Raw genomic sequence first — 265,788 nt, forward strand, 5'->3', positions numbered from 1 at the left:
GGCTCCTCTGCTCTAAAGGTCAGTAGCTTCTCATGGTTGAACAGCAGACAAAGCCGCCCATGGGGCTGAGAGGTTTTTTTGCTCGGCAGACTCTATAATGGACTAACCTGTAAAAACTTTAATACCCTGGTATTCATGAACCTCTCTTTTCAACGGCTGGCAACTAATGTATTTTTCTCTCTCTCTCCTCACTCACAGGACGCTGGCTCTTTTTTCAGGATATCGAAGCAGGATTTTCTCTTTAGTGTTCCGCTGGTCCACCTTATGAACAACTGCAATCTCAACTTCACAGGGGAGAAGAAGAAGTTGCTTTTTTCTGCGTTTTCGATCTGGCTTGCAGAGCCAAATAATTTATTGCTCTCCAAGACTGAGTTACTGTGCTTCCTCCCTTTTTCGAGGGCTTGGAGTTGCCTTCATCTCTCATTGTCATTTGCCCTCTTGACATCAAAGCACTCAAACAGCCATGGGCTGTTTCTGTGCAGTCCCGGAGGAATTTTATTGTGAAGTTCTGCTTCTGGATGAATCCAAATTGACCTTAACCACCCAGCAGCAGGGAATAAAGGTAAGCCTCAGCCTGATCTGTTTTCACTAGGGTTACTCAGGCACTTGTCAATAGTGCTTGAAATGCTTTGTCTGGAGTTGAGCAATAGGGGGCAAATATTCATGGAAACACACTGTTCTGAGAGAGCGCTTATCACAACAGACTCTCTTCTAATTACTGTGAAATGGACATGTCAAGTGGCATTTAACTTTGCATCACATTTCATTACCTGCAAAGAAATTGCAATAGTAAAAAATGAGAAGCAAATTAATATTCTTAAAAGTGGATGATAGATTTTATATGTAGCAGTTGTCTTGTGATTTGAATAATGTGGAATGTGTGCAAAGTATGTTCATAAAATTTAATAAAAGATTAAGGAAAAGCAGTTAAAATGTGAGGAACTTTGTTACAGAAGTTTTTATTTTAGTGGGGTGAGATTCTAGATGGCATCTTTGACTTTATATAATTTACTTTGGATTAAAATTTTCTGAAGTTGTAAGCCCATGATTGCTGAGTATCCCTGCAGTGTGTTTGAAAACAAGCACTAAAAAAATAGACATAAAATATACATAATCAGCAAAGATATGCCTAATGTTTGCGTAATAAAATTATACTCTGGGCTTGCATAAGAAGCAAACTCTTCAAAGGCACTGAGTATTAGCCAGCACCTGATGAGGTGTTTGTTAGGCACCAGAGCCATGATTCAACCTCCTTTGAACACATTTTTAATTCCCATTGATTTCAAAAACATCTTTAAATATGCTGCTATGTACTTCACCATCCCACTGAAATCAGTGAAATCGTACTGAACCAGACTATTGGTCTGTTGTCAACACTGACTGGCAGCAGCTCTCTAGGGTTTCAGGCAGAATTCTTTCCTAGTCCTACCTGGAGAAGCTAGAGATTGAACCTGGGACCGTCCGAATGCAAAGCATGTGCACTTTTGCTGAGCTATGGACTGGTTATGTCTCCAGTCTTGAAAAATCTTTCTTATCAATACAATTATGATTGTTTGGTTGCTTATAAATCTATTTATGATTATAAATGCAAGATCTACAGGCATTAGTTCTGTAAATGGGTGTTTGCAGGTCTTACTCTGATATTGTCCATATGGTATTTGGTCATTATTCCTACTTGGGGAGAGAGACCATATATGCAAATATTTTTATAGAATTTTGACTCCAACTTGTCCTTTTCTAAAACATATATGTGCTTGAGATACTTATCATGTATTCTGTTTTATAGAACTGAATGCTGACAGAGCCAATTTTATTCTGTAATGAATCTTCTCGCTTGACGTAAAATGCAGATTTTAAACTTTTAAATATGTTTTTTTCTGCATGGAAGTAGAAAATGATTCTTTAAGGCTACAATCTTGTATATACTTACCCGGGAATAAGTGATATTGAACTCACTAGGGCTTTCTTCTGTGCAGATATGTTTAAGAGATCCAATTGTTGTTGTTATTATTTATTGTTATTATTATTACTAGTGTAAAGCCCATGTTGCCATGGGCACTAGTAGTCCTTTTCTGTTCTTTGAGGGAGACTGAAAGAACCTAGGCATGTTTAGCCTGGAGAAGAGAAGATTGAGGGGAGACATAATAGCACTCTTCTAATACTTGAACGGTTGTCACACAGAGGAGGGCCAGGATCTCTTCTCGATCATCCCAGAGCGCAGGACACAGACTAATGGGCTCAAGTTACAGGAAGCCAGATTCCGGCTGGACATCAGGAAAAACTTCCTGTTAGAGCAGTACAACAATGGAACCAATTACTTAGGGAGATTGTGGGTTCTGCCACACTAGAGGCATTCAAGAGGTAGCTGGACAACCATCTGTCAGGTATGCTTTAAGGTGGATTCCTGCATTGAGCAGGTTGGACTCAGTGGCTTTATTGGCCCCTTCCAAAACTGTTCTATGATTCTATGAATAATACAAATGTGGCTCATGCATAGTGAATTCTCCCTCCGAAATTTGAATGTGGTGCAGCCCCTCCCCCTGCCTCACATGTCCCAATCAGCTTCCTCTGTCTCCTTCCCTCTCCCCACTGGCAGTGACAGCCTAAACAGTGACAGCACTTGGGACCCGCCTTAATGCCACACTGATTGGCCAAGCAAGACTGTTCGTCATCCTGGTGGCAGAAGGGCTGCCTTGCCTGTTTGGTGTGGAGGAAATTAATTAATTAATAGCTCAAGCTTTGCATTTATTTGATCTTTCAATTTTTTGGCACATCTACACTGCTCAAGCTTCAGTTTAAAATAAAAATGATAAAAATTGGTCTGGTAGATCTTGAGAAATAAATCCTACATTACAGTACTCTTATATAATAAGATTATTATTTATTACATTTCTATACTACCCCATAGTTGAGGTTCTCTGGGCAGTCTATAAAGATTAAAAACATTAAACTACAGTAAAACAACAACTACAGTATACAAGTTTAAAAACCATAAAACATAGAAACAAACAGTATACACAAAGCCAACATATATCTAAAAACTACATTGAATAATCAGCCATAATCATAAAACAAATCCAGGAGAGATTAAAAACTCATAATATGCTGCCAAATACCTGGGACAAGAGAGAGATTTTAACCTGGTGCTGAAAAGATAACAATGTTGACACCGTCATTGGGGGAGATCATTCCACAGTTGTGGGGGGGGGGCATTCCTTCTCTCTTGTTGCCACCTTTTGAGCCTCCCTTGGAGGAGGCACCAGGAGGAGGACCTTGGCTGCTGAGCATAGAGTACGGGTAGGTTCATTTTGGGAGAGCCGCTTCCTCAAGCTGTATAGGATTTTATAGATTAAATCAGCACCTTGAATTGAGCACAGAAGCATCTAGGCAGCCAGTGCAAGCTGGCCAGAGTCAGTATAATGTATTCAGACCTTCTAGTCCCTGTTATTAATTTGGCCAATGTATTTTTCACAAGCTGCTGCAAGGCAGCTCCAAGTGGAACATATTGCTATAATATAACTTATGATATATTAGTTCAATAATATATTATAAACATTATTGTACCAACATTGGATTTAGGCGTAGAAAAAGGATTACACATAGATAACAATGAAGTTATTCAGCTGCCAGTGTCTGTCTCTAGCAAGTAAACCAAAGTAAGCCCTGCTCGTCCATAGAAAAATAATCCAAAATCTACCATCAGGCACTTGTTTGAGAACTTAATCATGAGTGCAATCCTGCCTGAAACTGAGGCAATTTATGGCAGTTGGAAAACTTTTTGGAATTTGGTAAAATGAAAAGACTTAACATACTATTAGGAAACTAGTCTCATAAATTTCAGTGGGATTTATTTCAAAATACATAGTATTAGGGTAAAAGCCTAAGTAACTCGAGGCTAATTTGTATTTTCCAATCCTTTATGTGCAGTGCAATGAAAGTTAGTAATGTAATACGTGATTAGGACCAATACATATTTACAAACAAGTGGATCATACAGACACACTTGTCAGTTAGAAGAATTAGCTGTGCCTTTCTCTTGTATGCACACTTTGTAAGAAACATCGGTGTGTTGCCATGTAATACAAAAAACAGAACAAAATCAGTTTAAGTCCATTGAAATAAAAGAAGCTAAAATGCACAAATCCAGTGCAACGTTAACAATGCACGTTTACTCCGAATTAATCCCACTGTGTTCAGTGGGGTGTATTCCCAAGTAAGTGTTCATAGGATTGTTAGTATTATGCCCATTGGCTATATTTTAATGGATTTAAATGTACTTAACTTTGTGTTGGATTGTGGCCTTCATATCACTTTTACTTTCATGGCTTCTCCTTAAAGGTTCTCGGGAATTATAGCTTGGAGAGATGCTTAGAATTCTTTGTTGAAGATTCTTACTCCCTCATGGAAGTACTATTTCCTGGATTCCCCTAATCAGTTTAAGGCTGCAATCCTATGCATGTTGACCTTGGAATAAGTCCAGCTGAACATGGTGGGACTTAAACTTTCAAATAACTATGCAGATGCTCATGCTGGTTCTCTATGGTGTATTGTGGGTATGGCTTTAGTCACAGCTATTGTTTACTAGATTTCACTCTTTATGCTTAAGACAGTGACTGGGGCCCTTTCTACACCAAAGGATTATCCCAGGCAAATGGAGGGATCGTCCCTGCCTGCTCCCGGGATTCCCTGTGTGTCATTTGGATGCACAGGGCTGATCCTTGGACAGGATATAGGCATGGTGTAGACATGCCCTGGATTTGTATGACATGAGGGTGGTTAACAAGCCATGCTGACTTGTTAACCAGCCCTTGCTTGTCAGTTGTGTGGTGTCCGAGTTAACTAATTACCCTCTTGGGGTTCTGCTTATGATGTCTGAACTGGGGAGGCTGCGGTAGTTAACAAACAACCCCAAAACTATAGTCCTTTCTTAACCACCTGAGTCAGCCACCCTTGCCAGGTTTGGACGTCATGACAAGCCATGCCTGGCATGGGTAGTTAAGTAAATTGGGCTGCACATGATGGGCATACAAGGGGGTGGGGTTAACAAGCCACCATTGCGTTATTAACCACCCTCATATTGTGCGAACTGGCCCAATTGTTTAATGAAGTGGTAGAATCTCTGGTCCAGAGATCCAACATTAAGATAGGCAAGAGGTAACTAGCTTTGTGTTTTTTGCTTTGTTTGCATTTTGAATGTGATGGTGTAGTTATGTATATTGTAATGAGTTCTACTTCAGAGAATTTATATGAGAAGAAGATAAAAGAATGCAGTGATTTATTTTTAATTCATACCTGGGGGTTAAAGTCTAGTGAACATGTCATACTGAAATGTCAGAATAGAGACATCATCCCTGCAGCATAATTGTAATCTGAGTGAGTGAGAGTGAGAGAGAAATTAAGACAAGTAACAAGTTGTCATTAACCTTGCATACATTACAAATAGTTTACAAGTTGGTAGTTAATTGCGGGAATATCACTAGTTTATGAGCACTGTTATTTTATTTAAAACTTACATATGTAAATAAATCATGCAGTTCATGATAGAAGCAATTTAATCTTAACAGGTTTAGCATTCAGTGTCACAACATCACGATGTGGAGAGTTTTTATAACTCTGTTTAGGAGTTGTTGTCTAATAATGTTAATGACAATATTAAATTAATACATCTTCCTTTGTTCATTCAGTTATGAAGCCCTTGTATTCTAGTACTGCATGATGAGGGAGCAGCTCCTATACTACTCCTATACTGTGTGCATGAAGGAGGCCTTGATCCACTGATTTCCATGGGTCTTGCTTCCTGGTAAGCATACAGCTGCCTTGGCTGCAATGGAAGTAAAGCTTTCTGGATCTCTCTCCAGAGATGGTGATTTGAGAACTGTGATGTTTAAGTACTTGTGTGCCCAAGTGATTCCAAGTTGCCTGCTGGAAGGCGATTGCTTTGCTCCTGTGTCTGCAATAGACCTTGAAGTCCTTTTTCATATAACTGTTGTCTGTACACTGGGATTTACATTTACTTCCAATTATGGAGGACTGGTAAATGACATACATTACCTTCAAGACAAGAGAAGAAAAAGAGCCAGCAAATGATTAAGCAAGCATAGGAAGTGGTCAGTCTCAAGAGTAATATTCTTGGCGTTAATGCTTTTTGGAAGTGGCTGGCTAGGATTTAATTAATCCTTGGAGTCGCAGTTGCCTTCAGCCAGCCAGCCCCTGGAAGGACTTTTTATATCACATGTCTGTGACATTTACTTCTAGCCCTATTTGCCACCACTGTTACTAGTCATATTACTAGTTGTTTGGCCTGGGATTCCAGAAAAGGTAGCTTGCACTTGAGAAAAGTTTGGATTTTTACATAGAACTCAGACAACATGATAACTCATACTCAGAGGTTAAGTATGGGTTGTTGTTGAAACATGAGTTATATTATCTGAACTCAACTGCACTAACAAACTCTGATTTCTTAACCATAAACAACCCACAGTTCATAACCCTTGAGCTGCGTTATCAAGTTGTCTGAACCCAGCCAATGTGTTTGATTGTGGATTCACTTTAAAGAAATTATAAGTATAGAATGAAAACAGAATTAAATTCAGATTTAATCTGGAACCAGATGATGATGATGATTTTTTTTAAAAAGACATACTAATATAAATGATGTGGGGGTCAGAACCTTCTTGCATCTGGACTGTTACCTGGAGAGAGTTCTCACTTTGCCTAAAGTTATCGTGCGTAGTCTCAGCCTAGGTATGGTCCTGTGATGGCACAACACATGCTTCCTCTCTCTTTAGACAGCCTTCAGCAGTGCCATCACTGGCTTGGCCAGCTGGTTGCCTCTTGTGGGGGAGCTTATTATTCAAAGTAGGGAAAGTACCCCTACACTCTTGCTCTCTTTTGTATGTTAGCATCTGTTTGGAAGGCCCTTGGCTAGCCTAAAGCATAATCTGGACTTGCCACCAGTTTAACAGTCAGAAGCATTCTTCCTTGGAAGTCCACAATTAGTGTTCTGCAGTAGCATCTCAAAAGAGATAGGTTGCCTTTAGGGTTGATACTCATTGGATTAGATACCATTTACCTACTAAGGATTGCTTGCATCACCACAAGCTTCTTGAGTTAGAATCATAAAACTTGGATTCATTCTATTCCATGATATGGAATGGCAAGGAGTCATTTTTATCTTTTTAAGAGTTTATAATTTTGACATGCTGGCAAGGAATTGGAGTTTTTAATATAGTTACATACATATAATATATGTGAATGATATGGTATCAGCTCCTTCCATATTTCTGCTATTCATTTGGAAAAGAATGAAAGGAACAAAAGATCTCACAAATCTTTTCATAAATTAACCACTCTTTAAAATGGCTGTCATTACATGAAATAGATTACTAATTTTTTCCTGCGTCTTTACAGATGAGACCAGCAATTTTAAAATCTCGGAGGAATAACTATGTAATGAATGAGTATTGAGACACTTTATTTTCCCAGGGTGCATCTAACTAAATTAATGAAACTGGCAAGACAGCATGACAGAAACCCATTAATTTTTAAATGAAGTTACCTCCTGGTCAGCCTGAGGTTTGAGCAATAATATTGTTGGATGGAGCTGTTATACTGGTTTTGATTAATGGTAATTTTCTAATGCAAGCAGAAAACGTGTGTCAGAATTGTATGCTCTAAATTAATAATTTTCCTTTTGCATGCCTAATTTGGACTACTGTTGTAGAAGTAGCAAATCTACATTGTGTGCACCAGGATGTTCCCTTTAAAATAACCAGTATTCAGCTTTGACTCATTGAAATTTGCAAACCATAATCAGGCTACAAACCGGCAAATTATCATGACTAAGCTTATATTAACTTACAGGGAGGGGGACTTGTTGTTGGCAGGACTTCTGTGCTTAAAGCAGAACTCTGAAATTAAGAAAACTACCACTTTTATTATTTTTTGCAATTTGAATGCTTAGACAGTATTTGTACAAGAAATTACAGCATGGTAATTTTCATAGCATCATGCTGTCCCTTTATGACAGATTTATGGCTTCATGGGACATAGAATAGCTGCCATTGTAGTGCAGCTGACGCAACTGCAACTCTAGAATGAGCAGGAGTCACACAGTTGGAGATTAAATAGTTTGGGAAAGCCACACCCAACTTGCCAGCGTTCACAGAGCTTGTCTAATTTACATGCCAGGAGTTGTTCAAAGCTGCTATACATTCAGCCACTTTTTAGTTGTGGCTAAAAACTGAAGGGTTGGAGAGAAGGAGGGCAAGCAGCAAAAGCACAAGCAGAGCAGAAGAGAGAGCAATATGGTCTAATCCACTTTGGTCCAGAAGAATCTGAAAGATGTTCGGATCTGACAAAAGGCAGTGTGACTAACAAGATGCTCTGTGAGATCTTCAACTAACACAACGAATTGTCAGAAAACAACTGTTATACAGGCTTTTGGAAGGTACACTCAAAGGGTTGCACTTATAACTGTAGTCTTAAATGTAGAATGGGAGGGGAGGAATTGAGATTCGGATGCAACAGCAAATAGAAACAAGCTAGTATGCCTGCTTCTTCACTTCTTGAGTGGGGTTTATGTGAAGATGTTTAAATACCGTAGTTTATGATGGTAGGAACCTTTTGATAGTCATATAAGCACTTGTCTTTCCCTACTTCTGTAGTGTATATGTAGCCATACAAAATTTGTATACTAGTATATCTTTTCTCAACTATTTTGGTTTGATTGTCGGTAACCCCTTTTCTTCTGTTACGTCCTTTTGGTTCTACTTAATTTGCCCACATCTGCACATGGTGGCTTACTAGAGGGGTGGGTTTTGTAAGATGTCTTATGCTCTGTACATACGCTAGTATAAATTACATTATTGGTCTTCTGGTGTCCAAAATATGCCTCCATACCCCATCAGTGTCACTGAAGTATATGGAAAAGTTGGTGATTGGACTTTCCCCATGTTCTCCAAGAATACATCAACGTGCGAATAATAGTTGGGCTTGGGATTAGTTCTCACAAATATCTGATAAATATAGGTAAACCTGTGATGTAACTGTATCACTTCACATTGCAGGTGTGGACTCACATTATAGAACTCAAGTCCTTGAAAAAGAATTTGTACACACAGAAAACTAGCATGTCTGGGCGAAGACTTAAACTAGAACCCCTCTTTTTGACATCTAGCTTTCTATTTGCAGATATGTTTCTGTCTAGAGGAGCATTATATCTTGAGAATCTCCATGTATAGTTGAAGTAGTACAGTCAAGACACAAGTATACAACTTCAGCTGTAGTGTGTGAGAACAAGGCATAAGAGACTAGTAGCTAGTAAGCCTTATGATACAAGATGATTGTACTGGCCTATGTTACTGTTTGAACCTGTGCTGAGGATGGTCTTGCATAACCAACTTCCATGTGCAGCGCTGAGCTGTGCTTGGCACAACACATCAACCTTTTTGACAAATCACAGCATTGGCTGAGATACGGTATCTGCTTATCACACAACTACTCTGTATTTCAGCAGCTCCCACCTGCTGAAATTGTGTGAATAGGGCCTTGGATTAGGTGAAAAGTAAATCTTGTTCATTTTTGTCTAGGCAATAGTTTAATGTGTGCCTAAGGTATTTAGGTACCTTTTGAAATCTCATCTTTCCCAAAGGAACATCATGTGCCAACATCTGGGATAGGTTTGGCAGACAGTGTTGTTTTATGCATACTCCAAATATTTGTGAAATAATTCTATCATTCTTTCTTATAACAACATTCCGGTCTTAATTCCCACCCCACCCCCACCCCATATCCAATAGTTACTTAATCCAAAGACAGTTGCTGGTACGGTTTATCCCCAACAGTGCTGGACCATCCAACATTAATGTGTAAGAGGGAAGTTAAAGCTGTCCTAATAAAAGCATGGGGATTAGTTATAAAGTTGGAAGAGGAAAGGAATGACCTGGTTCCTTGTTGTGTGAACCAGGTCATTCCTTTGATGGTTCCAACTTGTTTCATGGTGGTCTGTTGTGACATCCGAACCTGGCGCAACTTCCTCTGAGAACCCATGGCTTGTTGTTGGGTTGTTCATGATGGCGTGTCATGACATGAGAACCTGCCAGAGTGGTTTATGCACGGCTTGTTGGAAAAGGCTATAGAGCAGTCTGGCAAGACTGGCAAAAATCCAGCTACTCCTCGCAATCTCTTTAGTGCCGCCTCCCTCATCATACAGCCCTCCTCTGATACATCAGTAAGAAATGACGTGTCAATTTACTTCTCCACTTTGTCATTCCCCTAAACAGTGACACCTTTTTTTCCTTCATGGCGATTTGTGCAAATGTTAACTTAAAAAAAATCTTTCAGGGAAATTTGGGCAAGTTTGCAGTAACTCTTGTGCTTATTTGTTTTAGAGAATTCGTACAAATCTCCCTCTGTTAAATATGTGCAAATCTCCCCAAAGGTGAAAATAAACTCTACTCTGCTAATGAGTGCATTTCCACTTATTAGAGTAAGCTGCTGAGGTTGTGCCGCAAAGGCCCATGGGATATGTGCCGGAAGCGAGTGGGAAGACTAAGGGGGAACAAGCCATGCAAGCTGCAAAGTTCTTTTGGGAGCAACATGTGTTAGCGATCAAACAACCCACCCACCGTAGCTTATTCTGAACCTGCCCATTGTGGTCCTGATAAAAATCCCTTCCCCACAAAATCCTTTTTGTAAAATAAAAAGTTGTTGGAGTTCCATTCACCTGCATTAATTTCCCCGAATTAATAATATGCATTTGTATGGCATTTATTTTACTTACTTTTTCAAAAAAGGATGTTAAGAAAGAATGCCTGATGCATAGCTGAAGAGCTGCCATGTTGCAGTCTGAGTTTAGTCTTGTAATGCTGCCAAGTCAAATGTTGCTGTTTAGTGAAATCTGTCTTGATCTGCATCGTTAGTGAACACACCCAGCCTTTCCTAAATATTTTTGAAATAGCCACTTATTTGGCTTCCTTCCTGACTTTTTCTGTTTGACCTTTTTTCTGTTAATGGGTACTGAAAAAAATATGCCAGTGCACAAGGCAAGAAAATATCATTGGGCACAGTTCACCAAAACTGTGGGTGTCCTTTGTTCTTTTCAGTGAATGTTGTGAACTAAAACTGTGCAATACTTATTGAAATGAGTGGAAAACGTACGGTGACATGGCTTTGATACGTTGCCCCTATTTACATGCAAAAATAGGGCTAAAATTGGTCTCTGGCCGGAGGAGATGTAGCAGGATTATTCGTTACATATTGCTCTAGGAAAGATACCTCTTCTAGTTATACTAATGTTTAGTCACTAGGTCTGGCCCAAGAATTATTGCCACCTATCTGCCCATACTCACTCGCTCAGCTGGTCAGTCGGCTACCCATTCTCTCACTCGTTTCCTTCTTCCAGGCTCCATTTGCCCTGACTGTGCCTTCCTGCCTTGGTGGTTGGTGCAAGAAGCACCAGCAAGCCACACTCTTGTGTGCCGGGCAAAAGCGGGCTGGCCTGAAGCTGAGGCTGCCCTTCCAGGACATTTTTGTTGCTGGCACCTCCATTTCTCTTGTTGGTGTGGTGTGTGGTGATCTATCTCAGAACCCCTGTGGCTAGGGCACAATGTGAGTGTGGCCGGGCAGGCAGGAGTCAAGAAAGCGACCAGATGAGTGAGCGACTGGGTGGCAGCTCCTCTTCCCTTACCTCCCTAGCTGCTTGTCAGCTGCGGGGGTCTCCTGGAAAAGTCGGCCAGGACCTCTTATGATATTTTGGCTGACCCTTCTCACTGGCCAGCTTCCACAAGTGGGGAAGAAGGTGGAAGAGGCTGGCCAGTGAGAAGGGAGATGGGTGTGGGGGAGAATGCGGAGGTGGCAGTGCCATAGCATGGCAGGCGAAAGAAAGCGTGGCTAGATGGCCAGGCAGGCAATGGCAGCATGTGGAGAGCGGTGCAATTCGCTGCTCTTTCCGTTCTTTGTCACCTGATATGCTACGTCATTGTAGGCCTGGCTTTGTAAGTCACTGCGGAAAGAACATCTCTGTTGATCAATGTAGAGCTTGTTTGACGCAGGTCCAGTGACCTCAATGGTAGTGGAAGGAACCCACTGTAGTCCAGATACATACTTGGGGAAAAACTGTTCTTCTAGTGAAAAAGGGTGGGTTACAGAGCTGCATCTACAGTAAGTTCCTGGTGGAGACTGTTGAGGCAAGTCTTGAGATGTCACTCTGTGAGTAGCTGTGCAGTACTGACTCCTGTCAGTGAATATTTTAAGTTGTCATTGAATGTAGTGATGTGTTGAGCAGTGAAGAACCTAACAAAATCTCCTTCAACAGTCTACTTCAGAACATTTTTTGTTTTGCACAATCCATTTGAGCTGGCCCTTTGCTTGAGGATGATGAGGTGTGATGGTGACAGCTCAGATAAGGTTTCTGTCAATGTGGGTCTCATCTACACCAAGCAGGATATTCCACTATGAAAGCGGTATGAAAGCAGTATATAAAAGGCAGGAGCCACACTACTGCTTTATAGCGATATTGAAGTGCACTGCAGGATCTATACTAATGCTTTATAGTGGTACTGAAGTGCACTGAGAAGTGTTGGGGCCCATGACACATCTACACCAAGCAGGATATAACACTATGAAAGTGGTATGAAAGCAATATACAGTATGTGTCAATGGGGCCCAACAGTTGTCAGTGCATTTCAATACAGCTGTAAAGCTGGCTCCTGCCTTTAATGTATTATTATTATTATTATTATTATTTATTTATATAGCACCATCAATGTACATGGTGCTGTACAGAGTAAAACAGTAAATAGCAAGACCCTGCCGCATAGGCTTACAATCTAATAAAATCATAGTAAAACAATAAGGAGGGGAAGAGAATGCAAACAGGTACAGGGTAGGGTAAGCAGGCACTGGGTAGGGAAAAACTAACAGTAGAAAGTAACAGTAGAAAGTAACAGTAGAAGTAGAAAATGTACCATTTTCATAGTGGAATATCTTGCTTAGTGTAGATGAGCCTGTGGTTAAACTCCACAATGTAAATGCAGACACAGTGGGTTGTCACCCTTATTTCTTTCAGGGTGGCTTGTCATTATATCTGAACCCAGCACATTTTCCTCAGCATGGTTTGTTATTCATGGACATGCTGTCCTGATAAACCATGGCTTGCTGGGTTGTTCAGGAATGGTGGTTGTTTTCAGAGTGGCATATTTAATGTTATTTTTCCCTACCTTTGGGAAGATTTGCACAGATTTATAGGCAGTAACTTAGCGGATTTGTGAAAATCTCCCTAAAAGTGTTTAAAAAAGAGCATGTTAAATTTGTGCAAATCTCCCCAAAGGTAAATCCTCCCCCTCCATTAAACGTGCAAATATCCCAAAAGGTGAAAAACTCTACAGAACAAATAGACTCTAATGAGTGCATTTCCATTTATTAGCGGAGTAGGTTGATGAAGTTGTGCCACAAAGGCCCATGAGATAGGTGTCAGGAGCAGGTGGGAAGATTAAGGGGGAAACAAGCCACGGAGTGGGTTAGCAAGCAAACAACCAATCCACCATGGCTCATCATCATCAAACATGATAGTGTCTGGTAATAGATGTTTTGTAAATAACTTGCTCAGGCTTGTGATTTTTGTAGTAAATGTTTGTGAAGGGATTATTAGTACCTTTTGAGTAGCCTCCTGTCATTATCAAAAAGTTATTCCCCTGAAATAGATCTGCAAGATCAGTATGGATTCTCAACTTTAGCTTCTTAGGGCTTTCCTAGACCTGCCGGCTTACGCCGGCAGGGAGGTGGGGCGAAGGCACGCTAACGTTAGCGCGCCTCCCCCACGCTTCCAGACAGCGGAGCCGCAGGGAGGACGCAAGCCCTGCGGCGTCCGCCATTTTTTTGTTTGTTTAAAGGGGCTGCGGGTGGCCCGAAGACTCCTGGAAGGTAAGGGTGTTTTTTTAAAAAACCGGGGGGGGGGAAGGATGGCCGGGGGGGTGGCAAGGGGGGCGGCGGGTGACAGAGGGAGCGCCGCGCGCCGCCGCGCGCCTGCTTGCGAGCGGCGGCGGCGGTGCGCGGCGCTCCCTCTGTCACCCACCGCCCCCCTTGCCACCCCCCCTGCCATCCTTCCCCCTCCCCTCTCTTTCCCCCCCGCCCCCGGGCCGATGGGCACAGCGCTCATACGAGCGCTGTGCCAGGCCGGTCCGCGGCTTTTCGCGGCTCCTCGTGAGTAAGCGAGGAGCCACGAAAAGCCGTGGAAGTCTCCACATTTCCCCCAGCCCCGGCCTGAGGCCGGAGCTGGGGAAAAAGCGCGCCATAAGTGACTTTGCTTATGACGCGCTAGACCAGGCCTCACTGTGGCCTGCCGCCGGATTCCCCTGTGCGTCATCTGGACGCACAGCAGGGAAACCGGGTTGGAAGACGCGCTAAGGCCTGGTCTAGCAAGGCCCCTAGTTACTTCCTAGGGTAAATTAGTGCCCTTGGTGGGTTAGACTGAATAGGCAGTTATGTGCTGCACTTGTTTAGTCTTTTCAGTCTAGGTCTCCAATGGTTCTTTGCACACTATTCCGGGATGTGCAGTGTGGCCAAGATGATTTGGCAGCCATCTTCTGAAATAATACTATTTTTCCGTAGAAAGCCAGTGTGGTGTAATGGCTAAGGTGTTGGACTGGGAGTCAGGAGATTCAGGTTCTAGTCCCCACTCAGCCAAGGAAACCCACTGGGTGACTTTGGGGCAGTCACAGACTCTCAGCCCAACCTACCTCACAGGGTTGTTGTTGTGAGGATAACATGGAGAGAAGGAGGATTTTGTATTGGGTTCCTTGGAGGAAAAAAGGTGGGATATAAATGTAATACATAAATAAATTGTTGATGCCATAAAGTTTGTGGGCAGATAACTTGTGGATGGTTTGAATTCCTTACAATTTCTTTAATTGGCCTTCCCTTCCCAACCCAGTTGAAGACAAAAGCTACTGTGGGATCTTGAGTAGTTAATTTTGCAATTTGATCAGCTTGAAGATGTGGGTCTGGGAAGGCTTCTAACATTAAAAATTTGATTGGAGGTAACAGTCATAAGCTGGAGGCCACAGTGTCAGATTCAGCATGAGTTTCTCCTTATAGCTTCTAGGAAGATCAACCTTTTACTTGTTGTAATCACAAAGAAAAACAACTTTGGGGAAGGCTTCTGAGAGAAATATAGCTTCATTCATTGATAACAAGAGTCTATTTCCAGTTTATTGTCACTGATGAGTACCATTGCAAATAATTCACAATCCTAAGGCTCTTTGTTAAGGAAGTTCTGAATATAACATAACTCATGGATTTCACTGTCTTGAGAATTTTCAAGACCACATGAAGCCTAGAGATGTGAATCCCTGTTACAGTTTACTGCTACTACTACTACTACAGTCAGCTAAAACTAGGCTGACAACTGTTACCCAGAGGACCTTCTGTTCTGCTGTTCCCAGACTGTTCCCAGGCTATAAAGACTGATATCTTCTGGCAGGCTTACCTAGTAGAATTTTAAGACATTTGACTGTTATTTTGATATTATTTATTTATTTATTTATTTAGCACCATCAGTGTACATGGTGCTGTACAGAGTAAAACAATAAAATAGCAAAACCCTGCCGCATAGGCTTACATTCTAATATTGTACCAGTTTTATATGTTTTTAATCAGGTTTTTTTAATTTTATTTTATGTTACTTGTATCTAATGTTGTTCCCTGCCTTGAACCAGAGGGACAGGTGAGTAAGAAATAAATATATATTATTAAAATATATATAATGTGGTACTAATTATGTGAATGCAAAGGATGTGCCTAATTTTTACAGTATGTGATGTTGGGATGACGCTGCTCAGTGCAGCTCTGCTCCTGGCTCGGGGATTCAACTAAATTGTAAGTGTAATGCCTGCATAGGGGTAGAGTGCAACACTCCACAGCTTGAGCAGTGAATGGTATGCCTGGACTTACCTGCAGATGTTGTGGAGAGGTGCATTCCCTGTCCTCTGCTAATTCTGTGCCTGCTTGCTATGGACAGTATTAACATAACTGTCTTGCCCCCTAATTCCTTCTAATTCCAGAAAGGTCTGCCTGGCGCCTACACTGTACTCCTTTCGTTGCCAGCTGAAGACCTTTTTATTCTCTCAGTATTTTAACACTTAATTTTAACTTAAATTTAAATTTTACTGTTCTAACTCTATTTTAATCTTATATCAATTTTGCTGCGTGGTTTTATCCTGGTTGTGCTTTTTATACTGTATTTTGTATTTGTGCTTTTAACCTGTTGGTTGTTTTATTATGGTTTTAATTTTTGTGAACCGCCCAGAGAGCTTCGGCTATTGGGCGGTATAGAAATGTAATAAATAAATAAATTCCTGTGATATGAAGTGATGAAGTTTCACTGGCTAAGGCAGGGGTCCAGTACACCTGCAGGGACCTCCAGTCGTGCCTACAAGGCTTTCTATTCCCTGCCCCCCCTTCCAAATTATTTTTTCATAAAAACCTTAGGTTGCCAGGTTTCTTCTTCCTGCTCCCAAATCTGCCATTGATCAACTGTTTTACAGGTAGGACGAGAAGGAAAGAGTTACTTCCTGGCCCCATCTGATCTTTTTCTTCTCACACAGATATTTTCCCTTTTCCATGTTCTCTCTCCACTTCCAGCTCCTATCCTCACTATTTCTCTCAACTTGTACTTGAATGGCAAGGCACAGCTAAGGAGAAGAGGTGGCTTTGCACACCCATGAGCATGAATAGGTCTATGTCAATAAGCGTTAAAATTTCCATGGGTTAAAATCAAGAGCCAATGTTTGCACATAAGATTAAGCGATGGTTTAACATCACTTGCTTGAGTTGGAACAAAGTCTGAGCAAAGTGAGGCATGGGTTCCTCAGTGTCCGGGCGTTACTAGACGAGGCTCTAGCGCGCGTTACCTTCCGCAGTCACGTCGAGGCTTCCAGATGACGTTCACGAGGATCCGCCGTTATCCTGCGGTGAAGCCTCTTTCTCCCGACTTTAAAAAAGTGAGTTCTAGTGCGCCTTTTCCTGCCGTCCCGCGGTAATTCGGAGTACGTGTGGGAGGATGTGAGGTCACTGTGGTCCGCACTGGGCAGGAAAAGGCGTGCTAAAGGGGAGTGGTCAGCGGCTTCGGTCAAGCCGCGTCCGCCATTTGCGCGCAGTCCGCCAGCTGGGGCAGCGCGGCGGAGTGGCTTTTTTTTTTTACTCCCCCAGTGACAGTTTGCGCAGGAACGGAAAAGTGGCTGGTGACTCCTTGCGGTGGGCAGCTACCGTGGCCGCATAATGGCGGTGCTGTACGCTGCCTGTTAGTGTGGGTACCAGGCTGGCAGAGGGCAGAGCTGTTTGTGGGCTGCTGCCATGGCTACGGCCAGATGTGGGTTGGCTCCTTGGGATGGGGCAGAGGGCACAGAGGCGGTCATCGCCGCCGACACCTCAGAGGCATGATGGGAGATGTAGGCACAGAGTGCCCATGCAGACGATTGACCTCGGGTCATATTAAACCCGCCACGACCCCCATCAGGAAGTGAGCGCATCAATGTTGACCCTCAATAGCACCAGCAGCACTTCAGCTGGCACTGCCACTGCCGCCGCCGCTGCCAGCGGCGGCATCGCTGAGGGCTGCGCAAGTTTGCGGTCTTTTGGACATGCGCAAACCGTGCAGCGAGTGAAAAAAAAAGCCGTGGCAATCAGGCCGGTGTGGCTGCGCAACCGTGCTCGCGGCGGCAGCAGCAGCACCACCGGCGCAAACTTCCGCCACAAATCGAAGGCAGGTGTGGAGCATGAGGTGTCACGGCTGAATGGGAAAATCCGCTTTCACCGCTCCTCAACGACGGAATACCTGGTAGGTCTAGCAAAGCCCTCCATCACTGTTGAAGGGCCTGGTGTTGGAGGAGGTTCCACATGGCTTCTCCATTTTGGCTTTATTTCTGTTAAATAAATCATGACACGGTGTAATATGTCATGTGTTGTTGTTCATCTGAGGTTGTATTTACCTAACTTTTAGACCTGCTAAGGAACAGATGATTGTTATTATGTCCTGATATGTAAAATCATATAATTCCAAGAGGGTGTACTTTCTTTTTCACACGACTGTAGAAGTTGTAAGTGCATGTGCATATGTGTGATTCCAAAAGGGTCCCAAGCTGATGTCATGGAGAGAGCCTATGTTGGTTGGCATATGTGGGCTGGTAGTGAAGATTGTGAATGAGATCTAATTCTCTTTGCACATGTCTGAAACAGCTTTATTTACTTTGGTACAGATGTATGCATAAATGTATTTATTTCAAACAGTTGTTGTTGTTGTTGTTGTTGTTGTTGTTGTTAAAGACTTAAGTTTGTATTCTGAACAAAGTGAAAGCTTACACTCAGACATAGATTGAAATATATTGGAATTCTGCTGCTTAGTTATTTCAGGCCTGTATAGATAACAGCTACATGTATAGTAGTCTTGAATGTGATACATCTAAATAAGTTTACCTGGGGACCTTCTGAACAAAGATGTTTCCTTTCATCTAAACAACAATAATAATAAAAAGTCTTTGCCTAGCAAGCCTCTAAAGAACTTTCTTTGAGACTGATGAGATTACCTTTGAAGATATGCATAGAATAATTTGCACAATTGAAGTTAGATGTGACAGTGTCATGGAAACAGAAGTATTGACATGTGGTGGAAACTTCTTCAAAGAGCAGATGCAAAACCAGGGCCACAATAGACTCGGATCAATCCCAGTGAGCAGAAAAAACAACATGTTCACAAAATCTTTGAAGTTTAAACAAAATATCAGAATTCTTAAGTTACTAAAGTCTCACTTTCCTCAGATATTTTCTTTAAAAAAATCTTTGGTTTGAAAGGTTTTAATTGCATGTAATAACACATTCTCAGGGTGCAAGAAGGAAATAATTTTAAGTTGCAGATGATTTCTTTTATTCTTGTTTCTCTTCACATTACCCTTTTCCACAGAGAATTCTCTCCCCTTAATTTACTGCTATTTCTGCCAATGGTCCCAGCTGAGATCAGGATCCTGTTATACAAGTTTTCACTTTGAACAGACCAGACAGACAACTGCAGAATGAAAATAAATCCACTGTCTATATTTCACAATGAGGAATATTACAAAGGGGTTAGTATGAAATGTTGCACTCATTGAAATCCAGTGTGGTTTGCCATTTACTTTTAATCTAGCTACTTCCAAACCATTGAAGAAGTTGGTAGCAGAGAAAAACTCACTGTTTAATTCTGACACCACTTATTTCTGAAACTGAAGCCTCCTATCCATGTTTAATCAGAAGTCCCACAGATTTCAGTAGGAGTTATTCCAAGTCAATGTGTGTAGAAGTTCAGCAGTAGCCTTAATTGTTCTTCAGACTTCCCATTCTGTCTTGAATGGAACATTCCTTGATTCTCTTTCATTCTTGACTTTTCTTATTAAAAATACTCTTGTGTACCCAATGAAGTTCAGCTGTCTTTTTCAAGGAATTACTTAAGACTTGTCCAGGTGGCAGCTTCCCTTGTAAAGCATAGGCCAACCTAGACATGACACTATTCATGTAATTAGCAATTGCGGGCATGTTAAAAGAGTAAATAGTAAGTGTGGGAACTGCAATCTGTACAGAGACTCTGGAGGGGTAGATGATGGGGGAAGGGGGGGATGTTTGCATCCTGCTGTGGTTCCAGTCTATTTGCTATTTGTTACATTGGCACCAATGGGGGCTTTACTCCAAATGCAAATAGGTGTGTGAATGTGTGTGAGGCAGATATGGATTGGGACCACAGCAGGATCCAAAGAGTTAACCCTACCTGCTCCACCCAGATCAGGCTTCCATACTTTCTGTTTTATCTAAAAACAAAACAGCCCACTATTCATGCAACTTCTTACATGAATTGTGTAATTTCTAGCGTGTCTCTAAAGGTGTGTTTAGGGAGGGAAGGTACTGGAAGAGTGGGGTAATTATTACCGTGTCAGTTTGGGGAAATAGGCATTGTTTAGGATTGTTTTACCCATAGCCGACCTGCTAGTTTGAATGCAGGTATCAGCACAAAGGTTCAGTCCCCCTATAGCTTACAGATGTCAGGTGTGCTGATCCAGGGTTGCCTAGTGCTCAAATCCTCTTTCCAGTCCTGCTTTGCAGAGTCCTTATCAGTGGAATATGAGAGCCTTTAGATTGTTGTAATAAAAACGTCTCTGTGGTGAGGAAGACCCATGAAACTCATTTTTTTAAAAAATCACTTTGAGAATAATAATCCACTTTTGATCAAACTTGTGATTGGGGGAGGTATGCCCAGTTGAAAAATTCTTTTTTACTTTAAGATTAGAAATATTATGCAAAGTTACTCTTACATCTTTTGATCCTCATTGCTTTCCTAGCAAGAATAAAATCTGAGCTAGCTCACCATTATACGCTTCCTAATAGGCTATCCATGAGGTTATCTATTTTTCTTTTTTGACCCCCATACTAAAAGCTCCTTTTCTCATTTAGTTTTAAGAGAGGAGAAGAAATATAGAAAGGTTTGCTGAGATGGAAGCATCTCCTCTGGCCACAACTGGGTTGTAGTCAATACCAACCTCTTGTGTCGGCGCTAGGAAAATGCTTCTAGATTTTGGTGAATGTAAGAGTGAGTCAGTGGCTCCATAAGGGCTGAAAATTGACGGGGAACAGGTGAGCGGACAAATATCCTTTTTGCAATGTCTTCTATGTTTTCCATCGAGGAAGTTGCGAAAGGTAAGGAGAAGACATGTACCCTTGGTTCCATTCCATTCCTTTTATTTATAGCACCTAAAGGCTTAAAGTGATCCCTGTACTTCATATCTTGTATCTACTTGCAGACAAGTGAGAACAAATTTTAGTCTTTTGGATTTTTTGCTTCTCACAATGGAGAGCATGGAAAGGTAAATAAAAGAAATTCATAGTATGCATATAGACAATATTCCAATCCCTATTGCTTTGGCACCTGAGGGGGATGATTTATTTATTTTTGGCCATGGACTGCATTTCATTTGCACTCAATCCTATGGAAAAGATGATAAACAGTATTATTGAATAAATGCGACAAATGGCTTTGATTGTCAAGAAGCCCCTTTCTGAAAATGAGATTTTAATTAGTTTCCACATACAGTACTGGAAAATATAGCTTAGAGGCAAACATTTCTTCATCGGTGTCAGTAGCAGCTGCTTCTCCTTGAAATGGTAAAAATCTACTTTTAATTAAGCCGTATTGTTAATAACATGCTTATTGGACTTAATTCTGAAGTCAAAATGGGCTTAAGTTGTAACTGCACCATTGACTACTCTTTAATTGCATTGGTGACAGAGAGAAAAGTTGGGTATTTTGCATTAATTATATCTACTTTTTTAACCTCTGCCTTGAATGCTTTGAAAAATAAATTCTTACTCACCTGTTTTCTGTCTGCTCTTGGAAAAGAGGATCGAGTATGATAGGATTCCCTCCACTCCCCAGTTATAATGAAATGTATGTCCTTGCTAGTGAGACAGGATGAATTGGGCTGTGGTTTGTGTAGGTGTTTGGAATTGTTCATAATTTCTATTGAAGCTGATTTGGTATGGAGCTTAAAGGCCAATTCCCACGTTACTTCTCCCCCCTCCCAGAAGATTTACAGCACAACCTATAGATGTTTAGTCAGAAATAAGTCTCATTGATTTAATGGGGCTTATTCTCAGGTAAATGGGAATAAGATTACAGACTAAGAGATAACAATCCTATATATGTTTCCCTGGGGCTAAGTCCTAAGTGGGATTCACTTCTGAGTAGACAAGCATAGGATTGTTCTGCTGTTCTCATGTTAAACCTTTTTTGTTGCCTATAAGCACTTGAAATGATATTAGTTAGGGAGGGGCTGTGGTTCAGTGACAGAACACATGGGACAGATCTATACCAAGCAGGATATAGCACTATGAAAGTGGCATGAAAGTGGCATATGGTATGTGTCAATGGGCCCCAACAGTTGTCAGTGCACTATAAAGCAGTAGTGTGCCTCCTGCCTCTTATATATGGCTTTCTTACCCCTTTTGTAGTGCTATATCCTGCTTAGTGTAGATTTGGCCTTACTTTGTATGCAGGTAGTCTCAGATTCAGTCTCCAGGTCGGGTTAGGAAAGACCCCTGCCTGAGATCCTGGAGAGCCATTGGATAGACCAATGGTCTCTTCCTATATAGTTTAATATCATTATGGATTCCAGGATGTTCTCTCTCTCTCTCTCTCTCTCTCTCTCTCTCTCTCTCTCTCTCTAAATACCATACTAACTAACTGTTTCCCTCCATCTGAATACCACTTCCTAGGAAGTTATCATTATGAAAATAATATTTTTGAAGTTGTGAACATTACCTGACATACCTTGTCTGTCCACTGCAAAACTCTTCCCCCTCCCTTTATTAATTACATATGGGCTGGATATCATGAACTTCATCAGATAAGTATTTTATCACGCAGTCGTTACTGGCCACTCAGCGTTTGTTGATGCCGTCCACCTCCCGCTCCTTCTGCTGTATTTTCCACAACAAAATAAGACATGGTAAATCTGTTTTTGTTTTGTTTTTGTTTTTTGTTTTGTTTTTTGAGGTGAAACTTGCCACCATTTCCTGCTATGTACAGGAAAAGTAGCGGAATAAAAATGCCCATTGAATGGGCCACGTGGTCATTGTTGTTTCCTCTTTCTTCCCCTGTGTGAAGAAAGAGGAAGCTGCTCGTCCCTATTGCGAGACAGAAAAGCAACAGTAGGGAAATGCAATTTCCCCCATGTGATGACGCTCCATGTCTTTGAATTAGTTCTTGGGAACTATCATGTGAAGGATAAAATACCATTGAAGCATGTATTTCTTAATCACTTGGATAAACCCAAAGTTTAAATATAGAATAACTGTGAAGGTATTCTCTGAGGGAGTAGGGTAGGAAAACCTTCTAGGGTAGCTCTTTCTAGGCTCACAATCTGAAGATAATGTCATGGCAGACAAACTTGCTTGCAAGACAGTCTTGAAGCCATATTTTTTAAAGGATCTGCGTAAGAGGGCATGGATGCTTTCCATATGCCTGAACTAGATTACAGTGTTTAGGAGTTCCATGGTGTACTATGCTTAGGGGTATCCTGTCAACTGCATTTGTTTACAAACCTACACATGATGGTGAACTTTCATATAGTGACATGAATATAGGCATGCAAATAATCCTGACACATTGTTTCTGTTTAAATGACAGCACATCTCTCTCTCTCTCTCGACAGAATTCCCCATAGGCTGACTGAAAATAATGTCATTGGCTTGGTTTGCATGTAAAGCCATCATGGGTGTATTTCCCTTGGGACTTACCATTTTGCATTTTAAAAATTCAAGCAATGTTGGGGGTGCACTGCAGTTTGTAGTTATGTCTGAATTCAGAGAGGATGGGTTGTTGGGGTGGTTAACAAGCCACCCAGAATCCATGGCCTGTTTTAGGGTAGCAGATCACCCCAGCAATCCACCCTCACCTGCTTCGTATGTAACAACAAATTGGAAAGCCCTGCCACATCTTGAATTTTACAAAATGTCACTATGAGAAGCTCCATAGGGAAATTCATCCATGTTACATGCAAACTGGCTCATTGGGTTGTACCTATCATGTTCATGTGCCAACAGAACAGCATCCATCACTGGAATGGGTCCCCTCTTCTCCCTGTAGCCCTGCACGCGCACACACACACACACACACACACACACACAATCTGTTCCAAGGGGTTTAGGGACCCTCTAGAACAGATATGGGAGGGGGCTGCAGGGGAAAAGAGAGGGAGAGAAAATTGCACAAGTCAGCTCATGCAATGTTGGATCTCACTCAATATTTTTTTGGAAGAGCATCCAAACAAGGGGGCAAAACTGGAGACCTTAAAAATCTAGTACCTGTAAGAGATGCTGGATATTCCCCCTCCCCTAATCTATGTTCTGTGAGTATTCTATGTTTTCTTTGTTTAAAAGAAAATGAAATAAGAACATGAGGTAATCTGGAATATCTGGAGTGTTGCCAGTTCTTTGGTGTAAAAGAAGGAATTGACAATGGCTAAGCATTCTGAAAGCACTTCAAGCAGAATCCCGTATCTTCTTTATCTGTCTTGTTTTTGAAAATATTGTCCTCTATCGCTTAATGCTGCCAATACCAGCTGCAGGATAAAAGGCAAGCCAGAGCACTCCAGTCTGCTTTATAAGTAAGCTCCTGGCATAAGGAGGCCTGGTGGTTTTTCATTCTCCTTCGGCTTGGAAAACAGAAGTAAGTGGGAGGAACTTGCTGCAGTTTTCCTACAGGAATCTTCAGCTTTGTAGGTCTCCCTAAAGCACATATTGCAGATGGCACAGGCAAGGCTGTTACTCTCTCAGAGGAAGAAAAAAAGCCAACTTGCATGTGATAAATTATTTAAATGTGGGGAATATTCTTTATGTATGCTTCATTCCCATTTGTTGGAGATTTCCCCTGGAATGATTAACACCTCTAAGCTTAAGAACATATGACTATTTGGTGTACATGAAAAATGCCCAATGTGGGTGCAGTTCTCTGCAGAAGCGAGGAATAGTAGAAGGGACTGGACTTTAAATGACTTTTGCTACTTTCTTCACTGCACCCCAAAATTTCATTGAATGGTAGTGGGATCCATGGTGTCTGTTATCCTCACTTGTTATGGATAAGATGTTATGGATGAGATTATCTTATGATGTTCTTATCATAAGAGGCCAGGAGCATCAAATCAAAGGCCTAGATAGTCGAGTATTTTGTTCCCACAGCGGGCAACCATACACCTATGGAAAGCCCACAAGCAGAACATGAGTGCAACAGCACCCTCCTGCTCATGCTCCCCAGCAAGTGATATTTTCAGGTATACTGCATCCAATGCTGAAGAAATTATATAGCCGTTTTGACAAGTAGCCATTGTTGGCTTTATCCTCCATGAATTTGAATAATCCCCTTTTAAAACTATCCAAGTTGGTGGCCATCAGTACATCTTATGGTAACAGAAGTGCTTCCATTTGTCTGTTCTTAATCTCTCACTGTTCAGCTTCATTGGATGTCCCTGGGTTCTAGTATTTTAGGGGAGAGAAAGAAGTTCTTCCTGTTCTCCACACCATGCATAATTTTATACACCCCTGTCATTCCTCCCCAGGACTGGACTTTTTTCTAAGCTAAAAAGTTGTAATCTTTCCATCGTTAGTCACCCTCTTCTGCACTTTTCCAGCTCTGCAATATCCTTTTGAGGTGTGGTGACCAGAACTGTACACAGTATTCCAAATATGGTCACATATCAAGGCATTATGATATTGGCAGTTCCCCCCTCCCCCCATTCCTTACCTAGTGTCACCCAACATGGAATTTCATTTTTTGTAGCAGCTACAACACTTCTTTTGAGCTGTCCACCACATTCCCAAGATCCCTTTCCTGGTGTATCACTGCCAACTTGGACCCCATCACCATATATGTTAAGTTTGGAGATTGGCCTCAATGTGCATCACTTCACATTTGCCCACATTGAATCACATTTGCCATTTAAATGTTCATTTTCCAGAGTTTCGAGAGATCCTTTTAGAGCTCTTTGATCATCCTTCTTTGTTTTAACCACCTAAATAATTTGGTGTCATCAGTAAACTTATCCAGTTCACTGCTCACTCTGGACTCCAGATCATTTATCAACAGGTTATGAAACACTGGGCCCAATACCAGTGTATTGGGAGACCAGACAGCTTACATCCCTCCATTGTGAGAACTTACCTCTTCTGTTTTCCTATTGACTGCTAGGTTTGCTTATCAGTCTTTGGTTGGGGACGTTATCAAAAGCTTTTGAAAATCAGCTGCAGGTATTTGCAACTTCAGTTAGTCTGGGGCCCACTTTTGATCCCCCTACATATCACACTCCTGCAGCTGCATGCTGCCCACCCCTGGTCTACTGGATTACCCCCATCTACAAGCTTGTTGCCACTCGAAGAATTCTAAAAGGTTAGTGAGATGTGACTTACCTTTGCAGAAGCTATGTTGACTCCTCTTCCACAATATGTGTCCTTCCGTATGCTTGATGATTTCATCTTCAACACTTACCATGAATTTGCCCCAGAAAGAGATTAAGCTGACCTGTAATTTTCATAAAGTGATCACCTCCATGTTTTCAACTATCACTGGAGTCTGCAGTGCCTGCTCTACCACTGAATAGCCTGCAAACAGATAAATACTTTCAAGTTTACAGTTCACTCATGAGTAGTTCAATGGGATGAAGATCTGAAGAAGAAAAGATCTCATGAGAAATCTTCTGACATAGGTCTGTTTTCCATGCCAATAGATATCAGCTTAGTTTAAAGTTCTACAAATTTAGTTTAAAGTCATACTGACATCACCTGTTTAATCCTTCTTTTAATTTTAAAGGGTTCTCTGCATAGCAATTGAAGTAGAGCCTGCCAGAATTAATTTGCTCAATTTTGTGCCGCTACTGTATTTTCTCAAGTTTACTTCCACAGTTTTATAATTGCTTTGACATTTCTGACTGCTCAGTGGTATGAACAGAAATCATGCACTGTAATTATGCCTTTCATAAGGTTTTCATTTCTTCCCCCTGATGAGAGAATGCATTATAAATGTAGAAACTCTCATAAACTTGCAAATTGTAGACCAGCATGTTTAAGTATTGTATAATGGATTCTCCCAAGAAACATATTAGTTCATTTTCTCTCTCTCCTATTCTCACGTTATTTCCTTTCAAATGTCTTAAAACTCCGCTACAGACTTATTTACTGCATAAGATCTTCTTTCTAGTAAACTTTTTTTAATAAGACAAAGGATCGTTGCTTGGTTAAAATAAAGAATGCATGCCAGTAATTTATCAAACTAGAGGGAAGCATTGAGAATGGTGCCGCAGCGCTCAGTCCTGCGCCCTATATTCTTCAACTCTTTTATTAGTGACTTTGAGAAAGAGTGGGGGGAAAGCTCATCAAATTTGCAGATGACACAAAATTGGCTGGGATAGCTAATACCTTAGAACACCGAAACAAAATTCAAAATGATCCTAATAGGCTAATAACTAAGCAGAAAATAAGAGAATGAAATTTAACAGAGACAAGTGCAAAGTTCTTCATTTAGGAAAAAGAAATCACACGCACAGATATAAGGTGTGGGTTGGAAGGAAAAGGAAAGGAACCTCTCGTGCAAGCACTGAGTCATTACTGACTCTTGGAGGGACGCCAGCTTTCGCTGACGTTTTCTTGGCAGGCCTTATAGCGGGGTGGTTTGCCGTTGCCTTCCCCGGCCGTTATTACCTTTCCCCCAGCTAACTGGGTACTCATTTTACCGACCTCGGGAGTATGGAAGGCTGAGTTGACCCGAGCTGGCTGCCTGAAACCAGTTTCTGCTGGGATCGAACTCAGGCCGTGGGGAGAGTTTCAGCTGCAGAAACTGTTGCTTTACCACTCTGCGCCATACAAGGCTCTTCAAGGTGTGGGTTACCTGATCACAAACTCAAAAAAAGTCAGCAGTGTGATGTGGCTGCAAAAAAGGCAATGCAAATTTAGGTTTCATCAGTACTACAAACACCAGACTTTAAGAAGGATTCAGATAAATTGGAATGTGTTCAGAGGAGGGCGGTGAGGATCAGGAAGAACTGGAAACAATGGCCTATGAGGATAGATTGATTGTGCTAACCAAGAGAAGAGAAGAGAAAACTGTTGCTTGGGTGGGGTGGGAGTGGGGTATGATAACACTTGAAATACCTAAAGTGGGAGTAGGCGACATGGTGCCCATGGGCATCAGTGTGCCCCACCTTTCCTGGTACTTGCCAGGGTGCTCTATCCCTCCCACTTTTTTGTAATTAACACAGTTCCTTACTGGCAATAGAGATTGCTATGAAATAGGTTTCTGTTGATGCTGTTTAGTGTGTTGGAACTTAGGCCCCACCTCTGCCTTGTACTCAGTCTTTTGGGGAGGTTACTTGTCCTTTGTCATACCTCCGATGACAGCCATTTTGCAGGGCTGTCCTGGGCATCAGGACAGTTTCTCAAATTGTCAGATTTGCTCACCACCACAAATGTTTGCCTACTCCGGACCTAAAAGGTTGGTTGTCACACAGAAGAGCGCCACCCAATCTGTTCTCTATTATTCAAGCCTGTAGAATGCAAAATAATGGGCTTAAGTTATAGGAAGACAGATTTCAGTTGAACATCAGGGAAAATTCTGTAACAGTCAGAACAGCCAGACAATGGAACCAAATGCTTAGGGAGGTGGTGGATTCTCTGTTGCTGGAGGTATTTCAGCAGAGATTGGACAGCCATCTGTCACGGATGCTTTAAACTGGATTTCTGCACTGAGCAGGAGGTTGGACTCAATGGCTTAAATGGCGCCTTCCAACTCTGTGATTCGGTGAAAATTAGGGCTCATCTACACCAAGCAGGATATTGCACTATGAAAGCAGTATATAAAAGGCAGGAGCGACACTACTTCTTTATAGCGGTATTGAAGTGCACTGACAACTGTTGGGGCCCATTGACACATACCATATGCCACTTTCATAGTGTTATATACTGCTTGGTGTAGATATGTCATGTGCAACAACAGTTGTCAGTGCACTACCACTATAAAGCAGTAGTTTAGATCTTGCAGTGCACTTCAATACCACTATAAAGCAGTAGTGTGGCTCCTGCCTTTTATATACTGCTTTCATAGTGGAATATTCTACTTAGTGTAGATGAACCCTTAGAAACTCCTAAATTGTTTACTTGAAGCTTTATGTATAGTTCTGTTAACATATTTTCTTATGCATTATGTGATTGAGTTGTTCACCTGTATTTGCATCCTTCCGTTATTCAATAGTTTATTATTTATTTATTTATTTATTTAGCACCATCAATGTACATGGTGCTGTACAGAGTAAAACAGTAAAACAGTAAATAGCAAGTCTGCTGAGCAGTCTTGCAATTTACAACTGAGCAACAATGGCTGACTGTTTTTGGCAATTTGTGATTAAATTTAGGACTAGTGTAGTTCGTTCAGTTGTAGCTATGCTAGTTCATTATGTTTTACACGATGTGGAATTATCATGCTTATGAGGAAGTTACTGTCTCTTTTAATAAGGTTGCTGCATATCAGACATATTAAATACAAAAGTTTAGATAAGCAAATGGCTCACTACTTTGTTGTACTGAGTTGAAGGACTATAACCTTGTTCTACTAGATTAGGGATACAAAAGAATGTGGTGTGAACCCCCCCCCCCCACTTGTCTGCTGTAATAACATGCCACTGTGAACGATTTGAAAAGATGTTTGAATGAAAAGTAAACAAACTTCCTGCTTCATTTTCTTGCACACTAGGGTAGACGGAGCAAGCGTGACATGCATACGTTTCTCTTTGTGTACTTATAAAAGGGTTATAATCTCCCCTGCATTAACACTCAGGAAGTACATTTAAAAAGATACTATCAAATTGAAAAATGGCATCTGAAAACTAAAAACAGGCGCATGGCTGAAGAAATCTGAATTTATTATAATTGGAAACAGTTAACAAAAACTTTGTTTGTTTTTGTTCTTTGCCATTTAAATGTTGATATGAAAGGGTTTTACATGTCTATAATTTCCTCTTAATATTTTCTGTCGCATAGGACTTTTCAGTATAATCTCATCTGAATTTGGCTTAGATCTGTTTGTCAAGAAGGTAAAGAACCCGGCTTTCATTACTACTTGGAAGGTTTAAAACATAGCTACTTTGATCTAACAAAGGTGATCCATGCATGGAACCACCCTTTGCAGAAGGATCCCTGTCATGATTTGGACTCCCATGAGCAAAGAGTGTCATGTGAGCAATTCCCATTGCTCACATGACACTGAGTTCAGCATCTAAATCTGTGTGCACATATTTTCTCTTGCTGGATTGGGATGGCAAACCCAGTGCTGAATGACGCAGGAGCTCTATCATCCAAAAGGTGACTGGTACTGTAAGAGCTAGAATTGCTGACTAAGGGCAGTATCCTCCACTAGTTTCATTGCATCTGCAGGACCTAACCGCTAATGCAACAGGAGCTAGCACTTCTGAAAGCAAACAGCAACAGTTGTTTCAAGAATGAGGCCAGTCAGTGGAGTTCACAGAAGGGAGCTTCACTGACCTGTCCCACTCAAGAAATGAATGTTTCTGCTCTTTTTTTCTGGCTTACAAAGTGCTAGCTTCCTGTTGTGCTTGCAATGGGTCCTGCTAGAGTGTGGTCAGCATTGGATCTGCCGTATCTGTTTGGCAGGAATATCTTAGTGTGCAGGAGTGTGGAGTGTGTATACAGCCAGCTGCTGTGTACATCAATGTCTGGATTTGGGCCTTAGGTTATACTGTGTACTGACTATGCTATTTCAAAAATGCTGTCAGCTTTTCAGAAATATTGCAGTAATCAGGATATGTTTCAAAACAATGCAGATTAGTTAGCATACATATTAGCTAGTACAGTAGCTAATTAATAGGTACCCTAGGAGTCATAATATTTTATTGTAGGTTGTATGTTTAGAAAGTAGGCGAAGTCCCTCACTACCAGTTATGTTCTCCTTTCTTGGGAGGTTTGTCAAAGTCTGGCTCTATCAGAAAATGTGCTGCTAATTGTTTTAAAAATGCAGTTACCAAAAAAGTGCATTTTTATTTCAGTGCATTTATTAGAAATAGACACAAGCCTAAGTTTCCAGAGTTGCTGGAAGGGTAAATGAAATAAGAATTGGGAAACTTTTTGTATATTATCTACTACAGAAACTATTTCTCTGTCTTTGTATTTATTGTTTCATTTCTATACTGCCCAATAACTGAAGCTCCCAGGGTGGTTCACCAATAAAAGTAAACCCCAAAAGCATAAAAACATAATAAAACATACAGTAAAAACCCAAAACGTAAGGTAGAATAAAATCAGAGTAAAACTCAGCAGCAGTGCAAGATCTAAAAAGGACTTCTTTTTTTAAAAAAAACATGAATAACTAAAAAGCCTGGGAGAGTAAACAGGTCTTCAAAAAGACTACAGTGTAGATGTCAGGTGAGCTACAACCATAATGCTGCCTCTCCTGGATGGATTCTTGTCATAGATCAATCTATTGATATATGTTTGCCATTGAACCCATATTAACTGCAGGACATAGACAACATCTCATCACACTTTTTTGGGTTACTTAAGCCTGTTTTTCTCTCCTCCATTTTGATACGGATTATTTCAGCATTTGCTGCTTTGATTTCTCTGCCTCTGCCAATGTCTAATTTAGACTACATTGTGTAGTTTGGGTTGTTTATTGAGTTTGGTTATAAGCTGTTTTGCATTATTTAAGAAAAGCAGGGTAAGTGATTTAATAAAAGAATTTCATTTATTTATTTAAAGCATTTTTATCCTGCTCTTCAGCCAAAAGGCTCCCAAAGGCATTGAGCAGAGGGTTGGACTCAGTGGGCTTATAGGCCTCTTTCAACTCTACTGTTCTATGATTCTGTGCTAGCAAATTATGTTTGATCAATAAAAACAAGACACTTAAAATCTAAAAGACATGACACAAAAGGCAAAAGGAATGAAGAGGGAAGAGGCAGACAGGTAAACTCAGGCATCAGTTTTTAAAGTTCAGTAATAGTTCATACGCTGACCAGCTGAAATGGTAACAATCAGCTCACATAACAAATCAAATAAAACATGGAGCAAAATACGATTTTTTAAAAAGGTTTCCTTAAAGGCAAATAAAGATGAGGTCGTATGTACTTCTCCAGGGAGAGTACTAACATCTATACAATCTGCAATACTCTTTAAGCTTGTGTTATACCAATGCTAACATAGCAAAACAAGCAGATACATGGGTACAAATGTTTTATTGCTGGATTTTCAGAATAGCAAAGGATAAAATCTGTGCAATTCTTTTTCGTTTGGTCTCTGAACATGTGTATCAACATTTAATAATAGCGTTGTATGAAGAAAGTAGCCACCTCTGAGGGAGAAGGTATGGACTCTGTTGTTTTGCTATTACTTCACTAGTGTGGCTGTGCATTGCCATGAAAATAATCTGTTTTGACATATCTATAGGATGGCTTGGTCTGGCTTAATAAAATTACTCCAGGCTAGGTTGCTGGTAAGGTCACAGCTGAATGAAATACTAGTGTTGATTTTTGAAAGCATATTGCTGCTGCTATTAACATATACTGTTTTGATAAAAGTAGCTCAACTTCATTTTGGCACATAAGCTGGTTCCCAGCAATTTACATTTGCACTTTCTCAGCCTTTGAGGCAGCCTAGGCCAGAGTCTGTATGGTGGAATAGTGGAACAGACTGTGGAATAGACTGTGTATTTCAGTAACAATCTAGAAAAAAGCAGCCCAGTAGAATATATGTTTTGGATGCACTCTTGTATGATTGGGAAACACCATACATATGAAAACTTCATACTCTCGTTTCTGTTCAGATTGTATAAATTTTTCACCTTTTACGTATGAAAAGTTGCAGGCTTTGGAGTTGTAAGCATATATCCAAAGAGGCACTAAGGAGGGCTGAAGGAAACTTGGTTAATTGGTTAAATTCACCAAGCTTGCACACAGTTTTAACTGTTTTAATTGGTTTTACTGCTTTTAAAGTCTATGCTGGTTTTAGCTTGATTAATGGTTTAATTTGTTTTTAGCTGTGTATATTTATTGTTTTATCTTGTTGTATAATTTTATATGTACACAGCCCTGAGATCCTAGTGATATAGGGCAGGATACAAATGCTTTTATAAATAAATAAATAAATAAATATTCTCCACCTCAAAGGTTGTTATCCATATGTTGGGAGATGAAGTTTGGAAACATATTTCTCAAGGTCATGGGTATGACCTTGAGAAATGTACATTCACCTAGAAATTTGACATTGATGATTAATGCCCATTGGTTCATAGCATATCCATTGATGTCACTGGAATAAAATATTAAGGGGGACACAGAATGGGCAAAGTGAATTTCAGGGGACAGGTGCAGATTGCTTTGTCCCACGTTTTGATTTCTGGAGGAGAAAATAATGGTGCCTTTTCTTTAAGTAGCCACAGAGGTCCAGCAATTGGAGTGGGGGGAGGCAGAAATGGGGAAGCTCGTTACTCCACATTTCTCTTTTGTGCTGCCTGTGCACACATCTCTTGCACTGTGTAGCCATGCATGCTTAGTACATCAATGCATGGGGTTTCTAGTGAATGTCAAGACCAGGTCAAGAAGATTTCTACTTCTTTAAAAAATACAGCAACCCAAATCACACATGTGGTATAGTGCTGCACTTATTTTGTGTAAATGCAGTAGCAATTAAAATATGTATGTTCTGTATTCTGAAGGGAAAAAAATACAAATCTACATGACATCACTGTGTGGCTATGTTTTCGTGCCTAAACAAGACTGGTAATTTTCATTAGTAACTACTATCTGTGCTTAAGTAGCTTGGTGTTGGCAGTTAGCTTGGCAGGATGAGCTTCAAATGAGGAAGCTGCACTGGTTTTCTTCTCTGTTACTCCTTTTCTGAGACAGTGCTAATGTGAAGTAGAATAAACTATCATAAGGTTAGTGATAAGACCATACAGAGCTGTTTGTGTCTGAAGAAGTGGTTGTAAATGTGTGTCCCATTGGAAGTAGTCTTTGCAGGTTGTTAATTACAGGAACTTTGCAAGGCTTTGTAGAAGATGCCCCACCACCACCCATCTACTAGAAGATAGGGCAGAGGATTTTTTTCAAACACAATACTCTCCATGTGCAAGACCTCTTCATTCACATCCTTCTGCTGTCCTTCTGCTGCCAGGCAAAGACCACTTTATTCAGGAAGGCCTTTGGCATGTCTGTTGGGTTGGGTGCTGTTTTTAATTCTGTAATTGCTGTATCTTAAGGTATTGTTATATTGTTGTTTTATTCAAGTTTTATTTATGATTGTAAGCCAAGATGGATGGATGATATTCTGGAGGTGACAGACTTGACCTTGGGGGAGCTAGGGGTGGTGACAGCCGACGGCGTGGGCTGGTCCATGAAGTCACGAAGAGTCGGAAGTGACTGAGCGAATAAACAACAACAAAGCCACCTTGAGTGCTATTTTTCTTGGTAGAAAGTTGGGGATACAAATTGAGTCAACTCAACTCAATCTTCCAGATGGGGTTGAGGCAATATTTCCAACATGAGAGCTACTTGGGATTCTTCCTGGAAGCTACACTTAGCAGTACTCTTCTTAAGGTGTGAGGGCTTGTATTGCTATGGGGGAAAATGGGCTTTTTAGTTTTTCCAAGTTTTTTAGCTTTTCCAAATGCATCAGACAAGGTTTCTGTGTTTGTCTGTCTAGAAAAAACCAATCTGTAGTGAATTTATGTATTTGAAATAAAGTTTCTCCCTGGAAGGATAACATTATTTTAAAGGATTCTGAAATCATGTCATAAAGAGCATTTCTATTAAGGTTGTCTCTGCATTAAGGAAAAAAAACCCTGTATCCTTACTGGGGTTTTTTTCTTCTGGACTCTTTCTGCATTTAGGATGGGCTCCATTAGATGGCAACCACATGATTTTGAATTGAAAACTTCCAACCTTGGTAATGCGTTAGTAAATTCAGTGAAACAGACCATCTAGTGGCAGAATTATAGCACAACACTAGTTTTATAGACTGCTAATTTTGCACCATTAAGGTGTATTCCAGTTTATCTCTTATTTTTTTAAAAGCAAGATTACTGAGGAAAATTACAGGAGACATATGAAGCTTCATGATATTATGTAATGGACCAACAAACTTCTGTAAGCAGCCAATCATGAGTGCACAATAAATTGCTCATGTAGAGAAGCTTTCAGAGTCATTTTTTTAAAAAGCAGCTTCAGTTGAAATAAGGATTTATTAGTAATGGTCACAGTAAAGATTCTTAACATTTCCCATACTAAAACAATGCAGACGTTCAGCAGGAAAAATATTGCTGCTTCCTGGCCCATTTTAGCACCAAATTGAAGTTTGGGAGTCAGGTATGTCTACACCAGCCATTTATCCTGGGGTCAGCTTGAAGTTGTCCCTGTGCATCCAAATGACTCAGGGGATCCCGGGATGACCTCTCAGTTGTCCTGGGATAAAATGGATTGGATATATTACGATTTTTCCCACGGTCCCGGGACAACCTTAAGGACCTCAGGCGGTGTGGCATGGGCTCCTGGGTCCTCCCTCCTCCCTGCAAGTAGGGCCTCAGGAAATGGGCACGGAGCTGTCCAGGGGTGCTCTGTGCCCTTTGGGGGTGGTGGGGCAGCAGTTTTGCCATCCCTTGAATGGCTCTCAGCATCTTTAGGCGCCGAGGTTTGAGATGTTTTTTCTTTTTCTTTTTAAACTTACTTTGGAACACAATCGTGCCTGTGTTGCTGCACAAACATCTCGGTTTGAAGAAAACAACACCACCATGCTGGAACATCCCTCCTCGCTTCCAGGACAATGCGTAGGCATGTGCACACTGGGAGACAATCCCGGAAGCGAGATTGTCCCCCACCCCATCCCGGAAAGCCCGGAGGTGTAGACATGCCCAAGGTTGGTGTTGGGAAGAAACTTGTGCCCCCCCTTAGTAGTAAATTCTCTGTAAACTTTGCTTCCGATGTCATTATTCTGTGCAAAACCTTTCCCAAATGTTTTGTGTTGTACATAAAGCAAGGTGCTGAGTCAGGGGCATTTGCAACTTATTCCAAGAAAAATACTTCAGGCATACAGTGTTTTCAAGGACATCCTACTGCAAAACAAGCCACTAATCACATTTTGAATTTGAAGTAAACATGGATGGCTCCCAGTGTTGGGTTTGTTTTCTTTTACCATCAGCTGGTATTTTGTCCTCTTGGTATTAATTAGCCATTGCACCTACTGAAACAATGGCAGCATTTCACTGCTATGTGCATTTTTAAAAAAAACTCCTTTTGAATAAAAAAACATTTTAAGTAACTAATAAGGGTTATGGAATACAACAAACTCTAATCCACTTTAAGAAAGAGTAGATTTGCCTAGAGCAGTTTACTAATTAACCCCCAGAGTATGTTGGTCTGAATGTTGAAGGATAATGCATTTTTCATTAGCACTGTGAATAAAGAAATTTTGAATGTGGCCACAAGAGGTGAAGCATTCAAAGGTTTAAGTGAACTGGGGTCTTGGTTGATTAATTAAAAGTCCTTTGGTTTTCAAAATGGATAAGAGAGAAGTTGTCATTTCAAAGTAGAACATTTAGAAAGCAACCCAATTTGAGGTCTGGATCCACAGAATGATACAGCTACTTCGGTACGGCCAAGCAGGTTTTTTACTTCTGTTTTTCATACAAGAGTCCTGTCAGATGGCTGTTTTTGAAAATGAGGAGACTTACAGAAGTTTATAATATCTGAAGAGAAAATAGGAATGATAGTAATAATGATTCCGCTGGGTGTGAACAAATCCTTTGGTACCCAAAAATTATCTTTAGATTATGGCTGCAATCTGCAAACTCCTTTGTAGTTCAGTTAATATTTTTCATATGGAAAAGGCATAGAATATGGTTTTCTTGGAGGATTCATGGTTACCTAGAGCAGGGATGAGGAACCTTTTCTGGGCTGAGGGCCGGTTTCCATTTAGGAGAAGGTCTTGGGGGGTGTATTGTAGTGGTGGGTGAGACTACAGACAAAACTGGATAGAGCTGAAAACTCCATTGTTACCAATTATGGTAGGAAGCATTTCTATTCAGAAGTAAGCATGATCATCTGACTACTCAGGAGTAAGCAGAGCATGGCTCTTGTCTCCAGTCAGCAGCTGATCGAAATGTTTCCTATGTGAAGTACTGAGAAAAGGAGCTCTTTTCTTCTGTGCGAAGCATGGGGAGGCACTTATCTCCGATCAGCTGCTGGTTAGCAATAACAGCTTTGCCATCTGTGGTAGAAGGGGGGGGGGAGCCAGGGCAAGAAACTACTGGGCCAGATGGGTTCCTGTCTCTACCCACCTGGCTGGGCTGGAGTTCCCCATCCCACGACCAAGAGAGTTACTGTTATTTGTGCCTTATAGATTTGGTGGTATTTTCATTGTTGCTTGGGAAACAATACACATATATACTGTTTTACTATGCAAATGCACATGCAATATGACATTGTGTTGCATTAAGTTGATCACATGTTCAGCATTTATTATTTGCTGATTATTATTATTTTAAAAACAACAACACTTTTTCTTTTTTTTCTTTTTTTTGAATAGGTGGCTTGAAATGTCCCTCTCAGCCTTTGTTTTGAGCCTTTTCTATTCAATTGTTATGATGTGGTAGTATGGAAGACTCAATATTTCTCGGATCTGAATATGTAAATTACTTTTATTATAAGATTGAATTCCTCTTGGAAGAAAATTACTCCCATTGTTGGAACACTTTTTTTTTATTATCTAGCATTTCTAAAAGTAAAGATTACCGAAGCAAATAGGAAATCTCTTGGTATTTGCTCTGTCTATTTTTCATTATCAAGCAAAGTCCTGGGAGAGCCATGGAAAAAATATTTAAGAAGTAGATCAGTTCTAGATTTTTTAAATGTCAGGAGAGAATGGATGACTGTTACAAAGGGAAATAGAGGCACTCCAAAAATGTGTGTCCTCAAACAGGAACAGATTACTGGGTTTTCTGTTGTAGGGTGAGTCCCCCCCCCCCCATTTGCTTCTTTAATGACACTCATTCAGGTCCAGCACTATCCACTCCCTCCCCATCCATCCCCGTGCTTCAGGTGGGATGACGGGACATGCTCCCACCTTCCTTGAAAGATAGGATAGGCTGGGAGATGCCCTTCAGTGTGGGGTTGCAGACTTAAAGGATCTTTGAGGAGGAAGGGACAGACCAGAGCCACCCCTGCGGCAAGGCCTCCCTCATGAAGGCGTTTCCTCCCTCAGTTGTTACTACAAGCAGCCATTTCAGCAACTGAACTGAGGGAGATGAGAGGGAGAGCAGGGTTATTCTGCTCACCATGCTGAAAGAATTAATTTCCCCTCCCCCCTCCTCTGTCCCCATTCCTTTTTCCTTGTGTGCCGTGTCTTTTTAGAATGTAAGCCTGCAGGCGAGGGGCTGTCTTGTTTAATTGATTATATGAAAACCACTCTGGGAGCCTTCTTGACTGAGGAGTGGCATACAAATAGTTAAAATAAATAAATAAGCAAACTCCCTTCTATTAATGAAGTTGCTTAGACCCAAGCAGCCAGCCTGTGGGCAAGACTGTTTCTAAGCTACTAATGGAAGACATGTATTAAATGATAGAGGAGTAAGAGAAATTGGAAACTGCATTAAAATAGTAATTTCTAGCTAATTCTTACTCTGATATAATTCTCAGGTTTGTTCCAGCAACTTACATAGTGCCAAGCGTGCGTCGAGAGACATGGGCTCCGTCTTCTAGGGGAGCAAGCAGAGATACTCAAGGCAAACAGAGACAAAGGGAGAATACAAATGCTTTCCCATTTTTAAATTGTGTTCCAGGAGGGATATGATTGACAGAATGGAAAGCAAGTATCCAATCAAAAGGTGGGCCTTGCTAGGCGAGGCCTTAGCGCGCTTTGAGGCCCGGTTTCCCTGCTGTGCGTCCAGATGACGCACAGGGGAATCCGGGGTCAAGCCGTGCTCAGACCTCCCTTAACGCGCCATAAGCGAAGTTGCTTATGGCGCGCCTTTTCCGCAGCCCTGGCCTGAGGCTGGGACTGCGGAACGTCTAGCAAGGTCCGTGGCTTTTTGCGGCTACTTGCTTACTCGCGAGTAGCCGGGAAAAGCCACGGACTGGGCACAGCGCTCATACGAGCGCTGTGCCCATCGGGCCAGGGGGGGACATGGGGGGAAGGCTGGACTGGCAGGAGAGGGGGATGGCGGAGGGCGACACGGGATGACACGGGAGGGCGACACGGGATGACACGGGAGGGTGACGCGGGATGGCGGAGGGCGACACGGGATGACACGGGATGGCGGAGGGCGACACGGGATGGCAGAGGGCGACACAGGGGACGGGGAGGGAGGGCGGGGAAAGAGTGGGCAGGAGGCATGGGAGGGGATCAGGAGCGGATGGGGGGGGCTTAAATAAAAAAAAAACCTACCTTCTCCGGAGTCTTCGGGGCGCACGTGGCCCCTTTAACAAAAAAACCAACCAAACAAAAAAATGGCCGATGCTACAGGGCTTCCGCAGGGTCTAGCTTATCCGGCAGGGTCTAGCAAGGCCCGGTGTTCAAGGATGTGTTTGTTCATAGGCTGGGCACATTAGGAGAAGAGTGCTTAGGACTTCGTAGGGAAGGGAAGACGATGGAGGAATGAGGAATAATTTCTGTTTTCAGAGCTAGATGCTTTTAGCACCTAGCTCCGTTTTGCGTGTATTTGTCCAAATGCATATGTGATTTGCTTGTTTCTCTCTAATGGAGAATAGAGGGTTGGGGCAGAGGGTTGGGACTTTACTTTATTATAATGGACTATCTGTACCCCCCCCCCCCACCACCACCACCACCATAGCCCCTGGCATGTTTTAAGAACATAAAAACATAAGAGCCATGCTGGATCAGACCAAGGGTCCATCTAGTCCAGCATTCATTTCACACAGTGGCCAACCAGCTGTTTACCAGGAACTCACAAGCAGGGCATGACTGTAGCAGCACCCACTGTTGTACGTAGGCGTCTGCCTCTGCTACTGGAGGTAGCATATAGCTATCAGGACTAGTAGCGATTGATAGCCTTTCCCCCAGGAATTTATCCAATCCCCTTTTAAAGCCATCCGAATTAGTGGCAATCACTACATCTTGTGGTAGTTTAACTATGTGCTGTGTGAAGAAGTACTTCCTTTTATCTGTCCTGAATTTCCTACCTATCAGCTTCATGGGATGACTCCAAGTTATAGTAATATAGTATTTTTAGTATAGTATTTTTAGATACTAAGTTATAGTATTTTTAGATTGTAAGCCATATAGCAGGCTGTCTTGTATTAATTTATTGCATTTCTATACCGTCCAATAGCCGAAGCTCTGTGGGCAGTTTACAAATTTAAGACAATTCAAAACAAACAATAGTATAAAACCGTAATATAAAATACAATATAAAAGCACACAACCAAGATAAAAACAGCAACAATGCAAAAATGCAAATTTAAAATACAAATTTAGAATTTGTTTTATTCTGTACAGCACCATGAACAGTGATGGTGCTATATAAAGAAATATTAATAATAGTATGAGAGGAAGAAAAATGTGTCTAAATATGTTGGACTACAACTCTCATGATTCTCATAATTGGTGGGGTTGACGGGAGTTATAATACAACACACCTGGAGGGCACCAGGTTGGAGAAGGCTGCCCTAGGAGCTCCATCCAAAATTATTTTTACATAATTTTCTAAAAAGATAGAAGTTTGCATGCACTGTCTTGGCCTTTTGTTATGTTTCGTTACTTAAACAAAATTTCCTGAGGTTCAAAAATTATAGGATGGGATTTTATTCCTTAATACCTTAAGGAGATCAAGTTATGATACAAATAAGAACACAGGCATTCAGGTACTGTATGTTTCAATTACAGGAACCATTTTCTTAAACAACCAGACTTGTGCTTAAAAGGGAAAATAGACACATACAAACTGGGATACAAACAGGTAGCAACTTCTTTTAAAATTGTACGGAGGAACATGGTGATGCTCAGCTAGGGCACTGGGTTTCAACTGAGAACAGTATGATGGCAAGGGAAAAGCTGACACAGGCTGATAGCTGCTGCTTAGAGCATTTATTTATTTAATTTACATATTCCTGACCAAAGAAAAATGGAAGTTCACCACAGAATTAACAAGATACATTTGGCCTTGAGACCACCAAAGAATTACTTATGTGGAAGATCAAAAGACACAACAAGCAAAAACTAAAGCTGGAACTGCAAAGCCAGTAAGAGATCCCAGAAAAAAACCCTTCCTAGCTCTATAAACCATCAGTCAATAATTGTCCATTACCACAGCCATAGTATTAGGCCAATGGCTAGGTGTAGGAGAATAATAATTCTGAATTGCAATGAGGCAGCTCTGAGCAAAGAGATTCCAGTCCCAGTCCAGTACCATTGTCTAATGTCAGTGAAGGAGCCAGGATACGCTTGGAGAAGCAGTGCAGCTGGTGCAGAGGGCCAATACGATGAAGCATGTGCATGTCAGTCACAGCTGTCTGATTTTTTTCTTTCATCCTTTACCCCACATTGAATGCAACTAGGTACCCTCTTGAAAGTAGGAACAGCCCTTCTAGCAAAATAAGATTTAACTCCAAATAAAAAACAGATTAGACATGAGAAATTTGACTTGAATATTCATACTTAGCATAGTAAGCAGATTCTTATCATGAATATATTTTAGGCCGAATACATACTTGCATTGTGACTTTCCTCATTAACATCTACACATATTAATGTTTGTTTGAACATGCATCCAGCTAATTAAGCCCTTAAGTTCTTTGTCTTGGTAAATATTTGCAATATTAGCCATTATTAAATTAAAGCTCTTTGCTTGAACATGTATTCTGCAAATTCTGGTCTAGCCTAGTTATCAGCCTCTCAGATCAGAGCTTCTTTTATATGCCAAAAGTTATAGTGCATTTAGTTCCATTATAGTAGGGCTCTGTGCATTCTGCAGATCTGTAACATTCAAGTCAGTTATTTCCTACACGGAGGCTCAAATCTGTTGTATTAAAATGCAAATATCTCAGAATGGCAACTCAACGCACAACGTCTGATATGGTCTGGATTGCCAAAAAAGGAGCTAGTTTGGACAAGATTATTGTGTTTTATTATTCAATAATCACTGTACGTGTCACTTTAAAGTATAACATAAACAAAAAAGAGACATCCCTGCCCTGAAGTGTTTTCAGCCTGAATGTTGACAGTGAGGGAGATGACAAAAAGAGAAGAAAGGGCATTGAGGAGGTGTAACAAGGAAGGAATGTGAGCAAAGGTTGTTAGTTATATATACACCAAAGCGTAATTTGCGTTGAGGGATGAGGACTAAGGAGTTAACCATAAGGTTTATGCCTTAAAGTTTAAGGAGCAAGCCACAAAAATTATCACCATTGATGCAACCCACCAGCACATACAGGTGCGTCCTGGCAACCACCAGGCGTACCTGCAAACTGAATATTGCAATTATTATGCAATTAGTTCTGCTGGTGCTTTGAAATAAATGGAACTGGGGAGGTACTGCTAGAAGTTGCATGAGTTGTGGGCCATATAGTATCTGGTTCCTGAGTATGTTGGGGCATTTATAGTGCTCAGGTGCCTGAGCTGGGGAGGGTTACATCAGCACAGCAGAGGGCTTTTGTAGATTCTGCTCAAATATTTCAATCAATGACTGACTTAGAAGATGAATAACTAAGGAAGTACAGTTAATGAAAATGATTGAGATTTTGTCATCCAGTCGGCTTTCCAGTCCCCCCCACCCCCACCGACAAAGCCTCTTTGTCTTTCAACACTGCTTGGCAGCCAGAAATTTGGCAGGTGCAGCTTTCCCTTCCAATGGATCTCCACGCCAGAAGAACTTGCAATTGTTGAATTTCTGGCTGCCGTGCATTTGTTAAAGATATTTACCCTCTGCTAGGAAACGAATTTGACACTTCTACAGTTCTAAAGTTTGTCATACTTGTGTTTTTAGTAGCATAAACATCTAATCTTGAATTGTCAAGCTAACATTAGGGTTGGGTGTTCTTTTTTTTTAAAAAAAATCTTGTTAAAAAAAGGTTTAAAGTGTGCTACCATGTTTTAATGATTCAATTTCATTTCTGTCAAAAGAAAAGTAGATCTTCTCTGAAGGTTCTAGCTGTCATTTTATGAAGCCGGTAGAAACCTGCCTTTCTGGTTTTATTGTGCTGTTGCTGATCTATAAAGCATGGCCTTATGACTCATTTTGAACAATTCTTTGTTCACTCTTGAAAGCGTTACTGATGGTATTTCAAATAAACTTGTTCCCTTTAAGAATGCAAGCCTCTAGCAAGTTTCATCTTAGTATGAAGCAGACTGTGTAACTTTAGAAATCTACTCAAGTCTAGATTGCTTGCTTGGTCCCTTTCCTCTCTCTGGCTCCCTCTGATGGAGTTTTGTACTCTATCTGTTAGACTGATTCCCCCCTCCTTCCCCCCCCCCCTTCTTTTTTGGTCACAGAAAGTAATTTTCCCAACAGATTATGAAATGATTCTTCTAGCTGGTAGTTTCACTTTACTAAACAATAGGTGTGCTTGGAGTTATGTATTATGCATGGTGAGGTGTACTGTAACTACCAGAGGTGCATCTCATTGGGTCATGTGTCCTGTTCATGGATTAATAATGCAAACCACAACAGTTTGTCACAAGGCAGAAAGTGCTACTGGATTGTTGTGCCTTGCTTATTTTTTTTATTTTGTTTTTAGGTAAGAACCTACTATGTTAAATACATGATTCTGTAGGCTGCTTGGCTAACTTCCATAAATAGCTTAAGGATACAAGACATGATATTGTGTCCGTATTGCATGAATTTAATTGCAAATGAAATGAGCATTACTGTGGATGTTTTAAATATATGCTGCTAGTGTAGCTCCTGTATGAAAAGCATCTACTTGCATCTTGTGTTTTTTCAATTGATGTAAACTGGCCAGGGAGCTTTGGCTATGGGGCAGTATAGAAATATATAAATAATCTAATGTAGTAAAGATACATTCCTATTCAGCAGGTTTGGCCAGGGCTACAGGAGTTTTGAAAGTATTTTCCTCATTAGTGTTAGTCAACGGAAAGCACCTACCTCCTAAGCGACAGTAAACTAAAACATTTCACCCACTATCACAGACTAAAATAAAGGTTAGCCATCTCTTTTTACTCTAATTTGTAGTTGTGCAGTTTTACAAGAAGCAAGAGGATGCTTTTCAGCCATTGTAAAGGAGGGCCATAATGGTGGAGTGGAACAATACATGCATTGCATGCAGTAGGTCCCAGGTTCAGTCCCTGGCATCTCCAGTTAAAAAGCATTGGGTATTAGATGATTGGAAAGACCTCTCTCTGCCTGAGTCCCTGGGGAGACACTGCCGGAGTGGACAGTACTAGGTTACATGAACAAATAGTGTGACCTGGTATAAGGAAGCTTCCTATATTAATCTCCAGTTTTAGGGCCAATCTGCAAATAATCTGCAAGTGCAGATCATTAACATTGTGCAGTATTGTGGGATCTTGCACTGTTATTCCCTGACCTCCCTTGGGACATATAACCTTGAGAACCCAGGGTCAAAATCATGATTTAAATTACTAGTGCAGAAGATTCTATTTAATTATAATTTCTTGTTAGGAGATGTAGGTTTCGTTAGAAGGTAGGTACTCACTAAGCAATTATTCTGAATTGTTTTCAGATTAATTTTCATCAAAAAGTAAGATAATTTGGTCATTTTAGTACTAAAGCAGAGTGAACTTGTGAAATAATTCAGGAGATGAACCAGCTCCAACTGTTCAATTAATCATGATATTTTTTTCATGATGTGCCAGAATCACTGCCACCAAACAGGATTTTAAATTGCACTAATACAATTGTTTATTCTGGTTAGTTTTCTTTTCAACAAACAAACAACATTAACACAAGATGAACATGGATTTTTGAATGGTTAACTATTTCAGTTTTTAAATAAATGTAAAGTTCTTTAAAAAAATGTAGGCAGTTTCAACCACAGCAGGTACAGAAACAAAGTATAACCAAATGTGGTCTCTTTTACGTCCTGCTGCTGTGGAGGATACATGCAGCAGAAGTTTCCTCATGAGTCATGACTTCAGGAAAATGTTCTGTTCAATTTTGGTTTCACTTTCTGTTCCCCTCCCCTGTCCCTTGCAATTATATTCAGACTCCTCCTTCCCATCTAGATCTATTCTATCTCCCTCAAATTCTCTATCCATTCACCTCTATCTTTGCACATAGAGAGAGGCAAGGACTTGAGAGACTGAGACATGTGCTTCTGTACACCACCTGCGATAGTGGAGTTGCCCAAAGTAAACCTTTTATGAGCGGGGAGGGGAGAGAGGGGGGCGGAAATGCAATGCAAATGGTGAAAGTTTTTTAAAACACATCCCTTACAATAAGAAAGTAGATCTCTAGGAGTTTGAACTTCAACTTCCAGTATTCTTGACCATTGGCCATACTGGCACAAGGTTCTAGGAAGTGAAGTCCAAAACATTTGGAGCTCTACCTTCTGTCCACCCTTGCTTTACAACAAGCTTCCCCAAACTGGTGCCCTCCAGACATTGGCTATGCTGGCTGGAATGGGAGTTATATTACAACACACCTGGAAGGCACCAGACTGAGGAAGGCTGCCTTATAAGTTTAGGCTGTAATTGTTGCACTGTTACAATTTACACATGTATAAACACTGGTAAGTTACTTGCACATATCTTACAGGATTGTAGCCTTTCAAAAAAATCGTATTTCCTTGACATTATGATTGCATCCAGGGCCAGTATCAAGGGTAGGCATGGTGGGACACCAGCTGAGGGCCCACATCACTGTAGGGCCCCACTGACAAGAACCCCCTGGATGTGCTTCTCCTTTTCACCCTTGAAACCTGCTTGTTCACCTGCCTCTCTAGTCCAGACAGTGGTGGTGGTGAGGAGGAGAGGTAGATACCACTGACGCCTTGCCCCCTGGCTCCCTGCCTGTCAAGTAAGCGAGTGGTAGCAATGATGAGAAGGAGGAGGAGGAGGAGGAGCAATAGCAGCTGCTGACAATGGCAGATGGTAGACTCACTGAAGAAGGGCCCCCATTGATGGTGTCTTGCCCAAGGTCCCAGAGCTGGCACTAATTGCATCCAGATGCAACTGTATTTCCACATAAAAAGTCCAATTAGTCAGCTTTCTGTGAAATATTTTCCTGTCCCAAAATGTTTTTGTATGTTTTAGCTTAGAGCTGAAAATGATTACATAAACATATTTTATTTATAAATTAGATTTGTTTTTAATGCCACCCTACTCATTACATATTTTAATTTGGCCCAGATAATTGTTGAATGTCATTAAAGACTAGTTATTGGGATTTATTGGATATTAGTTGTTGGCCTTGAAGTTTTCAGCAACAAAAAAAGTGCTATTAAGATGACTTGGTGGAAAATTCTTTGTGCCTTGAGATTACTTTTAAATGTAGTATCGCTTCTTCTACAGTCAGATCATACTACTTTACATGCATATTTATTCTAGACCTATTTCCTTTCCCTTCATCTTCTTGGCACACTGGACACAGTAGCTTCCCTTTCCTCATATTTGGGGCTGCTTTCGTGGTGCTGAGTTGCTGCTGCTTTGGGGAAAACCCCATGCTTTCGCTGCTGTGGAGAGGCCTTGGATAATCCCAACCGCAGGACGCAGCACAGGCTTTCCAGTGGCCATTTGGTTCGCTGGGCCTGTCCTGTACCTGGCTTCCAGTGACCAATAAGAGGTCGCCTTCCACCTGGGAATGCTCCCAGCTCAATGCTGGAGCGAGGTCAGATGACGGAAGAGCTGTAGTGACCTCGCTCCAGGGTAAAAAGTTGGGGTAAGTCCAGCTTTGCAGGAAAGCCCCACAGTGTCAGTGAATTGGCGGCTGCATCATATAACTGACGCACCACCACCACAGGGCTTTTAAAAAGTATAGACAATGGCTTTGTCTCTGCGCTCTGGATTTTAAAGACTTGTCCTTTGATATTGGGGTGGGGTAAAGGAGGAGGAATGTGCTACTGCATTGATATTTAAATTAGAGAACCAGGATTTATTTATTTATTTATTTATTTAAGGATTTTTATGCCGCCATTCAGCCAAAAAAGGCTCTCACGGCGGCTTACAAAAGTATTTCTTGACAAAAAAGCAGGATAAATATTCTGCTTTTTCATTTATGAGGGACATTAGCTAAGTTAAGTATTTAAATAACACACTACTATTGTCAGAGTAAAAGTAATTAAGGGTGCAGTCCTTCCTTGTTTAGATGGAAAGAAATCCTACAACTACCAGCATTCCCCAGCCAGCCATGCTAGCTGGGAAATGCTGGGAGGTGTGAACCTTTTTGCTGTCTAAACATGCATAGGATTGCACCTTAATAGAGATACTCTGTTTGATACAAGTATTTCCTCATTGAAATTGATGGCCTGGAGTTCCTGATCATATTACTCACCTCCCAGTCAACAGTTCATTTTTTAACCTTCTCTGCAGTGAATGAGAAAAGGAGGTGAACATATGGCATTATTAGCTGCCTGAACTAAGGGACTGAAAGTACTTGGTCCCTAGGGATGATGACCTTGACTAGAGAGAACAGTGGGTTGGCTGGAGAATGGCTGGGAGGACAATAATGGGGATTGTGCTGAGAGTCTGGGAGAAGTGACTCAGTGGTACTGGGAGACCATTGGAAAGAGGAAAGGGGACGTAATGATGATGATGATGATGATGATGATGATGATGATGATGATAAATTATTTGTTACCCGCCTCTCCCTCCGGATCGAGGCAGGGTACAACATAAATGCAAATGCCATAAAATACATATAATTAAAACATTTAAAACTAATACATTGTTAAAAGCAACACATAATATGGAGGTTGGGGAGAACATAAAGGAGGATTAACAATACTTGTGTTTGTGGGGGGAAATCTTTGGGAGGAATAAAGGGTAGCAGTGGGGACTGCAATTTTGATTTTATTTATTTATTTATTACATTTTTATACCTAATATACATTTTGATGCCTGATTCTTAGGTGTAGTATTGTTACTTGCTTCTGTGCTGTGGTTGTTGTCTATTATCCTGTATAACTTAAAAAGCAAAACCAAAGCAGCTTAACTGTACCCCAAGAATGGTAAAGGGAAATGTTCCAGTTGACCATTGATACGTTGGCACCTGCATAATGAACGTTAGCCCCAGCAATATCAGCCAGCAGCAAACGTGTAATATGCCAGCAGTTTGTTCGTAGCGTCATTGTGTGTGGCTTTGCACTGTCAAAATGGTTGATGTATGACCCTTTTGAAGCATTTCTTTTACACTCTACCAAAACTTGGCATTGGGCCACTGAGCATTTCTCTCCCCCAACTCCCTTCCTTTTTGGAACTGAAATGACAACGCTTTAAAGGGGTTCATGCAGATAGGGGGCACAATATCAGAGTGGACAGTGCAGAACCACTGCAGATCTCAGTAGGGTATTTTGATGCGCAAATATATAAATATCAATATTAGTAACACATAAGCAGATTTGCCCAACAATTTCTACACTGACCAAAGAGAGCCTGAGGGGTTCCTCCCCCACACTTGTCATTGAGATTTTAGTTAAAGACCAGTAAGTCTATTTCTAATAAAACAATCTCCTTGGGTAGACAAAGCTAGCTGAATGCATGAATGCCACTATGCAGCTGACAAAAGAACGAACACTTGTATGAATAGGCTCTGTACATTCTTTCCCACAGAAGTCAACGAAAGGGTCGGTTGTCCTAGGCTACGTATTCCGGCATTTAAACCTTGTGGAGATAGATTACTTTGGACTGCGTTACTGTGACAGAAGTCACCAGACGGTGAGTAAAAGCACGACAGATTAGATTTTTTCCAGTGGTAAATGTTACCCTGTTGGTGACCCTTTTTCCAGTCATATTTTAGATTGTCATATACTCTTGTCAGGAAGTCAATCAGTAAACCAGTCTAAATTGACTTGTCGTGCTTGTATGCAAATAAATATTTCTGTCAGGAATTCTTTTTTGTGGTTGTTGCCTGGTGATAACTTATGTTGAAATCGCAGGACCTTTTTGTGAATTGAAATGAGTCTCAAATCTACCTGCATGATTTTGATATAATGGAGAAATGTTTGAAATGAACAAGGCAGTGACTAGGCAAATGACTTTAAAAAGTAAGGTTACAGCTGCTAGGGCTTATTTATATGTATTTATGTATATGTTCTTAATAAATAAATAAATAAATAAATAAATAAATAAAATAAATGCATTTTTATTTTTGGCTGTTTAGTTGTATACTTGCCATTTCTGAATAACCCAGTCTCTAGGTGTATGACTCTAACTAGCCATCTCTCCCTACCATAATTCTGATGCTAAAGCTATAGGGTTGCTTTTTACTGTTATTTTTGTACTGTTGTTTTTATGTTTCTGATGTTTTTAAATTTTGTATACTTTTTAATGTTTACTGTTTTAACTTTAGTGAACCTCCCAGAGAGCTTCGGCTGTGGGGCGGTATATAAATGTAATAAATAAATATAGAGTTAAGTGTCTTATGGGAGGTCAGTGGGTGGGAAGTAAGTTCTGTTGAATGGATAGTTGTATTTCTGGACTGAACTCCAGATTGTTGCAGTCAAAGGTACCCATGCTGGACTGAGCTGAAGGTGAAATACTTGTGAATCTGGAAGTACAATTTTATATGTTGCAATTTATGCTGTGAATTCATGAGGCTTGATTCTCTGACTCAAGGTGAAGTGTTGTCAGCATATACTGCAGTAATGAAAACGAGTTATGGAGATTAAGCTGTGATTACAGACACTGCTGGTAACTACACTAGAAACTAAATACGGATTTTGCAAGTTCTAATTTCAAAATAACTTTAAATAATCAAGATGTAGCCAATAAGGAAGTACTCAGACAAGAGTATTCCCTTGTTAATGAAAACTTGATTATTGAAATAAAGTTATTTTGAAAATAGAGAGAGCCTCAACTGTTTCAACAGCATGGTGGATAGCAGACCCTACTACATCAAGAATATAAACCATAATTTAAGTAATCAAGCAGTGACTCATTAGTTTACATAATGATTTTAATGTAATTTCTCTCTATATATACACCTGCTATTTAAAAATGACTATATTTAAATAATAAATACATTTGATTTGTGTATATATAGCTTCATTTTGACTGTGCCCTTCCTGTAAAGCAGGCAGCAGTAAAGATTAGTGGGCCATCATAAAGCCAAAGGAGCTACAGAATCACATGTTAAGTTGCCTTCTCCAATTTGGTACCCTCCATATGTTTTGGACCATAAATCCCATCATCCCTGAACATTGGCCATGCTGACTGGGACTGATGGGTGTTATAGTCCAAAATATCTGGATGTCACTATGCAGGGGAAAGGTGCGTTAAGGAGTTAACTGGTGTATGGGTCCTGTTCATTTTGATAGGTCATCCACCGAAGGCCCTGGGCAAGCACTATTAAAATGTGTACGAATACTCAGCAGTGGTGGTGGCATTGGCAATATTAAGGTGACCATATTAAAAGGAGGACAGGGCTCCTGTATCTTTAACAGTTGTTTAGAAAAGGGAATTTCAGCAGGTGTCATTTGTATGCATGCAACACCTGGTGAAATTCTAGAGTGACCAGTTACAAAAGATGGCAGGGCTCCTGCAGCTGTAACTGTTGTGATGAAGAGGGAATTTCACCAGGTGCTGCATGCATACAAATGACACCTGCTGAAATTCATTTTTCTATATGTTAAAGATACAAGAGCCCTGTCCTCCTTTTCATAAGGTCACCCTAGTATATTATGCATGTACAAGCCTTGAGGTAAGTGGGGGAGGGAGAATTTGAATTAGTGGCTCGTTTAAAGCACACAGTTTTTGACCATGTTTTAAAAACTGGTCTGCTGTGATATTCTGCAGAAAATTAGATGTTAAGAGTCTCAGCACTGTCATCCAGGTACATGTTGTTCTCTTTAAATTGGACCCCTACTTTCTATGAGATTGGGGCAGCTTTTCGTTTAATAAAAAGATGGGTCTGCTGTCATTATATGTAATTTGGGCCTAAGTGACGTAGTGGTTGAACTGTCCAAAGGGGCAACTGCAGATGTGAGCTTTTAAACAGAATCTTAGGGATCTTGTGGAAAGGCAAGGGCACCATAGCAACGTGACCAGGAAAGACTATGTGGCCATATGGTAGCATGTTGTAAGACTGAGCTTTAGTCAAAGTTCAGGGCCTGTCTAGTTTGGGACTCCTTCCTGCTAGAAGGAGGTATCTGGCAAATTGTTCAGGCAGATGTGTACTGTCCATACTTTTTCCTCGTCTTTAAAAATATTTCTGCTGTATTCAATGAAAGTGACAGCCAGTATCAATGTAGAATATGCTCCTTCTCTTTCTTTCTGACTCCTGCTGAGGACAGAGGTCCACCTTAGGAATCTGAAAAATAAAAATCAATCTTACAGTCACACATAAATATTATACACCAACATGCCTTTTTGAAGCTGAAATGCTGACAAATATTATATTTTGGTGAACCTGGGTGTTGTATTTGTGAAACATGTTATTTCATGTTTCCTGTCGTGACTCATCTCTGTAATGGTTTGGCAACTAGATTATTAACGTTAAAATAGCCTGAAACAAAATGCATATCCACCTATGCTTAAGCAATATGCTTGCAGCTGGCATCTTGATGCTTATTGCTGTAAGGGGCTTGAACAGGTTGTTCAAAATCTGTTTTGAACAGCTCCCATGAAGATTGTATCTTTTCTGAATTCTATGTTGCTTAGTTTAAGCTAAAGGAGAACTTGTGATTTGGTTTTTCTTAATGCTCTGGTGATTTGTTAACAGTGTCATGTTAATTTAATGGAAGGTTTAAGATGATTTGCGACACCATTATTTAAAATATAAGCAATAACATTGCTTCTTTGTAATTATCATTGTGAAGATAATTGGAGGTGCCATTCAGAAGTGTACCATGAAGCTTTTGTCTTTCACACATTTACACACACTGCAAAAGATGTAGAAGGAAAATAAATGTATGATTGATTGATTGATTGATTGATTGATTGCATTTTTATACCACCCAATAGCCGAAGCTCCCTGGGCGGTTCACAAAACCGTAGAAGCAGATATAATGCTAGTTTAGATTGTTAACTTCCCCCTTCTGAAAGACTGCAGCTGCTGAGTACTTCTAGAGCAACATTCTCTTTATGTAATATCTAGGAGGCAGGATGAGAGTAGGCTATTGGCCCCTATTCATAAGAGCAACCCCTGGTTTTTGCTTATTGCTTCCCTTTAAAAACAAGACTAGGATATTGTACTTAAGTCAATTTTGAAGAATGGAAATTAATTTTGTAATCTTGACCTGAACATAGGGCATCTCTACATTAAGGGGAAATCGTGTTGCCTTACTGGAGCTTTGCTTCCTGCTTCTCTTGCACAATTGTCATGGGCTGCATTATATAGGTGGAGAAGGGGAACCACATGGTCTGTAATTGAAAACTTCTCCTCCTCTTGGTGCTCATATACTTGAATGTGACAGTGCCTTCTAATGGGTGCTTTGTAGTGCAACTTTGGTTGCACAAGTTAGGAAATCCTGTAATATTTCAGAAGAATCAGGATATCCAGGGTTTTTTTTAGAATGGGATAACTGGGGGAAGGAGCAGGTGACCCACAAACTTCTGTGAGTGGTCAGTCGCTAGCATGCCATATATTGCTGGTATAGAGACACTCATAGTCTTTTTAAAAACCTTTTGGATGTGTGAAAACTATTTGTAAACCTGTTACTGTGACTGTTAATATGCTAATTTTGCTTTAGAGGACAGAAATTCATTGATATTTGAGGCATTTTTAATCTTTATCAAGTACATGGAATGATTGTTCTGATGTTTTTCTTTTTGTTGGAAAGTCTTTAAGGTTGGAACTGGTTCCCATTCTTGGACTGTTTTGGAGAGGAATATCCATTAACAGATTTTACTTAATGTTGAGCGATGTAATTATTGATTCACAAATACAAATATTTCTTGAAGAAGAGGATGCTATAACACATGTTACCAAATTCATATATAGCAGTCTCTTCAAAGCCCAGATGAATTCCACTATAAAGATTTTATATGTAGGATCTTCAACACTGATTCAGCAATTCAGTTCACATGCACAAAACGCTTCCGTAGCTTCAGTTCAATATGCAAACAAAAGATCAATAAGTAGTGGATAATATTGGATATCATCCCGACAATGAAATCATCCTGATAACTTAACCAGAATTTGACCTACAAATTTTATTTAGACGAAGGCATGTATCCTTGATTCAGAGCCTTTTGTAAAATGTGATTTTCAGAAACTATTGAGCAGTAGGCTTGCTGGTGCTGTTATGACCAAGATAGCTAATATTAAACATATATTTACTGCTATCAGGGTACTGTTAACTTTTTTTTTTAAAAAAAAAATACATCCCACCTTTCATCCCTGAAGAATTCTCAGGACAACCAATGATTAAAACAGCCATCAGTATTAAAATATAAAATATAAAACAGCATGTATAGGTGATGCATAGAACATAAAAGAGACATCACTTCAAACTGGAAGAAATGCAGTCTATAAGAACTTCATCCAACATTGGGGCCTTCTAGTTATATTGGCTACAACTTCTCACCATCCCCAATTGGCCATGCTGGCTGGGAATGTTAGGAGTTTTAGTCCTAAAGTTGGTCTAAGATAAACAGAGCTGTATATTGGCTGCAATTTGTTTTATTCCTTCCAGCACAAAGCACTACCTTTGCTTTAAAAAAAACCCCTTAATATAGCAACATATATATTGAAATGTATTTTAATAGTGTTTTTTATGACTATTTTCACAGTACTGGCTGGATCCTGCAAAGACGCTTGCAGAACATAAGGAACTCATAAACAGTATGTATATAGTTTGTTTTTCATAAACCTTGGTAGTATGGAGGGACATAGAAAATAATACATCTGTGGAGCCAACAACCTTGAGTGTATGGAGTCATTTAAACTATCAGACCTCCAAGTTATAAACCTTGGTAGTATGGAGGGACATAGAAAATAATACATATGTGGAGCCAACAACCTTGAGTGTATGGAGGTCATTTAAACTATCAGACCACCAAGTTCCTTGAGATCAATCTTACTATATATAACAATTTCACACACTGATTTGAGTGCTAAAACTTCTGTTTCTTCTCTTTCCAGCACCACATATATTTCTTTGTTCAAACTGTTCTTCACAGTGCTAGAACTTTTAAAATCTCTAAAATGACACTACTACTATATAAACCAGGATTATGTTTGCTTTTAGTTTTTAAACTTGGTTTTTCAAAAGTATCTAGAATTCTGGCAAGTAACTTTGGAATTGTGGCAAGAAAATTTTGCAGGGCAGTCTGCCAAACAGAAGATCACAATATGACTTGGGAGAGCACAGCCCTTCAGTTATTCTGGACTACAGTGCTCATAATCCTTGCCGATTGGCCAAGTGGCTGGGGTTGATGGGACTTATAGTCCAAAACATATGAAAGGCACCATTTTGGGTACCACCGACATGCAACCTCTTCAGGATAAAGGTGGGGGAACTTGAGAGGTGTGGCAGCATTTTCCTGAGGACGTGGGCCAAACTAAGAGGGACGCTGCAGCAAGCAGAATAAATACTTTGGTCTGATTGGAAACAGAGGGAATGAAAAGGACACTAACCAAACCTCAGTGGTAGCTCTCTTGAGAATTCAGTATGGTAGTATAGCTAGGAATGTCTGTCCTAGGGAAATCTGACCCTTTTGGGGTCCAATGGATTCCCACAGCATCCCTGACTCACCTTGCATTTGCGAGCTGAACCGGATGTTTGTCTCTGAATTCCAGGAACATTTCTGGTGTTGGTTGGGGAGGGTTAGCATAAAAAGCAATCTGCATCAAGTTGGGCCACCTTGTGGACTTCGGGTTTTTTGTTTTAGCAAATTAAGCAAGTTCCAGCATAATTTTGCACAAATTATGGCCGTGATTTGCATAAATTTTAGGTACAATTCATGCAAATTATGCAAGTTACAGCCATAATTTGTGCAAATTGCTGGAGCAATTTTTGCAAGTTTCTTTTTACACTAAAAAAGTAAAGAAAAAACAGGGGGGCAGGGAATCCACCAGCTGGCCCTACTTGATACAGATCAAGCCAGGCTTGCTCATGAAAAAGTGAGCTGAACTTCACTTCCCTGGACGGATTCCAACAACATCCCTAAATGCAGCCAGTGATGGAACCAGCCTGCTAACGTGCTTTTCTGCCTTGCACTGTTGCAATAGTCATACTAGTTAGAAGCCATACCTTTATTTTTATTTTTATTTGTGCTTACACCTCAATCCTGAAACAAAGTATTAGAGTCAAGCCCCTGTTTATTTGTTATTTGTTTGAGACTGTTCCCAGCTACATTTATTTACATCTGTAACGTCAGGGGCTATTCACATAACCTTTGAGTGCATGATAGCTGCTGGAAAAATACCAGCTTGTGGCCAGCCAGTAGTGTTCAGATCAGCTGCTGCCATATGGATGAGGAAGCTCTTTGCAAAACACAGCAAATGCCATTTTAAAGCTCTTGAAGTGGTGTGCAAAAGCTTTAATCCTGTGTACGATTACTATATTAGACTGTCTAGGCTTGAAGAATTTTACATATGGTGTGAATGAGCTTTTCAGTTTCTTGTGTGAGTCCATAATGAGAGTATGGATATACCTCATATTCAAAAATAAACAAGCAAACACAAAGCAGCCTCCACAAAACTTCAAAGCGAAATACTTCCTTTCTGAAATCATTCTGTGACAAAAAAAACACTGCATTCCAAATTGTTTTATTTTTATTGTATTAAAATATTGTATTAAAATATTTCTCTTCCATGCCCTCTATCCCAACAAGGGGACCTCTCAGTCCAAAATTATGCCCTCCAAATGTTTTGGAGTACAACTCTCAGGATTCCTGACCATTGGCTATGCTGGCTGGGGCTGATGGGAGTTGAAGTTCACAATATCTGGAAGGCACCAGTTTAGGGCAGGCTGTAGTAAAGGAATACTCAATAAAATTTACTTTAAATCAGTATGACAAATAATAAATGGATTTTTAGGTTTTTATTTTTCTACATTTATGTAGAAAACATTTGAGGCAGTGTGCATGGTTCCTTGCCCTCCATTTAGTCCTCATAACATCCCTTGTGAGGTAGAAGAGGCTTATATGATGCAGATTTCCAGATAGGCTCAAAATTAAATTATCTTACTTGATGCTGTGTATGTGTAGACTTGAGATTCACAAATAGCTGTATTGCCTTAAAATTTCATCAAGTGAACAGAGGCAAGCTCATAAGGGAGGATATGGTCCTTCCAATGACCTGGGTATAAGCCATATAGGGATTTAAAGTTAATAAATAACCAGTCCTTTGAATTGAGCCCAGAAATGAACTGGAAAGCAGACATGTGATATGAAAGCAGAGTTGCATATTTACCAAAAATGTCTACAGTCAAAGTTTTAGCCACTGCATGTTGTACTGCCTAAAGTTCCCAAATTCTTTTCAAAGTCAACCTTGTATAGACTGTGTTGCAGTAATCCAACCACCAGTGGAAGCTGGGTAAAAGCCGTCTCATTCACCAACTGGCAATCCAGGAATAAATCCAGGTCCAGGAGCACTTCCAAACTGCTCACCTGATTTTTCAAGGGAAGTGCAATCCTTTTCCAAAACAGGTTGGACCACTTCTGTCTGGTCTGGGTTAAGTTCCAGTTCATTAGCCTATGAGGCTGCTCACACGTAATGACAACAAATTGCCACGGAACATGGCTGGCATGCACTGTAGCAAACCATGGGTTAATTAACCCACTATTTACCACTGTTACCTATCAACTGGATCTATGTGTGTTTGGGCTGAGGAAGGTGGGGAGAACATGACTCCATTGAACACTGTGGCAATCCCTCTGTTTTGGTGCTGCAGTCACAGTGGATTTGACTATCTTTAGAATATTTGACTATATAAACTAGATATGCAGCACAATTCCATGCATGTTTATTCAGAAATAATATTTTTATTCATTGGGACTTATTTCCAAGTCAGTATGTATCCGATTTCAGCTCCTAATTGCCCTGATGAACTTGTGTAGTTGACACAAGACTGTCTTCCAAGTGGCATGTACAATTATTTATGGGTCTGTAAACTAAATGTACAGATTCTAATACAACAGTACCTTTATTCAGAAACATAAAACACCCACCTTGCAACTGATAACATAGTCACACCCAGATAGCATTGTCCAGTACAGATGTTGGACACAACTGCTGCTCCTGTGCAGTTCCAATACATTTCAGTTGGGTTTGTGTATGAGCAATTGCTGGTGGCTAGTGCCCCCTGCCTAAGCCAAACTGCTCCAATCTTTGCCATCTTATCAGTTCTACATGGAAGATGTTTGGATATATATATAGGTGGTGGTTGATACTTTGAAATCCTAAGATTAGTTGGAAGACTTCGGTACAAGACTTTTTGAATTGCGTCCTAGGAAAAATGGGAAGGAAGGCAGATTCATAGCTGTTAGATAACCAAGGAAGAAAGGAAAGGAACCTCTCGTGCAAAGCACTTGAGTCATTGCTAACTCCTTGAGGGATGCCTGCTTTCGCTGACTTTTTCTTGGCAGACTTTGTAGCGGGGTGGTTTGCCATTGCCTTCCCCAGTGATAGTTACCTTTCCCCCAGCTAGCTGGGTACTCATTTTACTGACCTCGGAAGGATGGAAGGCTGAGTCGACCTGAGCCAGCTACCTGAGAACCAGCTTCCACTGGGATCGAACTCAGGCCGTGGGAGAGTTTCTGCTGCAGTAACTGCCGCTTACCACTCTGCGCCACATGAGACCAAGGATGCAGTCAAATGTACACTTTATTCAAGAATGTCTTCTCAAAGTAATGGAATTGACTTCCAAGGAAATGTGTTTAGGATTGCAATGATTTGAATGTGAGTTTCATAAATTAATTATCTTTCTTATTTCTAATAGCTGGTCCACCTTATACACTTTACTTTGGTGTTAAATTCTATGCAGAAGATCCATGCAGATTAAAAGAAGAAATCACCAGGTATAGTATTAATAAGACATAACCATTTGCAATAAGACTGAGCAGGCACTTTTAAAACAGCTAATAACTTCATGGGGGATTTGTTCATTTTTAAAAGAGAGGGAGGAGGAAAAGGGAGAACACCTTGAGACTCTAGTTTTCTTGTTACAAAACTCCCCCCCCCCCGCCAGAAAATCCCAATTAAGCCCCTCTGGTGTTAATGGAATGCAGTTAAATTCAACTTAATGGCTCAGTTCAAACAACGCGTTTCTCTGTGCAGTGGGAAAACTCCACTCAATGGTTGAGTTTTTAGGGGTTACTCACCATACAACATGTTCTAACTCCACCGTTGTGTGACTGTAGGTTACAGTGAGTAACAGGCAATGCAATGTTTGATTGACAGTTCCTCTGCCCTCTCTCCTCCCCAGTCCTGCCATCAGCTATTGCTGCAACAACAACAAAAATCCCAGTAGCTCTCCTAGAGCAGCACTCCCTCCTTTCGCCGCTCTTGCCAGAGATCTCTGTAGCCAGTGGGAAAACGCAATGGGAAGTTCCAAGGAGCCCTCCACACAACACACAACACAACGGTTGTGCAGGAACTCTCCTCTGCACAGCGTGGATATTCATCGTGGAGTATTTTCTAAAAAAAACCCTCCACCCTGGGGGTGTAACTTTCTCACCAGACATTGTCTGAACTGAGCCAATGTGTTTAACTTTGGTTGGATTGTGTCCAAAGTTTTGCGCTGAGTGTATTACAGTTGTGTTTATTCTTGTTTGAGGGTGTTTCCAGGCTCGGTTTTTATCATTAAGCTGTTCTGGCTCATTTGCAGGGGGTCCAGACATCAGGATCTTCCTCTTGTAACCCTCCTGTGTTTTTCCCACTGCTTCTTTCATCTTTTTTCTACCAAAAAAATATTCTGTTCAGCAGGAAAAGATAGAATACTTACACAATGACCTGGTTCAGACAATACGACAGCCCACCATGGGTTAATTAACCCACAGGATGCTATAGTACGTGCTGTCCGCCATAATAAATGTCTCTTTTAGGGTTATGAGAGAGTTCTTTAACCCTCAAATAATCCCCACTGCCTGGGTTCAGACGTGACAAGCAACGGCAAAACACATGGCCAGGGTGTGCATATTCATAATGGCACTGCAGCTCCTCACAGGTAAATTAACCCATGTGCTGTTGTATCATTCGAACTGCCCAATGTCTTTTGAATGGTAACACTAGAAACCCTCTGGAATCACCCTGTATCATTCTCAGATTTGTATTTTACTATGGTGCATCTGGTTCTGTATAGAGTGTTGCTCGTTTTTGGTTTTATTCTAACATAGCTATAAGGGATAGGTTTTTTTTAATGCTCATTCATTTTCAAAAGCAATCAACCTATACACAATATAACAGAGCTCTATAATGAAATATTCATACCCCGTGATGTATTAGATAATGATTTTAACTCATTACTTCAGATTCATAAAGACGATACAATGATCAGATGCTGATTGCACTGCATTTTAAGTGGGCCTGTCCAATTTTCAACCTTCATCCTGATCCAGCAAACACAGTCTGCATGGGAGACAGCAGATCATATATAATAATGCAAAATGTTGTGTAACATCATGTGCTAGTACGGCTGCTTCTGCACTAGGTACTGATGTTTTATCTGAAGGCTTATGGCAGATAAACAACAGTGCCTAGTGCACAATCCAAAGAATAGTGGAAGCAGAAGGAAGCTATGTACACACTGCTGAGCCTGCAGAAAACTGTATATAGGTGATCATTTGTGTAGTGTACTGTGTGAACTTTTCTCCTCTTACCATTATTATAGTATTAGCTCTGTTCTAGCAACAGCAGCTTGATAATTGCATGGATCTAGCAGAGGAGGGGAGAAACTCAATATATGGGGGGAAAGCCCTCTTATATATAATATCTTTTAGTCCCATAGAAGAATAAAATTAAGTGGATTGGACAGACAGCAGCTCTGGCTTCGTTGACATTTCTATTTTTTTTAAAAAAAATGTTCTTGAATGTACTGGAGTGGGGGAGCACACACACACTCTTCAAAGAAAAGTGGATTTTCAGAAAAGAAATAAAATATTCTTGAAATGGTGAGACATACAGATTCCCAGCATCCTCATAAACTACAGTTCCCAAGTTTTCTTCAAGGAAGCTATGACAGTTAATTTGGTATCACATTAATCTAGATCACTAGATGTATGCTAAGGCTACTGGTTGCAGTGCCAACCTCCATCTTTTGATTTTGTCATAAATCACAGCAGTGGTTGGCCCAAGATTATTTTTCTGCCAGTGTAACTGATGCCACTGGCGGAATTGGACTTCTCCATCTACCCTGAAGCCCCCTGCACACCTCCAGATATGCATCAGTGGGTTGGGGATGGAGAAGACAGGGAAGTCCATTGCACCAGTGGTATCCCTTCCACAGGTGGAATGACAATCTTACGTCCAACCCAGCGAATGCTCAGCATATTATATGTATATTGCCACAACTTATGTTCTGGACAAATATATGGTGTGTTTTCCTTTTACATTTTATTTGAGCAGGGAAAACCTCCACACCTGCAGTTAAGATTCAAATGAAACAAAATGTGATTATCAATTTGCGATGTGTGCGGTCTGCTACCTCCCAAGCTAATCTAATAATGCTTCTTTGAAATAAAACTCTGATAGTGAGCTATTAGCTTGTTATGATACTTACATTTGTATAGTTGATTTTATTTTTTGTCTTTGTTTTAGGTATCAATTTTTCTTGCAGGTGAAGCAGGATGTCTTGCAAGGGCGCTTGCCTTGTCCTATCAACATTGCTGCTCAGCTGGGAGCTTATGCAGTACAGTGTATGTGCTTCAGGTCAACTGATATTGTATTTTCCTTCTTAATAACTATGTCTTTTATTTGTAGGAAAGATTTGATTGCATTTAAAAAACTGAATTGTATTGAATTGAACGCTGTAGATTATAAATTGATTCTACTTCATGATAAATTCTAAAGAAATAATGTTAGTCTACTGTAGAAAACACACACACACAGAGAAAGAGTTTTTGTAGCACCTTTAAAGATTAACAGATTTGTTGTGGTGTATGCTTTAGTGGACTAGAATCAACTTTGTCACATTCCCATCACATCTTATTTTTCTTATTGGGAACTCCACAGAAGCTCTCCTTACAACTCATCTCTGAGTTTTTAAAGGTGCCACAAGACAGGCCCAATTCAGATGTAACAATAAACCACAGTTCCAGGAACCCTGGCTTATTGTGCTGCCTGATTGTTCCACTTAGCATCTCCTGCAAGCGGGAACAGTTAATCAAATCACAGGCATCCATTTGTGGTTTGTTTATCATTAGGTTTATTGTGACAGTTTGTGAGAGGAGCGCCTTCTACTTTTTAATGGATACTTTCAACATTTAGCTTTCAACATCAGCATACAAAATGGGACCCACTCTTAATTTCCTTCCAGTTATGCTTGCCTTTCTCCTTTTCTCTTCCTCTCCCCTCTTTTCTCACTTGTTCTTTCTCTTTATTTATTATTTTTTCTCTCGACCCCTGACATCTTTCTCCTTCGCAAAAAATCCGTAAAATAAAATAAAAATAAAATTATGGTTCCTCTGTTGCGACCCACTTTAGATCAACGAGTGACCCATTTGTGGGTCCTCCTGACACTCCCAGTTGAATAGTAATGATCTCTACTACCTCAGGTTGTTCTCAGCTGGATAATTCGTCCCCTTTCTTCACCTCCCAGCCTTTCCAAATTGACATACAGTTTTCTAATATTTGGGCTGAGAAATAAAATATTTTGTGTAAACTGCACACCAAAAAGTGTGTAATTTAACAAAAAATGTTTTTATTTTGGTGTGTACTGTGTAGCTGAACTTGGAGACTATGACCCATATAAGCACATGGCAGGTTACGTTTCAGAATACCGCTTTGTTCCAGATCAGAAGGAAGAACTAGAAGAAGCCATAGAACGGATACACAAAACTTTGATGTAAGAATGTTTTATTAATTAATGATACCTGGGGAATTGTGCAGAGGAAAGGGCATTAAAGAAGCAGCTGTTGTATGAATAGCGAAAATTGATTTCTATTTTAAATCTGCTATTTTTCCACTAGAAGCAGACATCAGTATAAGCTATGTCTTTAAGCTTAGCACTTCATATCCCCTATGTGCATTACAATATAAAAGTATACTTTTTGTGTCTCCAGCTGCCATCCAGGGGCACCATTAAGTGGTATGTATAAATATAGAAAGATATGAGGAAATTATACAACTCTATAGAGACATAAGCATCACATCCACCATCAGTAAGATAGGATGAAAGAAGAAGTTATAGCAATAAGAGCACACGTTTTAAAAAATCTGGCAGTGCTCATAATTTATAAGATTAATCACCTCATCAGTCAGCATAGTTGTTTGGCAGACTCTTGCATGTCTTAATCAAAAAGGTGAGAGAGAAGAAAAAACATATTTGAGAAATGAGTCGTGATGAAGTTATGGATTGTGGAGCCAAATGTGTGGGAGATAAGGTTTCTTGATAAGATGATTTCAGGACTGAAAGCCAATATGTGTAGAAGTTGTAAAAGACTGGGAAGTTTACTCTTGAACAGGAGATATAGCTGATGGATGGAATTTCATAGTTGGCAAGGCAAACTTAACGACTTTGTTCATATTTTAGAATTGAACGACAAGGGTAAGTATGTTGTGAGAAAAAGTGTGAAAGTAGGCAAAAGCTTGTGATGGACTGCGGTAAAACATCACGTTTGTAAAATGTTAATTACATTGTATAAAAATGTCCTCTCCTTTGATTATGGATGCCGTTATTTCATAGGATAACAAGTAGCTTTACTCTGACAGATTATTTTGTAATCTTCTCTCTTTTCCCAACAAGTGGGGGATTAAATTGATTCGAGATTTTTAAAGCCAGGGGCTTCCTGGGGCTATTATCTCCTGGAATTGGAAGGGTGTTAAATGCAGCTGGAACCCTATGAATGGTGTGAGAACACCTGGTGCTACAGAGTGCTTGGAACTCTTGAAATCAGGTGTAACCCTGATCAAGTAAGAATCACTGGGAGTCCTGTGTAAGAATGGGATAGAAGTAGAATATTTATAACACACGTTCCAGATTAATGCAAAATTATGCTATTTGGAGTAGCCTAATTGTGTTCATAAATCACTGTGCATGATGGTACTGTGGAATATAGCAAACTGGAATGGCCATTTTTAGTGGCCTACTTAATTTGGAAAGCTAATTCAGCTAACTGATTTGAAAGCAAGGCTGAAAATACCTAACAGTTTTGCACAATCAAAAGGCCAGAAAGCAGGAGAAAGAAAACTTTGAGGGCCAAGCTACATGTTACATTAAATACCTGAGGTTGGATCATGGCTAACTTACATCCCATTGATTTCAGTGGGTCTGTTCTAAGCATGACTAAATTTGGATCCGTCTCGTAGTGTGCAGATGAGCCTCACTTTTTTTTTTTTACTTCCAAATAAGCGTGCAGGGCCTGATCCAGATTGAGACCACCACACACAAATTGGGAAGGTTTAAACCTTACTATCTTGTTGCTTCCCCCATCCTAAATTTCTCACACACCCCTCCAAGCATGGGAGCTAAAAAAAAAGAAGACGTCCATTGGTGCCAATGGAGATCCCGCCCCCTGTTTTTAGCCCCTGCATGAATTGGAGCGGGGGGGGGGGATTGGGAGAAGAGAATTGGAGGTAATAGCAGCTGAGTAGAAAGTGTTAAATTTCCCTTATTTAGGGGGCGGAGCTGGCCGCCTGAGCAATGGCGGGTTTCTTCTGAGGCTCTAAGCGGCGTTTGCCGGAAAAAGCAATTATCTCTCTTCTAATGGGCATAAATCTTTGAGCAAACGACAGAAAATGATTATAAAAGTCACAGGAGCTGGAAAAGCTGAGAGATTTGAAGAAGGGAGGTGAGATGATTGATATTTAATACAATGTCTGTATAAACGGCAACACGATCGAAACCGAAAGTAACACTGACGCAGTTTAAAAAGAAGGAATTTATGCTTGCTGGACATTGATTTGTGTTATAACCTTTCATTCTTATCTCACATGGGAAAGATTGAAATGCTGGCTTTGTAAGGTGGAAGTTGTTGATTGGATTTATTGGCGTGGTGAGAAGGGGGGGAGAGAAGGTGGAAGAAGCTGCATTCGGCATTCGGTGAGGGAGATGTGGGAAGCTGAGAGGCTGCGAATGATTAAACTGATCCCCTCTAGTGAATGCTGTTGTGAACTGGATATTCCCCCCCCTCATGAAGAAAGAAAAAGTGTTTGATATATAACAGAGAAGCCAGCATAAGTTGCTAAGGAAGCGAGTTACACTCTAAGATTTATGCCCTACCCAGAAGAGTCCCATGCCTAACATTAAAAGAAAGATCAAAAGTTGGGCAAAGCTTAATATACAAAAAAAGAAAAAGAAAAAAAAAAAGAAAAAAGAAAAAAAGAAGAAGAAAAAAAAAAATAAGAAACCTTCAAATTATAAAAAAAAAAGGAACTTTCAAATCATAATTCGGCATGCCTCTCCCTCCTGGAAAGGACAGCCCCTGGAGTTGAGCAAGAGGAGGAAGATAAAGACCCAGTCCCTTTGGATACAATACCAAATAAAGAAAAAATATGACTGAAGGAGGAGAAAGTGGTAGTAACCCTCCCTCGTTGATGGAGATCAGGCCCATTATAGCTGAAAATAACATTGTTATATTTTAAAAAAAATGGATCAGCATATGAGTGAATTTAGACATTAATTGTGTATTTAGCGGATAAAAAAGGTGGAAAATTCGGATAAGATCAAAAAGATAGAGGCTAAAGCGGACTTGGACCAGAAGGAATAAGAGGCTTTTGAGAAATCAACTAATATACAATTTAAAGAATGGGTACTGTGATCGATTGCCTCGGAAGATTAATCTAGTAGATCTACTTTTTGAATAAAGCAGCTAAAGGAGTCGCAGGGAGAAGATCTTAGAGAAATCATCGTGAACTGGTTCAAGGAGCTGATGCCGATATATCAATAGACGGATTGGATCCGGATCGAGTCCATCGTGTGGGGGGGCAAAACCACAAAGGGGCAAGAGACATTTTGGTGAAATTTGGTAATTATTATAAAAAAGAGCAAATTATGAAAGAATTGAGATTTAAGAATCAGATATAATATAAAGGCAAACCAGTGTAAATTTACAATGATCTTTCTCAACGTACATTAAATTGGAGAAGTAGTCTTAAACTAATAATGGAAACATTAATGAAGAATGAAATTCCTTATGCATGGGGTTACCCGGTTTTTTTTAAGATTTACATATGGGAGGAGGGAACACAGAGTAACCTCATTGGATCAAGGTAAAGATTTGCTGAAGAGGCTGGGTCTGGATGGGGAAGCAGATGGGGCTGGAGTGGGTGGGGGAGGGAATGAGGCTGGGACATCTGGAGAGTAAGAGAATTGTTAATTATGTTTGGAGATAATTGCAAATAAAAATGCTAATATAGAAATCTGCCGGCCAGGCACAGCACTGCCTCCCCCCTCCCCCTTTAAAGTAGATGGCTGGAGTACTAGACTCACGGGGATATGGGGGGGGGATTAGAGTGGGGGGGTGGGGAGGGGGGGAAGGTAGGGGAGGAGGGATTGGGGTAGGAGGGTGGGGGTTTTATGTATGGAGTTTGTGTTTTTATGTAAGCAAGTTTGAACTGCTGAGCACAAGGGATCGGAAGAGATTTCAAAAGGGTGATTATGGATAAAAAGATAAAGGTATCAACACTCAATGTTAAAGGTTTAGGGGCAGTCGTGAAAAGGAAGAGAATAGAACAAATGCTTAATAAAGAGGGATCAGATATTATAATGATCCAAGAGACACACCAAGGCTCCGAGAATTCGAATATGATAAAATTAAAGTGGCTAGCCTATTATGAAAAGTCATTAGGGACATCAAAAAAAAATGGAGTGGCCACTTTGATTTCAAAAAAAAGTGGGTTTACATTAGAAGAGGTAAAAAAGGATGATAAGGGTAGATATCTTATGTTAAAAGGTAAAATTGAGGGAAAGGTCTATACTTTGATTAATGTTTATGCCCCAAATGAGAGGCATAGAGAGTTTTTTATAAAGTTGTTTAAAGAAATAGAAGAATTTAAGGAGGGGTATGTTATATTAGCGGGGGATTTTAATATGGTTATGGATAATAAAAGAGACAGGTCAAATCCCACTAATGTTGAAAAGAGAAACAATATGACTATATTGAATAAATTAATAAAAGAAAATGATTATTTAGATTCGTGGCGCTTACTTAACGGGAATAGGCCTGGATTCTCATATTTTTCCCCAGTTCATCATACATACTCCAGGATAGATCATATATTTGTTTCAAAAGACTTTGCAACGAGGATTTGTAAAATGGAAATGGGGGTAATAAAAGTAACTGATCATGCCTTGTTAAGTTTAGAATTTACAGTTAAGAAAGATTATAAAGAGGCATATAGATGGAAGTTGAACACAAAGATATTGAAATACAATAAAATAGTAGATAAAATTCGGAAGGAACTGTCGGAGTCATGGGAAATTAATGAAAAAGGAGGAACAGCTGGGTCAGTCATTTGGGACACCATGAAGGCTGTAGCAAGAGGAATCTGTATTAGAGAAACATGTAGTTTAAAAAGACAACAACGTGCAGAACAGGAAAAGTTAGAGATAGAAATTAAAAACTTGGAGGAAAGATATTGGCGAAGTAAAGATAAATATAAATTAGTGGAAATACAAGCTAAGAAGAAACAATTAGAAAATTTAAATATAGAAGAGATTCAAAAGAATTTAATGTATATGAAAAGGGAATATTTTGAAAATAGTGATAAGAACTCGAGGTTGCTTGCCAAGCTCACACAAAAAGAAAAAGGGAGGAATGGGATAGAAACGTTGAAAGATAGCCGAGGGAATTATTGTCATGCAATGAAAGCTAAAATAAAAATTTTTCAGGAATTTTATCAGGAATTGTACAAGGGTAAAGAAATTCAACAAGAAAAGGTGGAGGAGTATATTGGAAGGTTTATAAAGAAGGAAATAAAATCAGAATATAAGGAGTTAATGGAGTCAGTAATAACTCAAAGAGAAGTTGAAGAGGTTATTGATAAGTTAAAAGTGGGTAAATCACCAGGAGCAGATGGTTTGGGTCCAGAATATTATAAGGTCTTCAAAGATTGTCTAGTTCCAAAATTAATGGAACTTTATAATAGGATATTATCAGGAGAGAAGATACCTGAATCATGGGAACATTCAGTGATAATTCTGATCCCAAAACCAGATAAAGATTTGACTAATCCCGATTCTTATAGACCTATTTCTTTAATAAATCAGGATGCAAAAATTTTTACATCTATTATGGCCAAACGATTAAATAAATTCTTGGCAGAATATATAGGAGCAGATCAATGTGGGTTTGTGGTAGGAAGACATATGCATAATTTAGTGGGTAGAGTTTTAAATATAATAAATGTAATAAAAAAAGCAAATATTAAGGCAGGTATTATGGCATTAGATATTTTTAAAGCTTTTGATTGTGTGAGCTGGCAGGCACTAAAGAGTATTATAGATAAATTGGGATTTGGAAATAAATTTAAAAATGTAATAGAACAGCTATATTCCCAAAATACGGCGGTAGTGGTGGTAAATGACGGACTTACTGAAAAGATACGACTAGCCAGAGGAACAAGACAAGGATGTCCGCTCTCGCCGGTCCTTTTTGTAATGGTTATGGAAGTTTTGGCGAAGGCACTAAGGGAGGATAAAGAATTAGAAGGAATTGGAGAGGTAAGGGAAATAAAGCTAAACATGTTTGCGGATGATACTTTATTGACCATTAAGAATCCATTAAGAAAATTAGAAAGAATTAAATATCAGTTGAGGGAATTTGAGGAAATTACAGGGTTAAAAATAAATTGGTCTAAATCAGAGATGATGTTGTTTAACTATACTAAGAGGGAAGAAAAGGATTGGGAAGTTAAGGGAATGGAATTGAAAGTTAAGAACGAGATTAAATATTTGGGAATTAAAATTACAAAAAATCTAGAGAATTTAGAAAGGGAAAATTTAACGAGGTTAAAGAAGGAGGTACTAGAGAAATTGGAAAAATATAAAAGATTAAATTTATCTTGGTTTGGGAGAATAGCTTTGATAAAAATGAAGATATTAGCTAAAATTAATTTTGTATTTAGGATGTTACCTATAAAAATATCAGAAACCGAGATAAAAAGTTGGCAAAATATTATTAATAAATATTGTAATGGAGAAAAGAGAGCAAGAGTGAATAAAAATAATTGGTACCTAAGCCAAAAAAAGGGGGGAATGGGTCTCCCAAACATAAAATTATACTACGTAGCAAATAGATTAAGACATGTTGTAGAAGCAATTATGGGAGTAGGAGATTTATATTGGATGGAAGAAAAAATTATAAGTAAGGTAGAGATGAATCTGGAGAATGTTTTTTTTAAAGATGGAGGAAGAAAGTGGGTTGGAAGTATAGATAATCCACTCCTGAGGACTCAATGGGAAATTTGGAGTAAATTTAAAGGGAAGCTGCTTCCGAGCAACTCTCCCTTAGCACCGATAATAATGTTAAAGAATTTCCCAGAGGATCTAAAGGGTAGATTATGTAAAATATTAAAAGAGAAAAATAAAATAAAATTAAAGGATTGGGTAAGAGATATTAAAACAAGAGAAGATATGGAAAATTTGTTAAAGGAGAAGAAGCTATCTTGGCTAGAATATGGTCAATTAGAGCAATGGAATAAAAAGTGGATTAAAGATAATAGAATGTGCAGAAAGATGACGAGGTTTGAAGAATTAGTAGTAAGTAAGGAGAAAGGAAAAGGAAGTAGTATAGTTTCAAAAGGATTAATGAGTGAAATATATAAAATATTGTTAGAGAAGGAGTTTAGAGAGAATACAGAGAAAATGATTTGGGAATCAGATTTGAAGATACAAATAGGGCGACAGAGCTGGGAGGGACTATGGAAACAAAGAGTGTTGAGAAGTTTATCAGTAAGAATAAAGGAGAATTATTTTAAAATTTTATGGAGGTGGTACCTAACCCCGGTTAGATTGAATAAGATAAGTGATCAACATTCAGCAAATTGTTGGAGAGGATGTGGGGAAAAAGGAACGTATTTACATATGTGGTGGCAATGCAAATATGTACAAAGATTATGGAAGATGGTGTTTTCAGAAATTGAAGAAATAGTGGGAATGAAAATAGAACAAACACCAAAAATAGCATTGCTGTCACTATTTGAAGATATAAAGTGTGGAAAAGGAACTATAGAGCTGATATCGAGTTTGTTGGTTGCAGCACGATTGATGATAGCTAGGAACTGGAAGATCCAAGGGGAATATTCTATTGAGGAATGGTATAAAGTAGTATGGGACATAGCCATTAATGATAAACTGACATGTAATATTAAGTGGAGAAAAGGCGTAACTAAAATAAATGAGTTCGAAGGAATCTGGAAACAGTTCCTAGTGTTCGTGTTTACTAAGGGAAGTGGGAAACCACCAGCAGAAGAAATGATTAGATTTTGGACTCAAGAATGATCCCGAGGTGGGGGGTGCACATTTATGTTAAGAATGAAGATGTTGTAGAGTGATAAGGCATATGTAATAGTTTTTGATATTTGTACTCAACAATTATTCAATATGTATGCAGCAGATATTTGATGTATTTTTTTTCTTATTGTGTTAGTTTCAGTTATATTTTGGAAATGTTTATCTATGTTTATATAGTGTTGAAAATGAATAAAAATTAAAAAAAAAAAAAAATTTCCCTTATTTATGCATAGTGGTCCTGATCCAGATTGGGGGACCTGCACACATACTTGAAGATAGAAATGGTCAACTGCACACTATTTTATTTATTTATTTATTTATTACATTTCTATACCGCCCAATAGCCGGAGCTCTCTGGGCGGTTCACAAAAATCTATACTTAATGTAGAATGCAGTTTAGCCCTGAGAGAAGAAGAGGGGAAAATTCACAAGAAATGTTTTGTGGTCAGATTTAGCAAAGATGTTTGTTGCAAAATGAAAGTTTTCTTGCTTTTTGATCAAAGAAAGCATAGAAAAACTGAAGACTTCTGACACAAATAAACAATTGCAGGGGAAAGTGAAAATGCAATATTTTACTGCTGTGTTAAGGGAATAGACCCAGCTGATAGTTAATAAAGGCATGATAAAGACAGTAATGTTTTCAAATCTTGACAAATCTTAATTTGTGTACTAAAGCATTTGTTTACTGTTATTTGTAAACGGATATGATTCAACATTTTGTGCATGTTCATGTGTGCACACATAAAGATATACAGAATAATTCTTTTTCCATGTCTTAAAGATTAAAAAAAATCAGTGCAGATAGTGATTCTGTTTGTTCTGCATTCATTTCCAGGGGAATAAATCCAATCTCAGACTTTGATGGTAGCAATACTGTTTGCAAATACGATTGTAAAGGACATTTTGACCTAGATCTCTATTGTTTGTTTTTCAGTCATATTTGACTAATGGACATTCTGAGTTTCTTTAAATAAATCCCTCTAGTGAGGGAAATCCCTCACCTGAAGTCATAACATTTTTAATGACTTTTTAATGTTAAGTTTAAAAATCTTACAAAGTAAAAAACCTCCTACATGTTACTGTCTATTACAGTTGTTCAAAACAAGGACTACAATCTTGCAATGCTGCAATAAGCATGTAAATGAGCCTCAGAAAGAACAACAGTTTATGCCCTGGTTCATATGTTACTTGCAAGGGTGCTCCTCTCTTCATGCAAATGATGTCGCTCTGACTAAGAACTTTCACACAAATGCTCAGAGACTCCATTTGTCCAGTTTCTCTCTTAGTTGTAAACTGCCCAGAGAGCCTAGACAGTTGGGCAGTATAAATATTAAATTAATAAATAAATGGGAGGCGTTGAGTTAATGGAGGCCCTGGCTGATATGTTGCATCATTTCCATGTTGAAGGGCATATGTATGAACCAGAGCTATGTCAGTATTCCTCACCCTTGGCAGGAAGCCACATGAATATGATTTATTAATCCCCCCCGGACTGAATATTGATAGTTTGATTTGTGATACTTATATACGCCTTAATACTATAAAATTCCTAAGAGATTCACCTATCAATATTAAAATCACATTTAAAATATACTATTAAAAACAAATATATGTCTATGGTTGTTCTATTAAACAAGGAGCCAAGTTCCAGCTGAGGCAGAATTGAACTACCTAGGAGTGGCAAAGACACTTGAAATGTATGGAGTTGATCTTCATCCTGTCTATGTAAGTAATATCTTTTTAAATAAAAGTAGAACTGTATGTAGCTTTGCTGAACCGGTGCAGTATCCAACGCTGTCGTTATGCTTATGCGATCGACTCGTGCTTCTATAAGAAATCTCTGGCAATAGTGTATGGTGGAGCAATGGGTTTTCTGGGGAAAAACATTGTGCCAGAATATGCTGCTGGCGTTGTATTAGAGGTTGCTTATGTAAGCGCTACATCAGTGGCGTAAGAGGAACAACAGTATTGGATACTGTCCCATTTCCCCAGACTCTTAATGTGCTGTGGGTGTTGTGGTTTTTTAAATGTACACATGAAGCTCCTCAGACTGTAAAGACTGACCCTGCCACTGAAGTGATTTTGACAGCCAGGAGATAAAGGAGCTCCATGTTGTTGTACACAGAGCATTTTGGATGGGAAGAAAACTTTAAAATGGATGGTATAAACGAAACAGAAGAATTTAATTCAAGCTTATAAGGAGTAGGACATAGGTGGTATTCCCACTGTGAGGAAAACTGCCACTCTGCTGCCCACACTGGAGGGCCAGACGCACTGGAGACAACCATAGCAGAACAGGATTCTCAGTCAGGAATTGCAATGTTATGGCTTACCAACACCTGATGTACGTGCCTAGCCTATATGGCTACATCAATTGCAATTCCTGACTATACTGGAAATAGATATTCCTTCATTTATTTATTTATTTATTTATTTATTACATTTTTATACTGCCCAATAGCCGAAGCTCTCTGGGCGGTTCACAAAAATTAAAACCACAATAAAACAATCAACAGGTTAAAAGCACAATTACAAAATACAGTATAAAAAGCACAACCAGGATAAAACCACGCAGCAGAAATTAATATAAGATTAAAATACAGAGTTAGAACAATAAAATTTAAATTTAAGTTAAAATTAAGTGTTAAAATACTGAGAGAATAAAAAGGTCTTCAGCTGGCGATGAAAGCAGTACAGTGTAGGTGCCAGGCGGACCTCTCTGGGGAGCTCATTCCACAACTGGGATGCCACAGCGGAGAAAGCCCTCCTTCTAGTAGCCACCTGCCTCACTTCCTTTGGCAGGGGCTCGCGGAGAAGGGCTCCTGTAGATGATCTTAAGGTCCGGGCAGGTACATATGGGAGGAGAAAATGTTTTCTGGTCATGCCAAGGTACACTTTTGCTATAATTACCTCAGTCCCTTGGTCCAACTGGACTATCACCTTCTTACCAGAGGGCCATTACCAGCAGCTGCCTTGGGGATAGAGCACAGAAGTGAGAGGTCAACAGGTAAGTGAAGATCACCTCAGGCCCCTGCTCCAATTGGATTCTCTCTCTGTCCTACTACAGGGGTTTCTACCACCGTCTACCTTGAGGGGTGGATCCTTCTGGGTTATTTTCATACTGTTTTAATGCTTTTTTATTAATGTATTGTTGTTTTATTTGTAAACTGCCTTGGTAGGAATTTATCTTGAAAGATTGGATATAAATAATTGCAAGAAATAAATATGGTGCTGTGAAAGAACTTAAAAAATGGATTGGAGAGGGAGCAGATTAAAGTAGAATTCCTATTTAGCCATTGCAGGCCAGAAGGCCTAAGACTGGAGAGCAAGAGTTGAGAGTGAGGGCCTTGCTAGACCTACCTGGTAATCCGGTGGGGAGTAGGGGCGACGCCGCGCTGCAGTTAGCGCGGGCCGTCACCCCTAGCTAGATGTAACATGCAACGGGGTAAGGGAAAGCCCCATCGCGTCAGCCTTTTTTTTCTAAAGGGCCATGTGCGCAGGAACACCAACGAGAAGGTAAGGCTTTTTTTAAAATAAATAAATAAAGGGTTCCCCACTCCCCCCTGCCCCCGATTTCCCCCAATGTTTGATGCCCCCCACTCGCCTGCTTGTTCGCTCGTCCGCTCACCTCCCGCTTGCCCGCTTGCTCGCCTGACTGCTCGCCCCCCTCACTCGCTTGCCCGCTTGCTACCAGCCCGCTTGCCCGCTTCCTCGCCTGTCCGCTCACCCGCTCGCTCGCTCATCCACTCCCCCCCGCTTGCCCCCCGGCCCCCATCTCTCCCCCCTGCGATTTCCTCGCCCCTGGCCCGATGGGCACTGCGCTCCATAGAAGCGCTGTGCCCAGTGCGTGGCTTCTTGCGGCTACTCACGAGTAAGTCGTGTAGCTGGGAAAAGCCATGGAAACTGCTAGAAAAACCAGGCCAAAAGTGGATCCGGTTATCCCGGGTCAAGGGAGGGTTTAGCCTGGCCTGACCCTGAGATCCCCTGTGCATCATCTGCATGCACAGGGGTGAGCCCGGGTTTCAGCCCGGGCTAAACCCTTGTCTAGCAACGGCCTGAGTGTTCGAATTCCTTCTTTTTTTCTGAGCTAAAGAGCTACTTTAGGCCCACACACAAGATTGTATGTATGCAGTGAGATTGTTGAATTGTTCTCTTTGAAAAGCAGACTCTAGTGCCGTACCACAAACTGCATTTGCTATTCTCTTCAGCCTCAAAAGCAGTTTGCCATACAGCATAGTAGGCTGAGCCCACTTGGCCACAGGACCTGGCTGTGCAGTTCTTTGGATCCTGGACTTTGTTCATAATGCTTCTGAACTGTCTGAGGAGCACTGGCAGTGAAAACCAGTAACTACATGTTTCATAACCCAGTGTTCTTCTTTTGTTTTTTTAAAGTGAAGTTTAAATCCACAGAAACACATACGTAGAAGAAGGATGGATTAAGGAGACTTTCTATGAAGGAATGTGGTTGCATTTCCATATAAAACACAATTAACTCTTCTGGAAAAATAATATAGATTACAAATCTGAGGGATTTATTCTAAGTGTCGTTACAAGATAAAAAGGGTTTATTATGAGGGATATGTTCAGGCAGGAAATATGAAAGTAACACCAAGAATCTGAGTAAGGCCCTTAAAAAGTTCAAAGTAAAGGGAAATAATAGATCATTAGTAGTTAAAAGCTACAGGATGTTTGTTAGTTCCTTAAATATACAAGGCCATTAAAAATAATTTAAGCTTTTGATGTTTTCTTCTGACCACCATGACACCAGTTTAGATGTCATTGTCTATCTTTTCACTGTGGCTCTAACAGGTTTTTTAAAACAGACATATATTTAATGAATAATTTTACATTATTTTTCCAGGGTGAAAACAAATCTGAATATTTTGTAGGGTTAACCCCTGTAGGAGTGGTTGTCTATAAAAATAAAAAGCAAGTAGGAAAGTATTTTTGGTAAGTAATATTTATCCATTCAGACCACATAACAATAATAGGTTTTAGTAAATATTGCATTGTATATTAATTGAGGCTTCCTATATACTGTTCTGTTTCTAAAACAATTCAAAATAAATTGGATAGTTTCATACTGTTATATTTTGGCTCACTTTTGCTCACTTAATGAGTACATTTAAATATTTTTCCTTTAATGGATACCTAGTACTGATTAGAGAGAAGAGAAATTGCCTCACTGATAGACACACTTCTTGCAAAGTTTTATTACGAGCCATCTCTAGCGACATTTAATTCAGGAGAAGGCATACATTTGCTATAGAGAAGCAAAGCAGACTATTATTATTATTATTATTATTATTATTTATTTATATAGCACCATCAATGCACATGGTGCTGTACAGAGTAAAACAGTAAATCGCAAGACCCTGCCGCATAGGCTTACAATCTAATAAAATCATAGTAAAGTAATAAGGAGGGGAAGAAAATGTAAACAGGCACTGGGTAGGGTAAACAGGCACAGGGTAGGGTAAAACTAACAGTGTAAAGTCCAAACAACATCAAGTTTTAAAAGCTTTAGGAAAAAGAAAAGTTTTTAGCTGAGCTTTAAAAGCTGCGATTGAACTTGTGGATCTCAGATGTTCTGGAAGAGCGTTCCAGGCGTAAGGGGCAGCAGAGGAAAATGGACGAAGCCGAGCAAGGGAAGTAGAGACCCTTGGGCAGGCGAGAAACATGGCATCAGAGGAGCGAAGAGCATGAGCGGGGCAATAGTGTGAGATGAGAGAGGAGAGATAGGAAGGAGCTAGACCGTGAAAAGCTTTGAAGGTCGACAGGAGAAGTTTATATTGGATTCTGAAGTGAATTGGAAGCTGCTTCTATTGTATGCTAATAGTTAATGACTACCATGTTTTTATAGTTGGACTTGTTCATTCAGTAATTAACATACTTTATTCATTAAAGTATTTTTGGATTACCTTTCTAGGCAACCCACCCCCTTCAATGCCTAACAGCATATATTTGCCAGAAAACAGTAATCCATTCCAGTTGTTGTTGTTGTTTTATTTGTTGGCTTATTATACTTATTTGTCTTTTCCTAACATCTAGGCCTAGAATTACGAAGGTCCACTTCAAGGAAACTCAGTTTGAACTCAGAGTTTTGGGGAAAGATGTAAGTCGGTATTTTTATTTTTAGTTTATTAAGCACGCAATCCTAAAGACACTTAGAAGGACGTAAACCCCATTAAACATAGTAATGCTTACTTCTGAGTAAACATGCATTGGATTGTGCTATAAATGTATCTAATCAATGGCAAAAAAGCAATTCAGTAAAAAGACAGATTTTATCTGTATCAGAAATTATATTTAATTCATGTGATTTGTTATTTCTACTTGTAGTTTTGAGAAAAAGATAAGAAATCTTTTTGGGAAGATATGGTGATGCATTCTCCACTACTCTTTTTTGTTGTCTATTTTTTGTTGCCTGAGGCAAGGATTGTAAAGTTCCTATAGCAGAGTAAGACTTTATCTGCACCATCTGTAATTGTAGAGTAAATTAGATTGCATGAAAGTGCTGCAAGTTGCATATAATTTATGCTTATAATAAACTTGGCTGTAAATGCCTTGAAATTATTTCAAATGTTTACTACAAATGGAAATACTGGAAGCTTTAGAAAGGCAATATCATTGCTTCTGGTGTAATGGCTGGTGACTGATTTGTTGATTTGCTGGGTTTTTTTAAATGAGACCTCACTGTTGTGCTCATGATATTAAAATACCTGACAGCACTTGGTAATATCAAGCCCTGACAGGAATGCTTTAGGGAAGTATTTCAAAGGACAAGGATGCAAAATATTACGTGTACTTTCTCTATTGTATAAGCCCTTTAAAAAGGTCTTATACAGTGAACTAATGAACCTTGGTTAGAAATTGGGAGCGGGTGATGATACTGTGTACTTTTTCTTCAGTTCACATAACAGTTCTCTCCAATCCAGTGTACTCTAGTTCATTGTTGGATTTGACTGTTTGGTTAAAAGCATTCTAACCTTGGTTAAAGATGGTGTGTGTGTGTGTTTGCATGTGTGTATATGCTAAACTCCAACTTGGAATCTTGATATCAAGTCAGTGAAGATCAGATGTAATCATGAACCAGAGTATAGGGGGTGAGGACAATGTACATACAAAATGGATGAGGAAGCATGTGGTGCCCCCTATCCCTAAACTCTCATTTATTGTTTTGTCTGCACTGGTCCTACTTCAATAATTTAGATGGGATATAATAGCTGGTTCTGTTTAATAGTATATTCAGAATTTATATTGATTTTTCCTGAGAAACGTAGATGTCACATCAGTTAAACATCTTTAAACATAGTTGTGCAGTGTTTTACAGTGAATATATCAGCCTTGAATATGGGCTATCATATAGATGAGGAATATAGATTATCCCCAGGATAACAGCAATGAATAAAGAGCAGTTTGTTGCATTTAGTAGTTTGTAATCCTGCTGTGATAAAACATCACATTATGATTACCTATGGGAAAGCATAACTTCTTATAGCTTCTCCTCCAGGCAAATTAAATTAAAGATGATAAACCAATGAACATTTCAAAGCTTTTAAAAAGCTGAGGTTATCCAATTCATATTTAATGATACAAGTAATTCCACTTAGCCACTTTAGAAATTAAAGCTTTTCTTGGATATATCATAAAATGTGAGACTTGTTATGAGGAAACTTTAATAATAAAACAGATTTAACTGTTTTGGGAGTTTATTCTCATAAGCTAAACAAATAAAATATATGGTTTGCATCCATACTTAAGCCAGATCAATTGTGCTAATGCAAGTGGATTTCCTCACGCCATGAAAATGCTACACAGAAAGTCAGGAGCCCCTGGTGAATAGGGTGAGCTACAAAATGACCAACTGGAACAAAAGCAGTGAAAGAAGAGGAGGATCCAAAAGTTGCTGGTCTCAGCTGAACTGATGGAGTCGCCCTGCTTCCCTTCTTTCCCTCTGCTGCAGCCTCTTCACTCTTTTCCCCCTCATCAGGGGTCAGTGCCCTACTGTAGCAGCTCTGTGCTGATGGTCAGCTTGCCTCCTTTTACATACTCCTAGTTGTTTTTTTCTGTGTAGTTGACACCATTTTGTGATTAAGGGTACAATCCTCTGCATGTTTAGACAGAAAAGAGTCCTACAGTTCCAAGCTTTCCCTAGGTAGCTGGCTGGAGAAAGCTAGAAACTGTAGGACTTCTTCTGTCTAAATATGCATAGGATTATGCCTTAAATCTGCAATCCTATCTATACTTATTAATCCCACTGAATAAGAAGTGGGATTTGCTTCTAAGAAAACATACACGGAATCAGGCAGCATCTAGACTCCTAAAAAATATACTACCATCTCCCCTCCCCCCTGCCACCTTGGAGGGGGGGTTAACAAAAGAGGGGGAGTCTCCATTGGGGTCAAAGAGCCTTTTTTCTTTTCTTTTGTTAACTCCCACAGGGGGTGGGATTTCAGGAAGGAAATGGTGGCTGAGGGGAAAGTTGAATCCCCCTCTCTCAAAACATGGTGATCGCAGTCTGAATTGGGGCTATGCATGTTTTCACTAGGGTAAAAAACAACATAAACCTCAGCTACATGCTACATAGTTAGTGGGATGTGTAGTTTGGCTCTGAGTTTCAAGTTTAGCTCCATTTTGACAGATCTATGAAACCTCTTAAAACCTATAACTTCCTTATTGACTTTTGTTGAATGGCTTTAAATCTTGTTTGGCTGTGAGATTAAGTATTGGATTTCCAAGTATGTTTCATAGTTCAAATGCTTCTATAAGGCTGTGCACAGAAAATATTACTAGGAATGAATTAATGCAAGAACCAGGGAAGAATTTGTGTTTTGGCTAATTTAAGTGAGGTTCAATTTTGGCCAAAAAAAAAAAATCCCTACAGGATGGCTGCTATACCGCTTCACAGCCTTTATTCCAGGGTTGGCAACATATGGCCTTTGATCTACTGCATGCAGCCCTCAGCCTGATTTCAAAAATCCTCTGCATGTGATCAATTCAGATGTCTGGAAAGAGTGATCTTTCCCTTCCCTGGCTGCCCTCTGCATGGGAAAGAAAAAGTGGAGAGAGAAAAGAGGGTGGAAAAGAAAGATCAAAGCATGGCAGAAAGAGAAAAGAGGTGAGCCACCCCACAAAGCGAAGAGCAGTAGCTCTCCGCGTTTTTGGCCCTGCTCACTGCTCATATGCGGCCACTGACAGATTACCCATGAGCGAATGCAGCCCTTAAAAGAAATTAATGTGTTTTCTGCCACTTCTTTTGCTGATCATGGTTAATTCAAACAGAAATGCCCGTGAAGTAATCACTTGGGGCACAGTTCAAACTGTCCAGTCCTCGCAACGTTGAACCCACAGGAGGGTTGAGATGAAGCAGGTCTGGTAAACAATTCTTATTTACCTCAGGGTAAGGGCAGTCAGTACACAGGCAGGAGCTGCATGTCCCATCCACAGTCAAGAACTATGGACTGGAGAAAAACGGTGGTCAAAGACAGGGCTCTTCAGGACCCTAGACCGGTCCTTCAGGACCTTGGACAGATCACAGGGAGCAGATTCCTTGTTCTAATGGGATTCTAGTTACAACCCAGCACTTCCTTGTATACTTTTTGGGATTAACTCAGGCTCCGCCCCCTTTCAGAGGAGTGGATTGTCTTTCAGGGGGCAGTCCTCTGAAGTGTCAGGTCTACGAAGTGAGGATACTGTCATCTTGGGAATCTGGCCCAGGGATTGCTGTAATTTGGAGACGTGCCTGGTTTGTTCCTGGTTGTTGGGTTCAGGCTAGCTGTCAGAGCCCAGGTTCAGTGCCTCTACAGCCTGTGAGCTGGCTCTCATGACCTGGTTGGATGCCTCTCCTCCTCCCTCCATGTCCAGGTTGCTGCTTGCAATTGGGATCATACCAGGACTTGGATCTCCACAGTAGTATGTGCTTTGTGCACATAGTGCATACCACTACAACACACCATGTATTTCCCTTGTGTGTATGTGTATGTACACATGCTTTGTTGTTTACTGCTACATTCAATGACATTTAGAATCCTATGCAGAGTGGGAGAAAATCTGTTCTAAATCTAACTGGAATTATTTGTAGGCTGCCTTTAAGGGTGGAACCATCAGAACTGAAAATGTGACTGCACTCATGCAGAAGTGTGTTTTATATTCAAGCTTCACACAAGAAGCATCATAAGAGTTTTGCTTACTGATGATTTAACTTGTCCCTTGCTTCTGGTAGGCCACAACCCACTGGGCCAGAGAAGTTAAGCAATTGGAGCAAATAGCTAAAACATTTTCTTTCTAAAAGTACAGATTCCTGCTCTCGTCTTGAGATGCACAGAATAGCCTTCTATGAGAGTAGAACCTCTCTGGGAGCTTTTGGTATATCTACTAAGTGAGCTGCTCCATTGATTGGAGGGCTGTGTGAGTTGGAAGGAAAGAGTTGTGTGTGTGATTGGTTAGGACATGGCTGACTTTTGACTTGTCATATGTAAGGAGAGCGTGTTTCCATCGATAATGAAGAGAGCTCTTGTGAGAACTGAGAACTCCAAGTACCTCTGTGAAGTCAGTATTTAACTGAATTCTCATTACAATGATAAATTGACATTTTTGTCCAAAAGCATTGTCTTGTTGTACTTGGCGGAGTCTTTAAATAACTTCATTGAAGACCAGACTGGCTGCTTTGCTGTGCTGATACTTTCAGACACAAATATTCCATGTAGCTTTGTCCCAATGTCATACTGGATATTTTCTGGCATCACTGCCATGGTCACCATTTTGTTTAAAGAAGGATAAGGTCAAATAAGTTGTCAAATAAAAGCAGTGGAGACTAGGATGTTGACAAGAAGTGGATAAGGGTAAGGTTGGCTAAATAGCGGACAGGCTTGCGCCAAAGCACACAACACCCACCTACCCTGGGCAAAAGATGCAAAAAATGCGAACGCATTCCCAAATTCATAAGGATTGGAAAATTATTTCCTTTTTATGATCTGATGGGGTGGGGGAGATTTCCCTCAGCTGGCAACTGCGCTGGACCAATTGTAGAAAAGATGAAGAAATGAGAATGAGGAAATGAGGATTTCTCCCTCACAGACTCCTGGAATAGATGCCAGCAGAAGGCTAAAAGACTGAGAGGGACTGATGGAGACACAAGCCATGGCAAGCCACAGAGCAGGCAAACATCTGTCAAAAGTAGCAGACAAGCTACCCACCCACCATGGCTTATTCTTAGAGTGGCTTAGCGTGACATAAGAACAGACCCTAAGGCTTTTAATCTACTCGTGTTTACCTTTACCTTTGTTTTAATCTACTCATGTTAATGTTTTGGTAAATTTTGTATATTTTTGACATTTCAAAGGTCTTAGAGTCCTGTGGCTAGGATCCAAAGACCATTTAAGGTGCACCCAAGGGCTTATACATACCCAGTGAGATTTGTTTTACTTTTTCTGTTTTAACTAGCAGACCCTTGTGCAGTATCATAAGCCTCTTTTGAAAATACTCTGAGTTTCAAAAGCCCTGAGAAACGTAGAAAGTTGATGTTTGCGAAATGCCAGCTCAAAGTCTCCTTGAGGTATGCAGATCAAGATGCATACATCTTTGGATTTTGGCATATATTGTAGTGTGTTTATTAATCAAACTTAACTTTCTTTCTTTGTTTTATTATGTACTTTGAAATAATACTTAAACCTAGAACCTGCAACACAGTGTACAATATCAAATAGCCATGTTGGCTGCTACCAAGGAAGCTCTTTCAGGTGTCTACAAAGGTTTTCATGAGCTTAGTGTAAACATTAACACTTTTCTTTGGACATTAGTCCCTATTGCATTCCCTGCTGCTCACTCACACCCACTCTGTTGGCTGTTTTTTAAAATTTCCTGAATTTCACAAGCGAGCCATTGTACAGCAATGGAAGCTGCTGTTGGGTCAGTGAAGGAAGGCAAGGTCTGCAATCCTATGGATATTGAAAAAGGAATGTCTTTACTGGTTTGGGTTTCTACATTTTAGAGTGTGTAGACTTTCATTGACTTTGGACTTTTAGAAGAATTAGACATCATATAAATTATACTAGATTTTTCATTCCTTGGCTTGTTAAATCTATGCTGTCTAATGAGTAACTTCACTTGGCTTTAGAGGCATTCTTTTCAAGCTCTGAAATCAATTAAATTGACCATGCCATGCCATTGGAAGGCTAATATGTTTCTTACACTTGCATTCTTTCTCTCTCTCTTGAAATTCTATAACTCATCCAACTGACAGATGGGATTTCTTGAAAGAACTACAATAATTCATCTGTGCCACCATTGTTTGCTGCATACACACCACACCTCACTAGTATTCTTTATAAAAAATGTTCACTTCGGAGGGTTTCTGCTTATGTAAATATTTCTCAATGATTTGACTGGTATTTGTTTTTGTAAGCCTCAGTCTTGAACGTGGTGACTATACTACTTTGAGCCTTCAGAAAATATAGGACTACTGCACATGTACTTGTTATGGTATGAAGGTCAATGTCTGTGTCAGAATGTGATGCATGTATGTATTTGCTTTCCAATGTATGAACCCAAGTCAAAAAAAGATGCATCACCACAATGTAGGCACATGTTTTTCTCAATATGGTTTAACCTTAGTGTTAGAAAATATAACACACAAAGTGGTCCTTTGAACATGTGTTGACTTGCTAAGATGATAAAAATGATTCATGATTTTTAGGGTCAAAACTATTTAAATAAATGTTTTTCATCAACCAGTGGATACAACAGTGTTATTCCATTGTCATTACTGGCATTCCTCCTGATAGACAAGGGTAGAAGTAAAAGAAGAATTAACATTCACGTGATCAGAGTATCAAATGCAAATCCTTTGTGTCAGAAGAATCCTTCACAACGCTTCACTTTTTTTTAAATTTCAGTGTAATGAAACATCCTTCTTTTTTGAAGCACATAGCAAAACCGCATGCAAACATTTGTGGAAATGCTGTGTAGATCAGCACACGTTCTTCAGGTAAGTAAGCTGCAGCTGTAAAGCATCTGTCATTGAAGACAGGCGCATCGTGGCGGGTGTGTGTGTGCACTTTAGAGCTTAAGTCTAATGCTTATCTGCAGTTCAAGCAAGTATATTCCAATCTCTTCAACTGGCCTGGCTATATTAAAGAACAAAGTACCAGCTGGTTTTCTTACACTGGTTTGAATACAAAAAACAATGGGCGGAAGGTCAATAGCTGCTGTTTCTGGTTTGCACATGTATGTGCAAGTGTTCACCCAGTGTTATAAATGGGTAGGTCCTATAGCACTTCTCATGCAACTGGAAGAATTTTTCTTGGATTTAGTTTCTTTTTTTGCACCATGATCTAGCATAAAGTTTGAAACAGCATTTGTATGAGCAGAAGACATCACTAGTTTTGCTAAAATAACATTAATACTCAGACATGAGAATGATGAAAGGAGAGCAATAAGCCACTGTTTCTAAAAATGACAGGGAAATAAAAGAAACATAGTTCAGTCTAGTAGAATCTTCCTCTTCTAAAAGATTTCATGCAGACTCTGGAGTAGGCGTCTGTGCATAAAGTAGATGCAACGCCAAGTATTCCTGACCATTGGTTACACTGGCAGGGGCTTTCTGGGAATTGAAGTCCAAAATGTCAAGAAATCTACCTTCTGCCAACACTTGATCTATAGAATCTTGGCAATTTTGTTATCTGATATTTGTTAGCACGATTTATGGGACAAATTATCTTGAATTTCAGAGTTGCCAAAATTTCTCACAAATTTGTATTTTTTACAGAAATTGTTAAGCATTTTCCACACATAATTTATTTTTAAACCTTTGCTTGCATCCTAAGTTGCTTCTCCATTCACATAATGAAGGGACCAATTTTCACCAATTCCTCTTCCACGGTTTGCAGCAGCCTGGATCATATTCTAAATCATTCCCAAGAGTACCTCAGTCCCAGGAGCATATTTTCAGGGGCTGCAGAAGAAAAAGGGAGGTGGAAAATCCCTGTTCTGTGAACATGAACTCTGTTCTATTTATGGGAAGAAAGTTGCGATAGAAGTGCTATGTCTGTTTTTATAAACAACCAAACGAAACAGGTTAATGAAGTTGAACCTAGAGTCCTATATAGCAGGGGTAGGCAACCTGGTGCCCTCCAAATATTTTGGACTATGACTCCCATCAGCTCCAGCCAACGTGACAAATGGTCAAGGATTATGGGAGTTGTAGTCAAAAATATGTGAAGATACTTCTGGATTTCCATTGCTTTCCTCCCTCATTATAACCTCTCCCTGCATTTTCTGGGGGATTTTTCATTATGAACTAAATCCATCCTGAGTTTCCACCTCATTCAATACTAACTGATATTATAGGGGCTTTATTCTACATCTGTATATGCTCTACATGATGTATGTTTCAGTGATGCTTCCATCAGCTGATGTTGTGTAAATGAGAGAGAACAAATCCTAATTTCTAAAAGTGCAGAAAATCCTAAGAAGCACACTTGTAGCCACCAGCTCCTAGCATAATCTTGTGAATAGCTAGTTTTTAATCTTTATTGTAAAGGCCTACAAATGAGTAGCATTTATAATATAGAAAAATGGTATGGCCCCATCTAGTGGGTAAAGTATTATGCATATTACATAATTTCAAGAGGCTATAGAATTAATGGAATTAATTTTCAGAACTTTCATGGGATAAATATTTGCCATATTTCCATAGAATTGGTGAAGTCTTCAATACTTGTTGAAATGGCTCTTGAGACAGTTGTAGCAGGCAACATCTGTACAATCCTGAGCGCAGTTAGCTGTTCTGTTCATTTCAATAGAACCTATATATGAATAAATGTGTACAGGATTGCAGTCTCTGGGTACAATTAGGATAAGTTTTTAAATAAATCAGGATGACAAATCAAAAAATGGGACTATGAAGTTCTTAACTTTGGCTGAATTGTGCCCCATATTTATAGAAGTACTATTACACAATCTTTCAACCATCAGAACTTATACTCTTCATTAATATTTATGTTGTGCTACAATATAGCATAGCATTAAACTATTCTGGGCAAGGAGTTTAACATTCCAAAGAGAACACTAGGAAGTAATTTGGATCACTATATCGTCTTGCCCATGCCCACATATAGAGAGAATTGTGCTTGAAGTCTCTTGAAATTAACAAGACTTAAATTAATTTTTATCAATGTAAGCATGACTATTTTTTTTCTTAATTGGGGTCTCCTGTTAGAATAGGAAAACAAATACAAGGCTTGTTTTAGGGTTATTTGAGGGTTTTCTAACCCTTAAACAACCCCTGCCTCCTAGATTCCCAAACCATGGCAAGCCAGGCACCCATGGGTACCATGCAAAAATGATGCCCAAGGGTACCCAGCACAACAGCCCCCGCAGATTAATTAAGACAGAATGGGCTGTCATGACATGCGAACAGGTCCAGCGGCTTGGCTCCTTTTAGCTGCAATAACCTGTTTATGTCCATAGAACGTCTAATCTTATAAAGTTGCCTGCAAAAGAGGTTGTCACTTGGTAGTGAAGGTAGTGATAGAGGAGTCTATAAACAATCTATGTTCCTTTATATTCTGTGCATAGTTCCATAAGGGCAAATGTACCATGTGTAACCATGGGAACGTTTTATTTTTTAATTGAAACAGAATGCCAGAAAATGAGTCCAATTCTCTATCAAGAAAACTTGGCAAGCTTGGATCTCTTGGCTATAAGCATCGGTTTAGGTAAGGCAATCTTATTATTATGACTTCAAACCTTTACTTGAAGTTTTATTCATATGCTTGTTTTTATGATCATAGAACTTTTAATTGTAGGTATCTTTGCTACATTTTATCCTCCATTTTTTCTGGGGCATATTAAAAAAGAAGGATTTCCAGAGGTCATCTTTTCCTACCTCTCACTAAAATTAAACATGTAGAGTATTGGAAAAATGAAAACTTTTCCTTTGCCCACCAATCATTGGGTAGTTTTCCAGCTTTTGCATGTTTTTCCTTCTAAATTTCAAAGGGTTGAAATGCATCTCCTAAGGCTTAATTACTGGCAGTAAGAGCTTTAAACTAAAATATGCTGATTGTTTGATATTTTGACCCCACCCTCTTTTGGCCTTGGCCCCACCCACCACTGAAATGTGGTCCCCAAGAGCTTCTCTGAAAAGGAATTTGGCCTTTCAGCTGAAAGAAGTTCCCCATCCCTGTTCTAGACTCTGAACCATTAAGACATGAATTTGCACCACATTTTTAAATTTGATTATACACCTGTGAGATATAGGATAGAACTGTTGTTACCTAAAGCTGAAATTTTTGGAACTCCCAACAAGGAACATGCTAAAATCAATGCTAGCAAGCACTATTCAGTGGGTTAAGGCAATCCAAGTTGTGGAGGCCAGCATAGGCATGCGCAAGGGGTGTGCTGGGTGGCCCAGGCACACCCCAATATCTCAAGCAATAAGCACCAAATTGAAGGGGCCATTGAGTAGGGGATCCAGACACCGTGTTAACGGTTCTCCAGCTGCTCCACTGCCACTGCTTCTGAAAGCACGCCATTGCTCCCAGCAGCAGGAGCGGAAAGGAATCACTCTGCTGGAACCCTCTTTGCTGCGAGCCACGCTTCAAATAGGCCAGTGCTGGGGCTTGAGGAGTGTCTACTCATTCCCCACCCCCTCACCTGCAACAGCCCTCCTGCAGTCAGGCAAACTGAACAATGTCCTTTATGATTGAGTAAATGTTTGCCTTTAAAATAAATAAATAAATAAATAAATAAATAAAATTCCCTGGGTGCACACCCTAGTGAAATGTGCCGCACACGCTTATGAAGGCCAACCTGCCATGTCATAGCCTCCACATCACTAACGATGCTGTAGCCTTCATCTATAGCACTAATGTCACCCTGGGATTTCATACTTGAAAGGGGCCTACATTTAGGGAGAGCTACTCCGGGGCAACCTAGACCAAGGGATCTAGGATTGCCTGAGTGGCAAGACTTATTTTGAGGAGGAGTGAGCCACAGGAAGTTCCAGGGGCTCAGCATGGATAGGGAACCCCAGAATTTTGCACAAAATTTGCAGGACTTATATATTGCTCACCTCCACCTCAGACAGGGCAGTGCTACAAAGACACACTATACCCCATTGCAGGATTGCAGTCAGTTAGGACCAGCCCACTCAGGATCAGTGGTGTAGGTCAGCTTTTGCACTAATCATAAGTGTTTCGTAGCATAGGGCTTTCTTCTCCTCCTAGAGTAAAAGGCAGGTATTCACTTACGTGGGAGAAAGAAAAGGAGTGCACTTACTCATACAATTCAGGCACCATTCAAGTAAGTGTTTTTTTAAGCAAAATTGTCCAATGGACATTTACAAACAAAGTTAGATTCCTGAAATTTCACTAGCCTATTTACACTGTATATTTTATTTGTTTAAATCAAATTATTGTTTTTACAACCATCAGAGAAGTCATGGAATTAAACTCCTTTCAGGCGCAAACCTATGCATGTTTAGATAGAAAAAGGTCCTACAACTCTCAGTCATGCTGGCTAGGGAATGCTGCGAGCCCTAGGACTTTCTTTCTGTCTAAAAATGCATAGGATTGTGCCCGTAGTCATTTCTGTTTCTTTGTAAGTTAAAAAACCAAGTCCTTCTGTTGTTAAGAAAGTTTTAATGGGGCTGCAGGATGGCAAGTCTAGTTCATGCTTTCTGGATAACTAGCAAATTGACATAAAATATGAAATATATATGAAACTAAATCTAGGATAGCTTTTTGGTTACACAACTAACTGGGTGTATACATGTCGACTTGTTGAAGTGCACATGTGCCTTAGGAAATGTTCAGATGCATAGGGAGATCTAAGCTTTGCTTCTTGGCTCCTTCTTGGCATTTTGTTGGTAAAACAGAACCTGTCCCTGCAGAGACTGTTCGTATGAGTCTCTTGGTAATGGTACTTTGGTTTGTTTTTTACTTGCAACATAATTGCTCTTCAGTCATTAGACAAATCCACCTGGATGTTTTTCAATCATTCAACTGCAGATGTTTTGGCAACTGGGAATTATCGCTAGAAAAGAGTTGTATTTGGCATCATGGATAGTTGTTTAAGAACAAAGCTTGGCAAGTCCATGAGTTTTTCTTTTGTTGAAACTGGAATAATGTTATCAGATTTTATTGTGCAACAACAGGAAAAAGGCTGTGAAATGGCCCTAGTTTTAAAATGCTTTGTTTAATATTACTTACAAAATATATTGTTTGATGTTTAAATCCCAAATTTCTACAATGACTACACACTTTCTTACACTAAGACATGTAAATCAGTTTGTGAAACTGTCTATACAGTAAATCAGCTTGTGAAACTGTCTATATGGTGAATAAACTGTTCTTGCAATCTTTTTCTGCCGACAATCATGAAAAAGCTACGTTGATTAGAATATGTTCTACAGGTCTCTTCCACTTTCTATACTTTACAGTATTTTAAGTGGATGCATTCCAGAGCCAAAAGGCATACTTGGGCTCTTTTGATGTCACCGGTTTATTGAGCAACAAATATGCAGAGATGCTGGCTGCTTGTGGCATCTTGGTTTCCAGGATACTTCTTTTCTTCAGATACTGCATTTTCCCAATGCTTGAATACATTGTTACTGGGAATATTCAGTTATTTCCCCAACTACCAGTGATATTATGAATTGGGTGCTGTGAGGAATATGGTTGTATGAACATCACAGGCACCTATTGGATAATGTCCTTGACATCACTAATGGGAAGCAAACAATTCCTTTCTATGGTTGTACCATGTGATGATCATTTTGAAAGTGTTGTTGTTTTATTGTTTTTCATGACTATGTCTTTCCTTGCTAGGCCATTTAAGCCTGGGATATATACTTTTATTTTAAAGTTATGTACCGTATTTCTTCGATTCTAAGATGACTTTCCCCCCCTATAAACATCTCTAAAAACAGGGTGCATCTTAGAATTGCAGGTGTGTTTATTATTTCTTAGAATCAAAGCTTTTTTTTCTGTTGGTGGTACTAAAATTAGTGTGCGTCTTACAGTCGATGGTGTCTTAGAATCGAAGAAATTCGGTATATGAGCTATTTCTTTCCTGCAGCATTGTTCTGCCATTTCACAAATATTTTCTGTCCTTTATCTTCAAATTTTAAATTGAAACCATTGGGCAGCAGTCCTACCTAGTGAGCAATGTACCTGTTCTCCATTACCTGTGGATTAGATATTAGGCATGGCTAGACGAGAGGGGTGGAGGGCGACGATATCGCAATTTTATGATTGCAAGATCATCGCCCTCGTCTACACACGGTGCATGACATTGCGGCCGCCATTTTGGATTTATTTTTCTTAAAGGAGAAGGAGCGCACGAGAGCTCCACCGAAATTGTAAGGTGTTTTTTTTAAAAAAAAAAAACCACCACCCTCCAGCTCTTTGTACCCCACCCCCGATTAGCACAGAGCTCATAAGGAGCTCTGTTCCTGGCTCCTCGTGTTACTCGCGAGGAGCTGGGGAAAAACTGCTATGGCGGGCCACACGTTCCGCGGTCTTGGATCATCCCAAGACCATGGAAAAATCAAAATGAAAGGGTAGGGCGATATCCCGGGGAAAGGGAGGAATCACCCCTCCCTGCTCCTGGGATGCCCTGTGCGTCATGTGGACGCACAGGGACCATTCCCGGGAAATCACCCCAAATGGCCATGCCCATTGTTGCGCCAGATCTGGGCTAACATGCATATTGAAATAAAACAGACATTTAGGATTGTTATGTGGTGAATAAACTGTTCTGGTAGTAAATGAAAAAAAATGAGTGGTAAGATTTTTAGTGGAATTCTTGTGTTTGTTCCACACACTTTTTCTCTCACTGAAGCAGGCCTGTATTTGCTCAGTTTGGCCAAATGTTGCACATTTGGGTAAGGATAAATATTATGAAACTAATTCAGGAAATACAATATAAACAACCACTCTCTATTATTATTATTTTTTAAAAAAATATGCTTTGATATAAGGCCACACATGAGAATGGCTTCCTTGGATATTCTCTTGTCTTCTCAAACGAGCAAGTACTTTGTATAGGATAATTTCCTTTGGAAAGTGGAGGTGGCGAAATTGGCAGAAGCATTTGCCTGCTACATTCAGTTTTACTTCAAAATAAAATTAAAGAGAGTAGCATTGTGATTAATATTGTACAGACAGACACCATCCATTGATCATTTTGGAACAGCTGCAACTCCAAGTGGATTAATATATATGAGGAGGAGAAGCAAAGGAGGACAGGCTTTAGCTTTGAGATAAATTAGCTGTTCTTTCTTTCTTTATTACATTTCAATACCATCCAATAGCTGAAGTTCACAAAAAACACCCTTAATTAAGATAATTAATTAGATATTAAAGGTAATAGTTAATTAAATTGTTTAGAAGCAGAAATTCTGGCACCTGTAGCTTGTCATTCTGAAGGAGAAAAGCTGTAGCTGCTGATATTCCCACTTCAACTATCTATTTTAAAAAACACTGCCTAAATCTGAGGGAGCAGAGCACTGGTGGCACAAAGCTAAGGCATCAGAGACTGGCAGTTGGGGGCCTGGAAAAACACACACATGGTAACTTACAGGTGGGCATAGCTCAAAGGCAGAGCACATCTCTGGCATCTTCAGCTGGTAGAAGGAAATTGAGGAGGAAAGACAAACTATGGCCCCCTTCAGACAACACGCTAAACCATGCTGCTTAACCACAAAATGGTTAACAGCATTCCTTTAACCATTTTGTGGTTTAGCGTGTTGTTTGAACGGGGCGTATGTATTTTTATGTTTATTTTATGTTCTTTCAGGGATTGTTGTTGTGAGACCCTTCATTTTTATCGTATGGAGAGGGAGTTATGATTGCTTAATAGAGCAAGTGCTTAGCTGACCAAGAGAAAAATTGAAGTTAAAGAAGTACAAAATACAAGATTGTTGTCCCTTTTCATTATGATGTGCAGTACAAGCTGGAAAGTGTGGAGGGGGGTTGGTTTGGTAGAGTGAGATGTCTTGTGTTAAACTGGGAAACAGGTGAGGAGGTTTAGGAAGTGATTATAATGTGAAGACAATAACCCACATTTTTCCTTTTATTGTCTAGCTATAGAAAAGCTTGGTTGAACCATGGAGAGACTTGGGAATTGGATAAGCTTTAAATTAAACCAAAATTAGAAGAAGAAGAAAAATGTTTTATTTTGGTTTAATTTAAAGCTTATCCAAATATAGATTTTTTAGTTGTACTTTGCAATTTTTCCATTTAGTCATTAAATACACTTTCTTGCATTTTTTAGTGGGAGGACAGCTTTGCAAATGAACAGAGATCTTTCTGTCCAGCTGCCTCGACCTGACCAAACAGTTGAAAGAAGTCGTAGTAAGACATATCCAAAAAGAACATCAAAAACACAGCCGATTGGTAAGCCATGCTAAACTGAACAGTCCCTGTTTACACTGGAATCTAAGTTCAAGAGAATTCTTTAAACAAATAAAACATATTTTGTTAGAATCAATTGCGCAACTACAGTTGATCAATTCTAAACTCCCATCCTAATTTTTCTCTTTTTCCCTAGGAAATAATGTATTTGTATTTTGTTCTTAACTTACGTAAACACTAAGGACCAAACTACACGTTATGTTAGTTGCGTGTTTAAACAAGCGTGCTTCAACTGGCTGCTTTTGTTTTGGGGAAAGAGCAGTCATGGTGCCCCAATCAGGAACATGCTGCCAGTCAGGATTGGGGCCCCACCTGTGCTGGTTTTCTGTTGAAACTGTCCCGGAGTTGGCTGCTGCTTGCCCTCAGTGGTGCTGTTTGTTCAGGCAGGAAGATTGCAGCAGCAGGACAGTGGATGGGTGGAAAGGTCAGATTAGGCACAGTAGTTTATTAGCCCAGTCATTTTCAGGGCATCTTGGACTATTTCCAAAATAAGCTAGTGTGCGTAGCTTATGAAGCCATCGTTGACTAAAGTCCAAACATGGTCACTCTTTCAATTTTCAGATATTACACTGTAATGCCTTGTATATATTTTATATTTACATATTCAGTATATACTGATTTTATTAAGCTAGATTTCAGCAGGCTTTATATTTGGTATATGTTATCTGGTGTATAATGAAATGCTCAAACATAGGACATGTTCAGACAACACACGAAGTCATTTTGCAGCAAATGGTTAGTGAGCATGTTTAAAACATGGTTATGTAGCCACCCCGGTTAGGAAAGGTTCACACGACACGCTAATTCATAATGTTTGGCTTAGTGTGTCATCTGAACAGGGTCAAACAGATAACAACTTGATCCACAAAGCTTATTCAAAGATTTGAACATCATAAGCAGAGAGTATGTGCTTGATACTGGAATTTCATCCATGAGTAAGGTATAGGAAATCCCATCTTAATTGCACACTAACACAGGTAAGTAAGTCTCTGTAAGAACAAATACATGGTCATTCTTTGACCACAGTAGTTAATGTTTACAAGCAACAAAAGCTTACTCATTTACTTGGTCTCTTTTTCCAGGATCATAAATCTTGTAACTGTAGCACTATTTTGAAATTCCATTAAGATGTAACCAGTTGGTTACCCATGAAAACAGTTTGCAGAGGAAAATAAAAATCTAACAAAATGTTGAACTAAACTTTGACTGGGTTACTTTTAACTGTAGGTGTCTCTTAATCACTTCATGATTTGTTTACAGGTCGTATGTTACTGGTATATCATTGTACTTTGGCTTGCACCTGTATTTAGAAAGGTGTAGAAAGACTTTTTTTGTGTTCACAATTCATTTTGCTCCAATGTGCAATTAATTATGTTTACTTAATTATACTGAGTATTTTTTATATTAAAAATAAAGCTTTATAGAAGATAGTAATTCTTTAAAAAAAAAAAGCTTATGGAGATAAATAAGCTCCCAACTTTGAATTATTGTGAAAACTGTTGTTATTTGTGGAATCTGCATGTCAAGAGCTTTCCAGTGAAGTGTGTTTCATGAGAATCAGTCAACAGGAAGGCAGTCAAAAAAGGGATGATCAACTAATTGCTGACTTTGAATTATAAGATAGTCCAGCAGTGTTCCATTTTTATCTAGTTTTACAAAAAAAGTCTAGTTTTGGCACTTCCATTCCCTGGCACTAAACTTCCTAATTATAGGAATCATCTACTGCATATCTAATTAGATAAGCTGTGCTGTTGTGTAAAACAGACCTTCAGCTTCTATTGCTGCAGTTTAGTTTGAGTTTATATCCTTCTGGCCCATATGTGATGGGTTCTGCAAACAATGTTTTTATACAGCTATTTACAAAAAGATAGTAATGCATGTATTTTATTAAAAAAAATCCTATGAGAACTCTGTCACAACAGCTTTCATCAGCAGAATGTGGAGGGGATGATGGGCCTGGCATATGCTCAAAATCTGTTCTGGAGTGGGACCCCTCTGGAGCAAATTTGGCTGCAAGGGGGAGAGGGGAAAGGTCCTGCTGCGTAAACAGAGGCCCACTCATGCGATGTGGATCTCACCCATTGTGATCGTTTTTTCAGCCTAATATTGGCAGACTGTCATTCTCCAGTAAAGCTGTTCTTCCATCCCATCCCAACACAAGATGCCTCCAGCACATTCTCCTTAGTCACAGCCCAGCTATAGTGAAATGTGCCATTTGCCCAAGCAGCATACTAGGACAATCTTGTGTGAGTGGTTGCCCACCTTTTGGTCATTGTAGATGGTTGGGGAAGAAATGAGTCTATTGTGCCATTCTAGTTCTGGCAAAGTTACCTACCGCTTAATTATTTTATCTGGAATATCTAACTTCCTACCCAGTCTCTGTAAAGTTACATGGATAACAAATTCACATATAGCTTTTTTACACGCATGCCTCCATGAGATAACATGAGCATTTATGGGATGATATTTTGAAGTAGAAATCCTGAATCTCGTGATGATTCAGGATAATGTACTGGAATGAGAAGATATTTGGGAGATTCCTCCTTTCGTAGAAGAGTCTTGTCACAGGCTACAATAGCAGCTTTGCCGTTTTCACTGTGTCTCATATTGTGGTGTTGTGAACTATTTCATGCAGCATCCCACAGTGCAGTAACTAACTCTAAATCATTGCTACCTGCTAAGTTTTAAGTAGTAATTGACATAATTATGCACATATCATCTTTTATCTGCATAGTGCCTATAATTCAATCTTCAAAGGCTTTTTCAAAATCCTTACCCAGTCAGTGATCATAACGCTTGCTTAGACTTCTAAACAGGTCCTTGGTGTGTTTTCTTTCTTCTCATCTTCTCTTCAGTCATTTCCCCATAGCTATGATGTTGATAACTTGTCCTGGCTTCCCTGTTCTGGGGCTTAATACATTATTCTGCGGAATTTTCATAATAAGGCTTGATTTATAAACACTGCCTCCCACTTAAAGCGGGTACACTCTTGCCTCCTATTTGAGCAATGGATCTGTGAAAATTGTGCCCATGCCTTTGTTGGAAAGTTTATATTGCATAAGATCACAACATATTTCTCTTTTTGTATTGAAACATTGTACAGTTGGGAATGAGTCCAGTGAGAAACTGGTCTTATACTTGCTTACATTTCTTGAAACACTAGGTATTGATTTTTTTTTAATGAAAATTAATTTGTTGGCTGTTTTTAGAACATTCCATAACAAATCTGCAACACATTTAATGTTCAAAAATTTAACATGTGGTTAAATAAATGTTTGCATACATGATGTGGCCCAACGTGCAAGAGAGCCACTAAAATTTTCTAAAAATACATTTGTTTTCTTTCAGGATCACATTGTACAAACCAGGTTATTACACACAAAGAAACTGGAGAAAACGAAGGAACTACTAAAATTATTGCTCCCTCACCAATAAAAAGGTAAGGATAAAAGAACTAGAAACAGTGCTAATAAGTCTAAAAGAAGATCTGGGTCATAGAAAAGTATGTGTGCTTTTCAAAATGATACAAAATGTGTGCTTTTTCAAAATGATATACAATATTGTGGAATAATACAAGAACTGAGAATATTTATTATTATGTAATAATTTCATTTACAAATGTGTCTTCCCTGGCAGGGATGTTCTTGTGTTATCATTCCAAGTGATAACAGGATCATGTCCCCAACATCAGAAGGGACCAAACCATCAACTTAGAGGGCCAGAGACAAGTGACATGGTCTAAGACAAACAATGGCCATGGTTCCATTGTGGTGGCTAGTAGGCAAAGAAGGGCAAGCAGAGAAGAAAGGCAAACTGTTAGATTCCAAAGATGACGAGGAACAATGGCAAAACAGAGGCTAGTCCGTTAGGGCTTTCTTATTCTGAGATGGGATGCTCAGATGAAAGAGCATGCTTTATAGAGCCTGATGGAGCTGCGTTGGTTCCAGGGCCAGGCCAAGACATTGTACTGCCTCAGATGGAGCAACAAATGGCATCCCCTTTCCCTCTCCCAGTCAAGGTGCATAGTATTCAAGGTCAATCAAGTTGTTTTGGTACCTGAGGGGAAAAAACACCAAAAGGGCCTCTTCCCCTCTCTGTCACTCAAAATACAATGATGATGAATCAAATAACTAAAAATCTGGTGGTCTTTCATGGCAGTCAAAAACAGCCACCTTGCTGTGCTTAATGGTAGGGCCGGCCATCTGACCAGGCGTTAACCAGCTGATGTGCCTTGTAATGCTGCCTGCGTGGTGACCCCAGGTAACACAGTTCAGACTGCAGCTCCTTCAATAGACATGCTGCCTTAGTGATGGAAAAGATAAGATGCTGGAGCTTCCCTGCTGGGAGTCTTGTTTCAAGATCACTGGTGCTTTATCATTGTCAGCTACAATGGTTAAGAGGGCTTAGCCATCCCTTCTAGTCCAAGAAATTACTGTCACAGAACACTTTAAAAGATGTTTCCAAGTAACCATTTTATGCTTAATCATCAAAGCTTAACCTCTTGTTAATTGCTGAAAAGATAGCCGGTTGTCTATCACTATACAATATAAATTAAAGAACTGAAATCACCCATGAAATTCACATCCCAACCCCTTTTCAAAGAAACTGAAACAGTTTATCCCCTTCTCAAGCATTCCCCTGGAGGTAATCCTAATATGTGGAGTGCTGCTGTGATTTAGTACTATGGCTGTGAAATGTGTCTCTGCTCTAAATGACAAACAGCTTAGGAATCTAATGTATACAATTCACCACCCAGGATTAGTGTGCTCTCTGTTTTAAAGCCTCATTGGATACGGACAGACAGATTGCTTAAATACACGGATGCACAAGATTTCTTTCAACGTTAATAACATTCCCAACACCAATGTGCAGAAAAAAGTCCAGGGATAGACATTTTACTAAATTCAGTTTAGCATTAAGGTAATATTACTATTGTAATTGTGTTTTTACATATTTTATGGCCACATTGTTAAGAGTTTTGTGGGTTTTCCATCATTTGGCAATGATAAGGAATTAAGCTTCTGAATGTAAAGTCTGAGGTTTAAATGTAGTTTAGAAATCAAGCAGGCAAATTGCCTACATGAAGTGGGATCCATCACAGATAACTGCATTCTGAAAGCCTTCCCTCTTTACTTGCTCGTCATTGCTCGCAAACCATGTCATGCGACCCGGGCTAGTGTGGGTTATTCAAGGACTAAACAACCCTCACATAATGCTTCTATTGTTTGAGTGTTATGTGAGGGTGCCACGACACAGGCTCTGAACACCAGGCCTGGCCGTGGCTACTCCCTGCTCAAGCCAAGCACCACCGCTTGATACGCCTGAGGCAAGGGACAAAAACCACCTTCCTCCAAACTATGTGGAGAGAGGGGTTAAATGGAGAAGGATTTCAATAATAAATTAAAGCGCTGTGAATTATATGTGCTGAGGTGAATTATTGTCAGAGTGGGTGTTAAATGAATAAACTTCAGATGATAAATGCCAAACAGGCACGTGGGATTTTTGTGGTAGTTAAAACAAAATGATTAAAATTTATTTTTAAAAGTTCACAAGCTTTGTTTCAAATTAAAACATTTCAAAACATTTTTAAAACCTTTCATCCAATCCTTTCACTTATTCACATACATGCTTTCCTTTCTCTCACACAATCACTCTTGAACTTTATTATCAGTATTATTTATTATACACAAACTGTCTATCTCTACACCCCACTCTCAAAAGACACCACTCTCTACACTAAACCTCAAACTCTCCAGAACTCAAGTACTCTACACACACAGAGCTAAAGCACTAAAGGCTAAAGACTCTAAGAGTACCTAAAAGGTCTGCCAAATCCCCTCAGTCATTCCCTTATATAACACTCCTCCCCCCTCCTAAGACATTCTAATTTCATCCATTCAGGTCAACATTTTAAACACACCACAGACTTAACAATACAGACGTACATTAGGGAACTGCTGTTAAGCATAATTTAACTGACTTGTGGGGTATAACGCCACAGAGGGTTGTTTCGTCCTTGAATAACCCATGATGGCCAGGTTGGCACGACAGGGTGCAAACTCCAATCGTGCCATTTGGGTGTTGCATATTGAAAAAGGCAGCCACAAACTTCCCCAGTACATATCACAACCCATTATGGGATAAACAACCCATGATAACTGAGCCATGTCATGCGAACCAGGTCGTCTTTGAATAGCACTTTGGAAATGAGTGTAGAATGCATTCTTAGCCTTTTCAGACTTGAAAAATCACTGGCAACTCTGCTCTACCCTCTCTTTCCCACTGAGCCAAATGTAATTGTTCATCTTTCCTGACAATAACATCTTGTAGCTGAGCTTACCTGTGCTTTGCAAACCTGGGAAAACCCCAAAGAAATGCAGCCAAAGATATTATCTGGATATTTTGAAACAATGTGTAAAATTTGGCTTCTTTATATCCCTTCCTGCCAACAGAACATTGCCCCTCTCGCCAATTAGGCCTTCCATTCATCGTCCCTTCCATCAGGCTCAAGTTTCTGCCACCCTCTTTGATTCTCAGTTTCCTGAATTGCTCTGCCTCACAAGATTTCTATCTCTCCATTGCCCTGCAGCATACACCACTTTCTGTACCCAGGTCCTGTGTGTCAGTTTTCGCTAGAACATTCTGTGACATAGCAATGGCAGATCCAGACCAGCAAATTTCCAGCCAGCTCTACCCCCTTATTTATTTCAGTTTATATTACATCTCATATGCTCAGGCCAGCTTATTCTAGATCAGGGATGCAGAACCTCTTTCACACTGAGGGCCAAATTCAATTTCAGAGAAGCTTTCAGGGGGTGCTATTCATGGTTGGTGGGGCAAAATCCAAAATGGGACGGGGCAAAAATAACAGCATATTGTAGCTTAAAGCTCTTATTGCCAGTAACTATGCTTTAGGAGAGGCATTTCAACCATTTAGAATGGGGAAAAGCTGCACAAAAGCTGGAATACCACTGCATGATAGATGGTTTTGTGAGGGGAAGGGGGTGTGATAATTGAAGAATCCCAGGAGGGCTGGATTTAGCTCATGAGCCAGAGGATCTGCACCCCTGTTCTTGTGAGAGAATTGTAGAACAGGCAAAAATGTTTGGTGGCACAGATACTTAAACAGTTCGTAGACAGCCACACAGACAAAGCTACCTTGACATAATATGATTATTGTCCTGGCAGAGATCCAGGTCTGTCATGGAAACTGCTATTATAGCCAGGCCTGATAAGGAGGAGCCAGAGGTCTGCCTGAATGGCTTGTAACAGTAAAGAGGACAGCTGTGTGAAGCCTTCTTTTTGCAGCCTTGAGCAGCTCACTATAAAGGGCAGCAGAACTCAGATCAGGGGCCCAGTTTCTATTCCTGACTGCTACTGATAATGGGCTGGAGAAGATGATATTTATCTGCCCCATTGCATGCAAGTGAATGTACCTGCTCTCCCCACCAACCCAATATACCACACCGGCACCATCTCTAAGCAGCTATGTGGGGACAAAACGTTCATGGGTAAAAGCCTGCAGGCACAGCATAAAATCACACTGTCCGTTCCTGTGGGGCAAGTGTGGGAGAAATGTGATAATCAGTACCATGATTTTGGCTTGTGTTTACATAGAGGGTATAGCGGTTTCTGTCCAGATCTGGATATATGGGATTGGTGGAGGTGGAACGACTGTATCAGTTGAACAGGGCGCACCTGCACACTCACCCATGTGGTGGGTTGGATTTATTTACTTATTTATTGCATTTTTATACCGCCCAATAACCAAAGCTCTATGGGTGATTTACAAAAATTAAAACCATAAAAACTATTCAAAATATAAAACAAACAGTATAAAAACATAATATAAGATACAATATACAATTGGGAGCAGAGGGAGTATCATCCAATTTGGCCCAATGTTTTCTTTCCTAGAGAAAGATAATTTGGGGGGAAGTATGACACCAAGGCAAGCTAATTCCATAAGGAAAAATACTTAGAGAGTGGGAAGTGAAAATATCTTCATGTCCAGTTGTTTTGAAAAAGTTGAAATTTTTAAGATAAATCTGTTTTTCTATACTTGTTAGTTTCAAGAAATCAAGAAATGAAAGCAGTCCAGAAAACCAAAGAAGTAAAACTGGTGCACCATGGGAAGAAAACGGCCCACAGAGGTAAACAGCAGAAGAAACAGGATGAAATAATCCATCTTTACTAAGCAAAGAATATATATTTTCAATCCATGTAGATGTCCAGCTCCAGACATCTATATGTCAGTTATTTCCAAATTCATTAAATCTGGATGTTGATAATAGGACAGAAATTGGAGGGTTACGTAGGCGATACAGTTTTTTTTAACCAATGATAGAAGTGCCTTGCCATTGCATTAAGTGTGTGTGTATTTTGTGTGTTTTTGTGTGTCAAACCAACTCCCTAGGCATCGTTTACCAAATGCTGATATATAGGAAGTTAGATTGGTTTAACCACACAATGGCCTGGTTTGCATGATCATTGCAGCCCATTGTGGCTTCTTAGCCATGGTAGGTTGCAGGGCCAGTTTGGTGATCCCAGCCCACGCCACCGGGACTTCTCGTTATGTGTCAACACGATGAGGGTGGTTGGTTGGCAAGCTGTTTTAGGTCTGTGGGTAGCTTGTCAACCCCCCCAACAAACCAACCCTGTCAGGTTCACATGTAACGAGAAGTTATGGCACACTGAATATTCAAAAAGCTGGCCATGGCCATGACAAGAAACACCATGGGGAAATTCATCCACAGTGGCTTCTCATTAGGTACGAACTAGGTCAGAGTCAACCCCAGAAGTCAATTGCCAGCAGCTCTCTTACCTTACTTTGCTGATGCCGCCCCCGTAGATGGAGAATTGAGAGCAAAGGGTACTGGGGAGTTGTAGAGAGAAGGGAAAAGGGGAGAAACAAATGAGGTATTAGAACAGGTACATGGAATTCTTGTGAGTTTCCATATTTAGCTTTCCTATGTCTGTGTGTGTGTAGATTGAGAGGGTAAAGGGTTCCCTTGCCTCTGTCCCATTCCCTCCACCAGTTGTATGAACAATTATGTGGAGGGCTGGGAAATGAGAGCTCTTACCTTTCTGTGTGTGTATTTCTGTGTGTGAAGAGATGCGTGTGTGTGTGAATACAGAGGGCAGTATCCAATGCCAGCAGTTCCTGAAATGAGCGGAAACAAGTATTTCCTCTCATTTCCGGAGCAAGGATGATCAACGGAGCTCACTAAAAGGAGTTCTGCTAACTTGCCCCAATCGGAAACGAGCATTTCCAAGGTTGATTGAAGAACCGCTAGTTTCTGCTTGCAGAGAGTCCTGCTGGCACAATAGAACTAGTGGAGGCTCAGTGATAGTGTAGAGCATGCTTGTGCACATTTTTAGAAATCCATTTGGTACATTTATACGTGAAAAGGTGCAAAAGCAGGAGAGCATCCAAAATAGACCCACAATGGAAGAGAAACCACTAGAAACAAGATGCTAGAACAAAGATTTTATTTGTTAAAGAAACTCTGTGTTTCCGCCAATTTTTTTTTTAAGGCCAATCTGTAGTCGCCAGTGAATTTTAGTTAGAGACATTATTACACAAATTTCTGCAGACTTTTAAAATAAACCCTTGAAAAAGGTCTTAAAATAAAAATAGGCGAAACACATTGGTGTTTTTTTTTTTTTACAAAGAAATTTTTTGTTCCAGCATTTGAGATGTTTCTGTTCCATCCATTAGTTTCTCTTCCATTCACCTTTTCTTTAAGGAGCTCAAGTATCATACACATTCTCTCCCTCCCCACACCCCTCTGAGTTAGGTTAGACAGAGCTGGTGACGGGGCCTGAGGTCACCCACTGGCATGTGTGTATTATTTAAGAACAAATGTGAATGTGTGAGCATGGGCATGTTGTTCACATTGGGTGATGGGGACAGTGCAGGTCCATCCATCTAGTCGTTCCAACATCTATGCTAGCTTCAAATATTTCCATGGCAAAAATAGTCTATGATGTAATTAATTCTATACAAATGAGATACTGAAGCTCAGTGATTACACTTGTTGACAATATTGTTTCAGAGGGGCAAAACAGGCTGCATGTATTTAAAATCTTTACTTGACACTATAAAAATAACCCTTAGGGATCTATTTTCATGTATTATTTCATGTCCCCACTTTTTTTTCTTGTTACTGAACAATGATTGTTTACTGGCTCCATAATATCATTAGTAATTATGGGGCACTTTCTTAATGTATGTTAATAAAATGGGGATATATGCAAATAATAGGATTCTTAAGCCTTAAGCCTTCAGAGTGGAGGGGAGGATCTTATTTTCACTAGTTTTATAAGGAAAACACCTTGTTGAAGACCTAGGTCTACAATTCATGAGTAATTACTTATTGCAAGACTCCTATATAAGAAATAATGTGTGTTTTTCTATCCTGGTTTGTAAGTTTTTATAGTAATTGCATCAGTGGAACTGTCTTTAATGTCCTACAAGCATTCTCTAAAGGCTTCTGTGCAACTGTTCTTTGCCTGACGAGTTCAGTGTAATATATTTATTACCCAAAAGCAATAATAGCTTCAATTACAGCTTGACCAAATCTTATCACCTTTTAAATGACATAGCTATCAGAATAGAAAGTTTCACTGCCCACAAAGTAATAATAAAAAATAAATGAGATATTTGCAGTACTCGCTGTGAAACACTGTGTCAGTTGTTTACTCTTACTCTTTTTTTGACCCTAGTGGGCTTTACAATTCTCCCAGCGACCGCAACAGATCACCAAAGTTTTCTTATTCACGACGACGTCATCCTTCAGGTGGGAGTGAAAATGAACCTGGGCAGCCACTTAGAAGAAGGTTAGAGCTTGAATGTGAATAATGCAAGTGGGAATTACAACAGAACATTGCAGGGTATCCTCACCTCCTAGCAGAAATGCACCTATGCAGAGTTCCTGCCCCCTTTTTTCGCAACTGACACTCAACATTCCAGAATTTTCTACATGAGACAATTATTGTGCGCTCATCATTCCTTACTCATGGTTATTTACAGATTCTTTAGATGATATCCTGACCCTCCAGTTTCACTTTTGTGTCTAATGAGCACTTTCGGTGAGGGTTTGGTTTTTTTTAAGTAGGGAAAATGTGGCATTTGAGAAAACTAAAGAAACTGCGTTTTTCACTTGTGCATTTGTGTTAATCCACTAGACCACAGTGCCTCCTAGAGTTTATGTAGCAGAAAATGGTGTAGTGCTTGGATCTCAATTCTGTGATGAAAACAAAAATAGCTTGCGGCAGGTATGTTATTGTCTCATCTGTTTGCAAATGGCCCATGCGGCTAATATGCAATAAAGTTATTTTCAAATACAGATACAGCAGATTAACGGCCTTGTGTAGAAAAGCTCTTCGTGACTCAGTCCTCATTGGACCATTTTTGCTTTTCTTTCTATCCCTCTTCTAAGATTTTTTTGCACTTCTATAAATATCAGGGTTCCCCCAAGCATACTAATACTACGCCCTCATTTCTCACTTGCCCCGTTTTGGCTCCATATCTGTTGGCACTCACCACCTGTTCTGCTGTTATAGGAAGTGATAATGGAAGTATTATAAAGTTCTACAGTTTGCATCTGTAAAAAGTATTAGAACCAAGACAGGGCAGCCTTCATGATAGTGGGACTGAAACAACAATGACAAATTAGTTATAGTTCTACAGCAAAACTTCCCCATTGTTTTCCATTATAAGTTTATAATTGAGATATGATCCATTTTTTGTTAATATTGCTCTCTTTTTCTCCTTTCTAGGTCCCGATCCCGTTGTAATACCAGCAGTGGTAGTGAATCAGAAAATTCTAACAGGGAACATCGGAAGAAGAGACACAGGTGATTAAGAAACTCTGCAAGTGCTCAAAACAGAGTGCATTGCTTGTTTAATGTACAATTTATCTAGTTTAAATAGAAATCAACTTATATGGATTATATTTGCCCAGGTGGTTAATTTGCATGTAACAGGTTTTTTTCATTATTTTTGTAAAAGGTGGATTTCTCACTCCTGCCTTGCCAAGAAATTATTGCTTCTTTCAGGGAAAAAAATGTACATAGTCTTCCTTATCTTAAAGGCAGATATTTTACACTTGCAAATGAAATCTTAGAGCAAGAGCACATACGATAGCTTTGTGTCATTGGGTGATTCTCACAAAAATCCTTTGTAAAAGTTACTCTGTTGTTCTATAGAAAATTGTGATAACGTTGAATAGCGTGGTTATGGTTGTGTGTGCTCATACATGCATGTTTGTGTGCATACGTGTATAACAGATAATTCAGATCAACATTGTTCTTGTCCAGTACTATATTTTCTCCCACATGCCCTGGGGTATAAGGGAGACTGCCACAACTAGAGATAATTGCCTTGATAAAATTATAAATGTCCTTGGTTTAACTCAGCAAAATAATTTTACTAAAGCTCTGACTGATGGTCCTATATTGATTGGAAAGGAATTTTCTCCAAGGTCAGGTTGGTTAGACACCCTGGAGAAGTTTTGCATTAGTCTTCCGTGTGTGTGTCGTCTTTGTTTAATGTTGCTATTTGTGCTGCACACTGTTCTGCTCATTGCACACTGTGCTCTGGATTGTGTAGGCTAATGTGTGCCAGATCTTTAGATAGATGGCCCCACCTTTGGAGCTGGGGATGGATTGGATTATCTTTATTCCCTTCCAGCTATATGAATCAGCGATCCTGGATTCTCTTATCACAGTGCATACCATTTGTGAATGAATGCTCAGTTATCTCAAAATGTCACCAAAACAGGAGTGAGCCTATGCAGTCTCAGATTTTTTAAAAAATGGAGTCAGTTAATAATGAGAGAGTTTCAAGAACACAGCATTTCTCTGGCTCACATCAAATAGATAAATGCTTATTGAATAAAACTACAATGCTCAGTCTTGGGAATCCCGTTTCCATAAGAATTGAGTAGGTGTCAATCTGTCTCTCACTTTTAAAAACACTATGCATTCATTTACTTGCTTGGATTGATATTCTCGTGCACTACTACCGTTTCGTGGGGATATAATGTAGGTAGTGTAAAAATCTGTTTTACAGCATTGTTTATCAATGAACAGCATGAATTCAAATCCTGCCTCAGTCATGATGATCTCACTGGATGACCCTGATTTAGAACCTAAATCTAACATTGCCGCTGCAACTTCCCTTTGAGCCTTCAGTTCTTGCTTCCTTCAAATTCTGTTTTAGAGTCCTGCCTGCTGCCGTCACTTCATTAACATGAATTGGCTTACTGTGTAGAGTAGTTATATATTTCCCTTTACTTCAACAAAATATTACCCTTTGCTTTGATGAAAGTAGTCCTCTGAAATCATCCTCCTTTCTACGGTTAATTTGCTAGATGTGTTTGTGTTATTGATTTCAGTGAAAGAATTAAGCATGTGCATGACGAGGGCAGACCGTAGCTCAGTGATAAGAGCATGTGCTTTACATGTAGAAGGTCCCAAATTTAGCTCCTGGCATCTCTAACTAAAACGATCAGGCTTCTGCAACCTGATGACCTCTAGATGTTTTATTTATGCATTAATTAATTAATTAAAATATAACTAAATTAATACTTTATTAATTACATTTCTGTATTGCCCATTAGCTGAAGCCGGCTGGGCAGGTCACAGCAATTAAAACCGTAAAATACAAAGTTTAAAACTGCAGTATAAAATAAGAATAAAACCTAGCAGCAGTGCCAACATTTAAATGACAGTAACAAATTTAAAACAACAAAAGCTGAAAGACTGAAATGCTTGGGAAAAGAAGATCTTCACCTGGCACCATAAAGAGCTCAATGTAGGTGTTAGGTGAGCCTCTCTGGGAAGCTCCACATGTTTTGGACTTTTGTTTATTTATTTTATTACATTTATATACAGCCCCATAGCCCAAGCCCTCTGGGTGGTTTACAAAAGTTAAAAACAATGAACATTAAAAACAGATATACAAAACTTTAAACCACTAAAAGTATAAAAAACAACAATATCCATTTAAAACAACTATTCTTGGGTTAGTTAAAAATTCAGCATATGCTGTTAAATGCCTGGGAGAAGAGAAAAGTTTTGACCTGGCACCGAAAAGATAACAACCAGGCGAGCCTCATCGGGGACATCATTCCATAATTGGGGGGCCACCACTGAGAAGGCCCTCTCCCTTGTTGCGATCCTCTGAGCTCCCATCAGCCCTAGGCAACATGGCTAACAATCAGGAATTCTGGGACTTGGAAGGCACCAGGCTGGGCTAGACGTAGAGCCAGGCTAGATGGCCAAATATTCTGACCTCATATCATCCAGCTTCTTATAAGCCTGTGCTTAAATATGTCCCACTGAAATTGATGGGACCTAGAATGCCATAATGTTCGTTGGTTTGTGCCCCAACGTGTTCTTTTTCTTTCTCCTGGCCTTCATTAGCATGTGTGTAAAGGGTGAGTAAGTGTTCACAGAGTTGAAGTTTAACATGCTTTCTGTGAAAGTGATGAATATTCATTAAATGTTTATCCTGCAGACATTTGCTCATAGTGTGTCAACCTTTCCACAGGTTACGGCAGGAGAATGACATGGTTGATTCAGCTCCTCAGTGGGAAGCAGTGCTGAGGCGACAAAAGGAGAAAAACCAATCCGAGTCCAACCACCGGCGATCCAGGCACAGATCTCGATCGTATGTTGCTCCTGCTAAACTTTTAGAAAACATCTAAAATGGTGATATCTTGCAATAATGTTTTAATAGTTCTCCAGTCTTCATTTAAGGAGATCTACAAACTGTGTATTTTTAATCTATGCTCTGATCGAGAGAAATGTACCATAGAAATGATACAACGTTTCTTTCAGCATTCACTCCAGCAGTTCTCACCAAACTACAAACGGCATTTCCAAAATCCGGGAGGGAGGTTGGAGTCTGGAGGAGGGATGGAGTCTGGAGGGTTGGAGTCTGGAGGAGGGATGGAGTCTGTAGTGGAAATGCAATTAAGCCCTGTCAGAGGCACAACTACAGTCTCTAGCAGACATGTCTAGAGGCCTTTCATGCAGCCCACCACGGGTGCCTAAGCCCCTGCTGCTGGTTCCCCTCCTCCCTAGTAAGTTCACCCTTCCCCATCCCTGCCACTGAGCTGTTTGGTGGGCTTGTGGGAGTGCAGTTGTACTGGGGAAGGCAATGTGCAGGAAGGACACTCTGCCCAGGTGCCGTCCTCTTGTCCGCCACAATTTTGCTGTTTGGCAGTCTGGCGGGAGTATAATTTAAATGGATGGCCATAATAATTAATTAATTAATTAATTAATAATAATAAATGAAACGGGGAAGATGGTGCCCATTTGCTCTCTTCCCCAGCAAACAGCACTTCTCCCAAGCCAACAAACAGCTGTCTAGCACAGTCAGTTGGAACTTGATGTGTTGAGCTCCTTGCAATATATGTTTTTCTCTTTATTTTTATGGTATGGAGCCTCTGAATCTTGATATGGCTGAGGGCCTCAGCATGTCTCAATCCAGCCCTGAGATATATCCAGTAAACTTAATAGGGATGTGCATGTGCCAACATGTAGGAATGACAGAGAAATCTGCAACAGATTAAAATGCATTCAGATTTCTATTATCTGACCTATGGATTCCACAGTGGATCAGCTTTTTCTGAGTTGCACGGATTCCACAGACTTTTTCACCAGTTTTTCACCAATGAGAGTGCAATGGAATTCCCATTAATCCCTAAAAAAGTCCCAATTCCATCAAATAGTGGACTAATTCACACAATCCATACATCCCTACACACATGCACTCACATACGCACACAAAATCTAAATGTCTTAGAATGTGCATTAGAGGATATTAGAGAAAGGTTTATAAGCCACTTAATTTTGTTCATTTAACTCGTTACTTAAATGAGACAGCAGAGGCTCCCTCTTGTGGACAATTTGAACACTATAAATTAGCTTTTGATAGCCAGACAACTGACTGTTGTTCCTGGCTGGGTTTTTCTTTTCTTTTCTTAAAGTGTAACATAATGCAGTAGGAAAAAAAGTTTCCAGTTGTTACAATGAATAAGAAGGAGCATAGGAAGCTACTTTACAGCAGCTCGCGGGGGTCCCGGGGTTTCCCATCACTTACTGTTTGAATCTTTTTTTACCGAAATACCAGGGACCTTGTGCATGTAAAACACTGCTGCATCTCCAATATAATTTGCAGAGGAATGGCCATGTTAGTCCTTTGCAGCAAAAACAAAGAGTCTTGCAGCACTTTAAAGACTAACAAATCTATTCTGTCACTTTAAAGACAAACAGATCTATTCTGTCCACTCCATCAGATGCTCTCCAGTATAAATGTTTAAGACAATAGAATGTAAGCCTATGCGGCTGGGTCTTGCTATTTACTGTTTTACTCTGTACAGCACCATGTACATTGATGGTGCTATATAAATAAATAATAATAATATAATATGGTCCCAATCCTAAATATCCTTACTCTGAATTACTCCCATTGAAGTCACTGATATTTTCCCATAGGAAAATTATTGCGAAACACTGAATTCATGTAGATTGATATGTATTGGCTTTGATCCAAACAGCTATATTTTCAACAGTAAGGTCCATGCTGTGTTTGCACAGAGTAGTCAGGACTGGAGAGCAGTAGCTTCTCATACCCTCACGTAGTGTATGATATGGGAGAAAAGGTGCCTGGGCAGGAGCCCCTCCCCCTCTACCCTTGCATCTCCCCCACCATTGCAAACCAACACTATTTAAAATCATAAGAAGAGCCATGCTGGATCCAGACCAAAGGCCTATCTATCTATCTATCTATCTATCTATCTATCTATCTATCTATCTGTCTATCTATATTGTTCCCACAGTGGCCAAACAGATGCCTATGGGAAGTCTGCAAACAGGATAGCACCCTCCCCCTCATGTTCTCCAGCAACTGATGTTGAGAGGGAGAATTGGAGGTACTATATAGCCTTCGGAGTCATAGCCACTGATAGCCCTGTCCTTCATGGATTTGTCTAATACCCCTTTAAAGCTGTCCAAGTTGGCAGCTCTCACTACATCTTGTGGTAGTGAATTTCCACGGCTTGACTATGTATATGCTATTTCACACTGAAGTCGCTCACTGCACTCTGCTTAAGAGCTTTGCTGGATGCTCTTTCCTTCTCTTTTTCAGCTGCCTGTCTGTTACACCAGGCCTATGTACAGAATCCTGTTTCTGGGTTAGTGAATCAGGGTGATCAACACAATGAAGTGTCTTGAATTTTCTATTTCCCTGCTACTATGTCTTTCAGACAGGTTTCTCAGTGATATGTTTGTTTAGATTCATTTAAGAAGAATCAGATTAATTTTGTTGGTTTCAAAAGATAATTTCAAAATGTAGGTGGCTTAATATAATCATAGATTCATAGAATAACAGAGTTGGAAGGGGCCTACAAGGCCATCGAGTCCAACCCCCTGCTCAATGCAGGAATCCACCCTAAAGCATCCCTGACAGATGGTTATCCAGCTGCCTCTTGAAGGCCTCTAGTGTGGGAGAGCCCACAACCTCCCTAGGTAACTGATTCCATTGTCGTACTGCTCTAACAGTCAGGAAGTTTTTTTTCTGATGTCCAGCTGGAATCTGGCTTCCTTTAACTTGAGCCCGTTATTCCGTGTCCTGCACTCTGGGAGGATAAGTAGCATTACTGAACTGTTTGGGTGCTTGTTGTATTTTGGCTGGGGAGTGGAAGACAAAACTGAATAGAAGTTTGCTTTTTTTTCTGTGAGCAGTAAACATAAAAAGCTCCATGCTGTGCTGTAGGGTTCATTTCTAAGAGTTCAAGTCAAATATCTGTGTAGCCAAGGGGTTTTTCAGAATTAAGAATAGCCATTAAAAAACCCATAGTTAGTTAAAAGTTCAAAATATTGCTTAGCTGCAAATCATGGATTCATATTAAATTATTAATAAGGTTGCAAACGCAAGCATAAAGGAAATATGCACATGAATAGCATATAGGGTGGTAAAAGTTAGTTTTTAAAAAGAAAAAAATGAGAATAAAAATCAAGACACACACACACTGCTGATGAAATCTCTATGTACTGGATATTTTTTCAGCTTAGCAGGCCTGCACAATTTGTAATTTCCTAAACTAAATATTTATTTTATTATTACGTTTATATCCTGCCCTTTTTTCCTATTGCAAGGAACCCAAGGTGGCTTATGTGATCTTCCCCCTCTCCATTTTTATCTTCACAACACCCCTGTGAGGTAGGTTAGGCTGAGAGTCAGTGACTGGCCCAAAGTTACCCAGTGAGCTTCATGGCCAAGTGGAGGCTAGAACCCGGATCGCCCGACTCCCAGTCCAACACTTTAACCACTACACCATGCAGGCCACCAAGTATGTATTTTGGCCTGGCAGTTGTTTAGCCCTCAGTTTTTCCAGTCCCAAGTTTATGTAGCCCCTGATGGGCTTTTGAATTATGGATCACAAATTGTGGAGCCTGTCATGGGCTGAGCCCATGGTCCCTTTAAGAGAACATCTTTTTGCTTCATCCCAGGGTGAGGGGTTCTTTGTGTCTGAAAAGGGAGTAGCAAGCGAAATGCCAAAGCCGCACTGGGCAAGAAGCGCCTGGCATCTGATAATGCCTCCCTGGGCTGGTACCGGGGGGGGGGAGTAACAAGTTGCAGCTGTGCAATGTCTGGGAGCATTCCCCCTCCCTTTGGGAGAGGTGTGGGTTGCTATGGGGTTTCTGTTGGTCAGGGTGGGTCTGGTGACAAGGGGGTTCCAGAAAGGGATAAAAGGCTTAGGCACCTAAGGGTCTGGTCTCTTTTCTGTGGGTGTCAGGAGTCCAGCGTGTGTGTGGTGAGTCAGAGCATCCAGGCCGGGCCGGCTGGATGGCGGAGGCGCCACACGGCTGCTGAGGGAAGGAGTCTTAATTCGAGTGGCATGAAGCGAAGTCGGAGTGAGCAACACGAGGTTGAGTCACAGAGTTATATGTGTTTGTTTTGTTTTAGTTTAGGTTTGGGTACAATTGGGCAAGGGACCTTGCTGGAGTTACGGCTGGTGGGTGGTAAAAGTGGGGAGTGAGTGCGAATCCTATTAGGCTTGAGCGTGTAAAGGGGGAGGATAAGGTATTAGTCCCTGCTGTCCTAAGTGTGTCATTCCTTTGTCCGTGTTTTCCCCCCAAACCTCTTATGTGTTTACCTTAATGTGTGGACCCTTGTGGGAGTGTGAAGTGTAAAGAATAAAAGTGTTTGGTCCCTATTTCTGGAGTGTGGAGTGCTTCCTTGAGAACCTAGACTACAAAGGGTTAACAAGCGGCCGTGAAGGGGCGGAAGTCTGGGCTGGCTAAGTCGGACCCCCCCTTCTCCGGTCGGGGAATCGCTGAGTCAAACGGAGCGATTCCACTACAGAGCCCTCCTTTAGATTACAAGGGGAACTCACTAGCAGGTATCCTGGTCCTAGTGGGATGCTTTTGCTGCAGCATAATTGAGGTTTGCATAATTGTGGATTATAGGGCGTAGCTAGTGAAGTAAAGTAAAGGTATCCAGACCTAAAAAAAAAAAAAAACATTTCTGTTATGAGGCCATGTTTTGTACCAGTTTGAGCAATCTTGGACTATTCAGGTTTTTTTTTAGATTTGTGCTCAAGACTGCTGCTCCTCGAATGAGCTTATTGTGCAGTTAAGCTGTTCTGTACAGAACAAAGGGGGGGAAAACTGTGGTGCTGTGCCTTTGGGTGCTGCTCTGCCAGCCATGAGGCTGAGATTAGAACCTGGTCCAAGTCAGAAACATGGTGCCAGCTCAAGCGCCAATCACTCACTCCTGTTGATAGAACAGCTTATAGGAGCAGACCATTATGAACTGTACAGCAGCTCTGTTCTGTTTTCTGGTGTAAGCTAAAGGAAGGGCAATTCTTCATATTATTCAGAACATAATAACCAAGTGAACCATTCTCTCTAATCTGCTTGTCTTTAAAGAATATATTTTCTCTAATCTTGCCCTTGCTATCAGATGTTAATCTGTAGTAAAGCGCAATTCTTCCAAAGTATAAACAGGAGATTAAACACACACACACACACACACCCCTCAAATGGCCAGTTTATTCCTCTCACTCACATACGGATGGCTTGACAGGATGGGTGGTGCTCATAGCATCCACACAGATGTTTTGCTCTTTAGCGTCTACTTTTTATCCATCAGTGTAGCTAAACTCAGGTTTCTCAATGTGATTTTGCTATAAACCTAGCAGAATTAAACCACATTTATTGCTAAGGATAAAAAGGGCATGGGCTACATAGTCTACACATTTTCTGCAGGACTATACGTAATTACAAGCCATTGGATGCAGATGAATGAGGAAACACTTCTAAAAGTAATAAAAACTCAAAGAGTATCTTGGTTACTCGTTATCCCTGTGGTTGCTGGCAATAAAGGAGTCTATCCCATCAACCCTAGTTGCATTTTTCATAAAGTATTCTGATAGCCCAATCTAGTGAATTTTGTGGCAGATGAGCAAGTGGAAGACACCGAGCTAAGCACTGATCTCAGGACCTGTCCTTGCCATTGTTGCTGAGGCATCAGGATTATCAAAGCAGTTCACCCCAGGCTTCCTGGAGAACCATGGATTGCCTTTGCATTCCCTGGTGTCTGATTATTATTGATTCAGAAGAGGACGACAGACCCTTGGGATAAGTGTAGAGTTCACAGCTGCTGCTTTGCATGAATAAGACTTAATGAACGAAGAAAGCAGCTCAGCATTAAGGGCTGAAAGATATTAAATCCACCCCACCCCCATGTTAACTAATGTACCAGGCTTCTGCCTTAGGGAGGAGAAAGTGCACAGGAGGGGGCGGGTAATGAGTAAAGAGAAGGGGGACAGAAAGGTGAAAGACACAAAAACACAAACCAGCACTGAAATGGGCTTGACAGACTTGGAGGAAAATAAGAAAGAAAATGGGCCGTAGGTCTCTGGTATTAATATGTAATACCAGGGTCTCTGGTATTAATATTCCATATGGAGATGGGTGTGTTGCATTGTTTTTTTCCTTTTTCTTTTAGTTTGATTCATGAGGTGATTCATTAGGTGACTGAATGGGAACTATGATTGCATCATTAACCCTAACAACAACATTGGTTTTCCAACTAATTGATCAGTGGAAGGAAAGAGAAAACTGAGTTGGCTCCTTTTTATCAGAAGCTTAGCCAAATGAGTCTTGTGCCTCTACACCTGTGCTTTTCAGTGGTGCCACTAGGGCCAGATCATGGAGGGTAGGCCCAGGAATCCCCAGATGACCCCCACATACAGGTGGCAAATGGCGGTGGGGCAAACCACAGTGACAGTAAAGGAAAATGCTGAGCCACTGCCACTAGCACATTTGGGAAGTGTTTCCCCAAATGTGAGAGTGACAGTGGGCTGAACCAATCAGCTCGCTGCCTTTGGGTTGCACAGCCAGTGACAGCACTGAAGAGTGAGAGACCTGCCCCCTTGCTACTTCTGTGATCTTATTCCCCCTCCCCCCAGCAGCTTATGATTGGTTCAGCTCATTGCCATTCCTTCATTTAAGGAAATACTTTAATTAAAACGACACATAGCCTGCAGTGTTGGCTGGCTGGCAGAGTCCTTTTCTTTATTTCACACTATGGGTTGCCCCACCAGCATAGGTGCCTATCTGAGGGTGTTTGGTGGTCCTGATAGGGTGACCATATGGAAAAGAGGACAGGGCTCCTATATCTTTAACAGTTGTACAGAAAAGGGAACTTCAGCAGGTGTCATTTGTATGAATGCAGCACCTGGTGAAATTCCCTATTCATCACAACAGTTAAAGCTGCAGGAGCCCTGCCCTCTTTTGTATCTGGCCACTCTAGTATAGCTAAAAATGCCATATCCATGTTATGAAAATTTAAAGCTGTTCCTCTGCTGAGATTTGAACTCGTTAAATTTCTGTTATTAGTTGGCACAATGTCAGGATTTTGTGTTTGCCCAGGATCATATATATGATGACATGGTATCCTTTTTTATGTTTATATAGGAGAAGTCCAGATGTGCAAGCAAAGGAAGAATTATGGAAACACATTCAGTAAGTATTTCTGCAGAGATGAAAAGCTACTAATGAATAACATAGATATTCATATTTATGCACATGGTTGTTTAACTTCTATTTTCTCTCATCCTTTTCCAGAAAGGAACTTGTGGATCCATCTGGCCTCTCTGAGGAGCAATTAAGAGAGATTCCATATACTAAAATAGAGTGAGTTTGTTAACTAGAGAATAGGAATGTTTACATTCCTAGATAGATAAAAATCAGTATGGATATGTATAAGTGGAGAGGATCATGCAAGACTGTTGTGATGATTTAGGGGGGTGTCATTATTATGCCCTTTGGGAGGAGACAAACGACCAACCAAGTTTCTGTTCCTCCTTATCTCCTTTGGTAACATGAAACCCAGATAAGCTAGGGCACATGGGGAGAGAAAAAGAATACAACTCCCTTCCTTGAATTTAGTTTGAAATCACTATTATTATTATTATTATTATTATTATTATTATTATTATTATTATATCCCACCTCTTTTCCAGTACTGGGACTTAAGGCGGTTTACAAGATTAAAACATATAAATATAAATTTACAAGAGTTAAAATAGAATTAAGTCCATAGTAAAATTAAAAACTACTACTACTACTACTACTAATAATAATAAATTTATTTCAACAGTAAATACAATATAATATATAAAAAGCAGTTACAATTTTAAAAAATCCAATACATTAACACAGGTCCAGAGTATTTCCAAAAGCCTGCCAGAACAAAAAAGTTTTTGCCTGCCTCCGAAAGTGTAACAAAGAGGGAGCCAGTCTCGCTTACCTGGGCAGGAAGTTCCAGAGTCCCAGGGAAGCCAATGTAAAGGCCCTCTCCAGCGTTCCCACCAGGCGCGCCTGTGATGGTGGTGGGACCGAGAGTACGGCCTCCCCTGAAGATCTCAGGGCACCGGCAGGCTCGTAAGGTAGAATACGATATTTCAGATAACTTCTCCCAACAGGTGCAAAGCACATAAGCACTGGACACCAATAACGGGCTCAAGTTAAAGGAAGCCAGATTCCAGCTGGACATCAGGAAAAACTTCCTGACTGTTAGAGCAGTGCGACGGTGGAATCAGCTACCTAGGGAGGTTGTGGGCTCTCCCACACTAGAGGCAGTCAAGAGGCAGCTGGACAAGCATCTGTCAGGGATGCTTTAGGGTGGATTCCTGCATTGAGCAGGGGTTTGGACTCGATGGCCTAGTAGGCCCCTTCCAACTCTGCTATTCTATGATTCTATGATACCACCCGTTAGGTTAGACGGGAAGGAGGGCACTTAAAGGAGAATAGCTCTGACTGGCTCAGCCAGACAAAATACCTTGTACATCTTTCCAGATCCTGATCTTCTCTAAACAAGTGATTTATAGCACGCTCGTGATTGGCCACTCACGGAAGTTGGCAGGTTCATTATATGACGTCACCAGCATCCAGGGCCCCTAGAAATAGTGGGTTTAAAACCCCCAGAGATAATGTGGGAATATCCAGGAATTTGCACCACCTCCCAGCGTGTAATCTCGGCATTGCGCTATAATTACGCCATCAGATGGCATGTGTCATTAAACTGAATTGAGCAGATGGAGGAAGCAGACAGGAAGTATTCAATTTCATAGTATGTGGCCGCTTGTGTAATGGTGCTGTCACATCCAAGAAAGGAAGTGGATACAGGAAGTCATGGTAAAGCAGTGTGATTTTTTAAAAATGTAGAGAAAGCCCCCTAACAAGAAGCAGCTGTCCCCAGCTAAAAATACCCACAATGAAGAGACACTGAGAAAGAACAGGGTGTCACAATTGGAGAGGACATTAAATCTTTAACCTAACTCAAATAATAAATGACACAATCGACTGTGAACATCCCTCCCACCTCAAGGAAGCTACTCAGCATGCTAAGGTGCCAGTCTGGAAGAGGGGTCCTGCACCTACTCTAGAGTAAAAAATGAAAAACAATAACAATGTAGCTGCTAGACACAGATTTAAAGTAATGTCTGTTTTGGCCCTGTTGTGCCAAAGCCCACCACCTTCCACTTTCTGTGTGATTGGGGCTGTTCGTTTCTACTTCGGCTCTCAGTGGCACCTCCTACACTCCTGCCGATATGCTGAATAGCAAATTGCATCACACTGAAAATCTAGAGAAGAATTTGGGGAAACACAGTCAAGCCACCTTTTCTCATAAACACTTTAAAATGGCCTGTTCCTCTGATCATCTAAAATGACGCGTTTGACACACTTGACCCTGCTTCTCCAGCACGCGGCCTTTAGTTGCCAAAACACCATTGCTGCCCTCAGATCAGACTTCCATTTTATTCCGATAATTGGCCATCCGGGACTTCCGTGTAGTGATGCGCTCAAGTGCTTCCGACAGGAGTAGAGTTGCATTTTGCATCACAATGTTATTCTGCTACATCACTGAGCAGGAGGAATCAGGAGTGGTCCACTTCCGAAGGCTGGATGTGAAAGATAAACTCTGATGCACACACCATTATGTTCACCAAGTCAAACATTAATGCTTAACCCCATGACTGCGCATGGCAGCCTTGTCTGTTCCCTGCCTTTCAAGTGTTTTCAGACACTCAGGAGGGTACTGGGAATGAAGGCATGCTTTACTCTTGCTTATTAAAGTTCAGTGATGATACAGCACTCCAGAATATCCAACGTGCTTCACATACATGATTTTAGTAATCCTTACAACAATCCTGAAAGGTGGGCCCAACATTATTATTCCCATATTTAAGAGGAGTCTGAGAGGATAGTAACTTGTCTAGCAAGTTCTAAAATGCCTCCGCTATAGAAGTTTCCCAGAACAAGGCTCTGTGCAGGCGCAGGGCCCATGTGTGTGATGCACAGAGGCCATGAAGAAGAACTGCTTTAATCAAAGCCCTGTCAGGCTTGCAACAGCAAGGCAGAAGGGGAGGTAGGAATGTCCTTTTTTCTTTCTTTTTTTACAATTTCCCTCCCATTGGTTGCAAAAGGAGGGGAATTAGGTATGCCAACTCCAGGGCTAGCATATATTCCCCCAGTTCCAGTGGGGTGTCAGGAGAATTGGAAGGATGCGGATTCTCCCGGCCTCCCTTTTGCCTCTACTGACATTGGAGACGCAAGGCCTGCAGGAGTTTCTGTGGTGGCAGGGAGGTGGTTTGTGATGTTGGATCCCTCTGTGTGAGGCTGGACATCTTTCTTCCTGCTCTGGAGACACCCTTCCAGGGACCACAGCATTGCAGCCTTCACCACCTTGATCTACTTGCTCTGAATTAAATTTACCTCCAGAGCCTTACCTTTCATGCATGCAAGCTTTCCTTATTTCCTTAATGCAAGTGATGCCATTTTGGCATCTTTAAGCAGTTTTTTACATCAAAATTCCTGCTCTACATTCAATTTTCACTTCCCTCACTCTGCTCCAGGTAGTGAGGAAATGAAATGAAGGAATTGCCTTTCCCAACGCCCTGTTGACTCACTCCAGCAGGGTAGATGTGTCTTCATGGGTGCAGCTTTTTACCATTTTATTTGGCTGTTTTCTTTCACTTCTCATAGCCACTGATTCCAGGGGAGCGGTGGGGAGAATTATACTATGCCAGATCAAGTCCTGGGCATAGGAGGGCTTTGGAATCTGTGGATCCAGAGTCTCTCCCAGCACTCCCTGTTTTTTGGCTCTCCAGTGGCAGAATTCCAGTGTTAGATAAGCACCAGCTGCATATCTTTCTACAGCCTCACAATGGAAATTTAACGCTGGGTCTCGCTCACTTGAGGGTTGAAACCCAAAAAATCCTATGGCCTCCGGAATGCCCTCCCACGGACCATAGGATTGCAGCCCAAGTCAAAGTGTTTTTTTTAATTAAGCGGGGCATCTCTTATTAATTCTGGTACAGGAATTCGGACTTGATGATCTATTGCCTGTTTTGTTGTTATTACGTTCTTATGTTATAAAAAAAACTTGATGATGGATGTAATCCTTAAAAAGCGAAAGGATTTTCCAGGGTTATCACCTTTTGTATTCTTTTTGAAAAGGAGTCCCAGAGATAGTAATCTGCTCCTGGAAATTTTCTTTCCCCTTTAGGACTCAAGGTGACCCTGTTCGCATTAGACACTCCCATTCCCCTCGAAGCTATCGCCAGTATCGACGGTCGCAGTGCTCTGATGGGGAGAGATCCGTTCTATCAGAAGTGAAGTATGTTAAATATTGAAGTAATCAATGGTTCTTGACAAATCAATGCCATCCCTACACCCAATCAGATTATGTGCAACTACATGACTGGAATATAGCAATTGAAGGATATAACTTGTTCAAAAAGAACAGAAGAAATAGAAAGGGAGGTGGAGTTGCACTATATGTTAAAAATACCTTTCCCTGCACAGAAATACAGGCGGGTAAGACTGGGAGCCCCATCGAGAGCATCTGGATTAAAATAAATGGGGCAAGGAATAAAAAGAACATGATAATCGGGCTCTACTAACGACCACCCAATCAAGGAGAAGACGAGGACGAAACTTTTGAGAAACAAATTGCCAGTGTTTCAAGGAAGTGTGATGTAGTAGTGATGGGGGACTTCAATTATCCTCATATCTGTTGGGAGACAAATACTGCCAAAATCGTCCCTTCCAAGAAATTCCTGACGTGTGGGTGATAACTTTCTCCTACAGAAAATGGAGGAAGGAACTAGAGGATCGGCAATCCTTGACTTGATATTGACCAATAGGGATGACTTAGTGGATAAAGTGGCAGTCATGGGAACTCTGGGGGAAAGTGACCACGTCATACTTGAATTCTTGATTATGAAGGAGACAAAGTTGAGTGTAGCCGTACACGTACTCTGGATTTGAGGAAAGCTGATTTTAATAAACTCATAACTATGATAAGTAAGGTCCCATGGCAAATGAGCCTAACGAGAAAAGGAGTACAGGATGGGTGGGAGTATCTAAAAAAGGAAATTTTAAAGGCACAGTTACAAACAATTCCAACAAGGAGAAAAGATAGAAGACAACAGAGGAAACCAATGTGTTTCCACAAAAAGCTTAGAGATGACCAGAAAACAAAAAAGGATACATATAGGAAGTGGAAGGAAGGCCAGGCTACAAAAGAAGAGTACAGACAGGTGGCGCAGAAGTGCCGAAATGGCGTCAGGAAGGCAAAAGCTCAGAATGAGATGAGATTAGCGAGGGATGCTAAAAGCAATAAAAAGGCTTTCTTCAGATACATGAGTAGTAAAAGACAGAGGAAAGAAATGGTGGTTCAACTGCTTAATGAGGATGGCAAATTGATTACAGATGACAAAGAAAAGGCTGAAGTGCTCAATTCCTACTTTGCCTCGGTCTTCTCCCAAAAGCGGGTCTATGACCCCCCTGGAAAAAGTGAAGCAGAAGTTGAGGGGGCAGGATTACATTTTGAGATTGATAAACAAATGGTCAAAGAACACCTAATTTCCTTGAATGAGTTCAAATCTCCAGGGCCTGATGAACTGCATCCTACAGTAATGAAGGAGCTAGCGGAAGAACTCTCAGAACCTTTGTCTATTATCTTTGCAAAATCATGGAAGACGGGTGAGGTGCCGGACGACTGGAGGAGGGGTAACGTTGTCCCTATCTTCAAAAAGGGCAAAAAGGAGGAACCTGGGAACTACAGACCAGTCAGTCTGACATCCATCCCTGGGAAAATTCTGGAGCAGATGATAAAGAAGTCAATCTGTAAACACCTTGAAATCAATGCAGTGATCACTAGAAGCCAACATGGATTTGTCAGGAACAAGTCCTGTCAGACTAATTTGATCTCATTTTTTGATCGGGTAACCTCCCTTGTGGACTGTGGGAATGCTGTGGACGTCATATATCTTGACTTCAGCAAAGCTTTTGACAAAGTGCCCCATGATATTCTGATTAACAAACTAGCTAAAAATGGGCTAGATGGAACAACTATTAGGTGGATTTACAGTTGGCTACAGAATCGGACTCAAAGAGTACTTATCAATGGAACCTTCTCAAACTGGGAAGAGGCAACAACTGGGGTACCGCAGGGCTCAGTCCTCAGCCCAGTGCTCTTCAACATTTTTATTAATGGACGAGGAGGTGCAGGGAACGCTTATCAAATTTGCAGATGACACAAAATTGGGTGGGATAGCTAATACCCTGGAAGACAGAAACAAACTTCAAAATGATCTTGATAGGCTGGAGTGCTGGGCTGAAAACAACAGAATGAAATTTAATAGGGATAAATGCCAAGTTCTACATTTAGGAAATAGAAACCAAAGGCACAGTTACAAGATGGCGGATACTTGGCTCAGCAATACTACAAACGAGAAGGATCTTGGAATTGTTGTAGATCGCAAGCTGAATATGAGCCAACAGTGCGATATGGCTGCAAGAAAGGCAAATGCTATTTTGGGCTGCATTAATAGAAGTATAGCTTCCAAATCATGTGAGGTACTGGTTCCTCACTATTCGGCCCTGGTTAGGCCTCATCTAGAGTATTGTGTCCAGTTGTGGGCTCCACAATTCAAGAAGGATGCAGACAAGCTGGAGCGTGTTCAGAGGAGGGCAACCAGGACGATCAGGGGTCTGGAAACAAAGCCCTATGAAGAGAGACTGAAAGAACTGGGCATGTTTAGCCTGGAGAAGAGAAGATTGAGGGGAGACATGATAGCACTCTTCAAATACTTGAAAGGTTGTCACACAGAGGAGGGCCAGGATCTCTTCTCGATCATCCCAGAGTGCAGGACACGGAATAACGGGCTCAAGTTAAAGGAAGCCAGATTCCAGCTGGATATCAGGAAAAACTTCCTGACTATTAGAACAGTACGACAATGGAATCCGTTACCTAGGGAGGTTGTGGGCTCTCCCACACTAGAGGCCTTCAAGAGGCAGCTGGACAACCATCTGTCAGGGATGCTTTAGGGTGGATTCCTGCATTGAGCAGGGGGTTGGACTCGATGGCCTCTGCTATTCTATGATTCTACCATTTAACAAGATGATTCTGCAACGTCTTGTTACGATGCTTTGCGTTCCCTGGTTGGCTTCTCTGGAAAAGGTTGGGTGGAGAGGGTCAGTCTTTTGCACCTTGGCTTGTTACGTAACTCCTCATTTTATTCAGCAATGACTAAAGGAGAATCTACACCATTACTGACAGGATGTTGGACCTCCCTGTATTCTCAGGAGCACAAAACTTTTGTACTACAAATGCTATCCTGCCAGAGGAAAGGGCAGTGCTGTATATGAAAACAATTGTCCTTTTCCTCGTCAGGAATTTGTGAAGTTGCCTGGAGGAAACAAGGTCACTGCCTGACTTGAAACATAATATGGGAAGCAACCATGACGGAACTCAGGGCAGTAAATCAACACAATTAAAACCTGCAGCAGCATCTATCAGAAACATGTAGGAACATTTCAGCGTTCAACTCTTAGAATAGGCTGGGATTCATTTATTATAAAAACTGTAATTCCTCTTTGGGCTTCAGGTGTGCTGTAGAGCAAGGGTGGGCAGAAAGTAGATCTCCAGATCTTTGGCTCCACTCCCAGCATCGCTGACCACGGACCATGCTGGCAAGGGCTTCTGTGAGCTGAAGTCCAAAACATCTGGAGATCTACCATCTGCTTATCCCTGTTGTAGAGGCACTGGTCAACTGGAAAGCCTGTAACTCAGGCTTATTGCAGATAAACACATCAGTGGAGAGACCTGTTCATGTCCAAGTAACCTTTCAATCCCCCTACCCCTTTTTACACATGAAGTCTGCAGTTTGTTTCTCTTTTTCAGCTCAAAAACAGACCTTGTGCCTCCATTACCTGTAACCCGCTCCTCAGATGCTCAGTGCCCCACCATCGCAGTATCCCAGCAGGTTGGTCATGGAGTCTTTTCACTATGTTTTGTATGCTTGTATATCATTATTCATGTCAGATTTTTTCTAAGAAGAATTTCAAAATATTCTTGGAAATTGTTCCTTTTTTAGTTAGGTTTATGTGTTGTCATTTTCTAAATGGAAGTTTAAAATATAAAAATAAATTTTAAACATCCTGTTGTTTTAATTCTGAACAAAATAGTCACCAAAGTTTGTACTTGCACCATATTGTTTTTCTTGAATTTGAAGGCATTTCCTCTTCATACATTTAAGAAGGTTTGTTCTCACAAGCTCAGAGATAGCAAATTAAGGCTGTAAATTGCAATCCTATGTGAATTTGAAAGTAGGTTCTAAAGAACTTGGGCCAATCTAAACATCACAGTAGAAGTATCACTGAATATACAGAAGTTGGTTCTTAAGTGTGCAATCCTATGCATGTTTAGACAGGAAAAAGTCCTACAATTTCCAGCATATCTAAACATGCATAGGATTGTGCCCTAAATTGTTAATATTTATTTATTTATTTACATTTATATCCCACTTTTTTTCCTCCAAGGAATCCAAGGCGGCGTACATATCTCTCCTCCCCTCCATTTTATCCTCACAACAACAACCTTGTGAGGTAGGTTGGGCTGAGAGTCTGTGACTGGCCCAAAGTCACCCAGTGGGTTTCCATGGCCATGTGGGGACTAGAACCCAGATCTCCCAACTCCCAGTCCAACACTACACCACACTGGCTGCTGAGGGTCCCTGATTTTCTTTGTATGTATGTATTAATCCTTACCACATACAACTGTAGTCTTGACAGAAATCCCACCCACCCGATAGGCAGATATTAACCCCAGAATGCATGCTCTCATGGGACCTATGGGAACTTATCTTAGGGCTAACAGTTGTCACAAGTGCACTGAAGCAGGGGTGAAAAGGATTAACTCCCCCTCTCCAGGTGCTGTGATACTCAAACAAACACCCCCAGTATCTTGTCTACTTTGGCACTCAGAGAGATTTACACATGAGTAAACATGTATAGAATCAGGCTTTTAACTACGATATCATGAAAATACGGTCATGATTTTTGAAACCAGAATAGACTCCTTGCTTTGATGTGATAGCAGTGCAAGTTACTGAATTGGTAATGTGAGCCAGTGTGGTGCAGTGGCTAAGGTGTTGGACTGGGAGTAGGGAGATCTGGGTTCTAGTCCCCACTCGGCCATGGAAACCCACTGGGTAACTTTGGGCCAGTCACAGATCCTCAGCCCAACTTATCTCACAGGGTTGTTGTTGTGAGGATAACATGGAGAGGAGGATTATGTATGCCGCCTTGGGTTCCTTGAAGGAAAAAGGTGGGAAATAAATGTAATAAACAACAACAACAACAACAATATCTTACCTGCCTCTCCATTTTGATCGAGGTGGGGAACAACAGTAAATATAAAATACATAAAACTGATTTAAGAGCATAATATACATTATTAAAACATCTAAAAACACCCTAAAATTCCACTGGATAGGCCTGCTGGTAGAGATCAGTCTTGATAGCTTTCTTAAATGCTAATAGACTGTCAAGCTGACGAGACTTCTCTGACAGGCCATTCCACAGTCTGGGAGCAGCAGCAGAAGAGAAGGTCCTCTGGGTAATACCCGTCAGCCTAACTTTGACTGACTGAAGTAGATTCTTCCCAGAGGACTTGAGTGTGCGGGATTGTATGGGAGAAAGCGATCCCGCAGGTAGCCTGGTCCCAAACCATGTAGGGCTTTAAAGGTGATAACCAACACTTCTCCTGGAAACTAATTGGCAGCCAGTGACGAGATTTTAAAACTGGTGTAATGTGGTTAACCCCTAGGTGTACTGGTGACCAGCCTGGCTGCCATATTTTGAACTAGTTGAAGTTTCCGGATTAGGCACAAAGGGAGCCCTATGTAGAGCACATTGCAGAAGTCGAGCCTCAAAGTTACCAGCACGTGCACTACTGTCTTTAGGTCTTCCGACTCTAGGAAGGGGCTAAGCTGGCGTATCAGCCGAAGCTGATAGTAGGCACTAAATAAATAAATAATAAATAATGTATATGATTTAATTTTATGCATCTTGAAAAATCCTGGAATCCTATTTTCATGATGTGGTTTTCAGTTCCTTCTAAAATTAGGAATTCGCTTATTATTACGTATCAGCTATAAGAACACTGCCAGATCATTATTGCTTAAGTAATTTCAATGTGTTTTTTCTTTGAATATTTGATAACACAGCAATTGTTGTTTACTGATTTCTGAATATTTTATGTAAGAAAAGAATGTAGGCTTGAATCAGGCTGGAAGCTATATTAGATTATCTGTGCTACGGTTGCAAGTTTTAATAAATTAGTTAGCCACTTGCAAGAGGGGTGGGTACATTCAAAATTCTCCACCAGTTTATCCATATAGATCTTTAATATATATTTTTTCTGTACTTGAGATCTGAAACTATTGATATGGGTCACCTTTCGGTCCAAATAGGGCTCTCAATGCAACATACCAAAAAAAGCACACAGAAGGCACATGTTCCCATCAATCTGAATTCGCTTGGTGGTGGGACATGCAGAAAGGTATTCAAAGATCTTAATTATGAGTAAGTTCATATGAGAAGATATGGTCTTTCAGATATCCTGCCTTCAAGGCACTTTAGGCTTACTTCTTTCATACATCTACTGCTTTTGTAATAAGAATGATAAATTACACAGCCTAGGGATTGTACTAAGTAACAACTAGAGTCACTTCATGTAACCTTATTTGGTTAAATGCAAATAATAATAATAATAATAATAATAATAATAATAATAATAATATACACCAGATATTATCTCTTGAAATCCATGCATGTTAATAAACAGTTTTTTTTCTGTGATTTTTTCATGTGTTTAAGTTTAGCAATTAGCCCATTTGCTAAAGCGTGCAACTTTCCCCATTGCCAATTAATGTGTGTACATTAGTATTAGTAATGCCTTTTCAGGACTGGGACTGTAACATAAAATAAGTTAATTTTTCCTCAGTTCTACATTATAAAAATATGTATTTTTTTTTATCTTCAGAGGCGAAATGGATCTAAGGACAGCCTGATAGAAGAAAAGTCACAGGCATCCATCAGCAGCCTGGATGGAAAGCACAGCGCTAAGACAATAAAAATCGTACAAGCATCACGGTTTAAGATAGACACTTGACTCCTATAACAGAAGACTGCAAGTGATTGCTGCTTCCTAAATGAATTTACAAATGGTACAGGCGTCCAAATGCAATTGCCAGAAAGACTTATTTTCTTGGCCTAAAGAAAAGCCAAGACTTAAGTATAAAATGATCTTGCTTAAGAACACTTTGAAGCCCAGCCTGACTGCTCTGGAAGTCACACTGATAAGACCGGTATTTTGAACAAAAATAAAGGCAGCTGCTGACTTATGGAACAAAGACTTTATTAAAACACAAGCCAGCTACTCCAGTTCTAGAACCAATTACAGCTGATTGTAATAATGGACACAGTGCCCTGGGTGACTCTGAGATTTGATTCCAAGAGTGGAATTATCAGTAAAGGTGCACAAGGGTCAATGCATTTGCCAAATGTGCAATAGCAAATGTTCTTTACTATGAGGGCTGCAATCCATATGCCTTTACTTGCCTAGCAATTACATACTCCGTTCTTGTTCATAACAGTGTTGAATCTCTTATTAGAACTTGACAGATCACCTTTATGCAATGAATTTATCATACAGATTACTTGGTTATGCAAAACCAGATTTCCTTTCACGACTTTATACATGGTCTTCTAATTTAGTACTGTTCCACTAAAATGGAAGCTTTTCTTATAATTCATGATATCATTGCCAAAGTTGTTGGGACATTTACCATGAAAATGAAAAGAACTGCCACGATCTTTGAGAGAATTGCAGTCATGGAATGTTTCTGAATATTCTGGCTGCTTAGAAGTTTAAATTGCAAATACACACAGGGCCTAGAACTACAAGTACTTTGTGTTGTAGAGAAAGGATGGAGTAAACATTTCTATTGCAGTGGTGATCAATTGCCAAAGTCTCACAAGTTATACATGGAAGACAAAGATATCATACAAAAAGCCCTGCCACAAACACTCTTGTAAAAGCACTGGCTCTGGAGAAAGAAGCACAAGTTGAGTCACCGCTTCCCTCCCCCTACTCTACTGGGAAAGATGACGAGATGATAGAGCAGGAAGAGATGTGAGCTAAGTGGCAGTTTTCAATGCCTGCTAGTTCACTGTTGGATTAATTTCGATTTCTCAACAATTTTGAAGATATCCCACTTTTTTATCTTAGAAATACTACAAGACACAACACAGTGGACAGAATGTAGATCAGGATCTACTGGTAGATCTCTGGGTGGTTTGCAGTAGATCATCAGCAAGGGTTTTCTGACTTCGAATTATCTAAGAACAGCTGCTACTAAAAAGCTGCCTGAATTTCATTGTTGAAAAATAAAGCTTGGGAGAATAGATTTTTGTGTGAAAGAACTTGACAGCTTAAGTTACAAATTCCTTGGGTTGAGCATGTGCTCACAGATATTCTATTCTTAATATGTATGTCCACCCATATGAACCATTATTTGCACCTGGATCTTAAGAGTCCTATGGGAGGGAATAGATCCCCCAAGCTTTCAAGATCTTTTATAGTCAGAGCAAACTTTTACCAACATTTTTTGGATATTGTAAATTAAGTACAGGAAATATCAAACATGTTTTTGCCACTGGGGAGAATTAAAGATGGCAAAAAGCAGTAAAAATGGGTTATACCACCTCATACTTGAATGATGTAGCCCGAGGCATGTAATTAGTAATTTTCAGAGGTATCAGTTTTGATATAAAATGCTGATTTGAACTGCAATATGGCTGAACAAGATGGTGGATGCATCAAGAAACACTGATTTAGCTTTACTTTTTCCTTGGTAAAAGCTTTTCAGTAACTGCATTTGTTTCTGTGTATTATACCCTTCAGGGAGGAGGAATAGACATCTAGCAGATATGTTCTGTTTTGAAATCACTTTTTATTTTTTAAGGAAATCAACATCAATACAGATACATGTAATGAATGCCCTTATAAATGTACATGAAAAAGTGACTTGTGAGACACAAATAGAGAAAAATAAACCTCAGAATTCTAAGCTATATTCACTAATCATCAGTCATAAACAGATTCTAGCTCACTAGCAGAACCAGAGGTACTGTCTGATGCAAAATCAGAGCTTGTAGCATGCCATCTGGAAGAAATAACTTTATATAACAGATTGGAAGGCATCTGTCATCAAGTCCAGCCATGAACCGTTGTTGAACATGGAGCATCAGAATGATTGTAATGGAGCAGGACATAGGTCACCTGATTCATCTTCCAACTGATGACAATCATGGTCTTTGGTGTAACTGTTTCTTCCATTTAACTGCATAAGGTTCTGCTAGTGTGTTGAGTGAACTGTGCCTTGTCCATACATACGTTCCTGCAAGAGATGGAACCAAGTCAATATTATTTGGGCAGCCCTATAGAAACATGTCTGGTAGTCATCTTGCAGTTTTGTTTTAAAATGTTTGATGCCAAAACAGAATTTCCTTGACCTGGGAAACTCCACTTAAATACCATGATTAGGTCACTAATCCCTTTGCAGTAAATAGTGAGAATATTTACACCATGGATAGGAATGGTTCATCATAATAATATTTATTACCCGCTTCTCCCTCTGGATCGAGGTGGGGTACAACACAAATAAAAACACCATAAAATACACTAAGACATGTTTAGCTCAAAATGCTCACCCACCATGGCTTAGCATGGAGTGTGAACAGTCTCACCACATGCTGCATCTATCTATTATTGCAAAGTGGCATGTCCTACATTCAATGGGACTTCAGTTAGTCTGTATAAGCTTTCTTCCATACCTTATCCCTTCAGATCTATATTATTAATCAGATGCTGGGGGGAGCACATGCTTATGGGTGAACAACCCCCCAGTTGCAGCTACTTCTTGCCTTTTGTCTCCCTCTCTGCTGAAGAAAGCCTCTCCTCTTTTGACCTGCAAGCCTCCTTTCCAAGGATGCTGGCACATGGCTATAGGAAGTTCATGGCACCTTTTCTCTGAACTTTAAAGTTGACAGAGGAAGATGTTGCTAAGTGGCAACTGTGGCTGGTATTGGTGTCATGGTGGAATCAGCCTCATTTTTTCTTATCTGTAAAAATGCAGTGTTCACTAGTTAGTTGCCTGTGAACAGGGCGACTTCCAGAAGAGAATCTCCTAGCACTACTAATTGCTCTTCCATTGTAAGCGACAAAAGATATTTCAATGGATGTTCCATACTATTAGTATTGTGCATTTTAGATGTACTGTGTTCCACCCACACCAGGTGGCGTGGCATGGCATAGCTATGACCAAGGAAGGTCCAACTCACCCAAACTGACCATGTAATAAAATAATTGAACTATCACTTTAAACAAGATGAATTAGTACTAAAACACTGAAGTATGAGTATCAAATTACTACTGATGAGATCTCAAAGAACTGACTAGAAAGGCAGCAGGGGATGATGATGATGATAATAATAATATTCATTACCCACCTCTCCCTCTGGATCAAGGTGGGGAACAACACTAACTAAAATATAATACATCGTGTTTGTGATTTAAAAAAAGTACTTGTAAATGTAGCATATTCATGGGTTATAGTACATTTTAGGTCCCATAATAGTATTTCCAGGCTATATGTCATTATCATTACTATTCCACAAATAACTTACCATAGCAGTGGCTGAAAAACACTGCTCCAGACTACTGCAATGCTTGACACGAATCAGTCACGGTTTTGTTTTTTTGATTCAATACATTTTATTGCTGAGAAGTGACTCACATAGTTGATCCAATGTAAGGTTTTATCTTTGCAGCCATATTTCTCAACAAAGGAAACTTGTGAATCAACTAGATCCTTTTAAAACTAAATCATTTTGAAAGTCCACAATCTCCAGCTGTTTCTTCAACTTCAGCCTGACAGTTTCCCAATGGCCACCGCAGCTTCTGTGACATCAACCGGGCTAAATGGGTTTACAAGTAATGATACGACTGGTTGACAACTGCAGAGGGGAGGGGGAGAAAGAACTTCAGTTCAATTTCTACTGTATTTCCAAAATTAACAAATTCTTAATAAAACCTCAAGCACAGAAGCCATAGGCTGCTCCAGTACTAGTGCTGGATGAAAAGAAATACCTTGTCTGTCAGTGATTTGATTATGTGCCCCCCAAGATACTCTAAGCTTGGAATTTGGCCCCTGGGCTGAACATGTTTTCTACCCCTGTAGTAGAGGATGCAAGTTTGTTTTAAAGACCAAAGCCTCTGGGGGAGGCGCTGTTAATATGAATACATCACTATTAAAAACAACAACAACCAAATATATGTACTTTAAAACAGCAAATGGAACGAATAGCCTAGAAGCATGAAATTCCTAACATTTTGGATGTTTTCAACACAGTGCATAGTTAAATTATGGAATTCATTACAAGATGTAGGATGGCTTTAAAAGGGGTTTGGATAAATTCCTGGAGGCAAAGGCTATCAATGGCTACTAGCCCTAAAGGTTGTGTGCAGTTTCCAGTATTCGAGGCAGTAAGCCTGTGTGCACCAATTGCTGGGGAACATGGGTGGGAGAGTGCTGTTGCACCATATCCTGCTTTGTTTGTCCCTGGCCGAAGGCTGGTTGGCCACTGTGTGAACAGAGTGCTGGACTAGATGGACCCTCGGTCTGATCCAGCATGGCACTTATGTTCTTAATAACTCTGCATGCAGAGCTGAAGAGAGGAAACATTTTTCTACAAAGGTTATGTTCTAGCTGAAATGCAGAGAAGGTACATAATCCACTCTTGAACACATGACAGCTAGAATTAATGTATGCCTTTTCTGACACCACATTCACTGTAGAAAGTAATGAATGGGCAACACAAAGGCAGTTATACACTAACAGAGTTTGGGCTTATTCAACGTCTGTTGAGAGAGACAAACTACTTGTAGGTTCCATACCTTTAACTTTTAAGTGTGATGCTTGTCATCCAAAACTGTAGGTAGACTTTGACTACAGGAAAAAAAACAAAGAAGCAATGATATAATAATCCAACCATTTCAGTATGATTGCAAATCATTTAGTATATATAGTAATATTTTCCATTAAAATGCCCAGTTGGTCCCTCAGCTACAGGTAGCTACTACGTAATTTAATTCTGGAAGAAGGAACCTTCACAGATGTGGTTCTAATTGACCAAGTCACAGTACTCCCAGGAAACTCTACTTCCCAAAAAGGCAGTGAAGTTCAACTATAACAGCTGCCTCAGACAAACTCCCAAATGGCAGACTGTCCTGCACTTAGCCTTTTTTGCAAGGAAACAAAATAAGCAGACTATACAGCCCTGCCCTATGACAAGGTCTCTTCTACTTTGAAGAATTATGCTGAAATCTTATTTCACACTTACCTGGAAGTATGTCCTGCTGATCGCTACAGGATATACTTCTGAGTAAACATGCACAGGACTGCACTGTCAGTCTCCTCATCCTAATGGAGTTAGGAGGGGAGGGCAAACAGCTGGAGAGTACATATACAGCAGCTCTTTCCTTCTAGTGCTAAAGAAACACTAGCTCCTTAGATCTAAGAAAGAGAACCCCACATCCATACTATTGTGCAGTGTTACAAGGGCTACACACCAGGGGATTGTTAATCCAACAATTTCCTGGTGGGTAAGAGATGGATTTAACATTAATTTGTTACATTTCTATACCACCCAATAGCTGAAGCTCTCTGGGTGCTTTAAAAAGATTAAGAACTTTAAAAACTATGTGTATAAAAGCATATAAGCAGACAACATATATATATATATACACACACACACACACCCATTTTAAACAAGAAAAATCTAGGAGCGGATTAAAACTTCATTGTTTGCTGTCAAAGCCTAGAACAGGAAGACCTTAAACTGGCAGCGAAAAAATAACAATTTTGGGGCCAGGTAGGCCTTGTCAGGGAGATCAAACCATAACTGGGGGGGGCCCACCACTAAGAAGGCCCTCTTCCTTGTTGCTGCCTTCCGACCCTCCCTTGGAGGAGCCACCTGGAAGAAGCCTTTGATGATGTACATAGTGGTCAGGTAGGTTCATGCAACTCACTGTGTTTAGTATTAACTAATGCAATTGTGTAGGATCACAAGAATAATCTTAGGTCCAAAGCAGATGTGATGCCTTTCACAGAATTGCATAAATTCCTCCTACCCCCAGTAAATAGCTATAGGGGCCTCAGCCATCTCAGAAACCCAACACACACACAGCCTGCTATCTACATTGGAAGAAAACCTCCCACTGGGAACAACGCAAATAGGAAGCACAGGAGCCCAATCCAATTCAGGGGCGGGGAGAGGGGACTAAAGGTTTAAAGTTCCTCCTTTATCTACCCCCCCCCCCGGGTCCCTATTCAGAGCAGAGCCCTATACATATGTACTTTAAAAAAAATGAATGTAACTGCTAACTGTAAACAGCAACATGCCTAGTTTGCCCTCAGTTGACCAGTGTAGGTTAAGAAGAACAAGGAGGTGCAGACAAAGGCAGACACTCCCTACCATTGTCCCCCACTCACAGCAAACCTGGCAGGAACAATTCCAAGCTCAGGTCAAGTTTGCGAGAGGGGAAGTTTGTTTTATGCCTTCTCTGACACCACATTCATTAGCAGCCAAGATGAATGGGCAACACTGAAGGCAGGAAACACAAAAGGGACAGAAGCCAAGTGAGCTCGTGCACACTACACAACCACATAGTGCAGCAGGGGAAAAATATGCAAGGGAACCAAGTTTTCTGCACAGTTGGACATATGGAGCTTAGTTAGAAACTAGGCTGTTTCTTTAAAATAGAAGTAAGGAGGGTGGAGAGATAAAAATGGTAAATAATAGCTGAATAATTTTCTGTCTATCTTCATAACCATATACTAATTGTGTATATTAGAGCTCTCTCTTAAACCACCATTCCTCCCACTGCTTCTCTACTCACTCACTCACTCCGTCATTTCATTCTCATTTCCTCCCCTTTTTCTAGGAAGATGGGAGGGGGGGGGTTTGAGGTGCAGTGGGGGGAAATGTTTAAGTTAATACCTGAGCCACGTGGAACTCGCACACACCCTTCCCACTTAAGAATGGGCCGCCCTCAGCTAACCCGGCTATTCCAGCAGCAGTAGCAGCCCCTCCTCTTCTGTCTGTAACTGGTCCGAATGCGATTTCTACCCCGTCTCCAGCACCACCACACGCCATGCCTACCGCGTGTCTTCCACTACCTCCATGCGCTTGTAGCTTACGCAGAAAGCGCGCGCGCGCTTCCAGACTCACGTCACAAGCTCCAAGGCTGCAACTCGCCGCTCCCTCCAGGCACCTCCTTGCATCCCAAAGTAGATTCTCTTCGGGGCTAAATCTTCCGACCTGCGAACAATGGAAACGTATTTGGGACGTCCATGTTGTTTTCATATTTGTTTTAAATCAACAGCCGGGATTTTCCTTTAATAAGTAGCTCCAAATAAGAGCCCGGATAGGATCAGCCCTTAGCAGCATGTTCTAGTCCAACCTTGTCCGACCTAGCGCCCTCCAGATGTTTTCTACTACAACTTCCATCAGCCCAAGCCAAGATGGCCAATGGTCAGGGATTATGGGAGCTCTTCCAGCATACCTAGAGAGCACCAGGCCAAGAGCCCCGATAGGGCAAATTTACGAGTAAACTTTCACAGGCTGTAAATATTTGCTCTACGTCATTCCCTGCAACACCTCCTGTTAGTTTGCAGTCCTGGACGAAATCGCACACCTCCCTTCCACCCGGAACGCTAAACAGACGTTTTGGACTACAACTCCCAACAGTCCCACCCAGCATGGCCGGTGATGAAGGAGTTGTAGTCCAAACGATCTGGAAATAACCAGGTTGGGAGAGGCTGTTACATGGCCTGCTCCAGTCCCGGTCACTCCCGTGGGTAACTTTGTTCCTTCCTTTCTAGTCCAGGCTTCCTGCCTCGCCTGTGGCCGAAAGTGCCCCCTTACTTAGTATTACCTACCGCCATTTCAGGCTCAGCGGCCCCACAAAAGTCACGCCGCCTGCGCGCCACAAAGTGAAGGGCCGCCCTTTCCCCTTCCCGCTCCCTATATGCTCCGCTTCGGGGCAAACCATTGCTAGTACAGGGGAGGGAGAAGACGGGCCGGACTGTACCATTCAGCTGCAGAAGAGGCTTAAGGTGTGAAACATACCAATTCCTTACCCAAGAGAGGGCAAGTCTATGGCAAATCGCAAATGTACTCACTCACTCTTCACTTCTCCTCTCTTATCTCCTGAAAAAACAAGAGAAAGAAAGATGCAAAATGCGCCATGCTTCCCTCCCATTTCTCTCATTCTTTCTCCCCTCTCATCCAAACGGTTGCTAAACCATAGAGATAGACAATTAGAGTAGCGCACTCCCCTTCCAGCAGTTTTCTTTTTGATTTGGAATCTCCATTCTGCACGGGGAACCGTGCAAAAGCGGAGCGCTCCTGCCTGATGAAACTGCGGCTGCACTCCTATACACGCTTACCTGGGAGTAAGTCCCACTGAGCTCCATAGAATTTCCTTTGGAGTAAATATGCCTAGGATTGTGCTGCGAATGCAGAACAAGTTTTCTGTATTGCACTAAAAAGTGGTGAGGTCGAGGGGGGCGATCTATTTATTTAGAGAGAGTTACCTTTTGCCACAATTTGAGGTGACCAGATACAAAAGAAACCGGATATAAGAGAGGCCAATATGACTTTAACTGTTGTGATGAAGAGGGAATTTTACCAGATGCTGCATGCACACAAATGACACCTGCTGAAATTCCCTTTTCTTTACTTCTGTTAAAGATACAGGAGCCCTGTCCTCCTTTTCGTATGGTCACTCTAAGACAGTGATACTTACCAAAATTGAATCCGTTTAAAACAGTTTGGGTGTATGCTTTGTTTAGAGTTATTGAGCAGCTGTGGGTTGTTAACTGGCAGCCAAAGGCTTCCTAAATATTGAAACCATAGTTTAAAAACACACAGTAAAGGCCATGTAAGTGAACTGGAAGAAACGTTCACATTTGCAGCAGAAGCCTGAATGATCTCCTCAAGGGCTAGAGCAATCCTGTGCTCAGATGGAAGCAGGGAGCATTCTTAGTTAACTTGCACTTGTTTCTAATTATTTTTTCCTGCCATGGTTATTCCCAATGAGTTACAACTCATTGGGAATAACCAATACCCTCATTCCCTCATTGGGAATAACCAAAACTAAACTATACCAATAGTTTAGTTTTGGAATTAGTCTGGGGTGTGCTGCTATTCTCACATATACAATATAGCGCCTATCTGGTCATCCACCACTGACCTTCAGAGCAGCTGTTTTACTGAGTCAAATAGGAAACCTAAAGCGTCATCATGAGGGGGGGGGGATCACATTTCCTTACCGTTGCTTCTCCGCCCCCACTTTTGTCCCTCATTACTTCCTCTTGCTGTCCAGAGGGGAAAGACTATGTGGCTCATTCAGGGTCCATTTGTATTATTTATTTATTTATTTATTTATTACATTTTTATACCGCCCAATAGCCGAAGCTCTCTGGGCGGTTCACAAAAATTAAAAACCATGAAGAGCATAAAAACAACCAACAAATTTAAAACACACATACGAAATACAATATAAAAAGCACAACCAGAATAAAACCACACAGCAAAAATTAATATAGGTTAAAATATGAGATTAAAACAGCAAAGTTTAAATTTAAGTTAAATTAGGTGTTAAAATACTGAGAAAATAAATTGCACCACTTTTCCTGCACACAGCAGGAGATGGAATGCACATTCCATTAAAAAAAAAAGTGGGATTAAAAGGGGTCTATTTTGCGACAGAAAAATGAGCAGGCGGTGTGTGGGAGGCAGACATGGTTGTCTAAAGGATGAGTGCACATCCATAAGTGGGCAGTAGCAAGCATGCAATAAAACCTTCTATTCTCAGAACTCCCTGCAGGCTAGCTGGAGTGCTGCAGTCATTCTTTGGCTGAAGACTATAAATTGGACAAGCAATAGCCCTGAGGAAAAGGCAGGAGGATTAGACCCCAGGAAATAAATGTAACAATAAATAAATTCAGAATACTTAATAGCACCTTCAGATCAGTTGCATCAAATGAGTGTATCTTTAGGGAAAGTAGTATAGGATTGCCAAAGATCTACTACAGGGCATAATCCTGTTTGATTGGTAACGCGAGGAGACGTCTGTCTGGAAGCAGCCAAAGTGTAGGGTCTGTTTCCTAAAATGTACAGCATAAGAGAGAATGTACTAAATTATTTGTCTATGTATGCAATAAATGGGAGTGAAACTTATGCATGAATCAGTGGTGCAGGGATAATGTATGGGGGTTTTGTGCGGGGATGGGGGGAGTTCTGGCAATTTATATTTTAATTTTTCATGTATCTAAGGAAGTTCATAATTTATTTATAGTGTTCAGACATTGGGGCTCCATCATGCCCTAAAGCAGCTTTCTTTTCCTCTTCCCTTCCTCCATCCTTTGTTGTTGTTTTACTGAGCTGAAAAATAATTTCGGGTTATTTGAAAGCTTGCTCATTACTAAAAAAACAAAAAACAGGCACACTTTTTACAGCTTTAGTTGGTCATAATAAAAAGGTATTACACTACTGTGGTTTTTATCTTAAAAGATGTGCATCGTGATTGTATGTTTGCTCGTATTTTAGTCCCATTGAGTTCCATGGGGTCCTACTCCCAAGTAAATGAGCGTAGGGGTTGTTGCCTTACAACTGTAATCTGAAACCACCAGCTTTATATGGATCATTTTCAAATGGGAATGGCTAACTGAATAGAGATCAGGCACCAGAAGAAATCTTCCTGATCTGTATGCTTCAGGTTTTATTGAGAAACCACCAGGTGTCTCCATAAGCCTAATAATTTTTAGGAACAAGCAAAGAAAAAGATTGCAAAGTATTTTAAGAGCAGCTCAACACATGCCATTTTTCCTGACATAACTGTAGGGAAAAAAATGTACCAAATATGGACTCTATCATATATGAAAATAATCTAAGAGTTGATTTTGCAACAATTATGTTTATTTAAAAGTGCACTAACTGAGCATTGCAGCTTCCGAACAAGTAATCATGGTGGAAAAGAAAGTAAGTTATCATTAAGCACTCCCAATTTTGAAGCAATCTCAATTGCTGGGGAGAAATTTTATTTTTTTATTTTTTAAAAAATGGGAAGGGTAAAGCACTTCAGCGGACATCAAGAAAGGTGTCTGGGGGTGCACTGGTGCTCACTATGCTGCCCTCAGAGTACACTGTCTGAGCTAAGTATTTCAATTTTCCAGGAACCAAGACTTGTTCAGAGAAATGTGAAATCCTTGTAAAAAGAATGGGATCGTGAGCACAGACACAAGGGCTCTGCAAATTAATGCGAAAGAAGCAAATGTATATTTATTTATTTATTTATTACATTTCTATACCGCTCAATAGCCGGAGCTCTCTGGGCGGTTCACAAAAATTAAAACCATTCATAATATAAAACAACAGTATAAAACCATAATATAAAATACAATAAAATATTTGTTTTATTTATTAAATTTATATACCACCCAATAGCTGAAGCTCTTTGGGCGGTTTACAAATGTTAAAAACAGTTAACATTAAAAAGTATACAAAATTTAAAACCATCAAAAATATAAAAACAACAGTGTAAAACAACAGTATCCATTTAATCAGCAACAGTTCTGAGCTCCATAAAAACAAACAAACTTAACATTTGTTGTTAAATGCTGTTAAATGCCTGGGAGAAGAGAAAAGTCTTGACCTGGCGCTGAAAAGATATTTATTTTATTTATTTATTACATTTCTAATAATAATGTTGGTGCCAGGTGAACCTCATTGGGGAGATCATTTCATAATTGGGGGGCCACCACCAAAAAGGCCCTCTCCCTTGTTGCCATCCTCCGAGCTTCCCTCGGAGTAGGCACTCAGAGGAGGACCTTAGATGTTGGGTGCAGTGTACAGGTAGATTCATGTCGGGAGAGGCATTCCGTCAGGTATTGTGGTTCCAAGCCGTGTAGGGCTTTATAGGTTAAAACCAGCACCTTGAATTGGGCTTGGAAATGTATAGGCAGCCAATGCAAGCAGGCCAGAATCAGTGTTATATGTTTGAACCTTCTGGTTCCAGTTACCAATCAGGCTGCTGCATTTTGCATGCCAAATTGATCGTACCTCCTGAAAAGTATTACTAATGAAAAAATATACCTCAAAATCACTTACTAGATAAAGAGCAGATTGTCTGCTACTTTATTTGCATACTGTCTCTTCTAAATTCTGACAGAGCAACGTTTTGTAATTTGTCATGATAAAAGTACTGCAGGAGTGGTGTTGTGCTTATCCTTTGTAGGATGATCACCAAATGGTGGGAATAGGAATGAAAATGTGACCAGGACTGGGGGTGTTCTTTCCTAGCTGGTGGCTTACCTTTCTTTCCCTATATCTGCTACTTTATCTGCATTCTTCCCCAGAACCCTGGACTTTTGGAAGTGTGTTGGCAAAGCAATTGGGGTGGAGATTGGAGGCGCTGTAGAGAAAAAGAACCAGTTGTGTGGTGGGGGGAGGTTCAGGACCCTTTCACTTGCCATTTCTCTGCTGCCCATCACTCCCTCACAACACTGCTGTGTAAAGGAGAAGTAGTGGATGGGGTTTCAATATACAGGGTGGCTCTGCAATGTGTGAATCTGGCCTAAAATTATGCCACTGAAGTACGTGGGGCTTGAAAATGTTAAATTTTAGCTACATCTACCTTATGCATGGCTGGCATCAAGGGTAAGCATGGTTGAGCACTTGCTGAGGGCCCATGCCCAGCGGGGCCCTTACTGACAAGTGCCCCCTGGACATGCTCCTCCTCTTCACCATGGCAACCTGTTTGTTCACCTGCCTCTTGCTTTGGCCCAGGCAATGGTGGTGGTGAGAAGGAGGAGCAGGAGGAGGAGGAGGAGGAGCTGCTGGTGACAATGGTGGTGAAAACGTAGACTCACTGAGGGAGGAGGCCCATTGAGCACGTCTTGCCCAAGGGCCCTCAGAAACCTGGAGCTGGTACTGATGTTACATTATAACCATTTACATTTAGTAGAATTTAGCTCAATCCTATGAAGATTGTCGACAGTCTCCGAACTCGGAGGCTGCTAAGTATCAAACGCAGGGCGGCTGGAGTGTGGAGGCGATCTTTGCCTCCACTCTCCAGCTGCTCTACATTTCTGCTGGACAGATTTTGCTTGTCTAGCAGAGTGCTTCAGAGGGGGAAGGAAAGAAACATTGTATGGGCGATGCCCTAGTCTCCTCCCCACCCCACCCCTAGGGATGCCCCCTTGTCCGGTCTGCATGCTCCATTTCCGAACATGGAAACTTAGCCAGAACCGTGCTGACTCTGAGGGGGAGAAGGAGGGGAGTGCAGTTTCTGAGCTCTAAGGTGGGAGCCCTGTTTTGATCTCGGAGCCCAGATGCTGCCTAGGGAGACATAGGGTTGCACCCTATATGACTTTTGTGCATGGTCAATAAGTTGCACATTGTGACTAAGGTCAATTATCCAGCCTCTCACACATTTTTCATCCCTTGGTTGAACAAGATATAACATCATCAGTAACCAGGTGCAAGCAGGAAAGAATTCAACTCGGCATTCTGATGCTCAATTATGTTAGCAGAGATGCCAGATAGAAATCATAAGAACCTGGCCCACTCTAATCCTGATAACCATCATTTCCTGAATTGGATGTGAAGGGAAATGATGGTTAATTGAAGAGTTTTGGGGTTAATCACAGTACACCAAGGAGGGAAGGGGCGATGAGAAGATGGAGCATACAGGCACAAGATTGGTATATAACTCAGCTTATTTTGAGATATGTACATCCAAAGGAAGGCAAGATAAAAATATAATAAATGTAATAAGATATGCGGTTATAAATAAACCTGTGACCATCAAATCCATTTTTATGGAAACATTGTGTTATTACTGATTTTTCAAAATTATACCAATACTTAAAAAAAAACATTCTGAACTTTGTTCTTTGTGACTTATGTATCACAGCCAAAACATTATCCACATTATATCACCACTCCACTTTCATCCATTGCACTCTGAGAAGGCCTATCAACACTTTTATATAGTGTGAATCCCTGTTGTCTTCTTTTGTAACTTGTTTGGAGACCCCATGGCATCTTAATCCACTTCTTAAATTCCTGTTGCCTTGTCCATCTGTTGTTTTGGCATCTACCGTATCATAGCTTCTCTGTGTGGAAGTGTAACTTAATGTCAATAGGTTTCTGTTTGAAAAATAAATAAAAATAAAGAGGCATATGGCATTCCAGGGATGGAGGAAGAGAGATCTGTGGGGAAAGTGAGAGAGCTTCCAAGCTTCTCTATTAACTACCTGTTACTGGAACTGACATATCATCTTGCAAGTAGAAGAGTCCTGGTGCTTTAGCAGATGGGCATGCTGTAAATAGTCAAGGTGGTTTGCACATTGTAGGAACCAATGTGCAGGTGGGATGCATGATTTCCAGGAAGAAATGTGACAATTGCTGTCATTAGGAGGCCCTTTTTGAGCAGATGGTGCTTCAAGGTTGTGGAAAGATTACTTTTTGTGAAAAGATACCCAAATGCTCCTATATTTATTTGCAGTACGTTCCGGATTAAAGGGACATTCATTGTAAAAACTGGGTATCCTGCAGCTGTTGTTCAAAATGAAGCAAGCATAACTGTACTAGAGGCCCATCTCTGGGTTCCCTAGCCTCACGAAGCAAGGTGGGTAGCCCTTAGGAAAAGGGCCTTTTAAAATTTATTAAAATTTATTTTTTATTATTCCATTTATATCCTGCCTTTTTTCCTCCAAGGAACCCAAGGCAGTGTACATAATCTTCCTCCTCTCCATTTTTATCCTCACAACAACAACCCTGTGAGGTAGGTTGAGATGAGAGTCTGTGACTGGCCCAAAGTCATCCAGTGGATTTCCATGGCTGAGTGGGGACTTGAACCCAGATCTCCCGGCTCCCAGTCCAACACTTTAGCCACTGCACCACACTGGCTCACAGTTATGGAATGCCTTCTCCAGGGAGGTTTGCCTGGTGTCTATGGTGTGGTCTTTTCAGTGCCAGGTGAAGACCTTTTGTTTTCCTGGACATGTTTTTAATGTGTTTTAGATCTTTGATTCTAATCACTTTTTTCCTTTCTAGTTTTTAGGATGGTTTTTCTGCTGGGTTTTGTAGGTATTGTGTTAGTTGTATTGTTCTAAATCTGTTTTGCTGTTATTTATTTGTACTTCAGGTTTTGTTGACTTATTCATTTTGCGATTTAATCTTTTTTATTGTTTCCAAACACCAATAAATAAAAGACAGTACAGAGCAAAATATAATACATATAGACAGACACACCCACAAAAATCAAACAAAGCAAAAACAAACAAAAACCACAAAAATAAAATGTTCTTCCAATATTCTCCCCAGCAAAAATATGTAACAATGTTGTTGTTATTTTTTCTTACTCTATCACTGTCAAATCCAAATCTCTTATTTCTCTCTTAACATTTTCTACATTATTGGTTGAATCCACAGATATACAAGTCATCTTTTTCTCGTCCCTTCATAAAGTTTACAAAAGCGTTTTGTAAACCGCTCAGACATCTTGGTTGATGGGCAGTATACAAATATCAAATCAATTCAGTATGAATAAAATGTTAAGCATATGTCTTGTGGAAGTACTCATGTCTATAAACTCTCTCTATAACATTTAGAGATGAGGGGATTTTCTGTCAGAAGCAATGGTTATATTTTATTCAACTAAGCCAAATAGATTCTCTCTAGTTGATTATCACCCTACAAATATACACACACTTTTTGAACTGGTCTGTTTTGCAGTTCGAAAGAGCTTTTGTCACTTTTTATAACTTACCTGCAGGCAGTATCATTCTAAGCAAAACATCTTATTTGGCCAAGCACCAAAGTCATGCCTATGCAGAAAACATGGCTCCAGATACATCCCATCCTTCATTTGACTTTGTTCACCAAATATGTATGGTCCATCGAAGGTACTTATTTCTTAAACAGAGCTGAGATTAAATATATGCAACCAAATTAACCATTTTGTTTCAACCGCATCTATTTCTGCTGTTTGGCAGGGTCAGCTGATGCAGCTGGCTTAATAGCATTTGTTGTAAATCTAGAATTTGATTCTTGTTCATCTATGGCCATGTCTACACCAGCTATTTATTACAAAATAATATTGAAGTTGCCCCTACCGGGCCACATGACACACAGCTGATCCTGCAGTGATCTCAGCTCCACCACCCAGTTATTCCAGAATTTTGCTGACTGGTTTTGTCATGTTCCCCCCCTTTTTCACAACAATCCTGAAGTCTGCAGCCAGTTTGCCCCCCCTTTGCGAGGTCATTGCTGTTCACCATGAGTTCCGGGATCAGCGAACAGCCAATGACCTGTGTGGGGCATGTGCATGGGTATTGGCATGTTTACTGCAGAGTGTCTTTTTTTTTTAACACAAACATATGTCTGTGCAGCTTCGCACGTTCAGTGAATTCCCTATCCCCCCCCCATGTGTAGCTGTGCATTTACATTCGCACATATCTCTGACGAGTCATAAAAATAATAATCCCTGTAGCTGTGTAATCTGCCTAACCCCGCCCACTTCTCCCTATCCACATGCGGAAGCACCGTCACGGGACACACGTCCACCTTCAATGGCACTCCACAAAATGCAGGAAACTTCGCTCATGTGTGGCCTGTGAATAATGATCCCAGAAGTCGGGAAACTCACAACCACCCCTCCTCCCTTGTGAAAGGGCTGTAGATGTAGATTAGGCCCATGTTTTGTTGTAAGGGCAATGTGAAGTCAGCTTTCTGGACTTCACACCCTCTAACTCTGGAGCCTCCAATATGGTGCCCACCACACCAGGCTCCCAAATCCTTCTGATTTTTATTTTAGTTATTAAGATTTGTTAAAGTTAATTTTGTTTTGAATTAGGAGAGCGCTATGCATGCTGTAAAGCAAAGTGCTTCCCTCCAATTCCAACTTTATTTGGGCTCAAAAGTGTGATTCCCTGTTTGGGAGCCTAGACCCTCACCTCTGCCTTGTATTTAGCTTCTTGGCAAGTTACTTTTTGTTTAGTCTCACTAGTTTGCCTTTTGGGAAATGAGTGTTTTGTGCCCAGCTATATTCACCATGGCTGCCATTTTATGAGAGTGCTCACAACACTCAGCATGTCAAATGTGCTCACCAACCCCCCAAAAGTGGAGACCGCTGCATCTAATTTGTGTGCACAACCATTCCCTGTTTCCAGCCCTCCCACAGCAATTCTCCTGTAGGTGAAAGGGCTGTGCTGTGAACCTAACACCACGCACAACAGACAATCAGATCAGGACCTAATTGTATTAACTGTAATGGCTTTTGGATTTCAATATATTTAATCAATTTATTGCTCTTTATCCACAATTTGTGCATTGAAACAATGTTGTAGAGTAGCCCCATGATAACATATACCCAAGACAGAAATTTAAATGAATGTTAAGACGATTTCTAGTGAGGCGAACAATCCTATGCCTGCCAGACAACATCTGGAGGGGCATAGGATACTTCAGTTTCTTGGCTGTGAGAGTGTTTCCCGCCCTCTCCCCCTCATAGCCAGCGTGGAGAGGACTGCACCAGCTACCTCTCTGTGCTTGGGAAATGGGGCGCGGAGACAAGGAAAAGGGTGCATTCCTGGGGAGAGGAAGAGAAGAGACAGGGTGTGTGACTGCGTTACACTGTTTCCTATGGCCACCCCAGCCTCCTTCCCTCCCACTCTGAGACACTGCTGTTCACCCATTTAACAGAATGGATACTCAGCAGCCTCCGAATTCGGAGGCTGCCAACTTTCTGGATAGGATTACATCTTTAACACTGTTAGGTCTTATTTGTGTAGTAGTCATCATGGATTTAGCATTATAAATCAGTCAGTAATGATGTGGTGCAGTTATCACAATTTTTGGGGGTGGGGGGGAAATCATCTTATGTGGTTAAAAACTGATCTAAACAATAATCCCTTTTGTGCTTGGATAGTCACTTCCACCCATATTTTGAGCTTCTTTTTTATTTGGTTTAGCTCTGCCTCTGATTAGGTATTCATCTACAGGTTTCAGGGTATTTTGGATTAGTTATTAGTTATTTACTGCTGTCTTAACAGGTCCAGGTAATAAATAGGGAATGTTGTCATGGAAACATTAATCTAGGTAATTTGTTGATAGAGATTCAGAGACATTTCTATTCAACAAGATATACTGTGAATCCTTGAGCACACAGGTGGTCAGCACACACAGTAACCCCATGTGGTGGATATGAATTCATTCCTGTCTGAATGTGCAGGGCTGATAGGCGTCACATGCAGTTATCTGGATGCATTCTCATCTGCTAAAAAATAATAATGCTTCCCTATGCAGTACTAACAGAAGCATAGTGTCCAATTGACAAGAAGTAAGGGTTCCATTCTGCATCTGGAGTACTATATTTAGTACTGCATCTGGAGTACTATATCTAGTTCTGGATACCATATTTTAAGAAGGTCATTGACAAGCTAGACTATGTCCAGGGGAGGGCGACCAGGATGGTGAGGCATCTGGAAACCCAAGTCCTATGAGGAATGATTTAAAGAGCTGGGGGGGGATCTACACATCATCGTGAAGGTGCTTGCGTGCACCTGCAGTGCGTCCCGAAACTCATCGTGTAGATCCTGCCCTATCCTGGCCAGAAGAGGAGGAGGAGGAGGAGGAGGAGGAGGAGGAGGCCCCGCATCGCCCCTCGCGGGGATGGGGCAAAAAGTTTCCGGGCTCGGCGGCTTCGCTGGGGAATCCGGCCACGTCCTTGCCGCCACCGCCCACCTCCCCGCCGGCCTCCTGCTGCCGGCGAAAGAGCCACCCAGGTCGGAGAGCTCGGCGGAAGAAGCCGCCGCCCTGCCTTCTTCTGCCGAGCTCTCCGACTCGGGTGGCTCTTTCGCCGGCAGCAGGAGGCCAGCGGGGCGGTGGCGGCGGCAAGGACGCGGCCGGATTCCCCAACGAAACCGCCGAGCCCTGAAACTTTTTGCCCCATCCCCGCGAGGGGCGATGCGGGGCCTCCTCCTCCTCCTCCTCCTCCTCCTCCTCCTCCTCCTCCTCTTCTGGCCAGGATAGGGCAGGATCTACACAATGAATTTCGGGGCGCACTGCAGGCGCACGCAAGCGCCTTCACGACGATGTGGAGATCCCCCCCGGGAAAGTTTAGCCTGGAGAAGAGAAGAGGGTTGCAGCTCAGTGGTAGAGCACCTGCTTTGCATGTAGAAGGGCTCAGGTTTACTCCCTGGCATCTCCAGGTAAGGCTAGGAAAGATTCCTGCCTGAAAATCTAGTGAGCTGCTGCCAGTCAGTATTGACAATACTCAGCTAGATGGACCAATGGTCTGACTCAATATAAGGCAGCTTTCTGTGTTCCTAAGACAGCTGTCTTCACCTATCTGAAGTCTGGCATGTAGAAGATGGAGCAGACAAGGAGCAGGAGCAGAAGTGATGAGTGGAAATCACAGGGAAGGATATTTCAGCTAAGCTTTAAGAGAAATGTCCTAATGGTAAGAGCTCAGCAAGTGATGGACTTTATTTTGCTGGAGGTATTTAAGTGGAGGCCAGACAGCTATGCGTCAGGGATGCTATAGTATCCTGCATTGTAAAACTCCATCCAACTAAAGTTTTACTTCACGCTCGTTACTGGGCACTCACGGATTACTTACATGACGTCATCTGCCTCTCGCACGTCTTCTGCCCCTTCTGACCTTTGTTGCGCTGCAACCCACCCACCCCCGAGAAAATCCGGTTGCTGCTCTCTCCTACTGGACTGAATGGGGCTAATTAATTCCTGTTTTCAAGAAGCAACGTTAGAACAACAGCAGAGAAGCGATGGGAGCCACGCGTTTCAACCTAGATGTGATGGGGCTTATAGATACTACATTGAGTAGGGCTTGGACTAGATGTTTTCCATGGTCTCTTCTTACTCTGTAGTTTTATGACCATGTTTTAGCAAATCATTGCTGTATATCAGGGGATTCATGCTCGCAGTACCCTGATGCACAAGTAGATCATGATCAAGCAAAGAGATCTGCGCATGGAAGCCTGCTTCTGCACATCCTTTTACCTTTTAGAATTAGAGCAAGTGTTTATAATATTAATTTGAGGTTAATCTTCTGTGTCATGCAGGGCCGGCTTCACAGCACAAGCAATCTGAGTTACTGCTCAAAGTAGCTGCCAGGTCCACTCAGAATGCAACAGAGCATTGCACGCTTCAGGAAGAGCCCCACATTCTCTTTGACATGTATCATCTGATGTAAGACAAAAATGGAATTGCGCTGTAACTAGATTGTAACACTTTCTATGTAGGGCTGTCCTTGGAGACCCTTTGGAAACTTCTGGTAGAGCAGAATGCTGCTGCCAAAAATGCTGACCAGCCCTAAATTTAGGAATCACGTTGCTCCTTTGTTATACCAAAAACAAAAGTTGGAGAGCATCTAAACCAGGTCAGAAAAAAGAGAAATGGGTTCTCAGGATGCAAATAATTTATTATCATGAAGCCCAACGTGTTTCAGCCCATACTTTATTCAAAGGCCTTCCTCAGGGGGTTGTCTGCAGAATTTCCTCTAGCAAGATAATTGTTTCCAATCGCCATAGACTATCACAGGCTTCATGAAAATAAATTATTTACATCCTGAGAACCCGTTTCTCCTTTTTCTGACCTCCTTTGTTACACCAACTGCATTGGCTATCAGTTCATTTCCAAGTGCAATTCAAGGTGCTGGTTAATATATTTAACGCCCTAAATGGCTTAGGACCAAGTTATCTTAAGGGCTGCCTCCTCCCACGAGTCTGCCTGTTCATTAAGGCCATCGTGGCCTATTTGCGTGGGCCACTGTTTTCTCCTGTGGCACAGTTGGTGGCAACATCTGACAGGGCCTTTTCTGTAGCAGCACCCAGTATGTAGAACTCTCTGCCTGAAGAGCTTAATTAACCTTCTTTGCTGGTGTTCTGCCGTCTTTTGAAAACTTTTCCTTTTCAGCTTGCTTGTTTTATTTTTTTTGCTGCTTGGATTTGTAATTTTTAGTCTAGCTCTCTTATGATTATTGGGTTTTTTATTGCTGTGCTTGTTTTTTTGTTTTGATATATTTTATGGTTGACTGATGTTATCTGTTTTGGACACCTCCATTTGGAGGGGGAAAGCAGAATATAAGATCAACAAAAAATAAAATGAAATACTGTTCCCTTCAAGATGCATTGTGGCGAAGTAAATTCATTTTAAATTTAGACACTTTCACTATAAATGTTTCAATGGAAGATGATTTTTGGCCAGTTCTCTGTGGATTAGAGAGAACTAAACTAATGATGGGAGTAATTAGCTGTTTTAACAGAGTTACTCAAAGAGTTTGTTTTTAGAAAAGCTGAGACTTGAAAATGCAGGCTTTGCTGTTAAATGCTAAAAATTCAGTGTGCGTAGGTTAACTTGCAAACTTCTGTGTAGGAGGATATTTCCTCTGCTTAGTATGTTTACTTGTGTCTTAAAATAATATTTAATGTTTTTATTATTGAATGTGTTATTTAGTTCATATCCTTAGAAACAGTATTTTTATTCAAGTATGTAACCTGGGTTGAGGATATATATATATATATATATATATATATATATATATATATATATATATATTATCTGTACTTACTTACCTATGAGTAAGCTCCACTGAACTCAATGAGTAAGCTGCATTGACCTTCTGAGCAGACATGTATAGGATTGCACTGTTAATTATTTGAATCTATACATTTTCTTTTTGGGGGGGGTTGTATTCCTGCAGCTATAGACATGGGTCTCTTCATTCTTTACTTGGGAGCGATCTATTAATGATATTCTATTTTCAGTCATTCAGATCAGTTGAGCTGAATCATATAAAACCTGAGACAGCAGTGGAATCTGCAACAAAATGTTGCAATGTGAAGTATTCTTGTTCAGCTAGCCAGCCATACCCTTCCTCCATGATATACCATTCTGCCCCCTTCCCCTTGTTTTCAGTTTCACCTAGTGTTCCGTTTACTGGCTCCAAGGTCTGAGACAGGGCTCCAACCTCGGAGCCAGTAAACCATGCTCTTCACCGCTCCCCCTCATAGTTGGCATGCAAAGAACTGTGCCAGCTACTTATCCATGCTCAGAAACCTGAGTGCAGAGACAGTGAAAAGGGAGCAGTCCCAGGAGTGGGGACGGGATGAGACCAGGGAAACTGCCTTATGCAGCTATGCTCATCCCAGCTTCTTTCCTCCCCGCTCCGAAGCGCCACAGCTACATGGGTGAAATCGCCCATCTAGCAAAACTGCAGGGCGGACAGAGCATGGAGGTGAAGATTGCCTTTATGCTCCAGCCACCCTACATTAAGATATTCAGCAGCCTCCGACTTCAGAGACTGCCTGCTATCAACATAGAATTGCGCCCTTAATTACAAATATATTCAATAGTGCTCTTCAATATAGACATCAAGAATTCTTGCATGTCAAAAGGGTATGCATCCATGTTATACTAGGATCCCACAATATACCATATTATACCAGTATATTCTCTCGCTTCTTGTATCACCTCAATAGTTTCTAGTGGAGGGAGCGCAATTGCGGGCTTTCCTGAAGGTGCCACCGCTGCCGTGCCCGCCCACACGCACAGCAGTTCAAAGGTGCCTGGGAGCATCCACACTCCCTATTCCAAGGTTAGGTGTTTTTTAATATATATATTGGCCTACATTTTGTTTTCTTTCTTTTTTTTAAGCTGTAAATGTGAAGGGTCGCATTTACAGCTAAATGGGGTGGGGGGAACAAGAGGGGAGGAACAGAGAGCTCCCTCCCTCTCGGAATATCCACCCCCCTTTAATTATTATTTGTTAAAAAACAACAACAACAAGGGTCTGCAGAGGCACGGAGGTGGTCCAGCAACCTTTCGGCTTGCTGGTCCACGTCTTCCCTGCCCAGCCAATGGCGACCAATCAGCATTCGCTGTAGGCTGTGGCATGCCTCACACCAGCTCCGTAGCAAGAGCAACAGACAGCAGGTGCCGTCATCACCTCACTCCAAGCTAAAAAAGTCGGGGTACGTGCCTGACTTTTTTAGAGCGGAGCTTTGGGGCTTTGCCCCTAGATCACTTCGGAGTGGCAGCTGCATCACGTAGATCACCTGCCGCCACTCCAAAGCTACCGCGGGGGAAAGCGCCCATCTAGATGTACCCTAATACAGCTGTCTCCGAGTTCTGGACTGCAAACTTGAGGCACATTTTAAGAAATCAGCTACCTATGTGGGCCGTACAACCGTTGGACTCCTTTCCTTCCATTTAATTGTTTTAGAGACTTACCTTCAACCCCTTATTTGAATGTCTGTTTTACTTCCTCTCCCCCCCCCCCGTTTCCTTCCTTGTTAAATAAATCCTAGTTTTTGTTTTATAATTTGCTCACTAGTTCTCCACCCACCCTTTTTAGGGAACAGGGGTCCTAGTGGGCTCGAGTTTGGGGTCAGTGGTTTGGGATCAGCATTTTTCACTCCCTCACCCATCCCACTACTGTATGAACCCAGGTCCCACAGTTTCCAGCACCTCACAGGGTTGCTGGTAAGGAACGTGAGATTACCCTTGTTTAGGTTGCATTCAGACAGGTTGTCCCCATATGGATGGTGGAGGCAGGGCTGGCATGCTGGTTCTACATATAGGGCTGGATTGGACCCTTGAAACATCGGCCAAACCAGTCCTGCCACTCCACTTCTACTGCTTGTTACTGTTAAACATTTATACCAGGGGTGGGCAACTTGTTGCCTTCCAGACATTTTGGCTTACACCTCCCATCATCTCTTGCATTGACTATGCTGGCTAGGGCTGATGGGAGTTGCAGGCCAAAACATCTGAGGCCCACAAATTGTCCATCCCTGATTTATTCCCTTTTTGTCACTTAGGGCTTCATCACACCAGACTGAAATGCTGCATCCTTATGAGGGCTTCTGCTTCCAGATTCTTTACGGGATAAAGATCAGCTCCTTTACATGGGCGGACATGTGCTTTGAATCGAGGACACCCTTTAGGGGTAAATATTACTAGATAGCCGCTAGATGCTGCTGCTGATAGTTCACATTATCCTTGTTTATTGGGTTATCTGCGATCATTTTGAGAGTGGCACAAAGGGGGGAAAGTGCAGGAGACGTCCTGGAGGTTGGAGACATTGTGTAAACTAAAGGACACACAAATGTCCATAAGTGACCAATCATGAGCATGCAATAAATCACTGATATAGCAATGCTCTTAGGAAGGTGTACTGAGGCAGGTACTGACAAGCAATTCAAAGTTGCCAAGCCATTAAAGCTAATGAGGCTTCTTTGTCCAGCTGCCACTGAAGCAAAAGGCAGGCAGCTGCACTAATGCTTTGAAATGTTTCTGAAGGCCTACAATGTGCCTGCTGGAACAAAGCAAAGCCTAAGGGGTTGATGAGCTCAGAATGGGTTTGCACCACTTGCTCACTCTTCAGACAAGTTTATGCAGCATGTCCCAGACGGAGAAATAAAAGAGTTTGTCTTAGTACCCCTTCTCCCATATGCAAGCCTCCTAAATCATGGGAAGCATTCTTTAAAAATGCTGCAAGTCATTTGTAGCCAAGGTTAAGGATCACTGGGGAAAGAGAAAAAGAAAAACAGGCCAGAAATCTAACAGCTGGCATAGAGGTGATCCAGTTTAAACCTGCCAGGGTGTTAGCTTTTTATTCAGTTTCATGAAAGATCTTCAGATCTTCCACAGACATGAGCAGGTTAGGACATGAACTTCTCCTTCTTAACAAAGAAGTTTCACATTGAATGCACATGAACATGTGTAGCAAGGCCATGACTGTGTCTCCAAGTGCTTCCAGACAGAGGGCTTCTAGTGCTACCAATCCATAGGCTAGGAGCGTCATCACATGGGCAGAAATTGAGTTTCCTTACCGTTGCTTCTCCGCCCGCGCGTTTGTCCCTCATTACTTCCTCATTCTCAAGGGCGAGAAAAAAGGAAGTAAACAATGTGCACGTGGCCCATTTAGTGGGCTGTTTTATTTGCACTGCTTCTCCTGCACACAGCAGGAGATAGTGGCAAGTTCCATCTCAAAAAATAAGTTGGACTTACTCGGGTGTTTTTGTTGTTGTTGCGCGAAGAAGGCTAGAAGGGGCGGGAGGTGTGCAGGAGGCAGACGTCATCATGGTGAGAGGGACCCGTGAAAAAACGTGAGCTCCCAGTAACAAGCGTGGAATAAAATGCTCATGTGATAGAGCTCTCTATTCCACTGTTTTACACTCTATTCCACTGTTTACATCCTTAATGGATTTTTTTGTGGAAAGGAAAAAGATGGAAGAAGCAGTGGGAAAACACGGGAGGGAGTGGAAGATGACATCATCTAAAACTCGCATAAAAATATGTGAATGAGGCACAGCAGTTGCACAATAAAGCTTCACCTGGAAGTATGCTGCATCCACGATTATAATGGTAGAAGTGGTTATTGGCAAAGGCCCAAGTTCTGTCAATGCATGCCCTACTGAGTGAAGTCATACTTTGGGTTCAGAGCAGCAATGATCCCAATATTACAGGTCCAATTGTTGTAGGCATTTATTGTGATTTCTTAAGGGTGAAATATGTGATGGCAGACATGCTGAGAAATGGATTTACACGCTCAATCATAGAAAAGGTAATATATTATTTCATAGTAGAAAATTTTGATTTTCCCTGGCTAAATCCATTGTTTGAGCACATATTAACAAGTAAGTCTAAGGGGCAACAAATTCAGAATGATTATAAAATGTATGTTCATGTAGTAAAGGTCTTTGAAGTGTGCATGTCACAGCACTAAGAAATACTTTTATAAACAACTAAATAAATAGCAGCATTATACATCAGGGCCAAATTCAGTTTTGGAGGCATTCTTGGGGGCTGAAGGCAAAAGGACCAAATTGCCAGCATATTTTAGCTTAAAGCTTTTTACCCCCAGTAACTAAGTTTTCGGAGAGGCATTTCAACCTTTTAGAATGGGGAAAAACTGCACAAAAGTCAAGAAACCACCAAACAATTATGTCCTGGATCAGGACCCTGAGCACCATCCTCAGAGGACTCCAGCCATGCAGACATTTGCGTGCCAGAGCCACTTCCACATTGTCACAGCTTGAGGCTGCAAAAGCAGGTCAGGCCCCTTTGAAACTATCCTGTGCATATTAAGAGATTATCCTATGCATATTTAGACAGTCCTACAACTGCCAGCATTCCCTAGTCAACATGTCTGGCTGGGGAATACTGATAGTTGTAGGGCTTTTTCCTGTATAAATATGCATAGGATTGCATCTTAAGCCTCAGTCAGTGTAGAGGTGGAGTCAACCATCCTAAATGCAGCCAAACTCTTATTTAAAGCTCAGTCTTGATTTGCCCCTTGTCGGAGCGACACACAGATAACCCTGCCTGGTGTCTAGCCCCAGCACCACTTGGAGCTTTCCATGGTGCTGATATCTTCCCTTCTTGCTTCCCTGAGAAACCTGATGCAACCTTGCCCCTGCTAAAGATCTGACTCATAGCAGAACCCAGCAACCTAGGCTACAGCCCAGAGCATTGACAGAACTTACAGCCTGAACTAGTCTAGTTTTGTGGTTGAAAGAAAGGGGTGGGGTCAAGGGAATGGAGCACTGCTGTATGGGGAACTATGGAGGGAGGGATTTGTTCTGCAGGCCTAAAGTTCAACACCCTTGTTATTTAGAAGTCAGTGTTTCCAGTGTGGCAATCTGAGGGATACAAATGGGTAAGATCCATTCTGCTGCAATCCATTCTGCTGTGCAGTTAGCTTGACCATTCTAACTGCTTACTACAGCTGAGGTTTGCACTGACATTGTTTCTTTGTATCACCAGAGTACTACAAGTTGGCATGAGACTGCATCTGATATTGGTAGTAGCTTTTGGCATAGTGGTTTTATTCTGTGCTCTTCCATTAATATGGGATGCCAGGCTGGCTCACTGTATGGATGTGTTGTGTTGTAACAGGAGGGTATGAGTAGTCCTCAGTTCTTATTGCAAGTACTTATTTGCTGGCACATTGGATCTCAGGATCAGCAAGCTTATATGCAGATGATGTCCAAAATGGACCTTCCTGCATACAAAGCATGTGCTCTACCTCTGAGCTATGTATCCTCCCACTGGGAGCAGTACTGTCAAATTCCATTGGGCCATGAGGATTTCCCCAGGTATAGTATATGAGGCTAATATATAAATAGGGTATATGACTAGTGTATGAGATGTGGTTAATGGACAATGCCACAGATTAAACTTGGGAGAGTCCTTGAAAAGTCCCTGAGCTCCACCACTCAATTGTCTCTTCATTATATTCACTTGATCTCTAATTTGCAAAGGAAGAATCAGAGGTCTTAAAGAATATCTGCCTTTACAGCACAATCTATGCATGTCTACTCAGCACAATACACACATACCTGGGAGTAAGCCCCATTGAACTCTATGGGTCTTATTTCTCAATAAATATGCATAGGATTCCCCTGTAATGTAGTTCTGCTAGTTTCTAAACTGCCCTGGGACTTCTACATGATGGTGTTCTAGAAATCTTTTAGATTAGAGAAATAAATGAATAATTTTCTTCTTAGCTGTTACAAAATGAAACAGACCATTTCAGGCTTTTATTTTTCATGTCCTGACATGAATGTATTAGTTAGTTCATTTTAGAGCCAATTTGCCTCCAGATAATCTGGTTCTAAAAGATAAGGGTTGTTAGTTCGATGCCAAAATGTATTTAATGAATCAACAATAAGCAGATTGAAATAATTGCCACAGATATGGATTTCCCACTGTCAACAGTTCATGTAATTACGTGGGAGAATATGAAATAAGTTTTCTGTCCATCTTAGAGATCATCATGATTGTTGCACTTTATTGCCAGAGTCTACAGGATTTCTACCCAGGGCTGTTAAACTGCTGTATCTACTTTTGGTTTTCCTTTGCTTTCACAAATAATACCGCATTTTCCCTGCTCCAAAAAAACTTGCGGAAAGTGCTGTTTAAAAACAGAAGCGAAACTGGAGGGTCATGTCATTGTCTAAAGAACCTGTAAACAGCCATGAATAGGGGACAGTGAGTGCACAGTAAATGCCTTGCATAGGAAAGCTCAATTTGGCTGTGTTTTATTCTCTCCAGGCAGTCAGTTCTAGTCATCCATATACTACCTTCGCTTGCGTGCCCAACAAGGAATAATTGGGAACCTTTATGGGCTCTATCCACACCCAATAGTTTTCTGTGCAGATGATACTTTGGCATTGGTAAGAAATATTTATATTATCATGTATAATAAACCCACATGCTTTTCTTATATGCAGGCAACACCTGGCAAAATTCATCTTCATCACAACAGTTAAAGCTGCAGGAGAAATACTAGAGTGACCAGATACAAAAGAGGGCAGGGCTCCTGCAGCTTTAACTGTTGTGATAAAGAGGGACCCTGTTAAGACAACACATTAAACCATGGTGGCTAAGTAATTTGAACTAAAATTTTCTATGGATGTATTTGTCATAGCCTTTGGCTAGCACAATAAACTGATGATGATGATGATGATGATGAACTAAAATTATGTCTTAATGTGGCATGTGAACCATAATTTAAGGTGTCGCGTGAACTATTCCTAACCATGGTGCCTACTAGGGATGTGCTCCGCTTCTCTTCGGTTCAGAGAAGCAGGAGCGAGGCGGCCTAATTCGCCTCCGGAAAAGGCGGAGGCGAAGAGAGTCGGGGGGCTGCGGATCGAGGCGAAGAGGATCGCCTCAATCCAAAGCTTCGCTTGAAGGTAAGTGGGGGGAGGGGGACTAATCTGGCGCTGCCGGCGCCGCCATCCATGCGGTGGCGGCAGCACCAGGTAAGGGAGCAGGGAGGAGGGACGCTTACCTTCCTCCGTCGCGGGCTTCAGTTGAGGCCCCGGTTGAAGCCGGAAGAGGCCTCGGCCTTCACTTCTGACTTCAACCGGGGCCTCAATTGAAGCCCGCGACGGAGAAAGGTAAGGGGGCGGGGTGGGTGGGTATTTTCTCTTGCGCCGCCGCCGCCGCTGCCGTCCATATAGTGACGGCGGCGAAGCCGGGTCTCGCTCCGCGGAGCGGAGTGGAAGACGGGCAGAGTGGCACGAAGAGGATCGGGCCCGATCCGGATTTTTCGGATCGGCCCACGAAGCGGATTGGGGGGGTCCGTGTGCACACCCCTAGTGCCTATATAACCGTGGCTTAAATACTCTCACTGCAAAAGGGCTAGCGATCTAACCATGGCTTAGCTAGGGTCACCATACGAAAAGGAGGACAGGGCTCCTATATCTTAACAGTTGTATAGAAAAGGGAATTTCAGCAGGTGTCATTTGTATGCATGCAGCACCTGGTGAAATTCCCTTTTCATCCTAACAGTTAAAGCTGCGGGAGCCCTTCCCTGACCAGATACAAAAGAGGGCAGGGCTCCTGCAGCTTTAAAGAGGGAATTTCACAAGGTGCTGCATGCATACAAATGACACCTGCTGAAATTTACTTTTCAATGCACCTGTTAAAGATACAGGAGCCCTGTCCTCCTTTCCATATGATCATCTTAACTTACTACAAAACTCAAATCTATTTGCAAGCAGAGAGTGGAATACCAGAAATAAAACACAGACACCAGAGCTTTGTGTAAAATTAGGGCCTCTTTATTTATTCATGGATATGCTACCTCCCATGGGTCTGAGCATGAAAGTGCGGGAATCTAATTTGTTTAGCTGCAGGCTCTAGCCTGCCCCCTCAGGGCGAGCCACTCCACTGGAAACGGGTCAAGTTTCCCGGCCCCCTATCCTGCACACTTGAGTGTTTGGTGAGACTGACCTGCATCATCCCCACTCTGTCTGCATAGTCGAGTAGATGAGACGAGAAGGTCCCCAAAGGCAAACCGTATCCTGACACGAAAGCTGCAAAGCCCTCGAGGAGCAGGACCTCTGACTTGCCCTTCATCATAAAGGTGCCAGAGTGCTCACCGTCCCTACTTTTACTTCCCCTAATTCCCGCACAACCCTGCCTTTAAAGATTGATTCATTTATCCTCCATTTCTAAGAATCAATCCATTATGGAGTAGGCGAAAACCTGAGCATCACTAGATGACATGAAAAATTCCTACTCAGCCCCTTGAAAATGAGGCGACTAGTTTTTTAGTTCCCATACTAGAATATAGGGAGAGAGGGTGGGGCTGAAATCGCAAGGGGGCGTTTGAATGCTGGGGGCAAGCCTTTATACCTTTGCTTGCCCCCCGGCTCATGAGGCAGCCATGTGCCTGGCACCAGGGCTGTCTTCCGTTTTCCTTCCAGCCACCACTCTGTCGCAACAGGCGACCCCCCCCCCCAGACCATGCCGGATGGGTGTGGATCACTTATGTATTGGTCACATAGATTCAGCTGGCAGACTTTAGTCAGGGCCACTCCACCTGTACACTGATCATTCAGAATCAATTGTTTCACTGTTTGAGAAAAGAGAAAGAAGGACAAGGGATGCACTTGAGGGTCTGAGGCTGCACTCCTAAACACACTTACCAGGGAATAAGCCCTATTGAAGATACTGGGACTTTTGTCTGCATAAGGTTGTGCTGCACATCCGACATTTCAAGAAAAGAAAAGAAAAAGGAAGGCAAGAGTATACAAAGCCCAGAAATATTCCTCCTGCTTTGCAGATTTTGTCTGTCCATATTTGTTACTTGTAGGTTGTGCTCTCTAGCTGTAGTTAGATACTGTACCCTGGGCAGACAATCCTGAGTGTAATGTATTCCATCTGTTATGAGCATTTGGTTCTTGGTCCTGCCAAGAGAGCCTGCGTTTGCTGCCAAAATGTAGCGTGTTCAAAAGGAGTGAAGTTGGTTGAATTTCACATTTCTCTGGGGCCTCAGAATTTGACTTCTGCAATGGGAAGTGTTTTGAGCAAGTCTTTTGCACTTTCTTTCCTCTTCCTTTCGTTGTTCAAATACATAAATGGTTCTAAGAATAGCCCAAGGATGTTTGCGTGCTTGAGGTGGGAAATACAAAAGGCGTCCTCTAATAATTAAAATTGTAATTAAATTAATGAAACAGACAAGAACCTATTGGCAGGATCCCAAGAGTGCAATATGTGTGTAGTTTCTTTTCAGTCTTTCAAATGGAGAAACATTGGTTGAAGGTGGGGGCAATGCATACAGTTCCACTCCCCCTGGGTATGTTCATAATGTTGTCTGAAAAGGGGCCGTAGCAGTTTGTGACACTGGGCAAAAGCCGTCAAGAAGGCCTTCCACTGAAATGAATGGGAGCTACATAAGGCAACTGCCATGCTCCTATTCATTTCAACGGAGATTGCACTGAAGAATGGTTTTGGTTACCATTATCAAGTTTAAATATCAGGAAAAATACAAACAGAAAAAAGCAAACAGTGATTCATTAGACAATAAAAATTAAGTACACATTTAGAAATGATTCTTAGGCATATGGTTAACAGGCTGACCTGAATGAATGTATGGTGTCATAAAGGGGTTCATCAGACAAGCGTTTCCTCACAAGCTGGCTACTGCCCACTCACGGCTTTTCACGCGTCCTTTAGACAATGACGTCCACATCCCACATGCCCCCACTCCTTCTTGCCATTTCCCATCATACAATGGACCCCTTTTAATCTGTTGGCTTTTTTCTTTTAAACGGAACGTGCTGCCATCTCCTGCTGTGTGCAGGAAAAGCGGCACGAGAAAAATGGCCTCTGAATGGGCCACATGGTCTTTGTTTACTTCCTCTTTCTTCTCCCGGACGAAAGAGGAAGTAATGTGGGACAGGAGCGGAGGTGGAGAAGCGATGGTAGGGAACCATGATTTCCACGCCCCCCCATCTGATGATGCTCAAAATAAGGATTTATTAATGTGTAAATAATTCAGGGTTTTTTGGTGTCCGTTATGAATCGAATTCTGCTGCTCTACATTTGATTTGGGTTGGTCTTCCCTTTTCTTTCTTTCTTTCTTTCTTTTCTTTCTTCTTCTGTTGTCTCTTACATGATGTGAGGAATGATAAAACTGCTCTGCCGAGGGTAGCCGCAGTCCATTTTATAGTGCAAAGAAGTCAAAGACAAAGTTGAATGCCATTGGATGGCAAAATAAGACGTTATTGGGCAAGTGCAGGCATTTTTTAAGATGGTTAAATGTGGAAATGAACAAAATGCAGTGGATGAAGAGTTTTGTATAGGTGCAGAACACTTAATTCTGCTTAGTGCTGATCCCCGTAAGAATACGTCAGGAAATCATGTCTAGACTTTGAAAAGCAAAAACAATTCTCACTTTGGATGAGAACCAGAAATGATAATTGCCCGGACTTAATAAGCAAAGTAAAAATGGCACATTTTATTCTTTTAAAATAATTTGTCTTGATTGAGATTATATACCCTAAGGACTTGTTTCAGATCCTGCAGATGTTGTAAGTATGTATGAAAATAATTCACAAGCCTTTTATTATATTATGTTTTCAACATATATTGATTCATGTTTGCATTTAGCATGAACACTGCTCGAACCATGATAAATTAATTATATAAGTGGTCATAGAAACAGAACATATTGAAGAAGTATTTCATCATCCATTTAGAAAAGGCCAGATATGAAATCCTACAAATGCTAATCGAATGAGGCAAAACATATCCTGATAAAAATGCCTTACTGTTCCAGCAAGTGCATATGTGGAAGAAAATGTACAAGCTATTTATACCACTGCAATGTCACAAAACATTGTATTGTGTTGGTCTCACAGGGATGTTACCGAGATGTGGCAGGCAGAGATGCCAACACAAATGTTCAAGATCCAAGATTTCTGCGTGTAATTGGTTGCCATGAAAGGTCAGCTCCCACCAAGTGCATATTTACATGGACTGGAACTTCTGAAAGATAATTCCAGAAATCTGATGAAAACCCGAGAAAATGAATGCAAATATTTCATACAAGTCATGGGTTCTGCAATGGACCCAGTGCTCGGCCATAAATAGATGGTTGGAATGTTCTAAGGAAAAGTTTGTATGAATAGTTTTGCTAAAAAATAATGGATTAGGAGGAAGGTGTGTAAATTACAATCTTGAGAAGACAAGAATGTAAGAGTGCATGCATACTGAACAGGGAAAAAAGAATCCACTGTATCTACTTTTCATTTCATTGCAGAACCAAGATCCAAGCACTACATGAAGATCATTTCCATTATTGCTTTTCTTTTACATAACTTCTATGTCACACTGTTATGGAATAGCACAAATACACAAAAGGCAATCGTGTTTTCTTTCCCTTTTACAATTAAATGCCACATTACCCCGCTGTAAAAACAAAACAACAACAAAACAACAACACCTCGCTGAAAGAACATGAGCAGCAGAGTAATATTTTGCTCATTTTTTGCTTGTGGGCTTTTCACAAGTATCTGTCTGGCCACCATGGAAAACAGACTGATAGATTAGAAAGGCCTCTGGCCTCATCCAAGATAACTCTTCTTATGCTCTTAAATTCAGGTTCTTAATTATTTTTTCTACATGAGGCATTTGTTGTGCACTCATCATTCCCTACTCATGATTGTTTACACATTCTTTAGAAAACATCATAACCCTCCAGTTTCGTTTCTGTGTCTAACCTGTGGTTTTTTTTACAGGGTATAATTCCTGATGGCGAAAGAAAGCACACTTTCCTCTTGTGTATTTGCACTATTCTGCTATACCACAGTGCTACCTAGAGTTTATGTAGCAGAAAAGGAAACACTCTTTGTGTAGTGCTAGGAGCTCAATTCTGTGATGAAACCGAAAGTAGATACAACGAATTAACAGCCTTATGTAGAAAAGACCAGTGACTGACAGCATACCTGTATTTAGTTCTTGATATACAGGAACATTGAACTAAAGTATTCTGTCACAATACCTGATGGAACGCCTCTCCCGACACAAACCTACCCGTACACTACACTCAGCATCTAGAAGATCCTCCCGTCTGGGTGCCTATTCCGAGGGAAGCTCAGAGGACAGAAACAAGGGAGAGGACCTATTATTATTATTATTATTATTATTATTATTAATTTTTATTTATTTATTTATATAGCATCATCAATGTATATGGTGCTGTACAGAGTAAATCAATAAAATAGCAATTTTTCAGTGGTGACCCCCCAATTATGGAATGATCTCCCCGACGAGGCCCACCTCGTGCCAACATTGTTATCTTTTTGGTGTCAGGTCAAGACTTTTTTCTTTTTCTGGGTATTTAGCAGCACATGTGGAGTTTTAATCGACCCCAGATCTGTTTTTAGGTTTGGTTGACAGTTCAAAGTTGTTTTTAGATGTATCTTGTCTTTGTTATTGCTGCCTGTTTTATGTTTTTATGGTTTAAATTTTTGTATATTGATTTTAATGTTTTAATGTTTTGCAAACCACCCAGAGAGCTTCGGTATAGAAATGTAAATAATAATAATAATAATAATAATAATAATAATAATAATAATAATAATGCAACAGTTTCAACTTTAAATTAGTATGACTCACCTTGCTGATTTGTCATCTGCAAACACCAAACTAGTGATTAATTTCCCTTCATCATCAGGATGTTTGTGGAAACTTGATTAGAAAGAGCAGTTTTAAAATATTAGCTTTGTAGTCTCACATCAAGCTAATATTCTTTTGAATTATTCACAGCAATGCTGTTGTATTTAGAGATGGCATGTAAATTAGTAAGATCTTAGCTTCTCAAGGAGGAAGAAAGTATTTTTACAGGAATCATGTGAATGAATGTGATTAGACAGAATACATTTATTGCTGAAAGACCATAACACAATCAATGTGCTAACAATGGTAAGAACAGCCACATTCACAGTGCGCAAGAGAGTTGTTGTCTATCTTCCAGACTATTTTCCAGTACATCCCAAATGAACGGAACTGCTGGTCCAAGGAGGGCTCTTGTGTCTTTAATAATTGTGCATGGCAGAGCATTATTCAGCAATTACAACAAATATGGTTTTCCTGTAAAAGAAAAGCAGCAATAGGAGAAGCCCCAGCACCTGTTGAACATGTCTACTGTATCATTCTGCTGCACTGAATCTCACCCTGGAAGGGTAAACTTGAAAACAACGAGAATGCATCCGCCAGCTAGAGGCCAATAGAATTAGCCAGTGGAATTAGTGTCAGAATTTCAACCAAGCTACCTTGGGACTAAACATCTATCTTGTGCATTTCAAAGTGGTTTAATGCTGCAATGTTTGACAGAAAAAAGTCCTACAACCCTCAGCATGTTTAGACAGAAAAAGGTCCCACAACTGCCAGCTATGCTGTCTGGGGCATGCTGGGAGTTAGGGGACTTTTTTTCTATCCAAACAAGCATAGCGTTACAGCCTTTGTTGTTGGAGCTGTCCTGTAAGGCGACCTTCCCCAACTTGGTGTCTTTAAGATGAAATGGATAGACTGTACTTCCCATCATCCCCAGCCCAGTGTGCCAGTTTGGGGAAAGCTGCTGTAAGGAAACATGGAAATTGCTTTGCTCTAAGGCATATGTGGATCTCCCAAGTGATGAATAACAACCTGCCAGGGCAGGCCCTACCAGGACCATCAAGACCGCAGTCACAGCCCCCTGCCCCCTTCCCTTCCTGCTAATTCTACCCCATAAGTACAGCACAGCCTGAGGTTCACAGTCAGTCACTTCATGGCCTGATTGGATCGCCGAGGTGGGGAGGTAAGCAGCTGTCAGTGGACATGCCCAGCTCCAGCCAAGTCCTGGTGGGACTGCCTCAGCCTGTGCTTCTCGTTCACTAGGTGCTCTATCTATTATTATTATTATTATTAATAATAATAATAATAATAATAATATTTATTTATATCCTGCCTTTTTCCTAGTACTTGGACTCAAGGTGGTTTACAAGATTACAACATGTACAATTAAAACGTATAAATACAAATTACAAAAGTTAAAATAGAATTATTAAACCTACAGTAAAATGAAAAACATGTTAAAATTTTAAAAACTGTAACAGGTTAAAAAGGGGGGGATCCAATACATTAACACAGGTCCAGTATAGTTCCAAAAGCCTGCTGAAATAAAAAAGGTTTTGCCTGCCTCCGAAACTGTAACACAGAAGGAGCCAGCCTAGCCTCCCTGGGAAGGGAGTTCCAGAGCCTTGTACTGAAGGGCCAGGGCTGGGCTGGGTACTTGTCCCCCTTTATTGAGTCTGTCTCTGTGCATGTGCATGAGCAGAGTGCCTCCCCTCCCTCCCTCCCTCCCTCCCTCTTAAGGGCAAAGGCTGCATGTGCACTTCCCCCAGAGTCTGAGGAAACAGCAATATCAAGATGGGGTGCCTTTGAGCATGTTCAGAGTTCAGCCTCACAAAGTCATGCTGTTTTATCTAGTTATGATTTTAAAACCACACATGGCAGTCAGGAGGAAGAGGCACCACAAATGGACACAGCCCAGGTATGTGGCTCTTTCCTTTTATGTGGAATCGGGTTGACTACTTGAGATCAACCGTAAGAGTCTGGGTTGTGAAAGACCCAGAGCGGCCACCCACCACATACTCACAATGATCGCCAAAAGCTGGTAAGTCTGGCTTCCTGGCCAAGGCATGCTGGGAGTTGTAGGTGTAAGCCTAGGTTTTTCTAAAAAAAAATTCTTTAAAAATACTTAAAACCCAAAATTTTGTGTTTTTAGATTTTTCTATAATTTGGCACCTATCAGCGTGCCAAATTTCAAGTTTCTAACTCATCTGGAAGTGGGTAAATATTTCCAGACATACATCCAATGCACATCTTTCAGCCTTATAGGTAGAAATAACATGGGGCAGAGGTGCCTTATGCCTGGCCTTGACATCCTCAAAAGCCCTTTGCACGTGCTACTTAGAAAGTGTGCAGTGGAGGAGCAGGAACACCTGTGTGATCCAACCCCGCCCCAACACATGTATTCAATGTAATGCAAAAAGACCTATAGAGAGCTTTCTCTATCACTGACTTGCCCCAAGAATGTTTTAAATAACTTGAATTTTAGCATATGGCTAGCCTGCTGATTCATCTTCCGTTTAAAAGATCTGCAAACAAGGATATATTGAGCTTACCTCCTATTTCCCCCCATTCCCCCCTGAAAATGTTTTTCTTGCATATTTAGCCTGAGATAGAGTTCTGTGTAATTTGTATATTGTATTTGAATATTAATTAGTCCTAATCAAAGGCATCCCTTAAATGTCCTAGATTAAAATTTAATTTCATAGCATTAAAAAAACAAGTGTCACTGTTTAATGGTGAAATATGTTAATGCACTCTTTACATTTTGTCTTTCCCTCCATGTTGTTACAGTCTCCTTGAATTGCTCTGTCTTGGCTATGAACTAATAATTCTAGTACATCCAAAATGACATCAGTGTAGAATCTAAGTACACAATCTGTACAATTTGTTCCTTATAATTTGGCCCTCTTGTGAGTTCCTCTTATACATCCAAATGACTAAATTCAAGCACATGCCCGGCTGTACTGTGTGTCTCTTGCCGTTTTCTTTTGTTTTAATTCTTACTGATATTTTTCAGCAATATTTTCGTCGTCAGTGCTTTCGCCCCATCCCCATATCTATTTCTACAAGCATATATCATATACTGCTATAATTTGCATCTGACAGCTGTTATTTATAATAATTGCCAATTAAGCTTAATCTTTGTCCGGGAAAGTTGTGGTAGAAACAAGAACCCAAAATTCCTGATGGCCCTGAGCACACATGATGCCCAAATAAAATCTTTTCCTACCATGGCCCTTCTTTGGCTGAGTGACAGAAAGAAGTTCTGTCTCTTTCATGGCAGACATCTCATAGGTCAATGGAAAAAAGTCTTTGGTGATTTTTTAGTGATCTGTGCTAAACCACATTGAGTAGAGAAAATTTGCATTGGCTTAAGTGACATCTCATGTGGGCGGTTGTTGTGATAGTTACATCAAAAAATATACAGCAGTCACAATGTATTCACAACACAAGAGCTCTTCAAGAACGCCAGCTTTTTTACATTTATGGGTGGGTTGTGTTTTTTTAGATATTTAGATAATTTATCAAATATGGATAAATTATTTCTCAACATTAAAAAAAACCCATATGTTTGCTTACACAATAGAGATGAAATATCATGTGATCCATCTTTTTTAACTTGGCACTTAATAATTTCACCCACTTTGTTTTGAAACACAAGATTGATGTGACAGTTTGTTTTGCAACATCCCATTTAATAGACATTTGGCGTACTCACACTTTTGTAGTGTAATACAAAATCAGAGCAATCACAGCGCTCTGGCTTGATAAGGCAAATGCTATCTGTAAGCTCCATCACACAAATGTTTTATCGCACTGTCATCCTGCCTTGTTTACCGTTTTGCCCCGTGACCCTCACACAACGTCATCCCTGTCCTGCAGTCATCTTGCCTCTTTCCCTTCATTTTCCATGTTTTTCTAGGGTGAGGAAAGTGCGGCATTTTTTCTCCACACAGGATAGAACTGCCCTTCCATCCCCATGTATTGCTGTCCTCATGCTGTGTCGCAGAACCTCCCTTCTTGGGGGCATCTGTGTTGAAGGGTGGTCTTGCTGACAAAAGAGGAGGGCGTGCTGAGTTGCTTGAACAACCAGGTTTGTTCTGAGTCACTCAAACATACTTCTGCTGCTCCAACCACACTCTCATTGCTCTCTCATTGCTATTTCTCCCTCTCGAAAGGCAGAAACGGCACCTAATCAATTGAACGCTAAATTGTTAAAACAGTAGATAACAAAACCAGAGCGCGGGTGGGGGGAAGGCGCCCACGTCCATCACAATATCCATCAACCACAAGAACCAATGAACTGGAGGGGGAAGGAAAAGGGGTGGGGTGGGGCGGGGCGAGTGCAGTGGCGATACCAGGAAGCAGAAGTCGGTGCAGGTAAAAAGGTAAACAAGGTGAAATAGCACAAAAACACACACACACATGAAAGTGACCAGTGCTTGATGCGCTAGTGAAATGAAGGTGGAAATCGCAGATGCATACCAGGGATAAATTTGGTGTGATGGAGCTCTGCGCTCCCGAAGGAATGAGTCACACAACAGTTCTGGTATGGCAAGAGGTGCATTACTGTGCAAGTGATGAACATTAAATATGGACATGCATACAACCCAAAAACATACCCCCAGCCTATGAGTGCACATGAGTGCACTCTTGATTGCTCATTCATGGTAGTTTGTGAGTCCTTTATACAAAAGCATCCTTCAGGGCCCATGTTTTGTGACCATTATTAAAAAAAAAATCTTAATGGGCAAAGTATGGTATTTTTCTGTATGGCTTCTGTAACCCCATAGAAATCTCATGTAATTACACAATTCCACTATACAACAACACCATGTAGTGGTTGTATAATGGAACATACAGAAACACAGAGAAAGAAAAACGCAGATGAAAAAAACATGTAAAGGAGCAGATCTTAATCCCGCAAAACAATCCAGAAGTGAAAGCTTCAGTAAAGGTGCGAGCTAAACGCTTCATGTAGAAAAGCCCTGAAATAAAATAAAATTTGGGAAAAAAGCCCTGAGTAGAAGATCAATTTAAATTACAACTGATGTTGTGGGCAAATGGACTGTTCTGTTCCGTAAAGGGGTCAGATTGATTTTCAGTCTTTGATACTGGGCATGGTAAATGCCTCTTAGAATGCAATTCAATTCAATTTGGAATGCAATTCAATTTGGTCTTGTGATAGCAATCAGATAATCATAGGAGGCATGCAGTTAATATGAGGCATGCAGTTAATATGTGTTGTATAATACCTTGCTGCCTGGGCTGATTGTTAGTCCATGTACCAAAACTATGGTTCAACTCCCAAAACACATTTTCAATCAGTAAGGTGAGCAGCAATGAGAGTTTCAGTGCAGAGCCCTCAGATTGTCACAGAGTATGAATGTAACATCTAGTGCTATGAAGAATTTGTTGTATTTTATATGAGTGCTTTTTCTAATTTTCTGTATATGCGGATTGAAAGTGATTAGTGATAGATGCAATTAGTTCTGTGTGAGTTGTGAAATATCTGTAATAGAATGTATTCTTGGAAATAAGGGGAAACATTCTTGAAAATGAAGCAAGGTTGCCACAAGTGGGTCGGTCAAGTATTGGAATGGAAAAGCTGCTTAGCTTAGTAAAGAGGCCTTCATAGAATCATAGAATAGTAGAGTTGGAAGGGGCCTATAAGGCCATCAAGTCCAACCCCCTGCTCAATGCAGGTGAGCAGCAATGAGAGTTTCAGTGCAGAGTCCTCAGACTGTCACAGAGTATGAATGTAACATCTGGGTGTTACTGGTGTCAGTGGCAAACCTGGCTACAATGAGACAAATGGGAATAGTAGTATCTAGTAGTAGTATCTAAAACTTAAGAATTTATCATCAATACAAGAGTTAGTTCTGTTTGCCCAGAGATATCCTGGGAGAACGAGAAGTTTACCAAACATGATTACCTAAGCTCTGCAAACCATGCTTGCCAGATAGGTAACTATAAGATCTTAATGATGACGGAGTTGTTGCATGAGAGGAATAGAACTTAAATTCTACTAAGAAATATGCTAGTCACGATTTCTATTATGCGTCTAATCATCATAATCACACGGTCTATAGTAATGTGTTTTGCTTGTTTCTTCATTACAAAGATTTGCTATTTTCTGATACTATTTGAGCAATAAATGTATATTTTATGGTCCACTTTGTGTGTTTCATGGACCGCAGCCCATGTATATCAATTCTTGGTGTCCAGAACACTCAGATGGATTTAATACATCTGTTGCTGAGTGGGGGTTTGTCCTTCAAGCCATGGTATCTCTTGATCTGGTGAATCTCAGATACACCCATTGAAGTTTGGGAAACAAGCTAGTTGGATGGAACAAGAAGAAATTACTTATCTCAGGAAGATAGGTTTGGTTTGAGCACACACCATTTACCCAGTAACTTACACTGCAGCGTGGCCAAAGGGCAATTTGAATCTGCTCTGAGATGGCCTTCCTTTTATAAGCCCTGTTGGGAACACCAATTTGCCAGCCACCAAGTGCATCTGCTGCCAGTGTTGTTAATGTGCTTAACCTTTCCCTTGGCCCATGCTGCATATGCAGAGAAATAGCTGCGAAAGGCGGTGATATAGTCAGGACAGAAGTAATGATGGGGACAAATAAATCTGATTTAAAAATGGAAGGTCAGTTGCAGGAGAGGGCAGGAAGGAAAACAAGAACCTGGAGGTGCCACCATTGTGCAGAACTCAAGAGCCTCCAAGCCATCTAAAATTAAACCCCACTTCTTTGTGAAAGACATATGTTTTTTGCAAAAATTTGCTCCACGATCATAGATTCAGTGACGTCTACAGACTTGGCCTCAGGAGTCTTTGCAGGTTCGGGCTCTGGAAGCTCAGCAGGCTCAAGAGTCTCAGCAGGGTCAGGCTCAGTGATCTCTACCAGCTTTGGCTCAGGAGTCCTTGCAGGCTCGGGCTCTGGAACCTCTGCAGGCTCTGTGGTGGTGCTTGGACCTGGAGTTTCCCTGTGGATGCCACTGGATCCTCAACATCAGAGTCCATGTCACTGCTGGACTCCTGGGTCATGACACCCATATTCTGCATGATGGTTAGTGAGCTTCCACAGTGGTTTCCTGTGTCATGTGTCAGGAACCCCATGGATATTTCCTCTCATTTTCCTGGGGGCGTGGTGTGGAATGGCTGTGACCATAGAGTTCACCAGCAAGAGTGACCATCACTTCCCTCAACACTCTTGCCGCTGCAAATGTTCTCCATGGTCGAAAGCCCCCCCCCTTTCACTACGGAGCAGCTGCTGGCTGCCCATTTAGGGTGTAGAGGATGGCAAGATGCATGGCTAAACTGTGTGGAGATAAGCTATCTAACAAGGGAGAGGGGGTGGGTAGCAGAACCACAGGGTGTGGTGTGGTTCCACAGTCGTGCGGTGGGCACACTTTTCAAGGTTCCATTACCCTTCCCTTCTCTGTGGTTCCCCTACCCATCCACCCTCCATGCACGGCTTAACAGGCTCCATGGTTGTTGGCCTATGGTGTTCCATGGGGGTCTATCTTGTTCCCCATATTATTTAATATTTACATGAAACCACTAAGAGCGGTCATTCGGATATTTGGAATAAGGTGCCACCAATACGATGATGACACCAGCTCTATTGCTCTTTCTTCAATAACACCAAGGAAGTAGTTGAAACCCTTGAATGTTGCTTGGGTTTGGTAATGAGCTAGATGAGGGTAAACAAGCTGAGGTTAAATGCAGACAAGATGGAGGTATTGCTGGTCAGTAGGGAGACTGACTCTGGGATTGGGGTTCAACTTACTCTGGAAGGAGTTGTCCTCCCCCTGAAGGATCAGGGCCATGGTTTGGGAGTGCTCCTTGATCCTATACTGTCCCTGGATTTTCAGGTGGTGGTGGTGGCAAGGAGGGTGTTTGCACAGTTAGACTTGGTGCATCAGCTTCAACGCTTCCTCAGTTGCATTGACTTGGTGACAGCTATTTATGCCTTGATTACATCAAAATGAAACAACTGCAATATACTCTGTGTGGGGCTACCCTTGAAGAGTGTCCAGATGATTCAATTGGTGTAATATACTAACTGGTGCATGATATTGGGACCATATTACACCTGTCTTGAAAGTTCTGCACTGGTTGCCAACTGCTTTCCAGGTTCAGTTTAAAGTGTTGGTTTTACCTTGAAAACCCTAAACAGTTTATGATCAGGCTATCAATGGGACCGCTTGTCTCATTATGAACCTGCCTGGTAGTTAAGATCTGCAGGAGGAGGCAGGCTGGCCATATTTTGGAAACCAAAAAGGAGGACAATATGGCTGCCCCATTGGGGCGTGCCCACCAACATGTCTGGCCACCAAGGGGTGTGTCCAGCCCCAAGGAGGCGTGCCCACTTGAACATAGCCTTGGTCACATGCCTGATTTTACAGCACACAATTCAGACAAACCTGTTCTACATAACACCTTAATATTAAAATCACTGAGACATTCACTTGTTGATGGTAGTGTTGATGGTGGGAAATCCACTTACCTAAGACAAAAATAAAAATTCATATATACACATACACACTCTCCCAAGATATTATTATTTTTATTATTATTGTTATTATTATTCACACACACCTCACACATGCTCACCAAAGGCAATGCAAATTAAAATCAGCACACCCCTGTGCACTCACCCAAAGTGGGGGGGGGGAAAGTTTACACCCTCCCCAAGGCAATTAAAAAAAAAACCCAACTCACTACACACCCTTAATGGGGGAGCAGAATAAACATCCACCCCCACAATCACCAAAGGCAAAATAGTAATAATCCATAGCCACCCACACAAGGCAAAACAACATTCATCAACATAAATCCACACAGACATGTACACAAGGCAACACTGATGATGATACATAACAATATCCACACATGCCCCAAGGCAAAAATAAAATACAATCCACACCCACCAACATACTTACCCATGGCAAAACTAATAATTGTTTTAAAACACACCCAAGGCAATCCCACTCCCTGCACAATCACCCAATTAATTCATCAAAATCAGTACCCAAAGAATGTACAGAAAACTAGTGACAAGCCTATTTCATCAATGCAGCCAAAGATCAAATCCAATCTAGCCCCCTCCACTCCGCTAGACTTAGATTGCAGCTAGAGACAGTTCATTTGGCCTTCAATTACTTTAATAACACACACATGCAAGAGCAGCAATGAGCAGAAGTGCAGAGAAACATGCCAGTCCTTCTATTAAACAAAGGGGGAGATTAATTTTAGGTAGCAGTGAACTAGAGAAAAAAGTCTGTTGAAGCCAAATTGTGAGTATTACCTGGTGGTTGGAGGGGATGCACCCTCAGTTTAGAGCCCCTCTCTCTAGGTGGCAGAAAAATGAAACGCCATCCCTCAGCCAACTGAGCAGCCTTGGGCTGCTTCCCACATGTCCATCTGGGTGTTCCAGCCCTGTCCAATGCTGCACGACCTTCTAGGTCGTCCCAGCCCTCTCCCATGACCCAGCAGAAGCCCAGATGGGGGCTGGGACAGACTGTTTCCGGAAGTGCCGAAACGAGCCTTTCCAGCCTCTCCCATGGCCCATCTGGACTTCTGCTGGGTCGCTGCCATAGTGACGACCAAGAAGAAGCCTGGATCGCCATGTGGAAGAGCCTGGAAAGGCCCATTTTAGCACTTCTGGGTGTGGGCCTTTCCAGCCCCAACCATGTGCTGGGCAGGTCTGGGAAGAGCCCCTCTGGGTTGCCATAGCGACAATCCAGCAGAAGCCCAGATGTGCTGTGGGAGGGGCTGGAAAGACCTATTTCCAGAAGTGCTGAAACAGACCTCCCGCGCCACAAATTTTCCAGATTTTTCAAAAATAAATTATTTTCCCCCTGGACCCCGTTTTCCGGGGATGTCCAGGCAGATGGTCACCTGGTCACAGAGGCCTATTTACTAGGGCTTTGTAAGCCTTTGATTCAGATTCAAAATTCTGAAGCATGGTGTCCATTTTGTGTGCAATCCACCATTTTGTGCACAGTCCTACTATGAAGACAAAGTCCTACAACTCCCAGCATGCATTGCAGTCAACCAGAGAGCAGCATTCTCTTCTCATTGGCAATAATGGACTACGCCTCACACCTCTTCCCCTGTCCTCAGAATTCCATGAAAAGTGAGTTGTGTTTGGCTGCTATTTGCATAAAGTGGAAGGTGTTTTGGTGTTGCTCAATCTAAAGATGTGCCTATAGTTTTCTTAACTTTCCCTTTGTATTATCTAAATGACATAGCACCACTCAATCTATAAAAGCTTAGTCCATTATTGCCAATGAGAAGGGAATGCTGTTCTCTGATTGGCTGTAATGCATGCTTGGAGTTGTAGGACTTTTTTTCCTATCTTCACGCTAGGGCTGTACACAAAATGGCCGCCATGCTTTGGAAATCTGAATCCAAGGCTTTTACAGCCCTACCGTTTGTCAGACACACATGAAAAGGCTTTCTCCTGTTTCTCTCACAAATTATTGAATGCACTTCTCAAGAACTTTGATTGGCTACTCTCTTGGCTTCTAGAAAAGGTGTGAAGAGACATCTTTTCAATTTAGCCTTTTAAATTATGTAACTCTTCTAATGTTATACTGTCTTTAACGTTCTTGTTTTTTTATGGTGTCCAGGTTTTACACCACCTTGATGCCTTTTTACATAAATGTTAATAATAAATAATTGGATTTTACATTGCCCCATCATGAGCTTATCACCCACATGAAACAAATTCTAAGGAACTGTTTCTGAGACAAATTCAATCTTCTTGTGAGGAAACTGGCTGTCATTTCCGGTTATGACCTTAATGAAGGCCGTGCTCTTTGCGCATGCCTGAAGTCCGAGGCAGACATTCCTACCGAACAGGTTTGAACCGGTTGTGCTATGCTGCCAAGATGCGCACGCAATTCCTTTGTGTAAAAGTGTGGGCGTTTCCTCTGCATGAGGGGCGTGTATAAAAAGCCCCTCCTCCCAGTCCCCAGGGCAGCCGCCCGTGGACTCATCCCGTGCTGCTGTTTCGCTAGCGAATAAAGCTATCTGTTTGGACAAGAACTTTGGTGTGGACTCCAGTTTCTCTGTGTGGGCTCCACTTTTTCCGTAACATTCCTGGCGCCCAACGTGGGGCCGCTTCCTTCAACAAGGAAACCTCACGGAGTACTGGACAGCCTGCCAGGGAGATTTCCCCCACTCCAGCTTGCCTCCTCGCAGCTCCCCTCCAGGCGTCCGCCGACACTCATCGGGAGCGCGCCGTCAGCTTGCCTTCGGCTTCGCTGATGCCTGGTGATCTGGGGACGGACTGACCTGAGGGGGCGGCGTGGACGCAGCTGAACCTCTGTGGAAGTTTTGCTACAGATACCTTTCTAACCGGCGCCGGAGCTTCAGACAGGCGAGTAACAATGGGCTCTCTGTAATCTGTTTCTGTTCTGTTCAGCCAGCTCCCAGGAGCTGAAGGAGGGGCTGGATCAACCCCTCAGAAGCCGGAAGGTTTCTCTGTTTTCTGTTTCTCTGCTGGGCTGGATTTGGGGAGGAAGGGTGTTGTCTGTGTAATTGGTGTGTGAATGGCAGCCTGATTCCCATTGTTGACCGTTGGATCCATCAGTCCTCTGGCGCCATTTGGTGCCTGGAAATTCCGGCAACGTGGGCTGGCAGCGTGTGATTGTGAACCTATTGTTTCACCAACTGACTCCCCCACTACCGATAGAAGAAAGATAAAAAGAATCCAGCCCACCGCCTGAGGCAGCTCACTTACAGTGCTTCAAAGGACAAACCAATCATACCTTGTCCTCAGGAAGAACTGCCGCCGCCTTATGTTTCGCCTACGGCGCCCCAAATGAGGCCCCCACCAACGGTGCCCACTGTTCAGTTCCGCTACTACAGAAAAGTTGGTGTTGTGTTAAAGTGAAAGGAAAAAAATTTGTCAGTTTATGTTTTCCACCCGGCCCAAGTGAAAAGAGAATGTTTTTTTGTTTCCCTCCTACGCATCCCCCTTGCAGCCTCCTCCTCCCTAGTTTTTTTTTTTTTTTTGCTTCTCCTATGCTTAGCAGCTAGAGATAAGCAGTTTTGTTTCAGTGAAAGTTTTGTTCTCAGTGGAAGTAGTCCAAAGATTTTGAAGACTTTCTGTATTTTGTCTTTCACTAACCTCAGATAATTAGAAAATGTAGAACCCCATTTTCACAGAAGAAATGTCTTCCATAGCTTTGAAGATTCACTGCCTGAGTTAAAAAGCTCCTTGTAAGCACAAATAGTTTTGCCAACCGTTGTGCCAAGATGGGAGAAAGGGAAAGTATGTTGCTGAATGTCAGAAGTATGTAAAGTATGAGAATAGAAGTGATGAAGAAGATAAGAAGTTGAAACATAGGGGAGGAAGAAAAAGAGAAGAAAAAAAAAGAAAAAAGGAAAGTGTTTGAAGGTTAGTGTACGTGGCATGGTTTTTGACCAGAAGGAGAAGGGGGGTAAAAGACCCCTGCCTTGAAAAAGTTAGTGAATGGACAATCTTGCGTCCTCTGCTGACGAAGATTGGAAATACTGAATTGCTATATTTTTGTGTGTTTTGAACGTTGTGTTCTGAAAATTGCCCAGCCCTAAATGCAACTACAATTGAAGCCTAAAGCACCCCTGTGTTCTTGCATCAGTATCCTTTGAAATTAGAAGCCAGAAGAAGAATACAGCTGTTGCTTTTTAAAAATGGACTTGTGAAATGATTACAGCAATTAAAAACTCCAGCTTGCATTACTGTGTTTGCACTACCAGCCTCAAGTGTGCTGTGCCAAAAACGTGGCACAGACCAGTGGAGTACAGTGGAAGAAGCTGACACCTGAACCCTGCCTGCCAGTCCAGATATGAGATCAACCTCCTTGTGGACCCAAGGCTTGCCTCATTGAATCCTGCCACGTTGATACCTGAACTACAAAGAACTACAAAGAAGTTCCAGAGCATGAATGCCTTGAAGTCTTGCAACTTGGCACCAAACCTCACCCAGACCTATATGATGACCTCGAGTTGTTTACTGATGGATCCAGCTACAATTGTACAACAAGCAGCTGAACTCGTAGTATGCACAGAAGCCCTGATGCTTGTTTCAGGCAAAAGACTATATTTACTGATTCAAAATATCACATGGACAGATTTGGAAAGAAAGAAGATTTGTGACTGCCCATGGAGCAGTGACCCATGGAGAATTAACAGTTGATCTGTTAGAAGCCCTGATGTTGCCAAAAGAATTGGCTAATTTGTCTACAAACAGCTGCCATAATTGGAGCTAGCCCATTTCTCAGTATTTGAATCCACCTTATGAAAAAGAAGACTTGGAATTAGCACAATAACTCAAAGTTTTCAAGAACCCAGAAAGATGGGATTTGTTACCCCTGATGTGCCAAGAATCATCATGACCTCCCTGTTTAAAGATCAGGTGTTTAATGACTGAAAGACTTTTTGAGAACCATGATCAATAAATGCTCAGTGAATTGTTTTTACTGGCTTCATTTGTAAATGCATCAAAAGAAAAGCCCCTGCAGACATGGACTTGTTATCTTTTTTTTTAAGAATCCAGAACACCATCGCCCTGCTCAGACATCTGGAGACTGCAGGTTACCGTGCTAGTCAAGCCAAAGCCCAAATCTGCAAACAAGAAGTGACATATCTGGGCTTTATCATCAAGAAGAACACTCGACTTTTAGCTGCCAGCAGGACCCAGGCAATCAATTGTATACCCCAGCCCCGGAACAAAAAGAATTACGAGTTTTCCTGGGCATGGCAGGGTACTGCCGGATCTGGATCTTGATCTACGCCGCCCTGACACAGTCCTTCTATGAACTCTTGAAACAGAAAGTCCCTGAATCCGGGACCCTAGACTGGACATCTGAAGCAAAAGAGAGCCTCCGGAATCTTAAATCAGCCCTTACCAGTCCACCCGCTCTAGGACTACCTGATATCAGCAAGCCCTTCCACCTCTATGTAGACGAAAGGAAGGGCACAGCCGTGGGCGTTCTGACCCAGAGAGTGGGTTCGTGGAATCAGCCTGTAGCATACCTAAGCAAGAATACTGATCCTGTGAGCAGAGGTTGGCCAGGATGTCTCCGATGTATCGCCGCCGCATGCCTGCTCTTAACTGAAGCCATTAAACTTACCTATGGGCAGCACATAGAAATCACTGCCTCGCACTCCATGAAAGCTCTGTTAGAAACCCACGGACCAAAGTGGATGACCAACTCCCGACTTGTCAAATACCGAGCGCTGCTGTGTGAGAACCCTAACGTGCAAGTGAATGACTGCGTAGCCCTGAACCCTGCGACTCTGATGCGCTTGCCTGAGCCAGTTATACAGGATTGCCAAGAAATAATGGACACCGTCCATTCTAGCAGACCCGACCTAAAAGACAGTCCTGTGCCTGGCAGCATCGTCCTTTTCACTGATGGAAGCAGTTTTGTCCAGCACGGTGTCAGAAAGGCGGGTTTCGCCGTAGTGACAGAAGATGATGTCCTAATTGCTGAAGCTCTTCCACCTGGCACGTCCGCTCAGAAAGCTGAACTCTTAGCTTTAATCGCTGCACTAGAATGGGGAAGAGAAAAGAAGATCACGGTCTATGCAGAGCTACAAAGAAAGCCTGTTAGGGAAGACGTGGGACGGGCCACACACCATTATACTGACTACGCCTACTGCTTTAAAGGTCCAAGGGAATTCCAGTTGGATTCATTGGAGCCGAGCCAAATTAGCCGCACCCGAGAGATGGCAGGCCACGAAAGGTGCGGGCCTAAAGCTCACCCTGAGGAAACAGCCCTCACCGCTGGACGCGACGGGAGAAGACTCCTCGGGACCAGCAACCGAGGGAGCGAAATAACTGGGGGCGCTGCATCCCCTCTCAACCTGGAAAGAAGAGGTGGACACCGCCCGAAGCACGTTTTGCCTATTTGCTCTTCCTGCTGACCCTGAGCATATCATCCCAGAAGTCAAAACTTGATCTCTGCTCCTCTTGTATACAAACAGTGAAACTGCATAACCAAATCAAACAGACTATTATATATCAGAGTAAATTGCAGTGTACTGAGACCAAAACATCTTGCACTTTCCGTAATGTTTCTTTCTCAGCATGTTCTCTTAATGACAAAGTCACATGTTTTGATCCCAGAGAAAAATCCTGTTAAATGGCACCTAGAGGTCAGAGATGCTAACTAGCAAGGTACACTATTGTAGAAAATACCCCTTAGAACCCCAAATTCTCCAGCTTCTGTGATCATAGACCCTTGTAAGATCTCCCACTGGCCAGATCAGTGTGGGGATCTCAGCTGGGAGAAGACATATATGCACGAAGACAAATATATATGCCCCTCCACAGACCCGATGCAGACTACCATCCCCAAACAAGCCAATTGCGATAACAGCTGTCCTTATTAGAACTGTGTATGGTGGGCCACTTATCCAACAACACCCCCCCTTAGTAAAATCCACGCCTCTTTAACCAAAGTGCCAGTCCTCAGTAACTGCAAAGCACAACAGTGCAACTTAGTGAATTTTACCGTTTTTAACCCACAACAGTTCGTGACCACTTTTGGGAACCAATTCGGGCTCCGCATTCATGGACGGGGAGCAGATCCCCTGGGGCGGATTTATCTGAAGCTCACCCAGTTTGTAGAAACAGGCCACACCATACAAGAGCACTTCTTCCAAGACTTTTGGAAAGAAGTCGAACAGCCTTTTGAAGTGCCAGAGATAGCGCGCAACTTTTTTTGTCACTTTTGCAGAAACTGTCGCTGCGACTCTGAATGTATCTAATTGTTATGTATGTGGAGGAACCAACCTAGGAGACCAATGGCCTTAGGAAGCCCAAGAATACCATGTCAGCCAGCCGTATAATGAGACCACTGACCCCAATCCCCATAGTCAGTGGATGCTGACAAACACCCTAATTGGAAGGTGGTGCATCCAAAGAATATCTTCCGGGGCCCCCAAGATCGGAGAAACCCCGTGTCAGACCATTACCACGCTGAAGCAAACTATCTTGTCCTATTGACCAAATCAAACTGTCATACCTCCTAATCGCCCATGGCCAAGCTCACTTCAGGCCAGGGCTTAGGCTCATGGTTCAATTAGTTTGGTGGGCTAAAAGAGATGATCAGTATTGTTGTTATAAGAATTATGTTATGCTTGCTGTTACCCTGTCTTATGCCAATGATTATACAAAGTTTGAAGGACATGATAGAGCAAATTGCAGATAAACGTACTGCAGTGCATCTAATGGCCTTGCAGGATTACAGGCCAGTCCCTGTCAATGATGACAATCTGGGATAATGATAGCACTCTGTGCCTTCGCTAAGAGTGTATCAAAGGGGGGAATGTGAGGGAACTGGCTGTCATTTCCGGTTATGACCTTAATGAAGGCCGTGCTCTTTGCGCATGCCTGAAGTCCGAGGCAGACATTCCTACCGAACAGGTTTGAACCGGTTGTGCTATGCTGCCAAGATGCGCACGCAATTCCTTTGTGTAAAAGTGTGGGCGTTTCCTCTGCATGAGGGGCGTGTATAAAATGCCCCTCCTCCCAGTCCCCAGGGCAGCCGCCCGTGGACTCATCCCGTGCTGCTGTTTCGCTAGCGAATAAAGCTATCTGTTTGGACAAGAACTTTGGTGTGGACTCCAGTTTCTCTGTGTGGGCTCCAGTTTTTCCGTAACATTCCGATGATTACTCTTAAATTCCTAAATGGATTGGGCTCAGAATATTTAAAGAACCCCTTCCCCTGCCTCCTATTAAGATCATCTGGAGAGGTTCTGCTTTGGTTTTCACCTCCATCTGATGTTACTATAGTGAGTATGTGGAACAGGGCCTTGTCTGTGTTGGTGCTTAAGCTCTAGAATTCCTTCCCCCAGAGTCCCAATTGGCCCCACCCCAAGACAATTATTTTTAAAATGTGCTTTAAATGTGTAATGAATTCCTGTTTTATTATGGATGCTGTGTACTTTATTTAAATGATTTGATGATCTGATCCTGGTTTATAGGGAGCCTTTAAATCAGTTTCCTGGCTCAGACATCACGGGAAATGGTGGTTAAAGAAAACAGAAAAGCTTTTTCAAAGCTAGGTATACAAGGGGCCAAGAAGAAAAATCGTTCCCAATCCATTAAGCCATGTTTTTTAAGGGCCTGGATTGTTACATCCAAACCCGTCCATAGTCATTCTAATATGAAACTGATTGCCATTTGGTCTAATTATAAACTCTCTAAAAAGTTATTGGACTGACTGTGGGGTTTATGATTGCTAAATTGTAAAGTTGATAGGGAAGTGCCTTTAACTGAGACCTTAAAGTGGGTGTGAGGGCAACTTGATATATCATTTCTTACCATTTCAGCCTTTGTTGGCTGACTGATTTCATTCATAGTATATGATTCTGAAGAGCCGAAAAATTGAAAGTATCTACTGAGAGATGCTGACCTCATTCTCCTGTCTGCACTGACCTTGTATCTTTTGATATATGGGGTTTCATTTCAGTGAGCAATTCAGGGAATTAGGTATTAATGTACCAGCATCATGAATATGAGAAAAAAGTAGCATCTGTAGGTTACTGTATTTTAAACTCCACGCAATTTCCTAAGGGAAGATATAATATGATGCTTTATAAACATGATCCTAGATCAGGAGGCTTCTGAATTTAATTAACACTGTGTGCAGTTTCTGCAGGAAAATGTCTGTTTAATCAGTCATAGCTCAGGATTAATTTGTCTGGGATTTCCATGCCCCTGCAGTTCAACTCTTTGGAACTGCCTCCTAGATAAGTCAAAATGCAACCAAGACATTTAGAGCTTTTCTACATGAGGCACTTATTGTGCGCTTGTCATTCCCTACTTATAGTTGGTTTTTCATGGATTCTTTAGATGATGTTGTCACACTCCAGTTCCACCTCTGTTTTTAAACAGCACTTTTGGTGTGTGTGGGTGTTTTGGAGATCAAAGAAAATGTGATGTTATTTGTGAAAGGAAAAGAAAATGTTTTTCACTTGTGTATTGGCACTATTTTGCTATGCCACCTAGAGGTTATGTAGCAAAAAAGCAGGAAAGGAAACGCTCTTCATGTAATGCTCTGCTCCACAGTGCATTAACAGCCTTTTATAGAAAAGTTCTGCATTTCCTTTATTGGTTGGATTGTGTTCCAAAGCAAAGACTTCTCTGGGACCTTATTTTTGTAATGTGATCACTATATCAATGAGTAAATATGGGATCATTAAGCTAAGCTAATTGTTTTATTGCTGTATTGCATTTTTAAAATTATGTATGGGAATGTCAGGATTGTATGTATATAATTTTTTGTATGTCACTCTGAGAATTGCTACGGGGCAACTAACAAATCAAATAAATATAACCTCTCAAGGACAACGTTCGGCTCATGGACCTCATCTGGTGATTTTGTCTCAATGTACCACTCTACCTCCCAACTTCTCTTGCTTTCAAAAGCCTGGAAGATGGGGATTAGACTCCCCTGTGAGGACTGGCAAAAAAGCCTTGGCCAGTCATATGTGCCTTGGAGGTCATAGGATGCCTGCCCTTGATTGATAAAACCATGTATCCTAATATGAAGGTTTATTAGGCAAGTTTCCCTTAATGTACTGATATAGTTCACATATTTCAAGTCTCTTTTACCTCTTAAGGGCTATTTTGCACATTAGGCAGCAACAAACAGGTTTGCCACAAGGAGCTGCAACAAATCATGGTTTTCTGAACTTCTATTGCCTGAGACCTAGGGATTGCCTTGACAATGCTGGTTTGCCCCTGTTTTAGGGGGGGGGAAAGTGTTTTAGCTGCTGCGGGGTGGTGTCGGGAAATCCCGATGTATGAGGCAGCATGGGCTTTCCGGCAGCCATTTGACTCACCAGGCCCTCCCCCAGCTTTCGGTGACCAATGGGAGGTCGCCTTTCACCTAGGAATGCCCCTGGCGTGGTGCTGGAGCCACGACAGATGGAGGAAGAGCCGTGTTGACCTCGCTCTGGCAGGAAAAGTCAGAGTATGACTCCAACTTTTCTTCTGCACATCTCTGTCTCTTTGCTTGCGGTGGCAGCAAATCAGTGGCTGGTCATATAACCGAAGCAGTGCCAATTTGCAGCCACCGCAAAGTAAAGATGAAGTTTAGACAGCCCCATAGAGAGTGGAGGAAAGACGGTACAAAATGCTTCCTATGATAGGTGTACGGTGTTTGGGGGCAAAATCAGTGACAAAACTTTTGAGCTTTAATTGCATTTAGAATTGAATAATTTGGGTGGGGGGAACCATAATGTCTAAAAAATTTAGTGGGCCTGTCCTAGTTACCCAATTCTGTAGAGGAAGGCATTCTGTGAGATTTATGGACAAATCACAGCCATAAACCTTTTGGCCTCCTAGCTGGTATGTGCAGAGCAGCAGAAATTCAGTCCTAACATGGTGCTATGGTAGTAAATAAGCAGACAATCATTTAGCATAATTTTCATTAATGAATTCATTTGGTTCATTTAAAATCATGAAGGGTTAAAAAAATAGAAGTGGATATCATCAATGAAAATGATATTTTAATAATTCATCTACCCAGCTGTTGCTGTAAGTCTTCATAAATAAGCATGCATGGTTCCTAATTATTCCATCTGTCCTTACAAAATCTTAATCTGTAATTAAAATCTATTTTGATATCAACAGTAATTGATGATCTTAACTAGTATTATCAATGCAACTGCTGTGTTTTCCTTCCATAAATATGAGATGACTAACAAGTCTAATTCACAAACAAGCTGGTGTGCTTGCATGTGTTGATTTATAGCTTAATCATTTGGCACTCTGGTCCCAGAGCACCTAAGGATGTGTGCCCGAGTCCTCTTCAGTTTTGTGCTGAAACAAGGAACTGGTCCAAGTCTTGTGGAAATGACTGCAGAAAGAACTTTGCACAAAATACTAAGTAAATTATGACTATATTAAAACAACAGCAAGCAAAGAACCCACTGATGTTAATAGAAGTTTTGATTGAATAGATATAATGGAATATCAACTAATTGATTATACTTTGGTCCTTCATTGCCACCATAATCACAAGAATGGGCTGGTATAATGGCCTGAATGCACCCATTTCTATTTTGTCAGGGAAATTCTTGATAAGCCTTCCCCAACCTGGTGCCCTCCAGATGTTTTGGACTTCAGCTCCCATCAGCTTCAGCCATAGTCAGGAATGTTTGGAGTTGTATTCTAAAACATCTCGAGGGCACCTAGTTGGGGAAGGCTGAGCCAAGGCATGCTTTGGTGATTTACTCTTTATGGGGTGTCTCCATGATGTCATCAAATCATTGATCTCCTGCATTTTTCCTGGGCTTCTTCCGTCTTTACTCCTACCCCACCCACAAGACCAGAGAATATAACGACTTCTTCTTCTTCTTCTTCTTCTTCTTCTTCTTCTTCTTCTTCTTCTTCTTCTTCGAGTGAACAGAACGGCAACACAATCTCAGGTGTAGATCACTCTTTCATCTTTTAAAAGAGGTGGGATTTTTGAAAATGCACTGATGTATCATGCTACTGAGCATAACGTCACACTTTTACATTTTTCCACACCTTCACTATTCCTTTCCAGTTGAGCCTATTGGTGTGTTTGTCATCAAACTTTTAATTTCCACTAAGATGCCCTTTTGGCTATATTATTAAAATATTATTAAAATGTTAGTGTAATAACAGCTAAACAAAAAAAAGCATTTTAGCATAAATTAAAACATTGATTTTAAAAAAAATCAACAAAACTTGATTTCTAAAAATGGCATGCTCAAGTAATTGTCCCTTCACTACCTGTTTCCCTCTTTGTCTGTGGTTCGCAGGGGTGTCTATGCCTGCTCTTATTCAGCGGAGAAACAGTTGAGAAACTGTTTGCTTTTTATGAGGAACAACATAAAAAGACAAGTTTCTGACAATACTGGTACTGGTAGATCAGAAGGCTAAAGATAGCCCTTCTCAGTAAATCAATATGCTTTTTTTGTTTATGCTTATAAGATGGGCCCCGTGTCAATAATCTACCAGGAAAATCTCTTCTGTTTGATGCCACTCATAGTTATTCATGGTGAACAAAGGATGAAAAACCACCCTGGCTACCACATTCAGCAGATCACAGAACAGAGATTTGTAAGTGAACTGACCACTGCTACGTGCTGTCTTGTTGGCTTCTGTTCTCTTAAGAGAAAAGGCAGCCTTGTTCTAATAACAGCTGTTCAAATAAGACTCCAGTATTTGCACAAGTAGCATGATTCCCAACTTCTTCATAGACCTGTTTTGTTTGAATGAGTTTACAATGTTATGGGGTGAGACTGGAGTTCTATATCTCTACAAATATCCTTTTTGCAATAAGACTTTGCTTAATCTCCTTGGCCTAACATGCAGGGCAGAGGGTATGTTGAAATATACACCGTGTCCTTGCTCCCGCTGTCTGCAGCACTGAGCAGAAAGTTTGAAGGGGAAATCTTTGTGCATTCAACTGAATGTGCATAGTATCCTCCATGTACACAGGATCCCTGTGCGTGCATGTGTTTTGTGCTTCCTTTTCCACTGCTGCTTCATCTTGGGGTGCTCTGATGAACACACCACTTGTGTTGATGGGGGGTAGTGCCTGGGGGCTATGCTCACCAGTGGAAAATATGCTGACCATGTCTTCCACTAGCTGTGCTTACAGCATGTTTGAGAGAGGTTCCTACAAGGTTACCAATGTCTGTAGGGTGACCATATGAAAAGGACAGGGCCCCTGCATCTTTAACTGTTATATAGAAAAGGGAATTTCAGAAGGTGACGCGCTAAACCACGGTGGTTAAGCATTTTAAGCAAAACATGATTTATTTATTAATTAAACTTATATACTGCCCCATAGCTGAAGCTATGGCTTAGTATGTTGTGTGAACCATGACTTAGTGTATCATGTGTACCATTCCTAACCATGGTTGCTACATAACCATGGTTTAAACATTCTCACTAACCATTTGCTGCAAAAGGGTCCTTGTCCTGACCATGCCTTAGTGTGTTGTCTGAACACGTCCTATATCTGCAAAATGCCCTTTCTCTGCTACCTCTAAGAGCCCTCCATTTGGAAATACCCAAACAACTGTTTTGTGAATGGCCATTGTTAATACGGTAATTATCACTGTCTAAGGGTGACCATATGAAAAGAAGGACAGGGTTCCTGCATCTTTAACAGTTATATAGAAAAGGGAATTCAGCAGGTGTCATTTGTATGCATGCAACACCTGGAGAAATTCCCTCTTTCTCACAACAGTTAAAGCTGCAGGAGCCCTGCCCTCTTTTGTGTCTGGTCACTCTAGCTATACTCCTGCAGCTTTAACTGTTGTGATGAAGAGGGAATTTTGCCAGGTGTTGCATGCATATAAGAAAAGCATGTGGGTTTATTATACATGATAATATAAATATTTCTTACCAATGCCAAAGTATCATCTGCACAGAAAACTGTTGGCAAGCACAACATCTAAGCTCCAAATAACCCATCAAGCGCACAAGATGTTTGTTGTGCTTGTTTACAAATCGTGGATTCTTTCATTTGTTAGTCAAGGCATTGGTTTGATGAACCGCATCAGCCCTCATGGGCCTCAGCATGCATGACCAGGTGCTGACGCCAGGCTTACTTTCTGCTGCTCCTGTCACCTCATGCTCTCTCGGTGGTCATTTGGGGGCCTCTAGACTTCACCTAAGGTCCAGCTGTAGCAGCACCAGTGTTTCCAGACTGGTTTTTTTTTTTTTTAATCTTTAAAGTCCCAAATGTTGGTGGTCTTTTTATCTTTAAAGCCCCAAATGCACTTGGGTATCTGGATAATCACCTCCTCCCAGAGGAACCTCTTCACCAGTTGAGATTTGCTAAGTGGCCCTTTTCCAGGTGCTGCCACCCTGTGAGGTCAGGTGGACTGGAGTGGTGGAGCCCATATTTATTTATTTATTTATTTTATTGCATTTCTGTAACGCCAGAGCTCTTTTGTGGAACTCCCTTCATAGGCATGTATACCAGACACCTTCCTTATGATCTTTTAGGTGCCAAGCAAAGTCCATCACATTCTCCTGTGGCTTTTAATGTCTGCTATCCTTTTAATTCTATTTGTTTGTTAATATTTCATTCTGAGTTTTGCTGTCTGTTAATATTTCATTCTGAGTTTTTACTAACTGCTTTTTGTATTTTATCTGTTTATGCCTTGCACCATTTTATTGTACTATTTATTATTATTATTATTATTTTAACTTACCCTGAGGCCTTGGGGGTAAACTGGGGTGGCAATGTTATAAATATGCTACTGGGGAGGAACAGAGGATAAGTTCAACTAGCCCCAGATGTGATGACGCAGCTAGCTCAAAGCCGAAAGGACGGCTAGCGGCCGACGGTGCTGGTGGTGAACAACGAATCCGATGTTCTAAAGATCAACACACCATAGGAACCTGGAATGTAAGATCTATGAGTCAGGGCAAATTGGATGTGGTTATTGGTGAGATGTCAAGATTAAATATAGATATATTGGGTGTCAGTGATTTGAAATGGACTGGAATGGGCCACTTCACATCAGATCACCACCAGATCTACTACTGTGGACAAGAGGATCACAGACGAAATGGAGTAGCCTTCATAATTAATAATAAAGTGGCTAAAGCAGTGCTTGGATACAATCCAAAAAATGATAGAATGATCTCAATTTGAATTCAGGGTAAGCCATTTAACATCACAGTGATCCAAATATATGCCCCAACCACAGATGCTGAAGAAGCAGAAGTTGATCAGTTCTATGAGGATCTGCAGCACTTATTATTATTATTATTATTATTATTATTATTATTATTTATATAGCACCATCAATGTACATGGTGCTGTACAGAGTGCTGTACAGGAGACTGGAACGCTAAGGTGGGTAGTCAAATGACATCTGGAATTACAGGTAAGCATGGTCTAGGAGAACAAAATGAAGTGGGACATAGGCTGATAGAATTTTGCCAGGACAACTCACTGTGCATAACAAACACTCTCTTTCAACAACCTAAAAGACGGCTTTATACATGGACTTCACCAGATGGCCAACACCAAAATCAGATTGACTACATCCTTTGCAGCCAAAGGTGGCGGACATCTTTACAAACGGTAAAAACAAGACCTGGAGCTGACTGTAGTTCAGATCACGAACTTCTTATTGCACAATTTAGAATCAAACTAAAGAGAATAGGGAAGACCCACAGATCAGTTAGATATGAGCTCACTAATATTCGCAAAATTCCAGAAGGTTAGCCAGAAGAGATAAGGAATTATTTTTAAACAAGCAATGTGCGGAAGTGGAAGAAGACAATAGAATAGGAAGGACAAGAGACCTCTTCCAGAAAATTAGAAACATCGGAGGTAAATTCCAGGCAAAAATGGGTATGATCAAAAACAAAGATGGCAAGGACCTAACAGAAACAGAAGAGATCAAGAAAAGGTGGCAAGAATATACAGAAGATCTGTATAGGAAGGATAATAATATTGGGGATAGGTCAGACGGTGTGGTCAGTGAGTTAGAGCCAGACATCCTGAAGAGTGAGGTTGAATGGGCCTTAAGAAGCATTGCTAATAACAAGGCAGCAGGAGACGACGGTATCCCAGCTGAACTGTTTAAAATACTGCAAGATGATGCTGTCAAGGTGATGCATGCCATATGCCAGCAAATTTGGAAAACACAAGAATGGCCATCAGACTGGAAAAAATCAACTTATATCCCCATACCAAAAAAGGGAAACACAAAAGAATGTTCAAACTATCGGACAGTGGCACTTATTTCACATGCCAGCAAGGTAATGCTCAAGATCCTGCAAGGTAGACTCCAGCTATTCATGGAGCGAGAATTGCCAGATGTACAAGCTGGGTTTAGAAAAGGCAGAGGAACTAGAGACCAAATTGCCAATATCCGCTGGATAATGGAGAAAGCCAGGGAGTTCCAGAAAAACATCTATTTCTGTTTTATTGACTATTCTAAAGCCTTTGACTGTGTGGATCATAACAAACTGTGGCAAGTTCTTGGTGGTATGGGGATACCAAGTCATCTTGTCTGCTTCCTGAGGAATCTGTATAACGAACAAGTAGCAACGGAAAGAACAGACCACGGAACAACGGACTGGTTTAAGATTGGGAAAGGAGTTCGGCAGGGTTGTATACTCTCACCTTACCTGTTCAACTTGTATGTAGAACACATCATGCGACGTGCTGGGCTTGACGAATCCAAGGCTAGAGTTAAAAACGCAGGAAGAAACATTATCAATCTCAGATATGCAGATGACACCACTCTGATGGCTGAAAGCGAGGAGGAGCTGAGGAGCCTTATGACAAAGGTGAAAGAAGAAAGTGCAAAAGCTGGGTTGCAGTTAAACCTCCAAAAAACCAAGATTATGGCAACCAGCTTGATTGATAACTGGCAAATAGAGGGAGAAAACGTGCAGGCAGTGACAGACTTTGTATTTCTGGGCGCTAAGATTACTGCAGACACTGACTGCAGCCAGGAAATCAGAAGACGTTTACTTCTTGGGAGGAGAGCAATGACAAATCTTGCTAAAATAGTTAAGAGCAGAGACACCACACTGACAACAAAGCTCCGCATAGTTAAAGCAATGGTATTCCCCATAGTAACCTATGGCTGCGAGAGCTGGACCATAAGGAAAGCTGAGCGAAGGAAGATAGATGCTTTTGAACTGTGGTGTTGGAGGAAAATTCTGAGAGTGCCTTGGACTGCAAGAAGATCAAACCAATCCATACTCCAGGAAATAAAGCCAGACTGCTCACTTGAGGGAATGGTATTAAAGGCAAAACTGAAGTACTTTGGCCACATAATGAGAAGACAGGATACCCTGGAGAAGAGGCTGATGCTAGGGAAGGTGGAAGGCAAAAGGAAGAGGGGCCGACCAAGGGCAAGATGGATGGATGATATTCTGGAGGTGACAGACTTGACCTTGGGGGAGCTAGGGGTGGCAACGGCTGATAGAAAGCTCTGGCGTGGGCTGGTCCATGAAGTCACGAAGAGTCGGAAGCGACTGAACGAATAAACAAATAAATATCCAATGAGTTCCTGTGGGTTCAAGTTCTCCTGGACAAAAATCTAAACTCTTACTGACAGAAAATCACATTGTGGTAACTGTTACTGGTATACATTTGTTTAATAGCTGAACTCATTTCACAGTAAAATCTTCATAATTTAATATCAGTGATATTACTTTTTCTATTTTTCATGATGAGCACATATTTTGTTGTTGAGCTGAAGTGCTACAAAATAATAGTTTTCCAGGACTACATTTATTTTTGTTTGCATGGGTTTCTGAGGGAATCTGTTGGCTGTGCACAAACTGTTTTCTAAAACATTTATCATATTAAGCCTTCTTGGAGGCATTCTCTTTTATCTACTGGTATTTTTCATATCTACTTTAGACACATTTAGTGCATTTTATATGTGCCTGCCCTTCCTCACAGACTAAAAGTTCATGTCACCATATTTCATTCCATTCCCCCCCCCCATGGGCTTGTAATTTGGAAATCATTCCTATCTTGCATCGATAACATTTTAATGTTCTTGTGCTGGGGAGTCACTAGATTGGATTTTGTTCAACCATATGAGTCAAGCAAGAGTGGGTTCTCCAAGATTTCATCCCTAAAGTCAGCAACAGGAGGGGGAAACTGACTACATTGAGTGGCTTGAAGGATAGGAGATGTTAGCATCTGTATCTTATTATGGTGGAATGTGTAGCTGGCTAGGCACCAACAAAATGTGGGCCAATGTATGTGCAGGAGACTTAAAGCTCCATCCAATGAATGTTTTATTGCATGGTCGTTACTGGGCACTCACAGAGTTTGCTCAGGTCCCTCACATGACGTCATCTGCCTTCCGCGGGCCTTCCACCCCTTCTGGCCTTCCTTGCGTGACAAAAAAACCCTAATTAAGTCCAATATTTTTTTAAACTCTGAATTGCTGCTCTCTCCTGTGTGCAGGAGAAGCAACACCATTAGAACAGACTCAATGGGCCTCGTGCTCATTGGGTACTTCCTCTTTTGAAAAGAGGAAGTAACTGAGGAACGGAAACACAGGCGAAGAAGCGAAGGTCGGGAGCGTGTTATCCCCCAGTGTGATGGAGCTTTTGGGCTCATGGGAAGAAGCATCCATCTCAGACCGGCAATTTTTTACTTGGGAGGGGGAAAGAGAACAAAGGCAGCTGGCTCACAGACAAGTTGGAATGAACTGTTGCATTGAGGTAAATTAGGGTCACAGAAGTAATAATACTGCTTAACTCAAACAAAGATTAATTGCTGAAGTCTTAGATGAATAAAACTTATCCTCAGGGGTAAAAAAAAAACCTATCAGAAAGCATATCTGGAAAGTTTCAGTTTTACTTTGATTTCTTTTACCATTTTAAATACAAATGTTGGCACTCCATTTTAAGCTGTATTGTGTCATGAGGACTTTTGGAGAGTTGGCCCTTGAAATATAACTAGAGAAGCAATCTGGCCATGTTAGGCCAGATTAGAGGCTAAGGAGTAGTACTACATAACAGCAGTGTAAACTCTTGCAACCCGCTTCCATTTTCCAAATAGGCTTCTTGGCGTTGCCAACATTCCTGTGTCTTCAAGAATCAAATACAATAGTGATCTCCACTTCTAGTATGTGTAGCAAAGCCTGTAATACTTACTTAGGATCTTAAGTTTTAAACATGCTCTCTACCAAGATGTGGCGGAACCCAGAAAAAATGTAATAAATAAATAAATAAATAAATAAATTGTCAGTGAACCTCTGTGATGATGCCATAGCACTCCACTGTGTGACATGTTTAGAGTCAGTCAATTCAATAGTATAGAAATGTAATAAATAAAAAAATAAATTTAAAAACTAGACAATAGAACTATGTTTAAGATTCAATGCATATTCTCTATTGTATTTTAGGGGTTGGATCCAGATTTACTCTGCATCAACTGCACTGACAGGTTTGGATTTTCTTACGTGCTCCTTCCCACGGCAGTTTCTCCAGCCCCCTGAGAATGCTGTACAGAGCCAGGAGAACTTGCTGAATGGGATGAGCTGTGGAGTGTTTGTGGGTGTGTGGGAGGAGTGCGCCTCAAAATTGGGGAAAAAATATGAACAGAGCCTTCCTCTTTGTAGAGGGTCACTTCTGCTCGTGGAAGGTGGATTCTGGTTCCAGCCCCAAATGTATTCTTGAAAGCCTATGCATGAATATAAAGCAATACATTCAATTCCATTCTTTTCCCTCTGAAGAACATTTAAGAAATTCAGACGTTACTTTTTTTACGTGCCTTAGTTTACCCATCCACAGTAGTTAGCATCATGGTTATGGCTTCCCTGTGAGTGCATCCCATGCATCTCCAGAAATGTATAAAAAGAACTCTTGTTGGAGGGCTGGATCATGTGGGAATTTCAAACATGAGCATCTCCTCCCAGTGGGTAGGTGGCACTGATGTGGAGAATTCACTTATGAACCACTCCTTTCATGCAGTGTTCTCATTTTATATGTTACCAGAGCTGCATAGGACACATCCACATGTTGTCATGGTTCCTGGCTGGCCTTCATGGGGTTAATTGCTGGTGTTCAGGGTGGCGGTTGTTCTTTTACCAATGAGAGCTAATGACAACAAACTACTTCTCAGAAATAATAATTAATACATTGCCAGATTTCAATAAAAACAACAACAATTAAGAGCAAAGACATCTTAATGACGCTGTTCAGATGACACCATGGTGGTTAAGCACTTTGAGCAAAACATGATGGCTTAGCATGTCATGTTAACCATGACTTAGCATGTCATATTAACCATTCCTAACCATGGTGGCTACATAACTACAGTTTAAAAACGCTCACTAACCATTTGCTGCAAAAGGGTTAGCGGCCTAACCATGGCTTAGCATGTTGTCTGAACAGGCCCAGTGTGTTTTACAGTGCAATCCAAATGTTGACCTGTCAGCTGGGCAGGGGTAGGGTACAAAGGCTGCAATCCTATACATGCATATTAAAAACTCAGGCAAACAGGACAGACCTAGCGAGGACACAAAGTTCATGCACTTTAAATACCACCAGAAGTTAGTAGCGCATACCCACCATCAGCTTCCTTGTACTCCTAGTTGCCATGAGTCCCTTCCCCATGCAGGCTTTCCAGAACAATAAGACTTATTAGAGAAGATGCTGGGGAGATGGCAACAAAATACACTTTGAAAAGCCACCTAGGCTGAGCCTCTCAATAACACCATAGTGTTGGTCACTGTTACAAGAACCAGCAGAAGCCCACTCATACTCTCCAGCCTGCCCCAGTAGATCACCCTATGCAGGCCCTGCTAAAGAAACTAATGTTCTCCATAAAAAAAGGCAGAAAGACATGCTGGTCCACAAGGAAAAAGATCCAGAGTTGAATGATATCATTTTTTTTTAACTAACCAAAATTCCGTAAAAACATGCAAGCTTTCGAGTTCTCCAGAACTGTTCATCAGTGTAGGAGCTTTTCTGCATAAGGCTCTTAATTTGCTTTAACTATTTCTGGTTTGAGATCTGAGCATTCCATGAGGAGCATTTCCTTTTTTGCTTTTCCTCAACATAACCTCTAGGTGGCACCATGGTATAGTGAGAGGAAATCACACTTTCGTTCGTTTTCACAATTACATGCCAGAGTTTCTTACTCTAGAAAAGGCTCAACAAAAGTGCTGGTTAGACACAGAAGTGAAACTGGAGGGTCATGACATTGTCCAAAGAACCCATAAACAACCGTGAATAGAGAATGATGACTGCACAATAAATGTGTTGTGTAGAAAACACTTAGGCGGTACCTGCAGCACTAACCACTGACTCATTCATTTAGCCTACACATCTCCATTTTGATAATGTGTTTATCTAAACTGCAGACCTCATGGCTACAACACCTGGCCAAATTTTTGGACTTTTCTATTTCTTTCCCCATCTCCTACTACTCCTACCCTCTTGCCTGGTGAAAAGTTCTGCAGAACTCGAAGCCTTGCACATTTTTGTGGCATTTGGGTTGGTCTTAATAAAGGTATTACCCAACTTTGAACTAATGTTCCCCATGCATTCTTGCTTTTAAAATGATTTATTGTCTTGTACACAGTCCTTGTTGTTGAGATTCCTCTTTTGGGGGGACAATCTGGTATTTAAAGCTGCTTTCAAAGTTCACTCCAGTGACATGCTTTGTGTTATAGGTTGCCATGGCACACCGTTCCCTCTGCTATCCACAGGTTGCAAAGCCCTTTACACAATGGAAACCATTATCAGAATGATCTGTGTCAAGCAACTACAGAACTCACTGAATTACAGGGAGGTGGGAACCCCCTGCCCCTCCATAAAGCATCTACTTAGCAGGCTCCAATTGAAAGGGATGCTGGAGAATGAAAAGCTCATCATAATCATTTCATGACAGTAGTATCAAGACTCTGAATGCTGATGACAAAAGTCACAACGACAGCTTTCAGTTTTTAATTTTTTTGCATTTCTATACCTCTTTTCTGGAAACAACTGAGGTGGGCTACAAAAATTCAGAAAACAAAGATTGTACACAAAGACATAGTAAAACATCAAATGCAACTGTAGATTATATCAGTGATTCCTAAGAGTGGGGAAAAGGTTTTCCTTCTCATTCTGCTGTCTGGGCCTAGAAACTCATTAAATAAAAACCCAATTTTCGTTGATTCGAATGTAGGTAAAGAACGTCACACTGCAGCAGCAATGGCGATTTATTTCCTGAATTATTTTTATTTTTATAATGAGTTATTAATGCACGCATGCACATTATCCCATATACGATGATAAAGAGTAGACGCCAACAAAGCTATAAATCTTATCTGCGGAGCTCCGCAAACTAATATAACACACAAACCGAGTGGGAGCGGGGTGGGGGTGGGGACGAGGCTACAGAGGGAAAGTAAGGAAGCTGGCTGACTGTTTCCCGCTTTGTTCCCATTGCTCCTCATAAGGAAATTCAAGGAAACAGCCTCCACGAGCCAGGAGCTGGGGGGACCCACGAGGCTACAGAGGGAAAGGAATATATGTATGTATGTATGTATGTATATATATATACATATATATATGAGAGAATGAATTTGTATTAAGAAGATTTCTCTGCGGAGCTCTGCAGAGAGGCTTCAAACTAAAATAGGCGCAAACGAAGGAGGCAGCGGATTGTTGCAAAATCAGGAAATGGGCCAATCATGTTATCCTACCCTCACAGCTCTGCCCACATGTCAAAATCCGACATAACTCCCCCAAAGACACACAGCCATAACACGGTGCAAACGTGGACCCGATCTAAAAGTTGCAGTAAATCGCTAATGCAAATATGCGCATTATTACAGTTAAAACCCAGCGCTGAGGCGAATGGATGGCTGGTGCATCATGTAACATAAAACGCAAATATGCGCATTTAGGTCAGGGTAAAGAAGCCGTATAGACAAGCTGATGTTGTTTTAGAAGCTTCATGCCAAACATACTATAATGTAGGGTAGAGCAGGATGGGAACAAGATAAGTCAGGGTCTACTGGTGGGTCTCTGAGTGATACATAGTAGATCTCCAAAGGTTTCTGACTGATTAATGATAGCAACAAATAGAAAAGACTTTCCCTGCTAAATTGGTTCCTGAAAAATATGCTCAGAGGTTCCCTGTTCCTTAATGTTTAGCATATGTTTAGCATGTTGCACCTGGCTCTGGTTAATGGATCTCAATGTTCTAGTAAAAAAAAAGAGAGTATATCTTTGAAACATGTCTGCTCACACCTGGTGTAGACACAGGTCACAGGAAGAGCTTTTTAATGTGCTGGGCATGAATGCAATGAACTAAAATGTAGTGTTACTTAATATTTTATGTAATTGACTGTTGTGAAACTTGGCTTTGCATTACAATAGTCCCCCCCCCCCCTAAAATTATATGGTCAGCACAAATATGAGGCAAATATTTCCTGGCCAAGATTAAGCCTCAGGAGACCAGGGTCTGCAGATCTGGAAAGGTTAAAACTGGGTGAAAACTGGGTGAGCAGCCATGGTGTGTCCCTTTGTCGGGAAGCTCTGCAAAGTACTATTTCTGGATTGTCCTGGGGGAATTATAATCAAGATTGTCTGTGCGTCTCCAGTGTGATACCTTCCAGTTATGTTGTTTTCCTTTTGGAGACTGAGAATTGCTCAGATGACAATCTGAAAATGAAGAGCTCTTTTATTTGTGACCCCTAAAGCTTTGGTCTGCTAACTCTCTGTGAAAGAGAAGGAGTTGGGGCATGAACTGTGTGCTCTTCTGCCTCATTGTTTAAGTAAACCTCTGAACCTTGTCTTTGAAACATTCATTTGACACATCAGGGCTTCCTTTTTCCTTGTTTGGCACCAGTTCTATAAGGAAGACAAAAACAAACGAACAAAACAATCCATTCCCCAATTGTGTCCACCTAAGTAGAACCTAACATTTTGAGGGGGATATGGCGATATTTGTGTAGGTCCCATAGATACTGCAATGGAGGATGGGGGGGGGAGGAATTCAGTACAATTTTGGTGGTTGTATTAATCCATGCTCTTGTGCTGGTAACATCAGTGCAATGCCTCAAGATGTGATATTGTGCAGTGTAATAATCCTTGCATTTAATTCTGCCTAGTTGTCAGTGCAGCAGTGGCTAGGATCAGCCCTTTTTGACATATGAGTTATATCACATAGTCACTTCAATAGGAGGTCTCCAATCATGAGTATGTAAAAGGCTGTAGCTCATGCAAAAGGTATAGTAGGGTGACCATATGGAAAGGAGGACATGGCTCCTATATCTTTAACAGTTGTATTGAAAAGGGAATTTCAGCAGGTGTCCTTTGCATGCAGCACCTGGTGAAATTCCCTCTTCACAACAGTTAAAGCTGCAGGAATATAGTTAGAGTGACCAGATACAAAAGAGGGCAGGGTTCCTGCATGCCTACAAATGACACCTGCTGAAATTTCTTTTCTATGGCACTGTTAAAGATACGGGATCCTTGCCCTGCTTTTCATATGGTCACCCTAGAAGGGGGAGAAGTGGTTATCCTGCTTTCTTTTAACCCATACCTCTCACTCCTGAGGCCCCAAACACCCAAACAAAAAACACCATATGGTGTCAGGGGTCATTCTGTTTCCTCTGTGAGTTATCAGCAGCCAGAGATGAAAGTCTTGACCTGTGGAAAAAACTCTTGGTGTGGGCATGTCTGATGGGGCATTTGTGTAGTTGGAAAATCTGTTTTTTAAAAGTCCTGCGATTCTGCTCTCAGTTCTTTTTGAAATAACGAATATGTGAGTGTCTTTGAAGATGTGCAGAGTGCACTGAATAACTACAACCAGCTTAAATAGGGTGACCATATGAAAAGGAGGACATGGCTCCTTTATCTTTAACAATTGTATTGAAAAGGAAATTTCAGCAGGTATCATTTGTATATACGGGGAACCTGGTGAAATTTCCTCTTCATCACAACAGTTAAAGTTGCAGGTGCCCTGCCCTCTTTTAAATCTGGTCACTCTAGTATAGCTCCTGCAGCTTTAACTGTTGTGATGAAGAGGAAATTTCACCAGGTTCCCCATATATACAAATGACACCTGCTGAAATTCCCTTTTCTAGGCAACTGTTAAAGATACAGGAGCCCTGTCCTCCTTTTCCTATGGTCACCCTAGCTTAAAGCTATTGGTGAGTGAGGGTGGAAGAAAGAGTTTTCAGGCCATAATGCAAGCCTGATTCAGAGGAAGAGATGCGGCACATCACATTGATGGGGTGGGAGACTTGGAAATGGTTATGGGGTTGGGTGGGGTGGGATGGGTCACTGGTGCAAATACTGCAGCAAAAATCTCCTACCATGTGGAAAACTTATGCGTCAGGGAGATGGTCTCCAAAAAGTTCCTGTGGATGTAACCGGAATTTAGAATGCCAATTGGTAGTCACTACACAAAGCTGTAATTTAAAATGCTTCAGCTGAGCCGTGCTCCTTTTTGTTCATTCCTCATCTCACCAGGACAGAATGACAGCCTGCTGTGCCTTTATATGCTAAATGCTCAAATGGATTTGGACAGCCGGTCAGCTCTTTCTACATGCACTCTTGAAATACTTCTTGGAAACAGGTGCTATTTCTGAACTGAACTCTGCCCTTATATTTCTCTGCCTTTAACCTTTTGATCACAGGGACTAGCTAGCTAACAATGTCAGGTCTTGGAAAAACTCTATGGCTGGGGCTCCTTCTGTGATGGGTCTATTTTTTGACTACCTAATATAATTTTATGAATTGTGCCTATTTTAGACAGTGTTGACACAGAAAATTCTATTAATAAAGCTACTGTGTCAGTTTTTATCACACCATCTTCAGTTTTCTTCCAAACCTATCATACAGAAATTGGCCCTAAAAATATAGCTTATGGAAAATCTGGCATGCTAGGCACATCACTATGTTATGAATTTAAGCTACTTCCAGTCTTGTTTAACTACCAGATTACAAAACTTTAGCAACTGTGATTGTCTGAAGGGCTGGTTCCAGATAGGTGGGTCATAGTGCTAATAAGTCATTGATCTTTCTCTGTAAGCTACAAGTAGAATTTCAACATTCCACAATATCTGGGATTGTTGTGCATTTTCTGTGTGTACGTCACACTGTGTTCTATCTATAGTAATAATCTTCTGTCTTTTTAAAGGGGTATAGTTTTGATAAGGCGGTAGTGATTTATTGGGCAGCTGATAAGTTCATGTGATCAAACAAGCCACTGTCGCTTATTTTAATTGGTGGCGCACACTGGCCACTATTTTCCTAAACTGCCTGGGCATGGCTTGTGGTGTCATCCGAACAAGGGCAACATGATGTGTTTGAGGGTGAAACAGCCATCAAATAACCTGCTAAGGGTTTAATCATGCGGACCAGGGGCTTTTCTAGATTAGGCTTTTAACCCACACCTTTACAAAGGTTTCTTCTCTCAGATCCTTTACAGGATTAAGATCGGCTCCTTTACATGAGGTTTCCCCCCTCTGCCTTTTTATATGTTCCATTACACAACTGCTAGGTGGTGCTGTGGTATGGTGTAATTGCACAAGTACACGAGCTTCTATAACAACATTGAGAAAAATACTACACTTTCCTTATTAGGGAAAAAACACGATAATGGTTGCAAAGCATGTGAGAGGTGCTGGAGGATGAAGGCATCATGCAAAGGACCTGCCAACTACTATGAGTGAGCAATCACGAACACACAATAAAAGCCTCATGTACCAAGGCTCTCAGTCTTTCAGTGCTAAAATACTTTCCAAGCTTTTAAGAAAATATTAAAATAGTGAAGTACCACTTATATGAAAGAGTATTATTATGGCAAACCACTATAGTATTGTAATGCAATATACATATTACAAGGGGGGAACCTTGCAAGACTGCCACCATTTTAGAAAAGTGGTTAATGGATGGCTGACCAGAAAGTTGTTTTTTAAAATAAATAAATAAATAAATAGCATAGAGGTATGGCACTATACCTCTGTAATGTTATAATACTTTCCCTCTTAGAAGATTTATAGATGTATACAAATAGACAAGTGGAGATCATGCTCTTTTTCACTTTCACAATTAAATGCCGCATTTCCCACATTCTAAAAATAAACTCACTGAAAGTGCTTGTTAAACACAGAAGCAAAACTGGAGGGTCACAACATTGTCTAAAGAACCTATAAATAACTGTGAGTAGGGAATGACAAGCATTTGATAAATGCTTTGAGCAGAAAAGCCCACAGGCAGAAAAAATAAAGATTTTTGTTACCGTAGGGGATATTGTTTTGCTGGGCAATGAAGGTTTCCATCTTAACAATTTCCCCCCTCTCTGTATTGGTATAGAATATTAAGAGTATAATTTGACAACTGGACAATCAACAGAATGTTGCAATCTGTTCTCACTTCCTAATAAGAGTGATCCTATTAAGGCTGCTAGCCAGCCAGCCATATCGCTATTAAGGATGCTAGCCACCCTTCAGGAGCATGGTTTTCCATTTTTCTTTTCTAAAAGCATCATCAGACTAGTGTTTTATCACACTCTCACTACTGCCCACTTACAGATGTGTGTGCGTCCTTTAGGCGATGTTGCCTGCCTCCTGCTCGCCTCCCGCTCCTTCCATCACAAAATAGACCCCCCCAAAATCTGACTTTTTTAAAAAAAAAAACCAAAAACCAGAATGTGCTGCAATCTCCTGCTGTGTGCAGAAAAAGTGGCACAATAAAAATGGCCCTTGATTGGGCCACGTGGTCTTTGTTTACTTCCTCTTTCCCAGCTGGGAAGAATGAGGAAGTAATGAAGGACAGAAATGATGGTAAGGAAACACGATATCCCCCCCCCCCGTGTGATGACACTCTAATAGCGTAATCAGACGAGTGTTTTATAGCATGCTCATTACTGGCCACTCACAGATGTTTGTGGGTCCTTTTAACGACGCCATCCACCTACTGTGCGTCTCCCAGGAAATGTTAGTCACAAAATAGACCTCTTTTATTCCGACTCTTCTGAGGTTGCGCTATAAAATGCCCACTAAAGGGCACTATCCTCATTGAAATCTACAGGCCACGTTGTCTCTTGTCTCTTCTCCGTAAAAACTATTTGGTTTGAATACGGGAGAGAACTAGAAAGAGAGCCTGCGGTAAAGAAACACAATCTCCCCATCTGATTATGCTCAATGTGGCATTCAACATTCCTTAGCTACTGAGCACACTCAATTCTTATTTGCTGTTTCTTTTTGGCGGGGGAAGGGTTGACTCTTTAGATTTGTTTTTTAAAATCTATCATTGTACTTCTGCAATACTTCCCTCTTCTTTCTCAGTTGCCTTGCTTTGGCTACAGTCCACTTGGCACTCACCATCTTAGTTGAGCATTAGAGGGAATGATATATGAAGCTGTATACATTTGGCCAGAAGTGCTTTTGCCTAGCTTAAGCTGATCTGCCAGTTCATCTATTCCTAGAGCAGAGGACCTGGCCGTGTTGACCTATGCCTTAGTTACATCATGATTAGATGGTTGCAATGTTCTCTTTGTGATTGCCTTTAAAAAGTTCCAGAAATTTCATGTAGTCCTAACATGACAGCTGAGGTTTTGACTGGAGCTGGTTTGGGGAGCATGTGGACTTCCCTTTCACAACACCTTCACTGCTTTGCTCCATTTTCAAATGCCGGTTATTATCTTTAAAGCCATACACAGCTTAGGACCATTGGATGGCATCCAATGGGTTGTATCTAATTAAGTCCCATTAATTTTCCAAAGGTTTACTCTAAGTAAGCCTAACATTAGATACAACCCATGATGCTGAAAGGACTATCTCCTCCCAAACGTACCTGCCTACTCATTAAGGTCAACTACAGAGGCTCTCCTTTGTGATCTGATAACATCTGAGGTGTGATTGGATGGGGCATTGAAGGTTGCCTTCTCTGTGATTGTGCCTAGAGTAGATTATAGAATTTCCTGTTGATTGAGGCCTGCCTTGTTTGATCTCTCTCTCTCTCTCTCTCTCTCTGATGATTTCCCACAATCTTGTGAACCCCTTTCTTTTTTGATAAGCATTTGACCTTTTGGATTGTTGATTGTTTACACTTCCTGTAACACAAGCGGGTGTTTTTTTAATTGTGTCTCGTACAGCTAATCTACACCTGCAGCCCTTTCACAATGGAAGAGCCATGCTCCTGAAGGTTCCCTGCTTCCACGATCTCCCCTCACGGGGCACACGCGACAGATCTGTATCGAAATTAGAGAAGTGCCGTTGTGGGAGCACGTGTGCCCCATTACACTGGTTCTGCATGTGTATCGGTACAAATAGGCAGGGCTAGAGAGATGGCTATGGGGCACAGGATTTTTTTTAATTACTCGTGAGTAATTAAGCCCTGCACAGGAGCGCAGGGACGCAGCAACACATGGGGAGATAGAAACTCTGTCGAATATGAACTCCTGAGCAGAGATATGTTTGTATTTAAAAAACAAAAACTTGATAGTAAAACATGCCGATACCCATGCACACGCCCCTCTCAGCTAATTGGCTGTTTGTTAAGCCCAGAACTCACAGCGAACAGCAACGACCTCACAAGGGGTGTGTGTGTGCACCACAAACGTTCTTCACAATGGAAGCGAGAGAGCCAGAAAAATCATGACCAAAGCAGTCAGGGATATTCCAGTAAAACAGAGAGGTGGAGCCAAGATCACTGCGGGAGCAGGTGAATGACATGTGCAACGTTAGTGATGACTATGATACAATCCTGCAATAAATGGCTGGTGTAGACTCCCCCTAAGTCTCTTTTAATTGTTTGATTTTTATTTTGTTTATTGTTCTGAAACATTTTCTTTTAAATTTCCCTGTGCATTTTTCTTTTACAATGAATGATGAGGGGTTTGATCCAGGGCATTGTGCAAATATTCTGTCTTTCTTCCTTAATTGTTTTTCTTTTCATTTTGTCTGCATATCTAACATTTATCTAGCTTTCTAAAATTATTTCTAGCCTGCCTTTAAACGTGGAACCTTTGTGGTAAGAAAAAGGAAAAGAAGTGGTAGGAAAAACCGAGAAGGGTTACAAATGGAAGACAAAAATGTCTAGACACCCATAAAATTCTGTGAATGAGGCCTGGCAATTGCACAATAAAAGTATCATCTGGAAGCAGCCTTGATGAATAACAAACTTTATGGACAATTCCTAAGTTTGAAAATATATATCTATATCTTTGAAGGAACAAAAGTATCACATCTACTTAAATTAGCTATACTGTGAATTTTAGCTGCAACCTCTTATAATCTACTTATATATTTAGTTTGTGCATGTTGGAAGCCTGTTTGAGACTGTAAGTATAACTTTAAATTCAGTATGACCTTCTTTGCGACCGTGTAGCAATGAAGCTCTTTTTTACTATAAATGTCGTCTCCACATGGTATATCCCTGTGTGTCCGGTGGGGCTGAGGAACTGCGGCTGTTTTATAGAACCATCTACAAAGCTATTAAACTAAAGTTATTAGGTGGAAGTCCATCGGTCCACAAATTGGTTTAAAATACAATATCAAAGGAGAATATCAAATAACCTATCTTGACCATACATTGGTTTCATTTATGAAACATTTAATGGAAGCATGAATTGATTACTTCTTAACCAGCTCTCCAACCTGGATACGTGGGACTACAGTTCCCATCAACCCAGCCAGCATGATCTGGGAAGGCTGTTCTTAACCACTAGCTTTAATGAAAATATAGTCTTTTTAGAAATGAAGGGAAACCTTTCACAGTCACTGCATATATGTGGGATGGTGCACTGTGTGCTCTAAAAGCCAAGGGGGCGGGGAGAAGGGGGAGGGAGTATCACATCCTGCACATCTGGTTTATTCTTTCTCAGCAGCTGTCCTGATTTGGATGTCAGTGCATACTTACATTATTTCTTTTGATTTCAGACTTAGGAAATATGCCAAGGAAGAGCACTTTCTGTATATTTTATAACATTTGTCCCTGAACTTTTTCTTAGCAAATCAGAGTAGAACAAGCAAAGAAGTAAAATCACATTGGCGCCTGCTCAGATATGAATTGTGCTGTTTTTACAAAAATGTGCAGTTACTGGGATTTGGGGGGCAGTGTGGAGGGCTGCAAGGGGGAGGAGAGGGAGAAAGTCCCATTGCCTCAAAGACATCTGCTAGCACTACATTGGATTACCCTCTGCATTATTAGCAGCCAGTTCTTTCTTGTTTTTTTTTTTTTAGCTCATCTTGACATGTGTTGGTTGTGAATATTTTGATGGTCTGTGGACCTAAGATTCTCGATGAAAGCAAAATCTTTTGAACTGTCAAGAAAATATGCCAGATAGTCAATTTGGCATGCATATGTTTGTCCTTCTTTGTACCCATTCTGGTTGTTGTTTTTTAAAAGCATATATATATCCACTTTGGAATTATTCATGGCCAGATGTTACTGAATGTCATTAGCAGGCAAGAAACTAGGAGCTTCATCACAACAGCGTTATACTGTACAGTCACTGCGAATTGCGTGCAAAGGACTCTGAAGTTTTCCAGCTTATAATGCTGTTTTTATCTGGTTGAGCTTTTATGCTGTATTTTATATTATGGTTTTATACTGTTGTTTTATACTTTGAATAGATTTAATTTTTGTGAACCGCCCAGAGAGCTCCGGCTATTGGGCGGTATAGAAATGTAATAAATAAATAAATAAATTACTTGGCCAGTCTTGGGTAATATGCATTTTGACTTGAGGAAGTGGTGCAATTTGTTGTTCCACTTTCAGCTGGTCCTGCCTAAGACACAACATCTGTGCAGTCCTTCATAACTTAAATCCTAAGAGAGCATCCTCTAATTTTCACATGTACAGTCCTGGACTCCAAGCCCTGCTGCATTTAGCTGTCACCCACTCCTCTGGCATTCTTCCCACAGCAGTATGGGACCTACTCCACCAAAATTGTTTCCCATAATCAAGGCACACCAACTTAGCACTGAAGATAACACTACAAATTGCCAGTACCTATTAGTAAGCAGTTTCCCCTCTTTGAAGTACTTTTATAATCGGAACAATAAACTTTGGGAACATTAAAAATCATTAGATACACACTGACTAGGCCAGCCAATTTCACACGAAGCAACAAAAATAGCCATTTAAAATGAGATTCCCAGTGCTGTTTTTTGCAACCTCGTTAGCTGCTCAAGAATCATTCTTAGATGGTCCTCTTGATTTTATGGTGTTTGTAGAAAACTTGGAGCATTTTTTTACAAAACAAATTAAGTGTGTGTGTCAGGGGGGAAGCAATATTTTAGGTAAAATCTAAAAGTTTAAAGAAGGCTGATTTAGCCTGCTTTAATAAAGTGGGTAAAAGTGCAGTATCAGCTACTGTTAATGTTTTCATTATTTAAACAGAACACATTCCATTGTTAGGGGTGGAATTATAGGGTACTGATATACCAATGTGATAACTGGACAAGTGGTTAATTATTTTGCAGAAGACTTTTGGCCAGCCAGGATCCAAAGAGCCATAATTCACTACAAGTCTTTTTTCACCCATACCCTCCACTAGAGTCTTTGCAAACTCTGAAAATGTCTTCTGAAGACTGGAGAACCATCATCCCCAGCAATGCTTATGTGTAGAAGCACTGTCCAAGTATCTGGAACAAGGCTCCTTTTATACTACCTTTCATCACCACAATTCCAGAAGAAGTGCTGTTATTTGAAACGAGTCTCATTAGCTCTTGCTTGTTTTTTAAAACTCTTGTGGCACCTTAAGATGAACAAATTCATTGTGGCATAAGCTTGTCAGGTGTATCTAGCAAATTGGCTCTGATCTATGAAAGGCTCACAATATGTTTGTTAGTTTTTAAGGTTCCACAAATGGCCTTTGGTAGTTTTGCTGCAAAAGACTAATTCGGCTGCCTCTCTAGAATTTCCTAATGCTGAACTCCTGTGTGCTGAGCCAATGGCTTTGCAGCCAAAACAGACCCAATACAAAACAAGAGGAAACACTGCATGCTAAGGAGACCTCTGAGATTTGCAGAAGTATATAAATTTCAATATATAAATTTACACAACAACAGTAATAACATGGAGAGGTGTGAGGTTCCAATCCTATGTATTGCTCTTACTGGCTTTCCGAATGCTTCTTGCATGGTGCTCTTTAGTCAATTGATGAATGTACTACTGTGAGGTTTAATTTGATTGAAACTAGGTGGAGAGATAAGGCATTTAATCCTTTCCAGAAGTCCCATGCCTGCTGAAGAGCAAATGGAAACCACTTCTTTAGGCTGTGCAAGTAGAGGGAAGCTTGTATACTTTTTACTGCCTGAGGTGAAGCATTAACATAGCACCACCACCCAGTTGCAGAACTCAACCACAGTGATAGACAAATCTTGCTTCCACACTGATAATTGGATAGCATCCTCCTGAGGACAGCAAATTAGCTTAGGGCGTCCAGAGCAGGCTGTGTAGCATCTATAGTGTCGCCTTCTAGCATCTCACTGCTGCTGCCCCAGTGTCTGCCAGATGAGGCTGCTGCTTCACTTTACCTAATGGTAGGCCTGAGCCTGCTTCAGAAGGTAACACTGCTGGGAGTCAGTGAGAGCAGGAAAAGTTATTTGAAGTTGGAACAGACAGAGACAAGAGCACAGAGAGAAAGAGTGGAGAATTTCACTGGAGTTAGCTGAAATGGGAGCAGAGCTGCAACCTTGAAGGAATGCACAAGTAGTTTTCTGAGGATCTGCTTCCACTGGTATCTGCTTGTAAATTTGTAAATAAAGCAAATATTATAAGGTCAATGTAAGTCTCCAGGGCTGTCTCATCCGAAGAAAATGAACATCTGTAGTTAATCAGATGGCTCAGATACCAGGCATAAAAAACAAAACCAATTAGGCAACAATATAGCTTCTGTATTGAAACAGATAACATTTTTGCCTTAACTGGCATTATATTTTATCACACTACTCAACCTAAACTTGGAAGTGCAGTGACAAGGTTAAGAAACAATCTGATGACATATGTTCTAAAAGAGAAATGCCAGGGGATTCCATGTGAGGAGAAATAGCAAAGAGTCTTCTGGCACCTTAAAGTCTAACAAATTTATTTTGGCATAAGCTTTTGTGGACACTGCCCACTTTGTCAGATCCATGAAGTATTAGCCTCAAGTTGACAGATTTATATAAGCAGGCTTTTGGGAGGCGGGGGGAGGGAATGAAATAGTGTCTCTGTGATGGAATGGTGACACTATTTATAGAGTTCTCCTTATATACATCTCTGAGCCCCAAACAGCTAATCCCATTCTTGAAAATAATGTCTCCTTTGTAGAAGGTGAAATTCTTTGCTTGAAAAGTCTGACCTTCTCTTCTGGTTGGTTATCTTTTGACAATAATGTATCTGGTTATCTTTTGACAATAATGTATTATGCATAACAGCAAGTTATTGACTAAACTATAATCATGCCAAGTATTTTTGCACTGCCTCTAACTGTCTGCTTTGAATGCCCTTTTAAAGTGCAACCTTTGTGCAAACTGTTCCATGTTTGCAATGCAGAGCAGTCCAGTTTTTGTTAATGAAAATAATATGCTCCAGAATAAACTGACATCCATAAAGGTGCTTGTATCTGCCTCCCTTATGAGCAATAGCAATTGCAAGCAGAAAATATAACAGGAAGTCCCTGTTAAAGAGGAGGTGGTAGCTCTACCTGATTTTACTAGTCCCTCTGGACTAAGCTTAATCAGAATCAAACTCTAAAACATATTGAACCAGTTCGCATGATCACTGCAACCCACCATGGCTTATTTAAGCCATGGTGGATTGTGGCGTGTGCTGGTGGCCATTTTGAATATTCAACCACTGGCATTGGTCTACCATGATTTGTCACATCATCTGATCTGAGGCGTTATTTGAGGTTGTTTAACTCTCCAACAATCCCTACTGCATGGGTTCAGATGACATGACGAACGATGGCAATGCCAGTATTTGAATATTCAAAATGGCCACTGACATGCGCTACAACCCACAAGACTTAAATAAGACATGGTGGGCTGCGGGTGATCATGTGAACCCGGTCATTCTAAGTAGGAGATTGTGCTCTGCTTCAGGGTATTGATTGCCTACAAATCTATTTATTTGTGAGGAAGTACCTTAAAACAATGTGTTGTATCTAATGGTAACATTCGGTTAGCACAAATGGCATTGTATCAGTGGATACCCAGGTCCAAAATATCAAGGTGAGAATCCAACTAAAATTTCACTTGCAGATCTTAGGTGTATAAAGTGGTCTGGTAGCACTTGTGCAACTGCTTGCACAATGAGAAAATGCAGCAGAGCTCTGCTAGCTTAGCAATTTCTTTGTCTAACGGTATGTAGGATTTAGGCCAATAGATGTGATCTTGCAAGTGAGTTTAGTGTTCAGTGCATGAACTGTATATCAGCATCTAAAGTTATAGCTAAATTGGACTGGTGCTAGAATGTCCCTTCCCTCTCTGCCCATACCATACTTTCAAAATCCCAGATATCCCTGGACTCCATATATGGATGTAATTGGGTTCTCTACACTCAGTGGGTTAGTGGTTGAGTGTGGGTTGTTGCTGAACTGTGGTTTGATTGTTGAACCATGGGTTAGCACAGGTTTTTTTTTAGTGTGCAGTTGAGGAAAATGTGCACTCAGAAATCTGATAATGTGCAGTTGAAAAAAGTGGTGAAAAAATAAGACGTGTTATGTGTATGTGTTTATTAAGAACTTAACAATAGACAAAGTCAGGGATGTTACGTAACACAAATTATACAAGGATGCAGGTGAAAGAGCACCTTGATGGTGTGACTGATGTCGTTGGTCCTGTGACAGTGTTGCCTGAATAGCTGTGGGGGCAGAGTTGGCACTTGGGTCTATTGCATGGTCTGGTCCCTCTGTCTGTGTCTCTGTCCTGTATACTGTTGCTGGTTAGCATCTGCTTCAGGTTGGGAGGTTGTCTGTAGGCCAGGACTGGTCTGCCTTCCAAGGCTTGTGTGAGAGAAGTGTCTGTGCTGAAGATGGGTTGGAGTTCACTGCAATCTTGGATGATGCAGATTTTCTAGACCCATTTCAAACTGGCTTCAGAGCAGGATATGGAGTTGAGACCACTATGGTCACCTTAGCAGATGATCTACGCCTGAGTATTGACAGGGGGAGTGTGTCCCTCTTGGTACTTTTGGACCTCTCAGCGGCTTTCGATACCATCGACCATGGTATCCTTTTGTATTGCCTGAGGGGATTGGGAATCGGGGGCACTGTGCTTCAGTGGTTGCGGTCCTACCTCTTGGGCAGGTTCCAGATGATGATGATTGGGGATAGCTGCTCCTCAAAGAAGGAGCTGCCGTGTGGTGTACCACAGGGTGCCATCCTTTCCTCAATGCTATTTAATATTTACATGAAACCGCTGGGATTGATCATCTGTAGGCATGGGGCGGGGTGCTATCAGTATGCTGATGACACCCAAATATATTTCTCTATGCCTTCGACAACAGCGTCAGCTAAGGATAATGTGTCTCCTCTGAATGAATGCTTGGAGGCGGTAATGGGCTGGATGAGGAAAAACAAACTGAAGCTGAATCCAGACAAGACGGAGGTGCTTGCTGTCAGAGGTCATAACCTGGGTTTAGAGGTGTGTCAAGCAGTTCTGGATGGGGTTACACTCCTCCTGAAAGACTGTGTTCGCAGCTTGGGGGTACTTCTGGATCTGTCACTCCAAATGACAGCCCAGATCGATGCGATGACCAGGAGTGCCTATTATCAGCTTTGTCTGATACGCCAGCTGTACCCCTTCCTAGAGTCGGAAGACATAAAGACGGTAGTGCACGCGCTGGTAACTTCGAGGCTCGACTTCTGCAATGCGCTCTACATAGGGCTACCTTTGTGCCTAGTCCGGAAACTTCAACTAGTTCAAAATATGGCAGCCAGGTTGGTCACTGGTACATCTAGGGGTGACCACATTACACCAGTCTTAAAATCTCTTCACTGGCTGCCAATTAGTTTCCGGGTGAAGTATGAAGTGTTGGTTATCTCCTTTAAAGCCCTACATGGTTTGGGTCCAGGCTACCTGTAGGATCACCTTCTCCCATACAATCCACCCCGCACACTCAGGTCCTCTGGTAAGAATTTACTCCAGCCAACAAAAACAAGGCTGACAACTGTTACCCAGAGGACCTTTTCTTCTGCCGCTCCCAGTTTGTGGAATGGCTTGCTGGGAGAGATTCGTCAACTTAACAGTCTTCCAGAATTTAAGAAAGCCATAAAGACTGATCTCTTCCGGCAGGCCTACCCAGTTGAATTTTAAGATGCCTTTTTTAATGGTGTGCTGCTTTTAATGATGCACTGGTTTTAAACGTTTGAATTAGTTGTATGTATTTTATGGTGTTTTTATTTGTGTTGTACACCGCCTCGATCCAGAGGGAGAGGCAGGTAACAAATAAATTGATGATGATGATGATGATGATGATGATGATGATGATGATGATGATCATCCATTGTAGTGGTTTCAATTGGGGGCTGTAGGTGACAACCAGTGGTGTACTTCTCTTGGTCTGTTGTCCTTCCTGGGAATCCGTATGGCCCTGTCAATCTGTCATTAAGTTTAAGGTGCTACTAGTGTTGGTGATTATCTGTTCAGTCATGAAAGAGAAATAATGTTTTTGGGGGCGGGTGTCTGACAGGGCATTTGTGCAGTTGGAAAATTTGCTTTAAAAACCCCTGGGTTAGCATGTTGTCTGAACCCAGGACATGTTCCACAGGGTAGCTTATTTTTCTTGAACAAGCCACCTTGAGAACCCATGGTTGTTGGGTTGTCCAGAGTGGTTAACAAGCCACCCTGCAGAAAATGTCTTGGGTACAGAAAACATGCTAACTCATGTTTCAACAAACAACCCACAGTTCAACAACAGCCCACACTCAACCACAGAGTATCCCTCATTATGGGGTTGTGTGAATAACCCCATAATTTTAACAGAGTAACCGTTGGATAATTCAATTAACAGCAAGACTGGCTTGGGCATGCTGGGAATTGTAATACAACACATTTGGAAGGCATCAGGTTGTGGGGAAGCCTGGTCTAGACTGTATGGTTGATTCCTGTTTTTTTTTTCTGGGATTCTTCACTGTTTGAACAAATATATATTGGATTTTGCACACATATGGCATTATGAGCCCATCTGGTTGTGTGAGGCATTGGAAGTGGCACAGATGCACCAAGTTCCCCACCATTCAGTTGGATAAGTGCATTGTCTGATCTGGCTCTTTGATCATAAACACAGGACTCTTTCTTCCATTAAACAAAGAGAGCTGAGAATTAAAAACAGCTTGACGAGATGAAACCTTGAATGTTGTAGTTTGCATATTATACTGCTTCAGTCATAGTGCACATGAATGAATTCTCACTGATATTATTTTCAAAGTTCAGCACCTTTGTGGTAAATTTTAAATGAGTCTGCTACAGGGACAGGGGGGCTGTCTGTACACGGGGAAAGCTCCGTGGTGGTTGTGGATCTGCTCCACATCAATTAGACGACACAGGCATAGGGTCACAGCCACCGCGGGGCTTCCCCACGATGCTGCGTTTAGAAAAAGTCTGGGATTCACCCCAACTTTTTCACACGGAGCAACGTCAACACAGTGCTTCTGCCACATGATGTCACTCTGAGGCCAATCCAGGGTCAACCCAGAGGCAGAGCCTGGTGGAAGGCAAACAGCGATTGGTTGCTTTCCACCAGGAAGGGGTCGAGGGTGGCTCCGGTACCCAGATGACCGCCCAGAAACCCTGCGCTCCCTCCTTGGTGCTGGGATTACCCAACAACACCCTGTGGGAGGGAAAGCCTGGGGCTGAAGAGGGAGGTGGCGCCAACCAGCTGCTGTGAAAATAGCCCCAGGGTAGGACTGTGTTAACTATACCAAGGACTCCAGCTTGTTAAGATCCCACTCTACAGCATGTTTGTTTGTTTGTTTATTTATTACATTTCTATACCGCCCAATAGCCGGAGCTCTCTGGGCGGTTTAGCCTAATGGTTAACTGACTTCTTTTGGAACTGTAATATCAAATAGGAAATATTTGCATTGTTAATGTAATTTCTAGTGTGTAAGCTCTATGTGATTTCACCTGTGGTGAAATACCTAGACCAACCTTTATTGATCAATGGTGAAATACCTAGAAATTCTAGGCATTTGTTATTCTAGAATCATTACAGGAATTCTGAAACCAGCAAGATTCTAAATATTTTCAGCTTCTTCCATAAACTAGTTAAGGTGCATAAGTGTGGCCTCAAAAGTGATTTACCTCACTGAATTAAATTGAATGGTTTTAAGTTAAAGCTGCAACTCTATGCATACCATCGGGAAAAAGTCATATTGAACTAAATGAGTAAGGCTGATATTTATTTATTTATTTATTTATTTATTACACTTATATACCGCTTCCATAGCCAGGGCTCTCTGGGCGGTGTGTGTGTGTGTGTGTATACACACACACACACTTACTAGGAGTAAGTATATACACAATAGGGCTTACTTCTGAGTAAACATAGGATCAGACTGTATACTGATAAGTGGATTATTTGTCTTTCTTAATGGGTTAATGGCTTGCTTCCCAAGAAGTGATAACACTAGCTGATTAATTCAAAACGCGAATTTACCCTCAGTTACAATACAATACAATACAATACAATACAATTCATATTAGTTGTAACCATTGCAGCATTATTTTTCCTTCAAAAATTACTGTTGACTTCTTTCTTTTTATTGGGAACCGTTATGCCCTGCTCTTTAGCCCTGAGGCTCACAGTGCAGCTAACAATAATTAAAAGAATGTCTGTAAAGGCTTGTGATTGCCTGTTTAATTGCCTTGCCTCATATTAAGCTGGCATGATTTTACTAGCTTCTAGCAGAATAATTTGAGCATAAAAGGTTATTGTATGTTTCGTTCCTTTAACCTAATCCTGCTTCCCTTAATGGGAGACCCACTAAAATAATAAGGTTTTTGTGTTGGACTTTTGGATATTGGAGCCAAGATCTTGCTTTTTCTGCACATAGGGTTAAAGGGATTCCTCATAGGTAGGTTGGCAACATAAGTTGCTGGTCTCATGCTGTGTACTTCATTGCAGCACCAGGTCATTCACAGCAGCCGAGGTCTCCTCAAGCCCCCATCTTGATACACCCAGCAGCTTTCTACTACCCATTCTGCTCTTGCTGCTATACCATGGAAATAGTGTGACCAGGAGCGTCATCAAATTGGGGGGGGGGATCGCGGTTCCCTACTGTTGCTTCTCCTCCCCTGCTCCTGTCCCCCATTACTTCCTCTTTCTTCCTGGAGAAGAAAGAGGAAGTAAACAAAGACCACATGTCCCATTCAGGGGACATTTTTATTGCACCGCTTTTCCTGCACACAGCAGGAAATAGTACATTCCGGTTTTTTTAAAAAGTCAGATTAAAAGGGGTCCATTGTATGACAGAAAAAAGGCAAGAAGGAGCAGGAGGTGGACAGCGTCGTCTAAAAGACGCACGAAAAACCGTGAGTGGGCAGTAGTGAGTGTACGATAAAATGCTCGCCCGATGAACAGGTCGCAGTACTTGCCGCTGTTGAAGCAGTTTGGATCACTTTCCGGAGATTGAGAAAAACCTCCTTTTGAGGGCTTTAAAAAACTGGGACAAGAGGGACTATTTAAAGTTTGCAAACTCCTAAACTCCCATGGTATTTGTCATTAATGGCGATAACGGAACTGTTTTTCTGATGAAGCCAAAACATATGACAAAACAGGACAAAAAACGGATGCCTGTAATCTGACTTCTATAAAATGATCTGACTTGTATATAACATGTTTCATACAGTTGTGTGCTTCTTAGCATTTGTTTGTTTTGCTTCTATTCAACTGCTGCTCTCTTTGGTTTGTTGTTCTGTTGCAGTGTGCCAAACATAGCCGTGGCATGAAGGGGGCTGGGGGGGGGATGACACACACACAGCAAATGCTGCTGCTGAACTTTCATAGAATCATAGAATAGCAGAGTTGGAAGGGGCCTACAAGGCCATCGAGTCCAACCCCCTGCTCAATGCAGGAACTTTGCGGAACACCAGATGGTTCTTACTCCATGTCTCAAGAACTCCTCAAGGTGAATGCCCACAATGTCAGCTATGCAATAGAATGTTTTATAATTTAAATTTATAATACACTTTGCTTCAAAATTCTAAGACAAAAAGTTTAAACTTAGGTAGGGAAAGCTACTAAACTGAGCCTTCACCTTCACCTTTGCTCTGTAACAAGTATTGGCTCTTTGCGCTGTTAGGTTTTCATGCACACAACATAAGCTGTCATTCATGCTAAAGCATTTCAGTTTAGACACTCATCTCCTCAAGAAGATCCCTTGTTTTCCCCACAGAGAATTCATATTAAAATAAAGTTAGTGAGCATAATATGGTTCCAATTATTTCTTGAGATGCCTGGAATTAAATGAATCTGACATGCTACTTGGGGGTGGGGAACTGGTAGCACCCACATTACCATTCTCATTAGGCCTGTCACTAATTTAGTAGTGCTGTCTACAAACATTATTGGCTTATGTCAGAGTCTTAAATAAGTTAAGTCATTTCCAGACTACTATAAGGAGTTTATTCTGGTGGAGCTGTAATGATGTATATCATGCAAAAATAATTGTGTTTAAGGTTCAGGCTTGTCGTTCACTGGCTGTTAGTGGTGCCTGCTGCAATTTCATCCAGGCATAGTAGATTTATTGATGCTGCATGAAAAATGGGTGACAGCTTCATGTTTAAATCAGTGGGTAAATCAGTGCTATGAGCGATCTGAACAGTGCCGTGGATGCCTTTACTACCATATGAGAAAGGAAGAGAGGGATCTCACAAAGAATAGATGAATTAAAAGGCGAGGCTTAAAAATGCGAATTAACAATAGTCTGGAACGATTATGAGGTCCATCACACTAGTGATTTAGTGCACTCTTGCCCTGCCTGGTGTGTGGGTTTGCAGCACAGTACTCACATGACGGTGTGCCTGTCCTGCTGACACCCTGCCTCTTCCCCAGCCTTTCCTAGAACGCCTAAAGTCTGGATTATTTCCCTAAACTCATTTAATGCGCCCTTAAGACTCCGTGTAGTGCTGTACTCATGTTTTTCTTTGTTGGGGGTGTGTGCTGTGACGGAAGTCTTGCTGTTGGATTGAATGGATTGCATCAGGTCCTGACAGGGAAAAGCGATCTCTCCCAGCAGCCGGCTCCAAGCCTCAAGAGAAAACCCAAATCTTGCATCCCAGGCTAGAAAGTATTTTTAAAAATTGTACAATGCCTGAATCTCTTCAGAGACAGGATTTTACTCCCTCAATGCCCCCAAAGAGCCAGCCTAAAGGGTTGTTCCATTTTTGCTGGGCAGGAAGGCGGTCTGGTTGGAGTACTCAGCTGACCTGCTTGTATATGTGTTGTTATGGAAATGGAGACCATGGAGCATATTTTTCTGTCTTGTAGCTTTTATAATCAGGCTCGTTGTTCTGTAATCACCCCATTGCTGTGTAAACTGCCCAGAAGTTCAGATAAATTCTATACTAAGTTCCTGCTGGAAGACAAGTCCCCAAAAGTGACTTTGGCTGTTGCTAAATTTCTTATAGAGGCGGCCAGGATTAGAGCTCTGTGTGTATTAGATGAAAGCTGATAATAGTCTTAATTTGTCTTATGTTTTATGTCTGAGTTTTGCCCTTGATGGATCTATGGATTGTAATAAAGTGATGATGATGGTATATGTGTTGTGAAATGGGGATGAAGGAGCAACCAATGAACTGGAGAAAGAAAGAGAAGGGGCAGGGCGGAGTGGAAGAGCAAACAATCGAAAGTGCACATAATTCAGGTGAAAGGAACCATAAACTTGTCGTGCTTATGCATTGGAGGTAAAAAAAAAAAGTGGAGGGAAAGCAGGGGGAGCTCGAATAATTTTTAATTTGAAAGTTTAAAAATTGCAACCTTTCAATATTCTAATGATACTTTAGGTTTATTTTGCAAAACAGTGAAACCAGGGAAGGTATTTGCAAAGACTGGTTTCAAGATCAGTCACATTTTAGTCCTTTGCAGTTCTCATTCCATCATATGTTTGGAAAAGTCCTTATTATTCCAAGAGGTATACTTTTTGCCAATACGGGGGAAAAAAATCTGCTACAGAAAAGTGACTGATGTAAGTGATTCAAAGAGACATATGCAATGGATAAAATCAGACACAGCTCTGCTGAAAGCTCAATTGAGGGTTTGGCTTTTCATTGTATAGATAATGCATAATGCTGTTCAATAGTATTGGGCAAAAGGCGGGATAAAAAAGAAATATAATAACAACAACAACAACAACAACTTTCTAACCCAGGGCAGGATATCCCTCCACCCTCACCCCAAAGGCCGCATTCTCTCAAGGATTCTTATGTCTGCATAGGATGGGGCTGGAGCCAATACACAGGACTGCCCAGAGCCCAAAGTGGGCATGACCATCCCAGTTTTTCTCATTCACCCACCACCCCCATCTTTCCATTCATGCTCACACACAAACAACCTCACCCATCCATTCATCACCCATCCATTCATTCTCATTCTCACTCTCTCTCTCTCTCTCTCTCTCTCTCTCTCTCTCTCTCTCTCTCTCTCACACACACACACACACACACACCGCCACATATATACAATTGGGAGAAAAATATCTCCCATTTGCTATAATGAGTTTTCCCCCCAATGCCAATTGCAGGTGATGGAATATGGGACTCTGGTGGAGGGAGATAGAGTGGTTCTAACCTCCCCCACCCTGGGATCCTGATCCAGGTTGGGTGCTCCGCACCTGCATTTTGCATTGGGAAAAATGCCATAATGGAGTGAACAGATTTTTTCTCTAATCCAGACTGCAGGTGCAGGGCCTCGAATCACGAATGTGCTACCATGTGGGGCAAAGGGTTTTAAAGGGGTTGCAGTGCCTCTAATTTGCTGCTTTTCTGTGCTGGCTGGGGAGGAAGAGAAGGCCCTCTCTCTTCATCCAGCATGGAAGTTGAAGAGGAGGGGGCAGGGCTGAAGAGGAGAGGCCCTATAGGCCAAATGGGGATCATCCAAGGGGGGCAGAGTTTTAAGCTAAATGATAATAGCAGATATTTACAATGCTCATGCTACTGACGCTGGGCTAATTCCAAAGAACCAAATAGAAATATACACTCAGTTCTGTTGCTCTAAATTGTCCTTTACATGCTGTGATGTGCATGTAAATGCGTAACATGTGACAACATCACACTGTGCTTGTGTGTGTCCTTATCATCAGCACACCCCCGTGCCAACAATGTGATGTCTTTTGCTACAAGTTATTGGGAAGATATGATCTCATAATGTTTCAGTTGGAGATGCAAGTATGCTTGTTTTCTAGCCTGGTAACTTCGAAAATCCTGGTTACACATTTTGTTTATTTATTCAATCAATAAATCAGTCAATTTATATACCACAAGGGTAGGGAACAAGTGGTTCTCCAGATGGGGATTAACACTTATTCCCATCATCCCTCACCCTTGGCCAGGCTGGGAAGGCCTGATGGGAACTGGGGTCTAGCAACATCAGGAGGGGCACCCGTTCCCCAGTCATGATATACAAAATAGACCCCTCCCCCAAAAAATCCTACTCTTGAGGGGGCGAATGAAATGTACCACCATTTCCTCCACGATAAAAACAGCCCCTGAATGGACATGTGGTCTTTGCTTATTTCCTCTTTCTTCTCCAGGAAGAAAGAGGAAGAATGGTGGGACAGGAGCGGGGGCAGAGAAACAATGGTAGGAAACTGTGACCCCCCCCCCCATCTGATGATGCTCAAAAATTCAAAACATAACAATTAACAAACAGAAGTCTGCACTTATTGAGCTCCATCACACCAGCGTTATAGCATGCTGTCATGGTGTGTTGCATACAAAGGACTCAGAAGACGCCAGTTATGTCCTGCCCTGATCTCGCCTCTTCCCTCCTTCTTTGCGAGGTTTCCAAGTGCAGGGAAGGAACGGTTTTCCAGCAATGCGCTTGACTCTCTACGTGTATTTTTATCCCATCGTATTCAATCCAATGTCCTGAGGGCGGACAGCATTGCTGATGAAAGGGAGGGGGCGTGCCAGGGTGAGGTGTCCCTGTGAACAACTAATAGATTGTAAGGGAAAGTACAAATGAGATTCGCAGGGTGGGGGGGAAACAGCGATTCCGTGGAGACGTGTGAAGATGAATGAAACGTAAGGCTTTCAAACGCAAAGTAAACTTTTATGCTTTTATGCTTTTCATAATTTTAATTTTTGTGAACTGCCCAGAGAGCTTCAGCTATTGGGCGGTATAAAAATGTAATAAATAAATAAAATAATAAAATAAATAAGTAAATGGAGGGGGATAATGCAAGGGCAAACGTTCAGGTGTGATGGAGCTTATCATATGAAAAATGGCTACATCATGTAAGGCATGCTCTGTCTGCTGATCATTACCATAGATATTTATTTTCCATTTCCTTCTCTTGGACATTGCAGCAAATCAATTAACAATTCCTTGCTTTTGCAGTTTAATTTTGTTATGTTTGTATTATGTTCTCCTTTGGCTGTTTGGGGCTGGCCACATGGTTCCCTCAGAGAGGCAGCAGTAAATGTTAGCAGCTGTATCTGAGGCAAGGTTCAAATGGATAATAGTATTAGCATAACGAAACACATGGCAGCTGTTTGTTAGCATTGGAGGCTGTAATCATGCAAATAGATGTGAGATGGTGAAGGGGGAGATTAATGTAATGACAATGACACCTGCGTACACAGATCATCCTTGTTCACAGTTTCTGCTCTGTAATTCCTATGGGGAAGAGGTATTTGGAGAGATTACTTACAGATAGACCAAATCTAGCCTGTTATCCTACCATCCCACTCAGTTTGTCATGGCTGGTGAATCACTTCAGGAGGAGAAAATGGTGCACAGAAGTTGCTTGGTCAGGAAATAATGTTCAGTCTCCCACCCACTCCAGTTACCAGTGTGCATTGCTCAGGTAGGAAACTGTTTACCATAGTTCTTTACAGAAGTTGGGAAATTGATTTGGGAACATCATACAGTAGCATAACCAAGAAAAAGAACTCAGGATGAGGTATTGCAGAGAGGAGTAGGCTTGGTTTTCAGTGGATGGAGTCAGCAAAGACCGGCATCAGGTTTAGTCTCTACACCAGTTGTGTCTGGGTGGCATTCATTCTTATTGTGAAAAGTACAATGCTGCACTTGACAATACAGATGCAATATGGGCAAAATGTGTTCTCAGTCCCAGAAATGAGAAGTTTGATTTCATGGTCTAGGGTTTTTTCTACAGGAGGCTGTTAATGCACTGTATCTAGTTTTGGTTTTGTCACAAAATTGAGATCTGAGCACTACATGAAGTGTTTCCTTTTATACTTTTCTGCTACATAAGCTACAGGTGGCATTGTGGTATAGAGGAATAGCACAAATACACAAGTGAAAAAATGTTTTCTTTTGCTTTCACAAGTAATACTGCATTTCCCCTATTTTAAAAGAGATCTTGCCAAAAGTGTTCTTTAGATACAGAAGCAAAACGGGAGGGTCTTGACATTGTCTAAAGAACCCCAAAACACCAGTGAGTAGGGAATGATGACTGAACAATAAATGACTTATATAGAAAAGCTTTAAGTCTGAGCAAAGTGTTTCTTTCTGGACAGAGCATGCAGGGCTCCTTGCACTGCACAAGATGTCCCTCATCGGATTCCTGACCCAGCACAGTGACAAGTATTTTGCTAGTTATAAATAAAGACCAGTAGTAGTCTGACTTTTATATTTTGAATAAAATAAATGCATTTCTCTGAATAAAATCAGTAAAGTCTCTTAAACATATTGTAAGTGCTCAGAAAGTTAAAAGATTGCTTTTATGTATATTATTATTATTATTATTATTATTATTATTATTATTATATTCAGTAGTAGTAGCAGTAGTAGTAGTAGTAGTTCCACATTGCCTTTAAGGGCAAGCAGTCACAAACCTTCACATATGCCTTCTCAGCCACCTCTTCTCATAGCCTCACCCCCATAAAATGGGAGTCTAATGGTTCTCTCTATTGTGCAGAGAATGAAAAACACATTTTAATGAAAAACATACAATATCAGTGTGATAGTGCTACTTATGCAGCCTCTGAATTATTAAGTTACACTGAAATCATTTCGAGCTGCTGTGAAGTCTAGACTTGACAAGAAACCCAGACATTCTAGAGCTTTAAAAGCTTCAATAGAAGTGGAATTGCGACTCCTGTAGAGAAATCAAAACAGCCATCCCTTTTTTCTAAAGCCATGGAAGCTGCTGTTTGTGTTGACCTTTTGCTGTCCCTTTGATAAAGACATAATGGAAATAACTCTTTCCATTTTAAAATCTTCTGTCTAACAAAGTTTAAAACCTCCATCTAATTAAGTTCTTCTGCAGCTGCTTCCTTTCATGGTTTCCATGGAAAACATCCATGAATCACTCACAGGGGAAAGAAAACATCCCCCCTCCCCCACATCAGCCCTGGTAAATACACACTCCCCTGATTTAATACATATTTATATAAGTCAATGTAAGTGTGATGTTACACACTCCAGAGAGGCCTACAGAACTGGTGATATTTGATATAATCCACACCCACTGGTTTTATACATTAATAAATGGGGAAGGGAGTATATGGCCTGGCATGTTTTTGATGAGGACGGAGATCATAGAATCATAGAATAGCAGAGTTGGAAGGGGCCTACAAGGCCATCGAGTCCAACCCCCTGCTCAATGCAGGAATCCATCCTAAAGCATCCCTGACAGATGCTTGTCCAGCTGCCTCTTGAAGGCCTCTAGTGTGGGAGAGCCCACAACCTCCCTAGGTAACTGATTCCACCGTCGCACTGCTCTAACAGTCAGGAAGTTTTTTCTGATATCCAGCCGGAATCTGGCTTCCTTTAACTTGAGCCCATTATTCCGTGTCCTGCACTCTGGGAGGATCGAGAAGAGATCCTGGCCCTCCTCTGTGTGACAACCTTTTAAGTATTTGAAGAGTGCTATCATGTCTCCCCTCAATCTTCTCTTCTCCAGGCTAAACATGCCCAGTTCTTTCAGTCTCTCTTCATAGGGCTTTGTTTCCAGACCCCTGATCATCCTGGTTGCCCTCCTCTGAACACGCTCCAGCTTGTCTGCATCCTTCTTGAATTGTGGAGCCCAGAACTGGACGTAATACTCTAGATAAGGCCTAACCAGGGCCGAATAGAGAGGAACCAGTACCTCACGTGATTTGGAAGCTATACTTCTATTAATGCAGCCCAAAATAGCATTTGCCTTTCTTGCAGCCATATCACATTGTTGGCTCATATTCAGCTTGCGATCTACAACAATTCCAAGATCTTTCTCGTTTGTAGTATTGCTGAGCCAAGTGTCCCCCATCTTGTAACTGTGCATTTGGTTTCTATTTCCTAAATGTAGAACTTCGCATTTATCCCTATTAAATTTCATTCTGTTGTTTTCAGCCCAGCACTCCAGCCTATCAAAATCACTTTGAAGTTTGTTTCTGTCTTCCAGGATATTAGCTATCCCATCCAATTTTGTGTCATCTGCAAATTTGATCAGCGTTCCCTGCACCTCCTCGTCCAAATCATTAATAAAAATGTTGAAGAGCACTGGGCCCAGGACTGAGCCCTGCGGCACCCCACTCGTTGCCTTTCCCCAGTTTGAGAAGGTTCCATTGATAAGTACTCTTTGAGTCCGATTCTGTAGCCAACTGTGAATCCACCTAATAGTTGTTCCATCTAGCCCACTTTTAGCTAGTTTGTTAATCAGAATGTCATGTGGTACTTTGCCAAAAGCTTTGCTGAAGTCAAGATATATGACGTCCACAGCATCCCACAGTCCACAAGGGAGGTTATCCTATCAAATGGGTATAAAGAGGCACTCTTTATAGCGGCCTTCCCCAGGAAATCCTTTCTTGTTTAGTCTGCCTGCCTACACCTTCTGCATAACTTGGGGATTTCTGAATACGAGTGATGTTCAGTTTTTTCTCCTTACCTTAAACTTTTGGAACATTCTTCACATAACAAGATACCTCACTTAAAGGGAGCAAAAATCAGATTGAAGAAGCACAGGTGAAACTGATGGTCTAAACCAGTGGTTCCGAAGTGGGCGGTACCACCCCCTTGGGGTGGGTGGGATTGCATAGGGGGGTGTTAAGAGGCAAGGGAGCGGCAGGGGGGGCGCTAAGAGGCAAAGGGGCAGCAGGGGGCGCTCCAGAAGTTTTGGTTACAGAAGAAAATTTCTGATCGCTATCTTGCACAATGGAGAGTGGTTCAGAAGCTCCTGGTTGCATTTCCAACATCATATTTGGTGGAATGTGGTTTTAGTGTGGTCTGCCTACTTCTCTCCAAGCAAAGAAATCTACTCCAGATTACTAAACATGGTGATTTAAGACTCATGTTAAGTGACTTTAAACCAGACATTGGGAAACTGGTATCACTTCATCAAGCCCATCCATCACATTAAGAATTTACAGAATCGTGACGTACTCTACCCTAGTTACTAAATGTGATCTCTAATATTCTTGCTAAATGACTATCAGACTTTGAAAAGATGATATCACTGGATCAAGTTCATCAATTATGTTTAATTGAATAAACTAAAAAAATGTAATTGGATTTTGAATAAATATTCAATTAATTGTTACTGTTTTGAATTTTATTGTTATTATCTTCCTTAGTGGGTCGTTAAAAACCGCTGTTCTGAATAATGATTTTTATAGTGTAGGTTAGGGGGCACTGGGCATGAGTTTGTGGAACCAAGGGGACGGTTACCTGAAAAAGTTTGGGAACCACTGGTCTAAACCCAAGATGTTCCCTAGTAAATTGTTGAGCCCTGAACACTCTCTGCCCCTGCAAAACACTGTGTGTCTGCAAGTTTCATTTGGGTGACCTGTGGAAAGGTTGCAGAACAGTCAAGAATATCTGTATGTAGCGCTGCTGCACTTTATTTTTTCTTCTTCTTCTGACAACCATCAGTGATATTTTGACTAGGGCCAGATTGTCAAACAGGCTAATAAAGAGCTTTTGCTATATAAATAAAATCATCATCATCATCATCATCATCATCATCATCATCATCATCTATCTACTTTCAGTTTTGTCACAGAATTGACTATTCTCTGAGGAACGTTTCCTGTTTTTCTGCTACATAACCTCTAGGAGGCACTGTGGTATAGCAGAATAGCACAATTACTCTAGTGGAAAAAGTCAGGTTTTATTCCTGCTTTCACAAATAACGAGTTTTTCTACATTATACATTTATGGTGTGCTCATTATTTCCTACTCATGATTGATTCTGGGTTCTTTAGACAATTTCATGACTCTCCAGTTTCACTTCTTTGTCTAAAGAACACTTTCAGTGGGGCTTTTTTTTAGAGCAGGGAAAATGTAGTATTATTTGTGAAAGAAGATGCTCTTTTTACCTGTGCCTTTGCACAATTCCGCTATACCATAGTGCTATCCAGAGGAAAGGGAGGAAAGGAAATGCTCTTTGTGTAGGGCTAGGTTTTCAATTCTGTAACAAAACTGAAAGTAGATACACTACATTAACAGCCTTGTGTAGAAAAGCCCAATACCACGTTTTCCTCAGTCTAAAAAAAACAACAACCCTTGCCAAAAGTGCTGTTACAAAAAGGAGAGAAGCTGTGGGGTTATGATGTTATCTAAATAATCTGTAATAAACTTTGAGGGCACAATAAATGCTGAGCACACCATAAATGCCTCACGTAAAAAAGCTCAAAGAGCTTGCAGTTTTCATAATAAGGTTGTTCCAATGATGCCAGCATTGTTTTAAAAAAAGTTTTTAAAAAGATGAGTCATGTATGCCTTTGATTTGTAGAACAAAAAAAGTTTACTAAGCAGTTCCCCAAGAACGTAAGCAATTTTCAAGCGGGGTGGGGTGGGGGAATCGGCTGACCTACTGGAACACAGAGACACCTGTTCAACAATGCTAAACTCATTTACAGTTTTTCATAATATGCATCAGATTAGAGATTTGTATCTGGTCAGGGCAAGGCTCCTGCAGCTTTAACCATTGTGATGAAGAGGGAATTTCACCAGGTGCTGCATGCATACAAATGACATCTGCTGAAATTCCCTTTTCTATACAACTGTTAAAAATCCAGGCGCCTTGTTCTCGTTTCCATATGGTCACCCTATCTAAGCCATAGTTAGGTAAATGGTTAGTGAGCGTGTTTAAGCCGTGGTTATGTAGCCACCATGGTTAGGAATGGTTCACACGACATGCTAAATCATGGTTCACATTAAGCCATAGTGTTTAGCTCAAAATGCTTAACCACCATGGCTTAGTGTGTTATCTGAACAGGGTCAGTCTCACAACAACCCTTTGGGGTAGGCTAGGCTGAAAAGGGGGGATTGGCTCAAGATCAAGCAGTGAGCTTCATGACTGAGTGGGAACTTGAACCCGAGTCTCTCCAATCCTAGTCCAAGAGTGAATCTACACATGTACTTCTAATGATGTATATGAGTCCTTATGGCATTTTTTCTCAATCCTGTTTTCATCTGTCTTGGTGCACACTCGTAGAATCATAGAATCATAGAATAGCAGAGTTGGAAGGGGCCTACAAGGCCATCGAGTCCAACCCCCTGCTCAATGCAGGAATCCACCCTAAAGCATCCCTGACAGATGGTTGTCCAGCTGCCTCTTGAATGCCTCTAGTGTGGGAGAGCCCACAACCTCCCTAGGTAACTGATTCCACCGTCGCACTGCTCTAACAGTTAGGAAGTTTTTCCTGATGTCCAGCTGGAATCTGGCTTCCTTTAACTTGAGCCCGTTATTCCGTGTCCTGCACTCTGGGAGGATCGAGAAGAGATCCTGGCCCTCCTCTGTGGGATCAGTGTTACTTTCCTTCCTTATATCCGTTAAAACACCAGTTAAACAGGACACTCTCTCTTTCTCTTACCACATCAGTGGGGCATCCTTTAACCGTCACATGCAGTGACCAAGTTCTTTTGGTGGGACGCCCACTTTCTCTTCCCCACCCCTCGCGCTCCCTTTTTTAATACTCTCTGATCTCAGTGCTCCGGCAATAATGCGCGGACAGCGATGCAAAGGGGAAAAAATCCAAGGAAGACAGCAGTAGAGAGCATGTGACTAAACATGAGAAGAGCCACCGTCACAACTTCTGATTTCAGCGCCAAAATGAGATGTCCATGCCCCCAGGGCAGCGATTGGATAACAGGGAATGCTTGAATACAGGCAGACATAGCTGTAACACTGAAACAAGACCCATGCTACACGAGGCAACAATTTTACTGTGGTAAGAAATGGGATATATTGTGGGAGTTAGAAGGATAAAATAACAAGGATAAAGCATATAATTCAGTACATCATGCGGCCCTTGGAGTAATCATTGTCCTTGCTTAATGTTATATCACATAAGTGTAGATTCCCTCATAAACCCTACGTTGTGCTGGCTCACGTTTTAAATTCCTGCCCTGCTTAATTCCTTCCTTGTTTTTCTCCTCCAAGTTACTGAATGTTTCTTCTTAGAGCTTCATCACACCAGCGTTATACTGTGCATTCACTGCGAATTACATGCAAAAGACTCCAATGTTTTCTGCTTTATAATCTGCTTTTATGGTGAAGTACTCCCATGCATCCTGCTGTGATTGCACTGCTTCCTTAAAAGAAGCGCCGAAACTAGAAACATGGAAAGAGTGACTCTTCTTACTCCCTCACATCCCAAGGCTACCATAATTTTAACATACTTCCTTGTCCTACTCTGAGCGGCCACTGGGGGCGGAGAAGGATGATTTTTAAACTTCACATTAAACAAATGCTTACATCTGCGTAAGTTTTAAAGATAAAGACATCAAAATCGGCACAGTAATAGATATTAAGGAGGGCTTTCAGGATACCAAATTTGAATCGGATTGGGTCATCTGTTGATTTTTTAAATGATTTTTTACATTCCTCCCCCTTAGACCCTTTCCGGGTATGCAAAGGATCTTAGGAGCGCCGCCGCCCAGGATGTGAGTTAGCAAACAACAACAACGACAGCTTTACGCTATGGGGATAATTCGAGGGAAACGGGTACGTGGGATGAAGCCCTTAGTCTTTCAGTGAATCCTTGCCTTGATCCATTTCTAAGTTTTCTTTTCCCAAACACTAAGATCACTCAAAAGAATTATGTTTAGATGAGAAAATGAAAATGATGGGTAAGGCAAAGGTGCTGCATGCCAAATTGCTGAAAGATTTAGCATCCCTGAGCATTCTTCATATTAACTTGCATTTGTAAAGAAAGCTTTTTCTGTCAGAGGTGCCAGCTATTCCTGTTATAAGTATTCAAAGGAACTTTAGCATGCCTAAGGAAGCTATTTTAATAAATAAAAAGTAGAAATGTAACTCGCATGATCCCCAAGTTGGATAGTCCTCTTTACCTCCTACACTGCTATGATTCAGATGCAGTTTTAAAAAATGTTTACAGGTCTCTGAGTCTACCTTTTACAGATGAGTTTGTCATCATTTTTGAAAGATGGTGATGCTCAACTTCACTCCTCTGGCATATTAAATGTGTTGACTTTCCTCATTTTCTTGCATGCTCATTTTCTTTAAATGGTTTTTCTAGGATGGGAGCATCTTTGAGGCAACAAGCAATAAAATATGAAGTGCTCCCCAAAGGTCAATGCAATTGTCTTGAACTTCCTCCTGAAAAGCTTATGCCTCTCTGCTTAGCCAACAACTGTACAAACATTCTGGTAAACACGGCTGCTTTCAAGAAAGGTAGCATATGAGCATATAGACCAGAACATTCCAAGAAAAGAAATACAAAAAAAACCCCTTAGATAATAATTCATTGCATAATATGCAAAGTTATGGCAAGGTTTTGCAGAAATGACATTCCATCTAGTGTTATGAATAAAACTTTGTCATTGATTTCACAAAGGAACAGAACTAAATGAAGTTACTATTCTTAGGGTAAAGCAAGAGATTGTTCAGAATCAATTTTATGACACTTTGTACACCGAAAGCTGTAAAACAATCCCTCTCAGAATTTGGGCTAAAATCCTAAAGAAAAGATTACTAGCCTTTTATCATTCATGTGTTCAGCCTGCAACAACCCAGGTGAGGGCCAAACTAGATTTAACATTAAATTTGTGTTGGCATTTAACACACAGGTTTTTTAAAAATGCAAATAGCACCAGCTGGGGGATGGATGGTAATTATCAGGATCACAAAGTGTATAGGGTTTAACCCTTTCCTCTCCTGCTGCAGTCCTGAGGAAAATCTCGCCCTTGAATGAAACTGCTATTTGCAATGAGAGGAATAACTGCTGCGTCAGGAGAGGTAAAGGTTAAATTCCCTCTCTCCATGCACCCCCTGTGATCCCAATAACTATTGGCTGCCTAGTTGATGCTACTTGCATTTAAAAAACAAATTGCACATTAAATGCAAAAAAAATATTGTTACATCTAGCTTGATCCATAATGACTATTACTCCTGTTCTAGGAGTAAGGCTGACAACTAAGGCAACTTTCTTACAATAATACGATGGATATGTTTGGCTTTTACACAACCCCCTGCAACCTACACTTACAGGATACTCCCCAAAGAGAGCCCAGGATCAGGCTCTGGGCAAATGTACCCCTCCCACAATTCTTCCTGATGGAAGGTGATCAATCGCTGGTCACCTTCCATCAGGCTCCAACCCTGGATAGGCCGCGGAGTGATGTTCGCTCCCTTTGAAAAAATCAGGGTAATTCCCTGAATTTTTCAAAACACAGCATTGCGGGGAAACCTTGCAGTGGCTGCAAACCTGTGTCTGCGTTGTCTAACTGATGGGATGCAGATCCACAGCCACCGCAGGGCTTTCCCCATGTGTAGACAGCCCACAGGTGTATTTAGGATTGTACCCTGCCAACTTATCAAATCAATTTAAAATTGCCTTATTTTATGTTTTCATTATGGGACTAAATCAGGGATACACAACCTCAGCCCCAGGGTCCAAATCTGACCCTCTGGAGTTCCCTAGAAGGCCCCACCTCCTTCCCTTGGTCCCACTGCCTTTCCCTAGCCATCAATCATTTGGTGGTGTCCTGGCTTTGGGCAGGTTCCCCCTGCCATTATAAAAGGTTGAAATGCCTCTCCTTGGTTACTGGCAGTAAGATCTTTCAGCTAGAATATGCTGGTATTTGTGGTATTTTGCCCCCCCCCCTTTTGTCTTCAGCCCCACCCACCCCTGGAATGTGCTCCCGTCCAGAGTTTATCTGAAATGGAATTCAGCCCTCAGGTTGAAAGAGGTTCTGGACTAAACTGATGACCAGTTACTGACCCTATTCAGACGGTAAGCTAAGCCATGGTGGTCAAGCATTTTGAACTAAACATGATGGCTTAGCATGTCACGTGAACCATGATTTAGCGTGTCATGCGAACCATTCCTAACCATGGTGAGGTGTGTAGAAGGGAATTTCATTCTGTAGAATAAGTCTATGGTCCAGGTGAAAGGTTAAGAACTGCCCCCCCAACATTCCTTAATGGCGGATTCCAGGTGCATCTTAAACAAAGGAAAAACTTTCAACCAATGAGGCGTCAAATGTAACCTATGACCTCATCTGAAAGTGTGCATCTTAACTTCTGTTTGATTGGAATCTAGCTTGCTAGCCCAGCACAAGCCAATCAAAGAGTTAGAAAGAAACTAACACCCTCTGTGTGATCCTTTGTTCTGGGATGCCTCTACTTTGCATTTCACCAGAGCACACCCCCATACTGCAGTATTGGATATAATGAAATTAAGCTGAACTTCTCCAGCCTCTGTGTGTTTGATTGGGATTAATAACGTGCCAGGGTTAGCGAACCTTCAAACCCAATTTGGGGGCTAACAATGGTGGCTACATAACCACAGTTTAAACATATTTACTAACCATTTGCTGCAAAAGGGTTAGCGGCCTAACCATGGCTTAGCGTGTTTTCTGAACAGGCCCATTCATTCTATTATTAAATACACTTAATCAGAAAAATCTTATTTTCAAACTGTCATATTTAATATATATTCATACACTGGGTCATTAATGTATGTAAAATTGTGCTAGCTATGTTTTCTTTGCCAAAGTACAAGAAACAGCTAGGGTCTTTTGTGTCCTCAAGCATTTTTGCCAATAAATGGCATTTAGGGAATACATAAGTGTATTTGGGGGGGCTTGGATTCACTGCTGTTTTACATAACAAACTAACTTAAAACAGCAGAAGCAATTCCCTTGTTTGGAATACTATATTAACAGACATGAAGCAACAGAGGAACAGATACTCACATAGAACTAAACATGAAACATCTGCAGAAGCCCAGAGAGGGTGGGGGTGGGGGCAGGAAAAAAGTGCAACAGACTAGACGGATTATACATTTCATTGCCCTTCATCTTGAAGGACCTCAGCTATGTGTTTATGCTATAAAGCAGTGCCTCTTTCCTCCAGTGATAGGTCTATATGAATCAGAATGCACACAAAATCACTAAGCAGATCCCAATTTCCTGGCATGCAGAAAATTCCTGGAATGTTTTTGGCAACCAAACCGTACAAGTAAAGCACTTATCAACTTTTATGGAGAGGGCAAGCTCAAAGCCAAAGAAAATGCTCATCACTTAGTTATGTGGCTCTTTATAACTTACAAGATTATTGAACTCCTTTCTCAGTTTTAAAGGGTTGACTTGCAATGCTAACAATTTAAGGGATTACAGTAATGAAATGTTGTTGTTGTTGTGCATAGCAGAAAGAGCTATAAAGCCAAAGGTGTATTCTTCAGCCCAGACTAAAAGTTATGAGAGAAACATTGTAGTCTTAACTTCATATTTCCCTTGTAATGTTTTTGCAGGAGTGGGGTGGGAAGTGGAATTTGCTGAATCCTGTTGATTCTCCCCTGCAAATCATGCTTCCAGCATTTTTTTTCTTCTCCACCTAGAATCTGAAATGAATCCGCTAGAGGTAAACAGGGCAGAATTGGTGGCTATTTATTTTTTTATTTATTATCCTACCAAAAATGGCATGGGAAGCACTATGCTGCAATCGTAACCTGAAAATACCTCCAGTCCCTGTATTCTGGCTATCATAGCAAACATGCGTTTGGGACCATGACTTGCCAACATAACATCTATTTCTGTTCTTCCTTCCACCGAATAGTGTAAAAATGACTTAAATTATTTCTGGATTTCAGTGAGAACCAGCCAGAACTCTAAAAGAGCTATCCAGGGTACTGAACCTATCTTGGGATTAGGGTTCAGCACATTAGACAGCCCCTTTAGAGTTCTGGCCGGTTCTAACTGGATTCACAGCCCCACCAAAATTGGAGCCACCAGCTTCCACTGCCTCAAGCATGTTGTACACATAACTAAACCATTGTCTGTGATTGTGCTGGTTCTCTTTTTTTGGTGTTGACCACAACTGCCACCTCCTTGCCCTCTTCAGGATCTTATCAAGGGTGGAGCAAGAGAAGGGGTCTGTTTCCTCAGAGTTGGCCTTGCTTTCTAGTTATTAAGAGAGGCAGTTAGGGCGTATAGAACAGGAGGTTATAGCGAGGGTTGGCCATATCAATAATGATGTTCCCCTGAATTTTCCAGTCCTTCAGGTCTGCATGCATGATACCATCACACGCGTGTTCCCCCCCCACCTTTTACATATTCACCTGGATTTTGTCAATAACTTTCCTAAGGCACAGGCATTTTGTCTTCAGTTAGGATGTCTCTCAAGGTACTTTCTTCAGAAACGCACTCAGCATGTTTTCATTATCTGTATATGATCTATTCCCTAGGATTGAGATCAGGGAAAACCTCTAATGCAGCTGCTTGCTTGGGGCTAAAAGCCAAAGTATGCATTGTGCTGATTGGTCATAAACCCAACTCCCCCTTTCCCTAGAAGCAATTTTTCAACTCTTTAAAAAATGAGGGGTTTTTTTAAGGCACCAAAGAAAGGCAATGGTTGTTTGTTTGTTTTAAAAAAGGTAGATAGTCTGTTGGGAGCATGCTTGGAGGTGCAATACAGATGACTCAGAGAGTCATCACACAGGGGGAAATCACATTTGCTTAAGGTCACTTCTCTGCCTGCACGTTTGTTCTTCATTACTTCCTCTTTCGAAAGAAGAGGAAGTAAACAACATGCACATGGCCCATTCAGTTGGCTGTTTTGATCCCACTGCTTCTCCGGCATACAGAAAAGATAGTGGCAACGTCCGTCTTTAAAAATAAGTCGGACTTGCTGGGGTGTTTTTTGTGGCATGAAGAAGGCTAGAAGGAACGGGAGGCGCACAGGAGGCAGACGACGTCATGAGAGGGACCTGCGGAAATCCATGAGTGCCCAGTAACGAGCGTGCAGTAATGGAGCTCTGATGGAGCTCTTGGTGTTCGGTTTGCAGGTGTCTGGCAAAAGCATCGCAAAGGCAAAGGGAAGCTGCATTCATCGTTCAGGAGAAAAGACACGGTGAGCCCACTTTTTAAGGTATGCCTGTACATATGGCCCAAACCCACTTTACATCGCTAATTTCTTGTCCATGCTGCTGTTTACCTTTCCAATTCCTATATAACACAATGACCTTCACAGAGGACCGCAAAATGTCACCCATTCCTTGTTTGCCCTTTGATGCTGTTTATTTATTTGGAATATTTATATACCACTTTTCAATAAAAAGATCTCAAAGCAGTTTATATAGTGGCAGGTTTTCTACATGAGGCCATTAATCGGCTGTTAATCAGCTACATCTACTTTTAGTTTCATTGCAGAATTGTGATCCAAGCACTACATGAGGAGCATTGTGGATTCTTGGTCGACAGCTAGTTGGCCCCTGTGTGAACAGAATGCTGGTCTAAATAGACTCTTGGGGGGATTCTACACATCGTACTGAGGGTGCTTGCATATGCCCCCAGTGCGCCCCCAAAGCGATCGTGTAGCTTGCCTGTTCGAAGAGACGAGGAAGAGGCGGAGCAGGAGGTGGCTGGGGAATCCGGCCGCGTCCTTGCCACTGCCGCCGCTGCCGCCCACCTCCCCGCCGGCCTCTTGCTGCTGGCGAAAGAGCCAGCCGGGTCGGAGAGCTTCTTCCGCTCTCCGCCCCGCCTTCTTCCGCCAAGCTCTCCGACCCGGCCGGCGAGGAGGTAGGTGGGCGGCGGCGGCGGCAAGGATGCGGCCGGATTCCCCAGCCGCCTCCTGCTCCGCCTCTTCCTCGTCTCTTCGAACAGGCAAGCTACACGATCACTTTGGGGGCGCACTGGGGGCGCATGCAAGCGCCTTCAGTACGACGTGTAGAATCCTTATTGGTCTAATCTAGCATGGCTCTTCTTATGTTTATTTCCTTTCTGCCTTTCCTCAACATAACCTCTAAGTGGTGCTGTGGTATAGTGGAATAATTCAAATACACAAGAGGAAATCCTACTTTCTTTCACTTTCACAGTTAAATGCTGCATTTTCCCTGCTTTAAAAAACTTGCCAAAAGTGCTTGTTAGACACAGAAGTGAAACTGGAGGATCATGACATTATCTAAAGAACCCCATAAACAACCCTGAGTAGGGAATGACGAGTGCACAGTACCTCATGTAGAAATGCCCTAAAGGTGGCTTATGGATGTCTTCCAGTAAAGTTGCTTAGAGTCTTAGCAGTGGTGGGCTTTCAAACCAAGACTTCCATCCTTGAACAAGGAAACCAACTACCTCAAAATCCCTATCCATGTGTTTCATGAAGAATGCATGGAGGTTCAAATTGGGGGTGAGGATGGGGCCACCCATGCTGGCCCTGCTCCAACATCCCATTGCACCCTGACACCCATCCCTTTGATCCCCGACTGAATCAGGGTTCTACTTGCTCCACACTGTGAGGTTGGGTAATGGGTGGGTGGGTGCCACTGTGCAGAGGGACTGACCCTGTAAGAACCAGCCACTGACCCTGATATCTACTCAAGTTCTGGTTGTCTTGGAAAGCAACCCCAATCCAGAAACATCTGTCTGCCCCCCACCGAGTACAAGTTCAAGAATGGTCAGATAATGTCCAGGCCAGGAGATGAGGGCTGGCCCTGATGCCACAGTTCTTCCCTCAGACAATTGAGCTGATGGCCTTCCATTGAATTTCCTTCATTTCCCAATATTAAATAGAATTTTATTGCCCTACCTTTTTGCAAGTCTCTTTTCCCGCTCAGAACAGCGCCCTCTTCTCTCATAAGTACATTTAATTTGCCATGTCATTGGTTCCACAGGCACAAATGAATTAGAGACACTTCCATGCACCCTAAAATTTGAAACTGTCTTTGCCCTTGTCATTTCTCTCTATTAGATTCCTAAGAATCAGTACAAATTGGCTATAAAATATGTTCTTAGTCTTCGAGTGCCTTATTTAAAGGAAAAGAAAGAGGATTTCTCATAATTTTAGGGATGGGCACATAGTTCAGTGGCAGATCTGTATGTACTGCACGCAGAAAGTTCATGGCATCTCCCATTAAATAGATCAGGGCTGTAGCTAGACCTAAGGTTTATCCCAGGATCATCCTGGGTTCGTCCCTGCCTGAGCACTGGATGCCCTGTGTGGCACTTAGATGAACAGGTATGACCCCAGGACAATCCTGAGATAAACTTTAGGTCTAGCTACGGCCCTGATCTATTTAATGGGAGATGCCATGAACTTTCTGCGTGCAGTACATACAGATCTGCCACTGAACTATGTGCCCATCCCTAAAATTATTTTAGGGAAACCTTCCCTCTGCCTGAGACAAGGATGGCTGCCAGACAGAGTAGATAGTACTGGGCTAGATGGACAAATAGTCTGACCTGATATAAGGCGACTTCCTCTGTTACTAAAATTAAACATATTCATAAGTGTCAGTTTGAAGGCAATACATTGTATTTATTTAGGGTGCAATCCTACACGTTTAGAGAGAGAGAAAAGTCCTACAACTCCCAGCTTTTCTGTTGAAACACGCATAGGATTGTGCCCTAAATTTATTAAACATTTCATAAAATAAGATTCTCTAGGCGTTTTACAATTTAAAACACAATAATGATACAAATAATTTCCCTGTTATGTTAGAATAACTTAGCATTTTTATTCTCCGATCATTTTCAGGTCTTACAACCAGAAGTGGCATTAGCAAGTGCACCTCCATTTAAAGAAAGGTATGTCTTTACTGTTTTCGCCAATATTTATCCCATTAACCAACAGATATTTACTTTGCTTAATTCCAATATGTTTGAAGAGTAGAATGGTATGTTAGGGTATTTACTTGTGAGTAAATCTAGCTTGCAGTTTGGGGTAGCAAGTTGACAAAGAGTTGCAGTCTAATAAATTGCAAACAATCATGTAATGATTCCATGCCCTGCTCCATAGTTAATTTCACCACTCTGTGCCGAGAAGGTTTATAGCCTCTTGTGTTAAGTGGAAGATGTGGGACCTTTTAGCCAACAGATCTACTTGTGAGGAAACATGATTAGGCAAGATGGGGACAATTGGAAGCAATTCCTGTGCTGTGCTTCTTGTTTATGAAAATTTATGCCACAATAAATCTGTTCTGAAAGCTCACCAATATGAGACTTGAATCTAGGATTTCAAGTACACCTTTTATATCCACTGGCACACAAGTGTTTTTCAAGGGGTTATCAAGAAGGTTAAAATGCAAAGGCCACACCACATAGGATGCTTATATTTGAACTTGGGTAGTGCATCCAAAAGGAACTCTATAGTCACCCATGCCTGCTTGCCACCACATTTAGGCTGGATCTACACTGCTGCTTTAAAGCGCTTCATAACAGTTTTGACAACTGTATATGGAGTGTGTCCTGGGCCCCAACGGTTGTCAAAACTGTTATAAAGCACTTTAAAGCAGTAGTGATCCTGCCTTACTCTTTAACACTTTACTTTTACTGAGGCAACATGAGGGTGTGTGTGTGTGTGTGTGTGCGTGTGTGCGCACTATTGGCAGACAGGTAGGTGACTATGAGCGTCTTCAGAGGGGGGGGGATTGTGGTTCCCTACCATTGCTTCTCTGCCCCACATGTTCAGGGGACGTTTTTATTGTGCCACTTTTCCTGCACACAGCAGGAAATGGTGGCACATTCTGTTCTCCCCCCCCAAAAAAAAAGTCAGATTAAAAGGGGTCCATTTTGTGACAGAAAAAAAGGGAAGGAGCACATTAGGCAGATGTCGTCATCTAAAGGACACATGGAAAACTGTGAGTGGGCAGTAGCGGGCTTGTGATATAACATTCATCTGATGAATCTGTGTTTCTTTCAGAGTTGAAGGCAGTTTGAAAGAGGGCTCCCTGCCTTTGGCATATACAGCCTGCTTTAGCCTCTGATAAACAGGATTTGGTGTTAAAAAATACAGAGTGTAGTGGCATCCTAAAGACTAATGAATTTATTCTGGCACCAGCTTTCATGATCTATATGCCGCTTCACCAGATGGATGGAGCATAATGGAGAGTTTCAGGTTTTTATATAGTACATATGTATAAACTAACATAGCTGCCTTCTGGAAGGATTTAGTATTGTTTCAACATCTTTTTATCCAGGGGACAAAAAAGTATGTGCATTTTTGTGGGTATGTGCGCACAACTCACATGGCCTGCCCTATCATTACGTGAAGTGACCATAAGGGAACTGATTCAGGGTGTCATGGGAGGAGCAAATTATTGCATATATTAATGTACTTTTACTCCCCATGGGAGAAACTTGTGTGATATTCCACTTCCGGTGGTAAAAATAACTTGGCTAGCCTTGAGTATTGTGCACATTAACTTGGGGGCGGCTGGCGAGAACACCCTTTGTTGTTCCACGACAGGCAGCAAAATGTCGTGGGCCGGACTGACTCCAACTTTGCTGGGTTTCCTTAGCCGTGATCTCTCGGCGCCCCCGCTCCCTAAGTGGGTGTTTTCGGCCAGTGCCTCTTCGCTGCGCTTCTGTGAATGCTGTGCGCAGGGTTAGCAGCAGCGCCTCTTCTCGGAGTGTATTCAGGGGGCTGTGTGTGCCTGTGTCTGCGTACGCAGCTTCCCGGGCAGCTCTGTCTGGTTTTTTCGGCTGTGCGCGCCTCGCTCTGCTTGTCCCTCTTCCCCGCCTGTGTGTTTCTGTGTCAGTGTCTTCTCCCCCCGCCTTGTGCACCATTTTCTCTCCTCATGACAAGCAGAGAAGCAGGCAAAACGGCGCGGCGGATACTGCCGCTGCCTCCCGCCTCGTCTCCTCAGATGCCCTTTGCCGCCGCCGCCGCCGCTGCAGGTTTATTATTACAGTATGTGGCTGCTCTCCACAGCCTCCTTCCCCTCCCCCCAACTCCGTTCCACTCAGGGTTGGCGCCGCGCCGCGGCTGTGCAGATCTTTGGCCGCGCTTCATGCCTGGCATCCCTCCCACCGGCTCTGCTCTTTATTATTTGTCTGGAAAGCAGCAGCAGCAGCAGCAGCAGCAACCGGTAAGGGGGGTGATGGTGGTGGAGGCGGCGGGGGGACGGTCGGTCGGTTGACCGACGGCTCAGTTCACCAATGGGTGCCCTCTACTTGCCCAGACTTGGGCTCGGACCGAAAGGCAATGTACCGCCTTGGGCACAGAGCAATGATGGGGGAGGAGAGAAGAGAGGAGGAGACCAAACGAGCGCTAGCCCGCTTCTCCCCCCACCCCCTCCTCGCCATTCTTGCTGTTGGGTTTCCAGCATTCCCCGGCCTGTGCCCAGTCATTGGTCGGGTACTTCTCCGGCTGCTAGACAGGAGAGCGCGCGCACGGGGCGCGGGGGGGGGGGGGGAGAGCAGGGGGCGGTTACTTTGAGCTACAGATTATTGCAGACTAAGCAGTCTGGCTCTGCAGCAGCAAAGGGGAAGGGGGAGGAGGGCGTGTGCGAATGTGTGTGTGCAAGAGAGAGAGGAGGGGAGAACTTGGCACCCAGCCAGCTACCATCAGAATTAGCTCATTGTTCAATATAACTAGCACAGGCAACCAAAGCCTGGGAGAGGGGGGGGGAAGAGAGAGATTCCCCCCTCTTGCTGCTACCTCCACCCCCTTTTCTTTCTCTCTCTCTCTCTCTCTCTCCCCCACCTCGTTTTCTGAGGCTGCACTCTGAAAGAGTTGCAGTCATTCCTCCCCACACCCCCTTACCCAGCCCTCTCTCTCTCTCTCCCTCCCTCTCCCCCTCTATAAATTCTCTTCTGTAGCATGCTGCCCTTTTAAAATCCACATTTGTGTTCCAGATCATGTAGCAAAGACAGAAAGTGAGAAGGGAGCAGGGGCTTTTGTCTGTAAGTATATACATTCCCCCCACCCCCAATGCACAGCCTTTTAAACAGATTTCTTCCCTGCTCTTTGTTTGGTTTCCTGTCTTTTCAGGGTTTCCCCTCCCTTTCCCCCTTCTTTTTCTCTTCTTTACTTGGACTCTGCTTGTAACAGAGACGCTGGGAATTTTCCCCCCTTTCATTTTCCTCGCTTGCTTCGTGTTTCCAAAGAAGGCTGTGTGAAGAAGGAGAAAGTGCAGGAGAAATATGTAGACTTAACTCTTTGTCTTTTTGCGCAAAGAGGATTTTTGAAGCTTGGGATATAAATGGTTGCCTTGCCTTGGTGTATTTTTAGAAACAGACATTCTTCCTGCAACAGTCTTGCACAAATTTACATGTACAGTAGTTAAGCCTGGAGTGGATTTTATTTTTAAAAAATTATGCATTTTTGTGCACATTCAACAATCTGTGTTTGGATGAAATGTAGTTTGCATTGTGTAAAAATAAAAAAAAATGTTATGTACAATATTTTCCTTTCTTCTTCTCTCTCTCTCTCTCTCTTTACAAAGGTGCAACCTTACATTTATTTGCTCAGACTAATTTTATCACTATAATCTTTTGCAAATGGTAAAATACAAGCTTCAGACTGTACATTTTTTAAAAAAGGAAAATCACTTTGAGGTCATTGAAGCTGCGTTTTGAAAATAGTAAATCAATTGATTCTTTTTGCAAGAAATTAAATTGAACTCTCCGGCAAAATTTCTCAGAGAAGAGGTGTGAGCTTGTGTTTTGTGCTTGAGAGAGCTAGAGGTTATGTAATGCAGTGCCATTTCCAAAAATATCCCCTCTCTGGGCTATTAGGTTGTGAAAGTGTGACTGTAATACTGCTGTCTTCAATGAGGAGGGGAAAAAAACCAGCTGGTAGTATGTCTGAGAACAATGGACAAGCTATGCAGTTGGCACAGAATGCGCTATTTTTGCCTTGTTTGATTTTTAAAGTGGGTTAAGCATTGGGTATAGTGCACTTCAAAGAGCTAAGAATAGCAGGGATGTTTTGCAGATCCAGGTACTGGGGATTCCTTTGTCCTATATTTAAGCTATAGACCACTGAAGTCCAATGAAAGGTGATGGATAAAGCACATGTAGGTATATTGATTTGCAAGTCTTTGATCTTAATTGTCAACTTAATTTGTTTGACTTGCTATTTGGCAAATTGCCCTTTGTATTTTGTGACATGGTTTGAGTTCTTTTCTTCTTTTTTTAATTTTTAATCCTTTGCAGAGTATTCTCTTCATGCTGCCAGAGAAAAAGTGCAGTCCTAAGTCTTAATAGAATCTGAGAATGGTAAGAATTGTTTTAGCAATTTTTAAAAAAACACATTAAAAATAAATAATTTTGACATGCTTAATCCAACACATGTTCACAAATATGACCTTTAAAATTCATGTATTGGGATTTTGGGGATCTGCCATACAATGAATAATGCACTTGAAAAGTCCTTGTGAGTTAGATTTTCCATTTTCAGACATTTTGAATGGAAACTTGAAGTCTCTCTTCCTGAATTAAGGATTACTCAGAACAAGAGGAATTCTTAATGTGGGATGTGCATTAGAAAATGCAAAGATATAAACAAAAACAAACAAAAGCAAAACAGCAGGCCAGTATATCCTTTACTACATTTTTAAAAAGTCACTATAGCTGGCTGCAGTAATATTTAATATTGTATATCATATGTTTTTGCTATATATCAGCTTAATGGTTTAGTCTTTTGTAAACATGTATTTTGCCATCCTTTTAGAGAAAGCAGTTTTAACCCATGAAGTGAAACAGGTGACCCCCTACATGGTGTCTGCAATCATTGAGTAAAAGCACAACAATTTGTCAATTTTCTCTTTTCAGTATTGTTTATGACAGTATTTTTTTCTTACATTCATTTTTCACATTAAAGAAATCTGCCATAATAACCTCTAACTGACATCTCTGTTGGCAGGATTCTCAACAGTGTGTGTGTGTGTGTGTGTGTTTGGGTTTGGCCAGCCCAACAGTATTACATATACTAACCAATGGAATGGGAATAGGCTACTAAGTAAAGAAAGGAAGTCTGAGTAAAGTTTGATGAACCATTGTTGAAAAGGTGGGAAGTCATGAAATGTCACTCTTTTGTTGTATCCAAATTATGCTTTTCACCATAAAGATATCCATTATCAAAGGAAGAAACTGAGTTAAATTACTGCAAGTATGTCATTTTAACTAGAGTTACATTGTATTTATGTTGTTACAAAATTTAATCTAAAACAATAGGCAACCATCAGGAAAGATTTTGGGGAGAGTTTTAATAGGCATTTGTGTGTGTGGAAACAAACAATGGATACCTATTTTAGGATACCTATTTTTTTTTTTGTTAGCCACTTTATATATATGAATTTTGTTTTTAATGTGAACAGCCTATTTACTGTATTTGGGGAATGTATCTATGTTTATTTTGCTGTAAGACACTACAACTGCAGAAGAGCAGGGTATAAATAATAAATTGCTTGCTTACTAATTACTTATAAAGAGTAAGCCCCATTGAACACATGAGCCTTGCTTCTGAGTAAACATGCACTGGTTTGCACTGTGAAACAATTAAACCGAGAAATTAAGAAAATATGGCACTTCCTCCAGAACTTAATGGGCCTGTTCACACAATCAAATAAGCCACCATGGCTTATTTAAGTCCCAGTAGGCTGGATGCATGCCAGTGCGGATGGGCAGCCATTTTGAATATTCAAGCCAGGGCTGCAGCTTATGCCATCTAAACCCAGGCGGTGGGGGTGCAAGGGTTTAACAATTCTTGTATAACTCATGGCCTGTTCTAGGATTAACCCTCGCACAACCCCTGCTGCTTGGGTTCAGATGATGAGCCATGGCTGCAGCTTCAATATTCAGTGTGCTTACTTATGACTAAACCTGGATCCAAACTAATGATTAGTACTTTTCAGAACTTATTATAAACACTTTTTTCCATATTATTATTATTATTATTATTATTATTATTATTATTAATTTATATAGCACCATCAATGTACATGGTGCTGTACAGAGTAAAACAGTAAATAGCAAGACCCTGCCGCATAGGCTTACATTCTAATAAAATCATAATAAAACAATAAAGAGGGGAAGAGAATGCAAACAGGCACAGGGTAGGGTAAACAGGCACTGGGTAGGGTAAAACTAACAGTATAACCCATTACCCATGAAGCATTTTTCTCAACTTTATTAAATAAATGATCATGCTAAAGAACTGAAAGCAGACATGATTAAGTAGTCTGTGAATATTGCCTACTTTAAGGATAATTCTGTTTATACAGTTGGAAATTATTCAGCTAATCACACATTATTTTTAGTTTGCTAACACCAAAAAGAAAACTCACATTCTATAATAAGGAACATTACGTCTCAAGTAGCAAAAATTGATGATAAATGTCAGTTGAACCACATATGTAACAAAACTAACCACAGCTGTGCATCTGTCATCACAACTGAGGACACAGAAGAGTCATCTCGCATATTGGCTAATGTCACACGGCTTTCCTGAAGCTGTAATTTGTCAAGCAATTTCCCCTTTAAAAATCAATCAATTAATCTTACTCTCATGTCTTAAGCATATTTACTTGGAAGCAGGGCCTATTGATTACAGTGGAATTTGCTTCCAGTCAAGGTACAGTGCAATCCTATGCATATCTACTCAGAAATAAGCTCCATTGAGTTGAATGGCACTTGCTCTGAGATTTCATCATAAAAGTATTTAGGATTGCAGATTAAATCTACATCATCACAAATGGCTTCTATACCATTACTAAATGTCTTAAAAACAAGACTTTGTTCAGCGTTTCTGATTCTGTATCTAGCACAGACATTCCCAATTGCTCACTACTTCATACAAACGTTGTGTGGGATCCAAAGGGCTCAATAAGCCCTACATGCCTTGACAAACTACCCTTCCCTAACCTGGTGCTTTCCAGAAGTGTTGGACTATTACTCGCATAATTCCCAGCCAGCAGGCTGGGTATTGTAGTCCAACACATCAGGGGGACACCAGGTTGGGAAAGGCTATATAAACCAATCCTGAAATCTATGGAGTTTGGGGAACAACCTTCAACAGAGTGTGCAGAGCTTATATTGTAGTTAGGGATGGGGGAGGAACCTGGGGAAGTCCTGGTGTGCAGGTGGAAGTGACCGTGTATACCTAGGGAGCTCCTTGGAAACTTCCCATGTTTTCTTCAAGTCAAGTTTATAAAATGACCTGCTGCTTTTACCGGTAGGGGCGATCAAATCTTTCACTAACATCTGACTTTATTGAAGGAACTTATCCTGAAATATTGGGCTGACTATTATATTTGCCTTGGAATAGGTGTACAGGCACCTTTATACTACTCTGTGTCCTAGGCCTCACCTTTGATCTGTATCTTGCCCTCAGATGTCATGCTGGCTCTGCTCCAGCTCTTAGCTCCTGGCTTTGACCCTCTTCTCCAATTACTCAGCTCTGCTTTGCCCTGTACTTTGGCTCTGGTCCCTGGATTCTTACCCTCTGGCACTGATATTTGTCTGGGTAGTAGTCTCTGATTATATCTTGTGCCCTAACTCTGCTCTTTGACTATTTTTTGTGCAGCCTGGTCATTCCCATGCTTTTTGGTCCTTCATGGGGCTAATCTTGAAGGGAACAAATGTAAATCATGACTGATCATATTCCAATGATCTAACAAGAGGGGGAGGGAATGCTCAGTTTGCAGCACCCCTCCCCTTTCGCACTGCTACTACATTCCATTGGCCTGCCCTGTGCCTTGTTGTGGAGCCAAACCTGCATTCAATGGCATGCTAAATACTGATGCATGCCACTGCACAGTGAGATGGTTTGGTTTCTCATAGGCTGGGCACAGGGTGATGTGACATGCTAATTTAGCACCTCTATTTCCTGAAAGTCACATGGCTTCTGTGTGCCAGCTCTGCAGAACCCCTGTGCTTTGTGAGACTGGATAAACAGCTGGATAAAAGCAGATGAGGAACTCTGCCTCGGGTAAGGTCAAAGAGTTCAAAACCTTGCAGAATCTGGTATTTTCTTTTGAAGGTGCTACTTTTCACACTATATGAGAAATTCCATAGCAGTACTGTGCTATGGAATTGTGCCATACAGTGTCAGGTTGTGATGCAGCTCTACCTGATGAATTGCTCCCACAATGATCATTGATGAACCTGCAGACATTATCAGAGCTTTGCACAAAATGAAGTTTAAGATGTTTCTGTGACATTCAGTCTGAAGGAATTATTCATCCTCTCCCAGGAAGAGTGATCTGTACATGGAAATACATTTTCAGGTTGATCCCCTTGCTGGCTGGGGTCATGCATCCAGCATCCTATGGCTGCCTGCTCAGTAATGCCTGTTGGATGAGGTTCACACACACACACACACACACCCTTACAATTGGATTGTGCGGTTGAAAAGCCTCTGTCTATTTGAGGGATGGAAAAACTCCAGCCCACAGACCTAATCCAACCATGGTGGTTCCCCATCCAGTCTGCAGAGCCAATCTCCACTGTTATCTCCAGCCAATGATTGGAGATAATAGTACAGATCCAGCTTTGTGTGCTGCTTGCTTTCCATTCAGCCCCCAGACCAAAATAGGCTTCCCACCCCTAATCTATCTGGATGGTGGAGGGAGCTGAACCCTGTTCTCCTCTCCACCAGTTGCCCTTCAGCATTGTCAGAGCCTGTATGGTGGATTTGCACAAAACCTAATATCTGTGTGCTCTGTGCATGCCTATGCACAAGGTTTTGGTTTAGAGCCATTGCATTAAAAAAAATCATTTTCATTATATATTTCCTTTTGTTGGATCACGGAGCACTGCATGTTACCTGCAGTGCTACACTGCCTAATCTGCACCAAGCAGGATATTGCACTATGAAAGCGGTATGCGGTATGTGTCAGTGGGGCCCAACAGTTGTCAGTGCACTTCAATACCGCTATAAAGCAGTAGTGTGGCTCCTGCCTTTTATATACCGCTTTCATAGTGCAATATCCTGCTTGGTGTAGATTAGGCCTTATAGACCAGAATTTGGTGAAATTAGCATCTATGATATCCGAAAGTGATATCTTCAATAATCTATATGAACATAAGAAGCTTCCTTATACTCAGTCAGTTTATTGGACCATCTAGCCTAGTACTATCTACTCTGATGGGCATCAGCACTCTAAACATGGAAGGAGACAGAGTTCCCTGCTAAACCTAACTCTGGCTACAGAGGAGACACCAAGGATTGAATTTGGAATCTTCTGCTTGCAAATTACATGCTCTACCACTGAAGTACAACCTCTTCCCTGAAGTTTAGTATTTGTGTAGCCACGTGTATCAAGGGAAGTTTTCACTTAATGGGCTCCTGCAAGAAAATTTTCCTAAGATGGGCCAGTTTCTTGCAAGTGTTACTGAACTGATGTACTGCAGAAGCAGCTTATTTAAACCGGGGGTGGTAAATCTTTCCAGGTGGGCTAAAAGCCCTTAGGGGCAGGCTCCTAAAGTTCCTCCCCTGACATTCAACCCCACACATTTTGCCTCTCTGCATGGAAAAATGGTCTTTGCCAGCACTCAGAGGAGCTATTCTAATATCTTAAATAGATGTTTAAAAGCTGTAATCGGAACATGCACCCATAATGTTTTGATTGCAGGGCAAAAATGCTGCTATGTCATGGTCACTTTAGCTAAACAGTATATATAAAGGAGAGAGTTTTGTATTTTGGGGTGGGAGCTCACTGATAAAGAAGTAGATGGCATAATGTCCTCTAAAAGTCTGTCTGTTAAATCATTTGAGGTGTGGTGGGAGGAGGGCTTGTTGAATGAATTATTATTTTTTCTACAGTGTGAAGAGGGAGAGGGAGCAAGGAAGGACTTACACGTCTCATTTAGAGATTACTGGTCTGTTAATGTTTAGTGACTTGATTTGTTGGATGTAAGGGAATAAAGAAAAGCTATAGAAGAATACCAGTAAACATGCAGAGCCAGAGTAGATGCAGCTATGGAAACAAGAGAGGAATTCATACGGGCATTAGCAATGGCATTCACCGTTACCGTCTCTCCTTTACTCCAAAAATCACTAGCCACACACTGCTGGGCATTGATTACTACTATAAAGTAGTCATGTCGAGCCAAAATTAGACTGGCCTAGGTCCAGTGAGGAAAACTACTATGGAAAAGCATACACTATAGATTTATTCTGAAGTTGTAGAGGCTTCAACTTTTGCTTGCCTGGCTCTCTAATGACTTTGGCCTTCTTCAGTTGCTTAAAACTGGCCCTTCCTATACCAAGCAGTGATCCAGTTAAGATGGAGATACTATGTGTTGAAAATACCTGCTAATCTAAATAGAGGTAGGAATTGGGGTTGCATTCTCCCCTGAAGGACCATGTGTGCAGCTTGGGGGTTCTTTTGGACACAGTGTTAACTAGGGAGGTTATTGGTTATTACGAGTGCCTTGAAGCGGCTTTGGTTGTTTTGTCAACTGCACCCCTATATGGAGAATGCTGCCTACATTCAGACTAGACTACTGGAACACACTCTACAAGGGGCTACCTTTAAAAAAGGTTTGGAAGTTTCAGTTGATGCAGAATGCTATTGCCTGGTTACTTACAGGGACTAGGCAGTCAGAGTACATACTGCTGATTCTGTACCACTTCCACTAGTTGCCAGTGCATTTCTGGACCCAGTTTAAAGTAGTTATAATGATCTTTAAACCTCTAAATGGTTTGGGACCAGGTAATTCGAAGGAATGCCTGGACCTATTCGACTCTGCCTGGGCCCTAAGATTGGCCCTGCTCACGTGCCCACTACTAAGATCTTGCAGGTTGGAAGACATGAGAGAGAGCCTTTTCTGTAATGGCCCCATCCTTTTGGAATTCCTTTTCCATGTGAGATATACTGGGCTCCCTCCCTGATTACTTATTTATTTATTTTATTTATTACATTTCTATACCGCCCAATAGCCGGAGCTCTCTGGGTGGTTCACAAAAATTAAAGCTATTCAAAGTATAAAACAACAGTATAAAACCATAATATAAAATACAGTATAAAAGCTCAACCAGATAAAAACAGCAGCAATTCAAAATTACAAATTCAAAGCACCAAGTTAAAATTTATTTATAGACTGTTAAAATGCTGGGAGAATAAAAAGGTCTTCACCTTAAATACCTGGATGCTTTTCAGTCTGCTTTTAAGTGATGCTGGCCCATATTTTCTATTTTAGATTATATAGTGTTAACCTACTTATTTGTATTGGGATGGCTTTGCAATGCTACTTTTTAAAATGATTTTATTCTGTAAACATCTTGAGAAGATTTAATCTTTGAGAATCTTTAAAAACGGTATAAAATATTTTAAATGATAATAATCCACATAACCTTTTATATACAACTTGGGACCAGGATACGTGAGAGAACGCCTTCTCCCCTATCAACTTGCCTGGTCACTGAGGGCATCCGAGGGCCTGCTCCTGGTGGTTCCACATAGACCCATCCTCCGATTGGAGTCCACCAGGGGAAGAGCCTTCAGCATGGTAGCCCCCCTCCTATGGAATTCCCTGCCTCTGGAAGTCAAGCAGGCGCCAACTTTGTGTTCGTTTTGGCGCCTCCTGAAAACGTCATTTTTCCAGGAAGCCTTTCCTTAATGACCAGCCACTGTACATTTTGCTTATTTTAAAATCTGTTTTAAAGTGTTTTATTCTGTTTTTATTTTATTTTATCTTGTACACTGCTTCGAAATTTTGAATGGGGTGCAGTATATAAATGTAAATAAATAAATAAATAGATAGATAGATTTAGGTGGAATAAATACTTACACAAATTGGCCCTGATACCTTATGGCATGCTGACTGGTAAGCTGTGAGCAATCAAGCACCAATTCGCTGTGACACTAGCTAAAGTAAAGATTTACTTTTATGCACAGCAGGTCATCTGAATTGGCCTTCAGGAAACAATACAGGTGTCAAATGACAACACTTGCTGCAGGATACCTCTGGCCAAGAGTGTTCGTTCTTGCTACCAGCTGGGCTATTGCACATCCTTTCATCTTGCACTATGTCAGAACATGTCTTTGTAGTTTCCTGTCTCCCTGAGCATCTAGTTACGAAGCTCTAGTGAGAGGCTTTGGGGGCCTCTGTAGGCTGACGGCTAGTTCTAGTTATATATTTAGTAAGTCACAGCAGTCCATTGGGACACTAGAACAATTTTTGCCATGTGGAGGAGACAGCACAAAATTTATTCTTTGGGGAATTCTATAAATCTAAGGAATACTATTTTTCTTGTGCTTTCATTAAACAAGTTTTGTATCGTTACTCTCCATGGCTGCTAACCTATCTCCCATCCTCACAAGCATTGACTTCCTTTGTTAGCTAGCTAATGATCAATACATAAATGTTAAAGAGGTTATCGTGTCTGGGTACCTATTAATGATTATGACAGCCTTCCCCAACCTGGTGCCCTCCAAATGTGTTGGAATACAACTCCCACCATCCATGAGCATTGGCCATGCTGGCTAGGGCTGATGGGAGTTGTAATCCAAAACATCTGGAGGGCAGCAGGTTGGGGGAAGCTGGGCTATGAGATAGCAAGGAACAGATAATTTTAATTGTTGTCATGCCAAACTAGTTTATTATCGAATCCATTGTATTTTAAAGAAATAACTAAGGACCAAACTGGATGATATATGAAAAATGCATTTAGCATTTTATGTAGATGTTATTTTATTTTTTATTTCTTGATGTTGAAGAACAACTGCAGGCCTGGGACCATACTATGCCGAGAGTTAACCCCTTTCCTCATGTGCCACATTCCTGCTGAAAGTCACTCCTGAAGTTGCTTTTTGCCCTTAGAAGGAAGCATTCATTGGCACAAAGAAGCCTGCCTCCTGGGTGCAGCCCTGGATTAACCTTTAAGCAACATAAGCTTGTGGTTTAGGGCACCAAGGGAAGGGGGGCACCACAGACTACTGGTACCATAGCTGTAGCCATCTAAATTTGTGAACCGCCCAGAGAGCTCCAGCTATTGGGCGGTATAGAAATGTAATTAATAAATAAATAAATAATTTTTGCGTTTGCGTTTTTTCCCTTATAACAATTGTATTAAAAATGCATTAAAAAGTGATGAAAATTCGTATTTTTTTCTGTTGCCGTAATTATAAGTAAGTAATTTGCTTATATTGTTTGCTGCTATTTAGTGTTAATTAAATATAATAAAAACAGTTTATACTTAATATAGTTGTGTGTTCAGGCGTGGGGGATTCCTTGAAGAAAACTGCATTTTTAATGTCTTATTTCACCTTCAGCACTTATTGAGTCTTAATGTCTTGCCAGCTAAGCAATAGAAGGGCCAAGGGGGCGCCATTTTTGGACTGTGCTTAGGGCATCAGCTTGCCTTAATACGGCCCTGCCTGGGTGTGAATAGCACCTTTGGGATAAGGAATTTTCATTCAGGACCATGGTGTAGTGGGAAAGCGCTCCATGCCACGGTCCTGGTCCTGATCTTCCCCCTGCATTTTGTTAGTTGATATGGACTTTATAAACCTCTACATATCAAAGATATCAGAGCAGTACAGCAAATTGAAATACAAAATACAAACAACAATAAAAACAGGAAGATAATTAAAACACTGGTTGGAATTTAGTCATTAGTCAGGGAGGGGCCATAGGTTAGTGTGATGCTTTGCATGCAGTGGTGGATGTTACACTCAGAATCTGACAGGATTTGGGTGCTCTACCCACAAGATTCTTCCGTGGGTCAACTCTTAACTTACAGTTTCCATCCTCTACCTCTCCCCATTCCTTCTTCACCTTTCTTAGTTGTTGCATCCATCCTTCTCTGAGTCTGGTTGCATTAAAACAGCGGTGTTGAATCTCAGGCCCATGGGCCAAATCCAGCCTACCTGGAATACCAATCTGGTCAGCCAAGGTTCTCCAAATGTCCATACTTCTTCATCGTGGTCTCTGTGCATCACACATATGGGCTTTGCGCCTGTGTGGAGACCCGTTCAGGAAACTTCAATAGCCAAGGCATTTTGGGTGGGAGCCCCTCCCCCACGTCATACTACACATGTATCAGGAGCTCCCGCCCATTTCCCTCAGTTCTCTTTTGAGCTCCATCGTGGCAGCATTCGTTTGGGATCTTCTCATCTAGATTATTATATTCTTTGAGGCGTTGCTTCAAAAAGAAGGAGGAGGATTAATCCTTCGTGTCCCAGGGATTTTTTTCTTCGGATCCTTATCATAATCCCTGGATTACCCTACGGGGTGCATGGTCCTCAGGGCACCATTTAGAAAATGTGTTAGATGTGGGAGCAAACTTCCACCTTCAGATGGACATTCTCTGTGCCTCCTCTGTTTAGGTGAAGGGCACGTTGTTGCATCCTGCCACTTCTGCCTGGCCTTCTCTAAGCAAACCAGACGGAACAGGTCAGACAGACTAAAGACAATTTTGTGGAGTTGAGCCCTCCAAGATGTTGATATATCCACTGGGGATCAGCCTAGGTCGGTCATGGCCATGGAGGGACATTCACGGTGCTCCCCGTGATCAGCCCCCTGCTCTGGAACGAGCTTTAATGGTCTCATTGGCAAAGAAGTTGTCAAAACGAGCCAAGACTGCTAACCTGGGTGTCTCTGGTACATCAGATGAAAAGAAAAAGAAAAAGTCTCAGAATGTGGCCACGGTCCCTTTACCAGGGCCATCCGCTTCTCTGCCTCCTGGGTTGCCGACCCCATCGGAACCCATCAATATCGATGTCTCTCTGCTACAGTTGGCCGAGAGAGGGCCATCGCCGATACTGGAAGAGACAATGGCATTACCGGATCAACCATCAGTACCGTGTGGAGTACTACCATTACCACCTCTTCTACAGTCTCCCATTCCAATGGTGAGCAATCTCCCATCAGTCGACCAGAGGCCTTTCACATTAACCTTGGAGGGGAAGATTCGTGATCCGTCTCCTCCATCTTTACACCGCCTGGAGCCAGAACATAGGTTACCAAGGTGAGATTATAGGTGAGACTCCCCAGATTCTGTTTTCCACCACATGTAGTAGGGGCTATCATTAGACAATGCTCCAGAGAGAGATCCAGATCTCCAAGAGAGCATGACAGATGCTCCGACTAGGGTCATTCATATTATAGGCCCCGTTATGAGGAATATGACTTTTACGACAGGAGGGGTTATGATAGTGAGACTCCAGATGGGTATCAGCTCCCCATCAACAGTCATCCGCATTGGTATCGAGACAGGAGGAGATCATCTGTCGACGGCAGCTTTCCTCATCGATATCGAGGCCAGAAGAATTCCCCAGCCGTCAGCAACTACTGGCAGAGTTACCTTCGCCCAGCAGAACCTTGTGACAGACACGAGACTTGCACCCTGTCAGAATTGTGGGGCCATCACCAATCAACACAGGATTTGGAACCAACTCCTTCGATATCACAGTTTTTGGGTTGGGAGCTCTTAAAAGAGCACCTCCCTACTTCTAAGCAGCAACCAAGAGGAGACCCATAAGTACCGACTTCCACAGTTTCTGAACCAGAAGATTGTTGCTCAGAATCTTCTTCTACATCATCGGCTCACCCATCGATCGTATCCCCTGATGCAGAGGTGGCTATTCAAGAGGCACTCTCTCCATCTGAGGATTTGGGCCAATTTTCTGACCAGGTGATGAGAATGGCTCAGGCTCTTGGACTCCAGGTTCAGCAGGGGGCATCAACCATCCAAGACCCTGTTTTCAACTCAGTGGCAACCGATGCTACCCGTCCTGTCTTGATACCAATGTTACCAGCCCTTCTTGACACAATAAGGCAGTCATGGAAGTCTCAATTGTCAATGCCCCTGACTTCCAAGAGGCTGGAAGGCTTGTATAAGGTACAGCAGGACAAAGCATCTTTTCTGTTTCAGCACCCTTCCCCAAATTCTATTATTGTGAAAGCAGTGCAGTGGAAAATGACACGCCAGCATACATCCCTCACTGATAAATAGGGACACCGCTTAGATCTTTTTGGAAGGCGAATCTATTCTTTGGCGTCCCTTTGCCTCAGTATCTCAAACTTTCAGGCAGCGATGTCAGGATACCAGCTTTTATTGTGGGAGAAGCTCGGAAAGTTGATGGGGCACCTTCCTGAGAACAAGTGTAATCTGGCTCGTCTGTTCCACAATGAAGCTGTTAAATTGTCAAGACAACAAATCCACACATCCAGACATCAAGTGGATTTCAATTCGAAGGTTCTAGTTGGAGCTATTGCCTTAAGAAGACACACTTGGCTGTGGTTGGTGGGCTTATCGCAAGAGGCATGCTTGAGGATTGAGGACTTGCCTTTGACGGATCGGGCCTATTTAATGACAAAACTGATGAGGCATTTGATGCTGTACAGAAGGCTAAAGCAACAGCACATAAGATGGGCCTCAATTTCAATCATATCAATCCTGGTCTCGGCCCTGACCCAATTTCGTGCAGAGTCAACAGCATCAGCATCTGTCACTGCCAGCTCTGTTCCATCAGTAGTCTTTTTAGCAAAGAAAGCCACACCAGTTTTCTAAGAACAAGGGCCCCTTCCATAGAGCGGAAGGTACTGCTCTACGATGTGTTTGACTCGATCATTTACTGCACTCTCCCACTTACTTTTACGGAGTGTCTTGCTTCGTTCCTTCCACATGGACAGAGATTACTACCAACAAGTGGGTTTTGTCGATTGTACAAAAGGGCTATCGGATGGAGTTCGACGTCCTCCCTCCTCTAGGCATCATGAAACCAACACCACCAAATTCTACCCTACTAGCAGAAGTAGAGATGTTACTCACCAAGGGCGCTATAGAACCAGTCCCTTGGAGCCAGTGTCTCTACAGCTTCTACTCACAGTATTTCACAGTGCCGAAGGAGGATGGAGGACTTCGTCTCATATTAGACTTTCATCTTCTAAATACTCACCTTATACCAAAGAAATTCCGTATGGTGTCGCTTGCAGCCATCCTTCCACTTCTCTCCAGAAATGTGTGGTTTGCTTCCCTCGACCTACGCGACACATATTTTCACATATCCATAAACAGCTCGCATTGCAAGTATCTCCGCTTTGTGATAGACAACACTATCTACCCATACACTACTCTTCCGTTCGGCCTTGCAACCACCCCGAGAGTCTTCTCAAAATACGTGGTGGTGGTGTGTGCCCATTTGCGTCTTTATTTATTTATAGTATTTTTCATATCATTCTTCAGCCGAGAATGTTTCCCAGAACGGCATACAAAGATCAAATATAAGGCAGTCCTTACTGTGAGGGTTCATCATCATCATCATCATCATCATCATCAGGAAAACAAATTGGGAAGGAGGAGAAAAAAGTACTCAGACACTAGTTCTTCGCTACAAGATGATAGCACCTTATGCAGTAAAATCCTGTGCATGTTTATTAGGAAGTAAGTCCCACTATGTTCAATGGGGCTTTAAGTATGCAATGGATTGAAGCCTTAGTCTCACAATGACCCCGTTCAGATGAAACGCTAAGCCATAGTGGTTAAGCATTTTGAGCTAAACCTTCTGGCTTAGTGTGGTATGTGAATCATGACTTAGCATGTCATGTGAACCATTCCTAACTGTGGTGGCTGCATAACCACAGTTTAAACATGCTCAATAACCATTTGCTGCAAAAGGGCTACCAGACTAACCATGGCTTAGCATGTTGTCTGAACAGGCCCAATTTGTGATACTTGTACATGAGCTAAAGAACAGATCAATTTCAGAATTTCTGCTTGCTTTTCTCTTATAGTGTTCTGAAAGCAAGAGCTTTTTGAACTTTCCATTACACTACTTATAGTATTGGAAATTCAGCCACAATTAGGGTGACCATATGAAAAGGGGGACAGGGCTCCTGTGTCTTTAACAGTTGTAAAGAAAAGGGAATTTCAGCAGACGTCATTTGTATGCATGCAGCATCTGGTGAAATTCCCTCTTCATCACAACAGTTAAAGCTCCAGGAGCCCTGCCTTCTTGACCAGATACAAAAGAGGGCAGGGCTCCTGCAGCTTTAACTGCTGTGATGAGGGAATTTCACCAAGTTCTGCACATATACAAATGACACCTGCTGAAATTCCCTTTTCAATACAACTGTTAAAGATACAGGAGACCTGCCCTCCTTTCCATACAGTCACCCTGCTTTTATAAAATCTTGAGAATCTTGAGTATGGACCTTGTTAGCACTCTGATCCCAATTATAGACTAGATTCCTGCAAATAATTGCAATCTTATGATGAATATTTGATCTCTTTTCATATTTCTGTAGGTTTATTATCCAGGACTGACTGACAGCCAGAAACACATTCCTATCAGCCATGGACATGGAGGATTTCTTATGGTATAATTATTTACATACCTTTTTTTTAACTCTTAAAGGGGCTTTTAAATATAGAACTAACTGGGATTGTTTTATTATTGCCCAAAGAATGAAGTCAGAAAAATAAGTCACTATTTTAAAACGTAATCTCTCTCTCTCTGTGTACACACTGAGTCTTAGTGGCTTACTACAAGGGTGCATCCTCCAAGACAGGGGAAGGCAACCAAGGCCCCTCTAGATGTTTTGGAGTACAACTCCCATAATTCCTAACCACTGACTATGCTGTCTGCGGCTAATGGGAGTTGTAGCCCAAATCATCTGGAGGGTAAAAGGTTGTCTGCCCTTGATGTAACATGTAGTTAGCCCCCCTCTGGGAATATATGTTACCTCTAAATGTAAAGCCTTCAGTGGAATTAAATACAAGTTTGTGATTGTACTGTAGATAAATAGTAATCATAGTGATAAAATGACTGATATGTTGGTCTTCCTAGCAAGTTTAAACATAGTGGGCAGTATCCAATATTGCACTGCACTCCCGCCATTTTTATTGCACCAGTGAGACCCATTGCTTGTGCAACAAGAACTCTGTGAACCGCCCAGAGAGCTCCGGCTATTGGGCGGTATAGAAATGTAATTAATAAATAAATAAATAAATAAATAAATATAGCACTTCTGATAGTAATTCTGGAAATGCTCATTTCTGGCATAGCTCCACTGAAAGCTCTACTGACCTGCCCTTTTCCAGAAACCAGCATTTTGCTCATTTCCTATCACTGCAGGATCTGCAAGCTTGCTGTTAAGCTACTGGTGGAGTCTGCTAGCACGTGGGTAGGATTGGGTACTGCCCCTTATTTCCATTTTGGCATGTCCAGAATGGGATATGAAATTTGCACAGAGTAAAAATACTCCCTCCGCCCCCCCCCAAAAAAAGCCACAGAACATATTGGTTTTATTACCTTCTCCCTGTTTACTAATGACTCAAACATTTGGCAGGAAAATAGGGAAGTAAGCAAAAAAGTGGATCAAATGCAAAAGAGTTTCAATTATATTCCTAGAGCTAACTTAAGAAGGTTCCCATGAACAAAGCTGTTGTTCAGATCATAGCACATATTCTCTGCCCTTTATTGATTTCAGTTTCTTTTACAACACTTGGAAGTGCTCTTGGTTTTACAACAACATGACATTAGGATTCTCATGAATGGAACTAAGCTGGCAACCTTGGATGCTTCCAGATGAGGCTTTTATGGTGCCATAGCCCTGCCTCATTTATGGAGGTTTACAGTTGGTCCGGATGTTGTCTCCAACTTGCAGTCCTCTCATATTTTATTACAGCTTCTTCCCTATTTTTCCTTAACACAATATCCATTGAAGAGAAAAAGAACAGCTACACATGCCTTTCATTTGCTAGGAGCCCTCTGTCTGGAAGCACCGCTTGATTATTGCAAGCCTCACACAGAGTGGTGTCAATAGTTCAAATGATCTAACACATCAAGCTCAAGATGGAAATTATTATAGTACTTAATTATAGTGAGTGCCGTAAGTACTATAATTAAGTATTCTAATTATTATGCAGTATAATAATATGGTCATTTTTCATGGTATGGTTTTGACCATGTCCTCAAAAAGAAGTTACATAGTGAAAACCCATGGTGCTCTAGCACTGGCTTCACCTAAAAAGCAGAGCATGGGGACTCTCTCTGGCTTAGGTTGAGATATGAAAGAACAGCTGTTGCACCAAAAGCACAGGGCAACTGCATGCTCAGATGTAGGATGTTCTAAGCACATGTGTCACAAAATCAAATTTGTTTGAACTGACAGACTTTGATATGAAGTGTTTCGTGGATCAGGTCTGCAGCTTCAGAATTAGTGCATCAGTTTAAAAGGGGTGTGTGTGAATATCAAGCATGTAGTGCAGTTTCAAATCACCACCTGTCATCCCTTCTTCCCCCATCAAAAAACCCCCCAAAACCAACAACCAAGAAGCCACCTCTGAAACTTGAGGAAATTCAGAATCAGCCTTCTCAAATGCAGCTATTTGGTTCATGGTTAGAGTTTTAAAATACATTCCCATCCCTCACAGAAACAATGGGAAAGGCTTCCAGTGCACTGGTGTGCATACTTACTTGGACCACTGTGTCCAACATTAAGTTAGTTTGGGGTGCTTTATACATTTTATTAAAGCCTTTAAATCAGTTCATTTGTCTGGATATTATCCATATAAGCTTATGTAGAAACAGGGAACCTTTATAATCCCACATCAGTTTAATACAGTCAGAGAAAACAGAACATCATAGAGGACTGGTGAAAAGAATTCAGTCTTTCAGTTTTATGAACTCTTTGCTAATCCAAAACAGCTTTATATAATGAAGGAGCAATAAAAAATGAACAGATTTTGGAATTCAGAATTCCAGACAAAAAGGCCCTGTCTCTTTCTCACAGACTCGGCAAGTGTAAATGGCTGCATGGAGCAGAGAAATGTATTTGCAGATCCTAGAATGGTCGCATGGGATTTTTATCTTATGATTTTATGGCAGAATTTCAGGGTTGAGATTGTTTTTACAGCTGAAAAGGAACTTCACAACACAATGCTTTTGGCACCCTGCCCAGAACTTTGGCTGGTCTGTGTTGCTGGCATGGTTAAGTTTTCAGTTTTCTTCCTATATCCTCTAAGATAGGGCCAGGCACCCCAGATGTTTTGTACTACAACTTCTGTAGTCACTGACCATTGCTCATGTTGTCTGGGGCTGATGGGAGTTGTAGTTCAAAACACCTGGTGGGCACCAAGTTGTCTACCCCTGCTCTAAGAGTAAAGAAACCATGGCAGGTGGGGGAGGAGTCAAGCAAGAACAAAACAAAACACCATTAAGGAAATCCTTGTCTTACTGAAAGGGAATTCTCATAAAGTATAAACCAAAGCCTTAACTTAAATGTATGCATTCTTTTAGATTTGAAATTGGTCTGTGGGTTCTCATCTCAAGGGTAAAATATGGAATCATACCAGGAAATGTAGCCCTCAGGGAGCCTTGAGAAATAGCTCAAAGGCATTATGTGCCTAATATTTTCACCAAATTCAATATTCATATTCCTTTCTCTCTGTGTGTGTTCATTCTCTCTCCTTCAGAGACCTGCCCTGGTAGGAGAGAAATATCTTGAATAAGGAGCATAACCTTTGGGCAGGGGAAGGGGCCCTGTTGCCTGTATTTATGCAGCACCAGAGTAGTTCTTGATTAGTGGTGTAATGATGGCATAGAGAATCCTGCTGGGTTGTGCACCAGCCGATGACCTGACTCTGCCAGCATTACATGATAGGATAGGGCTGATCCCTGTTCTCAATAATGTGTGTATTGCTGCAGTTGGATTTTAGCTTGAAGCTAGCTTTGCTTCAACAAACTTAGTGGTAGAGCCATGGAGTAACCAAATTCTTAGCACAGCTGAAAATGCTGAATATGGAAACTCTTGAATATATGAAACATGGTTGTGGACTCCGCCCCCCTTTTTTTTCTTGGCATAGAGCATCGGAAAATATTCTGTAGCCTGTGTAATTAGGGTTTTTTTTCTACTCAGCAGACTGAAGTAATTTCTTAAATCAAGAGTATGCAGTTTTTTAGTTTAAAAAAGATGGGAAACAAATTTGGATGAGGGGAAACAAACTGAAACTTAATCTAGACAAGCTGGAGGTACAGTTTGTTTGGAGTTTTGCTGATTGGGGTGGAGGTATGCAACCTATTCTGGATTATTGGCACTCCCCACTGCCCTGAAGAATCAAGTACAAAATTTGGGGATTCTCCTGACTCCCAACATTTTTCTTGGATGTGGTGATATCAGTGGCTAGGGGCGTCATCAGTCGGGGGGATTTTCGCGTTTCCCTACTGTCACTATGGCCTCCTGCTTCTGTCCCACAGTAGCAACAATCTCTTTACAATGGGAGAGAAAGAGGAAGAAGCAACGACCACGTAGCCCATTCAGTGGATGTTTTTATTGCACTGCTTTACCTGCACACAGCAGGAAATGGTTGCAAGTTTTGTTTTTTAAAAAAATAAGTCGGATTTTCTGGATCTTTTTTTGTAATGGAAAAACGAGAGGAAGGAGTGGGAGGCACGTGGGAGGCAGACATCATCATCTAAAGGATGCACAAAAAACCCGTGAGTGGGCAGTAATGAGCATGCGATAAAATGCTCATCTGATGACGCTCTAGGGAGTACCTTTTGCTAGATGGTTTGCCAACTGTGACTCTACCCAGGGAAGGCTGACGTAATCTTTGTTAGCCAGTGTATATAACACCAACCCTACTTAGGGGGAAAGGTTATTTTTAAAGGACAGAAGACATGAGTTAAATAAATAAAACAGCAATAAAAAAGATTGAAACCAAATAAAGGCAATATAGTGGTATGGAAACTGATTTCTGATGCAGAATTTGAAGAAGGAAACTTTTTTGTTACTGGAATGTATGTCTTCTAATTTCTAAGACTAATTAATATTGCCCATTTACATGTAGCCACTGAAAGGCAAAAAGATGCTTAAGTAACTTGGCTGCAATTCTGCACACAGTTGTCAATGGGAGCTAAGCTTCATCTGTATTCTGGATTTCACTCATGATTAGCACTTCATAGGATTTATTGTTCGGGCCCTAATTCAGCTGTATTTTTCTGTTTAAGATATCATCATGGTCTTAACTTTAAATCTCATAGTAAACAGGATAAGCATAGGTTTAATTTTAGGCTCATGCTTCCTTAGTATAGAAACTTAGAACTAAATATTAGGTCTGCTGAAATACTGGCAGTGTATGAAGGAAGGTATTGGCAAGCCAATGCAAATAGCGAAGCAGTCTCTAGCACCATGGTATGCTACCATTCCTTGCCACTTTGGGGAGAATAAATATGCCTTTCAGTAAATTCTTACAGGAAAAGGGTTCATTACTGAGTGCCAGAAGCCTAAGAAATAGGAGAAATAGGCAGCAAAAAGGTACACTTCAGTAACAAGGCAATTTTTTGCAGGTCAAATGGATTTTCTGTGCATTAAATTAGAAGTGGAGTCTATGATTAAAAACCCAAATGAATTCATTGACATGCAAACTTGTTAACATTAATGTTCTGTGCCTTTTGTGATAGTTTAAAGCAATCTTCTTCATGCTATTATCAGCAAAAGATCTCCCCAAAAATCATATAAGTTGCACATAAAAGGTACACTTTCTAAATGACCCTCAACTGGTTTGTACATTTATGTAAACCAACTTTACATGGCTTGTTGTTTGCACACTTGCTTACACTTGGGAGTTAGTGGTCAAGGCATGTAATTTGGTGCTTAGTACTTGCACAAGCAGATATCTCAGTGCCCAAATATATCAAGTAGTTTTAAGTAGAGTAAGGGGTTTAGTGGATGGTCGTCTTAGGTGTATGGGATGTAGACTTGCAGCTGAATTAAGAAAAGGAAGTCTTAAACTATTTTTATGTTACCTTGTGCAAAGAGTATCTCAATTTTCCTGGATTAGAAAAGACAAAGGATTGCTCCTTTGGCTTTCTAACCAAGAAAAATAGAGATTTTGGCTGTGTTAGGACGACACAGTAGTCAGTTCCACGGTTGACTATTTAGGGGGTACTCCCCACACAACATAATAGTAAACCGTCAGTTGACTATTAACTAACTGTGCGTTGACTAGCTCACCCCACACCCTCTCTGTCTTCCCGCTAAATAGTGGCACTAGTTCCCCCTTGCGAACTCTGTCTTAAAGACTCACTCCCCAACAGAATCCCCCTTAATGCTGGGGTATGGGGACACCCACAAGGGTTTCCCCTCTGGGGCAGCCTTTCCTCTCCCATCCCACACCTCCCTCCCTCTCTGCTTATGGTTAGACCCCCCCCCCCCACACACACACACACTCTGAAGGCAAATGGAGCATCTAAATTCTTAACCAGAAACATCACCCACAATTTTCCTCATCAGTCTGCAACCCCTATTGCAGCTTGTGTTCTCCTGAATCCATCATCATTTGCTGTTTGCCTGGGTCAATCTGGGCAAGAAAATTGTCCGTCCCATGTGCAGAGTGGACATGAAAATCAATACTAGGAAGCCTCATAACTTACTGGCATATATGAAAAAAAGCCACCACGGAAGCACTTGTGCAGAAAGTCTCCATGATTGCGAGGTTTACAAAAAGTATTTCCTCTATAGACCTAGTATTTTATTTGTGAATAAGCTATGTGTAATGGTTATACCACATTTACAAGTCTGTAACAGGCAAGTGCATGCAAAGGGGAGGGGCAGATTTTGTAAAAATGCAGCTAACTCATCCTTTCCTCCCTTCCCCTGCTCTTATGTATAGGACAATCTTCCCATCCCAAAGGAAGTCAATCGCAAAAAGAACAAGGAAGCCGAAACACTGTTCCTGACACCAGCGAATGGCTATGGACACCATTTCACCAAAATCAATTACCTCTCCTCTTTTTAATCATAACTCCTCATTTGTATTAAATATGGTGTATGGATGTTGATGAGATCATCATGGTGTCATATATTGGGAATTGTTTCTGTGTAAATCATAAGAAGAAACTACGGGACTCTGAGCCTTGCTATAGAGAATTACAGTGGGGAAAATATGTACCATAAACCCGGTTTTTAACATTCTGACTCAAGTACAAGCTCTCAGAATTTCACACTGTGAATCCAAGTTTACAAACATTACAGGTGAGCCTTCAGGCCTTGTTCTGCCACAGCAATGTCTTCCACTACTCAAACTCAACTGACCACATGCAACTGGTATACTGCTGCCTCTTCATTTCCATGATTCCGAACTGCTTCTTGCAGAGGCTAAGAGTCCCCCTTTTATTTCATTTTAGACGTAACAAGCCTAGTAGTTTATTTTCATCGATTGTCTGTATATCTCTATATTTTATCCATGTACTCTTTTGATGTATAGAAGTAGTATGAAACTCATGGTTTCCTTGTGGTAAGTGACTGAGATGCTGCCACGGGATTTGAGACACTGATGAATGGTGCTATTTTGGACTTTGAACATACTCCTTGGCAAGGTAGCTCTGATGGAGTTATTTTTAATTTCCATGTTCTAAGAAGGTATTGGTACTTTGTTCTCGTTCTTTAGACTGGACTGACTTGTTTCCTTGTGTCTTCAGTGTGGCTTTCTTATTCAGTGTTGTAGGGTGAGTAATTACTAATACAGCAAGTGAGGAACTGATTCCCACCTGGGTATGCTCACGAACTTGCAATGGTGGTGGGAGCAATCACAAAACTGTAAATTACTACAATTTTCCTTTCTGCCATTCTGCTTACATAATTTGGATGAAGTATAGCAATAATTTTCTTATGGTCTTTAGGGATATTCTGTCTCCACTTTCTTGATCCATTAGGAAGGCATATTCTTTTTAAAGGGTTTTTTAAAATGTGTTTAAATGTCCTTTAAAATTGTTTAAATTGGCTACATATACTTAAAAAGCATAATTAATTATTCCTTTAAATGTGTAGAAAGATGAACTCTTAAAAGGCAATGAATATAATTCTACAGTATTTCCAGCATGTGGATTTTACATTTTTGTTCTTGCTCCCAGGGAATTAGGAAACAAAATGCAAAACACACAAAAAAACACCATCTACTCATGGAATGTTGTTGTGTTAGACACAGTCTGGAAGCCCACCTTAATTTTTTATATAACTCTGTCTTTCAGCTCTTCCTTTTACTGGGCAGGCTTTGTCCTGAACTACTTAGCTTTTGACTGTTAAAATACCAATGCATGCACTGCACTTCTTAGTTTTCTCTTCCTCCCCGTTCCCCTCTAATTCTTGTGCACTTTCTTTCTAGTAGACTAGATAAGTCAATTGTGCTGTATATACATATAGCAAGAAACCGTATTCAGCAGTTGTGGCATTTATGTATAGTTGCAGTTGTGTACTGCTGAAAATGCAGGCTTTTGTAACAGTGTGATCTTTAATAATGCACTACAAGTACCCAATGTATTTTAGCTCTTTTAGTAGGATTTGTTCAATAAATATGCAAGCTCTAAGAGTAACTATGGTCTTTCTTTTTTTTATCCTACATGGAATACTTTATTTCCAAATAAGCTCAAAGTGGCTTACAAATATTAAAACAATAACAAAACTAGAGTAAAATAGCAGCCACAAACTTTGCAAAAATTATGTGGCAGAATTCCTAATAGCTAGACCAGCCTTCCCAGCCTGGTGCCCTCCAGAAGTTTTAGACTTAATGGGACTTAGGCTAGTCATGACTAACTTAAGTCCCATTTATTTTAATGGGTATGCCCTAAGATATGACAAGATCGGGAAGCACCCTGACTATTGCGGGGTGGCGGGGTATGGAATGGAGTCCTTTGGAGTATCCATGGCTGGCTGGCTGGCTGGCTCCCTGGACAGGAGCAGTCCACACTGCAACATTTTGTTGCAGGTCCCACTTGTCAAGAAGATGAGTCAGCTATCAAAAAGACATCTAAGATTATGTAGAATATAAATTAAAACAATAGTAGATTAATAATAATAATAATAATAATAATAATAGAGATTGTGCACTCACCATCCAGATTTCCCAATACTATCACAGTAATTTGTGCGTGGTATATAGTTTAGGCTTGAGCGCTTGAAGCATATTACATTTAGGCACAGCTTGGACATGCTTCTGCAATCTCATCATTTATGGTGCTAATACAACAGCTTTGATACTGGATCAGATAAAGGGTCCATCTAGATCGGCATTCCGTTCACACAGAGGCCAACCAGCTGCCCACAGGAAACACACAAGCATGACACGAGTGCCCATGTTCCCCAGCAACTAGTGTTATATAGGCATGCTACCTCTGAGACTGGAGGCAGCATATAGCCTCTCCCAAGGCTTACTGGCAGTAAGAACTTTAAGCTAAAATATTACTGGTATTTTGGCCTTTGGCTCAACCCACCACTGTAGTGCAGCCCCTGAGAGCGTCTCTGAAATTCAACGCAGCCCTCGGTCTGAAAGAAGTTCAACAATCCTGATTTGGTGGATCTTTTTCAGGGCCAAACCACAGGTGATGTGGGAGATCCATTATCAGATCTCCCAATGTTTAAATTTTTGTTTAAAAGCAACCAGAGTGAGTGCTGGATTGCATTGGAGAGCTGTAGGCACTCTTTCCACAATCTAGATTGGCCCCAAGACTATTATACCTTCAGCAGAAAAGAAACACGTACCTGTATTATGTCTACTTCTTTGTGTCTAATGACAGCTGAGGAGGGAGTAGTAGTAGGGAACCCAGATCCAAAACACATCATGTTATTCCAATGATTTTTAAAATAGGTTGAACTGGAATAGAAAATTGCATACTTAACACCCAAGTCTCAAGTCCACATGTACATACTGTCCTTCCAACGGCAGAAATTGCCATTTTTATTACACTTTAACAACTCAAAATGACAATGAGGTGGAGAGGATATCAGACCATCATAAGTTTTGCATGAACCACAAAAATGGTTTTGTGCAGATCATTTTACCCATGACAAATGTGGACTGGGAATTCTTTGGATGCCCATGTGAACAATAAACCCTTTGTGTAAGTTTGCTTTAATGCTGCCCCCAATGACAACTATGGACATCAGTTGCTAGTACAGTGAAGTTTGTTAGCAAGTTCTCACAGCAGTCCAGTTTTATTTCCCTCTGAGTCATTTTGGCTCCTTTGCAATTCTCCCCTTCCTGTTTGCTCAAAGACATTGCTTCTGTCTATGACTCACTAGCTCCATTTGTAAAGTCTGCTTGCTCTGTGGAAGTCCACTGGTAGCCTCAGTAGTCATGTACATTTCCTGCACGATCCTAATTTCCCCATTCAGAACCACCTGGATCCTTTAGAGCCAACTTTTTTCTTTTTTAAGAATCCTGCATAGATTCTCAAGCAGGTCATATACATCTGCAGACAGAACTGTTTATAAAGAAGCAACTGGGAAAAGAAAAAGGCTTTCAGAAAGCTTCAAAGCATGGTAGATCTCTCTCTCTCTCTCTCTCTCTCTCTGTGTGTGTGTGTGTGTGTCTGAATACCATTCTTCTATGTAAACAGCAGTTATCTGAAACTGCGTGTTACTGTAAGAGCAGCAAAAAATTTCCATTGGGCCCTGGAATGTTAATTTAGCCACAGCAGGAAATTATTACACGCCCTGCAACCCCGTTAGTATGTAAGACTTTAGCCAGCAAAGTAAGGAGTCATTTTAGGTGAATGCTTGTTGACCTGTCTGTTGAAATATTGTGACTCCAGGAGTTTGGAAGAGACCTTTTCACTAGGACATCAAAGTGGCTCATGAATCAACATGGGAAAATGTCTCCAACTTTCTCTATAAACCTCGTGTTTCCCATCCAGGCAGCATTGTGACTTGCCCATGAAAACAGATGTAAATAAGCTGAGCAAATACTTAGAGAGACCCACGCATTTCTGCATGTGACTTTTCTGCTTTGGCTTTAATATCCTAATTTGTAATTATGCTCACAACCTAATATTAGGTTAATATTATAGACCTATTATTATTACTCTCTCTATTTACACACCTACATTACTTTTGTGCCACAGTTACCTCTGGTCAAGCAGGCTTTGCAGGTTTTTGAAATTCTACAAATATATACAGTATTTTTGTAGTATGTAGAATATATACAGTAACAATAAGTAAAAATTGACGCCTATCATAACACTGACTGTGGGTGGGTGGGGAACCTATCATCTATGTGCAGCCTAACAAAAATCAGTAGGAGCTATTAGCGGATTATTGGAGCACTATTGTAGTATCCCAGACCTAGCCTTATTCTATAATTAGTTTGTGCTACAGGTTGGTTTAAATCGTTTCAAAGTGACCATCAGCAAGCACATTTCTTACCAGCCTATGTTAATAGTGTTTATTTGCATCCCCCCATGTTTACTCACAGATAGAGAATGAGTGTTATTACACCGGGGGAGGGGGCGTTTCCTTACTGTTGCTTCTCCTCCCCCACTTTTGTCCCTCATTACTTACTCTTTCTTCCCGGAGGAGAAAGAGGAATTAAAGACCATGTGGTCCATTCAGGGGCCATTTTTATTGTGATGCTTTTCCTGCACACAGCAATATATACACACACACACACACACACAGATTAAAAGGGGTCTATTTTGCAATGGAAAAATGAGCGGAAGGAGCAGGAGGCACATGGGAGGCAGACGTCATCATCTAAAGACATGCGCACATATCTGTAAGAGGGCAGTAACGAGCATGTCATAAAATGCTCGTCTGATGAACCTCCTTATCAGGGGAATAATGGTTACACATAGTTTTAATTGTTTTTAATTGTTTTTATTGCTTTTAACATTTTCTACTCGTTTTAATTTGTTAACGATTTAATACATTTTAGCTGTGTAAATTATTTATATTGTTCTGTTTTTATCTGCACTGAGGTCCCAGTGATAATAGGGCAAGATACAAATATTTTTATTTATTTATTTATTATTGCATTTATAACCCGCCTTTTTTCCTGCAATGAACCCAAGGGCAGCATACATAATCCTCCTCTTCTCCATTTTATCCTCACAACAACAACCCTGTGAGGTGGGTTGGGCTGAGAGTCTGTGACTGGCCCAAAGTCACTCAGTGGGTTTCCATGGCTGAGTGGGGACTAGAACCTGGATCTCCCGACTCCCAGTCTGACACTATAGCCACTACACCACACTGGCTGGAAAAAAGAAACACGTCTTACTGTGGAACTCACATTTATAGGAACTGATACACTTACTACTGTTCTTCACCCAAAAGTGCAGAGGACTCCTGCTGAAGCCCATATGATTGCTTCAAACATTCATGTTCACTGGATAATAAAGAGTCCTTTGGCAGCTTACATACATCCACTCCACTTGACAACTTTGCCAAAGAAAGGAGCCTGCAACACTGCTGCAGTAAATCCTTTGGCTGCAATTCAGCACATATTTTAGGCTGCTTAAATCCCTTTAAACACAATGTTCTCAACTTGGTTCAATGTGCATGCAGCAGGTGGGGATAACCACTTAGTGATACATTAAAAGATTATATCTATTAAATAAACAAACAAACATTGTCGTGACCCCTTTCAGATACTTGCATTAACAATATTGAGATCCAGAGGTTCAGCTGGGAGAAGGGAATGGGCTGTGCAGCCCCAGTTGGTGGATTGGGCCAGGAAATGGAGCGTACAACACCCACTGCCATTCCTCATATAGCGAGGAATATACCACACATGGCCCCATCCTATAGCTATGGATTTCACATAATTGCTTCCATCACAAGGAAGGCAAATGCGATTTAGGCTCCAATTCTATGCACAACTTTCCTTGAAGTAAGCTGTAATGAACGCAATGGGACTTACTTCGAACTGAACATGCACAGGATTGCTCTGTTATACAATCTGATGGTGCAGGGTATTGCAACATTTGGCTCAATAGTTCAGGCTGCCAAGATATATTTTTTTCTATAGCAGCCTCATGTTTAATCCTTCAGAGGCCTCATGATGCCTTCAAAGTCAACTTCTATTGTTAACTGTTGTATCTTTTTTGTAGCGTATTCCTCTCTTGACAAATTTCTTTTAACAAATCACATCCATACAATCTGCATTTATTTATTGATATTGATCATTTGTTAAAATTCTAACTTGTCTTTCCACCAAATGGTGCTCATGGCATCTAAAAACAGTAAAATTCAAAATAAAAGATAAAATGACAATAAAAACAGAATCCATTTTCTTTCTCCATTAATAGAGGAAGGAAGGGAAGGATTAAGAGTTTAAAATTCTTTCTTCAACTCTGAAACTCATTTTAGCTTGGATGCAAACAAAGAAAAAATGCATGAGAAGCAGTATTAACTAATATTATTTGTGAGGATTGCCAAGAATGTTTTCCCTCCCTTTCCGTTGGCACCAGCCTTCTGAAAGCTGCCATTGACTTGAATGTAATTAACCTTGGGTTCATAGATTTCTCAAAGTAAACGAATAATCATTTTGCTAGATGGGGACGTCAATGTCCTATTATGGCGTGTCTTATTAAGTGACTGTGCTACTACTTGATTCGGTGAACGTTGAAGAAACTCAGCCCTTGTTTGGAAATGCTGGTGACAAGGGCCTCATCTTGACAAGCACGGGAGGAAAGCGCATTGCTCTTATTTTCCGCAGTATGATGAAATTGGCTCTGCTCCATCCACATTACAGGGTGGAGCCAGCCATCCCTAAAACTCAGTTTTTCAGTGCCAGGAAAAACATGCTTCCGGGTGGGGCAAGGGGTGGGTGGGGTAGAACCAATGTCATCAGTGAGAAAGGCTTGTTACCCTCCCCTCTCCAGGCTCCCCCTGCTATGTTGTATGAATGGGAATGTGAAGGAACTAATGCAGCAAATCTCTATTTTATAACCTGGAGATGTGCAGCTGTGCGAGAGCAAAATAAAGAATAAAAGCTCCCTCCAGAAATATACAGGTTTGGATATGGATTGGGGTGAACTAATGCAGCATCAGAGAAGCTAATTAACACAACATCAGAGAAGCGAAGTAAGGTAGCATCAGAGAAGCTAAATAACAATGGAACGGGCTAGGAAAAGGAGTGACGTGAGGGGTGGGGAGGCAGCCCTTCCCTTGAAAGCATTCCACCACCCCAAGTTTGTCCCATTTCCAGCAAACTGTCACTGAGTTATAGCTTCGTACCCTATTTATTCCAAGCTAATTAACACAACATCAGAGAAGCGAAGCTAAATAACACAACATCAGAGAAGCGAAGCTAAATAACACAACATCAGAGAAGCGAAGTAGGCAGCGATAAGGAAGCACCTAATTATGGCTCTCAATAGAATGAGAAAAGGAGTGATGGAGGGGAGAAAGGGGCAGCCCCTTCCCGCGACCACATTATGTCCAGGTCACAGGCATGCCCAGGATTTAATGCAGAGGAACGGGGGCACAGTACAGAGCAGGCACATGGGAGCCACTTCAACTAAAAGGAATGCAGTAAAATGACTCTTTCTAGATGGAAGCAGTTAGTTAGGCCATGACATCATCTGCCACAAAGGACCTGACAACACACCCAAGCTTTAGGAAAAAACCCATGAAGACAGCCCCAAGGCTTTCAACGCAATACTGCTCCAGTTACAGTCTGTGGGAATTTGGGCCCTGATTTCCACTGAGAAAGAAGTGCACTCTTTTTTGGTGTCGAATTGTGATGAAAGGGCATAAAAATGTATCATGGATCTCTCAACAATCCTATGCAATGTTTACTCAGAATTAAGTTTCACTAACTGCCCAGTACTAGGATCAAACACAACATGGCTAGCACCATTTTGTCTTGCTTTTGAGGTTCCTAAAGTCATCTGACAGGTACTGTTGGAGACAGAATATTGAACTCGGAGGTTCATCAGTCGAGCGTTTCATCGCACACTCACTACTGCCCACTTATGGATGTTCGTGTGTCCTTTAGATGACGACGTCCGCCTCCTGCGCGCCTCTCCCTTGTTTTTCTGTCACAAAATAGAAAAAACAAACAAACCCAAAAACACCTGGCTTCTTTTTTAAAACGGACTGTGTGCCATGATCTTCTGCTGTGTGCAGGAAAAGCAGCATGATTAAAAGAGCCCCTGAATGGGCCACATGGTCTTTGTTTACTTCCTCTTTCCCCTCCAGGAAGGAGGACATGTTGTGGGTCTCACAAAATGGCTGCCTCATGGGGCTTAGCCATTCATAAAATGGTTGCTACGGTGAGCATAGCTGGTCACAGAACACTCATTTCCAAGAGGGCAAATTGGTGAGACTCATAAAGAAGTAACTTGCCCAAGAAACTAAATATAAGGCAGAGGTGGAATCTAAGCTACAAAACATAAAGCTACTCATTTGAACTCAAATAAAGATGGCACCCTATGGAGTCGAGGACAACGCTTTGCTTTGCAGCATGTATGCCAAACCCTACCAGTTAAAAACAAAAATATTATTTTTAAAAAAAATCTTAAGAAAAAAACTAAAAAATAGGAGGGGCAGGGAGTCTGGTGGGCACCAAGATAAGTGCCCATGGGCACTTTGGTGCTTGAGTGGATCACACTGGAGACTTTGGGTTTGATGGATTTTAGGTCTGATCCTGCCATGTAGTTCCTACATTCTTATATATTGGTGTAGTATATATAGTGATCTATAATGATTCACCCATAATATGTATATAATCTACATCAGGGAAAAATTGTGTCTAATGTTTCAGCATTGTTTGGCTGTGCCTCGTTAAGGCTATTACCTATTTCGTTATTTGTTTCTTATGTAACAATAAATACTGTAAAAGCTAGAATAAACACTGTCTGCCCTCTGACCATTTTTCCAAGAAACAGTTGAAATACTTTCCAAAAAAGCAACAGTAATGCAGGACGTGTTCCAATTTGGCACTGTTAGCATGAAAGACATGCCAAAAGTTTGGTCCTGTTTGCTCTAAGGTCAGAAATACACACTGTACATGGGCACATTACCATTGCTCCAACATAGCTTATATAAGTCATGTTTTGCCACATATGACATTCTGTAAAGCTCATAGCATTTCAGATAAATACAGCAGAATCGTCAAAATAAATTTCTTCACGTTGATTATAAATGTAACATTTTAAATACCTTAAGGATTATTATAATCTGTCATTTATATGACACTTTTAAGGTACAATCATATGCTTGTTTAGACAGAAAAAAGCCCTACAGCTCCCAACATCCCTCCAGCCAACCATGCTGGCTGGGGCATGCTGGGAACTGTAGCATTTCCCCCCTATCTAAACATGCATAGGGTTGCATCCTTAAATATGCAGTAGATTTCTACACTCTTTACTGCTTATTCTCACTACAACCCCATTAGAGGTTGGTATTGGCCAAGGCTGGCGTCAAGAGTAGGCATGGTCAGGCTCACACCCCAGCAAGGCCCCACTGACAAGTGCCCCCGGGAGTTGCTCGTCCTCCCCACCATTGCAATCTGCTTGTTCACCTGCCTCTTGCTCTGGCCCAAATAATGGAGGTAGTGAAAAAGAGTAGTAGATGCCACTGCTTACTTGCTCACCGGCTCCCTCTGTCTGTCAAGCAAGCAAGTGGTAGCAATGAGGAGGAGCAATAGCAGCTGATGACAGTGGCGGTGAGGAGATAGTCTCACTGGGAAGGGGCCCATTGAGGTCATCTTGCACAAGGGCCCTTGAAAGACTGCAGCTGGCACTATCATTGGTTATCTTGAGGTGTGGGAAGTGTGGGTGGGAACTATGAACAATCCATTTCTCGTCTCCCCAAGAAGAGAAGAGATGCTATCACCAGTGATCTCTATGGGCGATGCCTGCTGGATCAACCCAGGGTCCATATGAACAGCCAATAATGGTGCCCTCAGGACAGGACTTTGGGGCAGAAGTCAACAGAGTGAGAGGAGAACAACCAAACCCAGCAGGACTGGATACTACATTTTGAAGTAAGTGAAGTAATATCTATTTATTACTGATTGATGTTAAAGATTTCTACACTGCTTTTCAGGAACGAGGTCTTCTCAAAGTGGTGTACGATCAAAAAACTGTCCCATAAAATGGAGTGGATGGCGCAACTGAATTGAATTGCCCCTCCACCTGCGACCCCTCATGCACGCGCGCACACATACAGTGCTCTAGAGTGTTGTGGGACCCTCCGGAACAGATTTCGGACGGAAGCAGGGGGCTGCAAAGGGGAAGAGGGGAAGAGAAGTCCACCCACATAACATTGGATTTAGTCAAATGGTGTAACAGAACATCCAATATTAAAACTGCAAACAAATTAACAATTATCCACAATTCAAATAGACATGACTATCTAAAGCTGGGGATCCTCATAAGTCTATACTTACTTGAATCACTGTGTATACATCAGTTTGTAAAAATTGCTTATCCAGCTATGCCTGAAAAAGTATGTTTCCTTATGCGTATGTCCCTGATTGGATTGGGGTTGATGGTGAGGGCAATATCTAATCAATATTGCAAGCAGGATATGAAACTCAAAATATCACACCACTATGCTTTACAAAGTGTTCTTTTAGGAATAGAAACTCCAATTATTGTGCAATAAAAATGTCACAGAAATAGAAAATAGTATGATAGGTTTTTAAAAAACTAAAATAGTATTAAATGTGTACAAAACTCAGTTTGATGTTGTTTCTGTTGCCAGACTCAGCTTTTTTTCATTGTGCAAGTCTTTCTGATGAAGGCATATTTCTCATTCAATGTTAGGGTCCTAGTAAATTTGTTTGCATGATCTGAAACTCAGTTTGTGACATAGCCTGGAGGGCTGTTCAAAGAAGGGGGGAAATTGCAGCTGGTGGAGGAGAGAACTTGAACCCACCGTGTAGTGTAAGGATTAGGGGCTGTTCAAACAACCATCACTCCAGCATAGATTGGGGGAGTAGGGTTGTTGTGCCCATCATCCCTGTTCCCTTGGGGGGATTGGCCCAGGAACAGCGGTATAATAATAAACGTTGGAGTGCAGACGCTCACCATAACAGGCAGACCCTCATCGCCATGGCCTCCTCAAGCAGAGACCACAAAGGCAGGCAGCTGTGTTGATCCATAGCGACAAACCAGTTTAACCGTTTTCATCTCCAGCAGAAGCAGGTCTTTTGTAAAGCAAATAGTTTTAATCGCTCATTCAAAACTGAGCCACTCCAAAACACTTTATATTACAACAGGGACAATATTCTTCTTCTTATTTATTTATTTATTACACTTTTATACTGCCCAATAGCCGAAGCTCTCGGGGAGGTTCATAAAAATTAAAACCACGAAAAGCATAAAAACAACCAACAATTTAAAAACATGAATACAAAATGAGGATGGCAAATTGATAACAGATGACAAAGAAAAGGCTGAAGTGCTCAATTCCTACTTTGCCTCGGTCTTCTCCCAAAAGCGGGTCTATGACCCCCCTGGAAAAAGTGAAGCAGAAGTTGAGGGGGCAGGATTGCAGTTTGAGATTGATAAACAAATGGTCAAAGAACACCTAATTTCCTTGAATGAGTTCAAATCTCCAGGGCCCGATGAACTGCATCCAAGAGTAATGAAGGAGCTAGCGGAAGAACTCTCAGAACCTTTGTCTATTATCTTTGCAAAATCATGGAAGACGGGTGAGGTGCCGGATGACTGGAGGAGGGCTAACGTTGTCCCTATCTTCAAAAAGGGCAAAAAGGAGGAACCTGGGAACTACAGACCAGTCAGTCTGACATCCATCCCTGGGAAAATTCTGGAGCAGATTATAAAGAAGTCAATCTGTAAACACCTTGAAACCAATGCAGTGATTACTAGAAGCCAACATGGATTTGTCAGGAACAAATCCTGTCAGACTAATTTGATCTCATTTTTTGATAGGATAACCTCCCTTGTGGACTGTGGGAATGCTGTGGACGTCATATATCTTGACTTCAGCAAAGCTTTTGACAAAGTACCACATGACATTCTGATTAACAAACTAGCTAAAAGTGGGCTAGATGGAACAACTATTAGGTGGATCCACAGTTGGCTACAGAATCGGACTCAAAGAGTACTTATCAATGGAACCTTCTCAAACTGGGGAGAGGCAATGAGTGGGGTGCCGCAGGGCTCAGTCCTGGGACCAGTGCTCTTCAACATTTTTATTAATGATTTGGACGAGGAGGTGCAGGGAACGCTGATCAAATTTGCAGATGACACAAAATTGGGTGGGATAGCTAATACCCTGGAAGACAGAAACAAACTTCAAAGTGATCTTGATAGGCTAGAGTGCTGGGCTGAAAACAACAGAATGAAATTTAATAGGGATAAATGCCAAGTTCTACATTTAGGGAATAGAAACCAATTGCACAGTTACAAGATGGGGGACACTTGGCTCAGCAATACTACAAATGAGAAAGATCTTGGAATTGTTGTAGATCACAAGCTGAATATGAGCCAACAGTGCGATATGGCTGCAAGAAAGGCAAATGCTATTTTGGGCTGCATTAATAGAAGTATAGCTTCCAAATCACGTGAGGTACTGGTTCCTCTCTATTCGGCCCTGGTTAGGCCTCATCTAGAGTATTGCGTCCAGTTCTGGGCTCCACAGTTCAAGAAGGATGCAGACAAGCTGGAGCGTGTTCAGAGGAGGGCAACCAGGATGATCAGGGGTCTAGAAACAAAGCCTAGGCTTATGCCTACAACTCCCAGCATGCCTTGGGTGGGAGGGAAGATTTATCAGGCTTTGGGAGCCATCATCTGGAAGTGGCTCGCCATCCTCGGCCTGAAGGGAGAGTGCCTGGGTTGGCTGCCTCAGTTACTAGGCCCCATTGGGAGCAGAAGGGAAGGAGGTCACAGCTTTGGGCAAAAGGCATGCTGGGAGGCATTGTTTTTGCCTTCTGTGGGTACAGTGTACCAGAAAAATCTGAAAACATGAAATTTTGAATTTTAAATATTTTTTAAAAGAATTTAATAAAAAAAACCCAAGGCTTATGCCTACAATTCCGTGCTCCGGCCAAGGCATGATGGGAGGTGTAGGCTTTTCAGGTAAAACAAAAAATGTGGTTTATCACGAAGCTCTAATT

At 41.3% G+C, this 265,788-nt stretch overlaps 1 protein-coding gene, 1 long non-coding RNA gene and 2 other non-coding genes across 8 annotated transcripts; 1 reads left to right on the forward strand and 3 right to left on the reverse strand.

Moving 5' to 3' along the window:
• Nucleotides 1-229: 229 nt before the first annotated feature.
• On the forward strand, nucleotides 230-124,415 carry EPB41L4A (erythrocyte membrane protein band 4.1 like 4A). Of its 2 annotated transcripts, XM_063129542.1 has the most exons (22): nucleotides 230-562; nucleotides 48,319-48,423; nucleotides 53,440-53,491; nucleotides 57,594-57,672; nucleotides 60,410-60,507; nucleotides 61,535-61,655; nucleotides 70,901-70,988; nucleotides 74,125-74,213; nucleotides 75,315-75,378; nucleotides 82,160-82,251; nucleotides 84,905-84,982; nucleotides 90,546-90,667; nucleotides 94,034-94,124; nucleotides 98,755-98,838; nucleotides 101,414-101,527; nucleotides 102,470-102,547; nucleotides 105,246-105,365; nucleotides 112,688-112,735; nucleotides 112,838-112,906; nucleotides 116,784-116,894; nucleotides 120,468-120,549; nucleotides 123,612-124,415. In XM_063129542.1, the coding sequence occupies exons 1-22, from the start codon at nucleotides 464-466 to the stop codon at nucleotides 123,738-123,740; spliced, it is 2,013 nt and encodes a 670-aa protein (XP_062985612.1). In that variant the 5' UTR covers nucleotides 230-463; the 3' UTR covers nucleotides 123,741-124,415. The 2 variants fall into 2 exon arrangements, with proteins under 2 accessions (XP_062985612.1, XP_062985613.1); XM_063129543.1 differs by lacking the exons at nucleotides 230-562; nucleotides 48,319-48,423; nucleotides 53,440-53,491 and having other exon boundaries at nucleotides 60,410-60,520.
• Nucleotides 124,416-125,563: 1,148 nt separating this feature from the next.
• On the reverse strand, nucleotides 125,564-131,713 carry LOC134400882 (uncharacterized). Of its 4 annotated transcripts, none has more exons than XR_010025598.1 (5): nucleotides 131,635-131,713; nucleotides 130,925-131,014; nucleotides 128,589-128,640; nucleotides 127,319-127,648; nucleotides 125,564-126,030 (listed from the first exon to the last, which is right to left on the reverse strand). It is a non-coding gene; the product is annotated as an uncharacterized LOC134400882 (long non-coding RNA). The 4 variants fall into 4 exon arrangements; XR_010025597.1 differs by having other exon boundaries at nucleotides 130,894-131,014; XR_010025599.1 differs by having other exon boundaries at nucleotides 130,873-131,014.
• Nucleotides 128,390-128,517, reverse strand: LOC134400993 (small nucleolar RNA SNORA13). Its single transcript, XR_010025625.1, has one exon. It is a non-coding gene; the product is annotated as a small nucleolar RNA SNORA13 (small nucleolar RNA).
• LOC134400994 (small nucleolar RNA SNORA13) lies at nucleotides 130,169-130,306 on the reverse strand. The gene has a single exon (XR_010025626.1). It is a non-coding gene; the product is annotated as a small nucleolar RNA SNORA13 (small nucleolar RNA).
• Nucleotides 131,714-265,788: the final 134,075 nt, after the last annotated feature.

The sequence above is a fragment of the Elgaria multicarinata genome, chromosome 6 (genome assembly GCF_023053635.1).
Source record: "Elgaria multicarinata webbii isolate HBS135686 ecotype San Diego chromosome 6, rElgMul1.1.pri, whole genome shotgun sequence".
Classification (NCBI taxonomy): Eukaryota; Metazoa; Chordata; class Lepidosauria; order Squamata; family Anguidae; genus Elgaria; species Elgaria multicarinata.

Bases quoted from the DNA above. Each gene is read 5' to 3' on its own strand.
- EPB41L4A (XM_063129542.1), top strand. From the start codon at position 464: ATGGGCTGTTTCTGTGCAGTCCCGGAGGAATTTTATTGTGAAGTTCTG. The intron at 60,508-61,534 runs GTATGTGCTTCA...TGTACTGTGTAG, and splicing joins GGGAGCTTATGCAGTACAGT to CTGAACTTGGAGACTATGAC. The intron at 116,895-120,467 runs GTATGTTAAATA...TCTCTTTTTCAG, and splicing joins TCCGTTCTATCAGAAGTGAA to CTCAAAAACAGACCTTGTGC.